The following is a 209,717-nucleotide window of genomic DNA, read 5'->3' on the forward strand; positions in this document are numbered from 1 at the left end:
TCACAGTAAAAAAAACTTTTCTGATATTGACCTTAAACCTCCTATGCTCCAATTTGTATCCATTACTCCTTGTCCTATCACTGGTCATCACTGAAAAAAGCTTAACTCCATCTTCTTGACACTCACCCTTTACGTATTTGTAAACATTGATGAGGTCCCCCCTCAGTCTCCTTTTCTCCAAACTAAAGAGACCCAGCTCCCTCAGCCTTTCCTCATAAGGGAGATGTTCCACTCCCTTCATCATCTTTGTGGCTCTGCGCTGGACTCTTTCAAGCACTTCCCTGTCCTTCTTGAACTGAGGGGCCCAGAACTGGACACAATACTCCAGATGCAGCCTCACCAATGCAGAATAGAGGGGGCGGAGAACCTCTCTTGACCTACTAACCACACCCTTTCTAATACACCCCAGGATGCCGTTGGCCTTCTTAGCCACAAGGGCACATTGCTGGCTCATGGTCATCCTCCTGTCTACCAGGACCCCCAGGTCCCTTTCACCCACACTGCTCTCCAGCAGGTCAGCCCCCAACCTGTACTGGTGCATGACATTTTTCTTCCCCAAATGCAAAACTCTACACTTGCCCTTGTTAAACTTCATCAGGTTTTTCCCCACCCAAGTCTCCAGCCTGTCTAGGTCTCTCTGAATGGCAGCACAGCCTTCTGGTGTGTCAGCCACTCCTCCCAGCTTGGTGTCATCAGCAAACTTGCTGAGGGTACATTCTGTACCCTCATCCAGGTCGTTGATGAAGATGTTGAACAACACCGGTCCCAGTACCGACCCCTGAGGGACTCCACTAGTCACAGGCCTCCAACCAGATTCTGCCCCATTGACTACAACTCTCTGACTTCTTCCTTTCAACCAGTTCTTGATCCACCTCACTGCCTGATCATCAAACCCATACTTGATCAACTTATCTACAAGGATGCTGTGGGAGACGGTGTCCCTGCTCATAGTAGGGGGGTTGGAACCTGATGATCTTTAAGGTCCTCTCCAACCTTAACCATTCTGTGATCAGTACAGGTTAGGGGTTGACCTGCTGGAAAGCAGTTCTAAAAAGAACCAGGAAGTCCTGGTAGACAGCAAGTTAACCATGAGCCAGCATTGTGGCCTAGTGGACAAGAAGACCAATGGTATCCTGAGATGCATTAGGAAGAGTGTGGCCAGTAGGTCAAGGGGTCCTGCCAGTCTATTCTGCCCTAGTGAGGCCACATCTGGAATACTGTGTATTATTCTGACCTCCCCAGTTCAAGAGAGAGAGGAAACAACTGGAGAGAGTCCAGTGGAGGATGGCAAAGATGACTGGGGGACTGGAGCATCTCCCATATGAGGAAGGGCTGAGAGAGCTGTGACTCTTCAGCCTGGAGTGGAGAAGACTGAGAGGAGACCTTATAAATACCTGTAAGTATCTAAAGGGTGGGCATAAGGATGATGGAGCTAGACTCTTTTCAGTAGTGCAAGGTGACAGGATAAGTGGCAATGGGCACAAGCTGGAGCACAGGAAGTTCCATCTGAGCATGAAGAAAAACTTCTTTATTGTGAGGGTGGCAGAGCACTGGAACAGGCTGCCCAGGGAGGTGGTGGAGTCTACTTATCTGAAGATGCTCAAAACCCACCTGGATGAAGTCTTCTGTAGTGTGCTCTAGGGGACCCTGCTTTAGCAGGAGTGTTGGACTAGATGATCTCTAGAGCTGCCTTCCAACTCCAACGAATCTGTGATTCTCTTATCTAATTCTTAGACATAGGAAAACTATGCCAAACTATGCCAAAGAAATAAAATTTAAAACCAAGTATTTAGCATTAGGAAATGACAGGAATGAGGTTGCGTGTGTAATTTTAATTAAATTGCTTTGTGTGTATGCATTATGCTCAGTTAATATATTCTTCAGCCTGTTGAAACAGAAATCCTATATAGCTAGTATAGCTAGTATTCCCGAAGTCTTGAGTATCCCAGAAAGTTCCAGCTTCAAAGGCATTGCTCAGCTAGAATTACACACGTATTGCAGCAAGGAGGAGTTAGAGCCCTCAGAACAGAAGCTAAAAATCTATAAAATAATCCTGTAATTAATTTATCTTCCTTTTCCACTGAAAACCTACTTCTTTGGATCTTCCTTATAGCATTTATAGTGTAAACCTTTTGTTCTGGGCAGGTAGACCCTGAGTTTCCACAAGGAAATACCTACACTCCAAGTAATGAAATACATGAGGCTTCTTTCAGAGAGGTTTTCCTTCATTGCATATCGTCTTCAAAGCAGATACATGCTTTTCAATGAATTAGGTAGGATTTCTGTGCAAAATATATATATAGTCATGTAGTTAGTTTATCATAATGTATGTATACACAAAGAAGTGTGCAATCTTTGAGTGTCCTTACAAAAATCTGAACTATAAAAGATAAATCCCACCTGTGGCATCATATGATCCACCAGCAGCATGGAGTCATGCTGTCACTCAGCTATTCACACTAACTAGTACAATTTACAGTTTACCAATGTTACACAGTCAGCAGCAGATGGGGGTGAAATGCAGATGGAGCCTGCGGGTTCCCTTGATGTGTACTAGCAGCAGAGGAATGGCATGCTGGGTCCTTTACCTGCATGTGGAGGAATGTCTGCCTTGCTGAAGACATTACCCATCTATTTTCAGCTATGAGATTTGAACAGTTCTGTCCCCTCTATCACACCTTTCCTCTTTTGACTCCTCAGGTCTATTATGTTTTGACTTGCCAGTTCCAACTTCTAAACAATAGACTTCTCTATTCACTGCCTTACCAGTCTGAAGCATCCCTTCTACCCTCCAGCTTGGATTTTCCCCATCCTAGTTTTTAGTTCAATCAGTTTCCCTGCCTATTAAACTTTTTAAACCTTCTCTCACTGGATTTTAAGTTCTGGGTCTTCATCTGATCTCTGTTTCACTTTCAGATTCTATTTTTAGAATGTCTACAAAAACTTTTAAAAAGTAAGTAGGAAAAAACTGCTAAGGACGGAAGTTAATCATTCTAAGACAATCTCATATCCATTAGCGAATGAGTACTTCATGCACTACAAACTTTCAGATCCTGAGAGAAATATTAACCTATTATTTAAAAAATAGGAATGGATGCAGAAATCATGGGTGATGTTTGGAATTTGCTAGCTCTACTACAAATCAGCTTGGTATGATTTCGCAAGAACGATCACAAATAGAAATGCTGTATGATTGCTATGACTTACTGTAAATATAGACTATTGTCAATAATGTAAATATGACTGAAAAAACTTTTTACTCAGTATGTGGTTTCTCTGATGTGATTCACAGAGTGCACACTAGAAAAGAAGAGTCATTCTGTGCAAGTAGTGATGTCCTGTAACTAGAAGGATGAACTACGGATAAGGAGGGAGAAGTCCTTCTGAGATACAAGTGCCTCTCAACACTAAACCGACTACAGCCTACATTGTGTCCTCCTCTGCTAAGAGGAAAAGAAGGATAGTCGTAATAGGAGACTCCTTTCTGAAGGGAATGGAGGGTCTGATATTCAGATTGGACCAAACTCACAGGGAAGTCTGTTGTCTCCCAGGGGTTTGGGTAAGGTACATTACTGGCAAACTCCCTACTCTAGTGAGCCACTCACATTACTACCTGTTACTTGTTGTTCAAGCAGGCAATGATGAAATAACAAAGAGATGTCCGAGGGCAATTAAAAGAGATTTTAAGGTCTTGGGACATTTGATTGAAGGATGGGGAGCTCAGGTTGTGATCTCCTTGATCCAGATATTTGACATTATTGGCATCAGTGAAGCCTGACGGGATGAGTCCTGTGATTGGAATGCCCTGTTGGATGGCTACAGACTCTTCAGCAGAGACAGGCAGGGCAGAAGAGGTGGGGGAGTAGCTTGTATGTAATAGAAGGGCTGAAGTGTATGGCGCTCACACTTGGCAATGGCACAGTTGAGAGTCTTTGGGTAAGAATCAAGGGAAAAATAATTAATGTGGATGTCATTGTGGGAATATACTATAGACCTCGTGGCCAGGATGAGGACGCTGATGACCTATTCTTTGAGGAACTAAGGGACACTTCCAAGTCAACTGCCCTGGTCCTTATGGGGGACTTCAACTTTCCAGAAATCAACTGGGAGCGACTTACAGCTAGCATAACACAGGCCAGGAGATTTCTAAGCCACCTGCATGACAGCTTTATGGAATAGGTCATAAGGGAGCCAATTCACAAGAATGCCTTCCTTGATCTGCTGCTTATCAACAGAGAGGGTCTTGTGAGTGAAGTGGAGATTGGAGACCATCTTGGCCACAGTGACCACAAGGTTATTGAGTTCAAAATCTCCGTTGACAAGATGAAAACTGCCAGCAAACTTCAACACTGGACATGAGGAGAGCAGACTTCAGGCTGCTCAGGGAGCTTCTGAGTCAAGTCTCTTGGGAAAATATTTTAGCAGGTGCTGGCGTTCATGAGTGGTCACTCTTTAAACATCACTTCCTAAGGGCACAGAAGCAGGCAATCCTAAAATGTTGGAAGTAAGCAGAGGAGGCAGAACACTGGCTTGGCTGAACAGGAATCTACTGCAAAAGGCAAAAAAGGAAGGTGTATGTCCAGTGGAAGCTAGGTCAAGTGACATGGGAAGAACAGAGAGATGCTGCTAAACACTGTTGGGAGAAAATTTGAGTGGCCAAAGCTCAACTGGAACTGAAACTGGGCAGAACTCTGGGGCACAATAAAAAGAGTTTTTTTCAAATACATTAATGGCAAAAGGCCATGTATAGAAACAACATGGGTCTGTTACAGGATAAGGACGGTCACCTCACCAACAGGGATACAGACAAAGCAGAGGTATTTAATGCATTCTATGCCTCTGTCTTCAATACTGATGATGGACCAAGGAGGGCCCAATGGCCAGAATCGGAGGACCATGACTGCAACAAGGATCAACTCCTAGCTGACCCTGAATTTGTGCAGGATCTGCTGCTACAGTTAGATCCCTAGAAGTCCATGGAGCCTGATGGGATCCTCAGAGAGCTGACCAGTGTCATCACTAGGCTTCTTTTGATGATTTTTGGGAGATTCTGGGAATCTGGAGAGATCCCCGTTGGCTAATGTTGTTTCAGTATTTAAGAAGGGTAAGAAGGAAGACCCTGGAAACTACAGGCTGATCAATCTGACTTAATTGCCTGGTAAAATTACAGAAACGATTATTCTGGGAGGTATTGAAAAACTCCTGGAGGACAGTGCAGTCATTGGTTACAGCCAGCATGGCTTCATGAGGGGAAAGTCCTGCTTCTCAAACTCAATTTCCTTTCATGACAAGGTAACCCACCTAGCTGATCAAGGGAAGTCAGTGGATGTAATATTTCTGGACTTAAGGAAGGCTTTTGATAGTGTCTGTCACAGTATCCTCCTGGACAAAATGTCCACCATACAGCTGGACAAGGGTACCATACTGTGGGTGAGCAACTGGCTCACAGATTGAGCACAAAGACTGACAATGAATGGGGTAACATCAGACTGGTGACCAGTCACTAGTGGGGCTCCATCCTAGGCCCAGTCCTCTTCAACATCTTCATCAATGACTCAAAGGAATTCTAAGCAAGTTTGCTGGTGATGCAAAACTGGGAGGAGCTGTCGACTCCCTCGAGGGCAGGCAGGCCCTGCAGAGAGACCTCGACAGGTTAGAGAGATGGGCAGTCACCAACCGCATGAAGTTTGACAAGGGCGAGTGCTGGATTCAGCACCTGGGACAGGGCAACCCTGGTGGTCAGTACAGACCAGGGAGCGAGTGGCTGGAGAGCAACATGACCGAGAGGGACCTGGGGTTCCTGGCTGATGGCAAACTGAGTATGAGGGAGCAGTGTGCCCTGGCAGCCTGGAGGGCCAACCATGTCCTGGGGTGCATCAAGCAGCCAGTTGAGGGATGTGATTGTCCCACTCTACTCTGCACTGGTGCGGCCTCACCTGGAGAACTGTGTGCAGTTTTGGGCACCACAATATAAAGAGGCTATCTAGCTATTGGAGAGCCACGAGCATAGTGAAGGTTCTGGATGGGATGTCTTATGAGGAGCAGCTGAGGTAACTTGGATTATTCAGCTTGAAGAAGAGGAGGCTGAGGGGTGGCCTCATTGCACTCTATGGCTTCCTCATGAGGGGAAGAGATAGGGCAGGTACTGATCTCTTCCCTCCTGTGACCAATGGCAGCACCCAGGGAAATGTCAGGAAGCGGAATCAAGTGAGGTTTAGGATAGGTATCAGGAAAAGGTTTTTCACCCAGAGGGTGGTTGAGCACTGGAACAAGCTCCCTGGGGAAGTGGTCACAGCACCAAGCCTGCCTGAGTTCAAGAAGCATTTGGATGATGCTCTCAGGCACATGGTGTGATTCTTGGAGTGCTCTACACAGGGACAGGAGTTGGACTTGTGGGGAAAGATCCACGACAGGGCTCTACAATCCTGATGGATCCCTTCCAACTCAGCACATTCTATGATTCTATGTTTCTAAGTACTGTTTTGCCAAGAAAGGAATGCTGTTGGAGAAAGTTAGATCCACAGTGCCATTACTGCTACATTTCAAAACTTGTAAGTAAAAAATACACTAATTTTTTTTTCTCTTTTTTTTCTTTTTTTTTTTTTTCAGTAATTTCAGCACCTTCAGTTCAAACTGCAAAAATATCTGCAAGGATTTGGGGAAGTGATCTATCTAGATAAACTCGGGAATTAGACATAAATTATAGGCTGACATAATTAGTCCACTGGCATAAACTGTACTTTCTCTATGGTCAGAAAAAACACTGGATGAAATAACAGCCACTGGTAAACATGACTAAGAAATGAAAGCATTACTCAGGGCTCAGTATCTTTAAAAAAATTCTGTAGGGGTGTAGTGCCACAGAGCTGTGTAGGAGATGTGCAATCTATTTCTGGTGGTAAGACAAAGAAATGTTGGAAGCGAGCGCCGGAAAACTAGCATTCACTGGCAACAGGACAGAGTTAGAAATACTGGATCTTAAGGCATCTCAGGGAATTATGTCATACAGTTGCTTTCAAAAAACAAATACAGTCTTAGTTTGCGAGTACCACATTTATTTGAGTATAAGGCAACACTTAGGTTTCTTCATCTATCCCAAGAGAGTAAAATGAGGGAAAAATGGTGAATGCAAATCCCTCCAGAATCAGTCCAAGCCTCCTACACCTGACATGAAAGTGAAGATTTTTCTAGACTGCTGAAAATGCAGATATTAACCTTGGGCTCAGGAAAGAGGATGCCATTTACTCTGTTCCCCACTTTTCTGTTCTTCATGTATAAATTAAATACAGATCTTGCAAGGGAAGATGATGGAGAAATGATCCCACACACTGAAAGATGCATGTATGAGGGGAGGGAAATTTGTGATTAGACAGGAGAAAGGAGGGCAAGGAAAAGGCATAAGGGAGTAGGAGGAAAGAAGAGACACTAAATAGCAGCAATGATGAGAAGTGAGGGAAGTGTGAGGTGCTGTCTTCCTCATCTTCAAGAGAAATAAACATCCTTAGTTTCCTTAGGGATTTGGGAATTGACAGTCATCTGGTATTAAACCAAATGGCAGCTGATGTGGGAGACCAGCAGTAGAACCCCCACCCAAAACCCTGGAGGAACCAGGGTCTGCAGGCTAAAAGCTGCTAGAGGAAGAATGTCTCTATCCTTCCAGCTACCTTCACCTCCTCCCACATGGAGGCAGTGATGGCTGTCATCTATGAATACTTGTCATTTCTTTTGCACCAAGTCCTTATTTTGGAAGGCTGCTCTTAAAACTACCATCTCCTTGAAGATCAACAACCTTTGAAGTGCCAGGGAAAAAAAAAATCTTAGCAACTTTATACACATTTATTCTTTTGCCCTCTAATAGCTCTTTTTGCTTCCTTGTTTGTATTAACCTCACCTGAATTATTTGGACAGCATAATAGTATGTTGTACTGGATTTTAGTATGATAAACAAAACAAGCCAATCTTTATTTTTCTGCTCTCAAATAATGCCTCTGAGGTTCTGAAAGCACTTGTAGAGTTTCTCTCTAGTTTTGGTGCAGCTAGAATTCCTTTTTTACGAATGTGCTAACTGGAGCTGAACAAGGATTTATAGTTCAAACATTTTCAGTGCTGTACAATATGAAATGGGATTTCCCAGTCTCTTACAAGCACGTTTGTCTTTTCTGTTGGAATGGCAGCTCCTAATCAATGTGCGATCAACCGGTACAGATGTGCTTTTGCATCAAAAAAACAGAGGTACCATGGAAGGCTGGTCAAAACACAGACCATTGTGGTGCTTTTTGCTTTTTCAGGGCTTTGGCCAGGTCAGTGGCCATGTCAATACTCAGCAGGCTTGAGATTCAGACAGCACAGCCATCTGGTTGGTTTTTTTGTGTGTGTGGTTTTTGTTTGTTTGTTTGTTTTGTTTGTTTGTTTGTTTTTCCCCTTCTGCAGGTATCCCACACGGAAGTTCAACCCAAAACTCCTTTCAGAGATACTGATACTGCTGCCAAGTTTACAGGTGTTGCCCCTGTTGGTTGACCATTCAGGGCAAGGGTGTCAGACTAGGGGCTGGCTATGAACATAGGTGCCAGGAATACGCTACTTCAGAGCAGCAGACATCAGTCCTTCTGCTGCACCACCCTCTGCTTTGCCCTGCCTGAAGCCATCCATCTCTTGTTTGATTGTAATATTGCTTGGTGTCTCTGCCAGAGGAACAACCACTGACCTGTTGATAGTTTCCATCAGGCAGTGTGCTCCACAACTCAAGACTGCCTCCATCAGATTGCTCTAGACAAAGAATGTTCCACAAAGAATGTTCTAAAATAGCAGGGGAGAAAACGCCGAAACAACCAAGAGCTGAGCTTCTTGTCATCACTATTAAATTTCTCCATTTCATATTACTTTAATCTTCAAGGTGAGACAATTGTCTATTGTTTGTCCTGTTCATGTCTATGATTTAATCACCTAGCTTGCTTTCTTTGTATCTGCATGTACAGCTCAGCATTTGCTGACGGATGTCACCATGTTTTTGTATCATATATTAATTTGAGGAATGGCAAGATAGAGAACTGACTTTAGTAAGCTTGGCAAGCATAAACAAAGGCTTCTTCCAGAAGACAAATAATGTTAACTCAAGCAAACCAACCTGGAAATGGATCAAATTGTAAAAGGGAGTAATTGATAGAAAACTTAAGGCTTAGAGAAAGTTCAGACCTGGAGGAACAGTAACAATAAGTATGGAAGGGAAGGAATCGATTTTATGGAGCTTCTGTGTTTAACTGCCATAATCAACACTGTTGAAATGACAAATTAAGAGGAATTAAAGAAGAACCAGGAGATTTAGTTGGAGTGATGCTTTTTTTTTTTGTCCCTACAATAAAATATATAAGGCGTTTCAAAAGGCAGTAAAGACACTCTTGGTATCCCACACAGGTTTTCTCTGGAGATAACAGTGTTTCTTTGCCCCTGAATCTGTTTGCACCTCTCGAGTGAACATGCAATTCTTTTCCCCAGGGCTCAGTGTGTGTTTGGTTTCTTTTCTATTTTTTTTTTTTCTTTTATCTTCAGTCTCAGGAATTTCTGGTTTTGCACCCATGAGGTGGGAAAACATACCTCATGCAAGCCAAATATGTGAACAACTTGAAAAGCAGAGACAGATGGAGGCATCTCTGTGAAATCTAAACAAAACGCTTTGGACATAATGAAATACTAGAGCATTTGCATTAGTGCGTGAGCTTGAGCTGAAAGAACAAAAGTGATGCAACAGTTATTCATAGGTGGATTTAGAGCCTTAGGAAGGAACTGCTGTGGATCTTAGTCTCCACAACTGATAGTAGCCTGTGCATCTGATTCTATTTTTAGTGGAGAATACATATAGCTTCATATGTTTCAGAGTGTGAAAGCCAACCAAGAAATTACAATGGCAGTCCAGAAAAGTAATGCAGTCTCACCATAACTCGGCATGTTCTGAGCATTGCCCACAACAAACCTTAGACTCTTGCCACTCAACCTAAAAGTTTTGAGGCTCAGTGCCTTTACTTTGGGTTATGAGGTAGTGTGTAAGAAATAGAGAATTTGGATAAGTTTTCCCTTTATATTTAATTTGCCATCTTCACTCTTCCCATAGCTAATTACTTTTATAGGTCAAAATGTTAAAGCAAGTGTCTGTAAAACACGTGCATGTGTCAATTAAAATAACTTTTGAAAATGGCTGTCCATACTCTTGAGGGTATCATGTTGTTAGGTAAAGCCTTTCCCTGTCTCTCATTCCTCCCACTTCCTGGGATGCACTTGGTCCCAGGTAGTAGAGCTCTTCTGAGAAAACGAACAAGCTTTTGTTAAAGCTGTGAACATACCATTGGTGGCCTTACAGTGCCATAACATCCATTAGTAAAACTTGGGTCTTCTTCCATTTTTATGTGCGGGTTATCCTCTGGTATCTTTCTGCTATATCCCTCTTACACTCATTACAGCCTAATATACCTCTGGTGGCTACGACACAGCAGGAAAACACCAAGACAATATTGGAAGTGCTCCTAAAAGTAGCAAGGAGCTGGGATACATGTTCCATCTGGGGTGTGCCAGTGCCACTGGCATTGTCTAGGAGCTTGCTGAATGTAAGGTGAGGTAGGTGCCCCGCGAGGTACTGGGCGGTGCTGGAGCTTGGGGTACTGTTGAATTAGAAGCAGCAACAACAGTTTGTTTGCATGGTACCACTGGAGGAATAAGCCAAAAATAGTAGGATCTGGCAAGCTCACAGGGCTGGCTACTTCTTTTCAATACGACGAGCATGGACGTGCTGGGACCTGCATTTTTTGGGGCAAAATGTTAGAATGGCTGCCGTGTTATCTCCCCGTGCAGTCAGTAACGCCGCCGCGTTTGCAGCGCTGGCGCCGCAGGGAGGGGGGTGCAGGCATGCGTTCCGGGCCGGGGACCTTCGGAGCGAGGTGTCCTGCTGCTCCCACCCCCGGGGCGCAGGGCTGGAGCGCTGCCGCAGCCGCACGCCGGCCGAGCTCCGAGCCGCGGCAGAACACGCACCCGCCGGCCCTCCCGCCCGGGCACCGCAGCGGCGGGGCGGGCGCGGCGGCGGGGGGCGCGCGGCGTTGCCGTGGCGACGGCGCCGCAGGGGGAGGGGGCGGGAGGGGGCGGGGGGGGGCGGTCCGGGCGCCGCCAGCGCTCCGAGGGGGCGCACGGAGGCTGCCGCGCCGCGCCGGACCCGCGCACCCCCCGCTCTCCCCCCGCCGCCTTTCCCTATTATAGAAGCGCTTCCGGCGGCCTGGACCCCTCTGACATCATCCCCCGCACCCCGGTGTCGTCAGCGCCGGGAGCGGTGCGTGACATCAGTGCGTAGGGGAGCGCGGTGACGTCTGCTATTTAAAGCTCCCCGGGCAGAGGATGGAGGCAGAGCGAGCAGGTGCCGCCAGCCGGAGGGGGCTGGCAGCGTGTGCCGGAGTGCGCGGGGGGCTGTAGGGCAGGGCAGGGCGGCTAGGGTGGCCTCGGCTGGGCTGGGCTGGGCTGGGCTCGGCTCTTGCCTTCCTTTCCCTTCCCTTCCTCCGGGAGGAGCGGGACGGAGGTGCGGGCTGCGCTCGGCGGCTGCGCCTGCCCACCGCGAGGGGACGGGCGGGCGGTGGCGGAGGTGTGAGGGGGAGGCGGGGATGCGAGCGGGCAGAGGCAGCGGCTCAGGGGCGCCGGAGCAGCCGGGCACCGCCTGACGCGGCGCTCGCTCCCTCCCTCCGTCCCACCGGCGGGGCTGAGCCCGCCAGCCCGCCGCAGAGCAGCGCGGCCTCGGCGGCGGCAGCCACTCCCGCCGCCAGCTGGCAGTGACCGACCCGCCGCGCCCCAGCACCATGCCCGCCCGCTCGCCGCAGAAGAAGGCGTGACGGCGGGGAGCGAACGCCCGCCGCGGGAAGGAGGAGCGGCGCCCCGTATCTCCGCAGCCGCGGGCGGGCGGATCGGAGGAGCGCGGCGCCCCGGTGCCCGCCGCCAGCCGCCTCACGCCGGGAGCCCGATGCCAGCGCCGGTGCCGCGGTTCGCTCTGCCTCCTCGGGAAAATGCATCGGTGCCCGCCACGCTGCCGGCGGGGATGCTAGGGGAAGCGGCGGTGTGGAGCGCTGCGCGAACCGCTTGCCCCGTCCCGCTCCGCCTCTAAGGCGCACGGAGCCTTCGGTGGCGGCTCGCGTCCCGGCGAGAAGCGCCGCAGCCGTCGCCAGCCCCTCGCGGAGGAGGCGACTCGCCTGCCCGCCAGCCAGCAGAAGGGGAGCCGACTGCCCCCGGAGCCGCCGTCGCCGCCGCTCCCTCCCGGGGGCCGGAGCCGCTGCCTGCGGGCACCTGGCGCGGCCGGCGGCCATGGGAGCCCGGCCCGCGGGGGGCGCTCCCTAGGGCGCGGGCGGCCCCGCTCGGCCCGGCAGCTGCCAGCGGCGGCGCGGCCCCCCGGGCCTGCGCGGAGAGCCCAGCGCAGCGGCCCGCCGCCGCGGGGCTGCGGAGCTGCCGGCGCGGCCAGGAGCGCCCCGGGGACGCGGCCCGCACGGCACCGCCGGTGCCCGGCGCCGCCGGCCGCCATGGGGTAAGGATCTCGCGGGGGCTGGCGGCGGGGCGGGGGTGGGAGCGGCTGCCCGCCGCAGCCGCGGTGGTGCCCGCGGGCGCCTCTGGATACGCGCGGAGGCGAGCGGCGGTAGTGGCGGGGCGCAGGGGGAGCGGGGATCCTGCTGCCATCGGTGCTGTGCATCGGCCCGGTGAAGGGGGAGCGGCAGGCTCGGTGAGGGGCGCCCCGCGGGCTGCAGGGGTTTGTCTGCGCCGTAGCCACCTCGGGTCGCTGGGAAAGCCGCCTTGGCTTGCAGATCCCCGCCGTGAGGACCTTCCCTGGGTCGTCAAGGGATGGTCGGTCCTGAAAACGGCTGCTTTAAGCTCAGGGTTTACGTGCTGAAACTTCAGAGCAGTGAAGGCTCCTTTTTGCTCTTCTGGAGTCTTCAGAGGGTATAAAACAACGTCAGAATTTCCCAGCAGAGCGAAGGAGGCTCCGAAGAAATACACGTTACTGCAGATCCCCTGGTAAACTGGGATATCCATTTGAGGTTTTAAGTAAATGAGAAGTAATGTAATCTTTAAAATTAATCTGATCGCATCTAAGTAGATAGAACAGCGACATAAATACCTGTCAAAACTTCCTGCAGTTGTATTCTTAGTCATTCGTATAGTGAAATGAAAAAAATAAACGCTACTACTAGGCTTCTCTAGTAGCCTCTGAATGGGATAGAAGCTCATTCACGTTCAGAAGCAACAAAAATCTGTGATCTGGCTAACTGCGAGGTGGAGGCACTTTTAATGCATTAGCAAGATGCTGGTTTTCTAAGACTTCCTGAATAGTTCAGTGTATAGAAGTTACCAGTCATGGTATTTGTACTTTGGTCATTCAGGAGTTCAAATGTGAAACCGGTGTATTAATACGGAAGTTTACAGTGTCTTTTTGCTCAAGTTTTTAAGGACACTTTGAATTCTCCATTTTATTAACGTCCTAGCATGTGGGGTGATAACAGCAGCATCCTTGGCACTGTCCTAGTCACTGGGATTCACTGTACAAGATGTAGGAAGGAATGACTTCATAGGCTAACTTTTATTTTCCTGTTGACTTCAATTAAAAAAAAGAAAAAAAGGGAAAAAAAGGAAAAGAAAAAAAAAGGGGAAAAAAAAAAGAGAATAAAAAGATAAAATCCCAAACAGAATAAACGTGGGTGTGTAGCTATCTACATAATCGAGAAAGTGATAATGTGTTTGAAAAATCTGCCAAAATGCTAAATTATATTACAGTATTTTTGGGATATATTCTTAAAACTATCAAGCAGATGCAGAATTGTATATGCATCTAAATGCAGTTGCCAATGGATTTCAGAGTATTTCCTAGAACAAGGAGTATGGGAACACTTAACACTGCAATTGTAAACTAGTTTTCTGATATTCTGCTGAGTTCTTAAAATTGAATGCTCTGGAAGCAAGTTGCAAAATGGTTGATAATCCATATGTGTGGCCACATGAGAGTGTGTTACTATACTTAAATAGGTACTGCCATCCCGTGTAGGCTTATACAGTGAGTTTGTAGTACCAGACCATTCCAATGGTCAGAACAGAGAAAACTTGAGATGTGGGAGGGCGAAGGCTTTGCCAAACCAGCAGTGACTTTCTTAGTCTAATTTTTTGTAGCAAAGAATTCACTGTTCTGTCGGTGTAGTTCAACCTGCTCAGAGCATTGAATAGCATCAAGCAAGCTAGGTAATTATGCATTGTGTGTGTGGTGGATACCAAGTTGTGGGTGACTGGTCTCTGGACAAGTCCTGTTATTAAGTATTTGTTTTGGAACTAGAGTGCAGTAGTTCAGGAGTTTCTCTTCCTAGTGCTATATCCCATATGTTTGTGGGTGTCTCTGATTTCACAGTAGAAAGTAAATAAATCAAGCTCTGGAGGTTGTATAGGCCGAGCACGTAGGATGTCGACTTTTGCTTCTCTCTCCTAGTTTCTCATCCCTGTTGCATAAAGACAAGTTCTTATCAATAGTCACTGTTGAATGATAGAACCATTTATTTGTGCATGCCCTTCTGTTGGGTTGACCACACAGAATATAGTGTTCTTTAGTAGGAAAGCATATTTGTTGGGGTTTTTTTTGCGTAAATAAGATGACCTCAGTATGTCCTAGCTCATAACATGTATCTCTCTTGTGTTCCCAGTATTGAGTATTGAGTGTGTCAGTATGTAACAATCAGTTTTCTTTGAGCAGAGATTTTATTACATTTAAAATCCTCAATAAATAGTTCTTAAATAAATACACTCAGTATGTATATTTGTAGTCTAGATTATTGTGTATATTGACCAGGTAAATACTGTGTTAAAGCTACAAGCCATCACTGTATTCTACTGTCATTGGTACTGCTTTTACTTTTAGCTGGAGGCTGGGGAGTTAGAGGATTGTGTTTATGAACTGTAATGCAGTCATTGCTTAGATTGAACTGAATACACTTCATGCAAGGCACTGCACAGAGCTGTGCAGCCATGAATTCTGGTAGGGGTGTGAAGTTGCTGCCCTATTCAGCTTAATCTCTTGGATTAATTCCTCGTTTATTCATGAGTAGTCTCTCCCTAACTACTGCCCTTTGTGGCCTTCTGTGCTGTGGACAAGTGCTAGTTTTTCCCTTCATTCTTCCTGAATGATAAAGAATTACAAGGTAAAAGCTGCTGTAATCAGAACCTGGGGGTTCTGATTGATAGGCGGCTGAATGTGAGCCAGCAGTGTGCCCAGGTGGCCAAGAAGGCCAATGGCATCCTGGCCTGTATTAGGAATAGTGTGGCCAGCAGTGAGGTTATCGTCCATCTGTGCTTGGCACTTGGCACACCTTGAATACTGTGTCCAGTTTTGGGCACCTCAGTGGATGAAAGATGTTGAGGTGTTGGAGAGTGTCCAGAGAAGGGCAGCGAGGGTGGTAAAGGGCCTCGAGAACAAGTCTTACAAGGAGCTGCTGAGGGAATTTGGGCTATTTAGTCTGAAAAAAGGAGGCTGAGGGGAGACCTCATTGCCCTCTACAACTACCTGAAAGGATGTTGTAAAGGGGTAGGTGCGTGTATCTTCTGGTGATAGAGCAAGACAAAATGGCCTCAAGCTGTGCCAGGGGAGGTTTAGAGTAGACATGAGGAAGAACTTTTTCACTGAAAGGGTTGTCAGACATTGGAACATGCTGCCTAGGGAGGTGGCTGAGTCACCTTTCCTGGATGTGTTTAAAAGTCATCTAGATGTGGTGCTGGGGGAGATGGCTTAATGCTAGATTGGTAGAGTAGGGTTAATGGTTGGACTCGATGATCTTGAAGGTCTTTTCCAACCTGAGTGATTCTGTAAGACATGCTTGTCTCTGCCATATGCCATTAATCAAGGTATCTTTATAAAGACTTCAGGTTCTCTTTTGTTGGACTATACTTAATATGTTATGTTCAATAGGTGATTATGGTATGTGGCAGTTTGAGATGGCAGAATTAGAATACTGGTGTCATTAAGTTGGCTGGAGAGTATTGTGGAAGATTAGTTTTCTAGAATGTACTTTTTAGTGTTGTGGTTGCCTAGAAGTATTTTGTTTTGATTTTTTGGCATTTGGGAAAATGTCAGTTGTTAGTTGATCCACTCCTAGATCGTAGGCTTTCTTGAAGAATGGGCGGTTAGTGAAATGCATTTCTTTTAAAGTGCTCTGGTTACAGGGTCCCATTTTGAAGAGAGGATACTGTAATTGTAGGGGAATAGACGCATCTGCTAATTTTAAACTGGAGGATGTAATCATTTTCACAAAGCCTGTTTGAACCTCTAAAATCTTAAAATATGTGAAATTCTGTACTGTTTGAACACATGGGATAGACGTGTGGGAATTGCAGTTCCATTGCTGTGGAAATTGGTTTTGGTTGTTGGCTGCTTGTTGACTTGCTTTTTTTTCCAAAGCCACAGTCTTGTCCTTAAACTTTTCAGTTTCCCTTCTCTAGCTGTGTAACAAGACATGAACACTATAAGGCTATTAGGAGCCAGAAGCATTGTTGATGGTTGAATCTGACCTGCCTTGGGTTCTTTAACCTGTCTTTTTCCATCCCACAAAGCTTAATGATAGCTCTCCCAAATCTTTGTCTTAGCAACAGTTTCATCAAATGTGCTCGTCTGACACAGAAATATTGCAGAAAATAGAGCAGAAGGCACAGCTTCTTGGCAGTAGGTCAGTGTTACTGCAATTCCTGGCCATCTTTTATCTCAGGGGTAAAATGAGTTGCTTATTGTGTGAAAGCAGTGGCAGTAAAGCAGTTTATGCTGTCTTTTGCAGTAGTGTGGAGAGTGTAACAAAAACAGATCAACATCACTTACTATAGCTAACACCCACAAAACTTGATTATCTGAAAAAAATCAGTAAGGTATAAATACTTAGACAGATGGACTGTATGCAAATCAGCTTGAAATGGTTAATAAACTGCTTTGTTAGGCAGCAAGGTGTGGAGACCTCTACTATGCTTAAATTATCTTCTGTCACTGTAGTTTTATGACCATGAAATAAGCATGAGAAATCTAAGCTAGCTCTTCTGGCCTGGCAATACATACATGAGTGTCATAACAGCCATGAGGGATGATTTCCATGCTGATCTAGTGAAGGTATTTGTAATGCCCTCAGGTTGCAATTGATCTATTTCAATATATCCATCCATTATAAAGATTGTGTAGGCCAGCTCTTTGGGTGGAAAACTAGTTCTGCTGAAAACAAACATTTTGGTCCTTCACATTCATCAAGTTGAAATTATTTTTATTCTCAGTGTCTCAAGGCAAGCATCAGATTAATGCTTTGTGTGTTTGTTACTGTGGTTTCTCTCTCCCAAACAGTGCTTGCCCCACCAGAATTCCTGTTATCTTTGCAGGACTCTTAACCAGATGTCAAGCCAATACTTGATGAAATACGCAGTCTTTAAGCCATAGAGATTGCAATAGCTTGAAACACTGTGACAGGCCAGCAGTTCTAATTGGGTGAGGCAATAACACCTAACAGGCATTAGAGTGTTTCTGCCTGCTAGTTAGTAAGAGTACTAAGTAGAATTGATGTAGCTTTTATGGGAATTGTGTTGCAAAACATTTATTCTTGATGCTTGTCTCTTAAGACTGTACTTTGATTTAAAGCTGAACACTCCTTAAATCACAGGTTTGGAAACCTATGGTCTACATGTTAGCGTACTACAAAGAGAGAGCATTTTCTTGTGATGTAGCACTACCTCCTAAAGGAGTAGTTTCTCATTAGTAGAGGTGCCTGGGACATCATCTTAGCTGAGCCTGTGCTTTTCCAGTGACCAGATCAGTGACCATCTAAACAATGCAAACACTTCATACAGATTAGAAACTCAGTTCTTCTACTCTTTTAGATATCTTTAATTTTGAAACTGCTGAAGCTTAAAGTAATTACCAACAGCTAATGTTTCTTCTAGCCCAGAAGCTGTACTTTAAGAAGCACTTAGCAAGGGAGTGTGTGATGTAGAGATACACAATGAAGCTGAGAGCAGATCTGGAATGGAACTCACATGAGTATATGTGTATATATACACACAGAAATTAAGTGTGCATGTGTTTTAACGATGTACCCTTAGTATCTGAGACTTCCCAATGCCTGTGGTTATAGTCTTAGTAACAAGAAACTGTAGCAATGAAAAAAGGGACAAAGTATTCTGTATTGTTTAAAGTAAATAAATAAATTGGAGTACTCAGTCTATCCTTTTTTTAGTCTTTTTAAAGATTCCATTTTAGGTAGAAATGTGTATATAAAAGCTCAACTTAGATGAAAACCTTCTGTAAAAATAAATTGCAGGAGTATGCTTTCAATTTCAGGGTTTTGTGCCTCCAAAGCTTTTTCAGGTGTATTCAGTCTTACAGGTAAGGTGCGATGGTTGTGGAAGCGTTGCACTGTGAAAAATCTACTTTTACATCTACTTTTGCTTGTAAATTTCTTTTCCCCATTCATTTATGAGTATTTTAGTGGTCTTTTTCTTCCAAGGGTGGGTTGTGTGAGATCTACCAAAATTAGTATTGTGTTCAGGACAGGGAGGTTAGAGGGATCTGTGTTTTGATTCCAACTTGGCTTTGCACCATGCAGTGCTGGACTCTGTTGTATCTACACAGAGATTGGGTAATGGTATTAATATAATCTTCTCCATCCTGAAAAGTAATGGGACTGTGTTTGTATATTCAGTTTCTGGAACTGCATCACAAGTGTGCTTCTGGCAACACACTGTAGTCTGACATGGTTCTTTGGTGGCAAGTAGTGGTGAATGCCAGTCATCACTAAAAAAATTAGTCTAGGGAGGCATGGTTTAAACATGCAATAGATGATTCTGGATCACCAGAAACAAGCATATATTGACATTTCCAGTATCTAGTAATGCTGTGGGTTTTTAGCACCAGATAACACATGAGCTAACTAAGCAATTCCCATCACTTGTTTTGACTGAGGGCTTCTACCTGAATAAAGAGGGAAGAACTTGAAATACACAGTTCTTCTCAGGTTTTTCTTCTTCCATTTGATCCATAGGCACTGTTTTGTTCATCTGTGTGGCTGTATTCTTTGTCAACCATTTGTATTCTTTGTCTTGACCATTAAGTTTTCACTGAACTAGCTCCCAAAAAGTGAGAACATCATGAGATGGAGGCTGCCTTTTCCTGTTGTCTGCTGCAGCATGGACATTTGCACAGTGAGCCACATCAGTCCTGTAGCTTAGCTGACTGACTTAGCTCTACAAATACAGGGATTGGCACGAGGGAAGTGTCATTACAGGTGGGATAGCCCTACCTTTGGCTACAGCAGTGTCTCTTTATTCTGTCAGGAAGTGTTAAAAAGATCTAGACTTGACTGTCCCAGTCTGAATTTGCTCCTCAGTTCTGAAGCTAAAGTCTGGAAAAGTTTTTTTGAGACTGTCCACTAAGTGGAGTCTCAGCTTGTTGAGAAATGCTTTTTTTCCCCCTTTTGATAGTGTCTTAATAAAAAAATATAATAGGTAATATTTCCAGGATTTAGAATGTGGGTTTTAAAATACTTTTAATACTTTTAAATACTTTTAAATGAGGAAAATGGTCAACACTTTACAGTGAAGTGTTGGTGAAACAAATAATCTTTAACATAGATTCTCACAATTCCTACTTCTTGTGCCGGTTCGTTTTCAACAGGCTGCTAGCTCTGGCTTGTCTGTGCAAAAATTGAAAAGAATGTACTGCTTGATACTGGAGAAACCAGTGTTTTCTCTGACACACGACCTACTGTGGAGTGTGCAGCCATGTCATGACTTCTTAAGGTATAAAGTGTTTTCAATGCCAACAAATACATGCATATGGAATAATATATGCTGTGTAGCCGTGTTGTGAAATCATTGCATGCACTAACTGAGGATCTAAGCAGCTGTTTGGCCAGCTGACTTTGAAACTGGAACACCTTTGCCTTTGCACTAGCTGCATTTTTCGGTGACTTGTGTGTGTCTAACGGAGTTGACCTGCAATTAAGCAGGAACAATTTCTTTTGGATTAACTCACTTTAAGCTTCTGGATACTGATTTCCAAGTGCTTTTTCAATATCTGAGTAAATGTCCCTCCCATGTCAATATTCTTACTCTTTTTTGAAACACATAGGGATTTATTGTGTTTGCTTTAGCAAGCATACTGCCCAGGCATCCAGAGCTCTAGATATAAATGGGAACTGAGTTCAGACCAGGAAATGATGAATGGTGTCCTGGTATCCTACTGTTTGAGTCCTAGGTAAGCTTGGCTCTTCAGAAGCAGTGCACAGCTTAGATGGCAGCATGTCTGGCTAGGCGCAGTAGTAAAACTCGCAGGATTTTTGGGAAGTTTTCTGGAAAAAGACACAGGCACTGGTGGACGTAGTAATCCATTTTGATGTGATTTCTGTGAAATATGAGCACTAAACTCTGGATTCCCTAACCTGCCTCACATCTGAATGCAAGTGCTGCTTGTGTTTCTTTCAACAGAATAATAGGTCATCCAAGATCTGAGATGATCTGTACTGATAGTTACATATTTGGTGACCTTAAATGTGAGATACATGCTTAAAAAATGTTCTCCCTGTTTGTCCACACTAATGAAGAATAGGTTGGAACTAAAGCTAGAATAGTACTACTGTTGGAATGGATTCACTATAGGTGTCTTTTTTGTAACATCCGTGACGTTGTTAGCAGGATTTGAGAATTAAGCTTATTCTGGAGTGAAGTTTGTAGACAAAGGAAAACAATCTGCTGCTTACCCAGTTGTACTTACAAAGAACAATTTTACTTAGTATGAAAATATATTTAGAGTCCATCTCTTCTGCTCCTTAATGACAACCGCAAATGCTAGATTTAAAGAATACTGCCGCTCTTGAGTGCTCAGAGATGGACATGATAATCCTACACTAACTCAGCCTTTACAGACAAGGCCCAAGTCTACACCTCATAAAGGCTGCCTTCTGTTCCACCTTTGTGTTTGTTTTTTTGTCTTACTACTTCTGCTACTGGCTCAAGACTTTGCTGATTCAGAGGACTTTATTGTCACTTAGCACAATATGAGTAGAGTGTTGCATATGTTTCTGGAACCATTTGGAAAAGAGTAGTTGAACACCCTGTCAGGAGGTTTCTGTCAAGGGAGAATATTAACTCTCCAAACCATGTTCACTTTCAAAGTGGTTTTACAAAATCCAACCATCTGTACAGTCCTGCAGCCTTGGAAAATGCTATTATAAAATCCAGCCATCCAAACAGTTCTGCAACCTGGGAAAATGCTATTTCAGTAGAGGGAACCTGAGACAGAGGTTTGATTTGGTGTCCTATATAGCTATGGAAAAATCCTAATGAATCTATGTAGACGCTAAAAATTGCTGGCTTGATGAGCCTATAACTACTTCTCTGAAGTCCCTCAGTAAGGATATGGATGGCATGTGCACGATTAAGATACACACACTTCTGTCTTCGCCCTGTACAAGTCCTCCTAGCTTCCTCAGTGTAGAGGTGAAATATTGAGAGGGATAAAATTATGATTTCAAACACTGGGTAAGTTAAATGATTTTTTGGAAAACAAGATCACAGATTGCTGCCTCATCTGCAGCAAAGTACGTAACTGTGTGCTGCTATTAAGAATCTGATGGTAATGCACAGTTTATTATTAGCATTGATAGTTACGATCACAAAGTTAAATTTCATCTTTCGCATTTGAAAAATGCAGCTAGTATCCATTTCCATGAGAAGCTTGTACTGAAAAAGAAGAAACCCTTACCAGAGTGGCACAATAACCATTAACCACCTTCTTTGAAACTTGACAGTCGTGGTCACATTAAAAATGGATTGTGTGCTGCATGCTTCTTGTGTATTTCACCATTATGGTGGGAAGTTGCCTAACAGTGCAAGGCATGTCACTGAGGTAAACAGGATTTGGAGTGGTCCTAGGAATGCTTGCAGTGATCTGATGAGCAAATTGCTCAGGAGGGCTGTCAGGAATGATATTTGAGTGCCCTGTCTTAGGATGAGTCTTAGAAAATGTTTGGCTTATATGTGGTGTGAACAATCAGGGAGACTGTGGTCTGTCACTTCCAGTTACAGCTCAACATAGATGCAACCACATCTTACAAAATGCAATAATGTTTACCAGGCTGTCAGTTACCAGAAGGAACGGGCTTTCTGGGCATGGTAATGGCGTGCTCAAAGTGAATTAAAGAGGATTTATTGTTCCTGTAGTGCTCAGTGGGATGATTCAAATTGATTTGTTACTTATGAATACAAAATTAATTTGTTTACCTTTCTAGGAGTCTAGTTCAGTTCCTTGATACAAATGAAATAATCCAATTCTCATCTTGTGATGTGAACCAGTGAATCTTTTTGAAACTGAACATGCCGCTCTAGCAGTCTGGATGGGACTGCAAATGTTTAAAGAGCAGCTGATGGAGATAGCGATGATATGTATGTTTATTCAGCCTGGTTTGTTCTGCTCACTCCATATGTAAGTTCTGATATTTCCACTGGTGCTGGTGGAAGCATGGCTTCAGCTTTGAGGTGTTTGTGGTTGGCATGCAGGTAGTGCTAATTATTTATTTCAGAGTGTTTATTTCTGAAGGCTAAGCGTAAAAGCTCTCAAAACTGACTGTTAACTGACAATTTCTTAATGTTAAACAAGAAGTATGTGGGTTTTTAGATGGAATTGAGCGTCAGGTCCACTATAATAAAAAGCATTTTCGCGTGTAGAAGTTGTCAAAATCAGTAACTTGGAGATGTGTGAGAAGGTGAAGTGAACTTGGTTGATGAAGTGAGAAGTGGTAAGGATGTGTGATCATGAAGACCTACCAGGAAGCAAAATGGAAGTTTAAAGTCGGTAAGTAGGTAATGAAAGAAAAGTGATAAGCATTACAGGGAAAGTTTGCTAAAGAATGTGGTGCCAAGTTAGGAAACCTTATTTTGCTACAGAAGTATGTTGGAGACAAATTCCAGGTGTCTTATAACAAGGAATATATGTATTCCTTGGTTTTTCTGTTGTGAACGAGTTGTGAGAGATCTAGTCTTTAGAATAGAAAAATTATTAATACTGGTTGAGTATTGGAAAAACAGTTAGTCTAAACCCACTAAATTTTAAATGCTATCACAGTTTACCATATAATTGCTGTTTATCTTGGTGGAAGTACATGATTAATTGGTTGTATCACAGAATAATAGCATGGTTTGGGTTAGAAGGGACTTTGGAGATCATCCAGTTCAAGCCCTCCTGCACAGGCAGGGACACCTCCCACTAGACCAGGTTGCTCAAAGCCCCATCTCACCTGGCCTTGAACACTTCCAGGGAGGGGGCATCCACAACTTCCCTGGGCAACCTGTTCCAGTGTCTCACTACCCTCAGAGTCAATAATTCCTTCCTAATGTCTAACCTAAATCTACCCTCTTCTACTTCAAAGCCGTTCTCCCTTGTTTTGTCACTACAAGGCTTTGTAAAACATCCCTCCCCAGCTTTCCTGTAGCCCCTTCAGGTACTGGAAGGCTGCTATAAAGTCTCCCCGGAGTCTTCTCTACTCCAGACTGAGCAACACCAACTGTCTCTGCCTGTATTCATAGCAGAAGTGCTCCAGCCCTCTCATCATCTCTGTGGCCCTCCTCTGGACTTGATCCAACAGCTCCATGTCCTTTCTGTGTTGAGGGCTCCAGAATTGGACACAGTATTCTAGCTAGGGTCTCATGAGAATGGAGTAGAGGGTGAGAATTACCTCTCATGACCTGCTGGCCCTTCTTCTTTTGATGCAGCCCACTATGATTTTGTCTTCTTTCTATTCCTTGTTAGGTTCCAAAATTCTCATCTATCTCTATTGTCAAATGCCATAGCTTTTTCTCTGTGTTCTTATACCTGTGAAATACAGCTATCGGGGCAGAAATCCTTGTCATAGGCAATTATGAGATTTGATGGGCTGCAGAAAATCACACTGAATGTCAAATTTAAAAATATTATGTTTGCATTGTTTGATGAACTCTGCTGTGTTTTATGGAATTTAAGCTAATGTAGGTTTGCCTCTTTATTATTTCACTGCACTGCATGACTGTGTCCTAATGCCAGCCCTCTGTTTTTGGTTCCTTCTTGCCGTGCTATCTGCACACAGTGCCAGTTGTTAATGTTGCTGGAGGATTTCATTACAGCAACTAAACTGATCTAACCAAACTTTAGAACAGCAAGTGTTGATGTTTGGACAGTCTTGTGCTTTCATGTCAGGACCAAACAAGGAGTTTCAGTCTGTCAGTTGCTTCAATGTGCTACTCTGGGTAGCACTGTTACTACTGCTATCTTATGACCTGTATATCCCACCAAACAGTATGATTAACAGTATGATGACAAAGAGTCTTCATGCGCTTGCAGGGTGCTGTTTTTCCCTGTCTGTGCCTCAGCAACAGCACCTGAGTGGCCCCATCTGATTTGGCTCAATTCTCACCTTGTTTAGTCAGCATCAATCAGTCTAATTAGTTGTTTGTGAGTGGCATTAATGGCCCTTCTCACAAACTGAAAAGTATTTTGCAAAGAAGACTACAAAACTTTAGATCTCAAAGACTCTGTGAACTAATTTGAGGGTGTCTGTGAAATGTGACAAGGAAAACATGGCAGATGGAAATAGTCTTTCATTCTGGAGATTGAAGTAGATTGAAAATTGGGTGCCATCTGTCCCCTTCCTCCTCATCATCCTCCTCCACCTCCTCCACGGTCCTGTAAAGGAGCCCACTGCTGGGCCTGCTTGTAAAGCAGAGCATGGAGTCCTGGCTCACCAACAGTGGCTCTGGATCCCTGAACAACTTTGTGCTCTTGTCCTCTCCCTGTCTGTATTTGGAGAGCTGTGCTTCTGCTGATATACAGGCTTCCCCTCCTTCTTTTTTTCTTTTAATCTGTAGGTTTTGATGTGCTTCTGAATACTATAGATACTGTCCCTAAGGACGATGTTTACAAAATACCTGTTTATTCTCAAGAAAACTGGTGGTGGAGTGGGCAGGAAACTGTAACTAACTTGGTGTATGACTGTGTGCGAAAGTGCTGTGCTAAGTAATGGTAGAAGTTCAAGCCAAACAGTTAGGCTGAGTTATGTTCTCCCTTAAAACATTTGCATGAGTTTTTTAAGAGTAATCTGCCACACAGCTCCATTGCATGCGAGATTCTAGATGTAGGTTGCAAAAGAAAGATTGCCTCTGTACAAACATTATCTAGGAACTAGGGTAATTAAAAAGATGATCAGTTGCTTTTGGACCTCTCTAAACTTTTTTTCCTAACAGGTATGAGTAATGTTATTTCTTCCTCCGATACGTTGTGCCTCGTAGGCTTCATTCCTCTCATTTCTGTTGGTGTTGCAAGTGTGGCAGTTGCTTTTCCCTACTGTAGAATGGAGAGAAATGAATATTTTTAGATAGTTTTCTGCCCATTTCTTATTCCAGATGCAGTTTAGCTTAGTTGACTGTTGCAGGGCTGTTTCAGGAATGTCAACATCTAGACTACTTTCAAAAATGCCTCATTAGCTTTCTGGGGGTCTTTGTTCATGGAAAAGAACCAGGAGTTGTTGTTGCTCCTCTGTTCACTTCTGGTGAACACTTAAAAGTAACTAGATATGGAAACTAGCTATACATCTTAAACTTAATTGTCTAATCATAAAGATAGAAGAACTCTTTTTTTACTTCCATGACAGGAATTTTTGGAGGGAGCAAAATTCAGAAATAAAATACAACTTTGGATCAATTTTTCCTACCATATAGACGACCTAGTATATTCACCATAGGGAAATATCTATCCTAAAATTCAACCTAACATTAGTTTAGTTGCTCCTAAGTTATTAAAAGCTGGCAATTAGTTCTCTCTAATATTGTAATTTTAAAACAAATTTAAGGTAAAAGTTAATTCAGAGATATCTTTGTCAGCTTACTTGCACAATTTAGAGAAATAATCACTTAGGTACACAGACAAAATCTGAAGTTACATTTGTCCCTGGAAATAACTAATAAATTGAAGTGAATTGCCTGAAGATAAAGCTGAGTACTTGTTCTTAGTAATACAACTTTGGTTATCTCATCTGATTCCCAAAACTCTCACTTGATTCATGGTATGAAAATGAGTTTTTGAAGGTTGGCTGAAAGGACAAAGAAGGAAAACTATATAGAGATGGACCTACATGCAGCTATTGGAGGAGCTTTCATAGTCAGTAATTCATTACTGGTGTGGAAGTTTCCTGTAATGCTTTGACAAGTTGCCTACCTGCAGAGCTTCAGCAACATCTGATAGCTGGGGGCTTTGGCGAACAGGCATTTCTTAAAAACCCACAGAATTGCTGAAGTAGAAACAAAATCCAATGTTAATCTATTTTTTCTTCCTTTTTTAAAAACTCAGGTCAATATTACACTGTACATGTCTTTGAGGTACCTTTTAAACTCCGTAGCACAAGCAGCTCCATGTTCCCCAACATACCAAAATTTTAAATTTTTTAAAAATTTTTTCCTTGCTCTAGAATATAAACCTTGATTTAAATTATTGTTTCTTTTATTCCAGATATAGGAATGTGCCTCTTAACTGGCAAATACAGTGTGTTCTGTTTAGATCAGGGCTTTGGGGGCATGATGATCCTCCTTGTTAGAGCTCAGCAGGAAAGCTTTTACCGTCTTGGGAACCCCAGAAAACAGAAGGGATGGACTGTGAGCTGTTCTTGCTGTTGGTAGGCGGATTTCTAGCATAGGTTTAGCATGGCAAGGAAAAGCAAGTAGTGAAATACTACTTAGATAGCAGGATGAAATGCCTGAGCTACTGGTGTAATTGTGACTTAAATCTAAGTAAGCCACATTTTACTGCAGGATCCTGTGTGTTACATCCTGTTTTTTTCTCTGAAGAATGTACGTAAATTTTCATGTTTCAAGTTTTTGCTTTCTTCAACTTGCGAGAAAGTAAAACATGAGTTTTTCTGTTGATCTGGACATTGAGCCTATTTAGTAAGACCTGTCTGATTTCACTGTATCATGGATGAGTATGATCCATAGCTTGTTTGAAGGAAAATGAGCAGACACTGTCATTCAGGTTTCCACTGTATTCTGAGAAATAGTAATGCAAATAGAGAATTCACTTAAGTCTCCTCTACTGATATCTCAGATTTGCCTTGGAAATTAAGTAAAAATTAAACCCATCTGTCATACAGTGAGATTAACACTGACTTAGAACAACAATTTATTCCATTTACCTAATAAAATGTAAGCTAATATGTTAAAGCCTTTCCTACCTTATGTTAGGCATGTGAAGATGGGATGAGACAGAAGACAATTCTTGGCTTCTGAGTGCTTTTGCATTTTCTGTGCTGTATGATACCATGAGGGGCAAGGAGGGCTGTGAGGGGGTTGTTCTTAATGCAAGATATTGAGAGCAGACTTGATTTGCTTGATGTGCTCAAAGTATGCTTACAAAATGAGTGACTGACCTCATTATTAACACACTGTGTACTGTCTTTGAGATGGATATACCTATGTGTGTATGTAAAAGCACTGACCAGAGCATGTCAAAATGTGATGTTAAGGCCATAATGGCAGGCAGGACAAAAGAGGGTATCAGAGACAAAGCTGTTTCTGATGTTTTGAAGGTTTTCAGAGTCAGTGAGATGCCTGAGTGGAAGTGCCAGTGAAATAGTTAGGAATAATAGATAGGGAAAGTGTATTTTCTAAGAGGGAGGGTGTCACAGAAGAGTTGTTCAGGTCGGATTAATAACTTGCAGTGAGGCAAGTGGTAGGTCTGAAAGAGCAAAGCCGAGTCACTTTGGTCCTGGTCTAAGACTTACTCCATTCTCCTGTGCCTGGGTCTGTCACCAGTGTCCTGTCCTGCTACCACCACTGTCTCAACAGTAAGCCCATTGTGCCTGACTTGTTTTTCATCCTCTGTGGAGAGTGGGAACCTGGTCACTGATTTGTCCTATACTTTGCAACTCTGCCATCTTTTGTGTGGTTGATGTTACTAAATTTGTGAGGCTGAGATCTCTGTGCTGTACTACAGTTAATTTTAAATCTGTGCTGTGGAAGAAGCTCTTTACTATACTAAAATTTACCAATTATTACTATACTTCACTGGCCTCTGATGACTAGGAAGTTCAGACAGAAGAGGAATGAATTTAAATGGATTTTCTCACTGCAATTCAGAAATACATTTCTGGGTTGTTTTTTTTGGTTGTTGTTTTGTTTAATACCAAGAGCCTTATTTCGCAAGGTATGGTAATCCCAGCTCTTGTAATTTTATATTATGACTATAAATTTTAAGTGTTGTCTACAGTTGTCTTACAGTGCCTGTTTGTACAACACTACTCTGCCTTTCTTCTCTCCCTTCCTCCTCCGGAAGGTCTCATGTATGGGCTTCCTGAGCATTTAGTTGTGATTGGCATACACAGAGTGATTCTGGTTGTGTTTTTTTTCCTGGATTGATTATTTTACAGCTCATAAAGCTGCCATCCACATCAGTGGATGTGACAAAATATTATCAGAAGGAGTTGATTTCAGAAATGTTTTCTGCCCTACATTTTGAAGTTGCTTGCTTTCCTGACTTACTTCCTGTATCATACAGAAACTTCTTTCATTGATACAAATATTCATAAGTAGACAGTTTTTCTCCTAATGAAAGTCAGTAATCGCTGACTTCAGCAGGTCAAGGGAGGTAATTCTCCCCTTTAACTCAGCTCTTGTGAGACCACACCTGGAGTACTGTGCCCAATTCTGGAGCTCACAACAAAAGAGGGACATGGAGCTCATGGAGAACATCCAGAGAAGGGCCACGAAGATGATCTGAGGGCTGGAACACCTCTCCTACAAGAACAGGCTGAGAGAGTTGGGGCTGTTCAGCCTGGAAAAGAGAAGGCTCTGGGGGGACCTTATAGCACCTTCCAGTGCCTGAAGGGGCTACAGGAAAGCTGGGGAGGGGCTTTTTACAAGGGTTCATAGTGAGAGGACAAGAGGTAATGGATCAAAACTGAAAGAGGGGAGATTTTGATTAGACATTTGGAGGAAATTCTTTAGTACAGCTGTTCCCCCTCCTGCCTGAATAGCTCTCAAATGTCAATTAGTCTTTATAGGGACATTGACATTTCAAAGATACTAGATTTCTGAGAATGTTATGAAAAGAAGGAGCTGGGTTGAAAAGAGTGCTTGATGAGAGTGCAAGGGTTCAACTCCTAATAGTCACGAAGGAATCCCTTGGGTCAGATGTTCTACCCCAAAATGCAGGAAGGTTTCAGGTGGAAGTTTCCTTTTGTTAGACCAGTTTTTATTAATTCTGCTATTTGTCCAGGGACTTAAAACAACAACAACAACAACAATAAACAAACAGAAAACCAACAAAACTTGGTAAAGAAGAGGAAAAGGGGTTGCCATAATAATAATCAGCACCTTATTGAATGAGCAGTGTGAAACTGTGTGATGCAGTGTCTTGTTAGGATGATACAAAGTGATGCAGGTGTAAAATTGGATTAATATGTAGTTCCCTGTCACATTTCCCCTGGTAATGGGTACTGTGGTATTTCTGTTACTTCTGATTGCCTGCCCTCACTGTAAGTAATATCAGTGCTCTGGAGCCTTCCAGGGACTTCTATATAAACCCGTCACAGAATCATGTCTAGTAGCCAACAGCTTTTACAACTTGTACAGAATCTTAGAGCATGTTGTGATTTCCCATTCACTGGACTAAAGCTGCTAAGTCAATTTGAGTTCTAAAACCAGCTATGACTCAGTTCGTGTAATGTTAGTGCAGTGCAGTTTAAGAAGTGGGTACAGCAATGGTTTTGTTTAATTATATACCCCTCAATATTAGAAGCTATTTCATTGGTTCAGTGGGGGGTTTGCCCCATTGTCTTCTAAAGTTAATTGACATCAAATCACGTTCTGTATTTCTGCCGTCTTTGAAACTTCTTTGTTCAGGTTTCAGATGGAGCTAATGAGCAAAGAACATGGTTGAAAAAGCATAGATGCTGTACAGTGGGCAAATGCAGAGGGGAAGAGGCAGAGTTTACAGGCTGGGATTTAAACCTCAAAAATGGGCAAGAGTGGGCATCAAAATGTCTATTGTTGATTTATAGAAGTAAGTGTTAAAAGCATAGGCTGCAACTTAGCCTTGGAAAAGCAAAGTGTTTGAGCTGGGCAAGCTGATTAAGCCAGCAGCCCTGGCAGCTGTCTTGTGGCCTGTCAGCAGGGCCTTATCTCCTGATCACCCATGGCAAAACACTAATTCTATAGAAATGTAAATATGAGCAGATTCCTAAATTATTTTTTTCTGACTTCTGGTGTCTTATGTCCAGTGTGATATCTGATTTCAAGCTGAAACATTTAGTCGGTCAAAACTTCAGATCCTTGAAAATCTAACTTACAGTATGTAATGATGTTTCTGGCAAAGGTAAATTATTTTTACCTAACTAAATTGGTTTAATTAAAGGTTTTATATAATTTTTATCCATTAAAACCTGAAAAATTGCTAGTAGTACTTGTGGTGGCATGCTAACTCAGAAGTGGTTAAAGATCCAATACTAAAAGCTGATTGTTAAATGGGAACAAAACAGTACCCAAAATCTAACAGCAAAAGCAGGTCTAAGGAGTAAGTGTAGCACTAGATAAGTTGCTGATGGTGTGGGAGAGATTTCGATCTGGTTGCTGAGTTGTAGCTTGCATTTTTTTTAGTGTCTCAAAGCTTGTTTTGAGACATGAAAGTTGTTATTGTATGCATGTAATATAGAAAGCAAAATCTGAGGACTTAGTAATTTCATAAGTGTGCTGGGTATGTTTTGTTCAAGTACTTTGTAATGTTAATTCAAGATGGCAGTTGTCAGTCATTTTCTGTCCAGAAAGATTTTATTTCAGAACAGTTTCATATAACAAGAAGCCCGTATTATGAAGTAACATCCCACATTCTACCACATACAACATTTATCAGACTTCAGAACATTTTTAGGAATAAGGAAGGTTTGTGTTTTTCAGTTGCTTTGAGTTGTGTTTGCAGAGCTTGTTGACTCAGACTCCCAAGAAGCCATGCAATTGGCTGTGACTGGATGCCATAGCTGACAGATTAATTTTTTACTGTAGCTGCACTTTTAATGCCTCTCCTCATTTCTTTTCAGGGTTCACTCCTCAAGCTGCTTAGAATAACAAAAGATTTCTACAGCTTCAAAAACAAGCTAGGGATGGTATTTTTAAGACTGTAGGAAGGCATTAAGGGAAAGCTGTAGTCATGCTTTTGAAAAAAGCAGAAAGGTTTTTGTTCTATCCCAAACCTGATGGTAATTAGCAAATGTGTGAGAGATCATGCCAGGACTCTTGTTGTCTGATAAGGGGAGAAACTGCCTTGGAAGGCAAGTATTGTAGAGGCTCAGAACTCACACAAAGCCTTGTCCAGCCTGACCTTAAAAACCTCCTGGGAGGGGGTTTCCAAAACCTCCTGGGAGGGGGTTTCCGCAACCTCCCTGGGCAGTGTTTCTGCCATGCCTGAGTGGGCATTTCTAAACTATATTACTGTAGTGTTCTTGTTAGTTTCTTTTTGTAAAGATTGATTGTCTGAGGTTACAAATCGTTGTATGTTATGTATATTACCTTTATTTGTTTCTGAATGTTTTAGCAAATATAAAATATAAGTAGCTCTGTAGTTTGTTGCTACAGAAAAGTACAGGTGACCTAATTTTACAGCAGCTTCAAAGGACTTCAGTGGCATATCAGTGACAGATTCTGTAACACACTCAGTCATGTAGACATAAGGTGCATAGCTCCCATTTGTTTGAAGAAATAATCATAAGTGTTCATCATCGAGTGTCAGAGTGTTGGTCACGTTCTAGAGGCATCTGAAGTTTAGTGTCTTTGTCAGAAAAAAGTCCTAATTACCTCAGTAATCTGGCAAAATCATTTTTTACCCAACTAGTTTAATGGAGCCATGTTCTTTCTGTAGAAAGTAGACAGCTTGCCATTCAGCAAAGCTGTAGTTTCACCTAAAACATGGAGAGAAAATACTGTAACTCTAGTTTTATCAGACATGATGTAGAAACTGTAAGTATGCTTCAATTATTCACTTCCATACCTAATTGTAATGTCTGTGCTAGACACACACACCTGCCCTGCAAAGTGCTCTGGTTTATCTTTGGGCAATGCTGCTGAGCAATCAGCAGGAACATGCAGGCCACCTCATCAAACAACTTGAGGATATTTAGTTGGGGAAGATTTTTGTGCTAACAGTACGGGAGAGTAGCAACTTGGGGCTGAACAATCAGACTTTTACTGACACTCTCACTTGCTTTAGACATACAGTTTTCTACTACCTTTTGTGTATTAAAATCATAATCCATGGTGTGTTGTAAGTAACAGTCATATACTGTACTGTGACAGAATTCAGTATCTGTGCTGGTCAATTGTGGTTTCATTAATCACACACAGAGTCAGCTCTTCCATCTTTAGTTACTATGATCAGAGCCTTTATTTTCTCCTTTCAGTGTCAGTCTTCCTACAAGTAATTGTCAGGCTTCTAAGATTTTTGTTGGGCTCTTTAACTCTCCAGAGCTAAATAGTTGGTTGCACCATAGTATTATGCATCACATTGCATTTGGATGTGCTAAATTGAGAGGTAAAGGCAAAAAGTATCTGATACTGAATACAAGAACTAAAGTTTAAGTGTGATGGAAGAAGTCATTGTAGATACTCAAAACAGTGGTGAGAATTAGTGTAAAGATTCTGTTAAATAAAAGGGCTCTGAAAGAGTCACCTTTGCATAGCCTTTGCTCTACAAGTGACTGGGATGAGGAAAGCAGCCGCCCAGCCTCCTATAGCTTGGTGATTTAGAAGGCAAAGATGAGCTGTTGCTGAGGGTACAGTGACATTTGTATGGAGGACTAGCTTGTGCTTTGATCCCCCTGGCCTGCCTTCTTTCTTCTTTGGCAGCCACTGAAACTATCTGTTTTGCTGTCTTCGATCTGTTCTGTGTCTTTTCTGTCACTTCTTCCAATATCCAATATCAGAACACCACATCTTCTGGCAGATGAGCTTTGAGGAGCCTTAACTCCCAACTGAATAATAAAAATCTGAAAGAATGTTGGTTTCAGCTGCTCTTGCTGCCAAGCAGTAGAGATATCTCCAAGAGTTCATATGTACCTCTTTGGAACAAGGCCAGATTAAAACCCTTTAACTATGAGTAGCCCAAATCCCAATTTTTAATTTTGCTTTTATTTTTGGCATAAAACGATATTAAAAACTTACCTCCTAAAAGGGACAAAGGATATGTTTCTTCACATCCTGGAAATGGGAGAAAACCTAAAACATTAAATCAAACTTGAAGTTCTGGTACTTAGTATCTTTGGGATTTGATGGCAACATTCACTGAAAGATACAGCAATCTATTTGTCACTAAAAGGTAGCTAAATTCAAACTGACAATCTTCTCAGTAATACTAAAATATTTGTAGGTTTCTGTGCAATACTATGTGTCCTGGTAATGATCATGGGGAAAGTAAGTTGTAAATTCTAATGTAGGGGTTTTTTTCCATATATATCATATCATTTGCTAAACAGTAGCTTTGAACCATGTACGTTACATATATTTAATATTGCTATGAAAATGTTCAAGTGTGAGGCTCCAAAGATGAAGGGTTTCACAGCATATATTCCTGGTCTAATTAATGTTTGGTTTGGGGTAATTGCATTGAATCAGCTGGTTCAGTTTCAGATTATGGCATAAAATTGATTAGAATAATCAGAGTATTAATTTGAGAAGATGGAGGTCTGAAGTCATAGACATTCTGTAGTGTGCAGTGTAATGAGATGAAGTTACACATGTGTTATGCCAGTTAGTTTGAAGGGATAGACGGAGGGTGAGGGATAGGGAGACGATGGGACAGGGCCGAATCTATATTAGGGATGTCTGCCTTTATCTGACTCTACAGCTAGGTTCTGATTTTTGCCTTAGAAGACTTGCATTTTGCTTGCATATGTATATTAGTGAATTTATCTACTCTGTGCAGCAGCACATACAGAAGTTCTGGGGAAAGATTTATCATGCAAAGTTAAATGTGTACATCCTGGTGGGCACAACTGTTAGACAACTTGTGCACAATGATATTATGAGCAAATCAGATTAGCAAATTTACTCTCTATCCTTAGAGAACAACCCATCTTTAGCACCCGAGCTCACGTCTTCCAGATTGACCCAAACACTAAGAAGAACTGGGTTCCCACCAGCAAGCATGCTGTTACTGTGTCCTACTTCTATGACAGCACAAGAAATGTCTACAGGATAATCAGTTTGGATGGCTCAAAGGTAAGTTTTAAGTCAGAGAACTTGCTTGCTTTTTCAATTTTTGTATTTATTTTCTAGTCTGATGTCCTTTGTCTATCTTCTCAGATGCTTTTGTCATTATCTGAGTAACAGATTACTGTCATGTTAAAATGATAACATGGCTTCATTACATGTCTTAAGGGCTTTATTACATATTTTAAGTGTTTATTAAAAAATGTATTTTCCATGTGTTCATTTTTTTTATAAGTCTATTGCTGAATTTAAGTGATGACCTGTTATATAGGTAATATTGTGAAAAAACTACAAAGATATTCCCTGTGAGATGCACAAAAAAGTACAAATAGGGTTGCAATAACCTGTTTTTATCTCTACATTCAATGGTCTATCAAGATCATTGGCTTCTGCATTATGAAGGACATCTGTTCAGTGCCCGTAATCACTTAGTAAATCCTTCATTACATAATCTTCCAATTTTGCTGTAGAGAATGTGAGGGTTCTCTTCTAATAAAACTCTTGATAGTAAGTTGTTATCAAAACTCATTTGGTTTGGGGTTGGTTTTTTGTGCTTTTTTCTTTTTTTTATTTTTTATTTGTAAGGATAATTTGTTGAGCTGCTGTTGTAAGAAACCTAGTGGAAGAAACAAATTTGACATGGAGAAAATGCTTTGCTGTTGTTTAGCTTCTACCCCAAATGGGTATGAAAACAATACTGTACAAACAACATAACAGAAAACTGCAATAAGGACATTAAAGGTGTACAAAGTGTAATAAAAAAATTGTAATCCTTTCAAGAGACTTTAATTTGCAACTTCTGGAGATGCATCAGTTCACGATAATTGGAACTGAAATACTCATGGCACAGCAGTTTTTTGTGGCAATGTGTAGAAAGCTGAAATATAAAATAAATACCCTGCGTTGTTTTTTTTCTGGTGTTTTTTGTTTTGGTTTTGTGTGTGTGTTTGTTTGTTTTTGTTTATTATCCAGAGTATTGCTATTCTAATTGAGGAAGGATAATTTATATCGTAAAGCAGTATATAGAAATAGTTCCCATTATTACACGACTTCAAGTGATTAAGATTTGTATCAAAGGCTACCAAAATTTTTCCAAGTGTAAGTCATGCTTTGTTTCTTCCCTTCCTAGCATTCCTTTAGATTATTCTTTTAGTTCTGTCAAATAATTTAAATAACTTCTTCTGTGACTGTAAAGGCTTTAGGATTGGAACCAGATGCTGTAATCTGTAGCACCTCAACTGATCTGTACAGTTTATAAAATCCTTATTCTGCTATCCACTGGGGTTCCTCTGCTTTTGTCCAAAGTTGCATCTCCTGCAAAGTAGCCACTGAGTTAAATTATCAAGTGGTTGTTAATCTGTTTATTTGTTCTTTTGTCTACTTAACCATTTCCTTTACATTTGCAGTACTATTTGCAAAGTATATCGATAATGCAATCTACCACTTTTATTTACTCTCACTATGGTTGCTACAATCCTAATAATATTTTCATCAATGTGTTGGATGTCTAAGAGCTAAGATCCCAGTAATGATTTAAAAAGAACCATTGTTTTAGGCATAACAAGACTGATACATAAACTGGTAAATAGCAGGGAGACCTATGGAAGAATTTTAAGGACATTTTCAGCATAATTCCCAGAGATTTTTTTAATATTTAAGTAAAGCCCCATATTTTTTAATGTGTCTGCAAGTATACAATATAGTATATATGAAGGGCTAAATATAAAAATAAGGCATTCTTAAAATTTGGAGTGCATCTACATAGTGTTTCTGCTATATGTCAGTTGTCAGTAACACTACTGGCATCTGAGCTTGCAGTGCCTAATATTGTTTGGTCAGACAGATGTTTTGAAATGAAGCTGAATAAAGATTATTTTGTTGGGTTTTTTTTGGTGTGGGTTTTTTTGTTTGTTTATTTTTCTGTTTGGGTTTTTTTTCTTGGCTTTTTTGTTTGTTTGTTTTGTTTTAAAACAAATTTTACCTTGAAAATTTCTTAAAAACACATGCTTCCAGTGGCCAAAAACATTTCTCAGACCACACTGGTTTTGCAGCTGTTACGCCTCTGCCTTGGAGGGAACGGATCCGACAAGGTTTTACTGTGTACCATGGGGCTGGTGGTATTTTCAGCACCCCGTGGGCTTGTATGGAGGAGAGAATGACTTATATGTGGCTGCTCAGTTCCAGTGACTCAGGTGCTGAGCAGTTAAATCAGTAAGAGATAGCGATTCACACAAAGGTTCACTTACACTGCAGTAAGAAAATTTTGACAGAGATATACTTAAGGTTTGAGTGATAATGCTGTTTCTGTCCTGCACTCTGTAGGTCAGTGGGTTTCAGTAGGATTCCTGGATAAAACTTAACTCTACTGATTTTCTGAAAGTTAAATCTTTCTTCTTGAAAACAAAAGGGCATTTTTAAGGCTTGATCTTCACTCACCTCTGGGAGATGCTATCGCACATTGCAGATTCCCACTTGAATTTGCTTGTCGGGGTCTTTGGTGTATTTGGAAAGAGAGCAGTTTTTTTCTTATTCCATATTAATGGGTCTATAAGCTGGATTCAGCTGAGATAGGTCCTAGAGAAGCAAGTTCCACTCATTTTTAGTGCAATCTGTGTAATGTTTTCTGAAGGTACGGTCTTCTCTTAAAATACCTTGTACACAAAATTGTGCATATTTCTCTAGCTTGACTCCAGAAAATGTTGTAAAACTGTAAAGTATTCAGTGTACAGGCTGTATTTTATAGTCTTGTACACTATCTGGATCCCTGTTGCCTATGGCTAGGATCCTGGTGCAAATCTGATAGAACTCAGGGCTGGTTTCTCTGGCCTCTTCAATAAATGTTTTTTATGCAGCCTTTTTCTCCTACCAATCTAGGAATCCAGAGAAATCCTAAAAAATAGAATTTCTTATGCGGTACAACATGACAACATTGAACAGTTGTTGCTAAGGCTTTCAGTTCTCATTAATTATGTAGTCACTTCATAGCTCCTTGGAAGAATGTGATTTAGTACTTCTTTCTCCTGGGCAACGAAAGGAAGCCTCCATTATTTCTCCAGTAACACTGCAGACACTAGGATTATTCCCAGAATCCCACTCTTTTTTATTTAATCTCTAGTGGTTAGTGAGAAAAGAAAGGAGACGAAGTAATGTGGTTTCTGCAGTACTAGTTAAATCTCTGATAGTTTTTTTCACAGATGCAAGATAGGGGGAAAACCCTAATCATTTGTTCTTATCTAAAAGAAGAGAAGATGTAGGAAAATAATAGTTTTCCAGTCTATAGGTGCCATGAGCCTTGTATATATCATTTCTGAGTCAAATCTCCCGTTAGTGTTACTGCAATAGGTGATCTTTAAATTTTAATGTCTGTTATAAAAATTAATTGCATTAAAGTGATAACCTGTTTAATGCTAAATACAGGTTGTAAGGCCTGCAAGGACAGATCTTCAGTGTTCTCCTTTTGGAGAAGTTAAAAAAGACCAAGCATTGTAATGAGTTTTAGCACATGATAAAATCATATTTGACCACTGCTCCATATCTTGCAGCTCTTGGGTTTGCAGTCAGTAAAACAAACAGCTAAGACACATGCCCTGTTTTCTTATAGCTAACCTAATATGAAAGCAAAACATAAAAGCTATTTTATTATTCTAGCAAAATCTAAATATAACAAAATTGGTTTTCTTCAAAAGCTAAATGTCTGCCTGTCAGATTGACTCTGTTCTGTTTTTAAGATATTCTTGTACATTTATACTAACAACATTCTTTAAAGTTGATGAAATGTTTGACATTTGTTATGCTGGTGAAATCTGGCATACAGGAGAGCAGATAAAGCAGTACCTATTTGAGTAGACAAGACAGGCTTCATTACAAATTTTAATGTAAAAAATAAACCTTAATTTTTTTTAAGCTGAAGGTAATGAAGGATTCATATCTAGTATTTTCCAGAAGTGGCTGACACTGACTTTGTCTGTAGCATGCTGTAGTGCTGCACTTTTTAAAAAGCATAATTAATTTAGCGCATGAGAGATCTGACATACCAAAGCTTTTAATTCAGAGAGGATTGAAAACACTTATTTCCTTGTGAAGGTTGTAAATCTACTGAAAAGGATCTTTTTTGTATCACTGGGGTCTGAAGTCATCTTTCCAGTGAGAAACTTTCTGTCTTTGGACTAATGCTGTCCACTGGAGTGGGACCTCCTTTATTTTCTCTGCTGGAAAATAAGAGGAGGAATCACAGTAACTCTTTCTCAATACAGTTATGTTTTAAAAAGCTTTCTTTGTACCTTTCTCCCTTGCAAGGAAGCAATTTGGTAGTCACTATAATCTAGCCTAAATGCAGACTGCTGTCAAAACAGATAATCCATTCTGTTCCAGACAGCCTTTTCTGGGTTCTCTCTGTAGCCGGCCATGTGGTCAGCTGAAGCAGTCATCAGGCTCAGCTAAAAACTGGTTGGTTTTTCCATGGCATTTCACTGAGTTAATTTGCAACCAGATACGTTACTGTCACTGCAGCAAATGCCACTCTTGAAGGCTTTAAACCTGTCTGTTGCTTGGAGATCATAAGGTTCCAGTCCTCAGAGTCAGCTTCTGCATTGGGGAGGTTGTGTCCATGACATAATACACACACTTTTCTGTCTGTGGTGTAAGTTCAAGTTAATCAAGCAGTGGATGGATCTAGGGCTTAAGCAAGCTAGACAACATAGCTAAAGCTTGAGATGGGAGGAAGACTCCCTCTTACAGTGTCCCCAGGACATTGGATTTCAAACATACTGCTTTTGACAGTTTCCACAGCAAGAAAGGTTGAGCATTAAATGAACTTGCACAGCCCTGTTTCTGAGCTTCTGCTGGGTTATTTCAGAAGTGGGCTTCCAAGCAGTAACACAACACAAGAAGACACGAAGCATGCAAGAGGAGAACACCTCCTTTCCAAGAAGCCTACATTCCTGTCTCACATTATCTCTTCTGTCCTTTTTATGTCCTGCTGTTTTTTATGAGGTCAGTTGGAGGCCACAGTGCAAGCGCAAGTCTGCTGGCTTATTTAGGCGCTGAACCTTATGTATAAGGCAAGGAGTATGATATTTGACTTACCAGTGACTTCATTGACCAGTTTTTCCTGTATGAAAATCTCAGGAGACATATTTTGTCGACAGTTAGTGCTGGAGATGGTTCTCCAGTCTCTGATCACACAGCAAATCCTGCTTTTACTTGATGAGGCTTGTTTGTTCAAAAGTAAGCTTTCAGGAATTGCAGAAGCTTCCAGGAGTTGTTCACAACAGTAGCCAAAACTTGCATTTTTATGCAAAGGATATTGGAGAGAACTGCCTGTGTGATATTCTCAGCTACATACAAATTTGCTTTTCTAGTTTAACTTAGTACAGTAGATCTGCCAAAGCCACTGCAGAATATTCCAGTTTTGTTAAATTAATTTGTGCTGCAGTATCTCTGCTTGTGCTAAGTAAACGCTGTAACTATTAATTTTAATGTCCACCCAGAAGGCCATCTCACACAAGTAGTATAGACTGATTTTGCCTTCTAGAAGTTCTTGGGCTTTGAAGAGCAGTACTTGGTCTTTCTGATGTTGAAGTTTCTCATTGTCATCATTCTGAGAAGACCGTTACTCTCTACATACCTGTATAGTTCCTACTATTCAAAGAATAAAATGAAGATTTTGTTATTTGCTACAGAGAAGATGGATTGGACCCTGTGGATTTTGTTTCTGCTCTGGGATTCTTCAGTAATTGCTGGCTTTAACCTGCTAGGGGTAAGGCAGAGGTTATCATTTCATGGAAGCAGGAGACATGTACACTGATGTTCAAGAGATTCGCAGCTCAGTACTGTGAGACAATTGCAGTAAGGCACATACTGACAGTAACCACTGGAGCACAGTAACTGGCATGTAAGAAAGATTCTTGCTGAATTTTTCTGCTCACACTGTGTGCTGTTTTCTGGGAAGTTTTAAGGATGTTCTCTTTCACATGGATCTTGCAAAGCACTAGTGATTAATGAGAAGGACTCTGAATTATTTAACAAATGTGACTGCAACTTTTAGTAGCATCAGACAGATGAGAAAGCATGTCTCCATTTCACTTCACATAAACACATCTTCAGCTTTGTGGCTAGTGTTTCTTGTTCATGTTGGCTTGTTAAAAACAGTACTAAACATTAATTTTTTTTAGTTAAGTGGAACCTGTTTGTGTCAGTGTAAGACTTCATGCTGCAATACCTTAAGTCACCTGTACAGTTCCACATCACAGATTCAAAATATTTTAGAGAAGCTTCAGTGTGGTGGAAGTACTCTTGGAATCAATGGTAAGACTTTAATTGCTTTTAGTGGAACCAGCATATAATCTAATAGTTGCATTTTTTGTCTACTTTAGCAGAAGTTGTATGGTGGAGGATGTGCTTCTTCCATTCTGTTTGTATCAAGAACTAGAGAAGAAAAATTATTATAAGAGTAGCTCTTCTATAGTTGGTGTATGTGACCTTGTCACTGTTAGGCAGGCTTGTCTGTGTGTAAAGGAAAAACGCTGTAAAATGGAAACTTTAAAAGAAATTGTACTCCTTGTTTTATTATGTTTTCCAATGAGCATGGCATACACAACAGCAGTAAGGGGAGTGCAGCAGTGAAGCTTACAGTGGAGATTGAGAGGCATTGCCTTAGGGGACAAAGAAATACACTTATGAGACTGAAAAGGACTTTGCTAGTTCTTCTATGCCGATCTCACTAGCCTATGCAGGTGCTTTAAAAGCCTTTTTTTAGACTTGCTAACTACTAAATGACTTTTTCAAACAGGTGCTTCCTCCCCCCCCCCCGTTTTTGCTTCTTTTACAGAATGTATGCAAAAATATTTAATTTTAGCGGTGATTGAATTAGAAAGCTATTCCCTAGTTCCCAGTCTGTGTCTCATTCAGTGAACACAGATAATCAACTACAGCCTTGGCTTTTTCAATTATGAGTAGTCTTAAAAAAAAAAAATAATAAAAAAAATCACAAAACTCCTTTTTTACAACTATTACTTTTTTTCAGGCAATAATAAATAGCACTATCACCCCCAACATGACATTTACTAAAACATCTCAGAAGTTTGGCCAGTGGGCAGACAGCAGAGCGAATACAGTCTATGGCTTGGGATTTTCATCTGAACATCACCTTTCAAAAGTAAGTATGACTAGGGGTAGTTACTCAGCTACTCAAGCAGCTTAAGATACTTGATTCCTGCTCATTGTATCTTGACTCAGTGCTTAGTACTGTTGTTACTTTAAAATAATTTACAAAACAATGCTCTATATTAGTCCTTATAATGTAAATATCTCTGGTGGATTCATTCAGGAACCTGTACAAGCCCGTGTAATTTTTCTCCAGATGAGGAATTTCAGTTCAGTTTAAAAACATGTCTCCACATTAAGCAGAGAATCTTTCAAGTGTACAAAAGTTCTGGAATCCCGAGCACAGTAAGAGGACTATGTTGTCCATGTTTAAATAAGGAATAGGGATTGGCTTGTTAAAAAAATAAGTCTTACCAGTCCTTTAGAGAAAGTAGTTGTTACTATCCAAGGATAGGCTGCTGGAAGACCATTAAAATGAGAACTTTATTTGGACAAGTGGCACAGTTGTAAGATTTCTTTCTTTCATAATCAGATAGCTTTCATTTTGATGAAACACATACTCAGGAAATTGTGAATGACACTAATATTGCTTGTGTGTTTATGCACCTGTCATTGTTTTGATGAACTTGGACACTTGTCACTTACTTAAATTGGTATGTATCTCCTAGAGGCACCCGCTTACCAATGTGTAATTTTATTAATATTGCAGTGGATTTAGCATAAATGCTAATCTATTTTACTTCTTTCATAAACTACCTTGTTTTCTTTAATCACAGAATGCTTCTTTGGAGGCAAAGTACCTAGTACATTGTGTTTACCTGATTTTAAACACTAGGTTATCCTTGCCGATGAAAATATTTTGTGTTTTTTTTCACTCCTACCCTTGACTCTTTTCCTGCTCTTCTCATGTGGTACTTACTGTCTTCTTAATTACAGTTTAAATGCCACTCTTTCAGTGCTCTGAAACAGAAGTCTTGGAGTTTTAAGTATGCCCCTGGCTTAAAACTCCATGTTGGTGTTGAAAAATAATCTGAAAAACTAGAGGTATTTTATCTGAAGTACGTGTTTGACTAGCAGTTACTCAGATTGCTGATTTTATGAAGAATACACAGATCTGTTGCAAAAAATACCAAGTCACAGACCTTCTCTGAAGTTTATGGTGGTGAATCTGTAGGACCTTTTTAGCAAATTGTTCCTGTTGTATTATATCTTAATTATCAAAATGATATATATGTGAGATGAAATTGCAGGTTGTTCCTCCTAAAATTTAAAAAGGTAAAACTTTTTTTGTGTTATTTTAAAATTAACAACCGTATTTGGTGGGAGAAAGGAAACTTTTCTTTCAATTACAGTCTAAGTCACCAGAGTTTGTATATATATGTTAGTCTAGAAATCAGAAAAGCTGAATTAGAAACCCTGGTTCTGCTGTGTAGCTTTAGAGAAATCACATCAATATTTGCTTTCTTGTCTTGTCTCTGTTCTCAGGTTACTAATTCTCACTTCTGTGCACTGGCGTTGTACTCAGATTAGCCAGGGCACTCTTTGGTACACTCAGCACTCTTAAAACATGAAATCTAATTTAGGGCTCAAGATACTACTGGATATTAGTTATAAGGCTAACAAATAAACTGTATTAATTAATTTGTTCAGAAACAAATTTCTTCTAGAAGTTGCCTTAAAAATTGATTCTGGAACTTCTCTTCTGTATTTGATTTTATCAAAGTCCTTAAGCAGACAGCCCTGCTGTATGTAATTTGTTTTGCAATAGTGTCTTTGGGCCCCAGTGAAGTATTTCAGGTTCCAGCGGTCAAAAGTCAGCCTGCAACCACGAGAAATTTAGTCTAGTCTGTGACTGATTTCAACAGGTTATGAAGCAAATATAATCAGAGCAGATAGAATGAACTGTTTATTCTCAGATCATTTTCTGCTTAGCTTAAAGTAAATGTTTGACTTTTGGACAATTTGTTTTGGTTCACGTTTGTTTGTTCTCCTTACCTAATTAGTAGGGTAGAGTGCAACAGTGGTAACCTCTTTCTGTACAGTTACTGTGACTGAGAATTAGTGGAGTTGAGAGAATCTGATAGAGCAATAATGGTACTCTAATCAACTTCTTATACAAGCGGTGTCCTGGTTTGAATCAGGATAAAGCCAGTTTTTCTTTTGCTGATTCCTTTTTTTTTTTTCAGTGAGCTTTCTTCAACTAGCAACTGCGTGTTCTGCTAGGTTGATAAGACACTGGAATGTTTTTATAATTGCTAGACCATAAATTCACCTCAAGATTCTTCCATCGGAAGGCAGTGATACCTGAAGGATTCCTTCCACAGAGTCAGAATTTGCTAACAGAGTCCCTCTTGCTGCTGCAAGAGGAGGAATGGTTTCAGGAGAAACTGGTACAACTTTCTCATTCAGAATGTAACTCTTCGCTTCTGATAGTAGCCTGATTCCTTTTCAGGTTTGCAGTCTCTCTTACCCCTTTGAAGTAGTTGACCTGATTTATTCCGTATAACTGAAGAGTATGCTAAATGGCAACAGTGCCACGACAAGTACTTGTAAGAGCCTCTTGAAGTCTCCCTGCAGAATTTTTCAGCTTTTCCTTAAAATATTGATCCTTCAGAGAACCTTTTCTTCATACCATGAGATCTCATATTTGTTATTCAGGAATTTTTATCAAGAGATTGCTACTATCCATCACCTGACTTATCTCAAGCAATTATAGTAAATCTGTGAAAACTTCCATTACACTCACCTTGTTGGCTCTTTCTTAGAATGTTATCTATTTATCTGTCTATCACATATATTTTTTACAATTTCTACCACTGATACAGAAGATCATATTTACTGCTTATTACGTCTTCAGCCATTTAGTCTAAATCTCAGCCTCATGTTTTCCGTGTACCAATGTTCTGGTCTTAAAGCTGATTTAAATGTTAGGTTACCCATCAGGTCTATGTGCAAGTCTTAAATAAGCATCATCTAGTCCTGGTGATCTGTTGCCAGTCTTACCAGCTGTGTTGTGGCATTTTTTTGATGCTGGATTAGACTTTCAAGATGGTATCTTTTGTCTCCTATAGTCAGGAAACATATGCTTTTAAGCAACTTGGCAGGTGAAACACAGGATACAAGCAGAGAAGAATCATATTTCCTCAACTACTAATAGCCTGCTAGGAGAAGTTTAAAGACAAGGGATTTTTTAGATCTTGTGTAGCAAATGAAGTTCTGAATGAAGATAGTTAAGGAGATTGTGTCACACAAAGGGTAGCCTGCAACCCTTCTCAATCATAGAGCTAGAGAATAGTTTGGGTAGAAGGGGCCCCCAAAGGTCATGTAGTCCAGCCCCCCTGCAGAGAGCAGGGATATCTTCAGCTGGACCAGATTGCTCCAAGCCCTGCCCAACCTGACCCTGAACACTTCCAGGGTTGGGGAATCCACAACTTACCTGGTCAACCTATTCCAGTACTTTACCACACTCATTGTGAATTTTTTTTTCCTAATATCTACCCTCAATCTACCCTTTTTCAGTTTAAAGCCATTACCCCTTTTCCAATCACTACAGGCCTTCCTAAAAAGCTTGTCCCCATATTTCTTGTACTCCCCCTTTAAGTTCAGAAAGGTTGCAATAAGACAGTGCAATAATATGTGCAGCGCAAAGCAATTTCTTTGTGTGCTGCTCCTGGAGAGATTTAGAAGCTGATGGTGAAGCTTCCAGTACTTTTGCAGAATAATTTCAGTCTTAAGCTGATCATAATAAGATGATGTCCTATATAAAACCAGTAGGAAACAAAAACAAATGCTTGGCTACTACAGCAGTTAGTGTAGTGTCAAGCTGAGATCTACAAATACAAATTTTTCTCTAGGCAGAGAAACTAGGCCCTATTCTTAATAAATTGATTTAATCTCTCCAAGTTTAAGGGAGCATGTCTTTCTAAATTGCTGCTTTAGCTATTTTCTGGAAGAGGTACATGTAGCATAGAAATCAAGCTTCATATGGCAGTTCAATGTGCAATTCTTGAATTTAGAGTTCAGTATATGCAAGTGTTGAGTTCAGTTAATTTGTTCTTTAACTTGATTGATGTCAATGAACAATCCAGAAATGAACTTGACTAAAAATTCCCAATGATTCTTTCCTAGTTACTTAGTGAAATTATAACTGCTGGTAAAATTTGGGAAGATGCCAGTGTTGTTTCAGTCATGGAAGAACTAAGCCAATTGAAAGCTCTAGGCTAATAGTGACCACAGCAGGCTTCAGAACCTTCAGAACATTTGTTTTCAAAGGGAGAGTAAAACCTGAATCTAAAGGGAGCTGTGTAGGGCAGCTTGTCACTATTACTAGTCATATCTGAAGTGAGGGTTTTAAACACTATCAGCAAAAGATCAAACTTGGTTCCATTATTGTTTTTGTCACATATAAGCAGTGTACGTCATGTCTGAAAGGTATATCACTGTGTTACTCACTTAAATGAGTATCTATTAAGGAGAAAAATTGATACATTCTACTGACAGAATTTGACTTTGTAAAATGTTAAGTACAGCATTTTGTTCTGCATGTAATGTACTGCTTCACGCCTACCCTTTCTCTTTTTCCTTTTTTTTAAACATACGTACCTTCAGTTTGCTGAAAAATTTCAGGAATTCAAAGAAGCTGCACGACTAGCAAAGGAAAAATCCCAAGAAAAGATGGAGCTAACAAGTACACCCTCTCAAGTGAGTCTTATTTCCTGATTCAAGCCTAGTGCTTTCTATCTGTGCTACTTACTGTATTGTATCTTGCACACATTTCCTGCTGTGTAGTATTCACTTGTGAAATGTGTTGAAGGAAGACGACAGCATTCAGGTTCTGAAGTTTTGTTACAGTGAGCCATGATGAAAAAGAAGAGTTTATAAAAGGTATCTGAAAACATGAACTGGGTTAATAATATGAGCCTACAAGGAGAATAAAACAATATAGTAATTTACATTAGTCTTGCCTACACTTAATTTACTGGAAAATTACTTCGAAAAAAGCTGATTTTGAAAAAGAAATGGCATGAGTTTTTTATGCCCCTGAATTCCTCCCACCCCCCCTGCCCAATGTTTAGCTCTGTGTGCTTTGTTTTAAGCAATAGGGAAGACAAAGGTAATTTCTTCTCTTGGAGGATGCAGCAGCTTTAAAACTGTAGCAGGGGTTCCTGAGTTGAGAGGGATTAGTGCAGCTGAGTCTTTTTTTCTATGAAATCTTTAATTAATTCAATCAGTGTATCTCTTGGGTGTTTTGCACTGTAACACATTCCTGAGCTTTGATGGAACAAGAATGGCAGGCAGTTTGCAGCATGTTGTATGAATAGTCTTATTACCACCGGGAAGCTACATCTGATGTCCTTCCAAGAGAAGTCAGTGAAAACCACAAGAATATACACAATGAACCAACCTCATGTTGTTTTCCTAGTAGGCATTTTGCCCAAGTGCCAGGTTGGCTTTAGCTATTAACGGGGAACTGCTTTCTCTGCTGTAACAGGAGAAAAATAAGGCAGTTTTTTTGTACTGGTTTTCTAGACTGTCTCTGCATTTCTGATAAATTCCATAAATAAACACAGATAATGGAAATAGGTTTTTCAGTATTAAACTTAATATACAGTTGGCTTTAGAAACAGTTAAGTGCTTCAGCCAGGTCTCTAGTTGCTCCATATCGTGGGTAGGACAATTACTCTGAATTACTCAGCTTCTCTTTTGACATACTGATTAATAGCCTGGACTCAGAAGTTAAGTCTCACACTGTTGAATGGAGTGACTTATTATTTGATTTGGACATAAATTTAAATTGCTCACTCAGAAACAAGATGTTTTTGTCTAGCAGCTGCCCAGGGTGAAAGCTTTCTCTTAAACTATATGAGCTATTTATATTGTTCACTTTCCTGTACAGTTTTCCTTTTATACTTGAAACCTAACTTTTTATACTGTAGGCAGTTACAGAAATGTTACCTTCAGTGATTCTATAATGCACATTGAGAGCTGCAATTTAATTAATGCACACTTAGGAATAATTTCATATTCAGACCTTACTTTTCATCTCTTGGCTTTTCACTGTGTTGATAAGTTAGTGTATTATTCTGTGAGATACAGCTAGTGCAAGCGGTGACACATCGGCATAATAGTCTTCACAAATTTAATGCTTCTCATTAGTTCCCCAGAGAGAAGGGAGTTGAATCAGGAATGCTGGGGGTTTGGAGCAGATGAAGAATGATGGCTTCATGGCAAACTGCAGCACTTCCATTCAAAGAGATTTTTGGCTCAGGGAGAGATGGGTGCTTGTTAGTGGGGAGGGAAGGTGGGACTCTAGAGGCATCTGAAGGAGCACTTGCTGTCGTTTTGATCATCTGCCAAAAAGTGGCTACAGGGCAAATAATTCAAGTGTTGCCTTTCTCAGTTGTTTTACAGCTCTTCTTCCCCTTTTGCATAGTGATCCTTTGCAGAGAGGGAGAATAAAAGAGGAATATATTTTCAGTGACAGGTCAAGACTTTGTAGAAACCTCAATTTTTTGGGTTGCTTTTGCAGGAAAGACTTTGGGACGTAATGTGTAAATAGGAAACTCTGTAACAGTAGCCCAGTTAGCTACAAGTGTCAATCTTTCTGCTGTTTCAGACTTGCAGATATCCTTCTTCATTACATTAATAATGCATAGGAAGATACTGCAAATCAAAACTGGAAAATATACATGCCAGACTTAAAATGTTGTATTTCTGTTGGCACTGCTTTAAAAATCACCCTTATTATTTAGCAGTTAATTAAAGTACTAGATAAGGTACATTGCCCACCCCCTGCTAAACAATTCTAAAAGAGAAAAATAATGTGCTTTTTTCTGCATTCATTATGTCCCTACAGATTGAACCTTTTTAAAAGTATCTCTACTATTTTAACAAAACCCTGCTCAGGTGTTTGTTGTTCAGTAGTTGATGGAACCCCACAAATACTACTGGTGTGTTTGAGTTTCAATTCTAACTGTTCTGCAGAAACCTGTTGTGAAATAGGAAGGAAAAAAAAGCAACATAGGAGATAACAACAGAAATCTCTCCAAAATAGAACAAGTATTTGTAATTCAAGAACTTCCCAGAATTAGGCAAGTTAAAACTTAAAATCAATCTTACCTAAAGTCTGCTGAAGTCAGACTGCTTCTCTAAGGTGCTATAATCTTTAGGAAACAGTTGGTACTATTTTTCTATGTATTTCCATCAGAGAAGTGCCTCAATGGCCAGGAAGCAATAGTCCTGTATTGATTTATATATATATATATATATACACACACTGTTTCATTTGATGGCATATATTCTTGTGTGTGTATGTGAAACATCCATTAGAAGGAAAGTAATACATAGCCAAATTTGCAGCTACTGTGTAGCAGGTTTCCTTTTCCCCTAAGCTATGCTGCTGCTGCTGTTAAACTCTGCGTTCTTACTGTTTCTTTAATACTGCTTGTTCTCCTATTTACCAGCAAGCTTTGCTTTAATTTCCTAGATTATCAAATAATATATAAAATCACTATTTACTTTGGCTGTCCAAAGCAGGTTACTTATCCAGAGAAAGACAGTGGCCTTGACCAACAAATTACAAGAGAGATGCTTCTTTGTTATGTTTAAGTCCCACCAACTGCACAATGCCATCTTTAAATGAAGAGGGAAGCATTGTTTCTGTGTCAGAGAACTTGTGCTTTTAACCCATTTGTATTAAGGTGGATTCATAGAATAATACACACTTTATCTATACCTGGTGTGTTTGGAGGGTTCAGTCTATAAATAAGTTACCTATTTTGGTACTTCTGAGACGCCCTGTGCACAAAGGTACCCCATCTGGTGTCCCTTTAATGCAGCTTTAGGTAATAAAGCTTTGTAGTGCTCTTATCTTTTTTATGTTAAATACTGGCTCCCCCGCTGTGCCACCTCCTATTTCCCAGACCCATCTTTTAATATAACAATTATTTTTCTCATGTTATAAGCTCATAGATCTTACAGTGGTCTATTTTCAGTTGCAAGCTTGCCTGTGCACTGAAAGAGAAAGACTCTTATCTGGAGTTCACTGAGCTACATGAAGCAAGAACCTGACCGTGTTGTTCCCTGTCCCCTGCCTTTTTTTTTTTTTTTTTTTTCCCTTTCTTGAACTGACTTTCATTAGGTTCGAGTACAGAACCAAACAGCAATTTGTGCAGTTTGCAGTCTCACCCCATCAGTCTTACAACGAACTGGAGCCTGAACCTCAGTTCTTCTTTTTCTCTCAGCAGCAACAAACTGTCCTTGGGTATTTCTTTTGACCCCAGGCATTTTAGATTAAGACCTCTGTTAATTTCTAAAATTGTGTGGTGAGTAATTTGCTCAAAATAGTCATGTCTGTTATTCTGAGTCCCTCCTATACAGACTATTAGGAATAGCTATTGACTGGAAAGTTTTAGAATTACAACTATTTTTTAGTTCAGGGTTTTGCCAAAATGTTAATTGTTTATCACCTGCTGCCTTTTGTAGCCTCCACTTGTAGCCTTCAACTAGTTTACAAGAACAAGGCTTTTTGCAAGCCAATACTGAATATGATCCTCCATTTATAGGAAATGTTGCTCTCGACTTTGAGTCTTAACTAGATGAAAAAACTCCCATTTTTTAAAAGAAGGTAGAATCTAGCTGTCATCATCACCTTCCACACCTTTCTGGCGTCCCTTAATGAAAAATTTTGTTGTTCAGCATTTTTGTTGTTTAAATTACTTTAAGCATTTGCACCACAACAACTGTCAAATTTTTGCATTTATTCTGCCATGTTTCTCACATAATGAGAGATGTGTACTTTTATTAACCACTAAATTAAGTTGTAAACCTTTTAATACTGACTTCAAGTTCTATTATATTTTGCATTCATTAGGTTATACAATGCACATGCACAAGTGTCTCCATTCTGCACCTTCTTATTAAATTCTTATGATTAAAAAGCAGAAATAGTTAGCTTACACTGGTTTAATTCTACATATATAAATTACTTTTTATAATGTAAGTGCTATTTTTTATTGTAAGAATGCAAATTGTTTCCTACTTTCAGGAAGAAAGAATCTTGTTATTTTATACTCAAAACTAGTAAGTATTAGTACTTTAAAAGTAAAAAAATAAATCTTGATTTCTACAGAACAGTTTTACTGAACTGAAACTGAATTAAAGCTAAGTGTGAAAGGATAGCAGAGTTGACAAGAGTATTAGGCAAATGAAATATTTTATGCAAGCTACATGGTTTTGTATCATCTGATTTGATAAACAGTTTCCACTGACATTAAATTAAAGCCTTTATGGACCCAAGAGTTTATTTTTTATTTCCTCCTCTTCCCAAACTACACTAGATATTCTGAAAAATGCGTAACACACCCTAAAACATGTGGATGGCTTGTATCTTTAGCTAAAATTCCTACAGCAGTATTGGTAGATCCATAAGCCCGAGGCCCATGTATTAAAATGTTTTAGGTGTGAATGTATAAGAATTAATTCAGTAGAAGAAAACCATTCGTGCTAGTTCCACCTAGGCTTATTTTTCAGTAAAGCACCTCCATAGACTTCTAATGTGAATGAAATTCAAGTGACAAAAATTAATTCAATCAAACATCAGTCTATGAATTACCTAAAGGTTCACTGCCTGTGAATTCATGAGGGGCTGTTTTTGTACAAGAGAAGCATCACATTCTAGTATGTATTTCTTCCACCAACAATACAGGTTAATCAGTGCTCTCACACACTCTAAACTATCCCTGCCTGATAAATAATTTATTTGCAGTCAACTATTATGAAGCTGTCTAGGAATAAAGCACTATAGACAACAGAAAAAGACACACAGAATAAAACGTTTACAAATGTTTGCAAATAATATGTTCCCTTTTATAATAATTAGAAAGAGTAAAAGAAGTTTATAAACATCTTCGTGAGATGTTCTGGTATAATGGAAGTTTTTATTCCATACAGTTATAGCTTCATACACCCTGTTAGCTTCAGACATACTGATACAGAGCTGGGGAAGAAATAGTGGTCAGCTTAAAAAGAGATTTTCACCTGTCTAACTGGGAGAGCAGGTTAACTTAATTCTAATGTTCAACTGTATAGCTATTATATGGAAAATGCAGTACTTGAATTGAAAATAACAAGTCTTCCTGGAAATCAATAACATATTATAAAGCCTGATATTTCATGCATTTAGGAAGAAAGCATTAGCAGCTCTCCTATGGTATAAAACCACTATTGTATCATATATGAGTTTCTGGAGGATACTGAACTTTGATTTGCTCACCAGTCCTGGACTTGCACATGCTCTGAGGATTAGTGTCTTTCAACAGGATGTGTAAATGTGAGTCTGACCCATGTCTGTTCTACTATTTAAGAGTTTGTCAGAGATCTGCAGTGTCTAAAGGAGCTCTGGCCTTGCTGTATGTAAGTATGCAGCACTCCAGTGATGCCAAGTAGCAGTATAAAAATGGCAATGCCTGCAGTATGTAAACTAAACCTAACAGAGGGGAATTAATAAAAAGATCCCTTAAATTTCAATCTCTTACAAACAAAACACATGCAGTCACGAAAGAGTCTTTAAAACAAGCAGATTTTACTGCACATATCAAGCCACCTTTTAATGGTGACTAAATATGGAACAGAAGAAAAGGAGGAGTATGTGGTTCTAAAATAATGAATAAACCAAACCAATTGCAGCTTCTATTTTTTTGTGAAGTGTAATACTGTTTTCTCATTAAGTATTCTGTACACTTCCCTGGCAGTGCTGTTCTTCATAGCTCTTCTCTGTTTAGTACTGACTGCCAGTGGCATAATTCTGCCAGCTAGTGATTCAGAGACCATAACGTTTGTTCCAGTGTAGAAACTCACATAGCATTCCAGAAAGTTACTTTTTCCACAAACTTTGTAAGTATTTGTGTATAATTTAAGAATTAATGTTAGTGCTTAAATGCACATAGCCTTCCTGGGCAGGTCAGTTTGTAATTCTAATGTGTTGTTTATTTTACTTAAGGAATCAGCTGGAGGGGATATTCAGTCTCCCTTAACGCCAGAAAGTATTAATGGGACAGATGACGAGAGAGCGACACCGGAAGTGACGCCGAACTCAGAAACAAGGGCTGAACCAACCCAGAACGCATTGCCATTTACCCATAGGTACAGATTCCATTCCCACATCCTGATTAAGTGATACCTGTTTCCTTCCTTGTTAAAGGGACCTTCTCCCATATTGTGTAGAAAAAATACTGTGTTGAAACATAGCTGTCAATCCAGCCCTCCAAAAAAAACCCCCCAAACTGGACTGGCTTTCAGATTTGCAATGTAATCTTTGTTGTTGTTTTTTTTAAAAAAAGGTATGGGAAAATCTCTTGGAAAAAGATCTGGGGGAACATTACTTTAGTGTTTAATCAGCTTAACATGAGCCCTTGAACACTGGTTAGTGCAGGTGTCCCTTTAACAGGAAGAATTGTGTCAATGTCTGAGATCTTAGTAAAATTAACTGCTTCATAGAATATTCCCATTAAATTATTTTTGCACACATTCTTTATATGACTGATAAAACTGGATGTCAGCCTTTCATTGAGGAGTTGCTGGAAGAAAAGGAACTCTTACAGCACTTCTGGATTATGAAGTTTAAATCAGCCTTGAACAGTCCTCTGACAGTTGAAAACATTTTTCAACTTTTCTATATATATTTGAGAGAAGTGTAGCTCTGCTTCAAATTGAATTATAATGCATTACACAAGGAATGCTGTGCTCTGTTCTCTAAGAAAGCTATGTCTGTTTATTTAATTATACAAATGAATTAAGACGGATGTATCTCGCTTATTAGAAATGATTGTAAATGGGTCACTCTCAAGAAAACACGTAATGTATTGAGACCGTGGAGAATAACTGAAGGAACTAATAAACTTAGAACAGAGCTAGAAATACTAGATTAATTTTTTAAACCTCTTGATCGAAGGTTGTGGAATACCAGGTCATCAGATTAAATCATTAAATTCAGAATGAGCAGAGATGGAATTGCAATTGTGCAGGACTTGGTTTTTGTAAGAAAATATTACTATTAAACATATCTGGAAAAAAGTAATACACATTTTCAAATGAGAAAAAAAGATTGCACTAATTTTTTAACAGAGTGATTGTGTTTATTTTTATACTTCAGCTGTCATCAGTGCATCTATTACATGTTTTAGAAGACATGGGGATTTGTAAGAGTGCTATGTGCATGTTGAGGAGTGTTGCACATCTGTCAGTGTTCTGTAATGAGTTAATTGGAACTGTTTGTGTGTTGATACTCTATCAATATTTTTGTGGAAAAGAGTTGGTGTAAAGTCCACACATGAGTAGTAGTGTTTGTTTTTTAAAAAATGGTAGCTGCAAGATCTCCCGTCATAATGCATATGTAAATATGTTTTTTCTAGTATGCCAAGATAGTAACTGTGCTTCGCTCTGCATTGAGCATGACTGAAGATATGTCTTCAAACTAGCCAGTTGTATTTTTGGTGGTGTAGAGTAGAGGTTACAAAACTTTTTTGTGCTTTGCATTTTTCTTTCTATGCGCTTTGCATTTTTATTTCTACTGAGTGTATGTAGTGTGAGTGCCTGGTTTTAGTTTTTTGTCCTGTTAGATACCAGTTGCTAGAATTCATCTTCTGACAATAACTCTGCATTTTGAGGGTCACTTCTCATGATGATTCTCAACAGACCAGAGTTGTATCTTGCTAATAGTAGCTTATGTTTGTTAGTGAGCTGTTACTGAAGGAAATACACATTTTTAAACCCTTGGAAATAAATTTAATTTTGCACTAGATAAGGTTTTTATTATAAATAAATAAAGATGCATGAAACACATGCATGAAAGAGATGGAAAATGAAGCTTCCAGGATGGGCATGTTTTTTGAAGAGGCATTTCATAATACTAAATTAACAACTAGGTAGACATACCTACCTGCTTGTGCTGGCTGAAAGGGTGCTCTCTGCAGGCAGTCTGCTTGCCCTGAACTAAGAGAAACAAAAAATAAATTAGAGACTCCCTGGGCTTTTAATGTGTTCAGGGTACAGAAGGGGATTGTGCTACTTCTTGTTCCTTGCCTTTCTGATGATGCTATGTGTTGATGGCACTCCATGTGTGATGGAGAAGTATTGCTGAGTTGAGCCCTTTCCTTCTGCACCCTGGTAACTCCTGCAGGTCACTGAGTCTCTTCCTTCGGCACCCTGCATTTCGGCAAGGGTAAAGTTTTATCCAGTGCTTCTGGATGAGTGTAATGCTGGAAGGGCATGTTAACGTTGTCTTGTATGTGGCGATGCTTTCTATGCATTATTTGCCTTTTCTCCAGGAGCTGCAGATTGATCAATTGCTAGGTGCTTCTCAAAAGAAGAGGCCTTGTGGTCTCCATTCCAGTGAGTTCAGCTGTAGGGGACAGGAGAGTCACTGAGGCTGGCTTATGCTCCACTGAAATTACACTACTGGGGCAAGTTCACTTCTTCTATAAATAGGAAAGCTAAATTCTACTCTGGCATTGGCAATATTTACTTACCCTGTGAAGAACAAAAAGTAGTGGTTCTCACTGGAGGCTGGAGCCCAGGGAAGGCACATGTGGAGCTGCACAGCAGGAGCCTGAGCAGCCATAGGAGACGTGGGCAGGATGAGGTGCTGTGGCACTGCATAATGAGGGGGGCTGGTGAGGTGGAAACTACATTGCTGCCCCTTGGGCTGACAAGCTCAGCCAAGTGCAGGTGTGCCTGCAACAAAGGTTAGAAGGGGGCTGCTGTCAAAACCATGATACAGGTAAGGGGTTTTCATGTTTTGCATGAACTGGAAAGGTCTGACAGGAGTGAACAAGGTCAGAAATCACAGGTGTGGAAGTCATGTTTTAGTCTACATCTTACTACTCGTCATTTTTTATCTGCACGCCTGAAAAATGTTCAACTTGACTTTGTTATAACATGTCCTCACTGGCCTGATATATGTCCTCTTCTCCAAGTGTTCTCTGCACTTTTTATGTCTAAGTGTAAGTAATCGAGGCTTGTTATTTCAGCAGTGTAAGTGTGGGATACGTTGGTATCTATAGTTATTTTCTGACTACTTATACCCAAATGCCAAAAAAGCGCATTTAATCAAAAGAGTTTTGTTATTAGAACATTATTTCAGTCAATAATTGTAATTATTAAATATTCTCTAGTATATAACTAAAATCCCATTCATATTCCATGGGCCTAATAGAGCAGAAGTTTAGTTGCTTCAATTTATCCTCATCTGCAAAGTCTTAATGCTGTTCACTAACAGTGCAACTCTAGTCAATTGCTGGAGAGAGGATTTTGAAGAATTACAAGACTTGCACAGAAGACAAATCTTGTAATTAAACTTCTTCCCTTTTTAAAACTATCTATGATTCTTAATGTTGAATTATCAAGTCATATTACTTGGGAACTCCCGCATCCTGTAATACACTACAGCCTTAGCATTGCTCTCATGAGTATGTGTAACCAGAATGGATGAAAGTAACATGTAGCCTAAAACTGGCATTTTTTAAAAAACTTCACTGACACTCATCAGTCCTTTTCTGAACCATAGATAGTCCAGGGACGCTTTTTTTTTTTCTTTCTGAAATTTGTTAATCAAATCTAGTATTTAAAATAATTAAGACATGAAAAAGTACATATTTTCATTCTTAAGTAAATCTTCATTTCCTCAGACATCTTCCTTGTTATAAATATTTTCCACATTCTTTAAGTTGTGGTTTCCTTTTTTTTTTTTTTACCCCACCTGAAAGCTTTTGATCAAAAAATGGGGTTTGGAGAGAAAAAAGTTGCTAAAAAATTTTATCTACTGATGTGAGTCTGGCTTTTGGTGCATGGTATACAGTTCTAAGTCAACTGAATGAGCCCAAAGGAACACTGTACTAAGTTTACTCAGCCTTAGAGTATAATTAAAATATACAAACTGAATAGTGTATCTGGCAAACTCTGCAACTGCTGCTTGGCCTTTTTGGTAATTTTGGTGAACTTGTTCACCTACAAAGATAATACTTTTATTTAAAACAAGCTTTAGTCTATATTTTGGCATCTTATGAAGCCGATAAAACACACTTAGGGGAAAAAAAAAAAAGGATTCTTCTGAGACAAGCATGAAAGTCTTCAACTTTCTGCCAGCCATGACTTGAACTTGTTATCTCATTTTTTCTTGTAATACATAAGCTTGGAATTTCTGTTACATACTGTTTTGATCAGAAAATATATGTTTGTGTTTGTTGCTTGTTCATTAAAATTCCTATTTTTGTATTCTAATAAGTTTTTAATTGGGAAATTTGACTCATTGCCTTAGTGAAAATGGACTTACTCCAAATGATGTTTGTATCTTAGATATGTTACTGTCTCAATATCTTACAATTTAATAATGCTGCATGTAAATCCAATGCTGTACAACAAAGAAAAAACTGAAACCTTGTTGCTAGTTCATGTTCCTTCATTGAGTTTTCATTAAAAGTTGTGTGCAGAAATCTGTTCAGTAGATTTTTCACGTTGTGTATTAAAACTACCCCTACAAGCTTAAATATTTTAGTTAAGTTACAGTAAAGGTATTTGTTGAACATGCTGAACTGTTAAATTTGCTTTAAGGAAAAGTTTTTAGTTATTTTTATGGTGTTTTGTAATTTGAATTTATACTTAAATCCTAGTATTTGGATATTCACTAAATGGTTATGCATAGTTTAAGTAGGAGTCCTGGGGGTGCATATTACTTTTTTTTTTTTTTCTTCCTCTGTATTCTTGGTTTTGAATGGGTAATGTCTTATTGTGAGGAACCTTGGGAGCTCTCTAATCCAAGCTCCTGCTCAGAGAAGGTCAGCAATGAGATCAGACCAGGCTGCTCTAAGTTTTATCCAGTTGGGTTTTTAAAATCTTGTAGAATGGAGGTTGGTAAAGGTAGGATTTAAAAAAAAATTCTCTATAACATAAAAGGCAGTAACTGTCTTCACATTGCACAGTACTATAATGAACTGTGACATTTTAGGGCACACCAGAGGAACGCTGGTAAACTCAATTACTCTGTTGAGAAAAGATTATTATTTCTTGAGGCACACTCAGAGAAGAAACTCAAAGGTGGTATGTTCCTGCTGTTACTGTCAGCAAAGAGCTGGTTAATATAGCAGCTTAGAGATAGGTCTTGACTTCACCTCAATCAACATTTGTTTGATGTTGTGAAGGCAACAGCTGTGCTGTTCTTCAGTCTCTTGTGCTCCACCAGCCAGAGCCTGGTGGTCTCTGGAAAAAGCCCACAGGGAGGGATTTCTCTCCCCTTGTTCCCTAACCCCAGTTCCTCCTGCTTCCCACACTCTACCTAAGCTGCTAGGATCTAGCTCAAGTAGGCTATGCTTCAAAATAACAGTTCTTGCTAGGAAATTATTATTTTGAAAGGAAAGTCTTACCTTGTGTTCCTGTAATTATTTTTTTTTAATGTCTTTGCCTTTCTTGATTGTGACAATTTCTGGAAATTCTTTAAGGTATCTTAACATCCTGTTACATTTTTGTAAGTTTCTCTAGTAATGGAAGGACAAGTGGAGAGGACTTGTATCTGCTATTGGAGGGATGGTAAATGTGTATGTGTTGCTTAGCTCTTAAAAATGAAGGTACTCTGCAACTAATAGAGCTAAATTTAGTGGCTGGGGGAATGGATGAGAGTCAGAACTTTAAATAGCCTGACGCTTAAGAGAGTAATTGCACCGTCTCCCTTGTGCACCTAAGCATGTTCTAGTTTGAAGCATGAGAATTACCTGCTTCCTGCCACTTACTTAGTGAGAGCTTCAAGAGATGTTTCAGATGATGAGAGCTGGGTGTTGGAAATTAGATTATATAAATTATGCTTTCAGGTGCAAATAAGCATGCTCAAAATATACCTGTCAAGTGTGTTCTTAGAAGAGGAATATAATCCTTATGCAATTTATCTCTTAAAAAAAACCAAAAGCAACACAAAACCCAAACAAAAACAACACCAAAAACATATTACTTGTATTTTGTAATTTTCCCCTTCAACTACATACATAAGGAAAAAAAAAGGCCAGTAAAAATAATAATAATTAAAAATATTTAAAAAAGGAAATATCTTGCCAAATGAATAAACTTTACTTTTCTAAAATACATTCATTGCATTCAACATATTCAAAGTATGGATGACATTTAAAGATTGATTGTTAATACTTCAGCAATGCTAAACTTTGGCTCTGTGTTTTGCGTCATATGATATGTTAGATTAAATATGATTCAGTGGGGTGAGTGGTTTTGATTTTTTGTTGTTTGTTTGTCTGTCAAGTCACAATGGTTGATTTTTTAAGGTATTTTCAAGAATACAGTTTCCTGAAGTGTGTTACTCATTTTAGGAGTCTACTCTTAGCACACAGTTACTTTCTTTTTTTTTTTTCCCCCCTTTTAAGCACTGGTGAAGGAGCAACTATTTTATTCTAGATTTTCCTAGTAATTTCTTTGAGTAATGAAGGTTTTTGGTTGTTCGTGTTGATGCCAGTGTGTATGCTAGTTTAAATTTGTGAGCAGTGTCTGGGAGGTTTGCTTTATGGGATGGTTTGTATGTATATTCATTAGACTCTTGTGAGTTGTAAACTGAAACATGCAATTATCTTTTCAAGAAGAAAAACTAAAATTAGAGAAGATCTTCTGTAAACAGCTGATACCTCACATTTTCTTTACTCCTACTTCCATCAGCGTTTTTGATATTGTTTAGTGTCATCATAGGAAACCTTGCAACCAAGAAGTAGGTATAAGCTGCAAGCTGAACTTTTCCCCGGCCACCATCAAGGAGTCCAAGGAGTTTTCTTTAATACACCAGAGACCTCTCAGGGTAAATTTTGCTGAATTTAAGTCAGCATTTCCAACTATAACCAGTGCCTTTATGAAACATTTTTTTAACTGAGAAGTATTATTAATATCAAAAAGAGCAGACACCAAAGAAATGGTGCAGGTCACACACACTGTTCTCCAGAAAAAACACAACTAAATAATTTGAGAGGAAGTAGCCACTTCATAGCTTGGCTTTTTATTTTAAAATAATCTGTGGAAAGACTTACTACGAATGTCATGCCTTGTTTGGATTGAAAGCCTAAGTACATAAAATTTTTCAGCCAGCCATTAAAGAAACAGAAGCAAAAAGCCAGTAACACCTGAACTCCCTAGGGAAAAAATCCCCTCATAGCTCTTGGTCCCCTGAGCATCTAATTCTGTAATAGTCATGACCCTTGAATAGAGAAGCCTTTTGTGAAAAACAAAGGCAGAAGGGATGTTTTGCAGGACAGCACACTTTTCACAAGGTTTGATCACTCTAACTTCACTGTCTCCTCCTCATTGGTTAGGAAAGTTGATGCATCAAAGTGTTAATGACCAAGACAATGTAAACAACTCGTGCCCATAACTTCAGCCTGTAATGGATTTTTGGTGAGGAGATGGGGGCTTTCTTCACATCCTGGGATTTTGACTATTTGTAGCAAGAATTTTCTGTGGCAGTCTGTTCTACAGGTAAGGGTATCACACAAATTGCACCCATCTGCACACAAACATGCATTGCCTCTCCAAAAGGATCTCTTCAAATTACACACTGGCAAGCCACTTAAAAGTACCTTAGAATATAAAGGCTTCTTACACCTGTTTTGTAGCTCCTTTATTTCAAGTGCAAGACTTAGTCTACTTATCTTTACTAACATGAAGTACAGCGTTTATGCAACCATCTATATGAGCAGCCAAATGGCAAAGAAACTTTTCCAGACTTAACTCATCAGAAACAGAAAATAGGAAACTACTTTCTATCTCTAAACAGATTCAAATAGTCTGTTTTTATAAAACTGGACAGTTGTCTAGACTTGAGTTTCAAGGTACATACTCCCATCCACATAGAAATTATTGATAAATACTGCACAGTTTTAGAGAAAGGGAATTAAAAATAATTGAAGATTTGTGGCCTTCAGATCACTTTTAAGTATTCTGCAGAGCAGTCTGCTTCACTACCTTATTTCAATTCTTGTGTATTTAGTAATCTTAAGATTCATTTATTGTCAACTTTTGATGATTTTGTAAAGTCAGTACCCAGAACATGGATGAGCTTGTGTACCTTACGGTCATTGTAGTCATGGTAGAATGCCTCTGTTGTCTTCTTTAGAAGGAATGGAAATTGAACAGTTGCTGGACAGTTTTAACTTCAAAGTTCATAAGCTAAACTTAAAAAAAAAAAAAAACCCTCAGAATGCAGTAGGCAATTTGGGGGTTTGTTGTGGTGTATTAAAATATGTTATAACTCATGGCTACAATATATTCTTAAAACACAGCAGCACTCTTTTAAAGCCTGCATAATCCTGCCCCAAAAGCCATACTTTCTTGATTATTTATGATATGTATGTTTTAATGAAGAAGAGTCTCCAGCTGTTCAGTTGCTCAAGTACTTTAATACCTTCACCCAAAGTTTTTACAATGAGGGTGATGAGACTCTAGAACATGTGGCCCAGAGAAGCTGTGGATCACCCATCACTGGAAGGGTTCAAGGCCAGGTTGGATGGTGCTTTGAACTGTTTCTTGTAGTGAAAGAGGTCTCTGCCCATGGTAGAGGTGTTGTATTAGATGATCTTTAAAGGTGTCTTTCAACACAAACCATTTTATTTATTATTTTGTACCAGGAATTAGTTTTCTTTTTTACTGAAAAGACCAGAGCTAAAATTAAATGATCCAAAACAAATAACCCACCAACTCCAGCAAAATAAAACTAAACAAAAAGCCCAAATCTTCCAGTTAGTGGTTCTTTTCAAATGTAAGGTCTTTGTGTTTCCAATATACTTTGTCCCTCTATCCTGCACCAGGTGTAGTTTCTGTTTTGCCTTCTCTTCTGCTCTTCTGAAAGATCTCTGTGTTGTTGTACCTTATCTGTCAGCTTTATTCTAAGAGAGAGGATGTACATTGAGTATTTTAGGCAGCAGGGCCAAACCCAGCAGAATGTTTGAGGGAAGTATTTTTTAAAAGGGGGGGGGGGAAGAAGAAAAATCTGTAAGTGGGTATATTTTAGTGAAAGTGAAGCTTCATTCAATGCATCTGATTGATACTGGTTTAGTTCCTTCTCTTACTGCTACCAGCAGCTGGGGAATTTACTTTACGTCTGAGCTGACCCATCTTAGGCATCATAAGTTGTGGAGTGTTTCCACTTCAAGTCTTGGTGAATTACTAATTGTGAATTAATCTAAAATTAATCTAAATGCACTACATGGATCCTTGGATCTGTGCGTTTTGCCATTTATGAAGTGTGTAGATGGTGTTAATGAAGCCCATATGGACTTAAAAACTAGCTAATTTTTAATTTATTAGGTAACTTTCTCCTAGGGGATTGACCATGAAACTCAGATCCAATTATAGCTGGCAACAACTATTTTAAGTTATGGATTCTATTCCTGTTGAAGATAGATGTGCTAATGTGCCAAATTCTGGTAAAATTAAAAGGAAGCAGAGGTGGAGCATGAGTTTTGGAGCTGGCTTCAACTCTTACTCCTTTGCTGCCTCATTGATGCTGTAGTTCAAGCTTCAGAATTGCAGTTGAGTGAGTTGAGAGAAGGGCCACGAAGATGCTTAGACTGGAGGACCTCTGCTGTGAAGACAGGCTGATTAAGTTGGGGCTGTTCAGCCTAGGGAAGAGAAGGCTCCAGGGAGACCTTATAGCACCTTCCAGTACCTGAAGGGGCTCTGGGAACGCTGGGGAGGGGCTTTTCACCAGAGAGGGCAGTGACAGGACAAGGGGTAATAGCTTTAAGCTGGAAGAGGGTGGATTTAGGTTAGACATTAGGAAGAAATTCTTTGGTGTCAGGGTGGTGAGGAACTGGTACAGGTTGCCCAGGGATGTTGTGGATGCCCCATCCCTGGAAATGTTCAGGGTCAGGCTGGGCAGGGCTTAGAGCAACTTGGTCTGATGGAAGGTGTCCCTGCCTATGACAGGGAGCTTGGCACTAGATGGTCTTAAAAATACTTCCGAACCCTAGCCGTTCTATGATTCTAGGAATTAGCAACTGTAATTAGCAGTCATACCTTGAGCATCTGGTACAGGCTGCTCCCACAGTGACACAGAAAGGAGGTTGGGTAGAACTGTGTGAATGCTTCTGTCACCTGGAATATTTTTCACTCTCAGGCACATATGGCTTAGGAACTAACTATGCTGTTGTCTGTTGACTTCTCCAGTTCAGAGCCATGTAGTTGTCTGTGAGGTAGAAAGAAATAATGGTGAGCTTGATGAAGTCATGTGGTGGTCTTAGATATTTATTGTCAGGATTCACCCAAATGGATTGCCTCTACCCACTTCTTGAAATAATGCATTTTTAAAAACTAAAGTTTGATTAAAAAAAGCAGTTTAGAAAACTCTCCATATTAAAAATACATACTAGCTTCATATACTTTTAAAATACTGTTTTGTATTGAAGTGAATCCCTTATGCAAAAAATAACTTTCATCAAAGTTGTTTTATTTTTTATTTAGAATTTATCTGGAAGAGAGATAACTGAAATTCATAAGGTGTATAGCTGTATTTTCTTTGAGGGATCATTCTGCATCCCTACAAGAGATGCAGGACTAAAGAACAGGAGCTCTTAATTTTTCACATCAGGTAAAAACCTTGGTTTCAAGTCTAATCCAGAAGATCCATGCTGTTTTTCTAGTACGATACTCTTTGAAGTGTGTCATTTTTGTCAAATGATTTAATATTGTTAAAGGTTTCTCCCTTATTTAGAAGTTGGCTTTAGAAGTAAACCTTTAATCCACTAAGCCCTCTTTACCAGGTCCAGCCTTAAATTGTGTCTCCTGCCAGCATTATGATCCAGAGTTCTATATCCTGTTTTCTATGGAGACAACACAGTTGTGTTCCCTGGCATTGCTGTCAGCACACTTGGTTCCCTGTTGAGCTGTTACATTCACTCTTCCTACTCTTCAGGTCATGGGTCCTGTCCAGATAGTGTCAGCCTCCAGAAGACTAGAATAAAAGCTCATTGATCAAGTAGAAGTCCAAAGTTGCTTTGCTGTAAGCCATTTCAAAATGTGTCTCAATGCTCAAACAAATCTTACTGAATATAATTGTGTTATGTTAATTATTTTCTGTCACAGAATCACAGAATCACCAAAGCTGGAAAAGGCCTTTAAGATCATCAACTCCAGCCTATAGTCCAGCTTGTCTCACTGGTAGGAAGACCCCTTGTAGTAGAACTTTGATAGCATTGACCTCTTCCTGCAGACGCGGGTAGAGGTTAGGCAGGCACCAATAAGCACAGAAGTGGAATATTTTGTTTGTCAAAAAAATTAAATACTTATATTCTCTTCTTGAGGTAGGAGCTTGAATAATAAAATGGGGAATACAGTTAATTGGAGATCAACATTTCCTGTAGTTTTATGTCATCTTATGCTATAAAGAAGCTTTCTGTACTTAGAGGATCACATCTTTTGAGATCATTTAATATTACTGTAGATGCCAGGGACATTTTGTAGTACAGGCAGAAAGTGGTTTGTGTTGATCAGTGTTTTGATCATGCAACAGGGGGCTCTGTTGAGATGAATTTAAGTTGCTAAATAGCAGCTTTGGTGAGATGTGGACAACTAGCAATTCAGAAGCATAAAAATATTTCACAGTGAGACCAAGCAGCCATCAAATTTTGTCTGTAATGAATAGCATTGGCACAAATCAGCAGTGAATTACAGTATTAGAGGGATTTTTTAATCCACTCTTAAGCCATTTGGCAAATGAAGGAAACTGGAGCTGGGTTGAAGGTGCTGAAATAAAATGTCTGGGATGTTTTCTCAAGTGCAGAATAATAAAACATTTCATGTGGTCCATTTATTGTGATGAACTTCAATTGTTGGGTTGTTGCCTTTACAGATTTCACTCCGTGTCCTATGGTGTAGTGATATTCCATCTTCCTGACATGAAATTCAGATGTTTTGGCCTAGAAATTAGAATAGTGCAAACTGTTCTCCTGGAAGACCATCACAACACAGGAAATTAAGAAGCCATTTCATTTGAACAACATGGCTCAGAGAAAAAAAAAACACAACAAAAACAAACAAACAAAAAACACCTAAAAATGAATTGGCTGAATTGTACTAACTTACTGTCATGGCACAGGTGTAGCCCTGTGAAAGAATGGAAGCTCAGCATCTGTTCTGCTGCCTGCAAATTCACATCTAGCAAAACTCATGGGCAACTTGATACAGTTGGCATTCCAGTTGGATTTGTAATGAGTTAAATAAATGAGGTGGGGAGGGAAGTGGGGAACCAAGCCTTATATTCTTCTTTGAAACTGCTGCATGAATTAAGTGCTGAATTGGGAAGAAGTGGTATATAAATTACTACATTTTTCACTTCCAGCTGAGTTTTTGAGCCAAATAATCTGATCTAGATACTAATTCTGAAGAGAAGCCAAAAGAAACCTAAACTCACTTAGTTTAGAATAAGTAAATAAGAACTAGCGACTACCAGTGAGGCAAGGAAGGTGCCATGTTAGTTTTTCTTTAAAAACTGGGAATTTTTAAATTAATGGAGAGAAACTTCTATAGGAACTGCTTCCTCTGAACCTGTAGTTCATAGAAAAAGGGCCGCTATTGAAGACTTTCCATGTATTGAAATTTATCTTTTTTTCATCTGTTCGATCTCTTTTTACTCTATGATAAATATAGTGCAAGGAATTTAGTCCTGTTTGGGATTCAGATTTGATTTAAAAAAGGCAAATTTGTTACTTCCATTCTCTTAAAAAGCTGGGATGGAGAAAAATATGAGTTGCAGTATCCAGTTGCAAGTGTTCCAACTCACTTGTAAGTTGTTTTGTTCAACCTATGCAGTCAATAAATGTTTTACTGTGGTCGTACAGTTCATGTGGCTCACTGTTTGTTCTTCAAAGTTTTTCTGACAGCTCCACAGATGCTTTAGTTTGGGCTTTATATGTAGGCTATAGACTTTTAAGTAATTGCATAGCTACCGCAGGAGATGAATGAAACTTACTTAAATTTGCCATGCTCTCATATAGCTCCCATTCCCTTAATGTAATAAAATTATTTTGTTGTCAGCATGTAAACTGACAATTCATATGCAGTAGCTGTGCAATTAATGCATGTCATTGTTTTTACTAGGATAAGCAAACTGCCAATTGTAATGCAGCAATGAATTGCAACAGTAGTTATTATTTGATACCATAAAGTAACCTAATGCACTAAGTGGGTGGAGGCCAAGTAGTCATAATTAAAAATCTTTATGCAACTGCCTAGAGACATACAAGTATTTTTGTAGGTCATTCCATGGAACATATGCTGAGCTCAGTGTATGCTGTAAAAGTAGACAGGAACCAGCACTAAGGGGTGCTAGGGGCAGAGCTATCCTGTGGTATCACTAACAGAAGGTTCAACCAAGTTCTAAAATAGGCACTTGTAAATCTTTCCCATTCAGCTATGTGTAACAGCTGCTGTCTTCAGCACAACACACGCCAGTTAAAGCTGTGACAGTACCTAGAGATGCAGGCAGTGCCTTGTGGTGAGAATCTCCACCCATTGCATGTGGTGTATGTCAGATTTTCAGGTACCTTTAGCCACTTCACTGCTCTGCATGTGGCTGCAGTTGCTCAGAGCATAGGTCTTGACGTCTTCACTCTGTTGTCACAAAGCTGAGTCTCTGCTGAGCTCCATAGAATCAACATGTATCCACTACAGGCTCGTGGGCCACATCTATATAGCTAAATAAAACGGGCCTTTGCACTAGGGGCTGAGGGCCAAACCATTTACAGATGTTACACCAGTGATGCTGGATCCCTTCTGTGCCCATGTAGGGTCCTTGCACCTGTAAGACACAGTTACTGTTTTATGTGGACTCCTTTTCCAGTTCCACACACCTGCAATGATTTGAGGGCTGCATTGCCAGCCACCAGAGCGGCGTTCTCCTTGCACAAAAGCACAGCTGTGCATTGCTCATCCAGAAGTGTTTCAGATGGGCATGGCAGGGTTGCAGACCACACGAAGCCTTGTAAGACTGTAGAGATGGAAGGGCTCTAAACCTGACTGTGTGCAAAGTGTGCTTCACATCTTTCTGGCCAGCTGACATGGACCAGGGCAGTGTGAACTCCCCAGTCCATATGGCCTTCAGGGCTTTTTAGCCCTGTTTTACCTAGTACAGGAGCTGTGGTCACTGGGAAAAGAGTTGTTCCTTGTCCTTCCTACCACAGTATTTTTGTGGTGAAGCTAGGGAAGCATCTCAAACTCAGTGAGGTGTAACTCAGTGCACAGGTCAGCAAAACTCCTAAAATCAGTACTCAATAAATGAGAGCCCAGGTGAGAGAAGTGCAGGGCACTAGAATACTCTCTTCTGTTAAATTGCTGACAGAGTCCAGATTGGTTCAATGCACACACAAAATGTTGTTGTAGGTTAGACTTTTGAAAGAAACATAGGGTTTTGTCTAGCCAGGGGCCTCAGCAAAGCTAATCTTTACTAATTCAAAGTCTGAATTTACCATTAAACTGCTTTAAATTCTTATGTGTACAAATGAGTTCCAGAACGAAAGTGGCCATAATTCAGATCATTGTAGTGTCAGGGTCACCGTGTCCGATTATGTAACTTGACAATAACCACATCATCTAATTGCCTTCATAAAGTGTTTGTTGTAAGAGCCCAAGTCAATTTGACTTTCTGTGCAGCTAAATACCTAGTCATAAGTTCCTAAATAACTTGAGTTGTTTTTGAAAATGTAGTTTTGTTGGAATATCATAAAATGCCGGGTTGGAAGGGACCTCAATATATAAAGTATTCAACATGGTAGCAACAGCAAGGAATTATCCCCTTTAATACAAAAGTAATTGTTTAACTCACTAAAAAAAATTACTGGGTATCAGTTGTGAAAAATTTGAGATACATTACAGGCACAAGAATAAACTACTTTCAGTGATAGCAATAAGTAATTTCAATAAAGGAACAAGGGTGAATATATTTTACTTTTTCAACATATGTGATAAAATTTTAGATCTGCAGGCATGAGAAAAAAAATATTTGCAGTGATACTAGTAAGCAATTTCAGTAAGGGAGCAAGGGTAAACATTTTTAAATTTTTCAGAATATATGATAAATGTTAGGTCTATGACCTTTTAATCTTTAGTGCAAAAAAAAAGCTAGAAATTAATTAGCTATGCTTGCCTTTGCAAAAGTCTAGAAGTTATAAGTTACTTTTTTGGTTTATGCTCTGTGGTCTTTTTGAAGTGATAGCCTAGTGTCTCTTTACTATACAAAATGAAATGACTGAGACAAAATTACATAATTTTAAAAGAATAAAATTAAAATAGGAGTTCAGTCTCTTCAGAGAAATTGGGGACTTTTTTAGTGCTACTGTGATTATTCAGGTTAAATAGAGGTCTTTTGTATTGTGATACAATTTGCAAAAGATGCATAAAACTGTACTTAACAGTATAAGTTTAATGAGAAACAGAGTTTAAATGCCACATATATAACGACATCCAGCATACATTAGCAAACAATACAAGAAACTTCATTGCTTCTTGTAGAGAAGAGTCACTCTTCTCTTTGTCCCCCACTTTAACTTGGGTCAGAACTGGGATCTGAGTTCTTGATTGATAAGGATTATAGCTGAATCATTCATTTTGTGTTGTTTAGTATCCCATGGAGTGCCTTTCAGGAGCTGTAGTGCTGCTTTTGACTCTTAGTGTAACAATAAGCAGTGAACACCATCGTACTTAGGCATTTTTTTGTCTGGCTTTGTTGAATTCCACAGGAATTATGTGTAGGATTACTAAAGAGAATGTTCCTGTGAAATTTGCCTTCCTTTAAAAGAGTTTACTATCCAGTCTATTCCTCAGTGATAATGAAAGGTGGACTGTGTTCTGGTGACACCTGTGTGCTCTGTGGTGAATAAAGGCTGTGTTATAAAATACAGAACATGGATTTAGGTGGTGGATCTAAATAGGATATGCCCACCAGTTTGCATTGCGTAGTGGTCTCCCATATAATGGAAAGACTCTGTACCATTACTCAACCTCTTTGGTCATCTTCATCCCTCAAGTCTGCAAAGGTATTGACCCTTCCCCAGGGAGCTCATAAAGCACAGCACAGAGATGCCTAAGAGCAGAACTGCCTGTAACAGAACTGGTTAAGGCAACTCTTCTTCTTTCATTAGGCTGTAAGAGTATTTTAAATTATGCAGAATCTGAGGCCACAGTCAAACTGAAAGGCTAAATGAAAGTGAAAGGTCATATATGAAACACCTTGGGAGACACATCTGTAATACCTCCATAAACATGCCTTTGCCCAAATTCGCATAAAAAGCTGCTGCATTTCTGTCTTCTACACTGACATTGAAATTGGGAGTTCAAGTATATTGTAGCTCTGAGTTGAGCAAATGGTGTGCAAAAGAAAACAAAACAAAACATTGTGAAGTGGGATAAACCTTCAACATCTGTAGAGAATTATAGACTTTCAGAAAAGTCATGCTCTTACCTGCTGATGTCACCCATTCAGCATTTCTCACTTTCCAGCAGGTGCGTGTGGTTCTGTTATTAGTAACGTCATTTAAAGTACAGTGTGTTACAAGGGTCTCCATTTTTTCTGGCCATGATCAAATTTGTCATTTTACCAGTCTAATGAGCTGATTGACAATTATATTTCCCTGCTTTTATGCTGATGTAACTCCACTGAGAAAATATAGATACTCCGTATCTCAAAGGGAAGAACAGATCTTTCATGCTCTGTTAAGGCTCCTACTTCTCTCCCCAGGGGAACTATCCTCCTTTGCTAAAAATTCTTTTGAATACTCTAATTAAAGGATAAAGATCTCTTTGAATATTAATTAGTTTTTCATTGGCCTCACTCAAAATATTTAACTCAAAGCATTTTCCTGGTAATTATCTCTTGAATATAACTTTGAGAGGATTTACCTTTTTTTAACCAATTCTGGTTTATCAAAAGGAGTTCTTTTTATATGTGTCCAGTTACTCACAAGTACAGTAGCTGTAAAGAGGCAGTTTTGTTTCTTAAGTTTTTTTCTTACAAAAGCTGTAATTTTTTACTGTAGCAGTCCCTCTTTTGCTGGTCTTTAATTATTTAACTATACTGAAGATGACTGTGTCCCTCATGCACATAAGTTCAGAGTCTTTTGATTCACTGAATCACTCCTCTTTCTTCAGCTTTCCACTCATTCTAGGACTCCTAATTAGATATAAGTAAATGCACAAAAAACCTCTTTTCTGTTTTTAACTTGCTTTGAGTGTTCAAGAGACAGGGAGGAATTTCCATGCCATTACCAAGGGCATATGTTACTTTGGACTAGCAGCAGGACAGACTCTAAAACCATCATGTTTAAATCCTTTCTATCATTAAGTAATTTTACACATTTAATAGATGGCCACAGAAGATGCCTTTTTAAATCTCTGAAAAAGGGTGAAATTCCCAAAATGCTGGTTTAAAATTTCTTCTTAATCGGGATGTGAAGTGAGGACCTTAACATTATTAGGGTGAATGAGAGGAGGATTCCTTTGAGCTTTTAGGAATACCTTGAAGGATGCTGCACTCATCCTCTGGGCCAGCAGAATCAAAATCTCCATCTAATAGGACAGTCCCATCCCCATGTAGGCAATAGTAAGTGTAGCCCATTGCAGAGGTCTCCCCCTTCAAGCCTGGAACTTCAGCATTATCTGAAACTTAATTCATATGGAGGATTTCATATATAAAGACCTTGAGCAGAATTTCTTCCCAAATGCACTGGGGAATTTAATGTAGATCCAAACACGTGCCTTGCACTTCCAAAGAGAAGCTGCACTACTTTAGTTCACTAGAGTGCTCAGATAATACTGTAACAGAACCAATCACTCACACACCCCCTTGGCTTCCTTAAGCATGAAGAGCTGCTCCTCTGAACTCAACAGCAAGGCTCCCAGAAAGGGCCACTCCTTGCTGCCAGCACAGCTCATGTGTGGCTGCCAGCTGGTTGGTGTAGTGCTCCTGCCATCGGGCTCTGGGGCTGCTTCCAATGCATGCCAACACTTAAAACCTGAGCAGCACCTACAAGGACTCTGCTGTCTTCACATTTGTCAAGTTCTGTGGAATTTATTTACTGTACAAGATGTGAGTTTTGGTAGTGAAAGTACTCCAGTCTTTTCTCCGATGAACTGCTCCTCATCCCTGCTATCCCAGGGCAGCACTGCTCACCATACATCTGCGGTGCAGATCACAGTGACACCTGAAGAAAAAAGTTTGTGTGTGACTGACTGTAGTTCTTTGAAACCAAGACTACGCTGTAGTAAGAAATAAAATTTTAAATTTAATTCATTTTATGCAATGAATCCAATATTAAAACACATCAAATATTAATAAAGTGGAATTTGGCACACATTTCATTTCTATAAATCTGAAATAAGTTTAAACCATGTTTTATAGTGTTGGTACTGCATACAACTCAGCGAACTATGAACAAGCAATGCTGATTCAATAAGCAGAAAACATCACTTGATTTGAACTGCTTTTCTTTCTTTGTTTCATGAAGGCATCTCTCAAAATAACTTCATTCTGAATGCAACTCATTAATGTGTGGTCCCCGCCCCCTGCCTCTGCAGACTTTCACCAACTGGCTAAGCATGGTGACTGGAGCTTTTCAGATTAATTTTCCTTTAGTGACCTACTTTGCAGAGAAAGATAATCATGTGTTTATAGCCTCTGGCACTCTATTCAGGTCACAGATGGACAGATAGCAAAGCTATTCCTCAGTGACTTGCTAGGGTTGTAACTAATCCCCAGTGAGAAGGGAGATCGGCCTGATGTTAATTGGTCAAGTATGGAAGAGCATTGACATTGACTTTAATTTTCAGTAGATGGCACAGTTATATGGTACCAGCCAGCAGTTGTTCTAGGAGTGTTCTGTGATAGTGATAAAATTACTGGATGCCACAGATGTTATATGTCTGACTTTGAATCCTGTGCCTTCATGGTGCAGCACCATATGGTGTTCTGACTGTGGACTTGTCTGATGTTACACACGTACCAGATACTGCACCAAGGATCAGAGATTCCAGAGAGTTTTGGTCTTTTGCTCACCAGCAAGTGCTTACAATCCTGTGAAAAGTTGTTGTTGTAAAAATAATTTGCTGTGCAATCAGACCTAAACCTCTGTTACAAAAGCATTTTTTTGTGTACTGTGATCAGATGAGCCAATAAAATTCACCTTATCCACTAGAGGCCCATTCTCTCTCTTGTATTTGGCACTAATGTAGTGATGTATGCAAAGCAGCTTGTTCTCTTTATTTTCAGATATTCAGGAGTTTCACAAGGGAAATGATCAGGCTTTAGTCTCTGTTAGGATATCTTTTAAACTATTTTAAATTGTTGTGTTTTGGTTTTTTTTTAATGGAGATTTTTACTCTGAGAAATGGGCAACATGAAGTGTTAAAGATGTTTCTTTTTTTAAAGGACCATCTTGAAACTCTGAGTGTGCCAAGCAGTCAGTCATGTGCATTCTGACAGGTCTGAAGAAATAACTGTTAAAATCGTGACACTGCCAGCAAAGGAATGGGTGGATTTCAACATACTGGAACATGTATGCACGTTGAATTCTTGCACCACAGGACTAAAAACTTGTGTGCTTGTGTCCCGGGATGTGTGCATACAGCTTTGCTCTTTGCACCACGGTGTAAAACTGAAAGATGTTCTAGTAGAAGTTGCATTGCTGTTTCAATCACTTTGACCACTGAGTAAGTGTTCATATTTCACGTGCTTCCAAGAGCAACTAATCTCAGAACACATGAGGAATGATTTGGGTTTGGTTTAGATATTTACAACTGTTAAGTCAACCTGAGATAGCTCCCTGTGTGTTTCCTATGACAGAATCTAATGCGTTGAGGGCAAAATCAATTCCTTTCAACAAAAAGCCTTTCAAACAATAATCAAGTAAAAGGTTTTAGAGAGAAAGACTATGTGCAGCCCTTCTGTACCTATCCTGAGGGACTGTAATGCAGCTGTTCCGCCATCAAAATTCTGGCTGTGGGCTGTAGCAGTTATTAGGAGCCCTTTGAATTTTCCGCACATGAACTCCATCCCCTGGCTCTGTGTCTTCCCCCTCCTGAGTGTTAGCCCCAGTATCTTCACTTCTGAGGGAGAATTCTCATTGTGTCTGAACCATATGTTTCTCAGCCTTTCCTCTGGAAGTGCTGATGAACTTGAACCAGTGTAGCTCTACAGGCATACACATCAGTGCATATATTCTTAGTCTAGTTTAAGGGCAGTCTGCTGTAAATGTGCTTTCATTTGGTCCTAAAATAATTAATCTTAATCCACGTAAATCCAGTTATAACCAATATAATACACTAAGCATAATTTTAATTTTTTTTTTTTCCCCATCTTCTTTAGTTTGTCAAGAGAGTCTTTGAAAAAAGTAAATCAGCACTGCCAGGATTGTTTATTAGCTATTTTAATCAAATTATCATTTTATGAAACAAAAAATGCATGTCTTTGGTTCTGTGTTTCCCAGTATGATCTCCATCACATGATTGTGTTTATGTCAGAGAATCTGGAGTTTTGATAAGTCTAAATAGTCCGTAAGACATTGTGTATTATCAGATCCAAAACTAGACTGATTTTAATGTTTCTATTTTATGCAGCCATAGCTATATTTTTCTACAGAAAAAAACTAGAAATTATTTGTAGGAAAAAAAATGGGGTTTTTTAATGTTATTTTGCATTACAATATACATGTTCATGCTGACTTTGTAGGGCTCTTAGTGATAAAAAAAATGATTGAGAAATAAAACTAGTGAATTCCTACTGAAAACAATAAACTTTAAAGTAACCAGTTTTAAATAAACTTTCTAGTTTTGCAGGAGGGCATTTATAGCAGTAATAGGAAATACATGCTTCATATTTAATACTGACATTCCAGTACACAATCAATAACTTAAGAGCTCCTGACTGTTTTGTTACTGGGCTAGTAGGGTCACTGGGCAAGGTGAAAGTGGAACATGCCACAAATCCTCCTTATGTTATTACTTAGCACTACCTGAGAGTCTGTCTTCTGGGATCTTCATGGATTAAAAGTTCACGTAGTATCATTGTGGATATACAGATTATTTCATTGGAAAAAAAAAAAATCACTTCCCTGTTTGCATATGAAATAAGGATATGAAATGATTAAGCAGTTCTCATTATAAGTCTCCCAGATACAAAGCTTTTAATCTGCTATGCTACATCAATATGAAATCTTGTGTGTGTATGTCTTCCATGGGGAAAGAAGAGTTGTAAGGCACATTCTGTAAAAATGTGTAGGTGTCACACACCATTTGTTACTAGTCTTGCAGCAGCAGGACTGCTAAACAGTGCTCACATGAAATGGCTGGTGCAGGTATTTGGTTGCCCAATTGGAACATGAAGGAGGAGTTAGGAATACAATAATGAACTTATCCTACTCTAAATTTTAAAACAAAACGAAGTGGGTTTTTTAACATTTAAAAAAAAAAAAAAACAAAAAACCAAACAAAACCAAAAACAAACAACAATATGTTTAAGCATGTTTTTTACAGATTTTGTTGATCTATGGTGCTATTGTATGTGAAAAGTAAATCTGATTAGAGCTATAGAGTAGACATTGTTACAGAAATTTTTTCTTACCTTCTTCAATATGTGAGTCAGTGTTCCCCGGTAGGGTAGGATTACCATTATTTTAGTTTAGTTATTTAAGATTTAAAATTTCCAGGGGTGAACTTCTAATTAGTTGAATAGATCATGAAATGCCAGAGCAATGTGAAAGACACTGTATTCCTCCTCTGAAGGAACTTGTATTTCTGTTCAAGGGGACAAAGCAGCATATTTGGAAGGATATGCTGGAGCGTGGTAGAATCAGACACCATGTTTTAGGGAAACATTAGATGTGAACTGAATTGGTAATGAGTGTTGCTTGGTGAGTGGTTGATCTTGAACACCTAGGGAGCATTTGTAGGTGTCATAATGTTTTTGAAATACACTTTGGTGGAAGAGGCTGTGAATATGCATAAATCAAAGAAAGAAACTCGGTGAACAAAATGGTGGCAGTGTTTAATTGTTCATACATACAAAGTTCAAATAAACCTATAAATGTACATGCAAAAATCTGAAATTAAGTTAAGTATATTAAATATATTTACTATAAGGAATAATTAGATTATAATAACTCCTCATCATTCATTACAAGTCTGTCTACAAAATAATTCTGGCCAGAGTTACAGATCTTTTCAAAGATGTCTTCAATATTAAGACAGTTTAACACAATGTATTATTTTCTGTGTGTATTTTATGTGTAGGTGTGCACCTCATGTGGTGTTAGCATTATACAAGTAAACATTAATGAACTGTTTGCATATTAGTCCATTCAGCTGTAGTGTCTGTTTTTCCCTTGCATGCTGAGTGCAAAGATAGGGTGTGTGGATGATGGCAAACTAATTACCTGAGAAAATGACAGCCCTGTGTGTGCTCAGAGAAGTGAACTGTAGGCAAGGGTTGTTCCTCCATAGGCTACTTCAGTAAACTGTGGCATCGGCTTCCTGTTTGCAGTGAAGCACTAATGTCTCTATGATCTTTAGTCTCTTTGTTAATATTACTTAGCAAAGACATACAAATATTCTTATCATGCTGAAATTCAAGAGCTTTGAGTCTGCTAGTATGGGTTATATATAGTATTTAATAAAGTATAGTTCATGGTGAGGGGGTTTCCATTATGATAACTAAGCTGTAGCTCCCTAACAAGTGTTTTTTGACAATGTATTTAATAAAATAGTAGATTAAAAAAGCACTTTTGCTTAGTACATATGTGTTAAAATAGAGATTAACCATGTGCATATCCTAGAATTATATGGAAATCACCAGCTTTTGGAAAGCTGATGTTGATTTCATAATTCTTAATATTTTATTTAAAAAAATACAACCAGTCCCTACCCTAGGGAGGGTAGAACTTGTTTTCCAGTCAAGATGTATCTGTATGTTCTGAATGTATAGTTTTGATTGTTTGGGCACTTGGGTTCTCATTTCAGCATTCAGTCATAGGATTTGTTTGCATAATTCTATTTTTCCTGAATATTTTTTAAAAAGTGACATTGGGGGGGCGGGGGAGAAGGCAAAAGGAGGAGGTTTGGGGGCTCTGATCATTGTCATTCTGCCTGTGCAGTTCGACAATCAGCAAGCACTGGGAGGCAGAACTGGCCACGCTGAAGGGTAACAACGCTAAGCTCACAGCAGCCCTGCTGGAGTCCACTGCCAATGTGAAACAATGGAAACAACAGCTTGCTGCCTACCAGGAGGAAGCAGAACGCCTTCATAAGCGGGTAAGTCGAGGCAAATGGGCAGGATCCTTGAGATGGAGGTATTGGTGTCCGTATTCTCCCATTTTCAAGTCAAGTAAGTTCATTGTTGAGTCTTTAACGTTAATCTTTGAGGCAGAAATTAATGACAATTTTAAATCACACAAGGCTCCTGTATTGGAAAGTTCTTTCCTTTGTAGCAGTTTTCCTGTTTGTTGTTTTTGGTTTTCCTTGTTTGTTTGTTTTCTGCAAAGGGTATTGTTGCAAGAAGAGTTAGCTTTCACTCTTTGTTCTCTGATAACCCATCTACTTCAGGATATTTTCCACAGCATTACACTCTATTCTCTCATGCATTTAAGCCCACAGAAACTTGACAGGAAATCTGTAGGTTAAAAGAAGCCATGCTGCAGTTTCCACCTGTAACAAAGACAAACAACTTCCTCTCATCTTTGCACCTTAAGAAAACTGGACATAGATTTAAGATAGATGCAATTAGAGATCTGCTCCTGCTTTCATACAGGAGGGGCTGGATTCTGTTCCCTTCACTGTAAATTTTGCGGAGATCATTTGTCAATTCAGAAATTAGTGCATGGCGGTTGAACAAATGGCAGTGTTTCAGGGAAGAAAGCATGCAAGGTTAAAGGCTGCATTATGAAAACAAGCATACAATGTTTTTATTTCTCTTTTTGCATGTAACTTTTTATATGTTGTATAATATATTCACCTTTATCCATATGAATTTGTCATCATAGCTTAGGACACATTCTTGTGCGGAGGGAAGGCAAGGTCAGCACATGTACAGAAGGATGGTGTCTTTGATTAAGCTGTATTACTTTTGATAATATCAGTTAACTTGAAAAATGTCAAGGAAATATACTTAGTTAAGAAAATAAAAACAAACAAACCCTTTTTTTTGCATGAAAGCAGGTTTAACGAATATGGTAACAAGAAAGGAAAGGCCAAGTAGCAAAAATGGCAGACCTTTTAATTTGGTTTTGTATGCCATACTCACCTAATGAAATAAGGTATGGCAATTACAATTAGCCAAATCCTGCAAACTGCAGAGGGTTCTTTCAGACCTGCGGTGGACCTGACCAGCTGGAGGCTGTTAGTAGACCCATAAACAAAGCTCATATTCATCTGAGGGGGCAGAAATTCAGAAGACTACATCTAACCTAGGGATATGGTAGGATAGCAAGAATTCCCTTGAGCTTGAGAAATCTGGGGAAATGGCAGGTTGTTGGGACTGTCCTATACCTAGACTGACTTGCAGACAAGGATCCTGAAGTCCCAGCCGAGTGTTTTGATAGAGAAGAATTATAATTTCCAATGGACTGTAGCTATATGTGCCATAGCTGGCAGATTAAAATGTGTGAAGTGTAATTAAAACTGGTGGGTTTTTTGCAAGTTGCTTTCAGTTCAAGAAATAAGCAGTTGCTGACAAAACTACTTTGATTCAGAATTTTTCCAGTCAGGCACAAGTTTCCTGTGGGTATTTGTACAAAGACAGATTTTTGCTTTATCTGTTGTCTCATTTAACCTTCTCCTTTGGAAGGATGTGATTTCTAACCTGTGCTCCATGTTTCTGGATGTATGATAACAGTCACTGATGATAAAATTATTTAAATTACAACCTTGTATTAAAATTACTATAGTGCAGATGGTCAGGTGGATTTGACCACCAGATAAGCTTTATAGTGAAGAACTCATCACTAAAATGTTGACATATGAGGTAGCATTCTTCCTAAAAAATTGCATGAACACTTTTTGTTGGAAAGCTGAGACAATATAATCCTTACCTCAGAAAGAAGATAAAAGTAACAAACAAGAGCAGCAGCTGCATTTACCACAGGGAGAGTCAACCACACAAGACAGAGAAAGATCCCTGTTTCTTCATGTTACTCTCAGTCTTAGTCAAATCTTATTTAAAATCTGTTATTGGAAAATACAATTAATGAATATAGGAATTCTTAGCATGTCATTTTTCTTTTATATGATACCACAGTTAACAGAACAAGTAACCAAGCTACATTCCTTAACAGCTAATGATTTTTTATAACCTTTTCCCAGTAAATTTGCTGCAATGATTTGGTATTTCTCAGGGATTGCAAAATCTTGTAAGATAGAATCATCTACACTGTGCTTGTTTGATCACCATGTACATGCCTTTATTAAATGCTTTTACAATCTGTGACCTCGGGGCTCGTTGAGATCTCTCACAGAAGATAGGAACAGTATGTGGCTGTGGGCCTGCCTGTGAGTTACAATGGGGATAGTTCATCAAGAGTCCTGCCTGCCCTCTGTTGTAATTACTTTTAGAAAAATATAGACTTGGCTAGATTTTGGTCCATTCTCTCTACAGAACTATGCAAATCATGTGGGGAAAAATGCTATCAATCTGTTATCCACAGAGGGCAATAAAATAACCTTTATGCTGGAGACTGATCTTTCATATTTAAATAGTGCCCCATTTCAAAAAGAAACTGCAAGCTCTTACACAGATTGAGAATGTGTTGTTGAAATGGTAGATTTTGAGACTGTTGGTGATGGTACATGTGGCCTCAAATCGTATTAAGTCACTGCATTGCACTAGCTTTCTGTTCTGTTTATCCATTAAGCTCAATATGAAGACATACCTGCAGTTGATCCAAAAAATGTCCCTAAAACTGGAGTCCATCTCACCTGAAGTTGTGTAGAAGTTACATATAAAGACTAAGATGGTAATTTTTTTCCTGTAATTTTTGGAGAGACAAGACATGAAGAGTAAGTGTCTCAGTCTTAAGAAAACTGGTATTTGCTTCTGCAAGTGCTTGCCTTTCTCCATAGGATAGTAATCTTGATGGTCCCATATCCATGGTTGTAGTTAGATAAAATGAACTCCATCCTTAGCTCATAGAATCAGAATAATGTAAATGGAGGGAGACTTTGGAGGTTTTCTGGTCCAATTCTCCACTGAAAGCAGGGCCAGTTTGAAGCTAGGTCCAACTGCAGATCTGGATGAGGTTACTCAATGCTGTAAATCAAGTCTCGGAAAAAGGAGATCCTGCAGCCTTTCTGGGAAGCCTGTTCCAATGTTTGACCAGTCTTGTCAATTTATTTTCCCTAGTAACTTATCTAATTGAATTTTGCCATGCTGCAACTCACATCTGTTGCCTGTTCAAAAGAAAAATGGGTTTCAACTGAAAGAAAATTCTGTAAGAAAAGCTGAATAGACTGGAAGTATAGAAATATTCATAGAAAAATTTATTTCAAAGAGAAAGAAACATTTGGAAATTATCTTGCATGTTCAGTTGTAATGTAGTTGTTATTTTATCTGAAAAAGCTGGCTGTCACAGCATCTTGCCCACTGGAGAACAATGTGTAGGTTTGTATGCATTGGAGGGATACACCCACTTGCAAGACCATACTCTTGTGTAAAATAGACCAGACTCTGACATGAAGAATGGTACTGCTGACATGAGCTATTACATTTAGTTCAATTTATTAATACATTATGTGTTTTATATATAATGTAGTTGTGCTGTTCACTCCTCATGCACTTTATGCTTATTAAATACAAATTTTGGTGCCTGAGTCACCTGTCTACAAGCTACAGTAGACTCATATCCTCTGTCAAGTTTGGTGTGCTGTGGGAAGTAATGCATATTGATTAGTAAACTTTGCATTAGTATTTCCATAATTAGTTTCTTCTTTATATAAATAGCCTTATAAATAGCCTTATTTACATAAATAGTTTCCTCTGTATATTAAAAAAAATATGTATATTGCCAGTATTGTCTTGCTAGTTGACTTCTTATGGTACCTTTTTCCACCATGTTTGAACTTCATGATATTTTATTTATAAACATGGTTTGATTTTCCATTCTATCTCATTGTTTCATCTTCTGGTTTTGTTTGTGGGTTTTTTTTTTCATTCACTGTGGTCAACTTTGTGTTTCATCTTCTGCAGAATTTGTTGCAAACTTGCCTTTTAAGTAATTTTAATTATTTTAAGCCCAAGATTTTTTATTAAATAATTGTTTTCAAATTTGACTTGAAAGTGTTTTTCTGTGTATCATGCTATTTACTTTTAAAAATATAGAAACAAAGCTAAAATGCCCTTTTTAAAAATTTTTTATTGCATTAAAAATAATTTATTGCTTGCCATTTCTGATATAGAATAAAATTTACTCCTCTATCAGTTCAGTTTTTCGTATTAACCTACATTTATTTGCTTTCTGTGAGGCCCTTTTCTTCCTTCTTCCATCTTTACTCTGCACTGGCACTGCCTAGAGCTGAAATGAAACAGAATCCAGACTCAGTGTAGCTGAGTACAAAGTTTTCAACAAATTTAAGTTTTGTGCTCTCTTCTGATACATTGTGAGTTTAAGTCAGAGATAGTGTACTTTGGTGCTTTGTCAAACATTGTGTGTTTCAGTTTTCAATGAATGTGTGGATATTTTCCCTCCCAAATACAAAGAGATGATAAGTCTGGGAAGATGTGGTGCCCAGTTAAGAGCTTAACTCAGAGCCCTCAGCCTTCTTTCTAATCTGCTCAGAGCAACTCAACAACAAGCATTTATCTTAGATGGTCCTGGGAAGTGCTCCTACACACCTTGGATAGCTTTTTGAAATCAAAAAGGATTCACGAGTTGAAAAACAGCTCAGCAACAGAAAGAAAAACCCTGAAATGAGCTACTTCAAACAAATAGAATAGCATTGGTACTAACATTAATCCTGATAACACAAAAAGGAAAGGATTTAATGGCGATATGAATTATGGAAAGTAACCAGTTTGTCTTTGTCATGTTAAAAATGATTATTTTTTTCTTGCGTGCTAACTGCTAAAGTAAATCATCATATGACACTGGGCTATAGCACGGAGTAATAACACCAGTGCACAATAATAAGAGCTGCAGTCCTTGAAGATCATTCATCTGTAGGAAAAGAAACCTAAGATAAAAAGTGATGAAGGGAAGTGATCAACCTCTTGGGTATTCCTGAAAGAACAGAGAGGTGAGCACTGGAATTTCAGCTTTTTATTTTAGCAGGATTTCCTAGGATATAAGATAAAATTAGCCTATTATGTCCTGGTTCTTTTATTCAATGAATGAAATAAGTATGAGGATATCTCTTACGCAGTCATCAAAATTTCCTGACAAATAATGGACCCTGTTTTCACTGCTGTTAACTGAAATTGTAAAGTGGATATTAAGAATTCACAAGCATATGGAAATAAAACTGATTGTTTCATTGGGCTATTTCTGTGCTACCACCAACCAAAATACTCTCACTCTGGGAAAGGGAGAAAAAAAAGTTTTCAAAGAAAACTTATCCTCCATCTTTCTAAAAAACCTAAGAAAAATGTTAAGATCAATTTATCTGCAAGTTATAAAAAACATACTTTGTGGAGGCAAGGCACAAAATTTGTATATTGTCAAAGTTTTGTGGAATGAAATACATCCTGTAATTCCAAAATTCTGCTGGAGAATGAGGAAACCACGTTTTAAATTCTCAGGATTGAAAGATGACATATCTGTACTGTGTTTGCTATTGCGTGTATTTCCTGAGCTGGCCAGATAGCTGGAAAAAGTATTTGCTAATTAGATTGCAGGGAAAGGGATGTCCCCTGAAGTTAGTATTATCAGTTGCGAGTAATAATGCATGGCTGAAACTCAAAGCATCAATTTTAGTAAACTTTTATTTTGAAACACTCTTACTGCAGTTTCATTACTTTATTCACAAAAATTAAGCAAATGATGGATTATTCCTCCTTCATCTCTGTAGAAATGAATAAAATGGAAAACATTTGGATATTTGCATGGCTTGAGGCATCAGCAAAATCTTTGTTTTCTCTGTTGATAAAAAGTGAGGTATTGTTGGTAATGCTCAAAACTTCCCCCTTCTTTTACCTATGGATAAATCTTGGAAAACTACAATAATTTATTTGCTGTCAGAAGTGATGTATATGAATGATACTATGGTGTGCTTTTTTTTCTTTCAGCAGCAACCTTGGAAGGCCATTTTTGTTGTTCCCCACATTTTTTCATTTCTTAGCACTAAAAATTTTTCCAGAGCTTTTTATTCTTGAAAGCTGTGCTGGAACTGTTTTTATGATTGGCTTGTTGTGTGCTGTCTGACATCTTACTGTCCACCCTGAAGAACTGAGAAGCTGCTTCTGCATAGATTATGTGAAACTTAATGCCATTATTCCTAGTTTAGTTGAGCCATGTAACATAATGTCTTCACTCCTTGTTGAAAAAAAAGGGCTCTTTTTGGTTGTAGGAGGTTAATCTTGAATTATCAATGAAATAATAATTGTCACATTCACAGTTACTATCCTTTTAGGGATGTAACTCAACCAGCTAAAAATACAGAATTAATACTTAAATTCAATCTTGCATATGAGCACTCTGTGTGTTCTGCACTCTAGCCTGGGCTAGCAGACCTTGAATGTTGCATTCCAAAGTCACTAGAAGTAATAAAAACACCTTTAGGAAACCAGTTAATAGTGTCAGGTGTATAAAATGGGCTACAGCTACACTGAAAGTATGTTCTAATCTGTCTGCATTTCTGTAGCAGTTGAAGTAATTTCTGTGTGAAGTTTAGAAGGGATTTTGTGATTTGCTGGTACAGAATTTGAGATGCTGAATAAAAACTGTTGTTGTTTGAGATCAGAAGTGGACAAATTTATCTCAAGAAAGTGGTCTGAAAAACTGAATCAGCCTGCAGCAAACACAGTGCATTCAGTCAGTAGCTGCCTGAGGAAGGTGACCACTCTGCCATTTCCACTTCTTTGCCTCAGCCTACATGCAGTCTTTACCTGTGAAGTAGTTGTCTCTGTTGGGATTTGATGCAATCTCCTCTCTTGATTTCTTTGTGATTTGATTTGGCTTGTTTTCTTTGAGAGATTCTTCAGTCTTCTGAAGTGTTGGGCAGGCACTGGCCTAAGCTCACATCGAGGCTGTTCCTCCTTGCTGATGTTAAGTGGCTCAAAGCCTCGCTCCTCCCGTCTTCCCAGCAGCCCAGTGTGTGCTAGCTGTCTGCTGCAAAGAAACTTCTGCCTGGCCTCCTATATTTACAGACTGCTGACCCTAGATTAAAATTTTGAGAAAACTCTAGAATGGCCTCTGCTGAGAAGGTCTGGGCTCTGCCAGAACAAGTTGCCTTGCTGGCTTATTTCAGCTGATGTGTTTTCCTCACTGAAGTGTGCAGTTAAATGTGATGCCAGCCATATACTAGAAAGGTTAGGTCATAGAATAGTCACTCAAAATCCCTTTCAAAATTTTTTTCCTTATGTGCAGTCCTACTTGGATGATAAATGCAAAATAAAGAAGCAGAGGCTAAGAACAATACTTTTTTCTTTTTCAGTCCCAAATACGAAGACCCAGTATTGGCTTTTTTTCAGATATGCAAGTCAGCGCAATCTTACAATAGCACAATAGAATAACCTTGTTTAAACAGTTATTGTTCAAAGACTGTTCTTTCAGTCTGAATTCTGTACTGGAAATAAGGCTTAATCACAGGTACATTGCTCAGTGTTGCTGTGCAGAGGCTTGAATGATTTATTGAGCATGGCTCTTAAACATGAAACACTGACTGAGGAGATGTCCCTGAAAATAGCATGTGGGAGGGTCAGGTGAAAGCATTTTAGCTTCCTTTTATGCCCCTTTCTGTGCATAATGCAGAAACCATTATTTTTAATGATTTTTGGACCACTGGTCATGAGAAAAATATACTCAGTTTGAAGCAAGGAAGTACAGCAAGTAGATGCTATCCAGATTTTTGCCTAGAGCTTTATGTTTTGTTACTTCTGTTTTCAATTGCTTGTTCTTTATATTGCATTGTTTTCCTTCCTGTCTTACTCTATATTTTTTTTAGAGAGTTGGAATATGATTTTCTTTTTAAAAGGACATTCAAGAAGATAACATCAAGAAGATATTTGACATCTTTTCAGATCTCTGTAGGAACACACATTTAAATAAGACTGTGATTAGAGGAACCTCATTTTTTTAACTGAATTCGTTCTCTTTTTTTTTTTCCAAATTACTGATTTTTCAATGAACAGTGACAAAAACAGTTGAACAATGCATTATTTTCTTACATAAGAAGTAAGAGATGCATGATTCCCCAGGGAAAAACTGGACCACAGTAGGACATCATAGCCCTGTTAGTGTTAGTAATTAATTGCCCTTCTGACAGCAGTTGCCTCTGCTGGCAAGAAGGTTTGTGAGAGCGATTCCTGCTCTGCTCTAGCAAAATTCCCTGTGTTTGCTTAAGCAATTTCAATAGATGTCTGGAGTTAGTATGGACCTGAGTGTGGTGGAGAGTGTTCACGTGAACCATGCAGCTGGTGGGCCTGTTGTGAAAGGTGTTTTCACCCAGCAACAGTACTCACAGCTGAGAGCAGTAGCATTTCATCCACCACACTTCAGTCCATCAGCCTCCTTGGTTTACAAGCTTGCACCAACACGTGTCCTCTCTCTGTGTACAAGCCCAAAGAAACCAGGCAGAGAACAGTGAGGGTCCAAGCACTTCTTTAGTCACAGGATGAGGCATCTCTGCACACCTCCGTCCAAGGCGATATGTAGGTCACAGGTGGTTTGGGGACTGCATTTTCTTCTGTCTTTCCAGCTGAGACTCTTACATTCGTGTAAATGAGTATTTACTTGCAGCAGTGCTTGGTAAGAGCCAGTGCTGAGTGCAACAGCTTTAAAAGAGAGATTGACCTTCTTGGAGGTTATCATTCAGTGTTCCAGTCTTTCACAATGGGGTGGGGAGAAGAGAGGCCCTCACCCTGGGTTCCCGTAAGCTGTGGGTTCAGAGAGGCTTCTACCTCCGATTCAGCAGAAAAGCCTGGGAATTGTTTAGGAAGTTAAACTTCAGAAAGGGTGAAGGGTGGGTGAGGTGAGTGAGTTTGACAGTTCCAGCAAAACTTCGGAATAAGCTAGAATTTTCCATAAGCCCACAGCATCAGAAATACAGGAACCTGCATGAAACTGTGGCAGCTCTGCTAAATACTGAAGCAACCTAATGTGACTTCAATATTTGCCCTGTTTTGAACAAGAGACATTGACATTTTGACTGCCAGGGTCCCCTTCCAGCCTAAATTACTCTGTGATTCTTGCTGTTAGTTCTTGCTGATCTAGATGTTAGTTCAGACACTTTGTAGACAGGTTCATCCCAGTCAGTGTACTCTAATTCTGGGTCTTTGAGTTTATGTCATTGTAGTGGTGAATACTATAGCAGTCACAATTAGTAGCAGGAGTCCCAGTTCCAAGGAATCTAAATAGATACATTTTTGTGTAACTGAAGCAAATTGAGAACACTATCTAAGACTTCAGTTATCATGCTCAGTGGCATATAAAACTGAGCAAACTGCTATTACTTTTTGCCATGAGCACAGATATTTATTTTGGGACAATTCCAGCAAATAAGATAGTTCTTTGGGGCAAGTTGTGGGGTGTTGTGCTACCAAGGTATATTCTCATCTCTCATCCCACTTAACACTCCCAATAATTTTCAGTAATCTCTGTTCTCTCAATTTATAAACCTATGTTGATGTGCAAATACATCTAATCACAGTTTTCCAGCAGAAAAAAATAGAGGCGTCAGGACTGTTACAGAGGGGAAGTTGATGGCCTGTGACTCAGAAAGGAGTTGATTGGGATTTTGTTTTAATTTTGTTATATTTCATCTTGACTTGCCTTTGGCTTCTCACTGCACTCGGTAATCTACCTTGTGAGCCTACAAATAGAAATTACTGTCATCACAGTGGCTTCACTAGCTAGACTACATTGGTGCTTGAGGGCACCAAACTTGATTCCTTGAGAGTTCTTGAAGAAATAAAATGCTCCTGGAGAATGCCTACCCCTGTCTAGGTGCTGCTTCGCTGAAAAAGGTTTTCTTTGCAGAATTGGGTAGCACTTAGTTCAAAGGCATTTTTGGGACAGATGTTTTAGTTACTGTAGATAGGTGGTGCAGCTATGTTGAAGACCTTACACTAAGATTGACAAGCTCGTATCTTCTGGTTAAAAATTAGTTACTGGCTTTTACGTATTATTTTTAATACTTTAGCAGTTTTAATACTTTAGTATACTTTGCCTTAAACAAAAGGGTTTTAGTGTACACATTCATGCAGACATGCAGTGTGAGAGTTGTCTAATATTTTGATCTGTAATTTGAGAGCTACATGAACAAAAATTTTTCTGCACAGATTTTATTTCTTTGGTGCAGAAGCTATTTTTTGACAACAGTTTATCTGTGAATGGCAGGGTATTAACATCTCTCTGATTAAAAATACAAAACAAAAAGGGCATACCACTGCCAGGTATCTTAACTTATCCAAGGGCAGATGGAGAGCGTTTGCTGTCTGCTAATAAAGAGAAACTGTGCAAATCCAAATTGTGCCATTAGCTGTTGGCTTTGTGACTGAGAGATGAGATCTGAAACTAGACGAAGTAAGAAGTTGGCAACTGTACATTGGTAGCTGAATGTCTGCTTTTACACGGTTCGTGCCAAGTCAGAACCTGAGGCTGCAAAATGTTAATTGTCTTGCTAGGAAGTGGGGGAGCATTGTGGCTTAGTTGGATAAGATGGTGCGACATTAAAAGTGTCAGATGGAGAGGCTAGATAGACAGATCTGTGTTTAATTGTCTAGCCGTGACTGTTTCTGAAATGGTAATTCAGCTTCTTTCATAATTTTTTCAATAATTAGTATGTATAACTTCTAATTATTGTTTTCAGGAAGTCATAGCAACCATTGTATGCTAAACAATTTGTTAGCAAATTTTATGCTAACTTCCTAAGAACACCTTTGCCATTTTAATCAACTTAAGTCACCCAGAACGAAGGGTATCTTTCAAATGCAGCTATTGATGCAGTGAATTATTGGCACTTTGAATTTGTTGAAATTAATTCTGTATGTCTTGCTTTTACTTACTTCAACAGGTAACTGAACTAGAGTGTGTGAGCAGTCAAGCCAATGCAGTCCACACACATAAAACAGAATTAAACCAGACAATACAGGAGCTAGAGTCTACACTGAAGAAAAAAGAAGAGGTATTTGCTAAAGTTTATTCTTGGCTTTGCTGTTTTGTCATTTCTAAAGGCTTTCAGTATTAAGCTTGTGATGATTAGTAAATACTGTATTGTTTCCTATAGATGTTATAAGGTTTTTTTATCTTCTTTGAAATGATTCATATTTTTCTATGTATATAATTACATTGGTCCAATATAGGGCTGGTATCTGAACAACTAAAACAGCAAAAAGTATAATGTTTTCCTGTTGCCTTTATGAAGCATCTCTGTTTGCAAAAGTAAGTCGTAAGTGGTTTCCAAAGAGCAGTCATCACACTGATTCAGACCAAATCCAATGAGAAGGGAAGCTGCGGTAAGCGTGCTTTGTTTATTCTGGAGAGTAGGGTTTGAAGCAAGAAGTAGATCAGTGCCTTTTTCAGGCCAAACTGTTTTTCAGGCTGTGTTAATATAACTGTTAATATAACTTCTGTGATCCCTAAGATCAGCCCTTAACACATGCCAAGCCCCCATCCTGAAACTTGATGTCATTTATTGTGCCATCTGCCTTGGGCTGGACCAGCAGCAAGAAATTTACAGGAATTGGAGTTACACCTGCACTGGCACAGTTCCTAGAGGAAAGCACATTTGTTCCATGGAATGATCAAGGATTGCCCCTTTATGGATGAGAAAAAGATGATGGAAGGAGATGCATATGAATGATTATTTGCCCCATGGAAGACCAGATCCCTCGAGCCCTTATAGCCTGAGACAGTAGGCTGTTTGGAAGGGCACTGTATCTTGCTGCAGGGTCTTGCCTTCAGTGGAGCATTTGTTAAATGTTTCCAAGGAGGGTGCAGAAAAACAACAGTACTTACAGAATATCATCCTAAACTGGAGCAAAGCCTTTTCCAAACTTCCTCATACTGAAGAGATTAGCCTCAGCTTGATAATGGCTCCCATTTTGGTTCCCATTCACTTTTGTATTAAGCTGAGCTGCTGGCTGCAAAGGGATCTTTCCAAAAGGAATTTTGGGAAGTGAACTTGCCCTTCTGGGGAAAACACTTCATGGTTTAAAGTTTGATACCTTTTAGTTTTGTTAACTGTTTCTATTCTGGTTTCCTGAAAGTAAGCTAAGAAAAGGTTTATCTTCCATTCTTTATTTTATCTATGTTTGTTATTTTTGTACCTTATTGCTTTCTTCTTGCTAAATTAAAGGTAGCATTTCTTTCAGACTCTCTTTTTCACAGAAATCAATGGTCAAAGCAAGCAGTTTTTGATATTCAGCACTGCTGCTAGTGGCATAATAAACATCTCACAGATGAAAATTGGATTTTTCTCAAAAAAAAAATGGAGAAGGATGGAAAAGGATGCATTGTAATAGAATCTAAAGTATAAAATTGTGTCTCTAATTACAATGATCTTTAATTTTCCAGGAAAAAAATATTTCAGATCTTTTGTGTGAAAGAGGAAAACAGACTTCTATAAAAGAAAATGCTTATATGTATTGTTGTTTATTCACAATGGTATTACTGTTTTGGGGCTGTGATTCGGGAGTATTGAGAGCAGGACTTAAAATTCCTGTGCTGGGATGAGCAGTAGCCAATTGCCAGTTCTGGTATCATTGCAATGGCTTGCAGAGGAGAAGAAGCAGTAGCCAGCTTACCTGCACTGAGGCCAAGCCAGGTAATGTGTTGCTAGCAAGGTTGTTTCTTCTCCCTTAGGAAATAGAAGGATTGAAACAAGAAATCGAAAATGCCAGAGAGCTCCAGGCACAGAGGGATTCTCTGACCCAGAAGTTACAGGTGAGACAGAGTGCATTGTCTTAATTTAGAGAGAAAGGACAAACGATGATCAGGGAAGCAGTTCACACCAACAACTTGTTCTATATTCACTGAAGGTGCCAGATGAATATGTAAGGTAGACTGCTTTGCAAAGTGGTGGATTGGGATGATTCTTGGGAATTTGTATCAAGATTTCCACATGCTGTTAGTTGCTGTTTTTACCTGAGGGAAGTGACCCAGATTTCATTTACCAGTGCACACAGTGCTCTTAGGCTAGCTGGTATCTTTCATCAATAAGTGTCCTGGGCAGTCCTGGTCTCGTCTTTACTGCTGTGTCTTCCCATAGGTCTGGTGTGCCACTGAAACTGTTAGGCTGTGTATCATCAGGCTGGAATGAGTTTGTATTCAGCTTTTAAACATGCCCTGAGAAAGTAAAGGTTAAAACATACTGGTGTAGTACAAACTTTAAAATCCCACTTTGACATTTTCTTGGGATTATTTAGGATCATTATGTTTTTATTGTTTTTTTTCCGGGTTGTTTCTTTACTGTGTGTAAAGCCAAATACCTCAGCCTACCTCAGCATGCCCTTATTCTATCCCCCCTTGCTACACCTGAGCTCCGGTCTGCCTGTCACTGGGCTGACCATCCAGCCCATACACACCATGCTTGTGACATCTGCCTTCTGAATGAAGCTGACCCAAAGCTTAGGTGGCTTAAGCTCTGACTTCAGACTTGACCTAAATCATGCTGAAAGCAAGCCCATCAGACTAGCCACAGTGTAAAACTGATTAAGCTTTACCAGAGTTGGAACTTTCTTTAATCTCATTTTAACCTACAGAGTAAACCATGCAAGAACAAAATAAGTTTATTAATTTTTTCCCATTCTTTTGTCAAATTATTTGGAAAAACTATGTTATTACTTCAAATAATCTTTAAAGATTGCTTTGAATACACCTGAGCTTGCCTGTTTCACTATTCCAAAAATTGTTGCTGGCTTTAGGCTAAAAATGGAGTTTTCAGCTGAAAAGGAGCTTATCTGACAGTCTCAAAAGGGGAATTAAAGTTGGAAATTGTTCTAGCAGTAGCATATGCAATAATTTAAATGTAAGATCATATGGAAACTAATAATAAGCCAGGAATTAGCTTTCCTTAGGAAGCAGAATTATGAGAGACTAGTAAGAGATTAAAGATTAGAAAATGCTAAGATTTTATTAAAATTTGTACTTTATAAAATTGGTAGCTTCCTTTTGGCATATTTATATATTTAGCAATCAGAGATATTGTGTACATGTCCGTGTGTCACATTGTAGGCAATGAGTTTCTGAAAATAGTTCTGTATGTTTCTATTCAAATAAATGTAAAGCTCACTTAGATTCTAAGTTAAAGATGGCTTTCTTAAGCTTAAGGCTTAATACTAACCTGATACAGTCCATCTGAAAGATCTTGACTCTTTGTTTTGCTATAGTCATCCTGCTTTGACTGTACTGGCCTTCTCTGAGCCACTTCACCTCACATGTGTGATGTTGGTGAAATGGTGTTTTCTTCTGTAGCTCCAGACTAACCATCTCACTGCTGTTCACTTAGTTGACTCATCATCTGTTTTCAGGGCCCATATCTGTTTCTTTCGCTCTTTTGTCTTCTGCTTTGTTTTTTTCCTTCTTTTGCTTGTAAATGGTTTATGTAACTTTAAAATATTTTTGAGTGTAGCCTGTATGAAAAATGCTATACAAAGAAATGACTATTTCAAGGTGTATTTAATTTCTGACACTTATATCAGGGAAATAATTAGAACTCTATCACTGGCAAATTTCATTGAAGAGCAAGATGTTTATCACTGTGAAGGGTAAATATTTGGACCCTTGTTACTGAATAATTTTATTAGTAATGTAGAGAAGACGTATCAATAAGTCACCGTCAGTGTGACTCTCACAGTAAGTCAGGGTATCTTTCTTTATTACCATCGCTGATCCCTAAATATACCTTTTGTGTATGGTTAGAATATTTTATTCAGATACTTGCATTGAATTCCTCAAAGTATTTTTACTGTGCGAACAACAAACATAACCTGTAAATAATATATATCTTTTCTAAAAGAAAACAATATATGAGAAATTACTGTGTCTGCTGTCAGAAGAGCTTGAAAGAACAGTGTAGAGTACACCTTGCAATGAGCCTGAATGTATCAGAAGTGTTATTATTATTAGATGATATTAACTGCAAGTAAAATGAAGTTACACAACTAGGGGAAGAGATTACATTACATGGACACCTCTCCCCTTCTTCCAATCAAGAATCAAGTTCTGGGCTCCTTTGTAATAGGGAGCTGCACATGAGCTGAAGAGGAACTTGTAATGCAATGCTATTGCAAGAATTATTAATACTAATCTAGTGTAAATATGTGTGAGGATCAAATATTAAATTTGGGAAGAAGCATTTTCCAGAAATTAAATCAACAGCTCCTGGCACATTTAAGTTAGCTCTATTTCCTGTATTCCTTGAAATAAACCAGAATAGTGTGAGAGAAAGTATACCTGAGGAAATGTTTGGGAAGCTGACTGTATATGGATTAGGAAAGAATTAGGATGTCAAGAATATAATATAAATAAAATATCCAAGATTTTAAAGCTAGAAAGGAGCTCTTCTAATTTGAAGAGATACAGAGCAAGAATTAGCAACAGAGAGCTAGCCTTTTGCTGGGTGTGGATGGAAGTTACTACATGTAATGTAAAGCTTTTTGTTTTACCTTTGTCTACCAGCTTACAGCAGAAAAATTCCTCAGTTTAGGAGTGTCTGAGGAGGTCCTGAAAGATGGTCTTCAGTGCTAGATAGAGGCCAGTGGGATGCTCCTCAGACCCAGATACCATGAAGTAAAATAATGTTTGTATCCTTGCATTTGTTCCAAAGTGGGGTTTTTCATCACTGGCTTGCCTACTTATAGAATCATAGAATCATAGAATCATAGAATCCTAGGGGTTGGAAGGGACCTCGAAAGATCATCTAGTCCAACCCCCCTGCCAGAGCAGGGTCACCTAGAGTACATCACACAGGAAGGCGTCCAGGCGGGTTTTGAATGTCTCCAGCGAAGGAGACTCCACAACCTCTCTGGGCAGCCTGTTCCAGTGCTCTGTCACTCTTACAGTAAAAAAATTTTTCCTGATATTCATCTTAAACCTCCTATGCTCCAACTTGTATCCATTACTCCTTGTCCTATCACTGGTCATCACCGAAAAAAGCTTAACTCCATCGTCTTGACACTCACCCTTTACATATTTGTAAACATTGATGAGGTCCCCCCTCAGTCTCCTTTTCTCCAAACTAAAGAGACCCAGCTCCCTCAGCCTTTCCTCATAAGGGAGATGTTCCACTCCCTTAATCATCCTTGTGGCTCTGCGCTGGACTCTTTCAAGCAGTTCCCTGTCCTTCTTGAACTGAGGGGCCCAGAACTGGACACAATATTCCAGATGTGGCCTCACCAATGCAGAATAGAGGGGGAGGAGAACCTCTCTTGACCTACTAACCACACCCTTTCTAATACACCCCAGGATGCCATTGGCCTTCTTAGCCACAAGGGCACATTGCTGACTCATGGTCATCCTCCTGTCTACCATGACCCCAAGGTCCCTTTCACCTACACTGCTCTCCAGCAGGTCAGCCCCCAACCTGTACTGGTGCATGGCGTTTTTCTTCCCCAAATGCAAAACTCTACACTTGCTCTTGTTAAACTTCATCAGGTTTTTCCCCGCCCAAGTCTCCAGCCTGTCTAAGTCTCTCTGAATGGCAGCACAGCCTTCTGGTGTGTCAGCCACTCCTCCCAGCTTGGTGTCATCAGCAAACTTGCTGAGGGTACATTCTGTGCCCTCATCTAGGTCGTTGATGAAGATATTGAACAACACCGGTCCCAGTACCGACCCCTGAGGGACTCCACTAGTCACAGGCCTCCAACTAGATTCTGCCCCATTGACTACAACTCTCTGACTTCTTCCTTTCAACCAGTTCTTGATCCACCTCACTGCCTGATCATCAAACCCATACTTGATCAACTTATCTACAAGGATGCTGTGGGAGACGGTGTCAAATGCTTTACTGAAATCAAGATAGACCACATCTACCGCTCTACCATCATCTATCCACCTAGTAATTTCCTCATAGAAGGCTATGAGGTTAGTCAAACATGACTTACCCTTGGTAAAACCATGTTGACTGCTCTTGATGACCCCCATCTCCTTGATATGTCTAGAGATAGTGCCAAGGACAAGTTGTTCCATTACCTTTCCAGGGATGGAGGTGAGGCTGACCGGTCTATAGTTACCCGGGTCCTCCTTCTTGCCCTTCTTGTAGACTGGTGTGACATTTGCTATCCTCCAGTCCTCAGGCACCTCTCCTGTTCCCCATGACTTACCGAAGATGATGGAGAGTGGCCTAGCAATGACCTCCGCCAGCTCCCTCAGCACCCTTGGATGCATTTCATCCGGACCCATCGATTTATGAATGTCCAGATTATGCAACTGATCCCTAACCCAATCCTCATCTACTATGTCCTCACCTATCTTGACTACTTCTGGGGTTATATGAATCTGGGGCTCATGGGAAAAGCCTGCAGGAGTAAAGACAGAGGCAAAGAAGGCATTCAGCACCTCTGCCTTCTTCATATCCTCTGTCACCAGGGCACCCACCTCATTCAGCAGTGGGCCTATATTGCCTCTGGTATTAGCTTTGTTGGCTATGTATTTGAAAAAGCCCTTTCTATTGTCCTTAACCCGACTTGCAAGGTTAAGTTCCAAGGAGGCCTTAGCTTTCCTAGTTGCCTCCCTACATTCCCTGACAACATTCCTATATTCCTCCCAAGTGACCAGTCCCTCCTTCCATGATCTATAGATTTTCCTCTTCCACTTGTGTTTCCCCAGCAGTTCATTTTTTAACCACGCTGGTCTCCTAGCTCCCTTACTAGATTTTCTACCCATTGGGACACACTGATGCTGTGCTTGCAAGAAGTGGTCCTTGAATATTGTCCAGCTATCTTGAGCCCCTTTACCTTCTAGCACAAATTAATTATCTCTGGGGTAAGAGCAGTGGTAAAGAGACTTCCTAGAGTACACACATATGATGAGTAGAAGAAGAGCAGGGCCAGGAGAAGCAGGACTTCAGAGCAAATATGAGAAAGCAGTAACTGGTTTTGTGTGAGCTGAAGACAGGACTGCACTATTACTGCAGAGCTGAGAGGATCTTCAATTTCTCTTTTTGTCACGTACTGCAGTCACTTGGCCTCAGAGGGTCTTGGACCCGTGAAGTCACTGCACTAGGTGGTACTTGTCAGTACTGGATTTGGAGCAGTCTCAGTGAAGAAGAGCCTTCAGAGGGTATAGCAGGGTTATCATCAGTTGGCTTGTTTGTTTACAGCAGCCATTTAGTTTGTTTAGCTAATTACTGCATAAGCATCTATGTATTTTAGTTTATATTGTTTCTAAAAATACTCTTTTAATTTAGCTAACTTCAGTGCTTTGACAACTTATGTTGTTCAGCATTAGCTCATGCTCTTGGTCCTGGCAGCAAGAGGTAATTCCTGCTCTCAGCTGTGCTGTTCAAGGCCAGTGCTCTAAACTTTGTAATTTTTAACTTGCCCATTTACAAACAAGAGGTAAGGGAAGTATTCCAGTTCATCTGGAATATGCCAAGGTTACAAGGAAATGATGTTCCTGAGGCTCTGCCTTCTCCACCCACACCACTGCGGGGGTCCCTGAGCTCTCCCTGGCTGCGGAGGCTGGGAGCCAGCACTGACCACTGGCCACACCACCTCACCCCTCCTCTGGCCAGGGATGCAGTGGCTAATCCATGCTGCTGACAGACGCCTCATGGGAGGAACCATGTCTTGGGCCATGGACTTGTACTCAAGTCCACCATTTTATACCTGTTATTCTTGACAGCCCAAATAGATACTCGGTATGGGTCAGGCTGTTTCTCGTGGTTACCTGAGATGTCTCCATAAACATGAACGTATTTGTTAGCTTTGAGTGAGACAGAAGAGTCATAACAAAAGCAGTAGGAGAGTGGGAGGGCAGAAAGAGGAGTTGCTGGTGCTGAGAGCAGCAGTTGCTGCCAAATCTCTCTCCCTGTGGCTGTGTGAAACTAGTTGTAAAAACTCAGAGCCGGCCCATTAATGCTGCTTGACACAAAGCTGCTGTAAAGGGAAATGGTATTGAAAAAATGCTAATGTATGTAAATACAGACTTACTACGCACTTTTCCAGAGAATGGCTGCAGAGGCTGTACGGTGTGCTGAATGCACTGGTCCCTGTGCTGCCTCTGAAAGTGTTTTTCGTAAGTGAAATTACAAAATTCAGCCTGAATTTATGAGACGTGCAGGGAGTGGGACAAATAACAGGATGCAGTTCCAGACCCACGCGACTGCTACGTTAGTAGTTAATTAGTTGGCAGTGAGGGCAGCTGCCGTGCAAGGGCCCAGCGGCCATCGCCTCCCGCCCCTCTCAGGCACAGGGCAAGGCTGCTGGGGGATCCCAGTGGGATGGGGCCAGGGGCTTCTCTCTTCCCAGAGTGAGAGCTGAGCTTGTCCAGGGTCCAGTCCCCTCACTCGGCGTGTAACATGTCCCACTTTCATCCTTCCCTCTTGTCCAGGCGGCGTGGCTGGGCAGCGCACTTCCCGGTTTCCAGCGCTGCCCTGTGGGGGCTGCTCCAGGCACCCTGCAGCCACAGGATCCTCGGCTTGCGCTTTGCTGGGCTAAATTTGTTACAGTCAATGTCACCTTGATACCGGTCTTGCCAGTTTATGTTTCTGTCTTAATTCTCAGACAGGCAGTACTCCTCCATCTATAAGGCAGTATTATGGATGAGTTTCTGTATGAGACCATTTAAGGTCTCTGTCCTTGAGCAATTAATGTAATCTAAATCTGGGAGTACTTGAACTTAAGTAAACCTTTGAAAAGCTGTTTTCAGTAGCTGGCACATTTCTGAATGGCAGAAGCAACAACTTAGCTGAAAAAGACTATCACGTCCATTGTTCACTGGCTAAATTTTATCCCACTGCAAAAGTTTCTGTCCTTCAGGTGAGTTGCTGAGTAAGTTAAGGAAGTGGTAATATATACACAATAGTAATAACAATTTGGGTTCTGGTTTTGGCATAGTGGAAACTGTAGAGGCTCACAAATTATTTTAAAAAACAGTTGACAAAAATGGCACATGAATACTGGCAGGAGGTTAGACTGCTTTCTGTTTGCAGACAACACATTAACATGTTATGTATTTTCTCTGAAGGAAGTAGAAATTCGAAACAAAGACCTGGAAGGCCAGCTGGCTGATCTAGAGCAACGTCTGGAGAAAAGTCAGAATGAGCAAGAAGCTTTTCGCAATAACTTGAAGACACTTTTAGAAATTCTTGATGGAAAAATATTTGAACTAACGGAGTTACGAGATAACTTGGCCAAGCTAATAGAATGCAGCTAAAGGAAATGGGATTTCAGTGCCAAACAGCTTAAAGATGCACTGTCTCTCTTCATAGGACTGTGTTGGGCTCTGCATCAAAGTTGCACAAAATTAGAAAATGCTCCTCTGAGAGGGCTTGTTTTAAATTTGAGTCACATTTCAATGTAAAATTTAGACCTTGGCTTGTAGCTAGTTGAAGAAAAAAAACAACAACAAACAAAAAAAACTTGAATTACAAATTACCTCCTTCTGCGTTATTGGCCATAGATAACTTGAAAGATATTAACAGTAATTGAATGCAATTCAATTTGCTAATTATCAGTGGTGGAAGAATCAGCAGTGTCCCAGATCACGTCCCCTTTTTTGTGATAGACAAAATATAGGTAATCTGCTGTTTTATTTATTTAAGATATTTAATTGCTGTGTTTTGTGCAAGAACTTAGTGATGACAGCCCTTTATTTCGTTGTTCTTAATAATTTCTCAGGATACTTTGCACTGTGGAGAAGCAGTGCCATTACCAATTTATTCTTGCCAGGAGTGAGAGAGAGCTGCATCTTTAATTGAAACAAAGTTACTATAACTGCTTGTATAAAGTTCTTCCTTCTGGGGTTATTTTGGTTGGTTGTTCTTTGTGGTTTTTATATATCTATCTTTATATATATATATGTGTGTGTGTGTGTGTGTGTGTGTGTATATATATATAGATAGATATATAAAAACTGGAAGATACCATATTTCTTTATTGCGTTTACTCTAGTGTTCTACAATGTTGTCCAATGTAAGGTTTACTTTTTCATATGAATTCCATGTAATTACAGTGAGATACTATCTTCCACTAAACTATATTGTGAGGCCAACCAGTGATGGAAGGTGAGTCCCCCTAGGGAAAAGAAAAATTAAAAAAAGGGCCAAAAACCCTGGAGAATTTTAAATGTAAAATTTGACATGCACAGATAAAAAGGAATAGCCAGTCATTTGTTTTCTGGCCTTGATACCTCTATTGAGTATGTATGTTCAATTAACTGTTAACCTGTTCTGCAGGAGACTTTTTCAGAATGTTACATGAATTTCAGATTTGGTGAATAATGACTTATGGGGAGCATTGTTTTGCTACAGATTGCGTTAAGGGCATGGAGCTATTGCAAGGGTTTACTCATACACTGAACTTGTCCAGCCAAGAAAGCTGTTTCTAGAAGTTTTGTTGTCATAGCAAATTGAAATGGAGACATGTTTACTCTTTTATGGGTCTTCATATCACACCTTTATTGAAACCACACCAGGCAATATTCTGAACTGTTAACTAAATGTTTAAAAACAGGAAATTTAATTCAGTTATCCTCAGTAAGTAGGTTTTAAAGTTGTTTTGGTGTAGTTTTAACAGACTTTTGGCAAACATACATTTCTTTATATAATAGATTTATTTTAAAAAAATCTCCTCAAAAGGTAAGCCAAGTGTCATGTGTCTTGCATCAAAGTACATTTTTGCCATAAATTGCTTGTAATATTTAAGAGGGCTTTTTTAAAATGTATGAATGAGTGTCAGACTTAAAGAGTCAAAAGATGCACAGACCTTTATTTGCTCCCCAAATTAATTTGAATGTTAAACATGAATTCTAGCTGCTTATTAAATTTGTATAACACGATTTTCTCCACTTAGAGACTGCTATTCAGAACTAGAAAAGCTACATTTGTTTTCATGTGTGTACTGTGTGTATATACCATATAATACACACAGGTTCTCATTTATCTTAGAAATACAAACTTTATTTCTAAAATACCATTTTTTTTTCTTTAGCAGTGATTTATCAGGTCTCCCCTGACTAGTCAGGAAAATGGTTTAGGTAAAATGCTAAACCATCGTGTATTATACGGTATGTAATGTACACAATGTTTAAGTTTCATATTTTGAGGGTATTTTCTCATTTATTAAAGGGGTGGGGGGAGCTTGGTTCAGCGTGCTACTGCTTGAAAACTTTGTGGTGAGCTACTTGTTTTTAATTTGGTAGATTTTAGGTGGTGGTGTGTATAACTTCATCAGGTCCAGATGAGCAGATACGACTAGTTTTTAATTCACTTGGGGATCTTTGGGACTGATTCTCCTGTCACTTGAGCTGCTCCAAACCAGATGAGTCCTTGATGTGATGTCAGCAACATCGAGTTGGCCTAACATCTGTGAAAGTGTAGGGAGAATCTGGCCTGTTAATGCTCAGTGGACCTATAAGGATGAAGAACAAAACCACAGAAAGCTGATGATAGAATAAATGTAATATTATTTTTAATGATATTATTATTATTATTGACATTTTAAAAGATATTATGTCATTTACATGTGAGAAAATAGTGGACAGAAATATTTCCACTTAAATTTTGTGAATATGTGTGGTACATGAATATTTCTATGTATACGTACACACACATATGTATATACAGACATGGAAAAATTTAGATGTGCACATTTTTAATATTTTCCTATTGAAATTAAATTTAAAATTGGAAGTTGATATTTGAGAATTTCTTTTCTCATAGAGTAGATATACTTCATTTCTTATTTTAAACAATACAATTACTGAGGGCTGCACCTTTGAATTCCCAAATAGTTGCCAAATATAAATATGGGATAAGGTGGATATACGTGCACATATAAATAAAATCCTATTGCTAAGACTATTTTTATTGTTTCTGTACAGTAGGCGAGTGTTTAGGAATCGTGACCTAAAGTTCATACTTAAGTGGCTATTCCTACTGTAGCCTCTCCACTTCTGTTGTGAAACTTTGCCTATTTGATACATTACTTTCCCAGAGATGGGGATTATATATTGTATCTATCTTTGATGAAATGATGGGAATATGTATATGAGAAAACTGTTGAGTGCTATAGCTTGAAAACATGACCATGAATAGCCACATCACATATACCTTGTTATATGGCAACTACAGTCTTGTAAAAAAAAAAAAAAAAACACAAAAAACTGACAAAAAAACCACCAAAACAAAAAAAAATAGCCAAAAAACCCCCTAAATAAATACTCAACAAAAAACCACAAGCAAACAAAACAAAAACAACCAGGTTTTTATTTCGAAATACACTTGCTGTTCTCTGGAGAATGTACTTTTACTCTTTTTTCTTATATCTTTTTCAAGTATGTGCAAGTGATAGCAGCAGCTACCTTAATCTTTCAGGTGCTACTGGATTTTGCATTAGTGTGTTACGTTGTGAAATTCTGACTTTGACATAAAAGATTTTTGTAAGTATAGCCCCATCTGGATAGTTAGTTTTTGGAGTGTCTTGTTCATAATCCATATGCCTCAATGATCCAGAAATTGCATTTTTCTATGTGAACAAAGTAAAACATGTGAATTAATCTGTCTGTTACAGACTGGGGATTCCTTTTCCTGGTTAATATATCCAGGAATGAGAAAAAAAAAAAAATGAACTTACAATGCAGAAATGCTGTTATAAAGTCTCTAAGAAAATACATTTTCAGGTAAAATATAAATAAATAAAGGGCTAAACCAGATGTAAAACAAATAAGTATTGTTTAATGCTGTCGGTGGCATTCCCAGGATAATTCCTTTAGAGAAAACCCTGCAGGAATGAACAATGCATCAATTAAAGGTGAAGATTTTGGGATGTCTCTTTCCAGTTGTCAGTTGTGAAAGGTTTCTGATTTCTGCTCATTTTTTCTACCAGTTAGGGATTAACTTCAGGTTTACATTCAATAAGAGGCTAAACCTCAATTCATTCTATCATCTTGCATATTCTGTACTGAAGTGGCTCCTGAACAGCGCTTTGTGAACACCACATTAAAAAGTCAAAACCAAACCTTTTTCAGAAATACCGCATGGACAGAGGGATGGAAAACTCTTGCAGACCTTAATTTTCTAAACAACTGGGGATATCTGTAAAAGCATTTAATTTGTTTGATTGCAGAAGTCTTGGATCGTGAGGCCAGAGGTAAATCTGATTAGAGATTAGATCTGGATATCAAAAGGCAATTCAAAAGAAGAGCCATCAAAAAACTCCATCCAAACATGCATAGTTCAATCTCAGTAACTGGATATGCCAGCTAAGAGCATGGCTATACACTGATTTTTTTCTGGAAATGGACCTGACTCTACAAAGCAATGCTCAAATTGTCTTGTTTACATTTTCTTGGTCATGCTGCACATGTGCACTACCTCTGAATGGTGCTGAGCAGAGAACATATCACAGAATAAGATATATTATTTTTTTTAATCTCTGTTCTTGCTTGGTAGCATTAGTTCCTTGTTTTACTCCTCTTTACTCCAGACAAGTAGGATTAATTTACCCCCCCTCATGTTAAATGTTTGGGAACAACTAACAGAGTTTTGTGTTAGATCCTGGAGTCAGTTCAAGCTCATGTTCACTGTTCTGGTCATGCAACATAGTCAGAAGGCAGGTGTAACTCTATAAATCACAATACCTGCAATACCTCTAGATACTGTAGATGGAAGTGGGTTTTCACACTGTATGGGGTCTCGTAGCTTGCCTGCCACAATTTCTCAGGGACCTGTAGCTGCCAGTACTGCCTCTGCACTGCTTGCAGCTAATACTAGGACCAAAGAAACACAAGTCTAAGTTATACCCACTTACTTTCTCATTGCTGGGTCTTGCATAAGCAAAGCTCAGCTGCAATGATGTATCTGGCACTTTGTGTCATTTTCAGATTCGGGCATGGGAAGGAGCAGTAACCATCAAAAATATTTGTGATTTGTGGCAGTGGGAGGTGGAGAGAATGCAGAGTTGTCAAGAAGATTCTCATGGAGCTGGTAGCTCTGAAATACTTGAGAATGGTTTGCATGGCAAAGGACAGACCACCTGAACTGCACAGTGGTGGCAAAAAGTTAGTTAGAAAGGGTCTTGCTTTCCTTAGGTATTCACATGATGCTAATACTGAGCACACCTAGCTTGCCCCAAGGCTATTCTCTGGTTGCTATAGGCTTCTCAAGGTCCACGTTAGGTGTGTGTTTCATAACACACCCGAAGTTCTGGCAGCCTGCAAGCCTCATGTCCTTTCAGCTTTCTATCTTCACAACTCTAAAGATTTGTTATCAGTAGTAGTTGACAACACATCCTATTTTTTCCTGCCATCAGTTACTACCACTTGTGGTGTTTGTGTAACAAAGTTCTCAGCTGCATTTTGGCGTTTTTCTTTTAAATTTGAAGTAGTCTCAGACCTTGTCCATCCCTGCTCTGGGGATCCTTACCTGCTCTCATCCAAGTGTCATCTCACTGCATGGATCCAGCAGTGTGTCAGCTGCTTTTGCTTCCACAAGATTGAGAATAGCAACGTAGAAGTTTTCTTGGAAGAGAACTTGCATTTCTGTGACGGTGGTAGTTCTTGAAGAGGCAGAAATTTTTCCCTGTAGATCAAGAAGGAGGCAGAGTTCAGGACCTTCACAAACAATCCGTGCATCCAGGTGCAAAGGGGAGAGGAAGATGTACTCTGACAAGGTATGTTTAAGTATAACCTGCATGTATTGATTTCCCCCTTTTGAGTTAAATACAGTCATGCAGATGTTTGCAAGCTTAAGATTTTCAGAGAAGGAACAAGACCTTTTGAATTCTCTGAGTCTAGATTGTATTTTGTTACATGTTGACAGGAATTTTCTCAAAACAGAAGAAATGGGAAGCAAAATGATCTTGGTACTTCCCTGCAAGACAGACATCACAGCCCTTACCCGTGGTGGGAAATGTAAAAATTAAATCTACTTTCTTGCATCTGAATATAGTTATTTTTATAATTTAAGCAGTGTTGTTTCTCAGGAGTCTGCAGCAATGGGAACTAGAAATATATCAGTGAAAGGCCCATCTCTCTCTTTGACTGTCATTTAGTGAGAGGAGCCAGGATAGTAATGTGTGGCTGAGAGACTCAAGAAGAATCTAGTCTGAGCATCCTGCACCAAGTCCTTACTTCCCAGCCTCACTGCTACACCCTGCAAGCTGTGTGGAATCTAGCCCAAATGTGGCTGCACGTCTTGCACTCACTGTCTGTCCCAGGAGCAAGCCTGGAGGGTTTGTTGTCCTTAATTCTGAAGCTGCTTGTTTGAACTGTTTCCCTGTCTTTTACCAGTCAAGCCCTTTTGTTCCAGAGCATTCTGCACATTTGAAAATTTGCATGCAGTGTAAGAAAACAGAGAGAAAATTTTACTCTGCAGATCTGAAAGAAGGAGAGTGATGTGCTGGTTTGATGTAAGCACCTTTTCCCCATCTCTTTGAAAGAAAAATAAATTATGAAAGCTTACCAGGCAGGTGTATCAGTGACCCAAGCAAAAAAATGCAAGAGGTATCTGTAGGGATGGGGTGCTGTCTGTTGTGCATGAAGCTCTCAGCTTCAGCTAGGAGTCAGCTAGCCAAGGATGCCAGGTGCAGAGGCAATGAAGAAGCATCAGAGATGCTCTAAACAAGCATTACTGACACATGCCATGAGGAAGTATTTTCAATCAAAACTGGCTAAAACAATGACCAATGCAAGTGTTTTCAGAAGACAGGAGTCAGTGTTCTCTTTATTGATGATGACTGCATTGCAGAAATAAAAAATTCCTATAAGGCATGTTTAACTCCTCAAGTCAAAATGCAGTAATGTCAGGATTGGCAGGCTTTTTTTAGAGGAAAAGCTGATACAAAACAAAGGGATCATACACCAGGCAGCAAAATTTTCCATCAAGCCAGAAGATTTTTGTCATCACCTGGGACAGAAGACAGATCTTTTGCAAAGGAACTAAAGCAACATCTGGAAACTCCTGAGAGAACTGGTACAAAGATGAGGGCAGATCTTTGTGCAGCAGCTGCAGTGTGCCCAAATCAGATTGGGAATCTAGCTGCAAGACTCACAGTCTGGACTGGTAGGATGATTATGTGGCAAACTGGGCTGTAGGTTCAAAGGTTTATAAGGGAATTGTGACACTTCGGCCAAATTGCAGTAATGAAGCTGTAAGATGGACATAATTATCTAAAATAAAATCCGGAAGTAGGTAAGGCCTCATTGAATGCAGCAGAAGTCAACCCTGTAGCTGAGCAAGTATCCACACTGGGGACTCCTGGTATGTCCAAACAGGCAACCACCTCTGTAACCCTGGCAGAGAGGAAGGTTTACTTACAAGGTAAAAGCAAACAGATTAACCAGCCTTTGAGGCTTGTTTCGCAGCTCAGCAGTAGTTACTACGTGGCTGTCACTGTGACATTTTAAGTCTCTCTTTTGACATACTGCAGCAGAAAAGGGAGCCACTGAGAAAGTTGTAAGCTGACCTCCAGAGCCCCCATAAACATAGCTCTGCGTCATATATTGGGTAAAAGTTGGGGCGAAGCCACTTGAACAATAGTTATCTGGTGTGTCAAGGCATCAGGCCCTCATTGGCTGGAAGATGTGGACAGATACAAGTGAACAAATTCTAATTTATAGTGTTTCAATATATTACATTTTTTAAGGAAACCCCATGACTATTGCAATGACATGTTGATTGGCTACCAGGAAACATCTTGGTGTTCTCTTGGGAAATAGCTAGGTTCCTTCCACTGGGTAAGCTCCAAAGGGAGCATGAGCTAAATTCTGCATTTAGTTTCTTAACGAAGCTGGTACTTACAGTACCAAATGCTTACTTACTCAGAAGCTGCCCTGAAACTTTTAAGTATCCACTAGGGACTTCAGCAAATTCAGATGATCAGAGGACTGGAGCACCACACCTATGAAGACAGGCTGAGAGAGTTGGGATTGTTCAGCCTGGAGAACAGAAGGTTCTGGGGAGACGTCATAGTGGCCTTCCAGCACCTGAGGGGGCTACAGGGAAGCTGGGGAGGGACTACTAACAAGGGTTTGTCGTGATAGGATGAGGGGAAATGGTTTCAAACTTAAGGAGGGCAAATTTAGATATTAGGAAGAAATACTTTGCTGTGAGGCTGGAGAGACCCCAGCACAGGTTTCCCAGGGGAGCTGTGGATGCCCACTCCCTGGAAGTGCTCAGCGCCAGGTTGGTTGGGGCTTTGAGCAACCTGGTCTAGTGGGAGGTGTCCCTGCCCCTATGTGAGGCTGGGAACTAGATGGTCTGTAAGGTGCCTCCCAAGCCAAAGCATTCTTAGGATTCTACGAAATTCGTGTATCAGCACCTTGAAAGGCAGGAATACCTTAGATCTGTTGGGCAGCTGATGGCTGGGAGCAGAACCCCGGTTTATTCCAGATGGTTGACAGTGTGTTTTTTACAAATGCTGGTTGGGACACAGAGTTTCTGTTTAAAGTTTCTTACTGCAAATTGAGTTGAAAAGCTGAGTAAGTTGTTGTTTTGTTTTGTTTTTTTTCTGTAAAATGGAACATAGCATTAACATGGAACTGTAACTGCTTTTGAGTATTTAAATGTGGTTTTTAGATATATGTTAGTTTGTATACAAATTGAAGCAAAGCAAGTCCTATTAGAGCAACTTGCAGCTCATGTTCTCCCTGAAAACACTGAGCATACACCTCATTTTTTTTGTTTCATTAAAGAAAAGTGACAGACTTCATCTCCTGTACAAAGATTTGCTCTATCCATCAAGCATGGTTAACTGATGCTGCCTTTGACTGAGAACGAGTCCTGCATGCCTGCCATCTTTTACTGGAATGGATTAAATAAGAGTAGATATGCTCTGAGTCTCACTTGCTAGCCTGTGACTTTTCTTCATCCTATTGCTGGCCGTGGGCACTGGAGGAACGGCCCAGGAATGTCCAGACCCCACAGAGGCTGCCACACTGGTCCACCAAGCAGTTTTATTTAAAGCCGAGTGAAAGAGCCAAGTGAGGTGGGGGCTGATTGGACACATCACACACTGATGCAAAGCAGGTAGAAATACTTTGTTCATACAGTGGTAGTGGGCAGGAGAAGAAGTTACTTCAGTTTCAGTTTAGCTTGATGTTAAAAGGCACCTTCACCCAGTAGGCACTGCAGTGGATCACTTGGAGACCTTCCTTCAATAGAAGGCTTCAGGAATCTATTCTGGGAGTTACGCAGGGATACGTGTTCAGCAACAGAAGGATAGGATGTGTGAATATTATTTTATTTTAAATGCCTTTTTTTTTTTTTTTTTTTTTTAACAAACCAAACCAAACATGTAATTAGAAACCAAGAGCAGCGGTCAGTGGCTTCATTGTCAAATGTTTTTTTGCAGGAATCTGTCCACTCCCAACAGTGGTTTTATTCACAGTGAGGGAGGGGGGGAGGCGGGGGGGAAAGGCCATCACTTTATGATGCTTCATATGAAGTTGATTCATAAACCATCTGGTGTATTGTTTAAATTGTGTAGTTAACATGCATGGCAGTTTGAGCATGCATTGATGATTTTGTATGCTAAGAGCTCAGTTACATTCCTACTGAAATTTAATGGGATTAAAATAAAGAACCGAGGAAGAAAAGTATAGTTAATGTAAGTGCTTTGTATGAATTGCATGCTTCTTCCATTTTTCTTATTCCTGCAACTCAAACAGTAAAATGGATAGGGAGTGCACTGCAAATTAAAGAAGCTGTTACAGATAAAATAATGAAGCAAACAGTGAATTTTGTTTGAAAGACCATGAATGTGCTTGGCCTTATAAAGGCAATATGGGTCATAGTGACATTGTCTCAGAGAAGTCAAGTCTGCTGTCTCCCATGGTGAGGAGAGACTTAAAAGAACGTAATACAGGTGATTTGTCTGTGGCACAAGCATCTCCAAAAAACATCCCACAGGTAGCACACCAATGCAGTACAAACAGAGTGATAAGGCAGCAGATGCAGTCACCTTGAATGCGGTTTTGGTTTTGGTTGACCAATAAGGACAGTGAACCCCAGCCCTAATGTAGACAGGCAGCAGCTGTAATGGCTTTTTATTAAAAACCTCTGCTTTTTTATCCACCAGCCCTTCCTCTTGTGGCAAGGTTTCAAAGGGAGATTTGCTGTCTTTGAGCTGATGAAAGTCTGGACAGACAGCGTGACAGTGGTGAAGATCAGTATAAAGTTTAGACAAAGTAAGAGACTGACAGACTCAGTGCAAAGGAGGAAGAAGCAAGAATACATCTCTGTGGGAACAAGTCAGGGCTGGAGGGTGGAGAGTTGGACAGACATTTGCTGCACATCTGTAAGCAAGGCAGGTGATGTGGTGATGTTGCTATAGCTTCCCAGTAAAACTTCAGGAATCATTTTCTGCTGCAGTGCAGTTCATTTCAGCAAAATGATGCTCCCAACAGTTAAATGGTACACAGTATATCTAAAGTTTACAGAGGCTATTTTATTGTTAATTACATCTCCCCTCTCCTAAAAGGTCAAAACACAGGGGCAACACTTCATTAGACCCAACTAAGTGATCTGTGACATGAGCATAAAGCTCAGGCTTTGGTGGTGGCGTTGACACATCTGCCATCTTGTGTTGTACAAACATTTAGACTTTATTCCAAGGAGCATACCACAGCCTTCCCAGTGTGCCTGCAGATACATTTATAGAATTATAGAATGGTTTGGGTTGGAAGGGACCTTAAAGATCATCTAGTTCCAAACCCCCATATGGACAGGGACACCTCCCACTAGACCAGGTTGCTCAAAGCCCCATCCAGCCTGCCCCTGAACACTTCTAGGGACGGGGCATCCACAACTTCCCAGGGCAGCCTATTCCAGTGTCTCACCACCCTCAAGAGTAAATAATTTCTTCCTAATGTCTAACCTAAATCTCCTCTCTTCCAGTTTAAAATAATTTACCCCGTCTTCTCACTACAAGCCTTTGTAAAAAGTCCCTCCCCAGCTTTCCTGGAGCCCCTTCAGGTACTGCAAGGCTGCTGTGAGGTCTCCCTAGAGCCTTCTCTTCATGCTAAACAGCTCCAGTTCTCTCAGTCTTTCTTCACAGGAGAGGTGCTCCAGCCCTCGGGTCATCTTTGTGGCCCTCCTTCACTAATTTGCAGTTCTGATGCATGTATTAAATATACTTCCAACCCATAGGAACACCCATAAGAATCACAGAAAAACAGCTGCTACTGAAGTCAGTGCCAAAGCAGACACAGGCTGATGGTAGCAAACGGTCTTAAAGAGAAGTTTGTCCTACAGAACAGAATGTGAAGGCATCCACAGCAGGGTCATGCACACTGCCTGGGGGGGACAGTGAGAGCATTAGGAACAGACCTCGGCTGCAAACAAAACCTTCTTCTTTCATAAGAAAAGTCAGTGATGATCAAAGAACTTGCTAATTTCCAAACAAATGTCCTACTTGCTTTACATATTCTGCCACAGCCCAAAATTAACAGCATACACTGTAGTCACCAGAAGTGAAAACAAACCTAGAAAACCTGAGACAGACAGGCCTCAGATTTTGGCTAAGACACTTTGCAGTTTAAATTTTTGCTGGGAATACAACCTTTGTTTCTCTTTAGTACCTTTCAATTGTTTTCTCAGAATTGTAACTGCACCAAGAAGTTCCAGTTCCAGAAATACATTTTTTCCCACACTGCTTCTGCCCCTCCCCCACCCCCCGCAACTTATGATAAGGGACCAGCTGGGAACAGAACTTCCCTGCACTAACTTACCTGCACTGTAGTTCTTGTACCAGAAACACAAGAGTGAAAAGAAAACTATATACATTACAAATGTATCTCTTGCATAAGATTCATGTTTGGATAAATAACAACACAAAATGACTACCAACCAAAGATCTGGCAACTCTGCTCTGGGACATGATAGGTCACCTCTTCTGGGACATTTCCACTCCCCCGGAAATAAAAAGGTTAGTCTTCAAATCAATCATAATAGTGTTTCTAAAGTATCCAATTCTTCATATCAATCTAGCTTCCATATTTTACATATACCAAAAAAGCAAATAACTGGAGTTGCATGTTTTTAATTTGAACTATCCCATCACCATTACTTGTCTTTTCAAGTGATGACAGGTGGAGGCTTGCTCTCTCTGTGCAGTGGCACTGCCAGTAGATAAGCTCTAAAAGGGCAGAAGAGTGTAATATGGGAGCTAAGCTCTTAATAGTTTTGGGTTTAAATTTTTATCCTTTTTCACAGTGTGCTTTTGCCTTTTGCTTACATTATGTGAGTTTGTTCACAGAGATGTTACCAAAATACAATTATTCCCTGTTGCAACAGGTTAGGCACAACCACCTGCAAGTACGCAATGATAACAACAGACACCTAAATGAACTAGACAGGAATTGTTTCGTGGGAACCGAACTGTACTAAAAATATTTTTTTAACATTGGTACATATTCAAGATTTAAAACAGAGAGTGGTCAAATAAATATCCTTTAATAAAGAAAAAAGGAATTAGTTAAAGCACCAGAACTGTGAGTATGATGTTACATTGCATGTACAAGAAGGTGAGTGCAGTACTTTGTGTACAGGTTTAAATTTCTGAGTCATGATAATAAAAACTATGAAATACACAGCAATAAACTTGCATTGCAGAAAAGCTGGACTAAAGAAAAAAGAGCAAAAAGCAGACAGTTAAAACTTTTTTTGAATTTTTAGGTATTGCTAGGTATGTTTGTTTAGTTTTTTTACCTTTTTTTTTTTTAAACATACTTGTTGCTTAATACTTAATAACATTTAGTATTTTTAGGCATAGTAAATTCGCAGAGTTGTTTACAATAAAATATACATTTAATATGTCCTTTTGAATATAATGGAGTTCAAGAACTTTCTTAAAGCCAAGCACAATGTGCTAGTATTTGATGCTACTGATATTGCAGAAAGCTAGTGAATGGCAAATTGCTTTTCTTTTTATTATTTCTTATTTATTGAACAGGCTTAACAAAGAAGTTAGTTTCATTAAAATTCACTAGCTTCATTAATGCAACACAACGTGCAGCCATCTCTATTTCTTAAGTTTTCATATTATGATAATGTATTTGTATTTATTTAAGATGAAATTCAAAACATACAGCAACTGCAGTAACACACTGGGATTTAATGAGTATCCCATATCCCCAAAATGTATTTCCCAATTCAGAAATCAAAAATGTTTCTAAAACTGAGAATCAAGTCAGTCTATGGCCAACTAATTACTGAATAGGCGACAGTTTAAGGAATAAAATCTCTGCAGAGTTTGTACTATACTCACCAGAACAGCCATCATCCTTTTTACTTGTTCCAGATGGACATGCTACTGGTTAATAGCCTCAGATATCAGCTTTAAATAATACTCTAATATTAAAAACTCAGCAGAGTAAAATTAATTGTTTGGTCATTTTCCATATTAGAGGTACATCAGAGCATTCACATTTGAGAATGGAAAGATGACCTTTTCTGTCAAATTCTGAAGCTCTGAGCCACAGAATACAGAACACCTGAATCACAATAAAAATACATAAATGTCAGGTTGCAGGTTCACCACAGTCAGAGCTGGGAGTTTTGGATTAATAGTCAAACTGAATGGGAAGTGCAAAGAACCATATATACAACAGCCCCTCCCAAAAATAGACTGATATGCCCACCCACCCTCGACCCTCCTAAAAATTCTAATTTTACATATTTATGTATTAGGCAGCAATTAAATATATATTCATTTTGTAGGAAAAATTTAAATTACAGTATATTTATACGTTAAAAATAGCCATTGCTGTACTACTCACAGCATTGATAGCAGTATGTCAGTGTGCTTGTATCACCAAAGAGCAACTTGCAGTCAAGTTTAGGATGACCTGCTGCCTGTCGGTTCCAGGAGCACTGAAATCATGCAATGCGCTCTCCCAATAAGGTGCTTCTCTTTATTCCTTTTCTTTGCAAGAAGCTTCGCTTGTTCTTAACATTAATTCTGCAGTGCTAAACATAACAACATATTGACCATGCTTACGGAATCATTACCAGAAATATATCCAGGTAATTTAATTACATAAGCATAACAATGAAAATAAAATCTGATTACACATGTGAGCAAACTTGTTTTACGAATTACACCCTTGAAATTCAGTGCAACAAATGGAATAAGGGTAACATTAACCAACAGAAGTTTCTGTCTCCTCTTATCAATAAGTTGCATCTTCAGTAATGCACCTGTTATTACTTTAATATTAGACATTACAGAATATAGTTCTTATACGCAAAATGATTCTTTACAAATAATGTAGTGAAGTATGTATCTATATATCCCCAATGCAGTCACAAAAGAACACAATACATAAACATACTAATATATTTTACAAGTGTCTGGTGTAGGATGCAGACTGTCAGGTATTTTTTTTTAATCTTAAAAGTGATGTTTAAAAAAATAAAACAGCCTTCATCTAGACAGCTAACTTAACTAACATATGAAAACATAGTAAAGTGAATAAAATAAGAATATTGGTCATTGTAAAGGATGTGGAACCTCTGTGAATGAGAGCATGAAATTCATGGTGATGCAAATTACATTTCTGATCAAAAGACTATTGCTGTTTAACTTACATTTTGGTTATCTTGGTAGAAACAGAGTATTTCGTTTCTTGTTCCCACTCATAAAAAAGATTTTTCAGTCCTCACATCAGCATTTGTACAATAAACATTATGCATTCCAATCCTTACCTCACTGGATCAGTTACACTACACTAGAACAATTTTAATTTGAACAAAGAAAGACGTTTCTAAAAATGGAAAAAGCCTGAAAGCTGAAAAACTGCCTAAGGTAAATCACTAGCAACAAGATAATGCAGCTACAACAATGAAGTCCAGCCACTACTGAAAAATACCAACAGTAGGAAAGATCTTTTTATGGAGCCTCTCCTTGCATATGTTTTATGTGTTTTTTCTGTAGTGATGCTTGCTAAGATTTCTCAAGGACCAACACAAGTATTACAGTTTTTCTCAGCAATGGAAAAACCGATCTCAATGCAGGACTGTGATAATTTCCCTAAGTTTCTTGTGGATATATTTGCTTTTCCCATTTGCTGCAGTAGCCATCCCACTGCAAAATGTTGCATTACAGAGGATGGGAAATTTTAAGCATTAGCCTGTACAGTACATATGCGCAATTTTTATATAAAAATGGAGAATTATGTGAAATTGTGACATCTAGTGACTCATACAGGATTTAAATCCAGGAAACTTTTTTTAGCAGTATGTGGAATAAAACCCATTTACTTTCCACATTTTTGAACTGATACAAACCGCTATGCTCAGCATAACGACTACTTGTTATGTGCGCATAAAATACATGTTTGTATAAGAATTTCTTTTATATAAACTAAGCTATTACAGGAATCTAAGATTACATCTAAATATAAAACAGATTAAGAACACTAGTTCTCCTCAATCATGCACACATTTTTCAAGGCAAAGATGACATCACGTGGCAAACAAATCTGAAAACCATAATACAGTACAGCATCGAGCTATTTAGATAAATCATAACACAGTGGTAAACCGCAGACACAAATGTTGTGCAAAGGGACCACTGCACCTATACTTAAAAATTACATTATTTTCCTTGGCTTGGAATTTTCTAGTGTCCTGTATGCATACTCTTAAGGAATAAAACTACAGGTTGGAAAATCAGAAAAAACAGACATAGAGGTTGCTCAATCCCCATTGTTAATTTAGCACTAAGTTTCAGATGAACTGCATAATGTGAATCACCATTCTACATCATATTTCTACTTTGTGCTACAGCAAAAATGTATGCAATCACCTTGGTTTTAACATGTGGTGTGACTCGAAGTACAGAGAAGTAAATGTAGAGAAAAATACACTGCAGCTTATAGTATAGGCAATGTCAAATTATTATAATGAACTTTGAAGTTGCTGCTATAGCTGCATGAACACAGAATTAGACAGCTTGCAACCACACCATGTAACATGGGGTTTAGAGAAGGAGTTTAAGAAAAAAACATTGTGTAGTTTTAGGTCCTTGAAAAGCCAGTATCAAGTGTTTCATCATAGGGCTGATCTCAGCACAGAAAAATACAGACCAGAGGACTGATGCAGCAAAATCAACACAACTCTACAGTAACCCTGCTCACAGGTGCTTTTAAAATGAATGTTCTCTATAGATAAGGCAACAAGGTTAAGAAAATGCCTGTTGATAGCAAGGGTAAAGTGATATCCTTTCAAGATGTTTGACAGAGCTTTAATTTCAGGACAGCCACAGCAAAACAACTGAAGGGTCCAAGATGTGAGGTTCCTTTAGGCTATGCAGCCTATTGATAAGGTAAATTTTCTTCCTCTTTATATAAGTAAATGGCAAGACGTGAAGTCTCCTGTTAAAAATGTTAACACAGTACATGTTGCATTATATGACAGCAGCAGTGCCTAACTCTTATAAAAAACAAATCCACTTAGTAGTTTGTCTGTCACAGGAACAGTGAATGGCCCACACTACACAAAGGACAGGGACTGTGTACTTCTCAAACATCGTGTATGTTGTGCTAGTAAAAATAAAATGCCAGTGAAAATTCAGTTTCCTTAGAAATGTAATGGGGTGGCTTTACTATCACATGGAGTTTCGAGATGGTACAAGGCTACTTGTATCTCTGTACTGGCATACTTCCTAGTAGTGTGATAACAGAAGAGTAGCTGCCTGCAGCCATTAGTCATGAAGTTTATTTCTAAATATTTCTAAATGAATATTTCTAAATACTCACCACGGAGGAAGTAATCACTTTTCTTTTTTTAAAAAAAAAACAAACAAAAAGTCAGGATCAAAAGGAATTATTATTTTTTTCAGCCAGTAGGCTTTAGGCTATGAAATTCAAACATTTTTGCAGCCACTAAAAGGAATACTGAAAACCAGCTATAGAAGCATGATTTTCATGACTGAATTGTCAGTATGTTTAAGTGCTTTGATCTTTCTAAAGGAGGCTGCTTAGAGTAATCAAAAGCCATTTAAAACCAAAAGAGAAAAATAATTTTAAGTATGAAATTACAAAATTTCTTTTTATAACAAATGGTAGAAGTATAACTAACTTGGTTCAGCGTAGCTAAATACTATTTTAGAAAAGCATGAAAATGGCTACTTTAAAAAGGTGTCAGACTACAAATGACCTTCTAAAAAGGTGCTGCAGTATGTCTTGCTAAATGTACCTTGTTCGAAACAAACACATTTTTTAATATATACTGAATTCAACTCTTACTCTTAATTGTGGTATGGTCACTTGTTACTTTCATACTGACATACACTTCTTCAAACTAAGAAGAAAAAAAGGCTAGTTGCACATTACTGAATTTCAGCAACTGTAGTGCAACTAGGAATTCTGCTCTTTCTGGAATATCACACTGCTACACAGCAAGCTTCCCTGCAAGGAGCTATGTAGTTGTTTTTTAAAGCAGATGATATACTCAGTGCAGTGAATGGGATGTTTTATCACTGGTTTGATGTCTCGGGCAAATCCCAAAGTTACTCCAACAGCAAGTATTCTCCAAATGCAAAATGCTCCCCCCTCACCTAACTGGCCACACATTACTAACACAAATACAAAAAGTGCTTAAGAATCGGGCATTCTTGATTATATAAAATGCACATCTAAACAACTTAGCTTTCTGCCCAAACCAGAATTCTTTGAACAAATTAAAGAAAAAAGTGACCTGAAAAGTAACATTTCAGGCCATTTTTTCCATACACTGAATCATTTGCCAAAGAAAGACTGTTCCTTTGCCAAAGAAAGCCTCCTGTGGAATTGATGGTCTAACTGCTGGCTCTGAATTTTCAGAAATGAAGAGGAAAAGTAATCTTCAACTGGGCTTTCTTTTCTCATGTCAGTGGCCGTGAATCACCTGTTTGGGAAAAAAAGAAAAAAGAACATCTTGAAAAGCTAAACAGCTGTTCAAATATTCTCTGATCAATGTATTAGGCAATTCGAACATGCAATATGGAGCTTGATTGTCTTTGCTTCCAGGGTACTGACACTAATTCTGGAGCCAGGACACGTATAATATGACGGGGTTTGGGGTTTTTTTGCCTTTAGGTATTACTGGCAGTGAACACAGATTAGTTTTTGAAGAGGCCCATAATACTGCCTTGTAACAGTATGGAGAGCAAAAGCTCACTTTGTATCAGCTACTTTGTCCATCACTCCCAGAAGTGCAGGTTCCTGCCTACTTATAATATTCTAATGTACTATAGTGATCTATGTGTACCATTATGTACACACACTCATAGACAGGCTTGGGATACTTTTGATAACTTCTGATTCTTCCTTCATACAGACACTTCTGCATCGGTATACTGCTTGTTCAGCTGTACTTCTAATACATAGAATGACTCCATGTTTTTTTACATGGTTTTGTACATGGTTTGTATGAGGAAGGAACTGCTCTTTAAAAATTAGGTCATAACTTCATGTAGAAGTTCACTCATAAAGCAGGTAATGCAAGAGATTACAAGATCCCCTGCAGGAATTAGCTACTATTAGTTCAAATTTCAATAATTAATTAAACCACTTCAGTGGGCATTATTAGTACTCCTTGCACATGCATTAAGACACTTTTTGGCACCTGAAAAATATAGATCACAGTATACAATTTAGCCTTCATTCCTAAGGCAAATTACTGTGTTACAGTTACTATGTGGATTAAGGTGCATTAAGCATGGTTAATAATGTGTGCTAATATACTTCTGCGTAACTGTTTTCAACCTAAAGTGTCCATGCAACTGTATGTGTAGAGCTTACAATTAAAAATCAGCAGCAAATCTTAAAGCATGCTATTAAATTAATAACCTTATAGTAAAAAACACTATTCTGTAATGTCTACAATAGACTTTAATTAGATTTTACTCTTTGTGTAATAAATTCTGGGTAACTAGTCTATATGTTCAAGCAAGCACACTCATCTATGTGAGAAGTATTTATTCAGCTGAATTTCATGAGGGCTTTGGCTCAGGTCTAGGACAACTACCCACTGCCAACTCTCTGTGGGACATTTCGCCGCAGACAACTTGCTGCTGGGACAACTCTCCACTGTGCAACTCGCTGCCGGGACACCTGTATTCTGGGATAGCCCTCCACAGATTGGCAGATGAGGAACAGCACAGCCCTGTGTCATCTGCCAGTCTACAGAGACTTGATCTCAGGAGGGCTGTCCCAGCATTAGAGGTGTTCCGGCACAAAGATATCCAGCAGAGAGTCATCCTGGCAGTGAGTTAGCTTCAATGTTGAGTTATCCTGCAGAGAGTTTGTGATGTAGAGCTGTCCCTTCTGCTTTAGTGCAGACTCTGTTCTCCCAGTTTATTTCATGTGCTTCCATAGCAGTGGCCTGTTCTTCCTTTTGGAGCTGTTACCTATTTTGTACAACTATTTTGAATCTCTACTGTTAAATAGTCTCATGTCATGAAAACAAGACTGTTTTCATAATAAAACGACATTGGTAAGAGAAAGCAACTCCTAGATGCGTGAAGAACTTGAAGTAGCACAGCCACAGAATTCTGACACTACACCCTGTTTTAGGTCCAAGTGGTTTCACTGGAGGACCTCAGCATTTGACGGACTGCATCCGTGAAAGCTGGAGACACTGTAACTGTAGGGTGGTAAAAAAGTGGACACAGTGCACTACAGTTACTGCACGGCAGTGATTTTCAACCCGCACTCTCAACTGTTTTTATGGGGCTGCAAAAGATAGCAGAAGAAAATGTGTATTTATATTGCAGATGGAGATTTCTAAGAGGATACACTTCCAATGGAAAACATTTATGAGGTTCACCAGCTAGATTTAAAAAATTCCAAGTAATTCTTGGATAAATTCCTTTTTTTTTTTTTTTCTTCTTTTTTTAAGTGACAGAGTATGAAAGAGTATTCTTGCTAAAAAATGCAAGCAGAATCCCAAAGGGTAAGTTAGATTTGCTAAAGTCATAAAGCCAGGTCACGAAGTTTAAATTTGCTCAGTTGTCTCAGAAGTGAAAAGAGAGTAATTGCACTGAGAATGCCAAGTCAATTCAAAGGCATGTCTTCTCTTATAACTGTCGCTTCATTTTTGAAGGGTAGAGGGAGTTTGCAGCATGCAAGCAATAGAAAATCGTTACAAGTTTCAGCAAGAGTTACACCTCCACTCTTGGATTTTCAATTCGAAAACTAGCAGCACATTTGGTATGGAGTAGAAGGAGTATGCCTTACTTAAAAAGCATTATATCATTAGTGTGGCCAATTTCATGAGGAAATAAGGGTAACATTTCTTTTTCTTGTTAAAAATGTTAAATATTATTATTTGAAAATAGCATACCAATTGAGCAGTTTGAGACACAGCATTTCTTAATCACAAAAACATCCAGCAGAAGAGGTGACCATCACCATGGAGAAGTCACCATCACTTTTTAAAATACTGTAGCACTTCATCAATAGTCATCCCTCCAGATAAGGTCATAAATAACCAGGATAGGAATGCCTGACTGTAAGCATCCAAAAAGGTTATCTCTTTCCTACTGCTATCTGTGTTGCAAGGTTTATAAGTATTTGTCTTCAATACTCTTGAAATAGCCTTTAATGTCTAAACAGATTTTTAAGCTTTTCACAGAATGTTATACCTTTCTTTTTCCAAATGTTAAGTTTGGTGAGAGCTTTCATTGAGACTTAAGTTCATCCACATGCCAGCAGCAGAAACATCACAGGAGAATAGTGCTGTATGTGGCTACTCTAATCAAGAATCTCTTTGTGCTACTGATGCAGCCACAATTTTGAAAACTTATCCCTTGACAATTTTTGGTTTGTTCTGAAATCATTAACCTCATCTGCTGAGGTCTAATATCTGTAGTTTCAGGCACTGTAGCTTGTTCATGGGATTTGTATGACTGGCAGAAGTATAAATGATATTTGTATATTTACTGTTTATAGTCCGGAACTTCAATTAAATCAGAAAGTTTACAGATTGAAAGCAAGCTATCAAAGAGTCAGTTCCACAGGGTAACCAATGAGATTTCAATGTGTTCAGCAGTGAAATCTAATCATCCTTCACTTGAAGCTATTCAGTCTAAAGTGATAAGCATGCTAAATTTTACAAGGCCAGAAGTAATCAGAAAATAAGTACAAGGTGTGTCCAAGAGTGATTGTGCTGCTTTGTTACTTAAAAAGCTTTTTAAAGTTTTTTGGTAAGCTGCAAACAGTCTCTTCAAATTTGCTAAATAAAATAGAGCTTTTTATAGGAGCAGTCCTGTCAATATTCAGCAAAAGTATTCAAACAGTAAAAGCCTGTTGCCTAAAAAATGTTTTCCTTATTATAAACCCTGTATTATTTGAAAAGACAGTCATCCTAAATTCATATGTGCATGTTTTACCATGCTGGACATCAGAGTTTAGTCACACTCACTAAGTCTCCTAGAACGCACAGCCTGAGGCTTAGCCACTAGTCTTATGAAAAAATTGTTTAAGAAATACTTTTTTCAAAAAAAAAAAAAAGATTAATTACTGGTTAATTTTCCCAGTCTGTGCAAGGCAAACTCTCCTCTTCATCCTCTGATTCAGGTGATGCTTCCTTAATTCGTCGCAATGCTTCATGGATGCTCCTTGTCAGAGGGTCAGTATCAGGCAGAATTGTAAAGGATTCTCTCAAAACATCTTTCTGCACTTTCTTCAGTTTGACCCCTTTTCTGATCTGTGCCAAGATGTTATTGCTATCATCTTCGTCAGGAAAAGGTGGGAGACTTCTCTGCTCAACTTTTCTTAAGTGAAAGCTGCCACGTTTCAAGGAAGCCAGCACTTCATCCATCGGGGAACTCACTGCAGTAAATCAAAAGACCTTCAGTATAACTTTTACTATATTTTATCAGTCTTCATTTGTATTTCCTACAGACCAAAAAGTAGCTGCATGCTATTACTGTGGTAGTCCCATACCATAAGTATAATGGTAGCTCCACTATTGTTTTAGCCTCCAAATTTATCTTCCCTATCACCAAGTCAAAACTGGTTTATTCAGACAATTACAATATCTGAAACCACTTAACCTCCTATCTTTTGAACAAGATGCCTTTCCTGTTTGCAGGAAAATCAAAATATCTGCAATGAATCCAACACAATCAAAGTGTTTATTATATGTCTTGACTTTGAAACTCAGGTAACGAGTACATGTCTAAAGTATTGGACTGTGCAGTCCCTTCTCAGCACTTGCATTTTGTGGCTGGTTTTACCTACTGTATGACTATTATTACTACATGCCAGTGAGGGAAGCAGCATTATAGTCAACTGCAACAGCATCCATTTTCCTGCTTCTCTGCATTCATTTATGTACTAGCATCTAGTCACAGCATACGTATATAGATTAGCTTCATGTATAATAAATGAAAACAGGCAAGTAAGAGTTAATACTTCATGATATATCCTTTCTTTATCATCAATTTGAAGCTAGTTCTCTGTGCAAATAAAAAACAGGCTTTGGCTCTCCCGCCCAGAGAACACAGTACAAGAAATAGCACAGTTTGAAACAGCTTGCATACACTAGCACATACAACATGCAGCACGTATCAGTGAATAGATTAATATCCATTTTCAGGTCTTTTTTTTATATTGTAGAATACATTTTTATGAGTGGGCTTTGTCTATCAGACTAATGGCCCAGACAGTTGGAATAGACACACGATAAATAAAAGAATACCCCAGAACTGCACATTTGCAGGAGAAAGGAAGGATTGTAGAACACTCATCTGTCATACAGAGACAGATTTTTGAAGCCACTTAAAGACTTGGAACATCTCGGGAAATACAAAACAGCAGACGGAAAGCTGCTGCAGACATTAACAATACTTTTAAGAGGGAGGATATACTTTTACTTTACATCGGTCGTGTAATGTTGTATATCAAATTGCGCACACAGTATGTGATTTACATAAAACTGCAAGTTAGAATGGGTATCAGAAAAATAAATAATAGGCTACCAAAAAAATGGAGCACAACAGCATCAAAACTGATAATGAACCTGAGACGCTGTACCTGCAACCTGCAAGGTACAAGACTCGTAAGAGCTTAAGAATTCTGTAATGATGCTATTGCTTCAAGGGTTTTCAGTCACTTAAGGACAATTCTAGACGGAATGCTCTTGTTTCTGTCTGATCAATGAAGACAGTCCTAAATTTTATTGTATATTATGGGGGAAAATGTCAATGGAAGGATGTTTTCTGTAGCTGTAACTGATGAAGTCAGACAGAATTTTTAATAAAATGTTACTACAGCCATATTACAGTACTGTGAATCAGGGCCCACTCAAGGTACTTTTTTTCCCAGTGACTTCCAGTAAAATAGTACAGCTGAGCACATTGGAAAATATGATATCTGATTTTCAGATAGAAACTTAGCTCCAATATAGCATGTTTCACCTAAACACCAGGATTATTGTGTTCAAACACAGCTGCCTTTTCCCCCATTTTATATATGGGATAAAGGATTAAAAGTTTAGAATAAGCAGCACAGTCAACAAGTTGTAACAGCTCTCCCAGATCAGCCCTGTGCTCTACTCATTCTCCTCAGTTGCCAAAGAATTTTTTTATCTTTGAACTATTTATTAATGCATTTTGTTGAATGATTACAGATTTAATTTTGAGTTATAGTCTATGTGTACACTCTTACTCAGCTCTCAAGCATACCAGAGGGTTTGTGCCTTTTTGTATGAAAATTTGAAGAAACCTTGAAGATAACATCACTGTGGTTTCACATGTCCCAAGACAAGTATTCACTTTACTAGATTATAAATTATGTAAAATTCTGTTATAAAAAAACACTGCACCCTCAGTTGAAGCACAGAGTATTTGCAGTGCTGGCTGCAAACTAGATAGGAAAATTTTTTTTTGGGCAAAGTTCAGCTCCATTTTCTAGCTAGTCTAACATGGTACACTGTAGAATCTGTTTCATAACCGCTTTCTAACAGAGCTACTATACTGTACACTGTCATGACGGTCTTAGTATTTGTTTGAGTTGCCACCTGTTTTCACTGAAAAGGATTTGACAACTTTCCCATTAGTAAGTAAGTAAATCACAGCATCCACTCTTCTGTAGAGCAATTCAAAAAAGGAACTCGTGCATTACCACGAAATACAAAGAAATGAAAACATTACCTCTCCTCCTCTGTAAGCCCTCTAGATCACCAGTCTTCTTAAGCTTCTTCTTGGCACTGACTAGCTGACTACTGTCAAACAGATGTGCTGGTGGGACACCAGAAGAGTGCTGGACTCCTTTCTCCTCACTCTGACGTTTAACAAAGGTGTTGCTTTTCTCTAAGGATTTGGTGGCATCTTCCCTGGAGGGCAAAGGTGGAGGTGGAGGTGGTGGAGGCAAAGGGGGTGGAAGTGGTACTACAGTAACAGTCTCTGGTTGAAGCTGATTACTGGTGAGTGGAGAAGGACTAACATGAGGCAGTTCAGAGGTAACACAATTGGGAGGTAATGAGACATCTTGAAGTTGTTCTAAGCTTGTGGATTCCTCCACTTGCAAAGGCTGAACTGCCTTTTCCAATTCCACCTCTCCACTTTTCTCTTGGATTGGTATGGTTGCTGGCAAAGACTGAGGCTGATCGACACAGGGCACTGAGCTGGCTGCACATTTTCTTCTTGCGTGAGCCATCCGCAGTCTGGTTGATTTAAGTATCACTTGTCCAGGGTACCGCTACAGTGAGTAAGTTATTGACAATTAGGTAAGTATATGCAACACACTATTCTAGATACTAAATACCTGTTGTTAGAACTCCACTGACAAACAGAATTCATCTGCCATTTTGTTCTGGATGTAAAAACAAACCAAATGCATTCTCACCTTTGTGCAAAAATTATCTGTTTTCTTAATTTTTATTCTTTATTATGTCACAATTCACACAATTGGTCTAGTCAGGGATATACTTGGGTTAGAATTAAGACTTCACTAAGAACCAGACTGTACGTTCAAAACTGTTTTTTCTGAAAACTAAAATTCAAACTTCCCTCTTGCTTTCCTTTTCTAAAACTGGTCAATGGCTCCCTATGCAACAAAGTCTTCTGTAACCTAATACACTGGTCTCAGATGTGAAGCATACTGCTTAAAAAGGTGTCTCTTGAAAACATCAAATATTATGTGACTTTCCAAAGTATTTTTAATTAAGTTCTTAAATTTGCTGCCTCAATATCTGTCTTTTCATATTTCAACCATAGCCATTTTAATGCAAAAATGTGAACTGCTTCTGAAAGATTGGTCTAATGCATTTTACAGTAGGCCTAAAGCAATAGAGATAATAACAATATAAGCATGGTTATATATGAAGTCAGTTAATTAACAGTTGATGGCTAAAATAAGTACATTCCCCGTAATTTACAGAAGCTATGCAACTCAAAAACCTTGCAAACAATAAGGACGTGAATGCTGACTAAGACAACTTTCCAGTAAAGAAATTTCTCACACCTGTTTTTTTAATTCATTCAGGAAAACCAGAAAAAGTCCTCACCAATTAACAGTCTCTGTTTTCTTGCACTTTGACCCCTTTTCTTATTCTCTCCATTTCATCTTCTAGTCATGTTTTGATACTCACACTGTCCTAAGAAGGGGCAGGTATTGGTAGGTGTTCTAGCAATCAGTGGAAGTGGGGTTATGTCAGATGGCAATGCTCTTTTTAGGAAATACCATTTAGATGATACATCTTTTAGGTATGTTTGCTAAGTGTCTTCTCATAAGATATAGATGTAAGAGTGGAGAAAATCTTACTATGACATTGGAAAAGCAACAGCCAGAGGAATTCATTACCACCAATGCCACATTTTATTGTAGTTTCCAAAGAACAGCTAACTATACATTGAAAGAGAACTGCTAGTAGCAGAGTATGGTCCTGGAATGAGTGAAAACTTATTTTGCAAAAGAACAAGTAGAAAAAAACTACTCTTTTTCTGTTACCTGTTTAAATGTGCGAAGTCTGTCCAGTGTTTTCTGCCGTTCCTGACTAACCCATGAGCTCTTTCTTTCCTCTTCATCTTGTAACTGATCTCGCTTCTGAGAAAATATATGGAAAACACACCCATTACAACCATTACATATATATCCAACATATATATATCCAAGCATAATCCATTATACCCATTATGTTTTTCACAATTTAGAAAACTGAAGTAAAATGACTCCTCTACTATTTGCAAGAATCTACTTCTCAAATAAACACATTTCTGAACTTCAAAACTTGGCCTTTTTTTTCACCTTAAAAAACATGCATTTCATGTTTATTAACCTCCAAGAAATGCAAAGCTCAGTAAAGAAAGATTTCCGTCTGGAATTGGAACAATTGAAGAGTGTCACTTTGAAAAATGAGAAATAATGAGATGCGACAGAGTATTATACTGAAAAAGCCCCCTTAAATAAAAATTCGTATAAACTAGCCAGACAGCAACACAGTATTACTTTTGCTCGTGTTCCAAGAACAAAATGATTGCCCAAATGGCAAGGTTGCCCACTTAAAACAAGTCATATTCGTATTTTCACAGTCCAAGAAATCACATAATTCAGTGCAACAAAGATTTAAATCCAACACTGAGCAAATTAAATACACATTTTTATTATAATTTACAACAGTAACCGAAAGTTTTGTACTTAATTAAGATGTCATTATGTAAACAGCCTGATTTTCTGTAATCTTCAATAACATTTTGAAGTTTTACCTTGCAGCTAAGACAGTTTATTTTTTTTCTTGTTTGAGGGTCTTCCTCAGGGAAAATGTCTGTTTGGATCCAGTTCCTTTAACTAGTCATCAATTTTCACAAAAATTCAACACTTCTCTTCAGTAAAATTTACTGAAAGTGTATGCTAGTTATCAGATGGCAAAAGTTGCTGTATGCAAGTTCAGAAGTTATTAGGAAAAGCAATAGAACAGAGGAGTACAAAGAAAAAGCCCTCAGCAGAAGCAGCAGTTTTAATTCATAAGACTCAGAGTATTAAGCATTACTTTTAAAAGCCCATGTTCATAATCTTTATTTAAAATTCTCATCACTTTTCTGAATTTTTACTGTAATTCAGTCAATGCAAAAGCAGTGCCTGCCTGCCTGCCATTTTCAGAATCAGCTAGTGCCCTGGTATCTTTCATAAAGCGCCAACTCCTGTGATTCAGAAGGAAGTATAGATGCATCAGGGAGAGGAGAACATTTTGAAAAATAGTAAGGACAGGAAAATGGCAAAAGCAAAGAGCAACAGAAACATGTGGTGACAAGAAGATAACAAGAGTAGTGGGGCAAAGAAGTTAAGCCAAAAGCAAAAAGAAAAGATTATATCAAGCAGATAGGATAGTTCTACCATCACATCTGCGTGTTACATACACGATCAGGTCAAACTCTTCTTGATGCAGTCTCAAATTCAAGGTTTGGGTTTTTTTGTTAGAATTAGATTAGATTTTTTGTTAGAAAAATTAGATTTTAGATTTTTTCTTTATTTTCTTTTGGTTTGAAGTAAGAATAGTGAAATTACAATTCTTACTTGGTTCAAGTTTGGACTCCCTTGGGGCTATCTTTTCAAAATTATTTAGGAAAACTAAAACCTATTTTGCAATAGTTATGTAACTTTTCAGTCACATTCCTAACAGAAAAATGTTTAAAAAATAATAGCATAAGTTACTTCATAAAATGCAACTGGACAACTCCATGAAATTAATACTGAAAAAGCCCTGTAATTTTTGAGACAAGAAAATCCTGCTTTGTCAAGTCTTACTTTTAAGAGTGATAAGTGGACTACAAGCCACTCAGCAATTTCTTTTGCCTTATGGTAAGAACTGGAAAAAACCCAACAGTTTTCTAAGTTCCCGAAAAAATGTGCCGATATGTGCTTTGATAAAATGTGTGCTTTCATAAAATAAAATACGCAGCTGACTTCCTGGACAAATGTATCAATGTTAAAAATGTATAAGGATGAAACAGAATCACTTTCACTTATCTAATTGAAGCCTGGATTAAAATGACTTGTATTTCAATGCATCTTTGTCAGTGATCTTTATTAAATATTGATACTATATCAGCTCCCATGACCTAAGCCAGAATTTGACTATTCTTTAATATAAATTCTATTATGTTCAGCAAAAGGGTCAGACTAGCAAACCTATTCTCTGCAACAAGACTGTGCAGAGAATTGAGGAGGATACAGGAACTACATCTTTATACAACACAATTCAAGTGATTTCTTTTGTAGAAAGAAGAAAAATAAAGAGCAAGCTTGCTAAGATTCAAGTATAAGTGTGTATGGCTTCCTCACTCATTTCAGCACATCTGAGGCTGTACTCAGAGATGTCTGCAATCATCTGTGTAGACATGATAAAGACATGCAGCCTAACCCCACCAGTAATCACTTAGACTTGGCATTAAAGAACTCCTTTACTTACTTGGGTTCAATGTCATCCTAACATAGCTATTGACTCCTCCTTACCATCATAATATGATACACATATCCATGGTGCAAAGGTCAGGGATATACACCATCTTTTTAGAACAGCTATCTGAATACTCTCCTAATTGTTGTATAATGAGGAATGCAAGCTATTAACTAAATACTAACTCAAGAGCAGAAAACTCAAACTTACTATCTGAACAGCATGGTGCATTTTGTGTTTCTCCTCACTCTGGTGATGCTGCTGGATCTTTTCATTATGCTTTGCAATACAGATCTCCTGTAGAGATATAAAGTGTTATCCATAAAATATGAATTTTAAATATCAATTTACATGGTATAATGTCATATTTTGCAAATAGTAATAAGAATTAGAAAAAGGCCTATCTCAGACAAGTTAATTTAACCAAGCTATTTTAACTGATAATAAAACAATAAAATGGAAAAAAAAAACAAGACAGACAAACCCAAACCTATTACTTTTAAACTGTCTAAAGTATATACATGAGTAACAGCTGACTGAAAAGTCTGTTCTACATTACCAGTAAAAAAGTGGCAACAAACACCCATTTGTCAAATACTTTATATAACCCTTGTGTAACTCCATGTAATTGTCTACATGGATAATAACTAAATCTCAAATAGAATACATATTCCTGTTTATGCAACCAGGCAGCTTCCCATTTACAAGTGTCAGTTCACTTTTTGCATATATAATCTCCAAGTACAAACATTAATAAAGTTGTTACAATTTTATGCATGCACAAGTGGGTTCACTTATCATACCAAGTTCACCTCAGTAATGGCTGGTTTAAAAACAAGCATTTACTACATTGCTTGCAAGTAAGAACAGGTAACAGGCCATGTTACAACACATTACAAGGAACAGGATAATAGCCAAACTTCAGGTAGATAATATAAAAATAATTAAATTAATTATCAGTTACAAAGAAAAGGCAGGTGCAGGGATTTAAGAGTAATGACCAGACATGTTCTTAGAACAATACTGAGGGTCAAGAAATCTGGCAGTGTGGGCAATGAAATTAGGCGTGGTACAAACACCACACAGAACTAGAATGAAGTCGGATGTGTAGGCAGAAACAATCTCATGGCTGTGTTAGGCACAGTCTACAGGGCAGTGTTAGGAAACAGTCTGAAGTGTGAAAACATCTAGAAAAACACACAAGCAATGGGGTTTCCAGCCGTCAGTCACCTTCACCTACTGGCGAGAGCCAGACAGGAGCTTTGCCATTAAAAGCACTGTGTGGGGCAGCTGATGGAGTGAACAGCCATCAAGATACTGCAGTAGTGGCAGATTAAAAAAAGCCCACAATTTTGGACGCTTGGAAATGCAGAAAAAGCTATATTCTCTCACAAGGTGACCACGGACATACTATGATTATGTAAGAGGTAGCCAGCGTTCCTGAATGTTGCTGTCTCGAATGTTTCTGAACAATATACAAATAATGCTCCAACAAGAGAATAAGTTTCTGTGGAAACACCTTCCCAGCTTTGTCAGAGGTATATATACATATATCTAAAAATGCTGTTGGATTTTATCTTTGTTTGTGGTGTTTTCCCTGATGAAAATATTTTCATTAATATAAAAGCAATAGCTTCTGAATATTATCAGAGAATCTGGAAGACTTTTTGTAGTACTACTAGTGCCTTTACCTTTATAGTTTATTCTCTATTTATGTGTAAAGTTCAGTTAGAAGCTGCATCAAATAATGAGGAATATAAGTTATGATATACATACACAAACAAAAAAAAAAAAAAAAAAAAAGAGAAAATGTATGTTACAACACCCCCACCAACCAGTTACTTCTCCCACTCTGCTCATGATGATGTATATTCCTCCTGGATCTAAAATAAATCCATTTCTTCACAACTGTACTTTTCCAAAGATATCTTTTCTAGACATATTCTAAATCATCAGATTTACCTTAAGTCTTTGCTATAAATCTAGTTTCCTAATAAAACAGGTGCTTGTTCTAGAAGATAACCGAATTATTACTACTAGGTAGCCACTAGGGGGTAGTCTGGGATAACAATATCAATATTCTGCTTGAAAAATCCATAATTAGTTTTCAAGGAATAAAAAAAATTATGAGATCACTATTTAAATCTTACTTTCACGTAACTTAACTCACTGTCATCAACACAAAGGAACATCAGGAAATTACTGCTTAACAAATGCAAATGGGTTTGTATAAAAAATTAAAATAAAGAGTTTATATTCATGGTAGTCCAGTGAAAGAACATCAACTTCTATAAAACCATAAATTTTAAAAATGCTGCCTCAGTTATTCAGAAGCACAACTGAATCAGGTTTATAATGAACCTTTAGCAAAAGTTTCTAAATAAAGGCTTGGTACAATTATTTGACATCATTAAAACATAAAAGCATCAACTGCAAAAAACTGGGAAGGAATTTCTGAAAAACAAAATCAATAGAGACTACAGTCAAAGAAGTTTGTATTTATATTACATACAGTCTTATTCTACACAGAGCAATTTACTCCCTTTCACTTCATTATATCCTCAACAGGAAACATTTATAAATACCTGGATGATGAAATGACCTCCTCTGAAAAATAAAAAATTATTATAAAGAATAATTTCCTACTGTTTCCTTAATCATTGTATCTGCTGCTAGAAAGAAGTCATACTCCTGAGGGAATCTTCAGTTGCCAAAAACCTAATAAGAAGCAAGGACTTCGGTATCTAAGTATATCACAAGACCATGATACACACTACTTACCGCACAGCTTGCTTTTTGTATTTAATTGCAGAACTAACAAAGTGGGGGGAAAAAAAAAAACAAACACCAAAAAAACCCACCAAAACCTCACCAACCCAATCCATAATAGAACACTTGTTTACACTTCTGTTTTAAGATACTTTGCTGAAACAAACATGGTCAGGAATACAATCTGAAAAGCATTAAGTAGATTCCCATCTCAGTTCAATAGTGTTTCTTAATTGAAACAGACTTTGAGAAAAAAATGTACCACACAGTATGTACTTTCCAAACGCACTTTCAAAAAGACATTATTTTATCCATTTAGCAGTCATCACTGTGCTCATTCTCACCATCTCCAGTCTGCTTTTGCATACTGTATCTACCTTTGCTTAACTTAAACTGCAAACTCATCAAAGCAAGAACCCTTTTTTTTCCTCCCAGTTTTGTAAACAGCAACTACCCACATCAGGCACTTTTAAGGAGTGCTCATTAACAATGTTTTGCAGTATCACTAGAATGCTCAATCAAGATACAAAGCTCATTTATGTTTGAATCAAAACCAGAGGAGTCTTGATTTTCAGGTAATTACTATTAAGCTTAGTAGGGCTCTACATTATTCAGCAGTAATAACAGCACCTAGAGTAAACATCTCAATACATCAAAAGGCTATGTTCTTTTCTGCACAAGTGCCTCAAAATATCACACCACTGATTCTGCCTATCCTTTTCACCCAAATAAAAATCCTTCATTTGAATACATGTTATCCTAATCCATTATTTCTTTAGAAGCTGAATGCTAAGTATTTCACTGGAACACTCAACTGCAGATAATGCTATTCTGGGCAATGAAATTAGTAGAGTTGGAACTGGTCCTGAGAGCTCTGTGAAGTCCACACTGTAATGATGTTCAGCAGTAAGTTCCACATGGAGACATAACCTCAGGTCCTGAAAGCAGTATAGCCCCATTCCTCCAGAACAACATGGAGCAGACACAGCTATACTACTCCTGCATGCAGACCCAGATGAGCAACTTCGCATGACGTCTCAGTGCACAAGTAGACATACTACAACTACTGTTACAGCGTAGAACTAATTCCTTCAGCTTAACCAAGGTATTTTATCATAGCATAAGCTTAAAACAAGTGAAGGTGAGTAGTTCATTATACAGATAAGAAAGCATGCTAAAAAATGTCTACTCTTGTTTCAGTTGCTTCTTAACTACTCAACTCCTGTCAGCTCAGTACAGAACAGCAACCAGGCTGTCACTTTTAAACAGGTTTGTGCACTCTGTTATTTGCCAGCAGTGTCTTTTCATATTCAGGAGAAAATAGCTTATTATAATGTAGCCAATATTAATTATCATTACATGACAGATAGGACCTTTTGCTTAAAATATTAAACAGCCCAGCTTCTTGATATTTTTTTCTTTTTACAAACTCACATAAAACTAACTCAATGACTCTGAGCAAACTACTTCCCATAGCAGGCTAACAGGTGAGATTTCTTTTATACTCATTATTTGCAGAGACAGGACAGTGACTGAAGAAATATAAAAATTCCAAAATATAAAATTTTATCAATTACCAATCTGTTTCCTCTGTTAGACTTCAGATTCAGGTACAGAAATGTATATATTAGTTATGAAGGGGAGGCAAGACCTGAAGGCTTCATCCTCAATCTACTACAACTGTTTATATAAAGGGGTCATCTTCCACATCAAGGGGCATGACTGGGAACACAAAAACACACCAACCCCTGATGATCCCAATCTAGAATGAGGTTCCAGCTAAGACTTCTGCACAGTCTTACTGTATATAGTGTGAGGTGGAAACCTGTTTTTTAATAAGTGCTACAATGCTTTCTCAGAACTTTGATCTATTATACTCATCAAGCTTTCTCATTCATTAATAATGCAGAGTCATGTAAGTGCAAACTGCTAGAGAACAATAAACAAGTAATTCTGTAAAACAGGAATTAACATATTTACATACACTTGACACACAATTCAAACATTACCTATATTATAACAATATTCTCCATAACATCCCAATCGTACAATGCATAAAAAGTAAAGTGGTTCTAAATAGCACACCTAGTTTCACAACTTAAGTATATAAACTGGATTTCATATTTATCTACTGAATACAGAGTATCAGTTACACATGCAGAAGTTTAAAACGATGAGGTAAGAGAATGACAATAGAACATATTAGTGAAGAAACAATCATGAAAATTCTCTTACCCAAATATACATAAAACTGCTCTCTAAAATCATGCATTCTAGTATGTACTTCCCACATGAAAGCACTCTGATTAATTCATAGAAATAAGTTTGTTTGTTGACTTCAAAGTCATTAAAGATTTTTTTTTTAAGTAGAAGGCAAACTTAATCTTAAATATATCAATTTAATAATACATACTATTATAATTGGTTGTCTGTAACAACTTTTATTAATTAGTAAATATTATCCATTAAAATTTTGGGACACCTGGAAGTTGTACCTGAAATGAAATCTTCTGAAGTTTTATTAAATTAGCTAATTATGCTACAAATTTACAATTTAATAATACCTTCTTGTTTCTGAGGTAGGCTTTCTTGGCTGAAATACGTCCACGCCTTGCTTCCAGCTGGCGGATTTTTTGCTGTAGCTTTTGTAGCTCCTCTTTTTGCAAGAGTATAGATGTTGCAATATCTTCTTTTTCAAGCATGGCTTCCATACTTTCGTAAGTGTCATAGTACACCACTTCGTCTCTCTTCTCTGTTTTAAAACACCAGAAATGAAAAATCCAAATCAATAGTTTGTATTTTATTAAAATTTTGTTTTGTTCAACAGAAACTTCCCCACTGACCCGCTAGATTTAATACAGAAGAATGCCATCATCCTTTCAAAGGTCTATAAAAAAATCAAAAGTTTAGAGGAAAAGCAGTAAACAGCAAAGCACTGTAGGGTTTTAAAGTTTATATGAAGAACAGAAATCAATACCAGTGAAGCACAGCATGGTATTCAGCTGAGTTCAAAGCATTAAGAAACAAATGCAACTGTAAACACACAATTGTGTCTGTACCCTAACTTGATCACACAATGACCACACGCATCTTTGATTCTCTTTAAGTAATACAGGGGAGGGATAACGTTTAGTAATATCCTCTGGTCTTCACTACAAAGTTCAGGATATACAGATTCTTTCTGTAGTCTTTGGCATGAGATTCTTTTGCCATAACCTCCTTTTAATTTAATGAAAGAAGATTCAGACAACAAAACATCAAAAATCTTCTCTTAGGTTTTTAACCTCCCAGTCACTGCTTCTGCTCAGAGGCAGAAGAGGGAGGGTAACTTTAAGGCAATCCTTCAAAGCAATACAGGCCTGGAAAGGAGGTAATGACTAATATTTTATCAACGCTCATTATTTTCAGCCTCCTGCATGAAGCATTCAGTACAACTCTGAGCTCATCCCTGAATGCTGCCTTCTCATCTCTTGCCAAGAAGGAAAGAGTGATAATTATAAATTCCTGCAGAAAGCTAGGACGAAGAAGCAGGAAAGGTCTCTTGTTCCTTATTTCATGATCATACCAAGTAGGATATTTTTGTAATACTACAAGAAGGATATGCATTACTGCTGGCTGAAACAGGCAGACACAGCTGGCATGACTGTCAAGTGTCTGTCTACTCTGCAGCATTACCAAACCTTCTCAACTTCATCACTACATTCAGGAGACTGTAACTTCCTCCTGCTTCTATTAGATTATCTGAGGAGAAGAGCAGGGTGTTTTTTCAGTACCCTGTCCATTTTAAAAGCTGTTGTCGTTTCATGTTACTTGTGCACACAGTCTCTGCTGCAACCAAAACTGTTTGTTATGCTAACTTCAGCTCAGCAGAAGACATGGCAGGGCCAGAAAAGAAAGCACAGCACTATATTAAACTTAAAAAAAATATAAATAACACAACCAGACCTACTAGATTCTTAATTTCAGTGTTCATTTAAAACAAAAACACCCACCCAAACAAACACATTAAGTTTCATCCATGTGTAAAACTTCCAAGTCAGTAGAACCCACTTTGAGACATCAGTGAGTAAAATTAAAACTTATGGCTAACAACAATTATATTTTGCCATGGTCTTACAAAATGGGAGAACTTACACATCAATTTTACTTTACATCACTCACATGCAAAGTTAAAAGACCAGAATTTACAAGTGAAGCCCCTATACCTCAGCTGCAAACCAGTCAAATCTACCCGTTCTAAATCATAATATTAAATTCTGGTTTAATGTTTGAAAAAAAACACACAACACAACAAAAGCAACAGTTGGGCAACTCTCCTGCAGCCTCTATAAAACATTCCAAGTGTTTTTGAAAAATAGTTTTTGAATGCCTATGAATTTGGTAAGTGTTTAAGCTTCTAGTGACTCAACTACTTACAATAACACAATCAGAATAATTCCTTTTTAAATACTATCCACACCATTTGCACTCATTCAACCCACCCTCCAATCAAAGCAGGGGCCTACTATCAGATTATCTCCTGACAGCAATGCATCCACCACATCTTAAAAGGATGTATAAATATTCTGTATGGATACAATAATATTATTCAAAATTCTAACATTCTGTGAATTTCACTGGAGGTATTTGGTTAATGACATTAAGAAACTGCTACTATTGTTTATAATACAATAAATCTATTAGCATTTGATATTTTTCAGATCCAGTGTGCTTAATTTGCAAAATAAAACATTTTTGTTCTAGTTTACAACCAACTAGCAGTCAAATTAAATAATGCCCTCAAAATTTTCTGTTGGGACTTCATTAGCAGTACTGTTGATGTCTCTTAAGTCAAAATAAGAATCCAAAACTCTCTGAAATATCTCTGCAGAACAAATATAGTCAAAGAGTAAAGAACAGCATGAGCAGATGTGCACAATTAGAAGTCTATTACTTTAGTGACTCTAAGTACACTTTAAAAGGCATAACAGAAGATATAGCAGACCATTCTTTTCTCTTTGCACAGGAAAGAACACATATTAAAAGACCACTATGTGTTTTAGATGCTTTAATTCAGATAAGGTGCTCAACATCCTTGAAGAGATGAAGCCACTTTACTGTCACATTCTTCACATTAATTGTTCCATCCTCTCCACAAGTAAGGTGCAAAGAGGCGACTTCATCCTTTGAACAAACTTCCCACACATTTAAGAACTGTGTTTTTAAATCTCTGTCCTAAGGCTAACTTAGGATATAAACTAATAGCTTTTTAAAAAACATTAATTCCTTCTAGCATAGACAGCTGTCTTTAATAGAAAGGAACAACTTTTGAATTTTGTATTAAAGAATACTTTACAAATTGAAAACAGCAAAGGAAGCCAGAACAGTGAACAATTCTGTTGCCCTAGTGGAAGAAGAGGGTTGGTGGTTTAGCTGACTGGGTCTTTGTTTATTTTTGTATCAGGTTTGGGGGTTAAGGGTTTGGTTTTAAGATTTCAGAAGGAAACAGTAGTGACAAGTAGCATATTTTGCTATAACTACATCAAAGCAGTAGGATTTTGATACACAATTCTTCTCAGCCTCCTGTTCAAGGCATCTCCTTTGCTCTGCAGGTAAGAAAACCAGCTATGTCTTCAGTAGCAAAATTTATGTCTGATTTTCCAATCAGATCTGTTGCCATCACAAGCCTAAAAGGAGGAGATTCACTTGACAGGGAGAACGATCTGTGACACTTTTTTTTTTTTCTTTTTCTACAGGCAACTCACAATAGAAGCCAGCTTCAAATCTTTCTTCTTAAAGTGACTTCTTCTACCCCTAATGAAATTTGCTATGCAAGTTCTGTGGACTAAACAATAAATCAGCTTGTGTGAATAAAAAAATTAACTATAGAAAGGTACAAAGGACAGAACTGGTTTCAAATCAATTGTTTACCTGTACCATTTTCATAGTTTTTAAGTACACAAGGTACAGTAGATTATGAAAACATAAGGTTTGTATCATTGCTCTAAGTCAGTGAGATGGCAATACAACAAGCTTCAAAGCTTAGCTGAAAGACTCTATTTACAGGAATGCTTTCTTCACTTCAAATAAAAGAATAATACCAATGCAATTTTTTAATGAGACAGGTTCAGTAATTAAGACATTTCCTCCTCCCTGAACTCAGTTTTCCAAAACTTACATAGTACCTTAAATGCTTATTTCCAAACTGAGGTAATGTGAACAAGACCAAAACTTGTGTATGTGTATGGATATACCTTACAGGTGTACATTTGAATTTAATGGTACTTATGTTAAAACATCCAGCTCTTCACACTGTAAAGAATCTGTTTTCATTTAATGCCCACAGGCTTTCCTAGACTTTTACAAAGAGAATTATCTTTTACAGATCGCATTTTAATTAAAATGCATACAGCACCTGACATCAGTCTTCTGATACTTTCAAGTTGTGCTGTCAGCAGCAGCTCTTCGTATTTCAAGATTTCAAACTGCACTTCATATAATTGAAGCTGTAGATCATAATAATCAGCTTCTAACTGGTCCAAATGGGCTATGGCTTCTGTACCACCTTTCAGGCTCTGCATCTAAATGGAAAGAGAAAAAAAAATAACAGAAAAACAAACAACTCCAGTACAAAAGAACGCACATCATGACTATAGCGACAGTCTGGTACACTAAAAGTAATGCGTTACACTTGAACACATCAAGAGCAGAAGATAGCTTTTAATCAGGCACATACTTTCAGACATCTTTAATATCTAACACTTCTTCTATATGGCAATTAAAAAATCCATGGCATTGGATTCCTCTTCAAAGTCATATAGTGCATAGTGTGAAACATACCTACCACTCTACTACTTGACTCTCTGAAGATACATAATGAAATTAGTATTTTCTTATATTCAGTCCAATAAGTCTAAAAGTTCTTTTGCTAAGAGCATCTAGAAAACCGCAGTTAAAACTATCATTAAATCTGAGCTGAGGTGGGAATATATATTGAAATGTGGTGGGAACAAGGATAATTACATGCACTGATCTTGTAATGACAACCTAACATTGCTTCTGGAGTCCTTCACAGAGGAAAATAAAAGATCTAGATTAAATTAGTTAAATATATATTAGCACTTTTCTGTGTCAAACGTGTGACAAATAAATGACAAAAGAAACAACCAATATGACACAATAGGTGCATGGATCACAGGCCAGCTAGTTACCAGGGAAGTGCCTGAGAACAGCCAGTTAGGAACTAGGACTTATCCACACAAAAAGACAGTGGGACCATCAGTCCAACTGAAGTGCATCTACAAATTCCATACAGCATGGGCAAAACCCAAGAGGAGCTGGAAGCCACGGTGTACCACAAAAGCTGTTTTATTGTCACCATCACAGAAACGTGGTGGGATGACTCACATGACTGGAGTTTTGTAATCAAGGGCTACAAGCTCTTCAGAAGGGATTGGCAAGGAAGGAGGAGCGGTGCAGTCACCCTGTATGTTAGGGAGTGCTACAAACACCTTGAAGGGCTACACAGATGACTAAGAGACTAAAACAGCTACCATCTGAGGAAAGGCTGTGAGACCTGGGGCAATTTAGTCTGGAAAAGACTGAGAGGGGATCTTATTAATTTACAAGAATCGGAAGGGTGGGTGTCAAGAAGAATGGTCCAGTCTCTTTTCAGTGGTGCCCCGTGATAGGACAAGGAGCAACAGACACAAACTGGAACACAGGAAGTTCCACCTCAACAGGATTTAAAACTTTTGAGGGTGATAGAGCACTGGAACAGGCTGCCTGGAGGAGTTTTGGAGTCTCCTCCTCTAGAGATTTTCAAGACCTGTCTGGATGCATTTCTGTGTGACCCGCCCTGTCATCCTGCTTTGGCAGAGGGGATGGACTTAATGATCTTCAGAGGTCTTTTCCAACCCCTACCATTCTATGATTCCATGACAACTGAATCTTAGCCCTACAAGCACACATCACAGATGCTGCCAAGTATCCAGTCTGTTTTAGGGGTGCAACAACTATGAAGTTTTCAGGTGTAACAGCAATAGGAAGTTACCATTATCATAAGGTTCTCAGGCAGATATCCTAGCCACGTAACAGACCCTCATGAAAAAGAAAAGTGGGGACTTTTAATTTAAAACTTTTATGCTACAACTTTGTGAGATACTATATATATGATAACTCAAAATTCTGTAATAATTTTTTGTTAAAAAGCTAAGAGTGGTGAAATTCTTAATGTTGCAAGTTGCTCTCTAATCTGTATTACTAAATTGCTGCTTCCTTGGTAGGTCACAGGCTGATTGATGCGGTGAAAGAAACATGAAGAACTCCACTGTGAGAACAGTAAAGGAAAGAAACATTTTGCAGTCAGACGAAGAACTGTAAATGAGGAGATCTGAGTTCAATCTCCTGCTATGCCACAACTTCCTGCATTAACTCAAGCAAGTAATTTAATCTCTCTGGCCCTAATTCAAGTAATAATGTTTATGATCTTCTTTGCCTCATTCATAGTAAGTGAAGAACTTAAGGAGGAACTTTGGTTTCTCAATGGTTCTAAGGCAGAACTGTATCATCTACATAACCACATGCTGGTAATAAATATATAACGGGTTAAAACAGAACGCCTCCAACAAGAATGATGAACGCACACATTAAACAGAAAAATGACAGAAGTAATAGACAAATACCTATACATGGAATACCAAAGTAAAGGCTATCAAATCCAGCTTCCACTGCCATGGAATCCTTTTGGACAAATCTAAAATTAACTGCTTTAACAAACTGAATTTTTAAAATAATTTCCATGTTGTTATTGTTGTTCTTATTCTGCTTTTGTAAAAACAGAACAAAACAAAAAGCTTCCACAAAACTCTGCTTGTTGTCCCATTGGAATTCTGTGTCAGATACTCTGTTCTAACTGTCAGAAAATGTCTTCCTTATTTCCAATGTATACACAATCAGATACTGCCATTTGCACTTGCACCTGTATTGAACAGCAACACTCATTGCTCTTGCCAATTATTTATACCTGTTAGTATTTTTCATAAGATCGTAGAATAGTTTGGCCTGAAAAGGACCTTTAATGGTCATCAAGTCCAACCTCCTGCTTTGAGCAGGGACATCTTCAACTAGAACAAGTTGCCCAGAGGCCCAGCTCCATCCAATCTAACCTTGACTATTCCCAGAGATGGGGCATCTACCACCTCACTGGGAAACCTGTTCCAGTGTTTCACCACCCTAATAGTAGTAAATGTCTTCCTTTTATCTAAGTCTGAATCTACCTTCTTTCAGCTTAAAACAATTGCCCCTTCTCCTATTGCAAAAAATACCTATTTGCTATTAGGCCCAACTCCCCTATTTTTGTGGAGACCAGTTTTGTATCATTGCAGCCTTTATTTTATTTGTCAAAACAACTTCAGCTTCTCTTGTAAATCAGGCTCGCTGTACCTGCCATCACTGTGGTAGCTCCAGTTAGAACTAATCTTTCTCGGGCGATCAGAAACATATGGATACAAGGTGAAGAAGAATGTCAGAAGTCAACGTGCAGTGACACTAACACTTCTCCTTTTGACATACTGCTGTTGCACTGGTGGCTCAATGGCCTTGCTACCAGTTTATAAGATGATGGTCATTCTCATTGGCTGTCACTGAGCAGATCTCAACCGCTTTAGGGATCTGCTTGGTAAGGTAACATGGAATAAAATCCTGGACAGGAAAGGAGCCCAAGAAAGCTGGTTAATATTTGAAGATTACCTCCTCCAAGCCCAGGAGCAACGCAATCCAAAGAGGAAGGCAGGCAAGAATGCCAGAAGACCTGCATGGATGAACAAAGAACTCCTAGACACACTTAGATTAAAAAAAAGTAACTTTTCAGACAGTGTAAGCAGGGACAGGGAGCCTGGGAGAAATACAAAGTTGTCTGAGAAGCCAGGGATCAGGTTAGAAAAAGCTGAAGCCCAGAGAGAGTTAAACCTGGGCAGGGACATAAAGAGTAATAAGAAGGGTTTCTACAGGTACATCAGTGATAAGAGGTAGAACAGGAAAAATGTGGCCCTCTCCAAAAGGAAACAGGAGACCTCATCATGCAGGACATGGAGAAAGCTGAGGTACTGAACAACTTTTTGCCTCAGTCTTCACCAGTAAGAGTTCTGGCCACATTGTCCAAGTCACAGAAGGCACAGGCAAAGACAGGGAAAAGGAAGATCCACCCCACTGTAGGAGAAGAGCAGGTTCAAGACCATCTAAAGAACCTAAAGTGCACAAGTCCATGGAACCTGACAAGATCCATCTATCATATTTGAAAAGTCATGGCAGTCTGGTGAAGTTCCCACTGACTGGAAGACGGGAAACATACCCCCATTTCCAGTAAGGGAAGGAAAGAAGACCCAGGGAACTACAGACCAGTCAGTCTCACTTCTGTGCCTAGCAAGATCATGGAGCTGATCCTCCTGAAGGCTCTGCTGAGGCACATAGAAAATGTGGAGATGGTTGGTGGCAAACTATTTGTCTTCACCAAGGGCAAGTCATACCCCACAAATTTGGTGGCCTTTTATGATGGGGTCACAGAGTCAGTGGACAAAGGAAGAGCAACTGACATCATCTACCTGGACTCCTGCAAAGCATTCAACACTGTCCTGCATGACATCCTAGTCTCAAAATCTGGAGAATATGGACTTGATGGATGGACTACTCAGCAGATAAGAAATTGGCTGCTTGGTCACATTCAGAGAGTAGTGATCAATGGCTTAATGTCCAGATAGACAACAGTGACGAGTGGTGTCCCTCAGGGGTCAGTACTGGGACCAGTGCTGTTTAACATCTTTGTCAGTGACATGCACCCTCAGCAAGTGTGCAGATGACACCAAGCTGTGTGGTATGGTTGACACATTGAAGGGAAAGGATGCCATCCAGACAGACCCTGACCAGCTGGAGGGGTGGGCCCATGCCAACCTCATGAAGTTCAACAAGGCCAAATGCAAGGTCCTGCACCTGGGTTGGCACAATCCCAGGCACAAATACAGGTTGGGCAGAGAATGGAATGCGAGCAGCCTTGAGGATAAGGACTTGAGGGTGTTGGTCAATGAAAAGCTCAACATGAGCAGGCAATGTGCACTTGCCACCTAGAAAGCCAACTGTGTCCTCGGGGCTGCATCAAAAGAAGCGTGGCCAGCAGGTCGTGGGAGGTGATTCTGCCCCTCTACTCTGCACTCATGAGATCCCACCTGAAGTATTGTGTACAGCTCTGGAGCCCTCAACACAGGAAGGACATAGAGATCTTGGAGCAAGTCCAGGGAGGGCCACGAAAGTGATCTAAAGACTGGAGCACCACTCCTATGCAGACAGGCAGAGAGAGCTGAGGCTGTTCAGCCTGGAGAAGAGAAGGCTCTGGGAGACCCCATAACAGCCTTCCAGTGCCTGAAGGGGCTACAAGAAAGCTGGGGTGGGGCTTCTCACCAGAGAGAGCAGTGATAGGACAAGAGGTAATGGCTTTAAACTGGAAGAGGGTAAATTTAGGTTAGACATTAGGGAGAAATTCTTTAGTGTAAGGGTGGTGAGACATGAGAAGAGGCTGCCCAGGGAGGCTGTGGATGCCCCATTCCTGGAAGTGTTCAAGAACAGGTAAGACAGGCCTTTGTGCAACCTGGTCTAGTGGGAGGCATCCCTGCCCATACAGGGGAGTTGGAACTTTTAAGGTCCCTTCTAACCCAAACTATTCCAGGATCCTATGATTTAAAAAGTAATTAACCTGCAGTTCACAGTAAAAATCTGTATTAGTTTTTTCCTAGCAATACATATTAATTGCTATTATTAATTTTTCTTTTATTCAGTATCTTAAGTAATCTGCTAACTGTTCAGCCAGAATACAAAGTCATGTTTCAATCCACCCCATGTAAATCCTGACTGTTCTTCTAGTTTAAGTACGGATTTTCATTGATCACTGCTGCTGAGAAATCTCAGAAGAACAGAGTAAAATCCAGAAAAAAACCCTCAGGTCTCTTAAAGTGCTAGTATGTAAGGCTATCTTCAAAGTCAACAGAAAATAATTTTAAGTAATTTCTAAATTATTTTAAGGGAAACACTGAGTACTCTGACCACTGATAGAAGGCTGGCTCTCATACATAGCAACTTGTGGAACAGAAGCATTCATCCAACGAATTAAGTATGATCAGTCAACTATAGTCAGGCCATGATACTACAGGATACAGTAACATTAAAAAAAATAAGGTTAAGATGATTACTCACAATTAGTATCCTAGGCAATCAGAAAAATTTCAGACCCTAAAAAAAACACCTTTTCTCCATGAAAAGGGTACACCACTGCTTTTATAAACTTGTATGTTTTCCAAGACTAAATGTTCAAAAATCCACACACAACCTGCTCAACATGAACAGTGTCCTCATAAACAGCCAGATTCGGTCCTTGCTCTGAAATGTTATTCCTTCCATCTTAATACTCAACTCAAACTGTGCTAAATTAGTTCCATGAGCATTTTAACCTTTTTAAAGGAATATCCTGGTTTTATCTTATATGCTCAGAAAACTGGAGCAAAATTGTTTGTCAGAGAAGGTATTTCAGCTCTGATTTGTTAACACTGCAGTGAATCTGTGACTATGAATACCTGATCCTTTTCTGTCTCTCAGCAAATGGGAACTAAATATCAGTGATGCAGAAAATCCTTCAAATAAAGAAGTCTCTTCAAATGCTATGGTTTGCCCTCTTTAATACTCTTTAAAATAGATTACCCAGTCATTATCTGGGAAAAAAAGTATAAAACTAAATTATGCTCTAATGTTGTTATATCAAAAGAACTTATGTGGGTTTTGATAACCGTTAAGTCCCAAGTAGGCTACCATAACTAGTAAGTAATTTTCTAATAATGTCTCAGTGTGTTATTTAAAAAACTAACTATGATGCCCAAGTTTTGTCTATAGAATGCAGCCCATTAATTTCTTTTGGGTGCTGAAAGCCTTCTGTTTTCAATACTATTTAAAAAAAATTACTACTTATTATTAGTTTTTCTTTTTAAGGGTTTTTTAACTTTTTATTTAGCTGGAGAAAAAAAACCCTATAAATTTTACAACCAATTTTAGTTTGCCAATTGGAACACTCAAAGTGAAGAAAGTACATGCATTCCTATTATGTTATTAACTATATTTCAAATATGTTTAAATAAATTTTCAAAGATTTCCCAACTTCAGCTTCTTCCCTAGCCTTTCAAAAAAGCTGTCCCAGAAAGAAAAAGGTTTAAAAAGATACAATGAAAACTACCAAGGTGAAGCATATCTTTAAAAAAAATACTATGTTGCATCTGTACCAAAACCATTGTCCATTTCTTAAAAACAGATTCATTTTGCAGAAATAGCTATTCATGCCTTCTTGAATAGAATCCTTAATAAAATTCTAATTTTTGCTGATGCATCCAACTCAGGCAAAATTAAAATGACAGTCAGAAAAGGCAAGATATGCTTAAATTTTCAAAGTAAATCGAGGCCAATATATGTTTGATTCAGGCTCAATTACAGGAAAGTAAAGTACTCCTACAACTGTAAAACTATGAAACATTATTTAAAAAAACAAGCAGTACTTTGTTAGAATATTCTTTTTTTTAAAATGAAAATATTGCACAACATTTATAACGTAAATTAAAAATTGTTTCTGACGTGTATCTTTGGAACTAAACTCTATGCTTCTAAAAGGAGAGATGACTAGTTACTGAATCCTACATATACAAGATGGGACTTGTTGGAATTTAAGTCTCCAGTCACTCACTTCCATTTGTCCAAACTATTTTACATACTTCAAGAATTACAAAGGATTCTCACTCTGGTTTAATGTTTCTGTTTACTGTCATGAGGACAAGACTTGGCAACCAGTTCACGAAAGCAGACTCTGGTCTACCTCAAAATGAATGTTTTCATCATTCTCCTCAAACAAATTTCAGAACAAGACATGAAACTTAAAAGGAACAAATCAGGAAAACAAAAAAGTGCAACGTAATTTGTCTGGAGTGATTATTTTTTTAACACAGATAATTATAGGGCTATCATATTCAGTTGTCAAACATAAAGAAATTTGTAACTAAACTAATCACCTAAACAAACGATTGTCATATCATAATAACTTGAAAAATATAGTAGCTTTCTAGATATTTACCATGTCAAATCATTTTAGGAAACAAAAAAGTGCTCGATTAATATTTAAAAAAACTATAAAAACAAGGACGTTTTTACTGTCTCTCTTAAAAATCAATCAGCACAGTAGGTTTAGATTTGGAGAAGAGGAAATTAAGTGTAAGAGAAACAAGTATATTATTTCCCATGTGTTTCCTTTTCCTACTCAGTGAGAGCAAATTTACGTACCTGACCACAGCAGGAAGGTCTTAACTTTTTAAGCTTAAAGGAGAACATGCATTATGTTTTTATATTTTGTTGCTGTTTTCTTTTTTTTTTTTTACTGTCCTCTCCTCCAAATAAACCAGCCTACCTAATTAAAAAGTATTTTCTTTATGATAATACTGCAACACCTACTCTCCAATATAGGATTCTTAGTCACGTGTGTCACATTCAACTTTGCATGCTTATTAGGGCTATCACATTCTTGAAGCAAAAAAAGATCTTTCAAAACATAAGTTGGTCTTCTTATCTCCCCATCACCATGTTTTAAGCTCTCTGTGCTTTGTAATACATCATCCCAAAGCACCATGCCCACATGTGTATCAGATAGATCTTCCTCATTTCTTTCCCCAAAAGCCCCAACCTCTTAGTTCAGAGCCCATGAGCCCCCAGTATACTGCAATGAACCTCTTTTCCTATGCTTCGGCACATCAAAACAATCAAATGCTCATTTACCAGACCGAGATGTCATTCCAAAAAAAAAAAAAATCACACAAGGTGTCCACTGCGAGGAAAATATGATGTGCTATGGAAAAGATGATGCATGGCTGCCTTACATACATGAACATATTAAATACAGTATTTCCAAACAGTACTGCTGGATTCTCTTACCAACTCTTAGTTAAGGATAGCAGCAGCCTGAAAACTCGGGTTTCCAGACACCTCTTGGCTTTCTAAATATGAAGAGCATTGAAAGAGAGCAAATTCTTTATTTTCACGCTCTGGGTCTTACATGTACTCTACCTCCTTGCAGATCAAGCTGTCTTCTACAGAAACTCCTAAAATAGGCACACAGTCTATCAGGCTTAAAACCTACCAATCTATGCAGTGTTAAAGTCATGAGCTCTCTGAAAAACCTTTTCATAACAGAGCCACTGGTTTAGTCAAGTTTTGCTGAAAAATTTGAAAAGCGCTCTAAAAACAAGCAAGTGATGGGACGGAATGTGAATTATGTACAGCAGAAAGTTCCTAGCGCTGAATATCCATATGATAGCAAATTTTCAGAAGGATTTGCAGCATTTTTGCTTTTGAGGAGGTGTCATAAACACCAATAAATGTTGTGTTTTTTCTGCTAAGACACTTAAACGCAGTTCAATGCATATACTCCTTCCTTGGGAAGGCTTTATTTAGCTAACTCCCTCTGGAAGACTGCCTTAATAATTAGGGTAAGCAGAAACAAAAAGGGTGCAGTAGAACAGGCTGGTCATCTGTATATTTACTAATGTTCACACACCTTCCATCCAGAATGCCAAGAACTATTTGAAAAAGGCGGTCACGCCTCTAAGAGTTTAAGTATGGAGATTACATAGCAGCAGGTTTCCGTCCTACACCTTCTCTTAATTTTGTTCATCTCAGTGGATAGGGGTAAACATTAACAGTAAAACCCATCTTCTTGGTTCACTAACCAGGAAAAGGTGAACATAAAATATAAATAAATAGCACAAAACCCACCACACGTATGTTGTAACTCAATTTGTCTAACATGGCATAAAGTATAAAGCAAAATATTGAATACACACTTTTATTATTAGAAGTGGAGAAATAATGATTTTCAAGTCTGGGTTTTGATGTTTTGTGGAGTTTTTTTTACATACATCAACACTCCTAAAGTTTGGGGTTTTTCTGCATGTTTCATTTTTCTGTTTATCAGTATGAAAAATTACCTCCTCTTTGAGTGCATGTTTCTTCTGCTCCAAACAGATTTCTTTAGCACGCATCAACTGCAGTGTCTCCTTAGAAACTGCATACTGAAGCTTTTCCATACGTTCCACTGCTGCTGCCCATGCTGCCTTACCAAATTTTTTCTGGTCTGCTCGCATTCGATCGTACACAGCTACAGAAGGGAAGAAAAGGCAAATAGCTTACCAGTCTACTCTTCAGTCACTAGTGATTCTACCACAGAGACAATGCACACATTTGTATCCAAAAAGAATACGACGTTCTCTTAGCAGGGAGTAGTCATTTTACATAGTACTAACTTTTAAATCCAGGATGTAAGTACTCTTAGGATTCATGTAAATATGCAATTAGCTATTTGTTGATAATCTTACAATTAATTCAAATTTTTGTTATTCACAGAAGGACCATTCTGAGTACACATTATCTAACCACTTGAACCACTCTTTCAGAACTCCTGACTTAATAAAAATGTCATTTAAGACTATGTGGTCTTAAACTGCATCCTAAGTTTTTCCTGCTTCTGAAAGCCCCAGTTCTCAGCTACTATAGACTTTGCTTTCCCCTGATAACTTCTATAACACAGTTACAAATTTAAACAAATCTGCAGTGAAAAAAATATTAAAAAATAAGTAAAAAAATTTCAACTTCAAGTCAAGTAAGAATACTGGACTGAATTATAAAAACATCTACCTTTAAACTCCAACTGCAAGTTGCTTCACAAAACTAATTCAAATGAACTAAACAAACTATGATCTGATCTTAATATGCAGGGGTGAATGAGAATCTTTTCAGGAAGACTTCAGAGGAGTAGGAGTCCCTTTCCTGATACAGATTTTATATTCTTGAGTCCCAGACCACATCTACGCTGACACACATGGGATTTTCACCATTTTTAATATCTAGAACGATCACACAATACTGTACACTCACATTTGCAAAGCAAAAGCCACAGAAGTCACTCAAAGGGATAGCACTGAGACCACAGTTGCCAGAAGATATTACATGCTGTTGCTAGGTAATAAAAAATACCTTTATGTTCTCATGTGTTTTGACTCTGCCATCTGCTAGTATTTTGGTATGTAAGACCACCCTGTGATCAGCAAGGAGGCCAAAAAAAATACCCCAAAAGACAGCAGAACAAGCAAGTAACCTGTACACCCAACATCTACAGTTTTAAACAGTCTCCAGGCATTTCATTTCCCAGCATTCTTCCTCACAATCCTGTTCACTGGACATAAAAAAATGTGAATAAATGAAAGTTAGTAACTGTAAATATACATTTTTTTATCAACTAACGGGGTATTTTGTTTGCTGCCAGTCTCATACTAAAAAAGGAACCAAACAGATTAGATACACTTAGAAGTTCCTCTAATTAAATTCATCCCCACATGCTTGGACTAGTTTAGTCACTTTTTCAAAGTAAGGTGGAGTTTCATGTTATACTGAGGTTGTCAGCAAAAGGAGTAATTTTGCAGCGACTGCTTCTCTTGAAGCAGATCTAGCAGTCATGCAGAGAAATCTACCCATCAAAAAAGATTTTCTCCTAGGGGAACAGCTCACGTACATGGTTGCAAATTCATTATCACCAAGGCAGACATGGGAACTTGCAGTGCAGCAGGGAAGACGGTGGGACATAAACTGTCAGTGGTAGCCCCCAGTTAAACTAAAAGAGGTGGCATGAAATAACATACTCCGGTGTGTTTGCCCTAATAAACTGATTTTTTAAAGTCAAAATGGTACAATGAGAGCACAGATGTAAGCAGCAAATCATATGACCTTGTTTTACTGCACCAACTCTTCAATAAAACTGCCACATTCTTCAAGCATAGAAATGCCAAGGTTATACCCATGAAGACTGGTGATCAACAGAGCAGCTTTCACTGAGTAATTAAGCTGAACTGTTACTTAATATTCAGAGCTATGAAAAGAAATTACTTAAAGGCATGGGAGACAGGAGAAAGAAATTAATTGAAAGGTAATCAACACTTACTAAGGTGGCTCTGTTATAGCCAGTACAGAAGACAGAATCCCTCGGGAACTCTATGCTCTCTGAAGTCTTTGCAAATGTACAGTGCAGCTAATACAATCACATTGAGAAAGCAGCTGTGAAACTTACCTAAAATTTCTATTTTGCTCATTTCTGCTGACATTCTAAAAAGGCTTATTGGTGACAGATTTGAAAAGAGACAAAAGAAAAATGGAGGACTGCTGAAAAAATTCAAATCCCAGTACAATACAGAATATGGTAAAAAATAACTAAATTTTTAAAGATCTTTTATTTTTCTTATAGGAGAGCAGAAAATATCTACCTTTCTGTGTTTTAGCTGTTATTTCGAAGTATTTAACGGTAAGATCTTGAATAGAAAGCACAGCCATGTGGGCTTTTCTCTGCCAATCAGCATCTTCTTTTTGCAGACTCTCAATTCTTCTGGGGCCTAGGTAGTCATTCTCTATAGAGATCTGAAAATAAATGAGTCCGTAATTAATAACACAACTGATTTTTGCTATTTTGTTGACAGCAAACAGTTACAAGGTGGCTAAGAAAGAAGGAAAAACAAAGAAAACTACCAGTAAACCATGATGGTTTCTATTCTAACACTTTCTCAAACTCACTTTTTGGTTTGGAAGTTCTTGATTTGGACTCAAAAGCTCTGGAGAAAGTGTGATCTAACAGAAAAACATCTCATCTTACAACTAGATCACATAGCCATATCTACAGTTTCTTTTCTAGTAATTAGTTTCTCAAAAAGAAATGCTATGTTCTCTGAGAAGAATCTAAGTCTCACAGTAAAGCTGGCTAAGCTATTTTTTTTTTTTAAACTGCTTTTGAAGACTTATATGTTTTGCAAGCTTTACTTCAGATAATGCTTCGAAACTAAGAAAATTATGACAGTTTTCACAGAAGTGTTCGTCAGAAAGAAGACGAGAAGAGAAAGAAACAGAAGAAGCCATTAACTTCAACGCATCATGTAAACATTTATTTCCATCAGCTATTGCTTGAGAGTAACGGAACATAACACATTTATACACCATATGGGTATGTTTCTGAAGGATAACAAATTAGTTCTTCAGAGGAAACAAACTGGAAGGATGTCCCTAATCTAGCCTGTGAGCAAGCAAGAATGATTAAGAGAGGCAAGACTCTTCTAATGAAAACATTCTTCTCTGGAAAAGCTTACTGATTGTTATTATGTTAAGTTTATTCTAAGAAGGTATAAGAAACAGGTCTGCAGTTACAGGAATATGTCATGTTTTATACTGAATACAACTCCTAAATAAAGGAATAGTCCTCAAGGATCTTTAACACTTCCCAGGTTCTTTCTGAAGCCAACTCAGACAAGAATGACAATACTGACAGAAACAGACTTAGGCCAGGTCACATTATAGCTCAGGATGGCATCTGTGATGTCTCTCCTTCGGCATTCCATATCCTTCTCCTAGTCGTACTTGTAAGACGCAAGAAAGGAGAAAAACAGGAGTTGTAACCACAGCATGTCAATTAATTGTAAGAATGAAAACAAAAAGTTGAGGAAGCACAACAGATGACAGAGGCAAAATATTGAAGGAAACAGGTTTATACATAAAATAATATTTCAGCTCAAACACTCAGCTACCTTCCATTGTCACACTCCAGGAGGCCAAACGGCCAACTGCAACCACAGCCTGCTGGATACATTAGCAACAATGCAGCTCTTTAGCTTCAACATCCATTCAGGGACTTCTCAGAGTTAGTCTTACAAGTTTAATATAATTATGCTCTCAGCTGGTAACACAAACCCAGCAGTATTTCCCAAAATATGTTATAATACCATATATACAGCCCCAAATACATTAAGTGAAAGCTCTCAGATGTAGAAAGGGCTTTACAGTGTTAATGGTTTTATCCTAATGAATCTTGACATGGACTTCTACGTTAATACATGCAAAAAAATCGGATCAAACACACATAAATGCCCATGAATAGGGATACTGAAAACTCTTACAACTGCAAATAGTCCTACAGAATCCACTACAAAGGCAGCAAATACCAAGAAAGCTTACAATAATTGGTGTTTTTTTTTCAGAGCAATACTGAAATAATCATATTTCAATCTATGTACAGATTTAGGTAAACATGGATTTAACTCTCTCATGAACAATTTTTTTTGTTGAAGACCTTAAGCCCCCTTCCTTGCCCTCTACAGCCTGCATAGCTTTACATGTGTTTTCCTGCTTTTTCTTTCTGATCTCCAACACTGCAAAAGATCAAATCACAAATCTTCAGTTTTCACCCTCCTTTAATCCTTAGACAGACACACAATTCAGTATTCAAGTTTAACATCCTTTCATAGTTTCACAAAGATGCTGTTTGAATGGACACTCTGATTCTGCATCTTGTCACATCATTTCCCCCCATAGTCTAATCTTAGGTCATATCCAAGGCTGTCGTGGCCCTTGCTTCCAACTGTAATTATTACTAGCACTTGGAGAAAAAAAAAAAGTTAAGCTATGAGGTATGGACACGTTGATAACTTCCAACTTCTGTCAGTAAATGGCTTAGCGGCTTCCTGAGCTGATGGCTCATCTGAATCATTGTTAGTAGCCCCTGATGGATCTGCCTCTTTCTGGAACACGCACACACCTAATGTCCATAGCTGAACTGTGGAAATTATTACCACAGAGCCTATAAAGGTGTGTAGTAAGAGTTTAACTGCTTTTCCTTTATTTGCAAGCTGATGTAAAGCACCACAAGTTAACTGAGGGGCCCTTTTTTCTTACTATGAGAAAGACTGAATAATAATTCAGTATTTTCTTCCCCTTATCATTGATGATTTATAGATCTCTTTCTTATCTTAAAAGAAACATGCTTTTCAAACCAAGGCGGTGTGATTCATTTACTCTGGCCCCGTAGTGAGGCTGTTAGCAGGGAAGTACTCTTAACTACCCTCAGCGCCATTCTGTAACTATTCTGATCCTACAGTATGTTTTTGAGAGGAAGAAATTAAAACTGCAGCATTCATGGGCCATAGGTATAATACAAAGGTGTGATGTTGTCTTCTATTTTGTTTTGGGTTTCCCCACCCCAATAATTCAAAACCTTTACTTCCCCTTTCAAAATGTTGAATGGCAAGCTATTTTCAGAAACTCCTCAAGATAATTCACATACCTTTTTCTACAGAAGTAACAGTTAAGTGCATACGAATATGCATGTATACTTCTGAAGTTTTCCCGACCCTTCTGCAGATGTATTAATTCTTATTTGTTTCACCTACCATTTTATTATCCAGCCCAGCCTTTTGAAATGGAACTTCTTTAAAAAAGACACAAAAAACCACAACACAAAAAACCCCAAACACACACACACACAAATCCCCACACCTGTTGACATTTAAATGCAATCAGATTTTTCTACAAATCTTATAAGCAATTTTGCAGTTGAACATCCAGAGCAGTTTTGTACTCTATTCACTTTACATACAGGCAGATTTAAGTGATCAGATACATGCCTTAGGTATGTCAGGAACCTTGCCCCAGGAGTTCAGTTTTGTCACCGATTTGGACTACAAGCCTTGCCTTCTGTAAGATCGCCTGTTTAAAGCATTATTTTTTCAGAAACCCCATAAAACCCTGATTTTAAGTCAGCAAAATGTTTTGCTATGAGTTCATATAATAAATCTAGGATCTGTAGTTCAGAATGTAAACTGAAACTGGCACGTAACTTCTGAAACAGGCCCTGAGACTATGAAGACTATCATAGCATAATACAGCATATTACATGAGTTTTTGAAACAAGAAAGCAGTATTTTCAACAAAGCTTACTAACTTGATTTGCACACTCAGTCATTATCATTTTTTCCCTATTCTACAGGTTCTTCAAAAGCCATGTTTATTTAATTATGACTTCTGATGATGTGAGGACTCATCTTCAACTACAGATATACTAAAAGAGACTTCAGAATTCTTTGAAGTGTTTTCATTCACTCCACTGAGCACTACATTAGTGTTTTCTACCAGAGTTTTTCATCAACTTGTTTTCAGTAAGTTACTAATCTATAATTACTGTGGGTGTGGTTCACAAACTGAGAGCAATGAAATGGAGCTGACTGCCATTAAGTAATTGTATGTTTCAATCAGTGCTACTTTAGTGTCCTCCAACATGCCTTGTGTAGGTTTGTATTCATGTTTTTCACTGCAAGACCACCATGCACTCAAAAATATGAGGCTTAAAAAAAATGCACAGTTAAAAAAATCAGGTCACTAAAACATCAGTTATTCAAGATGCAATGATATAAACATAGATTTAGTAACACAGAACTCATCCATTTGATGATTTAGAGCAGCCCAACAAATTAAGAGTATGAAAGTCAGACCCCTTCCCAAAATATCTTCAGTTGACTGTGAGACTTTTTTTAAAGTCTTCTCCCTATAAGTATTTTTAAAGTGATTATATTTTACCAGCTATACTCATAATTAAAGCTATCTTCTTGTCTGAACTTCTTTCAAAGGACATCTTGTGAAAATATTTTTTAACCAAAAGCTAAAATGTTAAATGCAACATAATGTATTTCTAAGTATTTCATTTTACAAAAAGTTGAATTAGTTGTAAGGCTCACTACTGCAATTCCCCATCAAGTATTAAACTAAGAAATAATCTCCATGGAGTTGACCTGGAGTTACATTTTCAAGTATACCATTATCTGCTTAAAGGAGAATGAAAGGGAAGTACAACACAGAAAACTGCATTTCATGACTTATCAAGCTATATGATGCTCTAATCTCTTCTTTCCAGACCTCAACATTAGTTTATTCAAGGTCCTTAAAAAACCCTCACATTCAAGTGAATTAACATGTCAGTGAAAATAATGAATGTACAATTAAACTAAGAGTGCTTTTAAATATATTTAATATATAATTACATTTTAATGTTCTTATTTCATGGATAAGAACTGAGAAGTAGTGATGATTGTAGGCTCTCACCTATATTAAGATATTATCAGTTCTCAGTTAAGCAAATCCAGTGCAACTCAGACCTTCAAGAATCCTTGTGTCAAAGTTTTGCTGGTATCTACATGTAGATAATGAAATAATTTATCTTATATTTTATCTTTCATCATAATCAAGCACCTTAAAAAAAACAACAAACAAGTCGGGGGAGGAACAAAAGGCATGGAAAAAGAAAGCCTCCCACTGATTTTACTTGGGATTTGATCAAACACAGTGCCTATTCAACATGAATGTGAAGTACTGTCTGCAGTTATAAGATCATAAGAGTAGCAAGGTAGTTTCTTTCTCTCTGTTAAGGCTAGTGAACACAAAGGTACATACACAAAAGGCTTTGGGTTTTTGCCCATTAAGTTATTCTTTTGCAAGAATTTTTTTTTCTTTTTTATTAACCAGCTTTAGTATCCTGTATGAAAGAATACTTATTAGTCATAATGTGCTCGATCTTATCAACCTGTCAGCCGGTTCTATGGCCAAATATCAATCATTAACTAGTCCCTCCCCTCCACACTTTCAGAAGATGACTGCACTATATATGGAGGATCTGACAAAATTAAGATTAAACTATCTGAAGCCAAAGGCATCAGAGCACAGGTATCTTACTCTGCTTCTTCCAGATTCTGGGAGAACTATTTCACCTTCGGGTGTCCAGCTATTGATGTCTACAACTTCCCACTTTTTTGCTATGGCAATGTGCATTCTTCCAACAGAAAAAAAGCAAAAAACCCCTACATTTTCACAGGGAAATTATCCATTTTGATAAATGAAAAATTTGCCAGTATAAAGGTGAAACATTTTTAGGATCATAAATATTACACTTTTATTTCAGTAGAAGTCTTACTTCTAGAAAAAAGAGCATCATTAAAATCAATTTAGAATTCCAAATTAACATTAAATAAAATAATCTATAAATAATGCTTGCCTTCTGGTTTTATAAAAAATATACAGATAGGACAAAACATGTAATACAGCACTTGAATGTCAAGCTTCACTTGTCTGATGCCTATGTTACACCTGAGAATCTGATATTGGAAGAAATGGACCGTAGTCCAAAACAGTGAATTTAACTGGTTGCATGTGTTTACATATTACCACACCTAATTAAGCAACAGTCTAGAAATAATTATATTAAAAAATGCCTATACAAATTTAGCACATCTTTTATGTGTATATAAATTATAATACTGTCTTCAATTCCTTTATTGTATTTTCTCCAGCATTCAGTGAACATAGTCACAGTTCTGAGTGTTTGGCTGTCTTGTCAAGACAACTTTTCACACTTACCTCACAAAATATGGTCATACTAGACACACAGAATATGTTAAGTAAGCATATCTTACATTTTAATCTTGAAATTAGAACAGACTTGCTTCTTTGATGAGTGTTTATCAATTTTATAATACCATACATTACCAATTGGCATCTATTTGTGTGTCCTTCATAAAGGCGACAGGGAAGCTGGATTACTCCCATATCATGTATATCTTAAAATTCTAAGTCCCAAACACTGGTGTGCTTGCAGTGTCCATTTTTTTTTTTTCCAAGCATGCATGGTATCTGCTAATCATTTAATCATGCTTAAAGTGAGGTCCCCATGGATCTGAACAGCACTGTGCTGGTTTTAGTTGGGGTAGAGTTAATTTTCTTTAAAGTAGTTTGTATGGAGCTGCGTTTTGGATTTGTGCTGAGAACAGGCTTGATATTACAGAGATATTTTAGTTACTGTTGAGAAGTGCTTACACAGCATCTCATTTATACCTTTCTGATTTTCTCCTCCATCCCACCAGGATGGAGTGAGCCAGTGGCTATGTCGTGCTTAGTTGATGGCTGTGTTTAAACCGCAAGAAGCACTTACAGTATTAAGCATTTCTATGTACTAGGTTTCTAGGTTTCTGAAGCTGGGAGCCCCAAAAATGAGAAGCATATCACTACTGAATGCATGGTTCTAGGATCAGATGCCTAGTCCATAATTAAATAGAAATTTAGGCAGCAATCCGTTTTCCAGAGTGACATTTCATTGCATAATAAGCCATCCTTTCCTCCTTCCGTAATCTTCTACATTTCATTATGTTTTCCAAATTCATTAATACTTAAGTGATTCACAATACACACCTCATCCATACTAAATGATCCATCCTTCACACTAAATGAGGTAAAAAACACCCGAAAAACTAGATTACAATTAAGTGAAAATATTATTTAAAAAACAAAACACCAGACTTCTATAATGAACAACACTAACCTGCATTTTCAAGCTTCTGAATGTTTTGCTAAGAACTTTTGTTCTGGGTTGGTTTGGTTTTGTTTTTTTTTTTTTAAATAATAAAACAAAAAAAAAATCTGCAGAGAGTACATCTGTCCTACTCTAATAAGCCTCTGCTAAGTGGACAGAATTCCATGTTTGTTTCTCTTTTCCCCCCTGTAGGTTTGTCTCTTGCTAAAAGTTTCACACCAACAGTAGAAATTTAACATCCATTATGTATCTCCCCGTTTTTATGCTTGCTCCAAAAGGAGAAGACACTAAGCACTCTTCTCAAAGCTTGCAAGCAAAGGAACTAATTTGCTCTGCAACTTATTCTGAAAACTGACAAAATAAAACAGATTAAAACTTATTAAAACCCCCAAATTCTTAAAAAAAAAACCCAACTAAAACAACTTCTCCCACAAATCAAAATCAAATACATAATAGAGAAAAGGTCTAAAAATGTTAAATAAAGCTATTACGGGCATATGCAATGTTGACTAAATTCTACTTATATTCAAGCTTAATTATCCTTGTAATTTATTTTTTCATTTTAGGAACATATTATGTAAGTTCTTCTTTTCTTACCCTGCCCTACATCCAAAGTTTATCCTTCTCCTTGTCACTCTTTATATGCAAACAGTATTATATGTTCACAGCTCCCATTTCACTGAGGTATGAATCAGGAAAGAACCAGAAATATTTCTCTTATGCATGAAAATGGGACTAACCCCAGCCATAAAGGATTACAGAAACCTAAGGATCTTTGTTCCATTATTAAGCCTGCCAGAAAAACATATGCAGAAAGTTAACACAAAACATTTCATGCACAAGTTCTATTTATAAAGTAGTTGTTCTACTCTAGCTACCCAGCATAATACATATTTTGTCATCACAGATACAAGTACTGCTTTTTCTCAAACAATGAAATTAAAAACAAGAGATGGCATCTTTCACTACCACATAATACAGATGAGCAAGTTTTGTAACTCAAAAATTGCCAAGTTAGGAAGAGAACTTCATGTACATTAGAGGTAACTATGTACAACTAAAACAATCAATCACAGAACATGCCAGTGAAGTAAAGGTTATTCTTTCATGAAAAACAGGATATTAAGTATTTTACTGCTGGAATGTAAGAGAATATTGTGGTTAAAAACAAAACAAAAAAACCCAAAATAAAACACAACTCTCAATTCTTATTACTTACTCAGTATATTTACCTTTTCATGTTTGAAAAAAGAAAAAAAATCTTCTCCTCTGCTAAAAATTCAAATAAAATGGGAACTATTTCATCATACTTTTAAGAAGATTTTTATTACATGTAATGTTCATAATCTTCAACTGTATAATAAATCTGAAAAAAAAAATTTCATCCCAATTTCCTATGCAGTAACATTTATCATTTGGGGGTCATGGGAGAAGCACCTTTAGTTCAAATATCATCACATTAACTCACTGCACTAGTTTCAGATTGCTCAACTTACTGAAGAATTATTTTATGGACACAATAATAGCTTAAAACTAGTTATGGAATCATAAATCCTCCTGCAATCCTGTCTCATTCTATACTCAAAACCAGAGAAAACCACTGTATTTTTAAATTGAAACCTGTAAGACCAATGTTGCCTAACTGAACAAAGTGCCAAGCTGAGATAAATTGACATTTGCAATACAGATTAAATGAAACAAACTCATTTTAGCTTCTATGTTACAACAAATACATTAGAAAAATCAGAAGGCTGCGGATTTTAAAATCTATATAGGAAAGAATGATTTTATCAAAAGTACTTCTGAGATGCAATAAGGAGTCATCTGTTATTTTTTGTTAAGTATTTAAAATTAGAATTATTTTTAAATAAACCTAACACATGCATTATACAACAGTTTTACCAAAATGTAGTATTCTCCAAGTGGCTATACTCCCTTAGCTCTTAGGAAAATACACTGTTGAAGTGTATATCATACTTCTAATATGCTTCCATGTTTAAGTATTTCACAACATTAGATGAGAAGTTACTGACTTGGCATTGTTTATCCGACTATCTCAGAAAACTAAAATTAAATTCCTGTACAATCTTTTAAAAGAATTATTAAGAGCATATATACTGTACTCATGCTTATTTCTACTTTATATGTTAGTCAGTATTCCCAGTAATCACACAATTGTAAGTTCCACTTACTAAATTCAGTAATAAATCTCAAGATTCAAAATCAGTAGGTTACACAGGTGATGGTTAGCTACCTATGTCAGAGACATTCTCACCCTGCAAAAGCACTGCTTTGCATGGAAGAACCAGAAAAATATGGTCTGCCTCTAGTTGAGAAACCATCACTGCACATACTGCAAAACAGATGCTACCAAGTGTAAATAGTAACTAAAAAGCACAATTTCTCTCTATTAATAAGAAGTACAGCTACCTTTACCATACCTTTATCTGCTGTCTTCTAAGCATTGCAAGCTCCCTCATATCTCGGAATGGCTGTAGTAAGTACTGATAGAGCTCCGTGGTAGCTTCTGCAAGACTACTGTAGGCTTCATCTTCCATTTGATACAGTTCAAGCAGCTCTACCATGCTTTCTGTGTTCTTATGTTTTTCCAGAAGCTGTAGAAAAAGTGGCAATTTTAGTGAACGCCTGTTCAAACACTTCTGCTAAAACTGCCATTTCATAAACATTTCTTAACCTATCCTCTTGTATATATTCCATCTCCCAAAAAATCAACACTCAGATAAACAAACAAACAAAAAAAATCTTAATCCCCACCCGTATCTTGAAATTACCCACTAAAGTATGAGCTCGTCTTATAACCTTAATTCAAAGTGTGCAGTGCTCCTATCGATTTTTTTCTTTAAAACAATCTGGGGAAGGTGAAAAGTATGAGCACAAGGATAGCACAAAAAGCGACTTAATCTGTAAATTCATAATCAACATGCTACTTCACACATTTCCCCCTTTCAGAGGGTGGATGGGATGAGTGATAACGAACAGAGATAAGAGAGATTTGGTTTTGGGGGGTTTTTTTGCCTGTCTATACTTCGGACACACATAGGCCCATTATACTGATGCAGCTTCAGAAACAGACAATCTGTATGAAACAAAACAGGGATCTGTGTTTCTGGTAATTTTGCCTCCTAGTTTATGATTTTAGCCCAGACAGGTTACACACTAAATTTAAATGCACAAAGTTTCCATTAGATTTCTTTTTAATAGGGAATTGTCAAAGTATCATAAACTTAAAAAAATACTTAATAATTTATGTTTTCATTCATATCAGTAAACACAACATCATCAAAATCTGTCCCTTCCTTACGTTATTTCTTACGAAGCTGAAAAGTCATCTGTACAAATTAGGTACACTGAATGTTTTTAATTTATATCCTTGTTTTGCGTCTATTTTGGTTATTTGCCTTGGCAGACCTCACATGCTGCTGGAAATGTTTCACCATTTCTAAAAAAATACTCAACTATTTATCAAAAATTAATCTCATACAGACACATGAAGTATATTATGTGTTTACAAAGGCAAATTTATCTGAAATTAATTCCCCTCATATAATTTTCAAAGTCTCTTGTCCTTTATATTATAATCTCAAAAGCATATATTCACAGTCCAAGTTTATTTAAACTTAACATAGATTAGGAACACTATGGAATAAGCACAGCATATCTTCTATCTGTTCATTCAAGTTGGATTCCAAGCAGACAACATTCTCAGTATACTCAAATGCATCAAGTATTATAACTGGAAGGCCAAACAGAGAAAACTACAGATTAGAAATTCAAGCTTTTGTCAACTGTCCTTCTGTGTCTGGTCCATTTATATCCCAGGACAGGCCAGAGACATCTTGATTACCACACTGTCTTCTCATTTTGCTCCATTACATTTAGATTACTATGCTGTGCTTCAGTCATCTGACCAGGTAAGAAAAACTTTCTTCATAGTGTAAAGTTAGCTTCTGAAGATCATCACTCAACCCCCACCTAGGTTTCCTCTGAAGCACTAAATATAGGCCATGATTAGAGAGAAGATGCAGAGCAGAGAGGCTCATGGTAGATCTATTTGCATGTTCAGCATTAAAATGATGGTCAGATGACAAGCCAGGAAGAGCTTTCGCTCAGCAAGGTCTAGCAGACACGAAAGGTCTGAGAGAGACAGTGTAGAACAGAGATTACATTCCTCAGCAGCATGAGGAAATTTGCTTTATCACCTCAAAAATTTCACCTAGGAAACTGCTCCTATTGCAAGGCCATTGAGTCCCAAGTCCCTATGGATTTCATGCATTATTCCAGCACACTAGCTGTTTTAACTGTCTAGTCTATAAAGCTACATTTTTCCGCAGCAGCTCTTGCTTGTTCATAGTCCCTAAAAACAGAGGTGCCATATTCAAACCTTCTCCTGCTTTCCCCTATCAGAACACTCTCTTGCAGTCCCAAAGCTGTAATTAACTCCCTGTCAAAGTACAGAAACCCCAAAACTTCCTTCTCAAGCCACCCAATGCACTGCATCTCTATTATTAGCAGCAGCTCTCTAGCACACAATAATGCTGATTTCCTTTTAGTTGCTTAGAGTATCAGCATCTTATTAAATAAATTTATACAATGGTTTCATGGTGAAATCCTACAATTCTACTAGGATCCAAGTCCTAGAGGACAACAATAACGTAACAAAAATTAGAGAAAACTTATCACCATTCAAAGGAGAATCTTAGGTCATCTTCTTACAAGAACAGAACAACAGAATGCAGGACTTTTTTTCCTTGAGGCCTATTTAATAGTTCTGATACTCTGAAAGACAGCTGCAACTTTGCAGAGTAGGAGTGAAAGCACCAGGAAATGAACAACCATTTCAATTTCATGACCATCAAAATAGTAAAAAGATATCTTATGGACACTAAAAGCAAGCATTTACTTAAAATTAGCTGGTTGTTTAGTGAGAATCATGTCCATCACTGGAAACAATATGGATAAAGTAATGAATTCTCAATACATTCCTTCACTTTCAGAAGATAAGTAAATGGGTATAGTTTCAAGCTCTTGTCCACATCCAGCTCTATTTGGCCTGCTGCTGGCTTTATCCCAATCCTAAACCTAATCCTCAACTCTTTCAGAAATATCTAACTCCCAATAAAAAAAAATACAAGGACAGGTTATTAATACAGAATATATATATTCTTATTAACAGAAGGTAAGCAATCGTCCTTCATTCCTAAGGCAATGATGCACACCAGGTCCATTTCATGTGCCTAATGAAGACCTTTCCGAATGAAAATGGTGATGAAATTTCACTTAAAATACAGTTGCCAGAAAAGACAACAAAATGTGGAAGCTGATTTGTAAACCAAAGAGTTGTTTGGCTTGTAAGAAAGACCAATGAGCTACTGAATAGGAGTATTCTTCAAAACAGGTAGGAAGGCTGTCAGCCCACAAGCACTGGTTACATACAGCTTCATTATACCCATCCATCTATTAACATGCTCATTCAGACAGCATTTTGGGAATAAACATCCGAGCATTAACCTGTTCTACTAGGCCACAGAGTAGCTTAAAAACACAGGGAAATTATTTTGTTCTGTCACATCGACACAATGAAGTTCCAGTTTCAAATTTTACTTGGGTTAATAGTTACATGAGAGAAAGAAAATCCAGATGTATGAAAAAGAAAAAAAAACAAAACCAGCAACAACAAAGAAGTTCTGAAAATAAAATCAACACAGATAAATTACAACAAACATTGGAAATTAGTTATATGTGCCCAGGTGGCCAGGAAGGCAAATGGCATCCTGGCTTCTATCAGAAATAGTGTGGCCAGCAGGACTAGGGAAGGGATTGTCCCCCTGTACTTGGCACTGGTGAGGCCGCACCTCAGGTATTGTTTTCAGTTTTGGGCATCTCACTACGAGACACTGAGGTGCTGAAGCGTGTCCAAAAGGCAATGAAGCTACTGAAGGGTCTAGAGAAAAAGTGTTATGAGAAGCAGCTGAAAGGGCTGTCAAGCATTGGAACAGGCTGCACAGATTCAGTCATGGAGGTCCATGCTGGAGCAGATATCCACCTGCACCTGGCTGAGGGCTCCATGCAAAAGGAGGCTGATGTCTCTGAAAGAGGCTGCGAATCTGTGGAGTGTCCTTGCTAGAGCAGGTTCATGGTAGGACCTGTGAACCCATGGAGAGTAGAGTGCAGGCTGGAGAAGGTTGGCTGGCAGGACCCTGCTAGAGCAGTCTGTTCCTGAAGGACTGCAGCCTGTGGAAAGGACCCACACTGGAGCAGCTCATGAAGAACTGCAGACCATGGGAAGGACTCCGAGTAAAGAAGCTAGGGGAGAACTTCCTACTGTGGGAGAGACTCTCAGTGGTGCAGGGGAGGAGTGTGAGAAGTCCTCCTCCTGAGGAGGAAGGAGAGGCAGAAAACAATGTGTGATGAACTGAATACAATGCCCATTCTGTGTCCCCCTGTGCCACTGAGGGGGGAGGAGATAGAGACATCAAGACTGAAATCGAGCCCAGAAAAAAGGGAGGGGTGGGGGAAAGTGTTTTTAAGATGTGGGTTTATGTCCCATTACCCTATTCTGAGTTGATTTTTTCTCCAAGTAGAGTCTGTTGTGCCTGTGACCATAACTGAGTGAACCTGCCCTGTCCTTGTCTCAGTCCACAAGCTTTTTGTTACTAGTTTCTCCTCCCCATCCCACTGGATGCTGCCTGGTGCTTAGCTGCTGGCTAGGCCTTAAACCATGGTCCTTATCCCTGGAGGCAGATAAAAGACATGTAGATGTGGCACTCAGGGACATGGATTAGTCATGAATTTGGCAGTGTTGGGTTTGTGGTTGGACTCAAAGATATTGAAGGCCTTTTCCAACCTGAATGACTCTGTGATTCTAGATCAGTGCTTTAAAGGAATACAGAAATGTCAGCCTGTTCCCTCTCACTTTTTGGATCTGATGTGATTACCAGTCACCAAACCTTCACCAATACAGTGTGGTGTGAACAGAAGACTGATAAGTTTTGATTCTGCTTCGAGACAGAGTCTTGTAAGCCTGATGAAGAGTCCAGGCTGCTTTATGGCCACCACTCCAAAAGCAGCACTGACATAGGAGGCAGACGGTGCTAAGCTGCCTGCATAGAGGACCTCTCCCACTTCGTTCTATCAACCAGTCCAAAGGAAATTTTCCTGTTCTGGATCAAAGTCAATTGAAGCATTTTTTTAGCTAGATGCCATCCTGACAGTATTAAGACTATCAGATAACAATAACGCAAGGTCTAGCACAGAATCCACTGAATTAATAATCTCAGAATGCAAACCAGGCCCTCCACAGACTCACAGGTAGTTTAACTGCCAATGTTTCAGTTTTCACACAGATGGTACCTAGATGACACACTATATGAGAAATATGAAAATTCAGCTAACATCTTTGTTAGATGCAGACCTTGGCTGAGCTGGCCAAATGCCTAAACCAACCTAATACCTTAAAGCCATGCAGTTTGTCCTGGTTTGAGCCAGGATGCAGCCAATTTTCCTTTTACTGATTTTTTCTTTTTTTTCTTCAGTGAACTCTCTCTTAAACAGTACACAAGTTTTCCAGCTGGTGGACTGATAATGCCTGGATGTTTATAGCTCATGCCGAGAGACCAAGAACACTTTGCTCTAATTGTTGAATCTACTGCTTTGAATACTAAAAAAGCAGAAGACTTGTATCTACAACCCTCCCACAGGGAGGAGAAGACTAGAAAGACAGCAAAGCCAGTAAACCAAAGTATTCCATTCCATATATCTATGTAGCACTTGGTGTAAAGTCAGGGATCACAGAAATCGAGCTGCTCTTCTCTTCCATTCATGGCTGGTACCCAAGGAGGACTTCATCTATCCATCACCATTGATCCCTAGGCTCGTCTACTGCTGACCCTTATAACTCTGACCTCAGCTCCTGTCTGCTCTTCTGCTCTCTCTGGCAGCTCTGGGACATTTTAGAACTTTTCACCACTAAGGAGGGTGTTGTGGGGGCTGCTGGGGGTGGGGGAAGGTAACAGGGGTTTGCACATTCCTGCACATACTTGTATATATTTGTACTTACTTCCTTTTATCATTAGCATTTAATTACAGCTGTCTAGTTCAGTTTTCAATCTGGAAAATGTCTCTCCATAATCTCTCTCCTTTCCTTACCTGGGCAGGAGGGGCAGAGGATCAAAAGTGCATTGTTGTCATTGGTTTAATTGCCAAACCTGAGTCAAACTGTGACACAGTTTGTAAGGTGTTACTATAAAATACATTAACAATTTTTGTGGCACATTTCATGCCCCACTCATGATTAAATTTTCAGCACAGTCAGTGTTACTGCTCATTTACTTCAACAGTCTCAATATGAATTTTTTACCATCACAATTTTTTAAGACTATTTTCACAATTTTAAGACTATTATTTAAATAAGTGGGTGGAGGAGGGTAGAGTAATATCCTGTACATGCTGAGTAGTGCTAGACCCATTGAATCCTGCATTTATTTTAAGAATCACGTTTCACAGATGTTACATTGTTCACAACTAAATGAATCCACATACTTTACGCAACTGTTACTCAGATAGACTCTAACCAGCAGGAAACACATTTTTTTAATTTAGCAGCACATATATTTGAACGACAAACAATATTTCTGTCTTCAGTCGTTTTTTAAGAAAATGTTGTCTATAAAGCTTTAAAATCATTCCAATAAACAGCACAATTATGTGTAGTTTGACCTCAGTTGGGAATGTAATCCAAAACTTGATTTAATAGGTGAAGTCTTGAGTCTAGCGTATCTTCTGCTATTATTCCCAGAACTTTCCCTGCTATTCTCATTTTATTTTGCATATTTTATAAAAAAATTGCAGTATGACATGTTCTTAGCTAAAACAGGCCACAAAGGCATTTTCAGTCTGTTCCTAAGCTTCTACTTATAGTAATTACAGATTACCTTTTTCCCCTATGAATTTAGATACTGAGAAGCCTGAAAATAATACTTACCTTTCCATAATGAACTCTAAAGACTTTAATTGAAGTTTTAAGACCACAGGTAAAACTCAGGATAGTTGTTTCCAGAGAGAAGTAGAGTACTGCAGATAGAATAGGTTTTAGATACCACATCCTTTTCACTGAACAGGAACACTAATCGTAAAATACCAAATACTGCTGTTGATACACTTGGAACAGTCTGCAGTGAGCTGCAGACACCGTGTTCCAAAGAAGTAAACATCCACAAGTACCTAAAATTCAGACGCAAAATTTTAGCAACTGAACAATTTTTTAGATCATAGTTAAAATTGCTTCTATTCTCCTTTTATGTTATCTTTAAACAAACAAACAAACAAATCTTATTGAAAGCAAAAACTCTCCCACATGTCTTAGTACTGAGCAGGAGTCTCAACTTTATGAAGCCTGTATTATAAGCAAACTGCTTTTCGTTTCCTTATAAGCACGGTCCTGTATTTCAATGTCAGCTACTCTGGTTAAAAGACTACGCCTTGTCAGGACATTTAGCTTTCTGTTTGCACGATTGCATTGCCATAACAATACTTGCCTTTGTAATACAGAAAGACCATTTGCATTATTATCGGAAGCAAATGCCCCAGTAATGGACGAAAGCCTGACTCTCCAATAGAGATCTAAAACATATTTTACTGTTGGGGAAGAAATAATCTACAGAATACAAGAGAGGGATACACAGTTAGGATAAAATAAACAAGGTAATACTGGCCAACATGAGAAGTGCTAGAATCAGCATTACATCTGTTTAACCTCTGAGTATTAGAAGAAGATACAAATGAGTGAGTTCCATATTAAACTTACTCGGAAATGACAGAGTTTCTAATTGGTACATAAAGCCACTACTGAGTGAACAAAAAAATCCAGTTTTTTCACCCAGGCTTCTGAATATACAGAATTAGAAGTGTATTTTGAGGCATTACAGAGGTTTTTGTCTGGACTTTGGAGGGATTTTCTGAAGGGCTATTTACAAAAGATTAATGTAATTAATTACAGATTAATTTAAATAATCAAACCAAATGCACATATAAAGAACACATTAAAAAGTTTGCAGCTTGCAGTTATTCTAAGAAACGAAGAGCAAACACACATGGAAAACCAGAAAACACAGTAAAGATACTGGCAAGTAAAACACAGGGTGTTTAAAACACAAGAAATAAAAAGGAGTATCTCTGCAAGATGTGTCTTTGAGGCCTTTGAAGAGCTGCTCATATCAAACGAGCCACATTATTCCTCTTTAAACTCTGCTTAAAACAATCTTTTACCTGTGTTCAGAGAGCCTGTGTACATCAGTATACATGTGCAGAGAGGTACTGGATGTAGGTAGCAAGGTTTTTATAGCAGGGGTCTACAAGGATGGCTTCCATGAGAAGATGCCAGCAGTTACTCCCATGTCTGACAGAGCCAGTTCCAGCTGGCTCCAAGGTGGACACACTTATGGTCAAAGCTGAGTCCATCAGCCACAGTGGTAAAACCCTGAAGGTATTTAAGAAGTGGAAAAAAACTGCTGCACAACAGCAGCCAGAAGTGAGACTATACAAGGGAAGCAAACCTGCATACACCAGGGTCAGTGAAGAAAAAAGGAGGGGAGGTTCTCCAGCTGCCTGAGAAGAGATTCCCCTGTAGACCATGGTGAATCACAAAATCATCATGGTTGGAAAGGACCTCACAGATCACCAAGTCCAAACATCAAAGAAGACCATGGTAACACAGGCCCATGGAAGTCCATAGTGAGTACATATCCAGTAGGCAGCCAATGGTAGAGGCTATGCCAAAGCAGGCTGATGTACCCTGAATGAGGCTGTGACCCCATGGAAAGCCCATGCTGGAGCAGGCTCATGGTAGGACCTGTGAACCTGTGAAGAGAGAAGCCCACAGTGGAGCAGGTTTGCTGGCAGGACCTGTGACCCTATGGCAGACCCATGCTGGAGCAGTCTGTTCCTGAAGGACTGCACCCTGTGGAAATGACCTACACTGGAGAAGTTCGTTGGGGTTTGTCTCCCATGGGTGGGACCCCATGCTGAAGCCAGAGAATAGCATGAGAGGCAAGGAACAGCAAAAACATGTAATGGATTGACCACAACCTCCATTCCCTATCCATCTGCTTCACTAAGAAGGAGAAGGTAGAGAAATAAGGACTGAAGCCGAGCCCAGGAAGAAGGGAGGGGCGGGGGGTGAGTGTTTTTAAGATTTGGTTTTATTTCTCACTGCCCTATTCTTATGTGATTGACAATAAATTTAATTTCCCCAAGTCAAGGCTTTTTTGCCCATGATGGTAACTGGTGAGTGATCTCCTTGTCCTCATCTCAACCCATGAACCTTCTGTCATATTTTCTTGTCCTGTGCAGTGAAGGAGTGGGAATGAGAGAGTAGTTTGGTGGGCACCTGGTGGCCAAGGTCAACCCACTTCGAGAGAGCACAACTGAAGGCTAAGACCAGCATATTGAACGTTGTTGTGTCTCTTTTCACTCATATCAGCTATCTTTGATTATTCTTAAGTTAACAGTTCCTGGTAGAGTAAAAGCTACTTTTGTCAAGGTGATTTACACTGCCTACCAAAATGCACCTAATTTCACTGATGACAAGTCTGTAAAAAAGGAAAAAGAACTGAACTGGGTAAGAAAAACTGAAGCAGCATTTTTATGTAGCCAAGTGAGCCAAAACATTATTCTAATGTATGCATCACCACTGAACAATGCAACTGTTTTTCCTCCCACCTGGAATTCTAAACAGAAATCTCATCAGAACTGTATGTATGTACGTAAACTGCTGGAATACCACAAGGCTCAGGCTTAAAGATGCCAACTCTGACAACAAGGAACAGCACACCAGATTTCTTCTGAAAGCTCAGGAGGGAAATGTCAACAACTAAAAACTATGCACCTCCTTTTCTGTAAGCAAGGCAAACTTACATTAACATAATGGTAAAGTTGCTTCTATTTTAAAATGGTAGTTATCTGGTCACCTTACATTACCGTGTGATGTGGCTGTGCCACTCCTAACTTGCAGTTATGCCAAACGCCTGTCTAGAAAAACAAAGTATTTGTTTGAATGCAATATACTATTTACAATAGCACAGCCACAAATAAGCTACAGACATTATAGCAAACAAGAGCTTACTGCATAGGAGTGCTCACTGTCCTGGAGTGCTAGGCTTTTTTCTAATGTTAGTAACACAAAAGTATGCACGTTGTAATGTAATTTGATAAATAAAATGTTGTTTACTGTATTTCAAAGTTATTATGGCACTCTGGGACTCCTTGCCTTTGGAAAGGGGCGAAATAGCTAAAAGATAAAGTCACTAATGAATCACTAAGCAGTTGGAACATGGTAACTCTGAACAAAAAGACTCCTAGGCAACACCTCACCCTGAAGGCTTGGCAAAGAGCTTATATTACATACGTTCTAATGAGTTCTAAGCAAATCTTTTCTCCAGGAATATGACTGAAATAAAACAAAAAACAACCCAAAGCTAGAATACTGTGAACAGAAGTGTTTATGCTATACCATAATATACATTAACTTCTGTTCCACCAACTGTCTTCTTCGGTACTTCTGAACTATGCTATTAGTCAGGAAAATATATTGAAGAGTGTCTAAAAACAAAAACCAACAAACCAACAAATAAACAGTATTTGCACATAATGAACACCTTTACTTAGCAAGTATTGTAATAAGATTCTTACAGCCCTTCTTTGTGTAAAGTTTGCAATGTGAGTGCACGCGCCTAGCCAAATACCTAACCCACTACAAAGTTAATGTTCTTTTGTGAAAACAAAGGTGAAAATTTGATGGGAGGAAAAAAAACTGTAAGAGACACAATCAATTTCACTCTGAAGTCAGCTCACAGGAATTGTATGAGCAGCACTGGATCAGTACTCTTTCTACTTTTACAGTGCATTTGGCATGGTAGCAGGTATTCTCAAATGTGTGATAAATCTAACACGAGACTTCAAAATAATGTAATTCAAAGTGGGTAAAGCATTGACAGTACCAGATTCAAAGCACTGGTACAGGTGAATTTACTTTGTAAAGCTGAGCTGAGCTAATGGCTTGCTCCTATTGAAAGAAGATCCCACTTCCCATTCTATCTTCCCTCTCTTCTTACAATTTCACCCCAGTTTCTTCTTCCTTCTGCTCCCAGGTGTGTTTTTTCTCCACTGCACTGGCTTTTCTCAGACTCTTCAACAAAACTAATTGAGCATCTGGCAGAAAGTTACTTCTGTAGTTTCTCTTGGATTAATTTACTGAGCTGAATCAGCACACTGCAAGCACCTCAGGAATAGAGAAGCTGAAGCATCCAGGAGGACAGAAAGCATTAAGATCCCCTAGTCTCAGCACTAGGAAGCTGATGATCCAGCTTTTGAGCTCCTTTCAACAACGCAGCTGCTGAGCCACCTTTAAACCTTGGACAGCTGACAGCCAACTATAACGGCCCTCTGTGCCATTGCTCAAGGCTGGAATAGCTCAACACAGTTTCAAATTTTACAGCACCTTACACAATGAAACCATGTAAAGGCAAGTCTAAGTAAGAAGGAATCAGCGTTACACATGAATGTATTTTTAAAGTTTCTAAGCTAAAATAATCTGTTCTTTTCATTTAAAAGATCAATACACCATAAAAAAAAAAAAAGCAATGGAAAAAATCCCAGAATCCTAGGGGTTGGAAGGGACCTTGAAAGATCACCTAGTCCAACCCCCCTGCCAGAGCAGGATCACCTACAGTACATCACACAGGAATGCATCCAGGCGGGTTTTGAATGTCTCCAGAGAAGGAGACTCCACAACCTCTCTGGGCAGCCTGTCCCAGTGCTCTGTCACTCTCACAGTAAAGAAGTTCTTCCTGATATTCACATGGAACCTCCTATGCTCCAGTTTGCATCCATTGCCCCTTGTCCTATCATTGGTCATCACTGAAAAAAGCCTGGCTCCATCCTCCTGACACTGACCCTTTACATACTTGTAAACATGGATGAGGTGACCCCTCAGTCTCCTTTTCAACAAGCTAGAGACCCAGCTCCCTCAGCCTTTCCTCATAAGGGAGACATTCCACTCCCTTAATCATCTCTGTGGCTCTGCGCTGGACTCTTTCAAGCAGTTCCCTGTCCTTCTTGAACTGAAGGGCCCAGAACTGGATACAATATTCCAGATGCGGCCTCACCAAGGCAGAATAGAGGGGGAGGAGAACCCCTCTTGACCTACTAACCACCCCCTTTCTAATGCACCCCAGGATGCTACTGGCCTTCTTGGCCACAAGGGCACATTGCTGGCTCATGGTCATCCTCCTGTCCACCAGGACCCCCAGGTCCCTTTCTTCTACACTGCTCTCCAGCAGGTCAGCCCCCAAACTGTACTGGGACATGGGGTTGCTCTTCCCCAGGTGGAAGACTCTACACTTGCCCTTGTTGCCCTCATCAAGTTTCTCCCTGTCCAACTCTCCAGCCTGTCCAGGTCTCTCTGAATGGCAGCACAGCCTTCTGGTGTGTCAGCCACTCCTCCCAGTTTAGTGTCATCAGCAAACTTGCCGAGGGTACATTCTGTACCCTCATCCAGGTCACTGATGAAGATATTGAACAACACCAGTCCCAGTACTGACCCCTGAGGGACTCCACTAGTCACAGACCTCCAACTAGATTCTGTCCCATTGACTAGAACTCTCTGACTTCTTCCCTTCGACCAGTTTATGATCCACCTCACTACCTGATCACCAAGCCCATACTTTATCAGCTTATCTACAAGGATGCTGTGGGAGACTGTGTCAAATGCTTTACTGAAATTGAGATAAACCACATCTACCGCACTAGCATCACCTATCCACCTAGTTATTTCCTCATAAATCAATTAAAGCACACTAACACAAAGCTTAGTAAGGTATCAAGAAATTTCTGAAACCCTGTATCATGCACACTATTTTTCCACTTACTCTAATGGCGAACATGATGTACATTACAAGCTAATAAATCACTTTCATAACCGCACATTTCAGACAAAAGTAATTTATCAGGCAAATACATACATGTATTCTGTGGGGTTACCCACTTGGGTTAATTTTGTTCCTGTTTTCATGGAGAAATGAAGGGGAAAGAATACACAGTTTAGATACCATGGAGAAATAAAACCCATGTGTGATAAAGCAACATGATAAAACACAGTTGCAATAATACATATCATCTACCTATTAACTCAGCTCTCCCAGAAAAGCTCCAATATTGCAACTAGTTCCGGATTTTTATATTTCTCCCACATAGGGACTTTTTGTTGAAATTTTTAGTCTGAAACAGCAAAATGGTACACCTTAAAATTCTGACATCCAATTATTATAATCAAATACCACACTACAAAAGACTGAAGTCACATGCTCTGAAGCTACATGCTATCTGTAGAAAAAGTACACATTTTCAGAAACTTCTAAAACTCATCTACATATTTTTCTCATTCAAAAGTTTTATAACTGCATTAATATATTTATTTTTATTTATTTATTTCCTTAAAAAAACAAAGCCGTATTCAAAATGAGTTCTACTTTGAGCGTGGGGTGCAACTAGCAAACCCAGAGGTTTCTTTAAACAAAATAATCTGTAAGTTACTTTAAAAACTTTTACAATACCCACTCCATTAAGTAACCCAAAAGAAGTCATGATACAATGCTAAACCATGCTACTACTAATTTTAGATGACCCACATAAATTGTCTGCCAGTCATCACAAATAAATGCTAATTAATTATTTAATCAACATTTTTCAAAGAAAAAAAAAACAAACACAAAAACAACAAAACCAAAACAAACCAACATCCAGTTCCCTCACACCAATATCATAACATTTTTTCCAAAAGAAGGTCATATAAACATTTGTCTACAAATGCATTTTGGAAAGCACTGTACAGTAGCATAAAAAAACCCCAAAACTTCATTTACTTTTTAAGAAAGAAGAGGTACTCAATACAGTTTCAGAAAAAAATAAAAAGTTGCTGAATGGATAGAAGTGTTTTCTAACACCTTTCCAGGACACCTCATTTGACAAGAGTCAGGCATTGAAGTTTTTCTGAACAGGTTAAGTTTGTCTGCCCCGTAACAAAAACAAAACAAAAAACAATCCATACATTCAATAACTTCTACTATGTAAGTAACAAAACCAGAAAAGGATAGAAAGGAAACCCAGACATGGGGTCTTAACAGTAAAAAGTTTTTAAATTAAAACAACCTCTGCCAAAATGCTTGCAACTGCTAAGCGGAGTCACAGGCAAATACACCACTAGCGTTATATTTACATCTACTCTGAACATCTACGGATGACTGTTTTCAAAAACTAGCTTGACAGGGTACACCTTTCTGCCTATGACCAGGAGAGGTAATACACAAGTAAAATCCCACATGCACAGATGAGCCTCTAATAAGGTTATTATTAATAATGGACACAGTTGACAAGCAACAGGCTAGTAAACAAGGAGACATTTGAGAAAGAGGTTTCAAGTTAACTTCTACCAATGTGTGTTAAAATTCTTCATTAAGTTTTCAGACAAACTAATAATGGTTTGGTTTATTTTATATTTCAGACTCAAATTATTCAGAAAATGGAAATTTCTGTTTCAACAACAAACTAATTAAAACAAACAAAAACAACCACAAAAACCAAAACACAAACAAACAAAAAAACAAAACAACAAAAAACATTTCCCTTATTCATTTATACAGTTTAAGACTGGAAGATACTATGAGATCATCCATTCTCCAGCCCAACACATGTGGATTATTTTCTTTGTTTTCATAGTTCTGTTTCAAACTATGCAAGGACTTCAACAGTTATTCTTAAAGATTAACGTGTATTCTAGCAAATAGCACCACCAATTTTCTGATGAGATCATAATATTACTTTCTGTTAGGACACAACAATTCTTTTTTCACCACTCTTCAAACATTCTTTCATGTTTGCTATTGAACAGGACTGCACTAAAGGCAGAAATTTTCAGTGAACTATCCCAGATCTTTGTTCTAAATAGTTACAGTGATGTTATTACTATGAAATATGTCTGAGTTATTCAAATAAATTATTCCAATGTATATTAACTTTGGCTCCCTTCATCAAAAATTCCCAGTCTTCTAATCTAGATCAGTATATGTTATGTGGTTAAACCTACAGTTGCTGTTAGACTCATAAGCCCCTTCCCCAGGGCACTACCATGCTGAATAACAGAAGTAGGAGAAAACTTCTGGACACTGCAGTTTTAACACAGAAGAATGTTTACAACTGTGAAATACTGTATTTACAAACTTCTACAACACAGTAAATTAAGAAAAACTTGTGGCGTATTTTTAAGAAGTTAATTTAATTAGGTTTTTTACTGTTTTGTTTTCTGAGAAAGAGAAATGAAACTATGTAACTAACATCACTGGTGTCTCCCAAGTACTCCAGTTATCCAAAATCACAAAGCACATTTTAGGCACAGGTTCTTCTACTGAGTTCAATTCATGTTCATCTGCTTCTCTTGCTTTTCTATTGTACTAAAAAAAATATTTATTAAGTCACTATAGACACATCCACAGCTGAATTATAGTACCACCATGTATTAATAGTGGATGCTTCTCTGGAGAAAATAAAGGAGGAAGAGGATTGAGCCTATTTAGAAGATACTCTCAACTGCTACAGCAACAGGCTCAACTTCCTACAATCCCCTTTCTCCACTGCCCACCCCTATTTAGCAGATAGCAGTCTGAGCAACAGCTCTCATAAATATACATAACATCAAGTCAGTCTTAAGGAGTATCATTGTTCTCTTTCCCTCTCCACCTATCCAATCTTCCTTCCTTACCGTATTCCTTATGACTAAGTTTTCACCTCTTGAAAAGATAAAGAAGTTTGCATATGTAGCTTTAGTTTGACTTCGTTCCCACTTCGATTGAAGTTCTTGACAAGAATAGCAATTTCCTGTTGGACTACAATGGTATGTTTTCTACTAATATCAAAAAGGGGATCCTTACAAAAACACCACCCTAAAGAGGAAAAATGCTAAGTATAGCCATTTCTGAAAACATTCTGCTTTTCTGTGCCTTCTTCAGCTCCATGGTAGTAATACTTACACATATAAAGAAAAACATAAACCTCACTGAACATCTGTAGACTGTGTCTTGTCAAATGATAGGAAGAAATGTAAAAAGTTAAATTATTATAAAGTATCTGCTTTCAAATTCTAAATCTGCCTGTGTAATACTATCTGAACCAGAAACAGAGTGGGAGGGAAAGCTACTGGATTAAGAAAGTAGTTTGAAAAGGCACTGACTTGAAGGTGGGACACTCAATTGAAGAGAAAAAATAATGCTGGAAAAATAGAGAAAAAATATGCAAGAAGACGAAGGCAGACATGAAGAAAAGACAACCCAACACTGTATCTCTCAAGTGCACTATGAGTCCCAAGAAGCATCATGGATTAGAGTGTTTATTATGTAGGAGGTACACACCTCTTGAAACTACTGTGGCTTATGAAAATGCTGCAACTGCGTATCAACTAGTAAAACTTTACACAAAAAATAGAGGAAAGTCTACTTCTGCATCTAGGGAAACAATTCAAATTTTGAAGAGGTACATCAAATAAAATAATTTCATCAGCAGAATACTCCCCCACTACAAGAAATAAATGGTTCCCAAATCCCAGTCCAGAGAGTTAAGCAGAGGGTATACTGCGTTTTACATACTTTTTTTTTTTAATTAGGAAATTACCCACAAGACTGACAAGATGCAATCTTCAGTTTTTAAAAATTAAGTCTACGCTTACAGACTAAGAGTCATCCTGAACAGTATTACTACATTGTACAGAATGTGTTCTTATTTTTCATGTAAGACTTGAGTTCTGACATGGAAGACCTAATTTTTCAAGCACATACACTCTTCTTTCTGTATATATAATTTGTATATGTTTGAAGAAATGTACATTATTTTAAGCATTCTTCTGTTTCCAGATAGTATTCACCATCCTCAGCTAGCTCTTGCCAAACTTAAGAAGGCATTAAGAAAACAATGCAAAAAGTCTACCTACATGTATATGTTGTAAGTGCACCATGGAAAGGAGAAGAAAACAAACAAAAACAACCCACACCAAACTTCAAATCCAAAACAAGTATCCTACTGGGACTGGAAAAGAGACAATGCAAAAAGAATTTTAAAAAGGAAAACAATCTAATTAATCTACAATCACAAATCTAGAAAACTCTGAAACAGTTTGTTGCTACCCATAAAAGAGAAGTAAAAGGGAAGGGCAGTAGAAAAGAACAAAAAACATTTGCTCAAGAAGATATCAAACGGAAAAAGGCTAAAAGATAAAAACTTTCAATCAAAAGGCAAATTCTTCTTTTGGTTAGGACTTCGACATTTTTAATACACAGACTAGAAAAAGAAGTAAACACTACAGTAACACAGTCTAATGTCCTTTAAACATGGGATTCTTAGAAGCCATTTTAAAGCATGAATTTTACAATAGCATGCAGTCAAATCTTTGACTTTCAGCAACTCTTAAGTCCACTGTACAATGAAGCTGTTGAGTATTTAATTATCCTTGTACTGTAAGGGTCCAACAATCTCAAGTGATACAGCTCTCTCTACCTTACTTCCACATCTTCCAGTCATATCAGATGTCATCACCAAGTGTTTAACTAGTAACATCAATTTACATATATACAGAACACATTTCAGAAACTCACTGAAACACTGAAAGAAAAAAGTTATCTATGTGCCTTAGATTTTTATTATTTGTAGGAAAGATGAAGGGGGATAGCACTCCACATTCAATTCTGCTTATCTGAAAACTCACTGCAGCATCCCATGTGGCAGCTATTGAGTTTGATGCTTGCAGAATGAGTCAGGTATGAAGTTCCAATGCCTAAAATGCCAAGCCTTTAAATATATATATATATTAACTTTGGACTAGTTTGTAACAACCAGAAATAACCGATAATCACTCCAGCCGCAATTTAGATAAATAAAAGATGATGGCTGACAAGAAAGAAAGTATCTTTGACTGGACAGCAACACAAGTACCAACCAGGGTGTCTGTCTATCATGTGTCTCCAAAGAACTCGCTACAGAGCATGCTCTACAGCTGCTGACATATTTGGTTAGTACTAACCTACAGCACTGACACATTATTTAAACAGCCTATTTAGAAAGTATTTCGAAGTGAATCACAACAGCTTTACCGGAAACTAGTGTTAACACCACAAATAATGACTATGTGAAAAGAAACCTTTCAAACACAAATAGGTTGGACTTGCAGGATACTTAGTATTAGTCTTAATTCTGTTCTCAATAGGGAAAAAAATTCACAGTATATCTTATTTTAATCCTGTCTGCTCCCAAAGTTAAAACTCTACCAGTGTTTCCCGAGATGCCTCGTGTACCTTCTAAATCTAGCTATTGCAGTTAACATACAGAATCCAGGTTTTCTTCTTGCACAGAAGGCTACTACAATGGTTTTGATGGAAACACTACCGTTGGCATTTATTTTTTATATTACTGAAACACTGAATATGTTTTAGTAGTGTTTAATAATATTTACTTTTGCATTATTTATTAGCATGACATTGAAATCTCTCTTTTAAATCACATCGTGTCTAGCAGTAGATCATTTAATAGAAAAAGGTCAAATTACCTCTGGAAAACTTGCATTTTTTGTAAGGTACCTACCACATACACATTCACTTTAGAAATTAATGCACATAGACAAAAGCAAGGAAATAAAATTATTCTAGTTGCTGAGATGATCCCGAATACTAATTGTCTCTAAAATATTACAACAGGATCAACAAAGAATAGCCTATGGATATTAAGTTTTTTTAATGTAAACGAAGTTTGTGACAGCACCCTTGGAAAGCAACACGTGAAATTCCATTATTTATAACCAAAACCACTTACTTACACATTTGTGTGACTTCACAATCATATTTCATTAACTGAAAACAAAGATAACTTCCACACTAAACCTGTGCAAGTACTTTTTAAAATTGTACGCATACTGCTTTTAAAAGTAAATAAAATGACAATACAAATTTCTGTCCAAAACCTAGATTTTCTTCTCATACAACTTCTTACAGTAACAAAATAGATTAAAGATTCTGTTAATTTTCCTGAATTTTTCTGGCCTGCTGAATCTGAAGAAAATTAAGCCAACTGGGATAAGATAAAAGTTCCTAGGGCTATTTCGGTGCTTAGTAAAATATTCCACTATACAGGGGAAAGAGATAAAAAAATATCAGTAGGTCGCCACTCCCAAGGCAGTCTTAGGTAAGCCATGGAAAATAAGATGCTCTCAGAATTTCTTCAGAATTTAGTAATTACTAAAAAGTGTTTCTGAACTTTTCTATTAAAGCAATTCAGATATAGGCATGCGGAACACAGATGCAAAATAGTCTTTAATGGTCTTCCTGGAGATACTATAATTAATAGATTTTACAAAGCAACAATAAAACAAAAGCAAATCTGTGACTAGTTTTATAAAATGGCATTCAAGATCCTATAGGCTACCATCTCCCACATTTCAAACTGCCATGGCAATTAAAAGCCATAAGGAATTGAGAGATTCACAGGCACCATTAATTCAAATATGCTGAAGTATGTATGTAATGTAAAGATAGTATTCCCAAATTCACAACTTGCTGGGCAAGGGCAAGTAAAAGGATAAGCATAAAACAGAACATGTTTGTTGGTGTGACTAAGCCACCAAACCCTTTTTAATCATAGTTTATACTAACACCACTTTTTATACATCTGACTAGGCTCAACCTTTTGCTAATACAGCATTTACAAAGATGTATGACACCATCTTGATATTTCTATACTCAGAAAAATTCAAGAGCATGTACACTTAGCTTAGAAGAGCTCTTCCCATGATACATGGGAAGGAACACAGAAAAATGGCAGGAGCAAGAGTAGAGCGGAGGATTTTTTCTGCCTTCTAGATGCAAAGCTTAAGATTTTGGAAATATTGGTTAAGAAGCTGGAGTCCAAAATAAGGATTCAGTGTCATTCTCTATTGAAGTAATAACACCTTTTTATCTGATTGTTAAATTGTTCTGTATCATGTCTCCTGGAAGCTCAGACATCCAGCTGAGCACCCTAGTACAACTTAATGAACAGGGCTCCAAAAAAGTGTTTATTAATTTTCAAAAAGGAGGTAGAACACTATTTATTCCTTTAGAGACAAGTTTTTACTTTAACATAAATTAACAGAAATTAAATTCCTAAGGTATTCCAGAATGAATAGTTTTATTCAGGGGAAAGAAAAAAAAAAAAAAAGCTATTTCAAAACTGCACATTATGCAGAAGAAATTAATTTCAGGTCATACAGTATTTTTCCTCCTCATCTTGCATCTGTTTCTACTTGTAACATTCTTCTGCCTTATTAAAGGTTTATAATTGAGACAGAGATAAAAACTGCTATTACAAAAAGCAACAATTATTAACTGCTGTGAAAATAAACTGGCTTGTGTGTAACTAATAGAAAGTAACAGATGGCCAAGTAGGGAATGCTGAAAGAACACGAGAGGTTTTGTTGCTCACTTTGCTTCTCCACCCCAAAGAACATAACCAACAAAAACTGCAAGCATTTCTCAAGTAGTATCTAACTGCACAGAGGCATTCATCCTGGAAAAAATGAGACACATGAAATAATTATAAACCTCAGGGGCATTGCTTTAAAATGTTACACCAAGATCTTTGAGTTCTAAACTTATTATACTTTTACATTAATGAAGACCCTCCACATTCACTATGGTCCTTGATAACCTTTTGTGTTGCCAACATTGCTCAAACCCTCCCCTCTTTTCCCAAGTTCTTCTAAGAGTAAAATAGTTCCAAATTGCAGGAATCCAACAGTCCTGCCATCAGCTAACCAGCAGACTTTAAGCACAGATGGAAAAGTAAACTTAAGTGAGAGATGAAACACTGATTCTGTAGGTTCTCTTCGTAGTGAGAAAAACCTTTACCTCGGTAATACCTAGCAGTACCCATCATCCACTGCTTCATTTGCCTAGAAATGCTTTTATAAACAGTTCCAGTATTTGCTTTAAAAGAAGGACATTTCCTGTGGACCAAGTGTCACAGTTTGACGGTAAGGAAAAGAGAAACCTGAGAGCCAAAAGGGAAAGAGCACGTAGATGGGCTGGTTTCTATTCTTCAACATAGACTACCTTTAATTAAAGAAGGATCAATTTACACAAATAAAAGTGACAGAAGCACAGTTGTACTGGCTTCAGGTACACTACTGGATTGTTACCAGGGGAAAGGAAGGTTGTACTGTACTCACATAGGTTCTGCCATTTGGTCTGCACCAAGTTTTGAACATCAACAGAGATTAAGATGTTGTAGGTTAAGAGATCCTGCCAGATCAAGCTTGCATTGCCTTACTGATAACTGATTTCTTTTTTGCCAACAATGCTGGAGCTAACAACATGGAAGTTGAGATTCTCCAAGAAACAAATTATTCTTGCACAGTAATTCCAAATTAGCATTTCCTCAAAAATACCACATACTTTGAGTTAGATACTCAGTTCCCAAACTCACACACTTAACATGAACTTCTCTTGTCCTGCTCACCTTATAAAAACTGCTGAGCTGAAGACTAAATGAATCTACGCACACACGCCCAAGCGTCATGCAAAGAGAGGAAAGCGCAAGACAACACGCTTTCACATATGTTGGACTAAAACTACTACAGAAAACTATTAAGACTAATTACCAGCTGTATACCAAAATTAACGAGGATGAATTCAGCCTTTTAAACAGCCATTAAAGAACAAAAAATAAAAAAAGAGAAAAATTACAATGATATTTGCTAACACAACAGTTTCGAAACAAATTTGTACCCAACAACGCCATACTTAGATGCCTTTTATCATAATTCCACCATTGATTAAACTATTTCCTCACACTAACTCCACTCACTAAGGGAAAAGCCAGGCCTGAATCTTAAAAGATCCAGAAGTCTCAAAACAACGCCAGAAAAGACTCAAAACTATGCCATCAAAACAGAGAGAAAGCAGATAGGGTGACACTTCATCAATGAACAAACATTCATCACAGCACATATTTGAACACACAACATTGGTACCACATATACAGACAACTGAAGCAGCCAAACTTGATCCATATCCATACAATAGAATTTACAATTAAAAAAAAAAAATCCCATAACCTAATTCATACACAGTCGCATCCACATAGATCCTGGTATATTCCAGATCAGGGCCACAGAAACACAGATGCAAGTGTAAAATTCTCCTTTTTCCTGGAAAAGTCTGGATCCTCTTATACGTCATTCCACAAAGATGTGAAAAAATTGTTACACGCTGACGACAGAAGTTAGTAGAACCTCCTCAACTACTTTTGTCTAAATAGTACGGTATGAGAAAGACAGATGGGAGTATTTTGAAAAAAACAAAACTTGCCAGGCACTAGCAACACAGTAAGTACTCACTACAACCAGACAGTCTGCTTTTTAAAATCCCAGTTCTAAGAACTTACTAGCTGAACAAAGCTGTAGTTACTCCAGTTCCACTGGAAAACATCATCTCACTTGAAATACCACATTCAGTACGCAGTGCCTATAGGAACCTAAAACTTCTTGGCCCCCAACTGCCCAAATTACACTGTCAAAATAAACACCACATGTTGCTGCTCCCATTAAACAGATAAATTCTGCCTCCAACATATCTTGGTACAAAGCAACACAAGGACAAAAAATCTGGGAGCAAGACCTTGCCAAATCCATCAGATCCTTGTTCACCAACAAGAAAATCTTTGTTCGATTGCACAGAAGAAAGTACTGAGTAACACTTACATGACTAGGGAAATCTGCACCTTCTTAAATCCTGGCCCTAGAAACCTTGGAAAGCTTAAGTCTTAGATTTTCACAGCTTTTTTTATTTATTTTTGTTTTGAAACCAGACGATTTCCCTGTACTGTTTTTTGTCCCGTGGTTCAACCAATTCTGCGAAAGTAGAGGGGAACTGCTGGAGAGAAATAAGATGTCACAGAGTAAGGAAAAGGTTAACACACTAAGGTGGAAATATATGGACCACGGGGTAGTCTCACCTCCTGGATTCGCCTGCGGGCCCGCTGCAGCACCTCCTCGTACCCCTTCTGTCGCAGCTCACTCAGGCTTTCGTAATACTCTTCGGGGTCGTCAGTTTCAGTGAAGAGTACCTGCGAAAGGATCTTCCAGCCGCAGGTATCCAAGCTATGGACCAAGTAAACTTGTAGTTTGTAGCAGAGAGCGTCCATCTCCTGCTCGGATAGCTCCGGGGCTCCAAAAAGAACCGTCCACATGCCCGACGGCTCTTCGGGGAAAGCAGGCAGGTAGGGCTCCAGCTCGGAGTTCACCGAACACAGCTGCTGGTGCACAGCCCGCAAGTCTTGGAAGGAGAAGAGGCCGGCCCAGCTGCACTCCTCCCCCGCGGGCTCCGCGTCGAGGGCGGCGGGCTCGGCTGCCTGAAGCGGCGAGGGCGGCAGCGACAGCGCGGCGGCCGCCTCCTCCTTCCCCAGCTCCAGCACCTCAATCTCCTCGGCGGCACCTGCCGCCTCCTGGCCCCGCTGCGGCCTGCGGGCCGCGCTGCTCTTGGGGCGCAGGGGGCTCTTCGGCAGCGCCTCGCTCCGCTCGGAAGCCCGCGGCAGGCCGGGGTCCGCGGTACAGGCCGGGCCTCTGCGCAGCGTGGGGCTGCCGGCCTTGGGGGCGGCCCTGGCCTCGGGGCCGGCGGGGCCGCCGCGGCGCTGCTCGCGGGAGCCGCTGCGCTGGCGCTGCGCCGTGCGGTTGTGGCAGGTGATGGCGAACTTGCCCTCGATCTCGTTCCAGGCCACGATGAAGACGAACTTGTGCTTCTCCCGCTCCTGGAAGGCGTGCGGCCTGACGGCCACCCAGTCGGCCTCCAGCGTTTCCTCCAGGGCGAAGGCGGACATGGCGCTGTGCGGCTTCCCACGCACGCGGCCCCGCTGCCCGCGACCGTCCCGTCAGCCGCCCCCGCCTGCCCCGCAACGGCTCCCGCAGCCCCGCGCGCCGCCTCACCGCCCACCATCAGCCATCTTAGCGGCAGGGGGACGGGGAGGGCGCCGAGGGGGAAGGATGCGCCGGATCCCCACCGGAGCCGCGAGGGCGGCGGCGAGCTGAGGAGGGAGGGCGGGGGAAGAGTCGCCTCCTCTCCGCTGGCAGCCGGCCGCCGAGGAGCCCCGCTGCCGCCGCCGCTGCTGACGGGCCGGCCGCCGCGGCGGACAATGCCCGGCGCCCCGCGCAGGTACTGGGCGCGCGTCACGTGGGGCAGGATCTGTTTACAAGCGGCGGCGGCGGCGGCGCTGCGGCACCTCCGCGCCGGCCCCCCCCCCCCCCCCCCCCCCGCCCCCCCGCCCCGCCCCGCCCCCCCGCCCCGCCCCCCGCCCCGCGCCCTCCCCATTGGCTGCTGCCCCCCCCGCTCGCGCCGCGCCACGCCCCTTCCCGGCCGGCCGCGCTCGCGGCCCCCGCCCGCCCGCCCGCCCGCCGCGCGCTCCCGCGGAGGCGGCGATGCCCCGCCCCTTCCCGCCAGCGTACAACGCGGCAGGCCGGGGGCCGCGCGCGGCAGGCTGGGAAGGGCGCGCGCCAGGCGGCGGCCGTTAGGGGCGGGGCCGGGCCCGGCCGCCCGGGGGAGCGGGGCGGGGAGGCGGGTGCTCCCGCCGCTGCTGCCGCTGCTGCCGCTGCTGCCCCCGGCTCGGCGGGCAGGCTGGCGGCCCGTGCCCCTCCGCTTCTGAGGGAGCGCTGGCTTTGCCTGGCGAGGCTGCAGCCGTGCGCTTCGCTCCCTGTCAGTCCTGTGGGGCACAGCGGCCTCGGCAGTCCTGCCGATCTCCAGGGCCTCTGCCCCGGCCTGGCAGAACGTTTCTCATTATGGAGGCCCATCCAGGCAGCACGTTCTTTCAGGGAAATTGTAACTGTAGAGGTAGCGTTTCTGCTTTTCCTGGAAAGTGGTTTTCTGCGTGGTTATGGGAGAGGACGTGGTGTTTAGCTGTTTTGTTTCAATTATATGACTTAATCCTGACTAAAGATTGAACCAAAGCGCTTAGAAGATCCATTATCAAGGCCCCAGGCGGCATGCCATGCAGCACAAGTTTGCACTCGTGGTGAGGCTGCAAAAGTCTGTGTCTCTGTGAGGCGACGTGCTCTGAAATAGCTGTCTTGGGCGTTTGTGTACTTATATAGCTGAAGTTAACAGCACTGGGATGAGGTGTTAAATACTCGTGTTGGCCAGTCCTGCTTAAGAATTGGCAGTGTCTGCAGTGCTCTCTCTGCAAGGTTTCCAAGTGTGTTGTGGAGCATATAGGTTACTGTAAGCCGGCACAGACAACTCTTGTAAGCACCTCTGAAAGGAATTATTAATCACCTGTGATTCCAAGGGCAAGGGCTGGTTTCCTGGTGCCTTTCAGGATATTCCATTTCTCCTCTTACATTAAAAAAAAAAAAAAAGTATTTCTTACTATAACAATCCCAAAACACTTGCATCAAAAATTAGATCAATAGTCTATATTCAAATGCCTTGTCTGTGATATTGTTGTCCTGCTCCAAATTAGAGAAAGCACTGGGGAAATAAAACGTTCTCTATTGAGTTTGCCAGAGAAGCAAGAGTGAGTCACAGCTTTTTTTTTTTTTTTTAAAGTTCCTGTATTGACTAGCATCCTGTCCATGGGGGCTGAAGTATTTGAGGAGGGCCTCTGGCAATCCAAACATTCTCTGGTCATTAACAAAGCAACCTCATTTATGCAGGAGAATCACACGTGTCTCAAATACCCAAAGTCACAGCTGTTTAAAAAAAAAATAATGCAATTATGGCTCAGCAGGCAAAGGAAGGACCATATCTGCATTGTAAAGCTGAGGGTGATGTGTGCTGTACATCTTGGTGATCAGCATTCTTTTTTGTAAATTTAGGCATCAGATCAAAGCACCTGTGAAATGATCTGGAAGTTTTTGTTATATCCCATGTGAAGTGCGGGTGAAAGCAAGCAAAAAATAAACTGGTGGAGGAAATACAGTCTCTTTCAAGTATTCAAAAACAATTTTTCAGTACATGAATGTAAGCAGCAATCCATTCTTGTCTTTAGTAAGGCATGACTGAAAAATTAAAACACTAAAGATGCAACAACGTATTTATGTCTCTGTTTCTAGACATAAGAGAATTAAACATGTATGCAAAAATTCTTATCAGCCAAAGGGGCAGAATCTTAGTGTTCAAGCTATGTTACTGTAGAAGCTGAGGTATTTGAAGCAGAATTAGCAGGGTGATTCTCAGATACCAGAGGGACAAACTAGTAGGATTTAAAGCCGATGTTAGGTAAAAATATCATTTGGGAGCTAGCTGAAAACTAGTCTGAAAATCACGCAGCTGCAGTCAAGTTTCTGATAGTTCTCTTTTTGTGCAGCAGAAACTCTGCCATCAGCTCTCAAGAGCTGTTATGTTTTGCCAAAATTTTACCCTTACAGAAAAACCTGCAAGGAAATTGCGATTTTTCAAAACCTGGGTATCGAGGAGCACTGAGTAGCCTTCATAGTAATTTCTGTACTGGGGGACATGCATACCTTCTCATTCATAATATATTTTCAGGTGTTGGTGAATTGTTCTTAAGGGTAGTTAAAGGAAATACATCACTGATTTCTACTGAAGACCAGCAAAAAGTTAAAATTACATTCTCAAAGGCCTAAATTACCTTCTGAACAGGGCTTGTGATGGTGTGTACTCCTCATCACCAATCAGAAGTTGGTTGGGTAGCACCCAATCAGCCTGACCTGCCATTTATTCCTACACTTTAGCAAGGCGCTAAGTTTGCAGCAACTGAAAAAGGCTACTAGGGAGTATCTCTGAGGAAAACCTGAGCCGTCTGGAGAGATGAAATTGCTGCCAAGTACACAAGGATCCTATCACTGTCCTGGAAACTGCACACGTTGAGAGGCCTAGTTAATCTGACCAAGAGTACCAAAAGGGCTGCTGGAAGTAGCAGTTACTCAGCTGAGATGCTGGCTTATTAAGTTTTAGAGAACCAAAGGTTTTTGAGACTCACAAGCATCCTGTCGCTGAAATGCTGAGGAATCACTTGATGTTCTTTTTGTCTGTTTGTTTGTTTGTGTTTTGTTGGTTTGGTTTGGTTTGGTTTTTTGTAAGAACTGGGTCAAGCACCAGAACTTTTGAGGCAGGGACTATTTTTGGGTCATTGGTATCCCTGGGCAGTGATATTTAATAAGATCATGAATTAGTAAACTAGTGAAGAGTAGGTTTGCAGACTTTCAGGAGTTACCCTCTGCCTTTTCTGCCTTGCAGTGTCATTTTCCTAAGCCTGTATCTGTTGGTTCTCTGACACAATCTCAGTTCAGGTCAGTGCTGGGAGAACAAGGGAAGTGTAGAATCCAAATTCAGCACGAAAGGTAGCCTGCCTAGGCAGATGTGTACATGGTAAACGCAGAACCAGGCTGGTAATGAAATTACACCCTATGGTACTGCACATATGTACTTACTTGCACGTATATGGGGTGGATTGGTAATTGCTGGGTGTAAAAGCTTGCATCCTTTGTGAAGTGAATAACCTGAACCACTGCAAAGTGATCTCACCCAATGCTGCCTAAATTGTCTTCTGCATGCTGATGATATGAACAAAAGCCATAGTACTCCTCTAAGTGTTCGTACAAACATTCCAGCACCTGGTGTGTGACTCCTACGGCGTGCCGCAGGCTGAACTGAAATTACACCCTTCTGGATCTGAATCTTTGAGCACTTCGGATAAACTAGCTTTAGTACAAAGCATTTTTGAGAAAACCAGGTCTCGTCTGGGAAGCCTGATTTAAGGTTTGATCAATTCCAAGTGACTGCTGTTGCAAGATGATTTCTGTCCAAATGCAAGACTATTGTATTCTCAGTTAACCAGCTGCGCAAGTTCCCACAGCTGTTAAGATGAAGGGAGGAGGATACTCAACAGCATGTTTTAAAGTACTGTAGCATCCAGAGTATTTGTAGGTGTCCTGAAATTTCTGTTAAGTATTATGCTTAGCATAGTTATGCTGGACAAGCATTTTTAATAGGTTTCTGTTGATAGTCCAGTTCAAATTTTAATGTGGGCAAGCCAAATAGCAAGGTCTGTTTGTTGTTAGTCGGCATCCTCTTTCTGGCAAAAGTTTTAAGACTGGTTTTGAGAGTATGTCTGTGTGAAGTGACAAGAAGCTGGTTGTATAAAAGCACTGTGGACTTTGTGATGGCTTAGTAGCAATGAAACATTCATCCCAAAGCATACTTTAGTTCTGCACATGAAATTCTGGAAGTGCCTACCCTTAAGAGCTTTGATACAAGAGATCTGGGGTAGTTTCTAAGAACAAGGGATTGTATTGTGCAGCAGAATCAGTATACCTACAGTGCATGTGATAGCTCATCCACTTCGTCGAGGAAAACTGTATACTTTGCATATTTATGCTGGCTCTAAACTGAAGAATTTTCTGCAACCAAATATTGTTGCAGTTGTGGAACATGCGGAGTTACTACTGCGTAGTAAGCTTTAAAATTCTGTGATAAACTGATCATGTAATATAATCTCTTACTTACTGCTGAGAGGACCCAGTAGTTTAAACATAAATCAGTCTTTCCATGAAAGGAATAATTCATAAAAGTTAATTTTCTTCCTTTTAACCAAAAAACTAAACACTAGCAAAGTTAGTTTGTCTGTTTAAGTGAAAGGCAGAATGAACTTAATGCAGTAAAGATTATGTTGGTAATACTGAAGAATCCTTCTTTGAAAGCTCAGATGATAGAAAACCATAGGTTTCCAATTTAAACTTGCCATTTTAGTGGTTAACTTCTAGGTTTAACTAATAAGAATATTACTAAATTGCATTAAAGTTATCAGTAATCTCTGCAATAAATAGAAGACAATCTGCAACAAGGGAGACAATTGGCGCTGTCCTGTCTTGCAGGCTGGATGAATTAGAAGTGATGGTGCTTCCAGCTCTCTTTAGTGGTTTAGAAAGCAATTCGTCAACTTGTTTGTTTACAGAGACCGTATTCTTACATGCTCCACCCAAGTATATGGGGATAGGGTAAATTATTCTGATGACAGAATGAACAATTTGTACCTTTAAGAAATAGAATTTTTTAAATGTATTTTATTTTTTTATTGATTGCAAAAATGCAATAAATATTTCTAATGTAAATACTTTTTTCGTGCTTAATATCTCATAATTAAACAAAGATAATTTTATCAAACTGCTTGCTAGAAGTTTTACTTTCTTTGTGGACAAGAATAGAAAACTTCATAGTATTTTGAGATTCCTCAAAATATTGATCTATAAAGAAAATGCCTACTTGCCTCTGAATACAGTGTACTGAGCTGTGCAGCAATATCAAGACTATGGTGGTGCATTGCAAGATATTATTCAAGAAAAGAGGAAACAGTATGTTAATCCACATCCACAATTCAACTTCATCAAGAACATCAGTAACTAGGCAAGGAAGCCACAAACCACAGAACAAGCATTGAGTTATAGCAGATTAAATAACTACATTAAATAACTACATGGATATAAAAAAGGAAATTATAGTTCCTGTGTCAGTTATTACTGTCTGCCTTATGATTAATCAATGGACAATAAAACAGTTCCAATGTTTTCAAGTAGTCTTAGGGGTTCCATCCTCTCTAGCCGTATACTGATGGAGAGATCAGTAGCCTGACAAATCCTGGTCTGTCTACAAGATCACACCAAGCCTATACTAAAATAATTGGAATGCATGGGAAAAAAATATCTGAAGAAATCTGGATTGCCTTTCAGATGCAAATAGGGAGTTAAGGAACATTTAGCTTTCAAGGTTTATGTGGGGCTTGGTAGCAGGGCATTGCAGGGGTGGCATTTGTGAGAAGATGCCAGAAGCTGCACCCATGTCTGGCAGAGCCAGTTTCAGCTGACTGCAAGACGGACCCACTGAAGGCCAAGGCCAAGCCCATCAGCAACAGTGCTAGCACCTCTGTGATAATGTATTTAAGAAGGGGAGAAAAACCTGTGCAACAACCTACAGCAGGAAGGAGTGAGAATATGTGAGAAGCAACTTTGCAGACACCAAGGTCAGTGAAGAAGGCAGGGGAGGAGGTGCTCCAGGTGCCAGAGGAGGTGAGGCAGGCTGTCCCACTGCGTCCCTCAGAGGTCCACGATGGAGCTGATATCCACCTGCAGCCCATGGAGGTCTATGGTGGAGCAGATATCCACCTGCAGGATGGAGGACTCCACGCTGGAACAGGTGGGTGTACCTGAAGGAGGCTGTGATCCAACTGAGAGCCCACACTGGAGCATGCTCATGGCAGGACCTGTAAACTCATGGAGAGAGGAGCCCAGGCTGGAGCAGGTTTGCTGGCAGGACTTGTGACCCTGTGGGGAACCCACACTGGAGCAGTCTGTTCCTGAAGGACTGCACCCCATGAGAGGAAATGCTGGAGTTGTTTGTGAAGGGTTGCAGCCTGTGGGAAGTTTGTGAAGGTGTGTCTCCAGTTGGTGGGACCCCATGCTGTAGCAGGGCAGGAGCAAGAGGAGGAAGGACCAGCAGAGAGAACCTGTGATGAACTGGCACCAGCCTCCATTCCCCACCACCCTGTGCTGCTCAGGGGGAAGAGGTAGAGCAAATTGGGAATCAGGTAGGGGTGGGGGCAGATGATTTAAGATTTCATTTTTATTACTCATTACTCTACTCAATAAATTAATTTCCCTAAGTCGGGAGTGTTTTGCCTGTGGTAGTAATTGCTGTCCTTATCCTGATCTCAACCCAAGAGCATTTTGTTTTATTTTCTTCTTGCCTTGTTCAGCTGAGGAGGAGGACAGATAGAGCAGACTGGTGGCATCTGGCAGCCAAGGTCAGCCCACTGCAACCACTTACCTTTTTAGAGTGTGATCCTGGCATCTCCCATAAGCATGTAAGCTATTGTTCCTTTGATCTAAGGGAGGAAAACACTGAATGAGTCATTTATATATCCAGTATGTTTCCAGTATATCTGACCTCTGCAAGATTCTGCAGGGCTTATGTCACTGCGTCATATGCTGGTTGAGATGAGCATAACAGACTATGTTAAGCACAGCCAATGCTGTCCTTGGGTCACAGCTTGGATTGCAAATTTTCTGAATACATTTTCTAAAAGGCAAAGAATAGATTGAGCAATGGACCTAAATGATTCAGCTATCTGATTAGGGTGTGAGTGTACAATTTCTATCCAATACTCAAGAGGTTTTAGATCAATCTGATAAATTTAATCTATTAATCTATCAGGATTTGTTTGCATTATTTGTGACTTTCAAAGCTGTCTTACCAGGCAGGAAATTTGATCTCCAATCAAGACAATACCTTCAGGGAGTTACAGAAAATTTGTGTTTTCCTGTCAAGTTAATCCTCATAGCTTTCTCTGTATTGTCTAAGATTCTAAGTATGATCAGTTACCAAATTATAAAATAAGAAGTACACTGAATTTTTTTTTTCATTAAAGTATTCCAATGTTTATCACTCTGCCCCTCATTCATACAGCTCAGGGAAACCCATGAGTACTTTATTATTCACTCACTGTCTCAAGGATGTCCGGCGTATTTTGAGTGTAGCCTCACTACAGAAATGTGTGTCTCCAGACAGTGTGTAATCTCCCTGCTACTTCAGTTCTACTCTTCTGACTTGCTTATGTTAAAGCTGTCTTGTATACATTTATGCAGGATTCAGTCACCGCTCTGGCTGCAGTGCAGACATAATTAAAGACTTTGAAGAGCAACTTAGAAAATTAATTTTTGGTTGGCACAGCAGCAGCAGAGTATGCTAAGACAGAGACAGAGGGGGGGCAGAAGCTAAAACACAAGGCAGACTAACACCAGTATTATCAGACTTGTGAACAAAAGAGTATTAGACTTGCATGATGTTTACTAAGCACAGAGTGTTTTCCTAGGCGTTTTGAAATTCTGTCTCCTAGTAAAGTGCAAGGGCTAAAGTGAAGTTTAAAACCTTACCAGCTTGTGATCAGAAATAGCTACTGATTGCAGCGATGGTTTGGCATATTTGTCTTGCAGCATTCTGGGATCTAATGAGACTGGAGTCAATTCAAGACAGAGGACAGCCTGCTGGATAAAGAAACACACACTAGTGAGAAAATCTTGCAACAAAATTCTCTAGGCTGCTATGGGAACACTCCACACAACTGCACAACCTCAGCTTATGGAGAGAAAGGTCAGAAAAATGCTTCTGATGGTATGAGCAAGCCTTCATCCTGAGTATTGATAGCAAAGCATGTCAGGATGAGACCCTTATGTCTAGGAGATCTCGTGTTCTCCTCTATGCATCAGTAGAAGGCCTGATATTTCGCTTAACTTACGAAAGAACTTCTCATCCTGATTAAACTGTTCTGGAGAAATACTGAGTAGGATCAACTGCTGTCTGTAGACATAGCTACACCAAAAGATGCTACATACTTGAGTCTGATCCAGTCCCTCCGTACCGGAGAAACAGATGGTATCTTCATCTGTTTCTGTCTTCAGCTGAGTTTCCATGTGATCCCACTGCCAGCAAGAGATCCCACCAAGGAAGAGAAACAGTCCTGCTAAAAAATCCAAATCTGTTGAGGGGCCTCTATGCTTTCCAATGGATGGGTAAAATCCCTCCTTATATCCAGATGATCAGATTTTGAAGAACAGCAACGTCCAAGAGAGATCATATGGAGCTGTATTTTGTAGTTTAAATGAGAATGATGAAAGGGAGATTAGTTTCTTTTTGTAATGTCACTGGGCATTTCTGTTTGGCAAGCTTCTAAGTAGGCGTTTTGCAGTGAAGTAGCAAAGGTCAAGGATGTGGAATGGAAGAGGGCATAGTGTTAGAAATAATACACATTTCTGTATCTAAATAATGTTCAGCATTTGTGGGAAATGGTTGCTTCTCTGATTCTTTATTATTGTCATGTGGTTGCTGGTGAATAGCTAGGCTGAAAGAAAATCAGGGTTGTAAAAAGGAGAACAGCTTTTATTTTTAGAAATAAATATTTTTCCTCTCAAGCAGTATCTCAAACTCTTTGCACAAAAATTCACCTACTGATTGCAAGTGCTTCAGAGTATTAAGAATGTTCATATGAAATTGCTAGTAGGACAAAATAAAACATGGCCTTTTTTACTGAAATTAAGTTGCCGGTGTCAGATTTTATGCTACTATTCTCTAGCCCATTTAATGAATCTTAATGCTTTCAGTTCTTACATTCATGCCTCAGGCAAACTATTTATTCTATGAGCAATAGGATACTCAAAACTATTTTCTTACAGATTATTTTCTATATCCTCAATTCAGTGTCCTAACTCACTCTACACTCCCTCAAGGTGCCATCCCATCTGGGTAAGCATCAATATGTGCTGTGACTCATCTAAAGCTATGTTAATACAGGTATGTGTGTCTTAGTTGGCCAGTCAGCTGATACAAAGCATAAGCTGTGTGTTTATGTGTATGTTAATGGCAGATTTTTTTCAAACTTCTAAAAAATGCATTTACCCATTGACACTTCACCAGTTGAAACGGATGACCCCTTGATGTCTCATCCAATCTGAGCAATTTTGTGATTTGCATTGCTAACATTAATTTACCTTTGGATACTTCGGCAGTTGGAGTCATCCAACCTGAATTATTTTGCAATTCAGGGCAAAAATTGGCCAGTGTGTTCAAATATTATTAGGAGTGGAGTGGCAGGTACACAGACTGATGGGTGGCGATTGTGTAAGCTGTGTATTCACAGATCAGGTTAGTGTAGCATTCCCAGCAGTGGGCTCTGGGACTGGCACTTCAGTGTTGCTAGCTCAGGCTATGATTCTCAAAATGCTAAGGTTTACTTCCAGCATCTGTTCAACAAATTTGTTCTGTACCTGTCATTACTGAAATAAAACCTATTGATGCTATATGCTATTATAATATATTTTAACAATCACCTATTTGGTTTTAGCATATTACAATATGCATAAGACAAAATAATTTTTATTATGGTATTGTATATTTGCTTTAAGGCTCTGGTCTTGTTTTATTTTGCAGGGAAGCTGGCCATCCATAGGAATGATTTTTATTAATGATTTCTCATATGCTTGCTATTAATTACCAGCTGACACCTTTTCCAGACAGTCTTTATTCCTAAAATTGCATCATATGACAAACACATCTTAACATTCTTTGCTGTTGATGCAGGACGTAAATAATTCTGAGTTATTATTTAAGTTCCTGTTGTTAATTGTGGCAAATCTTTTCTGTTTAGTTGTATGAAAGCTATATTCTGTATGTTTACTTCTTTTGGAAGTATTCTGATTGTCATAACCGTAGTTACAAAAAATATAAGACTAACAATGTTTAAAATAAGGGAGAAATGCCTTTTATGAGACAAATATAGTCAGGGGGAAAACATGCTCTACTTTAAACATAGATAATTGATACTATCAGTAGCCATTAAAAGATATTATTTTTCCTTTACACTGTTAATAGGAGCATTTTTGGTAGCATAAGGTTTGTTTTCTTAATGATTTTATTATTTTGTATTAGTTGAACACAGAAAGATGGCCCTGGTTTTTTTGCTTGGTAATTCCTTATTTGTTTACCAATACAGAAAAGTAATTTATGCATTAATCACTATTTCTGCTGATTTAAAATATCACTTCTTGTTCTGTAATTATCAACTACATTCTTTTTAGTGGCTTCCTGATTTTACAATACTTGACAGACTTTAACCTGTTCTATCTTTTGATCATTTACAGCTGCAATGTATTCTGATTTATTGGATATGTCAGAGGTGTTGAATGTCTTGAATAAAGAATTGCTGTTGCCTCATCTCTTGTTTACCTTTGCTCCAATCAGATACCGATAATTTATTTCTGGGAATGGAGGTTTCACTGGTGACCTTGTTAATACCACAAGACTCCCCATCTGGTGCCTTTATTTAGCATCCCTTAGTTTTAATTTTTAAAATTGCATTTGGAATTTTAAGGAGAATTTTAGTGGTTCCAAATGGATATTGTGTTACAATGAAAGTTACTTTTTTACTGTAAGACTCTAATTTGTAGAACTGCAAAAGCTTCAATGTAATTTCAGTAATCAAAAGTATAATTTCAATGCAGTTGATTTGCAATTCCTTATTAGGTTTATCTGAATATGAGTCTTCGCTGTCCCTCAAATCTGCAATGTTATTACACTAATGTTTTACAGACATATATGTGCTTAACTTCACTACCCTGACTTGCCCCACTGACTTTCATTCCAGGTAGTATGGCAAATATTCCACGCAGCTCCTGATGTGTTTGCAGTCAGACCAGGCACTAAGAAGCCGGGGGAAAGATCTGAGAAATGATGGTATAAATAGGGCAACCTGCAGTGGAGCCACAGGTAGTGGCAATATACTTCTTTTACAATTACGAAGAACCTGGCTTCAGTGTAATTTGACCACAGCTTTTATTTAGTTGGCCTCTTGAACAGAACTCAGGTTAGGCTTACCTGGCTTTGGTGGAGTCAGATCTGGCAGGTGGAGTCAAATATTGCTACTTTTATAACAGAATCGGGAACTATGCCTGTGGGGGAACTCAATAGATAAGGCAGAACATCAGTTCTCCCTGAATATAAACCACTGCAGGCACCTCTTTACTGCCGATGTCCCTGCTGCCTCTTTTCTCAGGTGTCCAACAACAAAGATTCCTCAGTCTTCTTAGACTGATCATTAAACTGCCAAGTTGGGTTTTTTTTGTGATGAGAAGGTGTGTCCTTGAGTCTAACTTGTTTACTTTCTGCAGTTTTAGTACTGGGTTAAGTCCTTTGGCTGTATAGTGGTTAAAATCTGTGATATTAGCACGGAATAATAAATCAGAAGAGGATGAATGCCTGGGAGCCTGGAGTGCAGAGAGTCTTTTCAAGGAAAGTGGTCACACGGAAGACAGTGCAGAGTGGCAATGTGGGAAGAAGTGCAGGTGCTGCAGAAGCTGCCAAGGCCAGAAGGGAGGCATAAGTTGCAATGGGGTAACAAATTATACCATAGTTGTAGGCTTAAAAGCAAGAATGAATGAGCTGAACTATAGTAAGGTAATCAGGGTTCTTCATCATCATAAGAACTATTTTTCTTAAGTTTATGTAACCAAAAGTCAAGACCTGACTTTTAGCATAAAGGACTGCCTTTCACTTCAGTAAAGGAAATCAGGGTAAGAGCAGCTTTTTCCTGGGGAGAGCAGAGGTGGTTGCGTCTCCTAAATCAGTAAGGATAGGGAGGTAACCCAGGGAGTGGCAGCTAAGCAGTGAGAGGAAGAGCACTGAGAAGAAGAAAATAATGAAGAAACAATAGCATGGTGTTTATAGAGTCATCGGTGGGGGATGGAGAGATGATAGTGGCATTCTGTATTCATTAGAATCTTTAAACCTGTTATACTGGAACAAATGAGTCAGGAGGGTCAAACGTGTTTATTTATATGACCCACTGTACAATACTGAATGTGGAGACACCCAAACGTCCTTTAACAAACAACCACATCTTAAAAAAAACCCCAGAAGTTTAAGCCTTTATTAGCCACAAAGAAAATAAAAAAGCAGGGAAGAGGGAGATCTTAATCACACTTACATCCTTACTCCATAGCTGTGGTAGTGTTTGTTGGGTTTTTATCTTATACTGAGGGAAATTGTTGTATTTGGCAGCCAATTAGATGGTATTAAATATGGTAATAACTGTTCTTTTTGGATGAAGTAGTTTAGATGATGAGCCAGAGCTGCTTGTAGTTACTGTTGTGGTAAAAGCCTGAATCTGCCTACTAAATGATAAATTTAAGACAAGCACACACAAAAAAGGGAAAGAAAAAAATAAAAGCAAAGTTAGAAAATACACCTTCTGTTTCTGCTCCTGAATTTACTTTACAGCATTGTTGCTAGAGGAGACCAAGCATACCACATGGTGACTCCAAGATTTGGATTTTAAGAGCACTGAGCTGTTTAAAGGCATTGCTTTACTTTGTTCTCCCAGTTATAGGCTTGCATTGGTGCTGCAAAAAAGAGTGCTCTGGTCACCTAAGACTAGCTGAAGGCACAGAAAGAGGAGCAGAAAAAAGAAGGTGCTGGGGAAGAAAAGAGGCACAAGTGAAAAATGTGATGGCAGGAATGCAAATTGTCTTCCAGCAGCTGCATTTTCTGGAGCTGAAGGAAGAGACAGTGTCACACACGTAGTCCTGTTAAGCACAGCTCTAGTCAGGGTGTTTCTTAGGACTGAGGAAAGGACACCTAGAAAGATCACAGTGGATCCTGCTTGCCACACAGTCTTTTCTTGGTCCTTGGATGGGTATCTGAGGCCTTTCTAGCTTTATTTTATTTTTCTGACTTCTATAGATAATACTGTTTTACAGCCTGATACCTATGCTCAACACTGATACTTCTTGGCTGTCATTTCCCTTCCTGAGCCTCTCTCTGGGCACATGCCTTGGATTATCAGATAATCAGGTAATCTGATTTGCTTTTCCTCTTATCTTTTAAAAGCTGTGCATAACTCTTCAAATACCATTATTTACCATCCTACTGACTGTATTTTCTCTAAAGAACTATTATGCTTTTATTTGAGCTGGAATGGATACAGAGTAAACATCAACTAGCCCTCATTAACATTTTCTTCCTTACCCTGGGAGAAAAACTTAATTTTTAAAGACGATCATAGAATGGTTTGGGTTGGAAGTGGTCTCTAAAGATGATGTAGTTAACCCTGCCTGCCATGGCAGAGACATCTTTCACTAGATCAGGTTGCTCAAAGCCTCATCCAACCTGACTTTGAACACTTCTTTGGGCAACCTGTTCCAGTGTCTTACCACCCTCATAATAAAAAAAAAAAAAAAATTTATTGCATGTTTATTCTTCTGCGTCTCTTGTAGGACTAAATGACCTTTCCACCTTTCTTTTTTCCCTGGTGTTCAAAACGGTTGCTGTGCACAGGAACTCAAGCCCTGTGTTGCTCTTCAGTCAGCAGCAAATGTTCTCTTACCTACATTTAATGATTATTTCCTATCCCATTGCCTACTTAGTAGTTCCCATCTTCACTGCACAATTACAGATTAACTGTATATCTTCTTCATGCTGACTGAGCTGTACTTCCATATTTTGGATAACTTGGGACATGAGATTCTGCCCCTCAGCCCAGGGCCTCCATGAGAGGCCACGCCCCTTCACTCCCTTGGACTTGTAGCCAAAACCAGCTGCTTTTATATTAAAAGATTTGACAAAAAAATACTTTTTTTTCAATTTTATGCAGATTTTTTCTTCCCTTTGTCTGGAAATAAAAACTGTTTCAGTGACATTGCACAGAAATGCAAAGAAAATAGTTTTGGTTTTCTGTTTTCCTTCTCAAAGGTCAGAGGAAAATATTTTTATTTCATTTTGAAAATGGAATTTTGGGAATCTTATAAATAATGTAAACATTTTCCTTGTGGAATACTGAGATGTTTCAATTTTATTTTGCTGGAATACTTTGGCTTGTAAAGACCAAAGAAGCAAAGGGGGCTATTGTGCCTTCAACACACAAGACAAAAGGATTTTGGGGCCCATGAGGAATTAACTGGTGCCTGAATAAGGGCTAAAGACTACTTTGTAATTAGATCTTCCACTGCCCTGAAATAAGCAGTTTCTCCAGTTTAGTTACATTAGTACATTTACCACGTGAACTCTCTCAATGAGACAAGCTGCAGCCTGGAGGGAAGTAGAAGGTGTGGCTGCTGAGGGGCAGGAAACTGCTGGATGGGAATCTGCAATGATGAGTTTGTTGCAGACAGACTGGTGGCTCAGAAATGTGTAAGTTACTTCAATGGACTGTAGTCAGTGATGGAGTTGTGAAACAAGTAAAGAAAAAGGAAGGTTGCAAAAATTTAGCATATACTGCGACACAAATGAACTTTCATGATGATGCATCTTTACATCTATGAAATACTGACGTCCTTGGAGAGGGCACAGTGAATGTTGAAAAGGAGTGAAACAAGAAAGCTTTCAGAGCCCTGTAGCAGGAGGTAAGCAGTTTGCTTCGCTTTTTCCTGCTGTTATAGTTTGCCAGTTTTTCTTCTCTTCTTAATTCGGTTATTGTTTTCCTCTTTCCTCTCTAATTCAATCACTTGTATTTGTGTTGATTGGTCTTTTTTGGATGCCCCAGTTAAAATCTAACTAGACTTTTCAGTTAAAAAAGGAATTTCCTCTACTATATTTTTCTTAGACAGTATAATCTGTCTGAAAATGTTTTTGGTGCATGACAAAAATTGAATTGAAATTTTGACACTGTAATATTTTTTAAAGTTTAAAAGTTTTTTTCTGCCTTGCTCATTAGTATATACATTATGGAGATAAAGATTTTATTTTCTTATCTTCTTCCTTCAATAATAACTACAATTTTAATCAATTAAGTGGTCTTTGTGTCTTCATCTTTGACCAGCTCTTCTCTGCATCCTTTTAACTTTAATTTTCTTTCATTTTTTCAGTGGGTACCCAACTGCAAAAGTTACTTCTGATTTCTAGCTGCAGCTTCCAGTTCATGTGAGACATTTTGTAGCCTTTTGATGCTAGTGTGGAGTCATCTCGATGAAAGGAGCATCATGTACAACCTCTTTTAAGCTCTTGCAATAACGATAGGGATTAAAATAGTATTCTGGGTATATTCACAGTGGTCAGTGGTTGAGTTGTACCTCAACGAAACTAGTGTCTGGAACAGCTCAGACATCCTGAAATACAGTTCTATAATGGATGGGTCTAGTTAAATAACTGAATTTTTTCTTTCATCCTTTTTTTTTTCTTCCCCCCCCCCCCCCCCCCCCCCCCCCCCCCCCCCCCCCCCCCGAAAGGAAATACAGCAAATAATGTTATTAATTTGTAATATATATATATGTGGTATGTTTTGTTTTCCAATATACTGATTTCAGTCAGTAACATCTACTGTTCTCAGTAATGCTGTCAGTATGTGCATTCAGTTTGCTTCCTGTTAGGCAGGTGAGAGACAAGGACAGAGCCTGCAAGATGTCCTTGGTGTCAGTCTGCATTCTAGAGGTAGCAGTTTGGCCACTAGAGAAGATGCTAAGGGGGTTCATTTGCGTCAAAACTGAATTCCAACCTACTGGTTACTGATTTCAATTTCAAAAGCATAGACCCAAACTCCAGAAATTAGACTAGTTGCAGATACATTCCAGATAATACTCTGACTTTAGATTTTAGTTCCAATTCCTGTACAGCTTCCCAAATTTTCTACCTTAATATTGTTTCTCCATTTTGGCATGAATATTTCATCAGGTATAGCTGGGTATTTCCAGTAAAAGAAGAAAACAAAAATGTGGCAAGGTATTCTTTAATGCAATTCAGGGCTTTTAGGGAGGCTGAGCACATTTATTGATGTATATTTGAACTCAACTAAGAGAAGCAAGTTTCTCTGTTCTCGATTCCAAGCCTTTTTCAGCACAGACAGCCCAAAAACTGCTTTAGTTTTGTATATGGTTGTGTTGCTGCCACTGTTTCACTGGTTGTGTTTTCATTCTTTGCTGACTTGTTTCTCTGCATCTGCAGAGCTTCTCTTCACTGCTCTGTTAAAAACGTATTCATACAGGTTTCCCTCCCCCACACTATTCTGCCTTCAAATCAATCCCATACATCTGCGCTATTTCCCACACTCAGGGAGAACCCATGGGACCCTACAGCTCGGCTGTTGCTCCACCCTCAGCATGGCTGATGTGCTGAAATTTTAGCCATTGCTGAACAAAGGGGTCCCTCTAAATTGTTTCCTGAAATAGGATGAGTGGAAGATAATTCTCATGACAGCAACTTGAGTGAAGTGCTGCAATTGCCCACAGATCAAAGACTCATTTACTGAGAACACAGCTGATGGAGAACTACAGAATATTCTTTATGGCTCGGTTGTAAGAAACCAAGTAAAACATAGGGGTTTAGTTCTGGTTCTGGAATTACTCTGCAGTGAGCACTTCAGTGAGCACTGGGTTGTGTAAATGCCACATATTTTAGTGACTTTTTTGGTAAAAATTTCAGGTCAACTTTTCTGGTTTTTCTTTTCCCACTGTGTATCTAGTGAATTTGGTAATTATTTTCATCATATAAGTCTGAAGTTTTTATTGAGGTACAGGTCGGTAGTGCCTAAAGATACAAGTTAGGGCCCAGTTAGTAAGTATGTTACTAGTTTCCAGAGATGTATGGGTAGTTACGGTGTGTTGGCACTGAAGTGCAGCATTACCTTGAAGTTAGTACTGGTACAAGTAGTTCTGCTTGGGCAGATGCTTTCCATTGTTTACAGTTACAAGAGTCAAAAATTCATATGTTATTTTTTTTTAATTTTTCCTTTCTGCTGCAATATTAGATTTAAAAGGAATGTCTTATAAGTTCTTCTCTGCTGGATCTCGTATCCACCAGCCTTTATTTGTGACATAAATCTGAAATGTAATTTTCCTTCCCTAGCACAGAACACTTTATGGCTGTTTTTACCTTTTCCTTTCGCAGAATAATAGAATCACAGAATAACGGAATCACAGAATCAATGGTTGGAAAGGATCTCTGAGATCACCGCGTCCAACCATCAACACAAAAAAACCCCCTAACAAACACAACCACACACACTCCACCAAAAAACACCAACACAAAAAAAGCCCAACCCAACAAAACAAACAAACAACAAACAAAACAAAGCAAACAAGCAACAACAAATCCCAAGAATCACAAAAACACTACAACCTCAGCTACTAGACTATGGGCTGAAGTGCCACATTTACACGTTTCTTTAATACCTCCAAGGATGGTGACTCAGCCACCTTCCTGGGCAGCCTGTTCCTGTGCCTGACCATGCATTCAGTATAGAAATTCTTCCTAATACCCAATCTGAACTTCATCTGCTGCAACTTCAGGCCATGTCCTCTAGTCCTGTCATTATTTACTTGGAAGAAGAGGCCAACATCCGCCTCCCTACATCCTTCTTTCAGGTAGTTGTAGAGGGCAATGAGGTCTCCCCTCAGCCTCCTCTTCTTCAAACTAAGCAATCCCAGTTCCCTCAGCCTCTCCTCCTAGGACTTGTTCTCTAAACCCTTTGCAGCAGTTTGGTAGCTCTCCTCCAGACACGCTCCAGCACCTCATTGTCCCTCTTATAGTGAGGGCCCCAGAACTGCACACAGTATTCAAGGTGTGGCCTCACCAGTGCTGAGTACAGGGACATGATCACCTCTCTACTCTTGCTGGTCACACCATTCCTGATGCAGGCCAGGATGCTGTTGGCCTTCTTGGCCACCTGGGCACACTGCTGGCTCATGTTCATCCAGCTGTTCACCAGCACCCCCAGGTCCTTTTCTGCTGGGCAGCTTTCCAGCCACTCTTCCTCAAGCCTTTGGCTCTCAGATGAAGAAGTACTTTTGTCAGTGCAACTTGTCAGCTAGCTTGAAACTGCTTAGATGAGCAGTCATTTAAATTATTTTATTTCCAGAGAGTTAGCAATAAATGTAAAATATGTTCTCATCCTTGGAGCAAGTCTTACTCCTTCTTGCTGAAGAGGTCTATTTAATTTATACCAGTAAAATAATCTGTTCCCCTGTGATGTTGCCTACCATGAAACAGACAAAGTTATACTTTCCATGCAAAGATATTATTGATGATGGTTATGAACCATGTATTTTATATGCTTACTTATTTTTACAGCATTTACGTTTTAGTTTTCTGCAAAGTAATGAATAGGCAATTCTTAGGTTTTTTTGGTTGGATGTACCTTCGTAATACATGTTCTTTTATCTTGTTTCTTTCTTGATTCTGTCTTTGAATGCCACTGAAAAAGGTATTCCAGAGTTTTACTTAGTGCTTTTGAAGCCAGAAGCCTCAAAGTCATTGACAGGTTTATTTCATAAGCTGTGACACAATTTTATATTGTCATTGTTAAGAGTAAGACTTGAAAATATGAGGATTAAATTGGGTATTAGAAAAAAATTATTCACTGAAATGGTTGTCAAGGATTGAAGCAGGCTTCCCAGGGAAGTGGTGGAGTGACCATCCCTGGAGGTATTTAAAAGACATGTAGATGTTGTGCTTAGGAACATGGTTTAGTGGTGGACTTGGCAGTGTTAGGTAAACACACTGTTGGACTGTGTAATCTTTAGGGTCTTTTTGAACCTGTGTGATTCTATGTTTTCCAGAATGTATTTGTATAGATCATGATTTATGACAAGAATGACCTGGCCTGCTTGTGTGTGGGAAAGGTAAAACGTTTTTGGATGCCTTTCTTGCTCCCAGTTGTTGCTACTAGTAGAGTGAGTAAAGCATGGAGCATAAGCAGATGCAGATGATAGTAGCACAGGGGACAAAGCTATTACTGTAACCTGCTGCAGAGCTCTGGTATAGTCACTGCTTTCTATGACAAACTAATCTTCTCTTGGCAGAGGTGGGTGAGGTGGTGCTTGAGCATTAGTTCTACCTTGGTTAGGGGCTAGCTACACTATGTGGCTGTAAAGTGGCATACTTGCAAGAATACATTTTCTTTCTTGGGGTATTGCAAGGAAGAAAAAGGGAAGGATTAGAGGACTATGGATGTCTGATGATGTGGTTTTCAGCCTGTTGGATGGAATAACAGCTACCTACTGCTCCAATTGGCTAGGTTGTGTCAGGGTCAGAACTGTTATTTGTTTCTTGGAAAAAAATAATTCAGAAACTGAGATGGAAAAGGACTTTTTTTCCCAACAATAAGCAAAATTTTCCAATGGTGGCATTTGGTTCATGCTTTCTTAGCAAAGAAACTGTGCTCTGAACAAGTCCTGCCTACTTTGATTTGAGGCCTCGAGGGAGTTGACCCAACCCCAGCAGAGAAGAGAAGCATTTATATATTTCTGAGGTATTTCAGCTACCAGCTGTCCTTTGGTCTGTTTCATGTCTCACTGTGGCATCCTTCTGTCCTTTCAGTAAAAGGAAGGATGAGCATGAGGTGAGTCACTGTAACAGTCTTGTAGTGAACATAGATTTCTATACAGGGAAAATTACTTCTGTAAAAGGTGACTCTTCCTGCAGCCATACAAACTCAGGTGTTATAGTGGCAGAGAAACATACACTACTGAGGAATGAAGCAGCACTGTGAGTTATCATTACTTGCTTTCCCACTAGTGGTCTCAAAAAGAAAGATATTAAATGCTGAAAAATGAGAGAACATAATGGAGAATTAAGATATTATTGGCATCTGGCTGTACAGTCATTATACTGTGGAATGAAAAGATGCACAGATGTGAGGACAAATAACTAAGGAGCAAAATTTTCTAGCTAAATTATGGTACTTTCTTGTAGGGAGTATTGTCTGATTCTCCCACCAACACTGGGGGATCCAAAATTCTTTCCATCATTTGAAGTGCAGAATGATTATTTAATTGTTGAGAAGTCTCCAAATCGACGATTCTTACAGGATGCTTCAGCTGATAGAGATGGCTGAGGACATATTCAGTTTCCTAAAATAAAATCTTAGGCATCTAACCTTCCACTGGAAAGTTTCAATACATCCTCCTGTTCTTAGCAAACCCAATTTAAAAAGAATCCAACTTTTTATTTTCAGCCTTTTCTACAGTATTTGAAAATATATTTGCTATGTTTTCTGTAGATTTTTAAGTGTCCAGTCAAGATCACTAACAAGCATTGTCCCAAAAAATATCAAAACAGTCCTGAATTCACTGACTGAACTCCCAGTGCTGCAAGGCCATTTGTACAGGCAGACATTTGTGCCAGCACTAAGATTCTTGCAGAACTGTGTCCTTAGACAACAAGTAATACACTGTGCAGGTGATCCACGACTGTGAGATGTGCCCTGCAGTTAAGCAGGCTAAACAGTTGAAACCTTTGTGCTGTGAGGGGAGGTGGTCAAAGTACAGGTTTGGGGAGGCCTGGCAAACTGACTACATCGCACTGCCTCAGAGCTGCCAGGGTAAGCGCTGTGTGCTTACAGTGGTGGAAACAAGTATAGGATGGTTGGAAACATATTCTGTGCCTCATGCCACAGCCAGGAATACTATCCTGGGCCTTGAGAAGCAAATCTTGTGTAGACATGGTACTGCAGAAAGAATTGAGTCAGACAGGGGGACTCTTTTCACAAACAGTCTTGTGCCTGGGCTAAAGAGCATGGTATTGAGTGGATCTACCATATCCTGTACTATGCACAAGCCTCGGTGAAAATTGAAAGGTACAATGGTTTGTTGAAAGCTACCCTGAAGGCAATGGGTGGTGGAACTTTCAAAACCTGGGACAAAAACTTGGCAAAGGCCACCTGGTTAGTTAATACCAGGGGTTCCATCAGTCAGGCTGGTTCTGCTCAGTCGGTTTTTTTATATACTGCAGATGGGGATAAAGTCCCTGTGGTATGTGAAAGAAACCTGCTGGGTAAAAGTGTTTGGGTTTATCCTGCTTCAGGCAAAGACAAACCTGTCCAAGGTGTTGCTTTTGCTCAGGGACCTGGAAATACCTGGTGTGTGATGATGGAGGATGGTGAGGTAGAATATGTACCTCAAGGTAATCTGACTCTGTGGAAGAATCCTTAAATTGACAGCTGGTAAAATATAGACCCTAAATTTAATATATGGTATGGAATAAGGGGTGGAATGTCCTGGTTTGAGCCAGGATGAAGCAAATTTTCCTTTTACTGATTTTTTTTTTTTTCTTAGGTAAGCTTTTTTTTTAACTAGTAGCAGAGTGTTCCAACTAAAACTGATAACAGCTGGAATGTTTTCTACCTGCTGGGTCTTCAAGGTAATTTCTTTACTCTGCCAGCTCAGACACTACAGGGAGATCTATGACCCCCCATAGAAGGCTGAATTAATCAGACAGCAAAACTGGCCAGAGATATTCCATTCCGTATATCTACATAAGCTCTGAGGAAGGACAGAGATCACAGAAGAAACTTCCTGCTTCTTCTTCCCTTCTCTTCCATCCATGGTCGGTGTCCGGGGAGGACTCCGTCCATCCATCACTGTCGACCCCCAGGCTCAAGCTCTCCTGACCCTCATCACTCTCTGCTCTCTCTGGCAGCTCCAGGAGATTTCAGGACTGTTCGCAGCTCAGGAGATGCTGTGGGAGTTGCTGGGGGTGGGGGGAGGCAATAAGGGTTTTGTACATTTCCTGAACATGTTTGTATAGAATTGTATATATTTTCTTCTATCATTGGTGTTTAATTAAAGCTGTGTAGTTTAGTTTTCAATCCAGCCAAGTCTCTCTATTTTTCTCTCTCTCCTTCCCTACCTGGGTGGGAGGGGGAGGGGATCGAGAGCATTGTTGTTGGACCTGAGTCAAACAGTGACACAAACAGAATGAAACAAAGGAACCAGTGAACTATAAATGGTCTTAGCATACATTTGTTTATTTTGTTAATATAGATATATGAAGATGTTCATAAAATCTAAAGGACTATATTTTTGGCTAGAGCATGACAAGCTGTTTTATGTATGAGCTGTATGTAATTATATTGAAAACAAACTTTGCTTCAAGAACATTTTTGGCTTCACTGTGCAATAACACAAAGGGCCTTTGTTATGCTTTCAGCAGTGTTATATATGGATTGCAGAGGACTTACTAAAGGACAACTTCATTTGATGGTGTTCATCCACTAACTCAAATTTAAATGTAGTGACTTGTATTAATACAAATCATAATTACTAATGTGATCAACCAGACAAAGATTTATGAAACTAGAAATGGGATTGCTCTACATTATCAGACCTGCAACAGCAGTACAGAGTGGGGTTTCAGATCCAGGGCTTTGAATGAGCCAGAATGGAAGAAGCAACAAAAGGCTTTGCATAGTTCACATCAATTATAATCATCTTCAGTTGAATTGAAAATGAGGCTCTTGGTCTCTTAAATGGAAAAAAAAAAAGTCACAGAGAGCAGGGGGAGCTAACTGACTATTGGAACAAAATGAATTTCAGGGCAAAGTGGGTTTGTGAACATCTGCCAGAAGCTCCTACAGGTCCTTATGAAGCTAGGGAAAGGCAGTGTGCTTTCCTCTGGCTCACCTAAAAATGCTGTTATGTTAAAAGATTAGTTTCAGAAACACTGCTTTGCCCAGGTTTTTTTTGGCCTGACGTATGGGACTTGGGAAGCATCCAACATCAACTTTATGTTCTACTTCAAACTCAGCATGACCATGGACCAGCTCTTTAGGGCCATATTCAGACTGCTGCCTATCAGTGCAAACCCTTGGTTACACAACTGCTGTGGCATTTAGGTTTAAGAGAAAGAGATAGGTTTAAGGGAAAACCCAGCTTCCATATGGCACCAGTGGAGGAAGTAATTTATATGAACCACTCTGAATGTAGTCCCTGTTCTTTCTTTTGCTTTAGCTTCCCAGGTGTAAAATCAATGGTCAGTAGTTATTTACCTCACTGGGTTCCTGTAAAATTAAACACTTTGAAAGACTACAATGCTCTGAGATATTGCAAGAAGGGAAGTTATATAAATGTAATCCAGTTATATATGCTTCTTCAGATGAATTGCACTCTCATTACCATAACCTTCTGCTACATCCTTGTTGTTTATTCATGCTATTAGTTATTGCAGAGACTAAATGTTATTTCAGATTAATCTCAGTCTTGATTTCTTTACTCAGTGAAGAATTTTGTTTCAGTCAGGCGAACTGCTTGCACAGTCACATTGGCTCCCTCTATAGCTATGAACACTCAACGCTTCTAAGCATCGGGATAAATTTTCTGAAGAATTTAAGAATTTCTTTACTAAAGCATCTCCCTTCTTCCCATTTCCAGGATCCACTGTGACCTATAGCTACCATCTAAGTCCAAGTTTCTTGTCACCCTTCGGAAAATGATAACAAACACTGTTTGGATGGAAGATGGTCCATGTGGGCTCAGTACACAAGTAGACCAGCTTGGCATCTATAATCAATTCACTGTGTACAGACTATTCCTTGACATCATGCTGTTCTTAGTTACTAATCAGATAATTAACTGTAATTATTAACTGTTAATTTAGTTATTAAAAAAAAGCATCAGATTCTAAGCAGGTCCTTACTGTTCTGAGTGATTGATGGCATTGTTCTGTTGTTTCCTTAAGACTCCACTGAGGGGCAGCAAGTTTTCACATGAAAAATATTAGTGGCTTTCACCTGTAAGGACATTTTGAGCTGAAAGTGTTACACATTTTGCTATTTTAATGAATTCCATGCATCAGGTCACTGAAAATTATTTTTTAAATGTCCTGTGTGCTTCTGTAAATGAACGTGATATTTGCTGGCTTATGAAAGCTTGATGTATATATTATCTATGAGTATACAAAAAACAAACCTGAAGAATGTCCTACCAGATGTGTCTACAAAATACCTTTTATAGCTGTAGGGTGCCTGTAGGATTGGATTCATAATTAAGTCTATCACATGCACAACACAAATCCAGGAGCTACTTTTAGAAATGAGGCCAGAATATTAGGACAAAAGAATAATAAGAGCCTTGATTTATTAACTACAACTAGCTAGCTAAATAATGGAATAGGCTATGTTACTCAGGTGTCTCTTTATGCTCTAGATAAATAATTGTTTGGTAACCAGATACCATATTAAAACAGATCCTGTTCTAGCCAGACTATTAAACTGAGCCAGGAACAGTAAAGACATACCTGGTAGTGAATTTCTCTTGCCACTTCTGTACTTAGCTACAATGCATGGATGTCCATTTTCTTTGGTCTTGGCTACTCAGCTACACTCCAGGGAAGCATGCCAGCCTAGAGGTCTGGAGTGGGATGCTCTGGTCTCTCAACATTGAATGCTCACCTGTGTGATAAGCCTGACTATTAATAATACAGGGGAATACTGATTTAGATTCATTATTTTCTGCATATATTAGTGTGAACAGAATGGCTAATCAAGTTTGCAGAGGATTTCTGCATGGTTTATGCAAGAAGCTTTGAAGCAAGGGCCAAATCCTGATTTAGCCAAACCGTTTTCTGCATACAGTTTGAAAAGTGCTGGCAGTTAACATTTGGATGTACTCCTATCTCCTCAGCTGCAGACAGCTTCCTTACACAGCTTTTCAGTAACACCTCATGGAGCTGTAAGCTACATATTCTAGTAAAAATTATGAGCTAAAATTGAAGGCCTGAGTTGCTATTCTGTTACACCTTGGCAGTTCATGACAATTCTGTCCAGCATAAATGTAAAGCATGAACTGACCATAATTCATAGAATCATATAATCACAGGTGTTGGAAGGGACCTCAGAAGATCATTGTCCTAGTTTGAGCCAGAATTAAGCCAATTTTCCGTGTACTGATTTTTTTTTTTTTCCTTCAGCAAGGAAGTGTTACAGCTGGGACTGGTAACACTGGAATGTTTATGTTATTGCCAGGACTCCAAGGTCAAGTCTTTGCTCTGCCAGCTCAGACGCTACCAGAAGATCTATGACCTCCCCTGTAGGAGGCTGAATTAGACAGACAGCAAAACTGGCTAGAGACATTCCATTCCATGTACCTACGTAAGGTCAGAGGAAGGACAGAGATCACAGAAGACAACTTACTTCCTGCTTCTTCTTCCCTTCTCTTCCATCCATGGTCGGTGTCTGGGGAGGACTCCGTCCATCCATCACTGTCGACCCCCAGGCTCGAGCTCTCCTGACCCTCATCACTCTGTGCTGTCTCTGGCAGTTCTGGGATTTTTCAGGACTGTTCGCAGCTCAGGAGATGCTGTGGGAGTTGCTGGGGGTGGGGGGAGGCAATAGGGGTTTGCACATTCTTGAACACATTTGTATATAATTGTACATATTTTCTTCTATCATTAGTGTTTAATTAAAACTGTTTAGTTTAGATTTCAATCCTGAGAGTCTCTTTCTCCTAATTCTCTCTTTCCTTCTCTACCTGGGTGGGAGGGGATCAAGAGCATTGTTGTCACTGGTTTAATTGCTGATCCTGAGTCAATTTGTGACACTCATCAAGTCCAACTTACCTGCTGCAGCAGGAACACGTAGGGAAAATCACACAGGAACATGTTCAGACAGGTCTTGAAAGTCTCCAGAGAAGGAGACTCCACAACCTCTCTGGGCAGCCTGTTCCAGTGCTCTGTCACCCTCACAGTAAAGAAGTTTTTCCTCATGTTGAGGTGGATCTTCCTGTGTTGCAACTTGGTGCTGTTTCCCCTTGTCCTATCATAGAACTGTAGAATCATCCTGGTTGGAAGAGTCCTTGAAGATCATCAAGTCCAACCACAACCTAAATCCCCCTACCATAACCTTATTTACCCGTTCAGTGCTTAAATCATGTCACTAAGCGCTAGATCTACATTTCTTTTAAATACTTCCGAGATGGTGACTCCACCACCTCCCTGGGCAGCCTGTTCCACTGTCCAACCACACTTTCGGTAAAGAAACAGTGGACCACTTCCATATTCCCATGCAGCCTTCCTTCCACAGGCTTACATGACAAAACTGATAAAACTATTTTATCTTTTTAGCCAAAGGCAAATGGAGTGTTAGCTGTCCTGGCCCTGCTCTCACACCTTTACGATGTTCCATATCCTACACATGGGAAAATCCTGGTGGGTAAGAGTCAGGTATACCATCTTTATGCCACCCGGTGATTGCTTCATTCAAGGCAAACACAGCCAATCCAGTTTCTGTCCCTCTGTGCTGCTGCATCAATGTGAACAGCTTCAGGTCCAAAAAAAATAAGGCAAATTGTCTTTCAGGTCAATGGTGCAAACACTAATTAAGAGTCCTGCCTGCCTAGCAGAACCAGCAGAACCAGTCACATGAAACAGGTGTAGCAGTATGGAAGTAGGGTAGAATAACAATTATTTGTCTGAGGCAAGAATTCTCATATGAATAAAAGCATCAGGGAGGGCAGTAGAAAGTTTAAAGACCATACTTTCAGTTTACCGTTCAGTTTTGGGGTAGACTTGCTGGGATAGCAGGCAGAAACCTGGTATGGTCTAGCCCTTCAGAAGGCTGTGGCTGCAGTGGATGCCTGTCAGATCAGCTACATTCTGCCTGTTGTGTGGTAGGCACCATTTTCTATGACATTTAATATTACACACAAGTCTCTCTTTGCCTCTGTATTATTCACCATGTAGGACAAACACACAAGTAGGCAGATTTAAAGATGTCTGGTTAAATGTTTTTAAGTACTAAGAATTAAACTTCCGAAATTCTGCATTCTCATCATGTTAGGACTTCAGAGTAGTGTTAGAGGGGAGGCATGGAGAAGATAGCCAATGATGGGGGAGTTGTAACTAGATCATCTTTAAGGTTGTCTCAAATGGGACAAGACAGTGGATGAAAGGTATATGCACAAATCAAGATTTATTGCATATAACGCTGGGGTCTTAACTCTTTAAATTAGAAGGTACAAGCAAAGTCAAATTGTAGGGAAACTGAGAGACTGGAACAGAAATTGAAGTTAGAATGCAAAAGGTATCTTAATAATAAAATTTAATACTTGGAGTTAGAAGAAACAATAAAGGTTAACCATTAAAATGCTGACCACTTACTTATTACCAAGTTTTATACTAGGCCTAGGGCATTAATTATCAATTTTGAAGGATTCTATAATCTTAACTTTTGATGATGAAAATTACTTAAGGTTGTTCTGATTTGGTTTGGTGGGTTTTTTGGTAGTGGGGGGAAGGGTGCCAGGAGTGGCTCCAGCAAGAAGCTGAGAAGCTCCCCCTGCTCCAAACCCAGCCAAGGAGCCATTAGAGGGACAATAGATGCGCCTCTGTGATTAACAAAGAAGAGCTGTAACACCTGAGCAGAGCTAGGAGTGGGAAGAAGAGCTGTGCTGAAGGAGGAGAGTGGTGCTGGGGAAGCCCTGGTGGTTAGTGAGGAAGAAGGGGAAGAAGGTGCCTGAGCAGAAGTTTCCCTGCAGCCCATGGCGAGATGGCAGCTGTCCCCCTGCACTCGTGGAGGAGCGTGGTGGAACATTCCCTGAAGGTGCCGGGAGGGGTGAACTTGGCCAGTGGGCTTGGATGTTGTGGGCAGTGGATTTGCTGCCTGTGGACTCTGATTGCGCAGCTGTGGAAGACCCTGGTGCCAGGGGAGGTGGCTGCTCCCGAAGCAGCTGTGACTCTGTGGGAAGCCCAGGCTGGAGCAGCTCCGGACCTCGTGGGGAGGACTCATGGAGAGGTTCGTGGAGGACTCTCTCCCATGGGAGGGACCCCTTGGGGAAGCAGGGAAGGACTGTAAGGAATCCTTCTTCCCGAGGAGGAAGGAGCAGCAGGAACCACCAGCCTGTGAACTGACTCTAAACCCCAACCCCTGTCCCCCTGTGCTGCTGGGGGGAAGGAGGGAGAGAAACCGGGAACAAAGTGATTTGGGCCCAGGAAGAAGGGAGGGGTGGGGTAACATATGCAAGCCCTGCTCTGTGTGTGTCTGTGTCCTGTGTGTGTTTGATTGGTGTGAAATTAAATGTTTATTATTCCCCAAGTTGAGTCCGTTTTGAGGACCTTAATCAGTGAAGACACCTCCGTGTCCTTTGTCTCGACCCATGAGCCTTGTCCTCCTCATCCCAGAGTGTGTGTGTGTGTGGAGGGGGGGGGGAGTTGAGTGAGCGGCCATGGAGCTGGCTCTTTGTTGTCATGTTGGGCCCAAACCACGACATTAATGGCAAACCAGGCAGGAGAGAGACAAGGAACCATGACAAACATGAAGTTTGCAAGTCAAGACAGTAAAGGAGTTAGTATCTCTCACCTGTGACCAGCTGCAGCTGTATGTCCCTGGGTGGGTCTTAAATCTTGAGAACCAATCTTTCTGGCAGGCATCCCTGCTGGAGGGGAGAAGGTCCAGCAACCTCCTGGAAAGTGCATGGGAAGTCCGCTGAGCAAAGACGGGACCAGGCTTTTATAGAATAAAGTGGATTGACTGCTGTCATTTAATTATTTAGCTGTACTCCAACATTTGTCATATTGTAGAATAAAAGGAAAACAACAGAAAAAAAACCACAAAGGCCCTGTTCTCACCAAGCAAACTCTTTTGTTTATTTATTCATTCTTACTTTTTCTCCATTTCAGGCCTAGTTGTGACTGGGATGCATGTTCTTCAACAACAGAAAGCAGCTGCTGTTCCGAACATCAGTTTGGCCTCTGTGTGTACCTTTCAAGGTTGCTACCAGCACAGAGCTTGCTAGGCCTTTCCCTTTCTAATGGGAATCTTTCCACTCCAGGCCTGGGCCTGCAATGCTGAGAGACAAAAAGCAGTTGAAGAATAGAGGGACACTGAAGCAGGTATTCCGAGAGATGGAGCATCCTGCTAGATTCTCCCCGTTTACATTTGTTAACTACCAACTTTTTTCTCCAATGTCCTGTTCCTCATAATTTTAAATCTGTTTATCTACATTGTATGCCATATGTTTTTGTATGTAAGAACTGGCCAGACTAAAAGAAAAACTTCAGTCAGACCCTTTTTTTTTTTTTTTTTTCCAGTAAAGCAAGATTGAAACATTGCACAACTGAGGACTTGATTAGTTTTCACTGATATTGTAAAGAAAACGCTTCTTTATTAAGTAAAGAATACAGGTGTAGTTAAGCCTGTTCTGAAAGTAGTTGAAATTATTTGCTCTTCTGCTTTCTGTCTGTTTACACAAACTTGAGAAGCCATTTGAGGTTTCACCTTCAGAGAGTGGCCAGCAGGCAGTATTTGAACGAATTGCTACAAGCCTATGTACTTGAAGTATAATTTGATGATACTTCATTATACAGAAGAAGTCTGAGCAGCAAGCTTTTGCCTTAATAGGACACATCTTTGATTTTCCATCAACCTGGATGGACCTGGATGACTGCTGAGAAATCCCTTTTTACAGAAAGGTTTGTAGGAAGAGCCAGCAGGATCTTCAAGCAGGCCAGCTGACACAATTTAACATGCAGACTTTCCTGCATACAAGCTTTTCCTTTTAAAGGGAAAAACTTCCTTGCCAGATCTGGCAGAAGAACACTGCTGCTTGACCCAAAGAATAGTACAGTCTTTTTACTCTATTTTTTTCTTGAGTGGAACTGTCCTACTTTTTTCTTTCTTTGATTAGAAATAAAAACTGATCAAAGGATTTTGCGTAATTTTAGTCTCTTTCTAGCACTTCTGTGGTTTGCAAACAGATGACTTACAAAGCAGGGCTTGTTTGCTTGTGACTATTTCCCTCCCGTGTTTCAGGTATCACTTGATCTCTTTCTTCAATTGCTCTGAAACAATGACATGCAAATGGTTGCAAATGAATTGTACAGAACACTTTTGAATCACCACTAGATAACTGCTAATGCTTGTAAAGGGCTTTTGATCGATGGATGTTTGTTGTTCCTTTGTTAATTGTGAGACAGGATCATGCTGCTTCGCTCTATTTCAAACATATATTTCTTCAATCTGCCTTGAAATTAATTTAGCTACCCTCCACTCTGGAGGTCTTTATGACCTAACCTTTATCACTTGCTTTTCTTCTCTGTTTTACAGCTTTACTGGACACAGAAGCTCCAAGTTGATAAAAATACATGGAAAGGCCATATTCATATTCCTCAAGCTGGGATGTAATGTCTATCTCAGGAGTTGTCTATATACAGAGGTGTATACTGTTGACAAAATTTGATATAATAATTCCATGATATTTATTGGAGGTTGCTATCTCATATAAAACTTAGGCCACATGCTGTCTCTAGCAAGTGGAACATAAATAAAAGGTAATGAAGAATTTTTGTAATAAAGCAAGATGCTGAAGTTTGGTATTTTTAATAATACTATTATTTCACCCTATTTCAATGGTGTCTACACTTAAATAATTCAATATATTGCAGGATGAAATGAGATTCATTTCTGTTCAATATTTTCTAAACTCAGTGGAGTAGAACAAGACAGACTTATGAACCCACTTCTTTTAAGGCTTAGGTTTAAAAATGTCACTGCACCTGCTGTGAACCTGTTGTGAACATTCACTTAAATACAAATTTTACATGCTTGGACAGTTTAAAAACCAATCATTTCAGCTGCTTATGTAGAGTATGATGATCAAGATACATCTTTTGCTATAGGAAATCCCTAAACTGGTAATGATATTTCAAAACACTTCTTTATCAATTGTAGCTTGACTTTTAAGCCACTCGATCATGCATAGGTCTTTTATGCTTCACACATTTTGGTGGTGATCAAAGATCTGGCCTTTTGGTTTATCAGATTTTGCATTATTCCACTTCAGGGGAATGTTCAGAAGGGTTTAGACAGGAAGTGAGTTTCATGTAGTGCATATATATGTACATCAGTGCTTTCCAAATAATCTACATTTTAAAATATCAGTTTTCTTGATTTGTCTACTTTTGGCTTTTAGGCAAAATTTCCAGCTAGTAACTATTTCAATGTGTTATAAGCTTGGTGAAGGCAGATGGCTTTTTCTTAACTGTGTCTGCCAATAACAGTCTGAAAAGGATACCTGAACTTTCCCATTAAAGTGTTGCATATTTAAATGTTTCCTGAATTGCAGAATATCAACATGTATAGAAATAATGGCATAGGTTTTTACATAATAAGTAGTCCAACAAAAGTTTTCAAGAGTAACTTTGAGGATGGTATTTTCATAAAGGTAGTGGCTTTAATGTAGAATGGGTGTGAATGAGATTCTAGAAAGTAATGT

At 39.1% G+C, this 209,717-nt stretch overlaps 2 protein-coding genes across 5 annotated transcripts; one reads left to right on the forward strand and one right to left on the reverse strand.

Annotated features, from left to right (window-relative positions):
• Positions 1-12,429: 12,429 nt before the first annotated feature.
• Positions 12,430-135,858, forward strand: HOMER1 (homer scaffold protein 1). 4 transcript variants are annotated; one of them, XM_051643629.1, is made up of 10 exons: positions 12,430-12,541; positions 34,131-34,287; positions 41,303-41,434; positions 45,991-46,083; positions 52,382-52,524; positions 75,546-75,702; positions 86,608-86,718; positions 88,398-88,478; positions 128,053-128,121; positions 132,588-132,707. In XM_051643629.1, exons 1-10 carry the CDS (start codon positions 12,537-12,539, stop codon positions 132,678-132,680), a joined length of 1,041 nt encoding a protein of 346 aa, XP_051499589.1. In that variant the 5' UTR covers positions 12,430-12,536; the 3' UTR covers positions 132,681-132,707. The 4 variants fall into 4 exon arrangements, with proteins under 4 accessions (XP_051499589.1, XP_051499590.1, XP_051499591.1 ...); XM_051643631.1 differs by lacking the exons at positions 128,053-128,121; positions 132,588-132,707 and adding an exon at positions 135,117-135,858 and having other exon boundaries at positions 12,435-12,541; XM_051643628.1 differs by lacking the exons at positions 128,053-128,121; positions 132,588-132,707 and adding an exon at positions 95,724-99,523 and having other exon boundaries at positions 12,438-12,541.
• On the reverse strand, positions 109,714-178,226 carry JMY (junction mediating and regulatory protein, p53 cofactor). Its single transcript, XM_051643626.1, has 11 exons — positions 177,212-178,226; positions 154,558-154,731; positions 145,212-145,362; positions 142,887-143,056; positions 133,247-133,412; positions 129,417-129,604; positions 124,294-124,380; positions 121,638-121,733; positions 119,840-120,386; positions 117,205-117,515; positions 109,714-113,586 (listed from the first exon to the last, which is right to left on the reverse strand). Exons 1-10 carry the CDS (start codon positions 178,070-178,072, stop codon positions 117,208-117,210), a joined length of 2,748 nt encoding a protein of 915 aa, XP_051499586.1. The 5' UTR covers positions 178,073-178,226; the 3' UTR covers positions 109,714-113,586; positions 117,205-117,207.
• Between the last annotated feature and the right edge of the window lie 31,491 nt (positions 178,227-209,717).

Source organism: Apus apus, chromosome Z (genome assembly GCF_020740795.1).
Source record: "Apus apus isolate bApuApu2 chromosome Z, bApuApu2.pri.cur, whole genome shotgun sequence".
NCBI classification, from domain to species: domain Eukaryota; kingdom Metazoa; phylum Chordata; class Aves; order Apodiformes; family Apodidae; genus Apus; species Apus apus.

Coding starts and splice junctions, on each gene's coding strand:
- HOMER1 (XM_051643628.1), top strand. Junction 34,288..41,302: donor TCAGTTTGGATGGCTCAAAG/GTAAGTTTTAAG, acceptor ACTTTTTTTCAG/GCAATAATAAATAGCACTAT. Junction 46,084..52,381: donor TAACAAGTACACCCTCTCAA/GTGAGTCTTATT, acceptor ATTTTACTTAAG/GAATCAGCTGGAGGGGATAT.
- JMY (XM_051643626.1), bottom strand. CDS start 178,072: ATGTCCGCCTTCGCCCTGGAGGAAACGCTGGAGGCCGACTGGGTGGCC. Junction 143,057..145,211: donor AACAGCTAAAACACAGAAAG/GTAGATATTTTC, acceptor TCCCTTCTGTAG/CTGTGTACGATCGAATGCGA. Junction 117,516..119,839: donor GGGCTTACAGAGGAGGAGAG/GTAATGTTTTCA, acceptor GATTTACTGCAG/TGAGTTCCCCGATGGATGAA.